The 288,358-nt window shown below is 40.4% G+C and overlaps 13 protein-coding genes and 3 long non-coding RNA genes across 28 annotated transcripts in view; 7 read left to right on the top strand and 9 right to left on the bottom strand.

The window, feature by feature from the left end:
* Positions 1 to 1,563: 1,563 nt before the first annotated feature.
* Positions 1,564 to 3,744, bottom strand: LOC122871475. The gene is made up of 2 exons (XR_006376876.1): positions 3,608 to 3,744; positions 1,564 to 2,238 (listed from the first exon to the last, which is right to left on the bottom strand). It is a non-coding gene; the product is annotated as an uncharacterized LOC122871475 (long non-coding RNA).
* Positions 3,745 to 18,896: 15,152 nt separating this feature from the next.
* LOC122871474 lies at positions 18,897 to 38,323 on the bottom strand. The gene is made up of 2 exons (XR_006376875.1): positions 38,164 to 38,323; positions 18,897 to 20,817 (listed from the first exon to the last, which is right to left on the bottom strand). It is a non-coding gene; the product is annotated as an uncharacterized LOC122871474 (long non-coding RNA).
* A 24,568-nt stretch (positions 38,324 to 62,891) lies between these two features.
* pfkfb3 (6-phosphofructo-2-kinase/fructose-2,6-biphosphatase 3) lies at positions 62,892 to 71,694 on the bottom strand. Of its 3 annotated transcripts, none has more exons than XM_044186432.1 (15): positions 71,440 to 71,694; positions 69,141 to 69,269; positions 68,883 to 68,979; positions 68,716 to 68,782; positions 68,537 to 68,611; positions 68,361 to 68,417; positions 68,116 to 68,240; positions 67,815 to 68,022; positions 67,554 to 67,700; positions 67,356 to 67,460; positions 66,970 to 67,099; positions 66,726 to 66,853; positions 66,393 to 66,581; positions 66,012 to 66,034; positions 62,892 to 64,351 (listed from the first exon to the last, which is right to left on the bottom strand). In XM_044186432.1, exons 1-15 carry the CDS (start codon positions 71,516 to 71,518, stop codon positions 64,345 to 64,347), a joined length of 1,566 nt encoding a protein of 521 aa, XP_044042367.1. In that variant the 5' UTR covers positions 71,519 to 71,694; the 3' UTR covers positions 62,892 to 64,344. The 3 variants fall into 3 exon arrangements, with proteins under 3 accessions (XP_044042367.1, XP_044042366.1, XP_044042365.1); XM_044186430.1 differs by having other exon boundaries at positions 64,334 to 65,467; XM_044186431.1 differs by lacking the exon at positions 66,012 to 66,034.
* Positions 71,695 to 76,251: 4,557 nt separating this feature from the next.
* rbm17 (RNA binding motif protein 17) lies at positions 76,252 to 86,134 on the bottom strand. Of its 3 annotated transcripts, none has more exons than XM_044186428.1 (13): positions 86,031 to 86,134; positions 85,530 to 85,677; positions 85,139 to 85,255; positions 84,746 to 84,912; positions 84,288 to 84,400; positions 83,677 to 83,721; positions 82,840 to 82,978; positions 82,203 to 82,354; positions 81,736 to 81,786; positions 80,295 to 80,371; positions 79,858 to 79,956; positions 79,704 to 79,776; positions 76,252 to 76,559 (listed from the first exon to the last, which is right to left on the bottom strand). In XM_044186428.1, exons 2-13 carry the CDS (start codon positions 85,650 to 85,652, stop codon positions 76,456 to 76,458), a joined length of 1,260 nt encoding a protein of 419 aa, XP_044042363.1. In that variant the 5' UTR covers positions 85,653 to 85,677; positions 86,031 to 86,134; the 3' UTR covers positions 76,252 to 76,455. The 3 variants fall into 3 exon arrangements, with proteins under 3 accessions (XP_044042363.1, XP_044042362.1, XP_044042364.1); XM_044186427.1 differs by having other exon boundaries at positions 85,963 to 86,122; XM_044186429.1 differs by lacking the exon at positions 81,736 to 81,786 and having other exon boundaries at positions 85,963 to 86,122.
* Positions 86,135 to 86,394: 260 nt separating this feature from the next.
* il15ra (interleukin 15 receptor subunit alpha) lies at positions 86,395 to 97,557 on the top strand. Of its 5 annotated transcripts, none has more exons than XM_044186421.1 (8): positions 86,395 to 86,615; positions 87,569 to 87,769; positions 89,116 to 89,163; positions 91,459 to 91,506; positions 93,156 to 93,278; positions 94,398 to 94,496; positions 94,903 to 94,981; positions 95,206 to 97,557. In XM_044186421.1, the coding sequence occupies exons 1-8, from the start codon at positions 86,537 to 86,539 to the stop codon at positions 95,288 to 95,290; spliced, it is 762 nt and encodes a 253-aa protein (XP_044042356.1). In that variant the 5' UTR covers positions 86,395 to 86,536; the 3' UTR covers positions 95,291 to 97,557. The 5 variants fall into 5 exon arrangements, with proteins under 5 accessions (XP_044042356.1, XP_044042355.1, XP_044042358.1 ...); XM_044186420.1 differs by having other exon boundaries at positions 94,395 to 94,496; XM_044186423.1 differs by lacking the exon at positions 91,459 to 91,506.
* fbxo18 (F-box DNA helicase 1) lies at positions 95,980 to 113,672 on the bottom strand. 2 transcript variants are annotated; one of them, XM_044186414.1, is made up of 22 exons: positions 113,289 to 113,672; positions 113,046 to 113,200; positions 112,240 to 112,407; positions 111,446 to 112,035; positions 111,157 to 111,293; positions 110,202 to 110,349; positions 109,882 to 110,063; positions 109,722 to 109,796; positions 109,311 to 109,402; positions 108,752 to 108,920; positions 107,472 to 107,691; positions 107,258 to 107,345; positions 107,074 to 107,169; positions 106,831 to 106,967; positions 105,336 to 105,432; positions 104,982 to 105,148; positions 104,434 to 104,509; positions 104,121 to 104,315; positions 101,450 to 101,575; positions 100,593 to 100,699; positions 98,869 to 99,003; positions 95,980 to 98,780 (listed from the first exon to the last, which is right to left on the bottom strand). In XM_044186414.1, exons 2-22 carry the CDS (start codon positions 113,062 to 113,064, stop codon positions 98,619 to 98,621), a joined length of 3,186 nt encoding a protein of 1,061 aa, XP_044042349.1. In that variant the 5' UTR covers positions 113,065 to 113,200; positions 113,289 to 113,672; the 3' UTR covers positions 95,980 to 98,618. The 2 variants fall into 2 exon arrangements, with proteins under 2 accessions (XP_044042349.1, XP_044042350.1); XM_044186415.1 differs by lacking the exon at positions 104,121 to 104,315 and having other exon boundaries at positions 113,046 to 113,672.
* LOC122871380 lies at positions 112,457 to 114,626 on the top strand. Its single transcript, XR_006376857.1, has 2 exons — positions 112,457 to 112,507; positions 113,667 to 114,626. It is a non-coding gene; the product is annotated as an uncharacterized LOC122871380 (long non-coding RNA).
* On the bottom strand, positions 114,118 to 119,191 carry nudt5 (nudix (nucleoside diphosphate linked moiety X)-type motif 5). Its single transcript, XM_044186426.1, has 10 exons — positions 119,096 to 119,191; positions 118,732 to 118,805; positions 117,934 to 118,001; positions 117,792 to 117,844; positions 117,609 to 117,716; positions 117,221 to 117,316; positions 116,932 to 117,033; positions 115,641 to 115,649; positions 115,501 to 115,554; positions 114,118 to 115,410 (listed from the first exon to the last, which is right to left on the bottom strand). The coding sequence occupies exons 2-10, from the start codon at positions 118,786 to 118,788 to the stop codon at positions 115,301 to 115,303; spliced, it is 657 nt and encodes a 218-aa protein (XP_044042361.1). The 5' UTR covers positions 118,789 to 118,805; positions 119,096 to 119,191; the 3' UTR covers positions 114,118 to 115,300.
* Positions 119,192 to 119,875: 684 nt separating this feature from the next.
* Positions 119,876 to 126,514, top strand: cdc123 (cell division cycle 123 homolog (S. cerevisiae)). Of its 2 annotated transcripts, XR_006376856.1 has the most exons (14): positions 119,876 to 120,034; positions 120,338 to 120,409; positions 120,702 to 120,765; positions 121,512 to 121,544; positions 121,791 to 121,886; positions 122,156 to 122,262; positions 122,710 to 122,761; positions 123,277 to 123,352; positions 123,748 to 123,870; positions 124,182 to 124,210; positions 124,301 to 124,405; positions 124,506 to 124,643; positions 125,675 to 125,823; positions 126,353 to 126,514. XR_006376856.1 is itself a non-coding variant. In XM_044186419.1 (13 exons), exons 1-13 carry the CDS (start codon positions 119,961 to 119,963, stop codon positions 125,735 to 125,737), a joined length of 1,032 nt encoding a protein of 343 aa, XP_044042354.1. In that variant the 5' UTR covers positions 119,876 to 119,960; the 3' UTR covers positions 125,738 to 126,514. The 2 variants fall into 2 exon arrangements, 1 of the variants encoding a protein (XP_044042354.1); XM_044186419.1 differs by having other exon boundaries at positions 125,675 to 126,514.
* Positions 126,515 to 130,592: 4,078 nt separating this feature from the next.
* On the top strand, positions 130,593 to 197,240 carry camk1da (calcium/calmodulin-dependent protein kinase 1Da). 2 transcript variants are annotated; one of them, XM_044186417.1, is made up of 11 exons: positions 130,593 to 130,889; positions 166,390 to 166,521; positions 170,397 to 170,471; positions 180,350 to 180,488; positions 180,863 to 180,989; positions 185,440 to 185,515; positions 190,423 to 190,535; positions 191,994 to 192,072; positions 192,245 to 192,332; positions 192,926 to 193,187; positions 194,529 to 197,240. In XM_044186417.1, exons 1-11 carry the CDS (start codon positions 130,792 to 130,794, stop codon positions 194,651 to 194,653), a joined length of 1,314 nt encoding a protein of 437 aa, XP_044042352.1. In that variant the 5' UTR covers positions 130,593 to 130,791; the 3' UTR covers positions 194,654 to 197,240. The 2 variants fall into 2 exon arrangements, with proteins under 2 accessions (XP_044042352.1, XP_044042353.1); XM_044186418.1 differs by lacking the exon at positions 130,593 to 130,889 and adding an exon at positions 140,498 to 140,517.
* Positions 197,241 to 205,330: 8,090 nt separating this feature from the next.
* ccdc3a (coiled-coil domain containing 3a) lies at positions 205,331 to 215,601 on the bottom strand. The gene is made up of 3 exons (XM_044186412.1): positions 213,255 to 215,601; positions 212,594 to 212,771; positions 205,331 to 207,464 (listed from the first exon to the last, which is right to left on the bottom strand). The coding sequence occupies exons 1-3, from the start codon at positions 213,659 to 213,661 to the stop codon at positions 207,159 to 207,161; spliced, it is 891 nt and encodes a 296-aa protein (XP_044042347.1). The 5' UTR covers positions 213,662 to 215,601; the 3' UTR covers positions 205,331 to 207,158.
* Positions 215,602 to 216,243: 642 nt separating this feature from the next.
* optn (optineurin) lies at positions 216,244 to 222,886 on the top strand. Its single transcript, XM_044186411.1, has 13 exons — positions 216,244 to 216,400; positions 217,373 to 217,497; positions 217,689 to 217,897; positions 218,131 to 218,286; positions 218,592 to 218,785; positions 219,131 to 219,233; positions 219,483 to 219,598; positions 219,801 to 219,950; positions 220,167 to 220,251; positions 220,397 to 220,555; positions 220,687 to 220,829; positions 221,169 to 221,251; positions 221,881 to 222,886. Exons 2-13 carry the CDS (start codon positions 217,377 to 217,379, stop codon positions 221,991 to 221,993), a joined length of 1,632 nt encoding a protein of 543 aa, XP_044042346.1. The 5' UTR covers positions 216,244 to 216,400; positions 217,373 to 217,376; the 3' UTR covers positions 221,994 to 222,886.
* A 4,138-nt stretch (positions 222,887 to 227,024) lies between these two features.
* mcm10 (minichromosome maintenance 10 replication initiation factor) lies at positions 227,025 to 239,090 on the top strand. Of its 2 annotated transcripts, none has more exons than XM_044186409.1 (18): positions 227,025 to 227,255; positions 228,363 to 228,414; positions 228,496 to 228,795; positions 228,920 to 229,138; positions 229,273 to 229,416; positions 229,525 to 229,717; positions 229,798 to 229,963; positions 230,732 to 230,899; positions 232,630 to 232,746; positions 232,922 to 233,124; positions 233,372 to 233,466; positions 233,938 to 234,051; positions 234,192 to 234,689; positions 235,349 to 235,479; positions 235,641 to 235,754; positions 235,975 to 236,120; positions 236,252 to 236,294; positions 236,401 to 239,090. In XM_044186409.1, the coding sequence occupies exons 2-18, from the start codon at positions 228,408 to 228,410 to the stop codon at positions 236,482 to 236,484; spliced, it is 2,742 nt and encodes a 913-aa protein (XP_044042344.1). In that variant the 5' UTR covers positions 227,025 to 227,255; positions 228,363 to 228,407; the 3' UTR covers positions 236,485 to 239,090. The 2 variants fall into 2 exon arrangements, with proteins under 2 accessions (XP_044042344.1, XP_044042345.1); XM_044186410.1 differs by having other exon boundaries at positions 227,035 to 227,255; positions 229,276 to 229,416.
* On the bottom strand, positions 238,871 to 246,271 carry ucmaa (upper zone of growth plate and cartilage matrix associated a). The gene is made up of 5 exons (XM_044186413.1): positions 246,116 to 246,271; positions 244,432 to 244,491; positions 244,243 to 244,338; positions 240,968 to 241,066; positions 238,871 to 239,354 (listed from the first exon to the last, which is right to left on the bottom strand). The coding sequence occupies exons 1-5, from the start codon at positions 246,171 to 246,173 to the stop codon at positions 239,266 to 239,268; spliced, it is 402 nt and encodes a 133-aa protein (XP_044042348.1). The 5' UTR covers positions 246,174 to 246,271; the 3' UTR covers positions 238,871 to 239,265.
* A 3,163-nt stretch (positions 246,272 to 249,434) lies between these two features.
* Positions 249,435 to 255,524, bottom strand: phyh (phytanoyl-CoA 2-hydroxylase). Its single transcript, XM_044186638.1, has 9 exons — positions 255,368 to 255,524; positions 254,662 to 254,717; positions 254,041 to 254,151; positions 253,591 to 253,759; positions 253,114 to 253,195; positions 252,138 to 252,319; positions 251,891 to 252,040; positions 251,593 to 251,727; positions 249,435 to 250,158 (listed from the first exon to the last, which is right to left on the bottom strand). Exons 1-9 carry the CDS (start codon positions 255,431 to 255,433, stop codon positions 250,105 to 250,107), a joined length of 1,005 nt encoding a protein of 334 aa, XP_044042573.1. The 5' UTR covers positions 255,434 to 255,524; the 3' UTR covers positions 249,435 to 250,104.
* A 1,175-nt stretch (positions 255,525 to 256,699) lies between these two features.
* The window catches only part of cdk17 (cyclin-dependent kinase 17), a 40,343-nt gene continuing 8,684 nt past the window's right edge, over positions 256,700 to 288,358 (top strand). The window contains exons 1-4 of the mRNA XM_044187059.1: positions 256,700 to 257,016; positions 276,221 to 276,365; positions 279,872 to 280,036; positions 285,310 to 285,443. Coding sequence (XP_044042994.1) covers positions 276,239 to 276,365; positions 279,872 to 280,036; positions 285,310 to 285,443 — 426 coding nt within the window. The 5' untranslated portion in view covers positions 256,700 to 257,016; positions 276,221 to 276,238. The remainder of the gene's footprint in view (positions 257,017 to 276,220; positions 276,366 to 279,871; positions 280,037 to 285,309; positions 285,444 to 288,358) is intronic.

Here is a 288,358-nt window from a genome sequence, read left to right as displayed (position 1 = left end):
GATTAAGTAACAGGCCATAAAGTGCATGCTGAGAACAGGGGAAACATACAATGGAGAGGAAAAGGGTGTTGCCTGTTGAATGTGGGAATTTAGAGTGACAAAACAGTAGGCAATCAACGGTAGAGGTAAATGCAGACAGGAAGGGTGTAATGCATGAGGACAAAGTATGTTGTGTAGCCTCAGGCCTTGAGGAAAGAAGGGGAAGGATTTATTAAATGTCCTCACCCACCAACCTGATGTGTTTATTTTATTTCTCTAAGCTGTATTGTGCAAGACAGCAGTCTTCGCTGGCTGCTGGGTTGGTCTTTACCTCGACCTCTGACCCCCAAACTAAATAACCAGAAATAGAGTCTATAGATTTCTGGGAATCAAAAGGTGTGGTATTGTGAAACCTGTTGATCAGACAGTGTTCTTTTCAACAGCAAGTTAATGCCATTTGGAAAAGAATGTTCATTTTCCTAAAATAGATTTTTTGGACTAAGTCCACATTTCGAAAACATTCACAATAATATCCTCGAAATGTCACTTAAAAGATCTACAAGTCTCGCACAGTGACAGGAAAACAACTACGCATAAACTACACTTGTACATAAAGCACCTGTTGTTTTGTCCCATTGGCACATGCGTCACCCCAGGGTGACTGATGCTGGCCATCTGGGGTCTTTTGCAGGTTGTGGCTGGGTGGGGCGTCACCCTGAGGGGAGCGTGACAGTGTCAAGTGCTGCCATTGTGTTTAAAACCCTTTAATAATGTTGCTCATGTAACATTTATGTCAGTTACCCGTGGCTTGTTTGTATTTCTTTAAACTAATAATCGTCTTGGGCAGCGCTAAGCCCATGATGCAGCGGTGCTCTTGCAAAACGGTAACACGTAGATAGCAGAAGGGGAGGAGAAATTCGACTGAAATAGTCGGCTAATGGCAGGCTTATAACTACAGCCTACTTCCCGTCAGTCAGACTACATTAGGTGTTATTATGTTGATGTTATTTTAACACTAGCTCAGTGGCAGCTACTGCACACTCAGTGTTTGTCCCACATTATACAAAACACGGTTTTAGCTAGCATTAGCTGTGTCTATTTCATGGGTCCAGTTGTGGTGATGGCAAATAGCTAAATGACAAAGCATCAGCTAATAATGTCGCCCTGAGGCTGCCCCTTGGAGAATTTTGTAATTACAATTTTGACCAAATAAGTAAGTCAAAACAAAGACAAAGGATACATATACTGATATTTCTGAATTCATTTTAAGTTCAACTTTAAAGATATAATATGAAACTTCTCCACATTAAAATGTCTAAAAACTACTAGACCTATGTTATATATTTTGTTGAGTTGTGTACTTACACTATCCCAAATGTTTCCAACAATTTTCAAACCCAGAGAAATCTGTAATTTTAATCAATGTAACGGAACGTTTCATTTGGTCGCCTGTCAATGGCGTCATATCCCCTTTGCTTTGATCATCTGGATCTTAAGTTAGCGGAGAAACAAGCTAAGCAAAGGTTAGCGGCACCCCGGCTCGCAGCATCCTGTGTTCGCTGAACAGCATCAGAGAAACACTCATTTTTAATGTGAAACTGCTTTATTCAGTGTTTTACACAGCAGCCTGGCAGCACAGTGCAAACAGGGAGGGTGTCAGAAAGTATTTTAAGAGGGAAGACAAAATAGTGGACTTGACTGATGATGGGATGGCAACCAGTCAGCACATCCTGTAGGACAACCACAATCAAAATATATCCACAAGCCATAACGTGTTATTACATTTCCCATCAAATACTTGACAGGAGGAATCGGGGGAAGAAGCGTCAAATCAAGGTGATGCTTCGATAAAGTTGCTGCAGTGTAGGTGGAGCTAAAACTGGCAACAACTCTGTGCATCATTCCAGATAACAGAGTAAAGTGATACAGCAGAGAAATAGAGAGGCTTCTACCCTGAACATCAAGCTCGAGGAGAAAGAAAGAGAGAAATGGGCTTTCATTGTTATCTTGATTTTTTGTCTCTTGTTCTCATGACAGCGCTGTGTTTTCACCTGCTGGAGGGTCAGAGAGAGCAGGAAGTTTCCTCTCAGGGTATAGGAGGGGTCACAGGGTTGAAGCCAACGCCCAGATTGTATTATTGCTGAGACCTTGTTGATGCATTTATCTGCTTTGTAGAACAGCATCGGCTCAAATGTGTGAATTGTTATTCCTCCCATATCTGACCTCAGGAATCTGTTGATAAGCGATGCCATCCACACACTATGGAAGAAGAGTTGTTTTCAGCCAGTAAAATATCTTTAAATCAAACTAGAATCAGTTCATTTCTGCTAAGTAATCAGAATATAGCCACTTGATGTTTGTTTTGACCTGTACTTATTTGGTTAAAAACTGTAATTTTAAATTTAAATTTAATTGATCTTTTTGTGACGTGAGTCGGTCACCGGAGTAACAGAGTACCACACAGGGTGCTGTAATTACAGGACTACCTGGGTTGCTTTGAGTTGTGACAGTCTGGTCACCGCTACCTATACCCCCTCGTTTCTTTGTATAATGTGGGATAAACACAGCACTGATTGTGTGGGAGCTGCCAATGACTGAGCAGGTGTTATAATAACACGAATGTAAAGTAACCTCCAGTGGGAATCTGCACAGTTAGCAAGCTACGCTAACTAGCTTCCACTTTCCTAATAGAAGCTAGTTAGCTTAGCGTGCTAGCCTCCACTTTCCAAGAGAAATAGACGTTTTTCACAGCAAACGTTATGACTTGTCATAGTAGGAAAAGCACAAGCGTTACTAATAACATTAACAATGGCTCTGTTCAATTCAAGTGCCCCAATAAACCATGACACGTGTGACAGTGAGCCATCATGCACAATACCAGGACCCTGAAACTGAAGCAGCTAAATGGAATTCAGCCATCTGAATTGTATTATTCACATGTCAAAATGTCTTCAGTAATGAAGGCCTATTCAAACAGAACAGCACAATATATCCTCCCAAATGCTGAATGTTGTAAAAGGACCAGTGGCGGAATGTAATTAAGAACATTTACTCAAGTATTGTACTTAAGTACAAATTTGAGGTACTTGTACATGCGTATTTCCATTTTATGCAACTTTATAGGTCTACTCCACATCTCAGAGAGAAACGTACTTTTTACTACACTACATTTGTCTGACAGCTTTCGTTACTAGTTACTTGTCAGATAACAATTTTTCATGCCCTTCCTGTCCAGTGAAAACCATGCATCTCCAAATTTGGTGATTTTAAATTAACACATGTCTTAAGTGTTTCTTTATGAGAACATTCTCCTGCTTCTTAAGCTAAATAAACTATTTATGTTTTTCTGAGCTCATGAAAAGTTGACTTTTTAGAGATACGTGGTTCTCACAGGACATCTTAGAAACATAAAGGGATCTTATAGACCATGATGCATTGCTGTAGATTAAACTACCCAACAGTATATAATGTAGTTAAAATGAGCTCAACCTTAAACATCTTCAGCAGTAAAATGCAACATACACATTAATGCAGCAGAAAGATTAATCCAAAAACATCAGACATAATAGTAAAACACTGACAGGGACCATTTTCCTGCACAATGAGTACTTCTGCTGATAATACTTACATATTTTTACTTAAGTAAGGTTCTGAATGCTTCTTCCACCGCTGAACAGGACAGACAACTTACATCACTAATGGTTCATAGCTAACACAATGGGGACTTGTTGAAAAAGAGGGGAAAAACACATCAATGTTCTTAGAATATCCACTATGATGTTCCACCACCAAGGTTGACAGTGCATCTCCTAGCAACGCTGGCTCTCAGCTGTAACTCAAACACTACCATGTGAAACGCCCACCCAGAGGTTTGAAGTCTAGAAGCTTAGATTCCACTAATGTGTCAAAAAAATCTATTTTCTTGTTTGAGAAATGGATAATTATGTGAAATCACTTCAATATCATTGTAGTTTTTATTTACTTACATAAAATGAGGAGAATTCAGAGTTCAGTTTCACTTTAAAGTAAAAAAATCTCAAGTGTTCATGTGCAATTCCAGTGTGTGTGTGTGTGTGTGTGTGTGTGTGTGTCCGTGTGTCCGTGTGAGTGCTTGTACTTGCTACGTAGTGAGGACACGTTTTTTACCTACAGAGTGAGGACATTTTGGTCGATCCTCACAACTTCAAAGGGCTGTTTGAAGGTTAAGACTTGGTTTTAAGGGTTAGGTTAGACTTAGGTTAGGGTTAGGGTTAGGCATTTAGTTGTGATGCTTAGGGTAAGGGGCTAGGGAATGTATTATGTCAATGACGGTCCTCAGAATGATAGAAGTACAAGCGTGTGTGTGTATGTGTGCCTGTGCATGTTTGGAGAGTCCTGGCAGAACACGCACATTAGACAAATTTAGGCTTGTTACCTCTGAGTGGAACTGCTAGTGTTGGCAGATCCTCACCTGCAACATTAACCCTGTCAGGGACATCAACAGAAATGCGTGAAGGCTGGGGTCTTGTGATTCAAGCCAGTCATTTAGCAAAGGTTATCCATGTGGTGTTCAGACACCATAGTGGAAGCAGTAGTAGTAGTAGTCACAGTAATGTTTTAATTGTGTATCACTCATGGCCTGATATTTGTTTTGAGGGTGAAACAATCACCACCATATCTTGCAGGTGCCAACTCTGTGTACTGTATGTATGTGTGTGTGTGTGTGTGTGTGTGTGAGAGAGAGTGAGAGAGTGAGTGTATGAGGAATTCCTTTGACACATAATACACCTGGTGACTAAGTCAACAAGCATCTTCATTATGCTTTCATAAAACCAGAATGTTTTCTTTGTGGCTCATTATCTGTGACTTTGTGTTCTCTGCAGTGTTTGGGTTAGAGATAATCTGTAGTGCTTTTTTAGAAGCACTTTGACAGAGTTTATTTTCTTTGCACTGTTCTTTTAGCCTGCAGTGGCTCTGGCAGCGGTCACCTTTGAAGGCACAAGGAACTCCGACTCTTTTTTTTTTTCCATCACTACTGAAAGGACCCGGCTATACCTTCATATTCTGTCACTGTCATCAGGCCAGTGTTTGCCTTAATGGAGCGTTTTTATGTCAAATCGTTGGATATCTTTTCAAGCATTATTTACTCAGGGAGCTTTTTCCAGCACCGCCCTGCTTCTCACACAGACTTCCCTCACAGTCTAACCTGGGCGTGAGCAGCACGTAAGCAACACATAGCTGTCTTATGTAAAACCTCCACAACTGTCCATACTGGTTCCATTTAAGCTGTGCATTCAAAAGAAAAATGTCAAGAACAATACAGTACATGCTGATGTACCACATACATAGCCTATAGACTTTAAAACTTGTCCCATCATATTACGTGAGCCCTAATTAATTTATTCATCGGGAACATAATATTTCATTTTTCAAATCAGCATAGAATACATCCCTTTCCTTTAACTTTGTTAAAACAACTATGTTTGTTTCTCAATAATGGGCATGTTAAAAAGGCCATTATATTCATCAGAATAATATGCCTTCTGATATAAATCTCTTTCTCTGTTTGCCGAGATTGAATGATTGACACACGTGACGTGACGTGCAGGCGATCATCCCGCCCATAGCACTTAGTGCAAAGTTGAAAGCGAGCCCAACGGAGTGCTGACGCAGATGCTGAACTTTTCTGTTTTATATCTTATATAGTTTTATTCAATGTTCGGGTGTTGTGCGTCTATTGAAAAAAACCCACACACATATACTGAAAACACTCAACTAAGAAACTTTTCAACTTTCTACTAATAACTGAGTTGTTGTGGTGACAAATAAACGGGTTACTCTCATATTTCAACCATCTTTGCCTCTCTTGTCTCTTACCAGACACCCTGTGGCGGGTTTCAAACCTAACCAGCAATATACTTCAATGGGAATGTGCTACCAACAGCTCATTTTTCAGGGCAGACACACAATTAGAAGCCATTAACACCAGTCTTCTGCGTGTCTCTCAAATGCCCCTGAAGATGTGCTGAAAATCATCCAGCGTTGCCAGGTGCCAAAAACCAAATAATAGTACAAAGACAACACAATTGTCATAATTCAGGATAAATTATTATTATTATACAAACAAACCAGACTGCAGCACAAACTCAGCACTGAGTTTGCAACTAACGTGAATCTTTGCTGTGGTTCACAGCAACCAGACTGAAATATCTCAACAGCTATTGGATGGATTGCCCTAAACTTTATATGGTCCCCAGAAGATGAATCCTACTGACTTTGGTGATTCCCTGACTTTTCTATCGCCACCAACTGGTTAAAGTTTTCACTTATAGTGAAATAACTCAACATCTAAGAAATGGATTAACATAATGGATAAGCATAAACTTTTGTACACACATTCATGGTGTGAACAAGATGAATCCCAATGACTGGCGATCCCCTGACTTTTCATCTAGTGTCATCATCAGGTCAAAATTTCAATCTGTCCAATTCTTTGGTTTATGACTAAATACCTGCAAAACTAATGACATTCCCCTCAGCTGTACTTTGTGTTTAGCACTAATTAGCAAATGTTAGTATGCTAACATGCTAAACCAAGATGGTAAACATTATACCTGCTAAACATCAGTATGTTAGCATTGTCATTGTGAGCATGTTAGCATGCTGACGTTAGCATTACGCTCAAAGCACCGCTGTGCCTCACAGAGCCATTAGCATGGCTGTCGGCTCTTAGTTTTGATAGGAGCGAGTTTTAGCTAGTGGAACAAAGGCTATCCAAGAAGTGGGACAGGGGGATCTGCAGTGGTTGACTGCGAATGGGTGTTTTTATGGCAACACAAAGACTGGGTTGTCCAAACCATTCCGAACTTGGGTAGTTGCAGCAAATAAGGATTCTCTCATATTGACCATGTTTGAGAATAGTTGGCTTCTATAAATACAGCTATCACTCAAGATTTGCTTGTTTTTCTGTAACCATATAGCCAAAAGTGGTGATCCTTTGCATCTAAACAAGGCCACTGTCTGTGCACCAATGTCAGCATGACAAGTTCCTGTCTATTTATTGTATTGAGACAACAAAGTGATTCTAATGTCTGATTGCTACCAGGATATGACAAGGTATCTTTGACCTTAAGCCTTAACCACAGGTGAACCCTGTGGGGGCGTCAGTGTTTTAATTTACCAATAGATTAGTGGGAGGATTTAATTAATTGATACACATCTGAATGTCAGTTATTTACTGTGAGGTAAAGAGAGCAGAGCTAGAGGTGATGGGAGGGATGCTGAGATAGAGACATGGAGTCAAGAGGGTGAACACTGAACAGACAGAGAGAGTGATCGACCTTGAGCCCACACACACACACACACACACAGCTGCAACACTGGTCCTTATCAGTGATTAAGGGAGATGAGGCATTGTGCATTAAATTGCGTCATCGTTCCCCCCTTCTCTCTCTGTTTTAATCAGGGGACGTCACAGTTGACATTCTCTAAGCCCACACAGTAGCTTCCTGAATGACCCAGATACAGTTACTGGCAATACTGTATGCTGGTTGTGTGTGTATGTGGTGCTGGCTGAATCCAGTGACCACCTCTGTGTCCTTTGAACTCCTCTATGATTATATACTGCCCTGAAAAGCCCTGAAGAGCGCCTACTGGATTTGTGTAGCACTGACCCAGGCGAAATTACAGCTTTACGGAAATTTGCTGTCCTTCCAGTGAACGTGCAGGTTCAGGTGTCTCAATTAATACAATAAGACTGTTAACATTTCAACCTATGGATATCTTTTCCCTTCTTAAAAATTGAATCCTAAAACGTTTGTAAAAACGTAAATGCATGAAATAAAATGTAATTATAGAATTACAAGAGGAATACGAATATTGCTTGTGAAAAGAAACAAAAACGTTGCCATTAAACATAGCTGCTTGTCTTTTACATGGTATACCTTATAACTAAACGCTACTGGCTTAAAGCAAGCATAATCAATATTTTTATATTAACAATGAATCACATGACTACTTGTATGTGAAAGGGGTTTCATAGTGATTAACCTACAGAGAATTAGAGAGTTGGTGGAGACAAAATATAGAGCTAAAAGGAAAGTGAATATTGGACTTTCATTTGCCAGTTCACCAGAAACACGACTCTAAATACATGCTAATTTTGCTCTGTGTCTGCTGTAAATAAGCAACTGTTTGCTAACACGTCGCAACATTAACTTTATTAAGTGATAAAGTTAATGTGTAATATTTCAGTTGCCCCGAAGTGACCAAAAAATCAGATTTGCAGGTTTCATGTGGCTTTTTTGTTGATGGTTGTCTAAACCGCTATATAAATAAATAAATAAAATAAACCAAGGTCTTGGTCTTTCAAGTAAATGTCTGTGGCTACAATTGGGCCTCTCAATCTCAATTATTTTCCTTTTAACTTTTTCTGTTCTATATCTTTGTAGGTTATTACTTTTTACTTTTGTCATACAGTAAATAAATCGTCCAGGGCAGTACATTTCGAATGTTTCCTTAAGAAAACTTCCTTAAGTAACAAGATCAGAGGTATAATGGTGTAAGATGGAACAAATGGAAAACACTAACATAAAATCACTGCAAACTTGGTGAGTGATGGGACACTCAGTGCCTTGCTCAAAGGCCCTTCAGTGATGGTGACTGAGGTAAGGGAGGGAGGGGAGTGTTTCTCATTTTCTTTACCTGCCCAGATTTGGCGAGACACCAGACAAAAGTGAGATAATACATGGACAAAGTACTTACCTACACACACAGGCAAAAGCAACATACATACATTCATCAACACACATCTGTCTCTGGCTCTTTGAGAACAACGTGTTACTGCTCTGTACTTTTAAGTTATCTCGTCCTTTCCATCTGTAAACCACGACAAGCAGAGCATTTCTTCGGTGCAGCTGAACGCTCTGTCTGCTCTGTTGATGAGGCAGAAACACTTAGAGAAACTACTTAAAACCCTGATCCAGAGCAGCTGTGTAGTTAAGTTTTATTCCTATTTTAGCTTGTTGTTAAAGTACACCTCCACTCAAAAATGAATTTTTCTTATGTTTAGGTCCCCTAAAATGTCAGACATCGACTTTACTGACTTATCTGTGCACAGTTTGTCACTAGATAGATGTTTTCACAGTGAAGGAGATGTCTGTACACTTCCCTAAACTCTGAGAAAGAGAGAGAATATCAGTATTTTCCTTAAGAGTTTAAATATTTACCTTATGAAATAGCCTATTACTTGAATATTGTAGTGTCTTTATTATTTTTCACATGCAGTTACACACTGCAATACTGTATGCAATACTACACAGTGGCAGGTGGACAAAAAAGTTCATTTCCAACCCTGGCTACAGTAGTTTACCAATTAGCCCGTCGAGTAGTCCTTAGCTCAGCAAGCACTGCAACTTTGTGGTGTGACAGTACGAACATTACAGAAAATGTAACATTTAAAAAACATTTCTGGAAACAGAACTTTTTAAAATTAATTTAATTAAAGTAATGCTACAATCCACTGTCACTCTCGGCGGCCGATCGGACAGAAATGGTTCGCTAGAAACGCATCGCCAGCAAAACCATTGTTTTCCTAAGTTACAGCGCGCCTGGTGTACACCACGCTCTTGCGCTGCGCACATTAAAGTTAAAATATTCTCAACACAAAAGCAAGATGCAGGCTTTACCACTTCCTTCCTGTTTTGATGCTGGTAGATGTGGTAAATGGACTGTACTTGTATAGCACCTTTCTAGTCTTCCGACCACTTTACACTACATATCACATTCACCCCATTCACACACATTTCATACACTGATGGCAGGAGCCAACTGCTCATCAGTCCAAAGAAACTAACTCATCCTCTAAGCCACAGCCGCCCCCATAATGGCAAGTGCAGACGAGAGGCTGATATTAGCAGTATTTCATTATGATGAACTATATAATTCAAGGTCAAACACGGACGAATCAGTGAGAGCAACAATAGGGGCCAGATCAAGTCATGTCATGACTAGTCAGATCAGGGCCAGAATATCATATCATTTTTCAACTAACATAAATCAGAGAAACATACTTTGCCACTGAAATCTCCACAAGGATTTCAGCTGGGTCCACTAAAAAGAATAGTGTGTATTTTTTGCTAGCTAACGTTTGTCATGCTGCTTTGATGCTAGCTAATAATTTGTCTAAATGACATTGTGTTGAATTACACTCGTTAGCTCCCAATAGCAGACACCAATAGTGTGTGCATTAGGATTTAAATGAAGTGTTTCAAACATGGGTCTCTTAATTGACTTTCCTCTCTTTTTTTTTTCCTACATATGTAATATGTTCAGGCAAACAACCTATATGTGTCTGCTATCATAAACCACTTAAAGTTTTTCAATAGAGAAAACAAGTCATGAGGAATTAAACCAAAAGTGGATGCTGTCCGATGTTACAAGTGAAGCGCATGTGAGTCTTAATTGTAACTGCGTGAGCTATGGTTCTAAAAAACAGAGTTAAACAAATAGTTTAACCCTCTCTCCCTCTCCCTATTTGGTGGCATTCTGGGAAAGCAAACAGAGGGGGAAATTAATCAATCAAGCTGTACTCGCAAATCTAGGCCGTTACAAATGTAACGTGTTACAAAGGAGCACCCATGCTTTGGCGTTGCTTATAGACCAGAATTAGCATGCATGACATGTGAAAACTATGTGTGGATTTTAGCTCCACAACATACAAACACAACTTTATATTAGAAAAATATGGATCTTTCTGGATTTTTTATACTTTGTGCTAAACATGCATAAAGTATATAAAAACTACCGGTTTTCCAGCTCCCTTCCCTGCAGAGTGGACAAATCCTGTTGATATTTCTCAGGGATGTTTAATACTGCATTAGCCAAATGCCAACATGATGAGGTCATGATGGCATTTACGTAGCAAGAGAAAACACGCGTGTAATAACTGTAACGTGTTACATTTAAGGCGACTCTCCCCTACATTTATACCAGCAAGAATTAAGCTGCAGCCGACACTTTCAGGTATGGTTACCAGAACTTATATGTTACTTCCAATATCTGAAAAGAAAGCATCCTTTGCTTTGGTTTAACAGTTTTTCTTTAAGGTGGAACAAATGTGCAACAGTTCAGCAGTAAATCTTATATCAGCCCCGGGGATATATGAGATTTTACAGTGCTCAGAGTCTTTGCTCCATCTCCAAATGAGGAATGGTTTGGAAACACCTAACATTATGGTTTCCAGGAGTTAGACATTACATGGAACTGTTTGATGACTGGCTGTTTCAAGGCCGTTTGGGTTGTGATAAAATGGTTTGGCTTGTAACACTCGGGAAAGCTTGCCCAAAGTAATAAAGTGGGATTGATGGAGGATAAATGCATGGAGGGGGCTCCCACCTACAGATAGCAATTTATTATGTTTCATTACAGTTGGCAGAGAGAGGGAGAGAAAGAGAGGAAGAGAGGAAGAAAGAAAAAGTCACCCCATACTGGCAGAGAAGTTGATAAGAAAAAATATGGGGAAGGAAGAAAAAATTCAATAGTAGCTGGAGCTAAACCTGTAGATCAAGGAGTTAAAAGGCTGTTTTGTATTAGTCACTTTTTATGAGCAACAACTACCATGTCTTCACAGCCTTTCTTTTTAAATCTGTACTTGGTAGTGAACAGTGGCACACTGTCAGCACAAAATAGCAGCATGATGTAACTGTTTAAAATATAATGGTGGTGAGTTCAGCTTTTTTCCGGTCACTGATTTTAGGCTAAAGAATAAAGCTGAGGCAGTTTTGTTTTTTTATTATAGTTCCCCTGTGGATACCAAATCAAATAATAAATGAAACCTACTAACAGGTATTGTCTGTGTATCTACAGCCTGATGTAGCTTATGGCAGCAAAAGCCAACATCATTGGAGAGGCAGCAGAAGCCTTTTCATAGTGAGACAAATGCCTTAAGTCTGTTGAAGAAAAATCTGTCACAATGTTCTAAAAAGCAGAGTTGTTTGATTCAGCTGCTTGCTAGATGTGACTTCCTTAAACCATTTTTCTGGTAAACTGCTGTCAAATCCACATTAGTAGTTACACAAGGTAATTGTTTAACTTGATTTAACATGACTGTGTTCAGACAGAAAGTGAATTTTCACGTTGTTATTCAGTGCAAATTTGCCACCTTGTCCGTTGGTATTTATTCACCCCAAACAGTCAATGTACCATATATAAAGACATTAGCTGTAAGCTAGCTAGCAACAGAGGCACCGACGTTGTGTGCTACTGTGCCTGTGTGTGTGTTTGCGTTCAGCTCAGCCTCTGACTATCTCATCTTTGTACGTTTATGAAACAGATTCATAAAGCCCCAGGACACACGCTGATGTTTTTGCTGAAGTGTTTTTCCATTGACTTTGTATGCAATCACGCCACGATGCTAGCAGCTCTGTCAGGCTGTGTTTAGACACAGCAGTACTTTCAGCTAAATGCTAACATGCTCACTAGTGATGGGAATTCCGGCTCTTTGAAGGGAACCGGATCTTATGGTTCCGTTCCTTTCCGAAAGCCGGCTCTTTTGGCTCCCAAACGGCTCTTCATTTAGTACCACTTCTGCTGGTCACTGCCAAAGTTACAGCCTTATTTGTTGCAAGAAATAAATATGTAAGATTCTTCATCTGAAATACATTGAAATATGCTGTCATATTGATGGTTAAAAAGTGGGATGTGTCAAGAATAACTATCTTAGTTGTATAACAAAAATAACCCTACTAATGAAATAGTATGGTTAATAAATAATTACACAACTCTGTACAGGCACATGCAGTATATTTCAGTTTCATTTCTATGATATAATATGAAACAAAAAATATTTCTGTTCTGTTCAAAAGTGTCATTTGTTTGTTGTCATGCATTTCTTTTTCGGCGGGAGCGAAATCGGCTCGTTCGCGACCGACACATCACTAATGCTCACAATGACAATGCTAACACGCTGATGTTTAGGTATAATGTTTACCATGTTAGCCATCTTGTTTTAGCGTGTTAGCTTGCTAACATTTCCTAATTAGCACTAAACACAAAGTACAGCTGAGGATGATGTCATTAGTTTTGCAGTATTGGGAACACTGAAATTTTGACCTGTTGGTGACGCTAAAAAGAGAAGCATCAACAAAGTGACGATAAATCATCCTGAGGGGGACATGTGTGTGTACCAAATTTCATTAAAAATTCATCCAATAGTCGAGACATTTCACTCGAGTTTGACATATTAGATAGCAAAACGAATTTTAACTACACAAAATAATTAACCAAATTTCTCTCAAACAGATATCAACCTATATTCATAGCTAACCTTTTCATGTCTTTACAGTGTCATTGCATGCAAAAACATTTCCTGCTAGCCTAAAATGTCAAATAAAGTTTATGTTTACAGTAGACCTACAACCTTTGTCAGGGGAACATTTATGTATTTCATTTTCCATTACCGAATCTTTCCCTTATACAGTAGCAGTCATCCATTTTCCTTATATAATCCAGTCTTTGTGTCTTTTATTTGACTTGGTTATGAGACGCTTTATAAACTTACAAAAGCATGCTATAAAAATAAAGTCATTATTACAATTCAGTCCGGAAAGGCAGAACCGCTCCCCAGTGCAGCAGAACTTCATCTTCCTGTGGCATGGCTGCTGAATAAAGACGAGGGAGTGGTGCTCAGAGTAAACGGGTCACAGTGATCCGTCATCTTGTTACACTTGACTGAACAATACCTGACTGACATTCTAAGTATTAATAAACAAATTACTGCACTGTTTTCCTCTTCAGATGAACAGGTTGGCTGCTGTCCTGCTGAGCTACAATAGCCAGTAATCTCAGTCCAACACGCTCACACACACACACAGGTCGATATGGGTCTGTCTACCTCCTGGAGCTATTTTTTTATGCAGAAATTAGATTATAGTTGATAATCTATGCTGGGATTTACACAACAGGAAGTGTTTTCTGACTCGCTGCTGATGAGCTTTGCCTGAAATGAAAAAGATCAGACCTGTGTCATGTGTAAGTCAAAAATCCAATTTTTTCCTTCAGTTTGAAAATCTGTTATTTTTGTCTCAGCATGACCTGTGTCAATCTGTTGCTGTCCTCTTATCCCTAAAGTGGCTGCACGTTTGATTGTTCAACATGTGGTGGTTGACAAATAATGAGGCCGGGAATCATGCCAATTGAATACCCAAGATTTTATTATTGGCTCCTGAAAAGCATTGTATTTATGAGCTATGATGTGAGAAACTCAAACCCAGGCAACAAAACCAAAGTGAACACATATTGTGGAAAAGTTCTTGCATTAAAAAAGTTTTCTATTAAAAATCTGAAACCTCGGGTGTCAGAGCATCCTTATTAAACATCCCAAGTTTTAAAAATGGCCCAACTTATCATGCTACAATGGAACTTTGACAAACAAAGCCTCACTGTGATTGACTACCTATTGCAGGAAATCAGTGGAAACCCATATCTGCATGGAAAGCGGTATGCTTTGGAAAATGGTTGCAAGCAATGTCTTTAAAGTGCAAGCGTAACCTTTGTGGACTATCAGCAGGCAGAAGTTGTTAAAGAAGAGCCTGCCTGACTTCACTGTTTGAGGTGTATTAAATCAAAAATGCTCCATTGTTATCATAAGCACCTGCGCCACAAAATGATGACAGTTCAAATACTTTTTTGAGTTGCAAAATGTGAACGCACCTCATAATTACAAAGGTATTTCAACTTTTTTCTTTTTATTCAGTCTGCCATATGTTTTTCTTGTCACTGATCAGTTTGTGAAAGCCAGGTCATTGCACCCCATCACTTACGTAAACCTCTCTGTTAATCCATTAGACAGTAGCTTGTAGCTGGTCAGTTTCGGGACACTAGACTTAGGCCTTTAAAAAGAACAAGGACGGCTCAGGATAAATATGTTGCAATACTTTCTACACTTCTAAAGGTCTGTGTGTGAACACAGATCTCCTGCAGTTTTATGGCAGCCCCAGTTTGCTTGAGGCCAGTTACTCGTGTCAATTCTCAGCTCTGCTCAGTGGGACGTTGTTCCTGATGATTTGACCGGCTGCTGCTTTCTACTGACATTTTACCCTCAGCCCTGCACTGAAGCGTTGCTCGGGTTGAAATGATGAAAAACAGACATTTCTCATCTGTCAAAAGCAGACACACTGGCATCTCAAACTTTTTTCCACCATGTGTCTGCCTTTCTGCTGTTATCTTAAATCCTGGTTCAAAATCACATTGAAATCATGCAGCCATACAAGGAAATGAATGAGCACTTGAAGAACTTTAGTCCAAAGAAAAACCTTCACCATTTAAAGAAAACAACATACGCTTTCATAAAATGACTGATGGCAAGGCACTAACATTAAAAACATTAACACAAGACATTGGTTGATTAAATCACAGCATACTTTCAGACTGAAAATACTGAATAGTAAATGTAGTAAACATCATTATTTAAGAGCAACAAGAAAAAAAATTTAAATTATGGAGTTATCAAGCTCATTTTAAAAACTATCCTCCAAGGCATTAGACACACATACACAAGGAAATTACCATGCTGAGATACTGAATTGCTAGAAAAATCCTTGTGTGTGTGTGTGTGTGTGTGTGTGTGTGTGTGTGTAGCACTGGTTGCTCGACCTACAGTGTGCATGTGACTACATGAATGTGAAACCCAAACAATGCTTTTCAACTCTGCCCTCCATGCTGTCTGTCAAGATTCAGGTTTCTCTCTTTCTTGCGTCCCTCTCTTTCAAACGCACACACACACACACACACACAGATGTTGGCCAATACCAGAAACAGATTTTTCAGGGTCAGTAAATTGAAAGCAGAATTATTGACTCATCTAATTTTTATTACTTTAATCAATGTTGACAGCCCTCTTTCTTGCTTTTCAATTACTTTCACATGCAGTTTCTCACACATACACATATCAAACCACATAGAGAGAATGAATCATTAAGGGCAGTCAGAGGAAAGTGCTTGGAGTCATTACTTCATTATGAAAATGTTCTCGGCAAAGTGTGTGTGTGTGTGTGTGTGTGTGTGTGTGTGTGAGGGGGAGACCGAGAGAAAGTATTGGTGTCATTGCTTTCCCTTGCAGGTGATAATACACCTTCACTAATTCTACTCCAACCCTAACTGTGACCCTGATCCGGACCGATGACCTCTCCAGGGCCTCTAGGTATGCTCAGTAACTCATCACCCCCTGGATCATGTTTCTGCTTTGTAATAATCTGCAGTTTTGTGTTGTGGGTGTGTAATACTGCAGCATGTGATATAAAGTGTGTTTTCATCCCCCTGTTTTTATGCGCAAAACATTGCAAAAAAATTTGTTACACTTGAGGTGGAAAAGTTGGTGTATCATTAAAAAAAAATGTGAGCGTGAAGAATGTGACTTAGCTGTCACTCATCACTGAAGAGATGAAATAGCAGCAGGCGAAAATATCAGATCTGTGTGGAGAGATGAAACAAACATAAATGCCATATTTTCATTCGCACTAATGGATGGAAGCGCACAGTAATTCACATTTTCAATGTTTACAATGTATCAAATGAACGTGAAAACAATGTGACAATGTGAGGTCGCTCGTAGTGATGCACCTATGGAGAATTAGCTTTACAGCAAGTTTCAGCTCATTGTTTAGCTGTCCGACCTTCAACTTTACTTCACTTTCACCGCTCTTATAGCATTGTTTGTTCAGCCGCAGCAGGCAGCTGTTTTCAGTGAATAAGCTAAAACCCACTGTATACGACCTGCTCAGCACCAAACAGCGACAGTTAAGTAAAGAGACAGATATTTCCCTCAGGTGTTGGTAAAGACCAAAAACAGAGCTACAAGAGAGTGAATACTGGACTTACATTCATCATATGGACACAAACACAACTCCTAATGAATCCTAATGTTGCTCCGTAACAGCTCAATGTGTAAATAAGCAAGCATTTGCTAACAAGTTCACCATATAAACTTAAAAAGTGATGGTCATGTTTCCGCTGCCCCCAAGGTTTCAGGTTTAAAGAAGTGCAAATTTAACTTTTTTTCCTTTAAATTTGTCAACCGTCATATCCCATTTTCAAGAGTTAAAGAATCTCTCTAGATGCAAAAATATTGCTCTTATTGCTCTTATACAGAGCTAAATATTAAGATTAAAGACCAAAGCAGTGTCATATGGAAACATTGTCTTTGTTGTGTAAATCATTTTATACATATTCCCTTGAATTTGACAAAAGAGAGATCTTTAGAAATTTTGGGAACTTGACTAGAATATAAAAGTTCTGTAGGTTTTAACAAAGTTTGGCAACGTGATGAACAAAAATGGGTTGGTCAAAAGGTAAAGTTTCTATCCTTTTGCCCAATACTGTAGGTCACTGCTGATCATGCTGAATGTACATGATGTTTTAGCAGTAGAAAAGAGGCTAAAAGAAACTTGGAGAATCTCAGGGATGACAGAGTCGCAATTGCAATCTACAGTATGCATGGCTCCTGTTTTTGCCGGAGTATGTCTCTGGTTTTGAGCCCCCTCAGCCCTATAAATTGTTTATAATCATAAAAGAAAATAATCCTATTCATAGCCATGACCATTTTATACAAAGTTTGTAATCTAAATTTCTGCAACTCTTATTAAAAATATGTGATCGTGCATGCTGTTAGTTGGCTAGATGTCAGTGACCTAATTACATTACATAGTTGGAACAGTACAGTATCTTCATCATTCACTGGCACATGAGTGTAGCAGGGGTCTGATTATGAACAAGCAACCTTACTGACATACTCTATAACATCAGTGTAAATTAGTGTGTTGTTGTTGCAGTTTTATTTCAGATCATTAGATGTATCAAGTGATGTAGTATATCTCTTATGTGCCTCAGGTCTGTTCTGTATTAAATAGATATAAAAAGTCATGTAAATAAAATCACAAGCCGCAATTAATTATGTTTTTTTTGAAGCGCTGATCATTATCCCTCAGCTGCATTCTGCTTAAAGCAGTAGCCTGCAGTCCCAAAGTCTTCAGATCAGTGTGGATCTGTAACAGTGTGAATCACTGCCGTCATTGTTCATCTTACATATATTTTCACAGCACAGTTTGTCAGGAGTCACATGATATAAAGAGTGAGACATAAACGCGTGTCCTCTAAAGACCTGCTCAATGTTGATATGGAATACATCATTTTGTTTCTCTTTTGTCCCAATTGTTTTTGTTTCCACATATCCATTTCTCGTCTAATCCAACTGTGGACCCGACTAATCAAAATGGCAGAGGATAGAGGTGTGTATGTGGAGTAAAGCACACAGCTCTCCATGGGTAAAAGATCTGGTCTGGTTTAACATTGAACTCAGACATCTTCTGCACCTGTTCCATCAGCTGGGTATCTTTAGAAACTCCATCTTCTCCATTTGTATGTATTTTTTCGGTCATTTAATGCCTTTATTGATAGTCAACAATAAAAACACAAGACAGAAAACAAGGGGAGAGACATGGGGAATGACATTCAACAAAGTTCCCAAGCCACACTTGAACCGGGGACTTTAAACCCCTACACCCCCAAGGCAGCCCAACCTTTGCCATTTTTAAAATCACTTCCCTGTCCGTTTTCTTCTTTTCCACTTTCATCCCTTCCTCCTCCTGTGAACTGCAGGTTCACATTAAATCTTGTGCTCGGCATCTTTGCTCTCTGTCACAGAAACTTCTCTCTTTCTGTAATTTCCTCCTCTCCCTCTTTGTTTTCCCAGGGGGTGACCCTTCCTCCTCTTCCACATCCCTGATTCAGAACAAGGAGGACTGTAACCCCAGACACACACACACACACAGAGTAACCTCAGCACAGCGTCTCAGGATCAATTACTGAATTAGCATCCCAGACTAGAGTGCCAGGAGCAGAATGGGAGAGAGAACAACAGAGAGTAATTTTCATTCTCTCTCTCAATCATTCTCTCTTTCCCTTCTATTACTATTTCCTTCGTGACTTCCCTCTCCATCATCTGTCTTACACTGCAGCCTGGCTCTTGCTTGTATTGTCTCACAGCTAAATTATAACAAAATCAAAATTTTTCAGTTCCAAATTCACGTTCATTCATTTTTTGGCAGGGATGCAGGAAAAGTCCTTTCTTATTTAAGGCTGATTAGATTCTCTCTCTCTCTCACACACACACACACACATACTGTCTGTAACCAGAGCCATGTGGTTTTTTGACAGTAACATGAACCTATTCCTTTTTAATCTAATGTAAAGTATCATGCCCTTATAGAAGCTACCCTCTGGTCATTTTCACTGTGTGTGTCTGTATGTCTGTGTGTGTGTGTGTGTGTGTGTGTGTGTGTGTGTGTGTAGAGAAAGAGCAACAAGGCAAACAGACAGGTTTTGTTGCTACTGTAAATGCTCCATATTATGTTGTACATCAAATGCCATACTTACCTCTCACATTCCGGGGTTATAATGCACTATAATGGGATTCGATTTTTAATGGGATTACAATCGACAACCACCTGATAACAAGGCGTGGTTCTCAAACTGGGGTCTGGGAATTGCAGGGGGGCCTGAAGAGGGCCCCCTTCTTCTTCTCGCAGAGGTGATTCTAGGTTTGCCACCAGGGGCTGCGTTGTTGGAAGGAGGGAGGGGAGTATACCTCACACTCCTCCAGAGTGCTGCTGTAGGTTGAGGCTGTAAGCACTGCAGCTGACTCAGCCTTCCTTTTTCTGGTCCTTGCATGTTGTAATTTTGGCTGAGGTGAGAGTGCCAAGATGAGACTTGACACTGAAGGTTTAGTGGTCTCTGTGCAGGATGTGTTAACAATGTTGATAAAACATGTAGCCTCTGAAATATGAAAGTTTTTTGACACTAGTTGTCTTAAACTCTTGTCTTATCAGGAATGAGCTCTGGTGGGAGGTGTGTGGAGAAGGCTGCAGGGCAGGTTCTGGCTCCACAGTGACCTCCGCTGCCCTGAAGTCCTCTTCTCCAAAAATGTCCCATGGCAAAAGGCCACAGTCCCTGAACCCTTCCACCTTCTTTCCCACACTGGCAGCCTGGCTGTAGGCTTCACCAAAAAGGCCAGCAATCTCACAGATGCTAATCCTCTTCCCAGGGTTTTAGGTCATCCATCAGTCGGTCACTTTGTTGTAGCTCATCTTCAGGCTAATGAAAATGGTCCTGTCAAGGGGCTGCATTGTATGCCTGCAGGGCGGTAGTGAAATCATGATTATGACAAGATCTCTTAACAGCCTCTAAGGTTTTATGTGAGTGGTGCCCATCAAAGTATGAGGAAGTGTGGATCATTCTTGCTGGCAGTTGACGTTCTTCGCAAAGTGGGTGAGCCACTCCACAAATAGGCTGCTGTCGATCCAACCGGAATCTGAAACTCTTCCCATAGATCCAGGACGTGCCCCTCTCAACAGGATCTCAATCATTCTCTTTCTCAGGAAGATTAGCATCGGAGGAACAAACTGCCCTGCAGCATTCATCGCGCACACAGCGGTAACATTAAATCCACTTTCTACGCTCATCATCCTCCCAAACTGTCAAGTCCCTTTTGTTGCCACCACAGGCTGGTATCCCCATTCTTGTAGCCAGGTCAAAGGCCAGTTTCCGTACAACCCATGATGTTAGCCCAAACACAGCTCTCTCCATATTTTGGATGTGGCACACCAGATCATTTTCAAAGGTTGCAGAGAAGACAGCCGTTTTCCCCATATGGCCTGGCCTCTTCACCAGCTGGTCACGGCGCTGACGAAGGGTTTTTTTCCGAGACACTGACTTCAGTGATTCGCCATTTTTGATGCATTTAAGTGCATCTTCAAGAGCCTGCTTCCCATAGCTTCCTCTGTTACTTGTCCTCATGTAGAGCCTCATCTATAATGCAAGAAAAATTGTAAATATTTTTTTTCCATTGACTTTAAATAATGGACAATCTAATGGATGTAATAAATCATATGGATCCTCCATATGATTCATTACATCCATATTAGCCAATTACACTGCCATTAGTCATCTTTCTTCCTGTCACATCAAAGCGATTAGCGTTAGTGCTTACCGATTCTTGATCAATGCAACCAACTGAATGATCTGTATGGGTGAGAGCAGTGTTAGTGAGTGTCCATGATGGCCTATTCATTCAAGTCAACCATGTGTTTGTGTTCAGAGATTGTTGTAAGTTAGCTAGCCAAACAAATTTTAGCACGTTATTCTTCATCTGGTGTTTTTTTGGCAGTTTTAGGTACATTAGCACCATCCTTTGAGAGGGGCCTGCTGATTTTGCTAGCATGGAACAATCCAGAAAGATGCAATCAGATTTATGATGTGGCTAATGGAGACACATATGGCTAAATGTGTATTAGATCCTCCCTGAATTTATCCAGATATGAGACTTTTGTAGATGTAATTGGGGCTTATGCATCTGTGTGTTTAGCCTGCATTCAAAAATGATGAATATTTATTTATTAAGACTGATATTTATTTTTCGTATTTGAGAATTTAAATTTCACTGTTACCGTATGTCCCGCTTCAGCTGCACCCTCAGTGAAGTCACCTATGAGTTATTACGTCCTTGAAGAGGTTGCAAAGTTCTTGAGAAATGCCCTGAAGTCCTCAAGAAAATTGCAGGGGAACCAAAACAGATTCTTAGTTAATCTTATCAAATCTGTGGATCATTATGGGAGTTACTGGTGTCCTTGAAAGGGCTAGAAGGGTCACTGAAAGGGTTCAAAGCGCCATCTAAGGAGGTCCACATATTCTTGAGATGGTTCCAGGGGTTTCCTGAAGATATTCCAGCTCAAATCAGGTTACAATGCAAAGCATTACAAAGCACTGACCATAACACAAAACCCCTGCCACCCCCTCAACCCATGCTTCACCCTTCTCCCCTCTGGCCGCAGATACAGTCAACCAGTCTGCAAAAAAACATGCTTTGGGAGAAGTTTTGTGCCCTCAGCTATATGTGCATTAAATAGCTTGGGCACACTGTAATAAACTTGTGTTGTTTTAATGTTTCTGGTTTGTTTATACCACATTATGAATGTTATTTTTTTTACAGACTGTGACAACAAATTTCCTCTATAGAGGACAATAAAGAATGAATCTGAATCTGACATGCCTACACATACACATAGAGTGTACACACGCATTCACAAATCACTAAAACCTCTGATCCAAGGATCAGGATTTGAGCATGTGTTATTTTGTTTTAGATGTCAGAGTCACCACTGGCCCAAGACAGCAGAGGAAAACTGACAGTACTGACAGTGTGTATGTGCGATAATGTTGGTGAGATCTCGCTATATTTTTTATGATTGGTTTTATACGTCTAGCTGATGTATATAATATTTGTAAAGTAAAACTGTGCGTTTTTCTGCTTATTTGTACTCAAGAATTTCATTTTCGTGACTTGAAACCATTGCCAGGAGTTGAGTATCGGATTTGAGATAGCAGGGAGTTCAGTGTTTAAGCACGCAAGCATACACATACACACACGCTGCACTGAGTAAGAGCAGTATGCTAAAAGCAGTTGGCAAGGCAGCAAAGAGGCCAAGTTTTGACAAGTCTCTCTCTGTCCCACACACGCTCTTTTCTGCCTCACTCTTTCACTCCACCCATCCATCTCTGCCTCTGTCATCCCCTCCTCTATTTTCAGACGTCGCTCTCCTCCCATCTCTTCTCGTCCCAGACATGTCGGCAGCATTTCCTTTCCCAGGGAGGACAGACACACACAACATGAATTATTTCCACGGTCCTGTCCTGTATGAAGAGGCAGAGGGAAGGATTCAGGACAGCAGAGGCACTACACATCCTCTGTCTCACATTTAAAAAGTCATCTTTTTGTTTAGTAGCTCAAGTAAGAACACGTCCATCTCACATCACTTTTTTTGCACTGTATCAAGTAACATCTTAGTGCATTTGTTCTAGGTTATAAAGTGCACCTGCACTCCCACAGTTAGCCATAGATGGATGTAGACACACCCTTAAGCCATCAGTATGCTTTCACTGAAATTGTCATATGGTTGAACAGGGTCTGAAACCCCCTACCCTAACACCTTTTCTACATTGGAATGGGATTTATATGTGACAACTTTTGTTACTTTCCAAAACCCACAATCTGACAAGCATGCCCACTTCATGCAGCAATTTTCCAGGTGTGTGGAGGTGAGAGAGAAGGCTGGGTTTGAACTTTTCTCAGGGTTTCTTTTCATTGTTCAGACAACTACTTCTGTCACTTTTCGTATGTACAAACAAGTGCGACACTATAAAATAATGTCTTGGTTAAAATCCCCCTGGGGTCTAAGCCATTTTTTCCTATTTTTTGATCGCCTGGTCTCCTTGTGTAATAATGCTTGTATAACCTCAAAAACGTTAGTTGTGCCATACTTCACAGCAGTTCCTGTCTGCAATATGTAGGCCACATAGGCCACATCACACTCCTTACACTTCCAGGGGGTAGACTGACCGACATGCCTAGTCTGCCTACAGTGTACACTCTTGCTTCCATTCGAGGCACGTCCTGCTTGTATCGGGTTGATTGGAGATTACCACAGATAAGTGGCCACTCTGTGCCTTGGCAGGAGGGACCGCATCTGTGACACCACACAACTCCAGGAAGGCCCTGTGGGTCTTGGGTTCCTCCTGCTTCTCTCTGCAGAGCTCCTTGTGAAGGATGAAGCTGTTTGTGGCTGCAATGTCCAGGAAGTTGAAAAACAATGCCAGCCCATGCTCTTGTGGTGTACAGAGTAAAACTGTATCAGTTGGTCTGACAAATCAACAACTCCCATGTGCTTGTTATATTCCATGACAAGTGTTGGGCATGGAATTGATTTGGTGGTTCAGTCGCCATTCTGAGTTTTGACTCTCCTCTGCACAGTACTTTCAGAGAATGCCTGGTGGATTGTAGAGCATACAGCGACCTTGCTTGTGCCCATCCACTTTACAAAAACCAGTGGGTCATCATGGATCCACCTGATGGAGCCTCTAGGATCCTTCATCTTCAGAGCATTTGAGTGTGTGCAGGGGCATTCTCTTCTATTGTCTCTGTATGTGCCACATGCTCTGATTTTCAGGCTAAACCGATCCTTGAAGAGTTTTAGACTGGTCTAGAAATTATATGCCAGGTATACTGGCTTTTTCAGGGACATGACAGAGTCATATGCAAGTCCAACACCTGAGGCAAACTGTGACCTTCCAGTATACACAGCAAAGTCCAAAGTGTAGCTATTGCTGCTGTCAGCCAAAACAAAAAGTTTCAAACCCCACTTGGTCGGCTTCACTTTCATGTATTGTGTCATTCCAGTATGAGTATGACTATAGTCTACCTGGAGACAATGGCTAAAGCCCTAACCCACACGCTATGTTAAACAGGCGACCACCAAATGTACAAATAAGTAAAAAAACTACCCATGTACATATTTTCACTTACTCTTCAGCTGGAAGTCCCTTTTGGTAAGGTAGCTCATCATCCATGAGAAAACTTTCTGCTTCAGACTCCCCATCATTCTCATTTCAAGAAAAAGCTCAAGGGCCTCTTCCCTGTTATAACTTCTTCGTGATGCCATTTTAGAAAACCAGAATTTCTCAAAACAGCTACTGTGCATCTCTATCTAGCTATCTATATCTCTCTATCTATATCTCTATCTATCTCTATTTCCATGTCAAGAAGCCTAATAAAATGTGTAAAAACGGAATAACAACTATATATCCATGCAATGCTCAATGTGCCCTGGGCGCACACCTTACAATACAACCAAAATGCACAAGGGAGAATCTTCACATTATGTATTACATTTACGCTATTCTACTCATTATTTCCGGTGCCACCCTAAAAGTATAGATCTATTGACAGGGGAATGGGGTAAATCTCACACATATTCCTTTGCGCAATGCGTTTGAGATCAGAGCTGCTGAACACATGCCCACACAGCCTTTGATTGGTCAACAATCAGTAACACAGCATCTGATTGGTTGACAGACTCAACCCAAGGCATCATGGGATTTCCAGTGGACGGCTAACAACCATGCTAACAACAACAATAATGGTTTTCAACACGGAAAAATTGACAAATAATCACATTTTCCAAGACTTGTTGCCAATATTTCTCTGTGAATGTGCTCTCATGTGGCTCTCCTCCACGTTCAGTGAGTGGAGGAGAGCAGCAGCACGTTCAGTCCACCAATCAGCAGCCAGACAGAAACATGAATGAGCTATGAATGTGCGTACCTAACGACCAATAACTGAATCCTACTGCAGTGTTGTGCAACTTCACACTTGACAAGAGCTAGCTCAAAGTTCAGTTCACACAGATTAAATTTAACTAGTTCATGTTCATAGTTCACAATTTTGAACTAAATTCACAGTACCAAAAAATTAACTAGTTCACGTTCATTTCTTCCATTTTTTTTCCTTCACAAAATGCTGTGAGTTTGACTTGGGTGGAGGAACTTTGCGGCTGTTGGCTCGTCTTACCCTTTGTTAATGATTTCTTGTGATTATCATTCACTCGCAGATATTTCCCAAGATTGGGCGGATGCTTCAGCTCGCTGTGTTGTTTCAAAAATCTGTGACCCAAAACAACGTCATACCGGGTGCCATAAAACACAGTGCGTGAGCGTCGTTAAGTCCCGCGAGAGTTAACGACACTCACGCACTGTTCACCGTTCACCAAAAACACGAGCACGTTCAACGGTGCTCTTTTAGTGCGTTCATATACAACACTGCCTCACTGTTTGTCCAGAACTCCTTCTCCTTTGTTTTTGTTCTAAATGAAATAACTTGACTATTTAAGTTTTATTTTTTCTCAAAATACACAGAGTTTACCAGAGTGAGTTTATTCCAGTGTCTGGATCCTCTCATGACACTTCAGCTCCATGTCTACACAGCAACCTTCATTAAAAGATTTTGAAATTAGAGGTGGATTTAGATGCATATTGTAATTTTCATATCATAATTTTAAAAATTATTATATGATAAAGGTAAAGCTTATTTTAGCTTGACTCAATTTTGCTTTTCATTTTCTAAAATCTTGTATATATGTATATAGTTATGTGATGATGTCACAAATATGCAAATTAGCATGAGACATAATCTAGCAACATCTAGTGACTTTTTTAGCAGACTTTAGCTATTTTCCAATGAAAATAGTTGATAACACTACATTCATTTGGAGTCATGTTTGTGGCCACCTGATGAATGTAAATCGAATATTCTCATCTTCATCAACTCCTGAGGGAAATATCTGGCTCTTTAGCTACTAAATACCCCACTATGTTCACCAGCTAGTCGCTAACTTTGTCTGTCTGCTGTTTGCTGAGCAGCTAGCATACAGTGGGTTGTTAGAGCTTTTTCACAGAAAACAGCTGCCTGCTGCAGCTGAAAATGACTGATGAGAGTCCGTAAAGAAAACCGTAAAGTAACAGGCCGTAAAACCAAAACTATGAGCTGAAAGATGCTAAACCTAACTTCACACCAAATGCAAGACACTAACCCTAGTGTCCAGTGTTAAAAGTCTTGCTTACTTATGGAGCCCAAGATCTATACCTAAATTGTACATCTATTTTGTATGCATATTTGTATCTTTTTTATATACAAACATAGCAACATAACAAGATTTAACATATTAAAATTTCCATGATATTAGTATGTAGTTTGAATAATTCAGACACAGCTATTGTGATGATTGTATGGCCTGATTATGGTCTGTATGACCTAAAGTTTCATCTGACAATAAAGACATCAAGCATTTAGCATTTGCGCACCAAATATGCACTAAATATTCACAGAATGTGGTGAATAAAGTCTCAGAATGCTCTTTTTTTTTTCAACAGCTTGGTTTTTAAAATGATGCCTTCAAGAGTGGAGAGTATGAATGATTAGGAGGCAGAAAAGGACGAGTCAGCATCTGAGTGTAGGGACATGATGAAGGAAGAGAGAGAGATAATGGACAGGAAGTGAAGTGTTGGGGCGGCTGGCAGACAGCAATGTCAAAACTTTGTCTGATGGGGAAATGATGGATAGAGAGAGAAAAAGAGAGAGTGATTATGGCTTCCCCTTAAGAGGATGGGAGTTTTTTTTAAGGTTGCCCTCATTCATCTTTCATAGCTTTGCCCTTTCTTTGTCAGTTGTGAAAGTTCACGTGTGAGAAAGTGGTTCAGTTTCTCAGTTTCAGATCTTCTGAGTTTTTGGTTTTACTCAAAATATTTCCTTGATTTCCCTCAGTGGGTGCTATTGATGTTTTTTAATAAAGGAATAAATCTGTTTGTTTTCCCTTGTGAAGCCAAGTGCCTCTGCAGGCCCTGTGAGGAGAGACAGAGTATTTGATTTCAGTTAACCACCAGAATAAAAATGATTTCAACATGTAAATATATTTACAGCAGAGGAAAGCAGCAGAAAAACTGTTGGAAGAAGAAAATAGTTTCCCGTTTAATCCCGTTAAAGCAGTGTCTCATATTTGCATGTTGAATGAGTTTATCTAAGAGATTTTCAATTAACCATCATCCAAAACTTAAAGTAGTTCACTTTACAGCCTGACTTTTGAATTGGACACACAAAAACCATATGGGTATGTGGATGCTGGGTTGAATTGTTATTGATTCTTCTTCATTTTAACCTCAAGATTTACAGTATCCACAATCACAAAAATTATATATTTGTCATGAAACCTTGTGCGTGCTGGCATTTTGCTCTGTATATCCAAATTATGCAGTCCCATTACTGTTTTTGTAAGATATTTACAAAAACAGTAAGCTCACTTCCCTTCAACCTGCCTTATCTACTTCTACTTGCATTTCAAGAAGTTCTAATGTTTGAATGTCATTCATGTTTTGGGTTGTTCAGTGGGGCAAGCAAGAGCTTAAGCCCCAAGCTGACCCAATGACCAGACAAGAACGTTCATATACGATTCTGCATGAAAATAAGTCATCTACCACCTCAACCTCCACACCCTTACTTTATGCCTTGCAACAAATGGGGCATACAATGTGCAGCGCCCTTTGCACTTGGGCATTGGACATGAATGAGTTGCGGAATTGTCCAATATGGACGTAACTCCAGTGGACACTGGACTGGCTAGTGAAAAGCTTCAACGAGTCGCGTAGAGGACAGGAGGTTTACACTACCCCAGATGGTACCCTTCACCATGTAGATGCCTGAAACAGTCAGTCAAATTCACACGTTTGACAACAAAACCATGATCCCTCACCTACTTCCCACCCATAAATACAACCAGTTGTGTTAGTTGAACCAAGCACACCCAAGATGGGGCTAATACTGTCCAGAATTGAAACCAGAGTTTCTGCGGTGGTTGGTAAGAGGATTTTGAGATTCTTAAGATCACACCCACACATCCTCCACAGCCACAGCAGATAAACATGCATCTGATTTAATGAGCATGTAACACAGCAGCCTGTTCTGGACCCGTTTAAAGGAGAAAATGACAAACAACTATTTCCCAAGAGAGAAATTGGTTCAGTGTGCATTTTAAGAAGAAGCTTTGGGACTAGGAGCTAAAGTTTGTCTTCCTACTGTTGACAAAGTCATCTGGAATCCACATCAAAATATTAGTGACATGAAAGCAGAACTGCCTAGATCAAGAGTATACATTTTTAGAATGACAATGATCACACCAAATGTTAATCAGTCTGATGTGATAATCAGTAAAATCTGGTGGCTTTCTCAGTTGTTTTTGGATGCGGTCACCCTGGCTCACCCCTGCCAGCTGTGAGTGAATCAAAAATTTGACATATGGGAAAATGAATAACGCGGCTGCTGGGAATAGCTACTAAATTCTTTCCCATGTAGATGACCGGCGTGGGGCCATTCTGTTGTTTCCTAGCATACCATGCTAATGCTAATGGAGTGTGTCAGCTGATCTGTGTGTGCAGGGATTTGTGTGTGTGTATGTGGGGCTGTGTGTGTGTGGGTAAAAGAGAGATATAACTTCCAGATATTTCCAGCAGCTACAATGACGTTTGATAGTAAAAAAAATATATAAAATCAAGAGTAACAATCAGATTTTTGTATGAGTCCTTTAGAATTGAGTGCTGTTTTCTAGACCATTCAGGAAGAAATACAATTATGAGAGTTTGGAGTTATGGAGTTTTTAATGAAAGCCATGACCTGCTTTTCTTTACCAGGAACAAGTTGCTGTCACCATCGCTATCACCTCCACCCCACTGGAGTAAGTTCTCCGAGGGCTGTCAAATAATTCTGGGAAACATAAGCTGCGTTTTCACTGCATGAACTTTCCCCAGGGACAAGAAACCTTTGGAGGAACTCAATTTAGTAAAAAATTAAGTTACGGGTACATTATTTTACCCCCCAAAAGGTTCCTGCTCGGGGGGGTAGTGCTTTTCAGAAGTACCGGAACTTTCAGGGTGGGGCTTGCTGCTCTGAACATTTCTGATTGCTCGAGCTCTGACTGGCGGAGCAGCTACTGGTTTGACCGTCTGGATTGATGCGTTGCTGGGTCACAGGCCGGCCTTCTCTGGTGCAGCGGCTCAGCTGCTGCGCTGTTGGAAGCCATGGTGGAAGACACGGAAACAGATGAGCTGTCGCTTGAAGGTAAATCACATACGGCCCACATGCTGCTTCTTAAATGCAAAAAAAGCTAACTGTTGCCATGCTATTGCTACCCTAGTCAAACGCTAACGTTAGCTACATGCTAACACCAAATGGTGTAGAATCATGGTGTTCGTTAAGACAAGGGATCGCTAAATCGATCATACAAAATGATATTTTGTCGCAGTGAGACACAATGTTTATTGTTTTTCAGTGTGTTGTTCAGATGAAACAGGCGGGCACACTGAACTGCAGGCTGCAGAGACCAATGTGTTTCATGCGACCAACAGCAGCCATCGTCCCATGTCTCCTGTGAAGCACACAAACGCTGTCTTTTGCTGTCTTTTAGATTGCTGCAGATAAATAAATAGTTGTGGAACTAAACTGCATGTGCGTAACCCGCCTGTGGCAGAAAGGCAAAAAGGTGGCCGGGCCACATACTGAACAAAAACACAACTTTATAACTTTATTCACTGATTTTGGTGAAAAAAGCAATATGGGACACTGAATTTGATGAATTTACTGTTCATCAGACCGCAAAATAGACAAGAATTAAGTTGGAAAAACGAAAGGCCCGGAGCAAAGTGTTTCTGGGGGGAGGGCCTCACTGATTACTGTACAAAAACACAACAACTTTGTTCACTGATTTTAGTGAAACTGAATCATATTTTATGGAGAAAATATTTTCTGTTTTTCCCTCTGATGTCCTCTGCTCTGCCTCAACTCACCATTACTCACAGCCATGCAGCTAGCGGTCTGTCGCCCACTCACTCGGATCTGGTTCTGGTGCCCATTGCGGTGCCACTCCCCGCCAGCATTCCCTGCTGCCCCCACCGCCCCACCCTGGGCCTGAAAACCTCCTCACACCCCTGGTGCTCCCAGTCCGGGCAGAGTCAGCTAATAGGACAGCTATGTTAGCTGCACGGCTAACTGAGCTATGGTGATGGTATCTGTCCATCAGGAAACTCTGTAAATCACAGAGAGTTGAGGCAGAGCAGCCGGAGGACATCAGAGGGAAAACCAGAAAATGTTTTCTCCATAAAACAGTTCACAAAAATCAGTGAATAAAGTTGTGTTTTGTCTTTTCCATTTTCTGCCACAAGTGGACTACACACATACGCAATGTAGATGTTCCCACAAAAACGACATTAAGAACTTCCAACTTCCACTGCTGAAGATGGAGGTGCCTCTTCGGAAGTCTGCCCTTATGTCTGCATCCAGGCCCCTTTCGTTTTAGATCCAAGACACTGTCTCAGGAAGCATCCATGCTTCTGAAGTCTTTTAATTCTTCCCTGTTTTCTGCTGGTTGGTCTCTGACGTCTGGGAAAAGAGAACTTCCCATTTAGGCTGACAACGGTATCATTACACAAATAGGCTGCTTTAACACACAACACAGAGCTCTCCAAATTCCCCTAAATCCAACACATACAGTATTTACAGGGCTTGTCACAGTGGAAAATCTAGTGACGTCAAGGATCCTGAAATTGCATGCTAACCGCTTCACAGCACTTCTGAGGAGTTTTTGTGAAGCTTGTGTGGTGTCAGTTAGCTGGGTGTTAAATTGCTGATACCAAATGTTTCATTGTTCTGTGACATCTTGGCAATAAAAGAGTCCTAAGATTTTGTTTTCGGAGCCTCTAGCCAGTCCAGTCCCTGTTATGTAATCAGGTTTCTAATAGTGAACCTCTTTCATTCACATGTATAGAGAAAAGCCCTGTGCTTAACTTAATCAGGATCAAACTTGTCTGCTGGCAGAGGTGACTTAAGGTTCAGTCTATAGCTGCAGAATATGGAAAAAATATATTTTTCTGACTGATTATGATATGTACATGATATGATATAGAGCAACAGTAGCATTCATTTGGAGTTGTGTTTCTGACGACCTGACAAGTATAAGTCCAGTATTCACTCTGCTTATAGCTCTGACTGGCTCTTTAGCTGCTAAAGCAACAGTGTTCACCAGCTAGTTGCCAACTGCCAGCTGCTAAGAGGGTGTACATTGAGTTTAATAGAGCTATTCTGCTAAAAAAAAAAAACAGCTGGTTGGTTGATGAGAGTGGCAAGACTGAACTAAATAGGAAAATTGCTGCCAAAAAAACTAAGAAATTAGCTAAAAGACAATAAAACGCTCCATAGAGCTGAGGTGAACTGCAGTCGAGTGCTAATTTGTTGTGGGTTTGTCATTACAAGCAACACCTTTCACATTACACAGTGCAGCTTTAATACATTTTTAAGGCAATGCCACAAATAAATACAATACGGGTTTATTTAGCTGGAAATGGGCAATTTAACATTATGCTCACTAAATAAAATCTTAAACATAAGCTCATTGTGGCGTCTGGTATACTCCACAAATATAACTTTTTTTTTTGTCTTTGAGATAGTAGTAAACTAAACACACACAATAACAATTTTATATCAAAAAAGGAGGTCCACCTTTTAAAAATAGCTTTTGTAGATTTTACTAATCTAAACCCACCAAACAATGAGACAAAAAGGTGTTCCATAAATATTTTCCAATCTTTTCAAATTTCCAGGTGCATTTACAACAATGTTCATAGTACCACCCCTCAACAATGCAACACAATCTCGTCGATGATACTACATGCTTGGAGGGTTCTTTTGACCATTAGTTATACATCTTTAAACTCTTTTTCTGAGAAATAGTTTTTATTCTTTTCTGCTATGTCAAATGGCACTAAATAGTACAGGACTGAAGACGCCAGCCAGGGCTGTTAAATCATCACTGACTGGATATTAGTCATTGCACTGTAGTTTAATTATCTACAAAAATTATTATGTACACTTTTTTCACTGAAGCAGAATGTTTTTAACATAGTTGGTATATTAGCTATCCAAGTAGTGGAAATGCTTGCAATGAAGTAATGACAAGGGGTACATGATATAATAAAGATAAGCAACAGATTAGTTTGAAGTATTTACATAAAAGCTGGTCTGGTGTTCAGAGCTGGATGGAAACAGCAGACAAGTGTACTGTTTAGCTGTTACAATAAGACTCTGTTATCAACCATTTCTGGACCTCGTGAGGAACATCCCGATGTGACCGTAGGTGTCAAAACAGGCTCCGAATTACATAACAGCTGCAGTAAAACTGTATTCTAAGAAGCAGTGTTTGTGAACATCACAGGAGCCCTTTAAAACTCAACTGATGCCTACAGTATAATGGGTTAAATTCACATTAATAATGACTGTGCTGTAGCGTTATGTAATCCAGTTTTTCAATAACCCACCTCCATCAAAGCAGACATGTAGGGCAAAAAGCTGGCAAACTCAAGACCACCTCTGTCTAGTGACATAATGAGGAACAAAAGTGATCTAAGTAATCTGCCCTGCTATCTTTTCTGTGTTCAAACCTCCTTCTCTCTCTTTCTGCTGAGTGCTACAGGTTCTCATACCTTAAAAGCTGCCCAATGCTCAAAGGCTTAACACTGGTCTAAAAGCTCACTTAGCACATAAATACAAAATTGTTTTTAATGCCATCTTCACACCACATGAGACTACTGAAATCATTTTGGTGCCTGTGGTGGGTTTGTTTGACATTAATGGTGCAAGTGTTATGGAATAAAAAAATCGCAATAAGAAGCGCCTTTCATGAACACATGCCAGCCATAGTACTATCTTGAGTCTTTCTTGAGTCATCAGATAACATGCTGATTCCACTTCCAGAGCAAAATCTGATTGCTTAAACTTTATCTGTGCAACTGTCTGGTTGGACCTGAATCTATGAAGATCATTCTTTTGCATTTTGCCTTTATTTGACCATGTAGAGAAAGACAGGGGCCCGACATGCAACAAAGGTCCCCGGCTGGAATACAACAGTGGACGGTGCAGGTACGTGGCATGCACCTTAACCATCAGGTTGATAAACATACTGTACGGTTAGGCAATAAGACAACATTATACATTTGTCAGATGTCAGAGATTTTGATATACCATTTATACTGTGGTATTTATCCCATTATCATCTCTGTAATAGGCCATTGTGGGCAACGTAGCAAATCAATGAGCGGCACTGCTTTAGCCATGCTAGCAGTGCAGCTCTAGACATGGAAATATTAGTCAGTCCATCACTGTTCAGTTTGCTGGATTTGCCTAAAACAGACATTCCTGTCTGGTTGTTTTATCCATAAACAGTTATTCAATTGATTTTCCAGAAGATTTACTGTATCACTACTGCAATGTAAAATTAGATAAAACGTAAAAGAGGATTTTATCCATATCTCCAACTTCAAGTTCAAAGATAAATCTCTAAAGTCTTAACACCAGATCAGTGGATTCCCTCCCAGACTGACAAAAATGATGTTGAACATTTAACATTTTGTGAAATATGCTTGTTTGACCTCTTTCCCTAGATGATTGATACCAATTTACTCTCTGTGGATTTCTATGGGATGCTACGTTGATCCTCTCACATGACTGGGTTTAGCAGCAAACAGGTGTATTTCCCCAAATATCAGACTGTTTCTTTAAAAATCTTAAAAATCCTCGTTTCTCCAGCCTGAACAAACTGCACTCTCACTGTTCGTCCCTTCGTTTATCATGGCTGGGAGCAGATGCAGTGTTGGATGAAGATCTGCCACAGCAGACGCTAAACAGGCCTCCAGGCCGAAGACCCTCACACCCCGTAAAACACTTCCTCAGTTTTTTCATCTGAGGTCATTAGCTAGAAAATGTTTGTGTAAGCCATAGCGGTAACACAAACATCTAAGATATTATGACCTAGGCAATTTACTGTCTGTTTCAAGAATGAAAACAGCAGGGAGGTTGGTAAAAAAAGAAAGTGACCAGTGATAGGAGGAGAGAACATCTTTCTCTCTTATCACCTGTCAAATCTCACGTTTTTACCCACAAGGCTTTCATTTTAGTATCTTTGCTACTATCTTACAGCCTTGAAATGAAAATTTCATGGACCGTCACACTATTAAAGGAAGAGAGTCTAAGTTGTAATCCTGCTTCAGCAATAAAATGCTGACCAGCTTATTTATTTAGTCTCAGTGCCATTTTACCAACTTTAACAGCCAAACACAAATCCAAAAGTTGGCAGCAGTAGCTCAGTCTCTGGGGGGAGGGTTTCCGCTTCAAGGAGTCGGTACGGAGTGTGGATCGGTAGCTGGAGAGGTGCCAGTTCACCTCATAGACACTGGCAAGGTGCCCTTGAGCAAGGCACCGAACCACTAACTGCTTGGGGTGCTGTGCAATGCGGCAGCCCCATCACTCTGACATCTCTCCACAGTTAATGCATGTCTATATGTCCTGTTTGTGCATGTGCGTGTATTTTTTTTTTCTTAAAAAAGTAGTAGTAATAATATTTCATGTTTTTGAAAAGGGCAGAACTATGCTTTTATTATTGAATGAAGTCCATGCTGAAACAGAGAGACAGAGGACGAGGGGTGGAACACTGTCCCCATAACGGGTCACATCCTCTTGCCGTTGTCGTGACGACACACACGATGCTTGGAGACTAATCCACCAGGAAGTAGAGATGAGCGTTAATCACTGCTCCTCTGACTGCACGCACAGATTACACACACACAAACTCAAATACGGCCACACATGCATGTGTTTATGTCCTAGTCATACATTCTGCTTTGTCACACCAATACAAATGTAAATATTTTAACTACGAATTTACATACTGTAACTGGCAACCATTTTCCAAAGTAAATCCTTTTTTCAACTGCTTCCGTACCTTTCAGTTTCAATTCATTTTAGTGGGTCACATATAAAAAATAACATGTACAGTTAAAACTAAATAGCTAAGTTATAGTCAGTCTTGCAGAGTAAGCGCATTTAGTCATTGACTTTTTTACAGGAAATAATTAAATCTGGGTAACATCACCTCACAACCAGCCCATTAAAATCAACTTTCCAAAAAAAAAATTTAAAGAAGCCCTCCCATTTAGTTGAACCTAGCTGATTGTAACACTTGTAATGTTTTCATTTTTGCAAAATTTCAAAAGTACATGCAAACTATTACACAACAAAACACATATTTGTCTTGTCTGTTTGATTTTCTGTCAAAATAAAATTTAAATGACCACAGTTTAGCAGCTGACTTGGAAATCCTGAATGTCAACCTTTTCCCATCAACATATGAGCACAGCATAAAAGTTATGACTCAAAAAATAATAAAAATAGTAACTGTCTCTCTCTTGTAGGCTTGATTGATTTTCCCCACAGCTGTCTGACTAGCAAAAGCCCATTTTAATAAATCACAGCTGCGCCACAAGGGGTTAAAAATCAGGTCGTTTTTTTTCCCTCTGGGTAAATGCGGACATAATCTGAAGGTCATACTCTAGCAGAGAGGTGGCAGAGCGGGCCTTTAATCCTCCTACAACATCATCAGGGAAGCCCCCACCATCACCGCTCCCCCCTCTTGTCCCAGCTGGAGTGAACACATCCGTTTGGGCTTTACGCTGCCTCTCACTACTCTGATGAAGTGGGATTGTGGAAAACTGGGCAGTGAAGGGGATCAAGGTGAGAGGAACAGAGTGTGAAGAGAACAGAGGAAGGGGGAGATCAAGTGGATGTGGGCGGCTTTAATATCAGATCTGTTTAAAATCGGACATGCAGATTATGAGGCCTTTTCATCCGCTGAACAACGGACGTCCATTCATAAAGTGGTTTGCACATCACCGCAATATCCTCTAGCATTTGTCCCAATGGAAGCCTCCCTAAAGTGACGCCAAAAAGTCTGGACCATACAGACAGTCATACCTTATGATAAAGGCAATGATACAGAAGGACTTCTGTAGTAATATGTATGACACTGTCTGTTGTTGCAGAAAACTCGCTTTCTTCTTGTGGCTCCACCATCAGGGGGGAATATTTGGAAAAGCAACCATAATTGAACTGTATACTTAGAAAATCCGAATTGTGACTTAAACGACTGACCAGATGCTACATGATCGAGAGGCCATCAGCACAAAACAAGTCAACAGTCAACAGCAAGATTTTAGCTCAAGGGAAAGAACTGTGTTAAAGCACTGTCAATTTTTCAATAATCAAATCATCAAATCAAACATGTAATTCATTCATATTCATTGGAATGCAACACACAAAGCCTAATTCTAAACTACATTGTAAAATTGACCTTCCGTTCATTCACGCTGAATCACTGAGAGGCAAGCTAACATTACTGTAACGCTGCAACTGTAACAGTCAGTGGGTTCGAATCCCACTTCTGACAGCCAGTTTTACAATGAAACCGTTGCCTTTAACATGATAAGTCAGCCATACTTTGTATGTTAGGGGACAAGCGTATGAGAAAATACAGTGTTAGTGGTAGAACTACAGCATTTGCAACGCTGCGTTCAGACATACAGATTCAAAGTAGTAGGCAGTCTCTGGCCTGTCATCAACCTGTAGCTGCTGCAACGACAGGTCCCTTTCACAATGTACGGCAGCCTGTCGCTGGCAGCGGTGGCTCAGGAGGTAGGGCGGGTCGTCCAATGATCACAGGGTTGGCGGTTTGATTCCCACCCCCTCCTGTTCACATGTTGAGGTGTCCTTGGGAAAGACACTGAACCCCAAATTGCTCCCAATAGTTGGCTAGCATCCTGCGTGGTAGCTTGCTGCCATCGGTGTGAATGGGTGAAGGAACGGCCAAAACCTTGTAAAGCATTTTGATAAAAGCACTATATAAATGTAGCTATTTAATGCTGTTGCATTTTACAAAGACAGCAAACAGCCTTTTTATAAAAGATTTTTCCAGCTGTAGTGTTGAATCCAAAATGTTTCCTTGCATTATTTCTCAAATGGTTTGGTGTCATGATTATTAGTTCAACACAGCTCGCTAGTTTTCTCCACAAGAGAACACCACTAGCCTAGATAACTGACAGGGCAAGAGGACATAACCTTGTGGGACACAAGATTGGCTAAGAAGTAAATCCATCTTCAGAGCTCACAGTGTATGTCTGCAGTATGTCTTTCAACTTCCACTATCTGATGTCTGTGAACCTAGCCAGTACTGTGTGGCACTGGTTTACATGCTGCTTTAGTAGAATAATAAGGGGATCCTTTACCCAGTCTTGCACTTATTTCAAATTACATTTACAGTACATACATATAATTAGTGTTTAGCTGGAGGTTGTGGCCACCAACCAAATAGACACGTGCCTTGAAAACAGATTAAGAGAAACACCATCAAACTTTGTGTGGCGCTCCTTTCATGGCATGATTGATTGTGTTTCTAGAAACATACCCAACTGTGGTTCAATGATATCAGCACACAGTTTTCATCCCATCCACCACTATTTGGCCATGCGCCACTCTAATTTAACTTACTGGGAAATTGGTAGATTTAAATGACATCAAAAGCTCTGCCAGCTCTCATTTACATTCGCCAACAACAAGGCTAACCTGACTGGCCTGGTTAAGCTACTGCAACAACTGAACCACAAAGCTTTGATAGTGAAATTCTTGCAAAAAACACATGCTTAGATATACAGTAGTAGTTGGAATATATTAATCTGATTTGAAAGTAGTGATTTGTTTTACAGGGATACCGACCCAAAGAAGGTTGCATGCCGAACTGAATTTCTTGTATTGAGTGGTTCAGGGTAAATATCATATATGTACCATTGCACCCTTATCATTTCAGCATCAAATTCTTTGCAGAATTCAAACATTTCTTTACTTACCTGTTGTTCAGGTTGGAGAAATCTTTGCTGCAGGAGATGATGTGTGGCTCAGTGTGCTAACCATTGGATGGCAGATGGAGCTGTGATTTCTCTGTCCTGGTCCAGATGAGATGTTGGGCTTCTCCCACATTTGGCTTGTCATCCAGACTGCTGGTCGTGGTGAAATGGCCGTAGTTTACAAAGGCTGCAATACGTGCAGAGAATAGCATACCAGCAGAAAGTTACATAACAAAGGTTACACTTAGTAATAAAGAGTGTTTCTTTGAAATGCGTATTGAGGTTTAGTGGTTAAACCGGCTGATGTACAACTCTCATTTATTTAGGGCAGGACTCTCTAAACTGCTTTTAGGTGTAGTAAACATTACAATGGTACCCTTTTGGAGACAGGGGAAGAGTTGAGGACAGAAAGACTACCTTTGTTGATCGGGGATTTCCAAATGACTGTAATCCATTTATTAATAAATCCAGACTCTGGGTTCTATCGCTCATTGAAATGTAATTTAAACAGCAAACATTCTCTTTATCCATGATCCTTCCAACTATAGTGTTGAATCCAAACTGTTTCCTGACATTATTTCTCAAATGGTTTGATGTCATGATTATTAGTTCAGCACAGCTCGCTAATTTTCGCTATTTTGCATTAGCAACGTAAACGACACTAGCCTAGGTAACTGATAGGGCAACAGGACAGGCAATGGGTCGGGCAGTGCATTTAGGAACGTACAAGGCACGGTCTGTTGCACGTATACACTGTTTATTTCGAAGTTGAAATTATTACAGATTGAACTCATTTTTTCCCTCGATCTAACAGTAGTTCAAATTTTGAATAAAACATTACTGCCCTACAGTATTTAATCACCTAGTTTAGTATTACACCACCATACAGTATTTCATTTTCTGTTTGAGTTTGTGTTACAATATTCTGTTCCAGTGATAATGATTTTACTATGTATATGAGTTGCCATTGCCAAAAAAGAAAAAAGATTCATGTAATGCTACCTAGTAATGATTATAAATGGAACATGTAAGAGTTATTTGTGGCCTCTGAAATGTCTCACAAAAATTTGCATTAATACAGCAGAGAGAGAACTGTGGAATTTGTTTTAAGGTTGATATTAAAGTTGTCAACACTCCATTGATCTTCGAATTGAGCTGATCATCTTAGATGTGTGCCTTCAATGTGATGTGAATGTGTCTAGTGTTATCGCTATTTTTTATTGCAGTAGTGGTTTCCAGACTTAGCTTTTTAAACCACAAATCTGTGGTTCAACAATATCAGCACACAGTTTTCATCCCATCCACTGATATGTGACCATGTGTCACTCTAATTTAACTTACTGGGAAAGAGATCCAAATGACATCAGAAGCTCAGCTGACCCACCACTACCAAAGCTTTGTGAGTGAAATTCTCACTTTAGAATTTATTTTCGACACATGCTTCGATATACTGTAATAACTTATCAGTCTAATTTGAAAGTAGTGATTTGTTTTAATCTTTGCTGCAGGAGATGATGTGTGGTTCAGTCCAGACTGTTGGTCGTGGTGAAACGGCCGTAGTTTGCAAGAGAATAGCATACCAGCCGAGTTACATAACAAAGGTTACACTTGGTAATAAAGAGTGTTTCTTTGAAATGCGTATTGAGGTTTGGTGGTTAAACCGGCTGAAGAACAAGTCTCATTTATTTATGGCAGGACTCTCTAAACTGCTTTTAGGTGTAGTAAATATTACAATGGTACCCTTTCGGAGACTGCCTTCGTGCAGGGGAAAAGTTGAAGAAGACTGCCTTTGTTGATCGGCCATTTCTAAATGACTGTAATCCATTTATTGGTAAATCCAGACTAACCCTAGCCCCAGACCCTCAGGGAGCACGAAGACTCCAGGTTTGTGTGGTAATATCATTAATTACAGATTTGTGTGTTAATACTTGATGCACCACTGAATAACAATATGAACTGAAATGACAGGGGCCTTAAGGCAACACCTGCATTATTACATAATCTTGAAGTCCCATCTTATAGAGGGGCCCCAAGTAAAATTGTACTTTTAAGGCCTTTATTGTTTGTATGCTGTCCTTACATGATGCATTTTACTAAATGAAACTGTGCTTAACCAAGTTACCACAAATAAATTACCAATCGCTAACTAATACATACACAGTAACCAGAGAGCGGTGGGGTCCGAATGCAGTAATACAGAGGTATTACAGCGGGACATCCTTTATGAGAATCTAGAAAGAAAATGTGAAACCAGTTAGTATGAGATGATGCAGTTTTGGTGAAAATATGACAAGTGGAACTGATCACACTGTTGTGATTATGAATGTGATGTTCATGTCATGGGTGCGTTCATGCAGCCATGTGACAAAGCCATCAGCAAAATGCCTGCTATGTTAGCTTTCTGTATCTCATGCGGCACTGTGCCAGTGTATTTTTCCCAAGACAACAGTCTGAAGCTGAAGCACTCCAGCTGAAGAATCGTGTTCTAAACAGTCATTTGTTCATACCATTCGGTTACATCAGCGTACACTAAATGACACGCCTCATCCTTCCACATCATGTGAACACAACAGCCTTCGACCTCTCTAATGAAAGCAAATATAAACTAATCAAAAAGGTGATGAGTTTCTACGACCTTCTTCCAATTATAGTGCACTATCTCTTTATTTAACTTTAACTTCTGCCATGTTCACATTTCACATTGTTGCTATTCCTGACGTGCTTTATTTACTACTGTATAATCCTAAAGGCCCAGTTATGGAAAATATCTTTTTTTGGTCCTCTGTACACAGAGAAAAATAATGAAAATAACAGATTCTGCTTTATTTTCCCAAATTTGCTCTGGTCACTGTCCTTGAAACTGATGTGAAGAGAAAAGGAGAGAGATAGTCCTTTAACTATTTCTATTGGAAGTCATTCAACTATTTCTAAGTGATTACTACCAAGCGGGAACATAATAGGAAGCCGTGGGCTTAGAGCCAAAGGCAATACATCTGTCAGCAGCGCAAGAAGCTCATTCTGCCACTTGTTCCTCATGTGAAGCACTACATGAGGAGAAATACTCTTCTGGGTCATGCTGCATTTCTGTCATTACCAAGACAAAATCAAGTTGGGGTGGAAGAAACAAGGTAAGATTAAACTATGGTTCTAAATAGGCTATCACGACAGATACATTGCACACATTTAACAATCAAGCATACTGTATTTGTCTTCATATATCCTCACACTGTATTCTCACCCGCCGTAACAGGATGATCTGCAACTCTAATCAAATAACTCCAGTCAGTCTGGAGGCAACTAATGAAGACAGAAAGAGGGAGAGGCCCCATAACAAAACAGCAGTAAAACAGTGTTGGACAAACTGCTGCATCATTTTGGGCCAAAACTAGTGACATTATAAATCCTGCATGTAATAATCCACGTTTTGATCAATATAAACAAAAATGGCCTTCCTCTCTTTATCTAACAGCTACAAGTTCTCCTGTTCACCCAGGCGGCTTTTCCTCCTAAGCTGCAGTATGTGTCACCAAGTTATACCAATCAAATGCTTTAGGTCAGTGGTAGGCAAATGTGGGCCAAATCCGGCCCTCCAACAAATTTACAAGCCTTGTGTAAATCCCATTCGACATGACCTTGTCTCATCTAATATAATCAATGATTTTCGTCTCAAACACAGATAGGTGGCAGTCTAATATGGCGTGCTGATGAAAAATTGTGTGTGTGGATAACCTATCAATTACTCTCCAAGTCTCAGTGCAACACAAAGCATACATTTGAGTATATGAGTACTTGGTAATAAAGAGTGTTTCTTTGAAATGCGTATTGAGGTTTAGTGGTTAAACCGGCTGATGTACAACTCTCATTTATTTAGGGCAGGACTCTCTAAACTGCTTTTAGGTGTAGTAAACATTACAATGGTACCCTTTTGGAGACAGGGGAAGAGTTGAGGACAGAAAGACTACCTTTGTTGATCGGGGATTTCCAAATGACTGTAATCCATTTATTAATAAATCCAGACTCTGGGTTCTATCGCACATTTGAGTATGTGAGTATTTTTTTGCCAAATGAGTATTAGCATAAGCCGCTGAAATGAAACACTCAAAAATATAATTAAAAAAACAATGTACAATACATACATCTGCCATCTTGGAACCTTCTGAAATTGCTGAAAAAACACAAAATGTATTCTGTACCACAGTGAGTATCCTTAAAACATTAGTGTCCCCTCTTTTCCCAGCAGCACGTCCATTTTAAACACTGACTTTAGCTGTATGATTCTGGGGAACCATCACAGTTTTACAGTGAGCAAGATGGGCTATATAAATTCCCAGGGTTACATCAATAAATGTGATACTCAGTACAGAAGAAGACTTTACAGTGAGCGGTGACAGGTTTATAATCAGTTGTAAAGATCAGGTAAAATCCAAACAGTAACATGATATATATTCACATTATATGCATCTACAGTTGCTGTTCAGAAGTCAGAAGTTAAGAGGTCAAAGGTCAGATCCACAGCACCCTGCCTACTGTAAATCTGTGGATTGATCAAGTCAAGAAGTAAAAATTAAGAGATTTATTTATTATGTTTCAGGTTTTGTGAATGTTACAGATACTACAGGGGGAGATCTGATACATTAATTCACATGATTCTCAAATGTTTATTTTAAATACAATAAAATATTTCATGTTTCTGGATGGAATGCAGCCAACATGGCTTAATGTATATGCTTTGTATAGGAATATACAGTAGTTACTATATATAGCACTTATTAAAGCACTAATGTCTCTGCAGGGTGAGGTGACACGCTACAAGGTGTTAGTATGATGTTTGGAGCATAGCGTATGTTATTATGTAACAGCATTTCCATTCATAATAATCTACCAAGAAAGCTTTTGACAGAAGGCAGCATGCAGAGTGAGATCAAGTCCAACCTGATTATATGAAATGCACAAGCACAAACAACATGATGTATTGGCACAGGGAAATATCAAATTAAAGGTGCGTTCAAATCACATTTTGTCGTTGGTACAGTTTAGATATTTAAACTGTTGCACAATAATGTTGTTTTATTTTAAGGCAGATGGTGGTGAAACGGCTCCAGTAAGATATTAGAAAACTTAAACATCTTAAATCTTAATAAAGACTTTGGCTTTTGCTTTCTCTGTTTTTCATTTCCTGTTAGTATAAATTATGTAGATGTTTGTATACTAACTACTGAAATAGTATTCTATGATGATTAGTATGTAGGATATACAGTGTAGAATTAGTATGCAGCATATATATGGGACATGCCATGGTAACTTGTCATCCTGCTGGTTGGAGTAGTTTTATTGGAAGTGTGGCTGGTTACGCTCTCCAATAAACAGGAAGTAGCCGCTGAGTATGAGCATCCAAACAATTTTATTCTGTTCAGCTTTCAATTCATAACAACCTGCATCCATGTTCTTTTACCCGTAGTCCTTTGTGTTTTAAAGCTGTCCTCATGTAACTCTATAAATAAATATACAAGCCGGATTCCAACCACTTCATTTTCTTTACACAAGATTGACCACACCTGTGCTACAGACAGAAACTAGAGAAAATCAAAACATCACTTTAAAACATAATACATATCACTTCAAGTCTCTCTGCAAGAGACTTTCAACATTGTTCTCACAACCCAGAACTTAGGTGCTCTCATCATATCAAAAATAGAAAGCACATTCATTCTCCTGACAGGCAGAACAATGTTTTTGACCCCTTCACCTACAGCCTGTAATGTTCCCAGTAATTGTCCTTCTGGAAATGAACCTCTTGATCATGCCACATTGATTTAAAGTTTGCTTGCAGGGAATTAAGTGGCTCCCTTTTTGAGGGCCATCAGAGTTTTCGTGATACCATCATGAAGTTGACGGTAAAATTCCCGACTTCAGCCCATGACTCGTCACTAATTTGGGCTCAGTTCTCAGCTGTTTTCTAATTAAAAGTAACATTCAAAACACCTAGTGCTTGAATCTTTCATGAGTGTTAGGATCTAAATATCTGAGATGTCAAATTATTTCGTATAATTTAGTATTATTTAGTATTAATTCAGTAGTATTTAGTATCTCAAGTTGCATGAGTAAATAATAAGAACAGTAGTTCTGATAATAGTCACATTTTTGTATTGATGGCTTGTCACCCCTGTGAGTCCCTTTGATTAATGACACAGAATTACTTCAATTTATTAGTGGCAGTTTGTCTCGGTTAAGGTGCAAAGTTGTATTTTCATGTAGTCTGTAGTGATTTTAATTGACATCTATGTAGAATGTATAATATCTATATAATCCAGTATTTAATGTAAACCTGGTTCCTGCTCAGATCTTAAACCCTATAGCACCATCTAGTGTAAATCTGTAGTAATGACTGATTTTTGACATTTCTGTGCCTACAAAACTTTGAAATTGTAAACTTTTCTCTATACTGTCAGTATCTCAGATGGATGGACGTCCCAGTATCAACTGCAATATGTTATATGCCAAAATACTCTTTTATTATGTTATATATGTTATATTAACAATATTTAAGTAACAGTAAAAAAACACTTTACAAATACTTAGAGTAAATATGATATAGATGTGAAGTTGACTGAGAATCATTTGCACATAATTCAGCTGATTAAGTCATATTTATAGGTATACAAATTATAAGCATCAACATTATGTCAGACCTGCCTTTTATAACTATAAAAGGCACATATAGCACTGGCAACACATCAGATTAAATGTGCATTGTGTTAAAGTGGGTTAGTTTTATCCCTTTGCGGTTAATAAATAGTACTCCACACCTGTTGCCAATCAGCCAATCACATACGTTTCCAAATACATCATTTTTTACTTTTTTAAAATAGATTTATTATTTCAAACCCTGCACATTCTATTTTGGGGTGGGGGGGGGGGGTGTTCCATGTGCAATGTGGATGTTTATTTATACTGAATGACAAGATCAATTAACAATGAATTACAGCAAAGTTTCTAAAAACATCATGTGGAAACGTATTTGTAGTATCTATGTGGCAGTTGATTCAGGAAAGTTGCTGTTTTTCCCTTTCTGTGGGATTTTTCCCAAGCACCCTGTCCTGGAACAAGGACCATTTGGTGCACTTTCTATGTCCAGCAGGTGGCGTGATTGCTGCAAAGTTGGACTAATTCACACAGCAGGGGAGGTCAACTGGGTTCACATACAGTATGCTCTTCTAGAGCAATATTACGCAGTTCCAGTGAAATCCAGGTAAAGTGGCTCAGCATGTATGGAAGCAAATGATGCCATTTAACTTTATCATTCTCTTCTTATATTCTGTCATGCAGCTTCTCTATCCAACTGCAGAAATGCACATCAAAAGAATGAAGGCACACCATCACAATGGAGAGTACAATGAAGAGCACAAGAACTACATTTTATTTGATTTAAAACTCAAGCAAGTTGTGCCCAAATGATAAAACTGATGAAAAACAATGGCTGTGTAAATCATTGTTTTACTCTTTTATGTTGTTTTTCATTTTGCTGGTGAAAAAAAAAATTAAATGAAATGAAACCTCAATCCTGAATTCCCCTGAAGAAGAAACCACACGTCAAATATCCTCATGCTGAAGGTGAAAAATCCAAAGTCATTCTCACATGGATAAATTAACAACAACACACACACACATTGCACTACATTGCACTGCTCATTGCACTCCGCCATGCAGCTGACTCATAATCCTATTAGTTAGTACATTTCCTGTTTATAGTCCTGTTGGCGGCCAAGGTACAGCACAGTCACCTTGGTGCTGAGTTCACATGCTGCCACGGCGACAGGATGTTGCCTCATTTTCAGATGAGGCTATATTTACTGGATGTGTCTCCTCATCTTCAAAGTCATACCAAGACACTTTTGTTTTAGTCAAATGTGCCATATTTTTCAGTTTTCATCGAAATTACCACATTAGCTTAGACCTTCAACTATTAATTGTGACATTAACTCTATTAATACCTAATTGGCTGTCAGCAGCAGCTTCTTTGTTTCAAATGAACCTGCTGCACTGAGTGGAGCCTTTCCAGTTCTGCTAAACTGACCTAATTGGATAGATTTCAGTCATTCTTTAGTCCAGCTTGTATGTGTTTAGTGGAGTTACACCACCTTCACATTGTAACAGCAGCAGAAAATGAACAGTATGACATCATGTTGCAACTTGGAAACCAATTTGTTAAAATCACTGGATCACTGACATCTCAATAATTAGAACAAACTGCAGTAAATTTTAGTCTAAGCTTGTGGGACAATCTGTTATACACTCTCTTTCCTGAAGAGGGCGCACATTCTCTTCATATCAACTCGGGAAACAAGGGAACACTTGACTTTCCTTCCTGTCACATGAGCGTCTGACTCACTCATCTGTGTGGTCAGTGAAGGTGAGTCATGCTGGACATCAGTCCAAAATGGTTTGTGTGTGTGTGTGTGTGTGTGTGTGTGTGTGTGTGTGTGTGTGTGTGTGTGTGGTGTTTTTTCCATGTAATTTCATTTGAATCTTCAGCCTGTATGAGCTCAGAGCTCAGCGAATGTGAGGAAAGGCTTTCAGTTCAGATTAGATGGCATTATGAATTTAACAGGACGCACTGATCCCAACACAGACAGACCACCAGACGGTCAGAGAAGACAGATTAACCATAACCGCTCCTCCAGATGCACACACACAAACGACTGGGGTCACAGATGACATGTGAACCTTGAGCTTCAGTGCAGTTTAATGTGATGGTACATTAGACAGTGTGGTTATCTGCTACAACAGAGCAGCAGGTTGAACGTGCTTCGGTCTGTCCAGCTGCAGTGTGCTGTGTCATAGAACCACCTGCTGTGAAGTCACTGAACTACAACACAAACATTATATAATAATTTTAATCTCCAAACATTATACTTCAATTCAAACTTCACCAGTTGTGTAGTTTGTCATTCTGGCTCAGAATCAATACTTTACTACTAATACTGATTAAATCATATACAGTAAGATATGTGTTCCTGGAAAGAATTATGTAATTAGGTACTAAGTGATTTTATAAGCAGTTGATTTCCACAGGAATTTCCTAAAAGAGCTGCTAATTAATTATTCACATATTACTGGAAACTTTATTCTCCATATTTGTTCAATCGTATGCTTGCCTGTTGACAAATTTCACATTTTTGCATGTTCAGCACACCTGACACTAACAATTAAACTGGAAGCGTGCTAACATTGTCTCCATATTCCTTATAATTAGTACCAAATTACATAGTTCTTTCCAGAAACCTTCCTATGAATTTACAGTTAAATGTCAGTTCCTTTTAGAAGGTGGAAACTAATTATAGTAATCTATGAGACCTGTAAAATCCAGTGCCAGAAACTGGACTCTTAAACTTTAGCAGAGTTTGTTTTTAACACTTTTATTGTGAAATTGTTATAAGCACATGCTGTGGCATGAAAGGACTAGTTCAACATTTTGGGAAATACGCTTTTATGCTTTCTTGCCAAGAGTATGAGAAGACACCACAGATACCACTCTCATGTTCTACGCTGATTATGTAGCTAAAGCCGGTTAGCTTAGATTAGCACAGACTGGAAACAAGGGGAAACAGCTAGACTGGCTCTGTCAAAAAGTAACAAAATCCAGCACCTTTTAAAGCTCACTAATAAATATAACCTTAACCGCAAAATTTTGTTTTTACAGTTAAGCGTCTATACAGATTAAACAAATGAGATATTGTTACCTTTTGACAAAGCCAGCTGTTTCCCTCTGTTTAAGCTTGTGCTAAGCTAAGCTATCTGGCTGCTGGTGGTAGCTTCATATTTACCGTACAAACGTGACAATAGTATCAATCTTCTCATCGAACTCTTGGCAAGAAAACAAATAAGTATTTCCCAAAATGTCCCAAAAATATTTCTTGAAGAGAAGAGTCAAAGGTAAAATGTTAGCTTGCAAAAAGCCCTGGCACTAGCAGGGATGCAGTGTCTTATTTTACTTTATGACATGCAAGAAATAAAAGAGTGGAAGCTGAAATTTAAATATCAGACATATAAGTTTTTGGTGGATGCAGTCAACACAGGTCACCAAACATCCAGATTTATGACTCACGGATTATTTCAGTCATCCAAACGCTCATGTATTTATCACACACACAAACCTTCAATCATCCCACACAGCAGACTGGCTACCACGTACCACATAATAAAGAGGACTATCACTGGTTTAAAGTAAATGACAGCTGCTAAGAAATGGTTTATCTTCATCACTACCACCCACAGACAAAACATTTTCTTAGTCTAATGTCAATTAAGCCTCTTTCATGGCTAGATATGCGCACACATTTAATACAGATGTTAGTTTTTGGCTTACAAAGTATCATACTTTAATGTAAAATGACCATCACATTGTCTTAGCACTGTCTATATTATGCAACGATCAGTGCATTTTTAGGTGTTATGTGACATAGTGAGCCCACTCAACCTGCCTTGTCTACTTTATTTCCCAGGATGCCCCTCTACAACTGGCTAGGTAACTATCAGTGACATCTACACCTCTTTTTTTTTCTTTTTGCTGCTGCTGCTAAAATGAGCTGATTTGAGAAAGTCAAGCCAACATGGACATAAAAAGTTGTTAGAGGAAATATAATATTTCACCTCCTTCCATCCTCTTTTTACATGTCTTACTTAGATCTTAATGAGGTAAAGTATAAGAAAAAACATTGAATCATTTTAGCATCCCATTTGTTGAATGTTTGACTCTGTCCTTTCCTATACGCAATGCTGCATAGCTCATAGCTGCTGTGTCTTCACTGATCTGTTGTGTCTGCAATGTGAGGTGTGTTCACCTCATGTAACCACATGCAGATGTTCAGAGAGCGCTCTGGGTTCATTATGCATTTGAGACACACAAGTACAGTCTGATGATGGTTGACTTTTATCAGCCGTTAGTGTGCATTCTACATCTTGTACACACTTGTATTCAGCAGCCTTATATTTAGCCACTTTTGGGCCAAAAACATAACCAAAAAAAATCTGATTCAGGGTGGGGAAATCATCAAGGAACACTGAAACCAGAGTGATGAACTTTGTGGGGTGGTTAGCAGCAATTTAATTGAATTATCACTAAATCACATAAGCCATAAACTCTACCTTTATGACCAAACTTTCATTAAAGTTGTTCTTCTGACCACACCCTAATCCGCGGTGACAGCAGCCAAGGTGTCGCCTCTGACGGGTGATGCTGAAACACTTGCACACACACGTTTTCCAGAGGTATGTAGCTGTGGGCAGGATGGAAATGCAGTCATATCAGAACATAATGTCAATTCCGTACCTGTCTAATAACTGGCTATAAGAAATGGCTTGAAGATATATTTCATATTTGCAAGTCATGGATGCAGAATTTGAGAAAAGCTCCTGCTTTACATGGTACACTTACGAAGACAGTGCTGCACTTGGACTCCATCCTCAATAGAAATCATTTGAATTTAAAATGGGAAACTTTTGAAATTGAAACTGTGCTGGTGATGGCTTGAGTGAGAGACATTTAAGGTCTTTGCTATGAATGCTGTGACAGTTTATAACTTTGCAGAAGTGACTGCAGCAAAAAGAATTAAAGCTTAATGTCAGATTTATGCGATGACCATCATTATGTGTGTTGTACTTGCCTCGTATAGATATCGGGGTTACGTTAGTGGGCCGTGCATCCTGAGAGTTAAGAGGATATACAGCAGCTAAGATCAGATACTGTCATGATATGTTCAGCATTAGACCTGCTCTCATACGGTGCTTAGATGGATTAAGGAGCAAACCTGATGATACCTTGCAGGTTGAGCAGTCTGGTTGAAGTTTATTTATTTTCTTTGGTGTGAAAAGCTGCCATTGGTTTGGTATTTTTCTCTCAGTGTCGGCTCAAACTGCTAGTACACTATTAATAACGACATGTTTAGATCGCCAAATTAACTAGTTAATTAACCGGATACAGGATAAATCACTGTTGACTGCATCAGTTTATATGTAAAAAGTGCTTTGAAGACATGCAGATAGAAGGCAGGCTTGTAAAGGATCCTGGATAAGACCATTAGAGCTGCCCTACGGCTGACAGAACAGAGGATCAGAGAGGTTAAAAGTTTTCCGGAAAGATCCACCTGCTGTGACGCTGAAGGAGTCTGTCATCAACCAGCGGCTTAACAAATTCACACACAGCACTGCGGCCACGGTTAGCTTTAGCTTTGGTTTATTTGTACATATATGACACATATATGAAGAAAAACAAAAGAAAAAAACGTGTCAGTCTAGTTTTTGTCTTTCTTGGCTCTTAGATCTGACATGAAATGTTCTGGTAATATAAGAGTCTGTAAAGGCTGGTAATGTGGGTAATTACACTAATACATTGTTATTTTCAGTGTTTTCTTTATTACAAATGTCATCGGTTCAATCATTTCCATAATGCCTTGAATCTACCTTCACAAATGAAAGCATAGAAAATAGTTTTGAACGGTTTGATAAGCCCAAAAATTTCGGAAAAAACTAACCATAAATAACTTCATAAATCTTTAACTGAAATAAACATGGAGGATTGGACTCCTGATATTTTCTCAGGAAAACGGGGACGATAAGTGGCTGTGAGCTGAATGAAGGTCACCCTGAGTATAAGATGAGATTTCTAAAGAGTTTCCGTTTGCAGAAGTGACTTGTTGCAAAATTTGGGACTTGGCAAAGTCTAGAGACATTCTGTTCTCTAGTGACGTACAATCAGAATCATCACCTTTTTTTTTGCATCAGGGGAATCTGATTCTGTGTAGAGCATGACTTTGGTGCTTCACACAGTTTCAGATGAAGTATGATGAATGATGCATTGTAGTTCAAGACAATACAGCTCTTTTGTAATGAATCAGATTGATTTGGGGATTTGTACCTCTGACGCAGGCAGCAACAATAAACTGGAGGTCAAGTTGGGTATCAGGTATTGTGGCGTCAGACAGGAGAAATTCAATTTTACAAATCACTGAGTGTTTGGGACAAGCAGTTCTGACATTAAAGCATTTCTGATCCTGGTCCTGTTCTGTGTACCTCCTCTGACTCCTCGATAATCCTTCAGGGCAAAATTCAAATTTGAAATCGTGTTTGACCTCTGAGTTCAAACAATTTAAATATGCAGCTTAATCTCAGTGTGGAGAAGAGTTTTCACACATCATATGTCGTCTTTGCCATTCACTCTCACACTCTTGTAGTCTAGTAATGTTCGTGACTGATACTCAGGCTGCTAATGCAAGAAACATGTTCAAAAGGTCGGCAGAGCTCTCAGCTCATCACTTGATTTGCTTGGTTTCTTGTTTCCCGTCTGATGTGATTTTATTTCATAAACAATAGTTTGACTTATCTTAAACCCTTGTGAGGCACAGTCATTTACAACAGTGACACCCAACCAGGGGTACGTGTACGCAGGGAGTACTTCTGCAGCTGCCAGGGGGTACATGGAAAGATTGTGGAGTAGCTTGACTAATTCGAAAAATTTGTATTTAAGAGTGTGTGACATCTAGTTAGAGCAGAGAAGTCTAAATAATTTGCAAAAAGTAACTGATAAATGGTTGAAATAGTTAGCTACTACTATCTACTAACTATTTCAAGTTAGCTAGAAGTAATGGATAAATGGTTGAAACATGCAGTTCTACCACTCCAAGTGGTAGAACTGCATGTGTCTGAATACATTATTGTAACAATATCCACTTTTATATAAGCAAGTGTTTAATAACAACCAGTTTAAAATCAATTAATATGAGCAAATCAACATGAGGGGGGTGTCGATGAAGGAGAACTTGAGTTTGTCTGACTAAAAAAGCTGGGAACCACTGATCTATATTGCTTTTCAATTTCTTATATGCATTGTAGATGGGGTGGATATTTTGGAGCCTTGTCAACTATAGTTTGAACAAGTTTAGCAATTGGTGTTTCAAAATGTAATTACAGAAATCTTAGAATAAAGAAGTTGATTACTGTCATCCGGCACTTCCAGAGTGTCTCAAGACAACATCTCAGAATCTCAGAATGAAGTCTGATGAACACATGACCTCAGGATCAACAGTCAGTGCTCTAAAGTCATATTGTTGAGGCATAATATGTTTTATGTGATGAAATGTGTTTAATGCTCGCCAGCTATGTGAACTTGCTAAATGATAAAATCAGGCAGTGCCAGGAGAATACTTGATTTGCCTGCTCAGCTCCTAGCTGTCGCACTATACTGTATGTGTCCCAACCAGTCAGAATCAAGTGAGCCCTCGGCTAAGACACTCACAGTTTAAACCTCCAGCCACTCTACAGTTGCAGAACAATCAGGGGGCACAATTAGCTCCATGGGTGCTTTGGGTCTGTGACATAAGGCAGCTCACTGCCAATCTGCCCTCCCCAGGGTGCTCCTCACCCTCCTCTGTATTTCTAGGCTGGGTTAGAGGAAAGGAATGGTTTGGCTGCTCCGGTGACAGGAAATGTTTAATTCCTCTCTAACACCACTGTGCAGGTTTGGATGAGTGTGATTTAGTGTCATTTAAGTAAAACCCAAATTAAACTTGTGTGAAAATTTGAGGAAAAAGTGATGGAGAACTTGTGTGTGTGTGTGTTTGTTTGTTTTTGGTTTGGTTTCCAGCTGTTATTGATCCATGTGGAGAAAATTGGCTAATGTCACCAATAGAAACAATACAAAGCAGAAAAATAAAACCAATAAAGTAGAAAATGTGGGGATTGTATATTGCATGAAAGGAAAAGTGAAAACGTTTGCAAGTTGTAAGATAATAAAGGTTTCTACTTCAAAATTACAGCAAAAATATTGAATATGTATATACAGTATTTGATATTTATGTTTTATGTTTATTTGCAAAAATATTTTCATTTTGGAAAAAACTGCTAAAAACAAGGTATTTTAAGTTAAGTTGACACACACACACACAGATACAAACACAATAGCTGGAGGCCACTCAGAATCAATGAACTCTTGGTTCACTGAGAAAACATCATCTCGTCCGTCTGGGTCACCAACGGAGGCAAATTCAGTTCATTCCAGTGTTTTTCCTCTCACTGAGCACACAGCGAGTCCTGTCCAGACACAAATTAGTGCCCACATTTAGTCTACACTCACTTTGACTCACAGGCTAGACGATCGGATGATCCTTTTTGGGGAGGTGGTACTTTTCCGATATCTTTTTTTAATAATTTTGTGAAAAGCACAAATATGCAGACTGCAATATCCTTTATTTACCCCAGAGATGGTATCACTACACACAGACACATGGATACTTTTAGTAACGGGGATCAAGTGAAACCTATGGCAAGTCAGTGGCCATTGACTTGTCATATGGAAACCCATATATCCTGTCCTAGGATCAAAACAGAGCAAAAATGGACGTATCAAAGTCAACTAATATATGCAAAACTGTACTAAGGTAGTTATTCTCCTTCTTCACTGCAAAATGGTACACCAAATCACCAGTTCACATTTGTAAGTTTTGCCCTATAAACGCTGTTCACTGTTTGCAGAAGTTACCACAGAAAGAGGAAGCATTTGTCAATTTTCCACATCAAAGTCACCAGATATGTCCCTCACTGTTCCTGTTCTTTCCCGATTCTGCATAAATGGTCACAAAATAGTTTCACCATGATGACAACTAAACAGCAAAATCAAAACCTCTGTGTTTTTCTGGTTTATATTCATTTTAACCCCTCAAATGGATGTTAAAGGTGGGGTATGCAATTCTAATCCAATACACATCTTTTTGCCAAATTCAGCGAATATCTCCTCATGGTCCGCTAGCTGTCCGTTCTGTGTGCACGCTGAAAAAAGATCTGGTGTTTGTCCACAGCCCTGGCTCTGTAAATGGGAAACAAACAAAGTGACTCGGACCGAGCCACACAACACTATTACAGCCATGATTTGTGTGTCAGGTAATGTTAAATGACTCCCCCACGGACATTCAGCTTACTTTCTAGTTTGCCAAGATATGCTGTTGTTGTGATGTTAGCTGTAGTAGCAGGAGAGTTGTGAGTATCGCTGTCTGGAGCTGCTGTGCTGGCTCTGGGAAACCGTCTCGTCCTCTCTGGCTGTTAGCTTCGCAGCAGCAACTGTAGGGACAGTTTGCTAACCCACAACCTAGCTAAGCTAACCCACAACCTAGCTAACGTTAGTTACATTACTTTCTGAATTATCACCTGCCTGTGTAGTCTCCCTCAGCCTATGGAGCTTTTTTGTGTCTTTCAGCTGATTGTTTTGATTTGACAGCCTGCAACTTACCTGTTTTGATTCAGTTTTATCGCGCTCAGCAACTCCTTTTCAATCCACAGCGGGCTGCTTTTTTCAGCGAAAGAGCTCTGATAAACACACTGTACACTACCTGCCCAGCACCAAACAACACACAGACAAAGTTAGCGACTAACAGGTGAACATAGTGTTTAGCATTTAGCAGCTGAAGGGTAGATATTTCCCTCAGGAGTTGGTTAAGACCAAAACCGAACTAAAAGAGTAAATATTTCACATTAGTCAGGTAGCAACACAACTCCAAATTAATCTTAATGTTTCCCCATGTCTGCAGGATGTGTACATAGGCAACGATTTGCTAATACGTTGACCATAACAAATTTATAAGGCAATATGTCAATGTTGTGCTTACCACTTGTTCTGCTGCCCCCAAGTGGCCAAATAAATGGATTAGTACTGCTTTAAAGTTGGTTAGAGGCATGCTGCAAACTTGCTGAAGAATTATAAAGGTTGCCTGGACCTAACAAGAGTAACAAAGGAGACTTTGGGACTGGTACACACAGACAGTACTGAGAAGAAGAAGTAGCCAATTCCTGCCTCTGGAGCATTTGGGGGGTTTTTTTGTTTCACTTACTAACTTTCACTCTGAATAGTATTGTCAACTATCTCCCATGGAAAATAGTTGCTCAAAAAGTCCCTGTAGGACGCTAATTTACATGAGAATATATTGGCTCTCAGTATAGAGCTGAAGTGTGTATGGGAAACACTGTCATTTTTGGATTTTACATCCATCATTAATTGCACCAATTTGTCACTAAATATTTGACGAGAAAACACAATATTGTATTTGCAAAGGGCAGACAAAGTGGCTACAATTGTCTGTAGAGGAAATTAAGTCGTCAAAAGTCTCTACTTGTTGGCAAGGTGGCATAAATGACTCCACCCAATGAGGTTTAAAGTATTAGATGATTTCTGCCTCTGAGAAATGTGTGTGTGAACATTATTACCATGCATTTTGAGAGGAGGAAATAGATGTATCAACATGTAGGTGTCTTAACAATTTCATCTTCACTGCTGCTTTTAGTTCCCACCCCACCAGAAGTATTACTCCGCCTTAGAGTTTTTTTTCTCTCTGTGGTGCTGAGACTACGTGAGCCTCCACACATCACTCTCTCAATTATTCATATAGAGGAGAAAAGACAAAGAGGGGGAGCCAGATGGAGAGAGGGGTAGAAGGAGGAGCGATGAGTTCAGGTGGACGTGACTTTGCTCACAGTGAGCGAACGCCTTTTTTTCTGTCCTTCCACTTCTTCTGAATTTGTCCCGTCTTTTCTCTCTTCCTCTCCTCCTCACACCTCCTATTCTCGCCTCTCTTCTTTCCTTTCCTTTTCTTGCCTTGCCATCTAACTTCTCCCATCTTCCTCTCTTTACTTTTTCTGATCTGTCTTTGTGTTTTCCTTATCTCTCTTTCCTTTCTTTTTGTCCTCTCCTTCCCCATCTTCTCTCCTGTCTCACCTCCTCCTCATCTCCTCTCTATCCTAACGTTGGCGTGTTTGCAGCCAGGGACTATCCTATTAGTCAGCTATCTCTAACCCATTAACTTGTCGAGGAATTAGAAAGAGTCAGGACACCGATATAACAGGAAGTAAGCCACTGTTGTCTAATAACGTCAAGAGCACTCTGTTGCCACCTTGGCAACGTTTCGTCTTTGGAGATTTAGCTCTTTTTCAATCCAGTGACTAATCTAGTGTCTATTTGTTGCAATGTGAGTTCTTCTTTCCACCATAGTTGGATGATGAATGCCAACGTCAGCAGCAGTCTCTGCAACTATGTGCCTTGAGGCAACAAAGTTTACTGCACTTTTTGGCATAAATTTTAGGTTCACAAACCAGCACCAATGATGGGAAATAAGTAATCAATTACTAACTACTGATTATATTTACCAAAACTGTAATGACATTATTTCATTTATTCCTCCCAGTTACAAGCAATAAAAAAGATAATTACTTTTAACTTAAGTTCTAATGCCTGTAGAGAGCTTTATTTTGCCTTCCATTTCACCCAGCGCTCTATTCCTAAATTTTCTTCTTTTCTTTTTTTTTTATTTCCCCTGGGGGCATCCTGGGCTCCCTGCAGTGTAAAGCTCATTCCATGTAACCGCAACATCCTGGTTTCAAATCCAGCAAGGATGTCACCGCTCATCCCTCTCTCCCTCAATATACTTCCTGTTGTTGAGCTCCACTGTACACTATCCAAAAAAAAGGCAGTAATGCCAACAACAAATAAAATTTTCCTACAGAGGTGCAAGCTTCAAACGTATATCTCTGGACAGAAAAAGGCGTCCCAGTGCTCCTCCTAAATCTCATTCTGCATGACCCTAGTGATATTATTAATATGTATATTTGAGCGTTACGTCTGCATTAGAAGTTATGCTCATGTTTTGAAGGTAACAGAAGAACTCTCCCTTTTATACTCATCTTTGTACATTTATGAAGTCGATTCATAAAGCTCCGGGATGAGTGCAAATATTTCCACTCAAGCTGCAACACTTTCAACTCAAGCATATTCGCGTCTAATCACATTGCCGCTGACTTTGTTTGCAATTGCACTGCCTCTTAAATTCACATGACGTTCTGTCTGAACACCACCATAAACTGGAGAGCTCTGAGCAATCAGATGGATTATCTGCAACATAGAGACGAGTGTCATCCACATAGAAGTGGAAATTAGGAAACCAAGAGAGAATAAATAGAATATGAGTAGTTTGTTGACTGAGTACAGATCCTCAATGGAAGCCATGCCAAACAGTATAAAGAGACGAACTTTTATCTAGCTAGCTCCTAGTTGCTTTAAGGTATACCTACCTGTTGTGCCTCACGTCTTGTCTCTTTAATCTCCATCACTATGTCATATATTCAAAACACCATGGTTTTGCACAGGTTTTGTCTACTGCTTTTTTTGCTTTAAATGCTGTTATGATTTCCTGTTTTGTAGCTGCTAGCCTCATTGAAAGAGAACTCCATACATTATACCCACAATAAGTTGTTTACACCTATAAAGGTCTCAGCATTCCTTTAGGCCTTAACACACTGCCCATGTGGAACAAAACTATTTATATATTGGTATTCAAACATTTAAAAAAAAAACAACTATTTGTTTAGTGTAAGTGATCTTTTCATGGTATTTTTACAAGATAAATTTAAAATGACAGCTTAAAAGTGAAGTGAGTACAGGATGTAAGATTTACAGTAAGAAAGGATGTGATGTTCAATGGCGGAACTTTCTGTTTAAGTGACACAAAAAAGTCACACATTTATTTGACATAAAAAGAAACTGAAAACTGGTCACATGATCCATTTAAAACAAAACCCTCCACTTTCACTGTGATCTTTAATGTCTAAAATTAAAACCCAACTTGAAGTTTATTCACATACTGCACATACAGTATTTATCATTTTTCACATTGTAATTCTGCTGTTATTTAGCACACTTTAATAGAATAAGATATGATTAATTTATTCAATTATATTTGAAACAGTTGGAGTTGTTAGTTTTATTACATTTAATAGTTCTGAACCACCAATATTCATATTCAAACTGTAGTTTTCCTTTTTCTATGCAACACTATTTGCTACACTGTAACTCTGTATTAGTAATAATTATAAAGCATTGACAAAAGAGATGCTGTCTGTGAAATTCATAATATATCAATTCAATGAGACACAAAACAAAACATTAGGATGACTGTGCAGAGGATCACGTAAAAGGGCTTTTATTTCAGTGCCAATGTAATCAGGGATAACATGGTCTATTTAAGCTGCTCTGCTCCATTCAAGGCCCGCTGAATGACTTATCCTCTCCATTCAGCGCAAAATCTCCCCATCAATGGCCTCTGCACAAAGAGAGAGGGATGAGTTTTCACTCCACTGCACGAATAATTGAGGTAATGCATTCTTTACTAAACAGAAATAAAAAACACAAGGTCATAAGCATGTATGTATACTATTTCATAGTAACACACTGCTTCACATTCATATACAATAGACTTTTACAGCTCAGGGACTGTAAACCAGGGAGATGGGAGGGGGTTGAGGTTTTTGGATTTTCCCTGCTGTATTTCTTTTGCTTAAGTGTGTTCTTTTGACAAAAAAAAGTCCAATTATATATCACATTTTCAGCTATAATTTGACATTGGCCCCTTTAGGCAACAAAACAAAACTGAATGTTAAAGAAAGAAATATGCATTTATTATTCAATCTCAAAAGAAAATACATTTTTGAAAATATCAACTTATAAAGACCTGTTTGAAAGCAAAGACCAGCAGGGTCTCTGGAGGGCAGCTAGCAGGTCTTTTAGATCTTGTAAATGAGTTTTCCAGGGGTTTGAACCAGTAAACTTCCACTCAGGAGCCTGACAAAAATGTGTGACGTTGCTGTGTCCCTATGGGGAAACAGGCATGTTTAACAAAGCCCTTGTGAACATGTGATTGCTAATGTCCAACAGTCATAAAGACATAAATGTGTATTTACTGACAGTGACGCAATGCAGATACAAAGGTATCTATGTAGGTCAGTAGTTCCCAACCTCTTTTAGCTTTTTTGTCAGACGTAGGCCTACCGCCACAGTCCTGTCAGATGAAATACCCATTCACCAACACTGCCCGTCATGTTCCAAACATGTTCATTTGTATATAATAAACTGCATATTAACCATTAATGATGTAAAAGTGGATATTGTTATAATACTTTTTTTCGCAATTGAACTGTCAATGTAAAGGATCGAACCGGGGACTCGCTGCTCAGGTCAATTGCGCCCATTTGCGCCCTAACCACTATCTATCGGGTCGCCCCAGCTATTTCAACCATTTATCTATTACTTTTAGCTGTCAATTTCAACCATCTGTTACTTTTTAGCTATCTAATTTAACCATTTATCCATTACATTTAGCTATTTTAACCATTTATCCATTATTTTCGGCTAACTATTTCAACCACTTATCCAATAGTTTCAGCTAACTATTTCAACCATTTATACATTACTAAATGGTTGTCTATTTCTACCATTTAGCCTTTACTTTTAGCTAATTATTTCAACCATCTGTTACCTTTTAGCTATCTAAATTTATCCATCACTTTTAGCTATTTCAACCATTTAGCCATTGCTTTTAGCTAACAATTTCAACAATTTAGCCATTACATTTAGGTAACTATTTCAATTTCTCTGTTAGCTTGCTAAATGTTTTCACACACTCTAAATATAAATGTGTTCAGGTGTTATAGCTAAGTCTGTCTGTGGATTTATTTGTTGTTGTTTTTTTTATCAAATCGTAAACATAACATTTTTCAAATTAGTCGAGCTGCTCACTAATTTTCCATGCACCCCCTGGCAACTGCAGAAGATACAGGTACCCCTGATTGGGAATCAGTGATGTAGGCTACTGTGAATGTGAGTATTTATGTGTCCATATGAGTTAAAAAGTTTATGTTTGGGTGTGTGTATGTGTCTGTATATGGCTGTACATGAGGGTGTGTATATACTCTGTATGTGAAGGGTACAAGTAGCCAAGATTACTTTGAGCTCAAATGGGACAGGGACAGCTAATAAGGAAGAGCTAAGCAGATAGAGGAGGACGAGCTGCTGACTCATGATGAAGGAGCAACAAAGATAGAGAGTGAGACATGATGCCTGGTGACGGTGAATGAGTCTGTGTAACAGTGTGTGTAGATGTTGGCAAAATGTTTTTGGTAGATTCGACTCCATTGACCAACTGGGCCAGTCTCCATTACTGTCTCTATACAGCCTACCTTTAACCTGAGAGATTGGGAACGCACACAATTCTTTGTCAGCAAAGAATTAGGCAGCTATTTGTGGAGCTGCTGGCTTACCGCTGCCTGTTAATACCAAGCCCACATACTGTTCATATGCCTGACACAGCAACTCCTCTCTCCCACAGAGATACACACACATACGCAGCATAACCACCAGTACCCATGCCAGACCACATGCAAGTCTACTTTGGGCTGAATTTATAACTTGTGGCCCAATATGAATGACAACAATATGCAAAGTTAGAATGCAAAGTAGGTTTTAGAGTTTCAGTGACATTGTGAGTGCTGAGGAAAAGGTAAACCTGTCAGGAGTCACATACACAAATGTGTATCTATGTGTGTGTCAGTGTATGTGTGTGTGTATGGGTGTGTGTGGGTGTGTGTGTGTGTGGGTGTGAACGAGGCGGAGCAGTAAGTGGTGTACCTGACAGCAGTCACATAGCAAATCTGCCCACAGGATGGGCCACTCTGAGCCAAGACACTCAGTCTGCCCATGATTCAGACTTGAGGAAATACCACATTCAGCTGGCAAATGCAGTGTCTATGTGTGTGTGTGTGTGTGTGTGTGTGTGTGATGAGTGATTGAGACAGAGAGAGGAGAGGAAGTGGCATGCCACCATATACAGCATCTAGACTGGCAAATGTTCAGCTTATTTGAGGGGCAATTTATGTCAATTATCATTTAGCATCAGGATTAGCCCAATTCCATACTGTATACTCATACTATAAAGGATTTACTTATGACATTTCCAAATAGTTTAGTACATAGTATAGTTTTTCTTATGTTGACAGTGCACTATTTTGGTAGTTAGAATCAATGTACTGTAATAGTAACAGAAAGTAATACAAAACATGCTCTAACAGGCTTCAATCAAACAGCAACTTTGGAAAGCCACTGTTGAAAAAACAACAAAAAACTACTAAAATGCTTTTGTTAGGATTTGTGAGCTCAGCTGTCACTGGAGCCGTCACCACACCATCTCTAAATGCTTCCCTCTTTCTAAAACCTCATTTATCCTTGCAATAAGTTGACCTGATGAGGGCATTATACGAAAGGTCAGGTCACCAAAATAATTTGTAATCGTCTTATAGAGGACCGTATGAATCATCTGGGAATGCAAGAAATTTGCAAATACTGTATATCATACTAAACATATCATACACAAGTTTTGAAAACTCTTTGCATTAGTCTTCTCTGCAGCAATAGCAGTTGAGCACAATGTTCAATCCTTTGGAAAAAGCATTTGCAAAGCAGGAAGCAGTAAAAGTATCAGATCATTTACATATGGAAAGTGGTGAAAACACTTGAGGCTTGTCAAAGACCTTTGCACTTCAATACCTGGCAGCTGGTAAATGTCTGGTGTTTTAAAGGTGGGGTATGCGATTCTAATCCAATACACGTCTTTTTGTCAAATTCAGAGAATATCTCCTCACGTTCCGCAACTGTAACGGCAGTTTGCTAACCCACAACTTAGCTAACGTTAGTTACAATACTTGCTGTGTCATTGTTCGCTCTATATCATGGTATTGGATTTCTCCAGAATCACGTACCCCACCTTTAAATGAATATTAATCATGTATTCAAACCAGCAGTATGCTAGAAGGTCAGTTACAAGGTCAGATAAAATGTATCTGGATGTACTGAACATTTTCCCTTCTAGGACCTGTAATGTCTGCCAACAATTTTAAACTGCAATTTTAGTTTGTAAAAGTAAGAGTTTAGAGTCTGTGTGAGGTACTTAGGCACAGAGGTGCTCTGAGCTAAATGCTAACATCAGCATGCTAAACACACAAAGACAATGCCATCATGTTAAGCAGTAATGTTTACCATTTCACCATTTTGGTTTAGTGTGTTAGCATGCTAACATTTGCTAATTAGCACTAAACACAAAGTGCAGCTGAGGCTGATGGGAATGTCATAAATTTTAGTATGTGTTGGACAAATTTAATTTGATTCGCTAGATGAAAAGTTAAGGAATCACCAAAGTTGTTACAATTCACCTTGAACTGGACATATCAAATTTCATGGCAATCCTCAAAACAGTCGGCCACACACTTTACATCACATTAAAGCTAACTCCCAAACCATGTGTTGCTACTTTGTAACTTGAAGAAAATATAGAGGCTTGTGATGTGTTACTAATACCGGCAGTGCTTTTGTAACATGTTGGCACCCACATTTTTCTGCACCTTTGTATCATTTCAGAAACACAATGTAGATAAAGGTTTCATTCCAAAATTCTTTTAAAAATAACTTTGTGAAGCTATCATCAGTCAATATATTCACCAACCACTGTGCCCTAAAAAGTTTGTTTGTTTTTTTTTGGTTTTTTTTATCTACTATGGAACTTGAATTTATCACCACTAGGCCTCAGAGTACAATAACCTCATTCTGTGCTCAATCTTGTTGGAGAGGGTTCTTTTATTACCCACTCTGATGCAATTTCACAGCAATATCCTGAATGCACCCAGTCACAATTAGCCTGATAAGCAGCATGCATCTCTGTGTGTGACTCATGGATGTTGTGAATGGGTGCGATAGCGAAGGCAGGGGTGGCAGAACACGCTGTGTACACTGCAGATTAGCTCCATAGATGGAAGCACAAAGGGATGACAGAATATTAATGTCGGACAATTAAAATAAGCAAACAACAAACACTGTATATTTTCCTGTAGTTAATTTATTGGTCCAGCAGATGCAAAATCAACTGTACAACATGCTGTCCTCTCATGCATAGTCCTCAGATTAAAACAAGGTCGGTCCAAGCAGTCATCCAAAACTACATAAAAATAAATAAAGAATATAATAAAAGTTTTTACAAAAGACAAATTTCAAGTATCTCAAGCAAACATATTAACAAAAGTTTTACTGAGAAGCTGTAAGCGGCAGCTTCTTTCTCAACAGATTCCATTCTTTTCCATTCAGTCCCTACACATTAGTACAAAAACACACATTTTCATTAAAAGAGTTCCAAGTCCCATCCATCTCCAGTTATACTGTATGTACACTAACATTTACAAAGATATTAACAGCACGCATTGTTATAACAAAAATATAGGTGCTTACATTTGTGCGTAGCAGACAATGACAGCAAAAGGAAATAAAAGGAAAATAAACTTGAAAATTAAGTTTCCCCATCAGTGGAGGGAACTCTGTTAAATGATCAGCATGTATTGTAGCGTTGAAACTAAAAAAATAAATATTCAAACTGTGAAAAATAAAACATGGAAATGATATGTGAAGTTATGAGGTGAAATGTGATCCTCTCCTCGAGCAATCAATCCCAGAGAAATAGCAAGAGAAGCGGCGTCAGGCTTGCAAAACAAGCACTACAGGCACTCTACGGCAAAAATCACCTCCATTACTGTGAAGTAACATGACATAAAAACAGTGACACAAAAACCAAACAAACGTAAAAACTTATGCCCACTGTGCAAAATAATCGCTTATTTTGAAGCGTGTCAGCATACAAAAGGAGTCAGTTGACTCATGAGGCTCTTCTTTTGCACAAATTTTGGAAAAACATGTACATGAAAATGCTTCCAAAGAAGTGCCAAAGAAATACTATATCCTTTTATAAATTAAAAGTACAGCCATAAGTTGAAAAAAAGGGATGAACTGGGAGTTTTATCTGGGCATCTGGTCTTTCGTCTCTCCAAAATAATAAACCCGAAGACACTGGTTTTGCCAGAGAGCCATCCATCTGAACTGTGAGAAGTAACAGTGACTGTTGATTTAAATGAATCAGTTTGCCTCTTTTAGTCTGAATGAATTATACACGTGACATGGTTAAAAGTTTCCCAGAAAACTCAGATTTATCAGTCTCAGAGAGAAAGAAAAATGTCTGACAATAGCAAGAAAGGGAGAATTTAAGAGTCTTGCTTTGAAATCACATACAGTATCTTTGAACATAAATATCTGATAGGACAGCAGTTAAATAACCATGGTCCTTTTTGAAGAATGAAAGGTTCAGTAACTGACAAATTGCATTTGCCTTCAGTCTTCAGTGAGTCTTTGTCAGCGATCCACTTTCTGTCCTCTTGAACCACGTGACACATCGGTGTCATTTCACTGGCAGGGCTGCAGGACGTCACGGCGGCCAGACGAGTTTCTCCTCAGGTTCTGTAAACACAAAAAATTAAACCAATAATGTTAAGACTAAAGATGCCCTCTGTATTGCGGCAACTACTTATATGCAACACATTACATTTGGCTGCCAGAAGTTCAGCAAGAACCCAAAAGACAGTGCTCTTGCATAAATATCCCGATCACACCCATCTCATGTAGTGCAATCCCCAAACCACTAGTTACATCAACTGTGGTTTCTCAAGCCCTGAATTCCTCTATATTTTTAGAGGGGGCGTGAAAACTAGCAACAAGTTCATGAGTGTGTGAACAGGTTACTGTGGTTGTGTGTGCCTGAACCGAGTTAATCCTCAGGTGATTATGAATGAAGCTGGCAAGATCCACACATACCCGACAGCGTTATCCACACTTTTCCACTGTGCCAGCAGAACTAGCGCAGACATGCCATTTCCCCTCATGTAGTAAATGAAGTTTATTTACATTGCATGTTCATTTAACATATTTGAGAACTATTTGGTTGTCTGTGGTAGAGGTCTAAGCGGATATCATTCTCACGATAAATAGCCCAGTGAATTTAACAAAAGGAGGATATTAAATTAACTGTAAACAGGACCAAAATGAGGAACAAAACTAAGTAAAAAGTCATGTCTGATGTAGTTTCTACAGAGGGCTTTCACTGCAGATGCAATTCACACTTTGGAGGACAGTCAACAGCTGCTCTTCTAAAACTCTAAACTTGTCCATCTCAAAAAACAGTGAAAAATGATTATATAACCAACCCTTTTAATTTAGCTTGTGAATGTTGTCAGCTTGTTAGCACGCTGTTTTATTGTTAACACATTCCATTAGCACAAAATAAGCACATCTAGTGGAAGCTAGCTTTAGCATGTTACATTTGAGCCTTTGCTAATAAGCCCGCTGGCTAGCTAGTTAATGGTTTGGTAAACTCTCCAAAAACTCGCCTTGTTTAGGAGTAAACTTATAAAGAGTTAACTGTGCCACTGTAATCTGGTTTAGTCTGTTTGGCAGAAGTTTTTTTGTTTTGGATGTGGCTGCTGGCAGAACTATGAAGCAACTGCAAAGCCTCTACAGTGTGTTTACCTTTGAAAGACTAAAAGTGAAACCACTTTCAGGTATTTGAGGATGGTTCGTCTTTAAGCAGGACAAAAATAAACCAAACACAGACACAAGAACAGGACAGTCAGCATGAATCAGCATAGTAGAAAAAGCAGAGTGTGGTGACGACATCACAGGAATGTAAACTGGGAAGTCAGAGTTCCCTATGAACAAATACGGTATGAAAGTTCTTTTTCTTTTCCTTCACTGACAGGAAACCGCGCTGCTACTTCTCAGCACAATGTATCATTTCCTGCGAGTCAAGTCTGAAATAGTACAGACTCACTGTAACATTATATATTCATCATAATACATACTCATAAACGTCATTAATAGAGGATATAATTGTGAATACTAGAGATAAAGTATGTATTTTTTTTTAGCTAAATGTGCATTGATATAATTAGATTTACAAATGAGATTTAAGTGTTCTGTTCTCAGTTAGGTATTATGTAAGTCCAGGAAAAGAAATGTTAGCAGTCAACACGATGTGAACAAAGATACAACGACAGGAAGCTAGTGGAGGGATGAGATAATTAGAGCAAAACAGCCAGAGAAAGTGAACTCAGCGAATACTTACAGGCAAACTTTGCCCAGCCAGTGCTGTAAGGTGCAGAGGAGGAGAAGGCAGCAGAGGAAAAGAGGATGGGAAACAAGTGAGCAAACATACATGCAGTATATACAGAGGCTATCAGAAAGGAAACAAATTAAGGACATGTTTTAGTCTGTTTTTTAGTGTCCGGTGATGTCGTAATGCCATTCAGAGGGGTTTCTATCTTGATAAGAAGATAATTCTCTGCAGAAACACAAACCTCTTACTAGAAAAATAGTCTAATTAGATATGAGCTCTTTGTGACTTGAGTCTAAAAGGCTTAAGAAACCCATATCAGTTGAATCCCAGTAACTCTAAATATAGGATGCTTGAAGTTTTAAAGTGCGTTTGTGTGTATGAGAAACCTACCTGTCCAGCCAGGGCGAGAGGGAGGTGTGAGGGGCTGCAGAGTGCCAGTGAGGCAACAGATGGAGGCAGCTCCTGGATCGGCGCCTCGTCTAGGTCATCGATGCGAGGTTTCTTGATGTTTGACTCCGGGCTGGTCAGAGGAGTCACACTGTTCCTCCTGATCAAGGTGCCAGGGCCCCTCTTCACCTCCTGCAGGGTAAGAAATATCATACATACGACACTTAGACTCAGAAATCAAGCGGTTTATAGTAGAATAGTTATACAGGATGTGACATTGACTTCAGTTCTGTAGAGACGAGCAGAAAACTCAGTAATCAGTTTATCAAGCAGTACCTCCGGTCTTTCTCTGTGGGTGTTCACCGCCTCCACATTCAGAGAGATGGACTCCACTTTGCACCCATAGGCGACCGGGGTGAGCTTCAGCACTGTGTGGAGGGGACACTTCAGGTAGGGCATCTCATCTGGAACAAGCAATGGAAAAACATACATATGAACACAGTTGTATCAGACTGGAGTATCATAACTCATTTAGATTATGACACTAAACCAGAGGGCTTATGGGAGTTGTAGTACCCACCTGCACTCTTATCCAAGAAGTAGGCTAGCAGGCAGCGCATGACGGCCTGGTGGCTGATAACCAGGACGTTCTCTTGCCTCTCAAGCTCCATGATGACCGGCTCCACCCGCTGGACCAGGTCCTGGTAGGACTGCAATGAGGAGGGTGGGGTTGTTTATTATTGTTAGTTTATTAGATCATAGTTATATCAAATACCTTGGAAAGTAGGGTTGCATTCTTATGTCTAAAAGGATAATCTGGATTATTTGGCTAGATAGTGGGATCATGGTTGTTAATCACCTTTTGCTTATATTTAAACCACAGCAGATGCCCTGAATCTCAATTAATGCTCTGTATTTTAGGTTTGTCAAGTGTGAAGGTGTCCAGTGGTTGTAGACTGTGTGTACCTCTCCAGCAGGGTAGCGATAGTAGAATTTATCTTCATCTCTCAAAGCAAACTCCTCCGGGAATTTCTCCTTCACCTCGTCATACGTCATCTCTTCACACACTCCCTAAGAAGAACACACCCAAAGTACAATATTTCAGTTTGGCAACAACTAATATAGCTGTGTGATGCGGTGTAATAGTCTTGGAGTGACACTCACAGCGTCTATCTCGTTGAGAGCCTTCCACTGTTCGTACGGGACTCCCAGGTGCTCAGAGGTCTGGATGCTGCGACACAGCTGGCTGGTCCAAACCTTCAGATCCTTCAGCTGCTGCTCCTCCACAAACTTAGCCAGGGCAGCCGAAAACTACAGCGGGCAGGGAACAGTATTCAGAACCTGAAGTTTACCCGTTCTGATGTTTAAAATCTTGTCTTTTTGTTAACCATGTACTTTCATGGTCCTGTCAGCGGCTGTTCGTACCTGTCTGCCCCGCGGCGAGAGGCCTGCGTCACCGCCCAGCCGTCCCTCTAGGTTGTCTGTGCTCTCTCCGTGCCGACACAGGTAGATGGTTCGGGGCTGGACGTGGATGTTCATCAGGTAGTAGACGATCTTACTCTGGATGTGATCCTGGATCCGGTTGACGAGGAAACGCCGACCCACGTCTATCACCTTGATGAAGGAGAGATCCCTGGAGGCAAACAGGATGGGATGAGCGATTAATGCGAGAGTTTGTATTGGAAATTGCAGACGTCCTGACAAAAATCAATGCTGATCATTTTACCTGTCGTGCTGATCAGGGTCCAGAGGTTGGTAGCTGGTTTTGTAGCATTCAATTCTCCTCTGGAAATCCAACATGGCGTCAGTCTTGTTGCAGTCCCGGTAGTCTGGACACGACACCTTCACTTCCTGCACAGGGAGGAAGATTGTCAGACGGCAAATAACACACCTGATGCCAAAGAGTTATAAACATTTAATGTCGTTACGCACAGCACCAGGATGCTTTGGGATGTCATGTTTGTGACTCACCATGATGTTCGACGCAATGACGCTGGGATCGTCGCACACGGACTCGATGAAAAAGATCTGGGCACAAAAAGAAAAAGTAGTTCAAAGTCGCTGCACTGTCGATGATGATGATGATGATGATGATGATGGTGGTGATGTCACACCTTGACTCCTCAGGTCGCCATAGTAACACTTACCTTGAAGCCGTTCTCACTGCCAAACTTGAGGATCATCTCTCGCCTTTCTCTTGTGGTGTTTGTGGCATCGAAGACCTGAAAGAAACACGAAACAGCTTTGTAAGACGATGGGTTTTCATCATGTCACACATTAGGACAAAAGGTTTAGAAAAGCATGTGATGCATGATGGGAAACTCACCGCTACGTGGCCTCCCTCATCCTTCAAATAGGACTTGACATCCCTCAAGGCTGCTAATGCACACTGCCTAAAGAACAAAGACAGTGGAGATGTTCATTTTTGCTCATCATTAAAAAAAAGAAAAGAAAATACAGTCGATTGTGCATGTGTATTTGTATAGAACTTACTGCCTGATTTTCACGGCACACTCATTATCAGGCTTGAAGAAGTCATAGGAGCTGTAGTTCTTGACCGCCTCCCTGCGGTACTCTCCCACATTGAAGACTGCAACACACACACAGAGGAAGAAGCAACAAGCATGAACAATAGAAGTAGAAACATAAGTTGATGCTGCCAGGCAAAACACTTGGAGGAACAGAGTGTCGTCCTGTAACTGATAAGGTACTGAACAAACTGTGCTAGCGTTCAAGTGTGTGTTTGTGTACCTTTGGTGGGCATGCCAATCCAGTTGAGGTATCGGGTGAGTTTCTTGGAAATGTACGTCTTGCCTCGAGCCGGAAGACCCACCATCACGATGACGGTGGGGGGGTTGGCAAAGTGGGGGGCACCAACCACTACAGAGGGGGATGGCAGGGAGGGGAATATGTTATAACAACAGTGCCTGTTTACCAAACTGCAAAAAGAGTCAACGTCTTTCTTAACAAGTCATGTAATTCAGAACTTAGTCAGTGAAGGAGCAGAAGACAAAAAACAAGGACAGAAATAACATCGTGAATTAACATCTTGTGCTCTGCTCGGCTGGCACAAATAACGACTGGTCACCAAGAGCTGCAACCTGCCCGAATGTATGTATTAAAACCACCTCTGCAGCTATAGCTCTCCATGCTGACACACTCCCAGCGAGCATGAGGCTGCCTGTTGCCGCCAGACTCGGCCTTTATTTTCACCTCACTGCACATCTGACCCACTTCTGTGCGCTCTGAATCGGCTTACACGAGCCAGGATGAGCTGTTTTCACTTGACCAAATGTACTGTAACCCCACCCCCGAGGCCCATGGGAGATTTTATATCATATGATATGCCGCTGCAGGCTGCCGTGTATTCACACAGTGTTTGGGTGGTCAGGGGAATGCAGGGGCGTTGATTCTACATGAAATATATGTTCTGCAGGTCATTGTGAATAAATGACTGCAGATTGTTTGACTGAAGCAGTAAAAACGTTTCATGTCAAATTTCCTCTTTTTTGTCCATCCAGGTGTGCAGGATTCTTCTCAGTGTCCATCACTGCAGTTGTAAATATCAGCAGTGATCGCTCATCGCCTGCTAACGCCCTGAGAGCTAATTTATACTTCCTCGCAGTGCTGCTAATCTTACTTCCATAACACAAGAGCACATTGCTTAAACGGAAAAACGAACCACACTCTAAGTCGATCCTAAGACATTTGGTTCATCATTCCCCAACCTCTTCGCTCTCCTCTCATCCATCTCACCTACTGTACAGCATCCCATCCCATCCTACCTCATAGCTCTTTTTAACTCCCCTCCTTATGAAAAAAAAAAAAAAAACAACGGACACATTTGGTTAAAGTCTCAGATTAGTGTGATCAAACTCAGAATTCTGAATCAGATCTTTGGCACAAGTAAGGGAGAGGCCAGTCCTCATTGACCAGTAAAACCACACTATCCCATCAATAATCAATGAGCAGCAGCAGAGGGTCCAGATGTGCAGCTACTCTGTCTGAATAAAATATTTTCAGTCATGATAAAGAAATACCTTCTCTGTCTTACATTTTCTTCATATAGCTGCTCTAACACTTCTCATTAGCTTTAAATCCTCTCTAGTTATAGCATTATAAATTAGGCACGAAACAAAACAAAGACAAGCATGGTAAAATCTTCCTCTGCTATTCCAATTTTAAGCTAAAATGTCTGCAAACCCATTCAACCATGTTTGAGGAGAAATTTGAGACGGAGTCGGGAGAAGGATGGAGTTAAGAGGGGCTGTAGGTGTGTCAGGTTCTCTTTTCTTGGTTTAAATTCCTCCTCAACAGCAGCTTTAACAAACCTTCAAACGTGGCATTAAAGTGATTAGAAGTTGTAGCGCAAACTGTAAAGTTCCTGTTTTCTAAGCACACATCCCTCATCTCTCTTTCCTGTGGTCTCTTGCCAGAAACCAGACAGCAGCAGGGTCGCGCCATGCACACGCGCTGCCGGCCGACCAATTAGAAAACGATACCGCTGCAAAGGCTTCAGACACAAATTGCGGGGCACTTTGGTAACCATGGTGACCGGAGCTTTATGGGGCTGTGACGTGCTGTACGTGCTGATGAAGAGCACCAATCAATGAATTGATGAGTCAAAAGACCGGTGTAGGACAGGTGCACTGAAGACTGTAGCTTATATAGCTAACTATAGCTTAGCTATAGCGGAACTATTCGAAGAAAACTGGAGTGAAAATGTAGATTTAAAACTGCTGTTTAGTTCCATAAAAACACTAATTGGTCGCTTTATGGTTGTATTACGGGAAAACAAGTAGCCTAGTGATGCTACAAGCTTTAATAGTAACGAGTCCTGACCACCACAGACACACACTTCGTCATTTAGCCATAAGATATACAAAGGAGCTGTCCAGTCTGTCCACTGCAATGTAAAATTATCAACACTTAGACAACGACAGACACACTAATAAGATACTGGGAATATCATTCTGTATGTTAGCGATACCATATGAGGCAAAACACAAGAGAACTATAAGAATAGCATTGCAATACTTCAGGGTTTTACCTCTCCGGGGGGCCGGCTTGTCATCCTTGGTGGGAATCCAAATCTTTTGGATCCTGTTCTGGGTCAGCTCTCTAGGCATTCCGCAGGGACTGAAGAGCCGCACAGGACACGAGAACCGAGCCGCTTAGATCCCGGAGAAAGAAGACGGGGAAAAGAGCCGGTGGCTGTTGGAGCAGGAGCCTCCTCCGTTTAGAATGAAACGGGTTGTTACAATGACTGGAGCGCGTGTTGAGCCGGGCTAATCTGCCGGTCAGCGGCACACATCTGCTATTTAACTCCGCCCGGCCGGGAAGCAACGTGACTGCGATGACGACACACACACACACACACACACACACACACACACACACACACACAGAGGGAGCCACAGCGCCTCTCTGTGGTAACTCTATTTATTAGGATGCTAATCTTACATGTAGTCTATTATTATTGGTATTTAGTGTAACAGTTCTTATGATCCATATTTAAATTAGTCGCTGCATTGTGTTTATTACATTTCTACCACATCCGCAGCAGTAATTCATATTCTATATATTAACTATTGCTTTCTTGATATTATTTTTAATTGTTAGAATATATCTTTCAATAAGGGCTTGCAGGGGTAGCAGTAGTTATGTTATGATTTTCATGTGGCTGTATACATTGTATAAAATGTATATAGCTTTTGAATGTAATTTCCTTAATTTCTTATTGTGGTGTATTTATTATTTTAAATAGTTCTGTATCTGTTCTACCACGTTGGACAGTTTTACACTCCTGTATTGCTGTAACGTGAAAGTCTTTCCTAAATTGGAAATGTGTAATATTAATGTTAATGAATATAACTTTTATCAGGATAATGACAATCGTGATTAGATTGTTTTATTGCAGCGACATATCAATTTTTCTAATACGAAAATGCGATTCCAAAAAAAAAAAAAGACAATTAAATGGTTGAAACGAGACAGTTTTTTTTCTTCATATCTGCGCTTGTTGTGATGAAGTGAAATTTTATTCTACTTTAAACATTTTCAACACTTTCTCCACGTCTGCCTGCTGCTCCAACATGGGCTCCGCTGCCGTTTCTTCGGCGTGAGATGAAACCTGGAGGGAACGTGCAGAGTCTCACATCACCCCACTCTGCTTCCTCACACTGGGTTGTCCCATTGAGTCATACCGGGCAGGAAAACCAGACCCCCTTGATAAAATAGATTCAAATAAGCTCAGCATTAGATACTAAATATATAGTGTTATATAGAGTGTTTGATTGATAACTGAGGGACCTGGAGAGCTTTCATTGACCTCCTGTGAAATTATACATACTCCACTTTCTCCAAAAAATGCTTATAAAGAGTGAATTTTACAAATCATGACATCCCAGCTGGAAAACATATGCTGTATATGTTATTATTTTTATCATATATTTAAACCTACTTAATCCAGTTATTTTTAATTTGCAGTGTATGTATGTGTTATATTTATATTTATATCTCTGGGCATAGAGACAGACGTGCGCACACCATCTCATCACACTATTACCTTGCAATATTGTTCAAATGCAATATAAAATATCAAACCTTAAAAGCTTTCTGACATTCAGTAAATCCTAATGGAACAGATCAATTGGTGACTTATTACTGACTTCATCATGACCTCAATCTGTTTGCACGTGCAGTTTTTGCTTTTTATTATTGAAGCACTTTGTAACCTCTTTTCATTAAGTGCTGTACTGTATAGGTGAAGATTTACTCATATATATTATGTTACTTTTCTGTCTACAGCAGTATGATATTCCTACAGTGTGAGGAATTGTGGCTGCACTGTAAAAAATAATAATAACAGAATTAAAAATATTTTAGCAACTACTGCAGTTCTTCAACTTTTCACAGTGTAGTGAAATTCCTGTGTTGCCTCAGTTTGGACTTGTACTTTGAAAGCCCTCTGAACTCTCTCTGAGGATGGAGTTTATTCATAAGAGTGACAAACTCTTTCCTGTTGATCACCTGAACAAAGGGCAGCTGTGAAACAAGAGTTATGATATGTATGTGTTGAACATCCTCCTCAAACATTAAGCGTGACTGTAGTTATTTTCTTCGACACATTTAGAATTAAAAAGAAACCCTCTTTATGACCCGACGTGCCACAGTCTGGATTGAAAGTGGAGAAACTGTGGTTGGGAAACCAAACTTGGTTTGTGCTCGTTGTTTGCCCTGATAGTGTTTCACTGTCAGGACAAAAAGAGTGCAGGAAAGATACAGTTTATAGGAACACGGATGCAGTTTGTGGGTTAGAGGATAAGAGATCACCTTTCCTCAACTTACAGTAACACTCTTGCCTGCTGGATAAAAGCTGCCAATGATTCAACCCAGGCTTTTGCAATTTCATTATGCCTTATTGTTTTCTTACGTATGCAAATAAGACAAGATTGCCTTGGCTTAATTTTTCCACATATATTGCAAATGCAGAGAGTTTGACAGTGATTTAGAGGGTATTTTGTCTCAGGAGGAGAAACTGCTTGTCTGTCTTGGCCAACTTTTTCTAAAAATAGCTGTGAATCCAAATGGAGCTCGGCTGGGTGTGAGGTAATTAAAACAATATTTGTGAGAAAAACACTTGATTGATTTAGTCTGTAATGAAATGTACTTTGATTGACGTCTCTCTGAACACAGAATGGTTCATTCTTCCTGGTTTAGGGTCCGGGATCCAAAGAGATTATATATAAGGAAAAGAATCTCCTCCCATGTTTTAGTCAATAGTCATACCAGTTCATTACCAGAAGTATCAAGATACTATTGATACTGGGATCAAGATACCAGTACCTACTCACATCTTGAACAATACAATGCAGTGTGCAACATTTACTTTTTGCTTTTGTCATATATCTGATACGTCATTAAAAAGAATGCGTCTGTAGTGACTTTTAAAAGACACTTACATTTACACTGATTGTTTGTAACCCTCTCCAACCTATTTTCAAATGTTCACCCAGATCCTTTTCCCACTTCGGTGTAATAGTAGCCTACACATTTTCTCCATGAAGGGAGATAAGTCAAAATACCTACTTCCTGCCTTTTTCATTTTTACTAGAATAAAGCGGGTGAAGAGGAACCAAGCATCTACTGTGTTGTGATGAACCCAGAACTATCAATCTAAGATGTTTTGGCTGCATCGTGGATTTCTTTTTTAACCGTAGTTGCCCTGTGGCACACCTTTATTAGATGGATCTCCAAATTTTTACAATGCTGCTGTTGTGCCAGCACTGATTTTTTCCCCCTTTATCAGAAAAGGCAGGAGGGAAGGGCAGCGATGGCACAGGGTCACAATATACAGAATTTTTCCAGTAGTGGAGAAGAACTTAGTCCATCATGCTTTGAACTTCTACTCCACTACATTTTAGAGGGAAATATTGTACTTTTTACTCTGCTACATTTATTTGGCAGCTGTAGTTAATAGTTACTTTTCAGATTAACATTTTACATAAAAAAACATATGATAAACTTATTAAACACAATACATTGTTTATGATTAAACCAGTGGTTTCCAACCTTTTTGGCTTGCTTGGAACTGAATTTTTTTTCTACCACTTTCCTGATGTCTAACTATTTTTAAATGCATTAACTTGGTTTAGAACAGTGTATCCACAATGATTGAATAAAATAAAGAGTGTAGTGGTGAAAGAAACATCCCCACTGTGGAAGGGTCTTCTTCCCAAACCTGGACTACACAGTAAGGACAGATATTCATTCCTCAACCACTTTAAGCCACACGCACGCCGACCTCTCGACCTCATCTCAAGTCCCACCCACTGGTATTTAGGCCGGGATGTAATTGGCTGCTGACAGCCAATCACATCACTCTGTGCCCATTCAGGACACATTCTCACCATCAGTGTCACGCCTGGTTCTTACATATACACACACAGACTACACACTCTGCTGCTACAGGCCCGACTGGTGCCAAAACAAAATGTTGTACTTCATTAAAAAAATCACATTAAGGAATTCACGTTTTTTAGCTTCATGTGTTGTTACCTGGCTGCATTTTAATTTGTAATTGACCGCTTTTCAAACTAAAGGAATGTACTTTTTACTGATGGAGATTTTTACATTAGTACTAATACCTGAGAAACATATTAATAACAGTACTTCTACTTGAGCAGGATGCTAGTCTTTCCACAGCCCGTCAAACATCGGTCTTTACCTCTCCGTTTCTGTCCGTTCATCCATATTCCCTCGACCTCTGACCCCTGCAACCCTGAAGTATGAATGGGGAAACTAAATCTTTCAAATGGGTCTCTCTTCTCGTTTCTGTTTTTCCATCCAACCTGTTTCCCTGATCTGAATTAAACCTGCTCCGGTGGGATCCTTCATGACGTGTTTCACTGGAACCTCCAGGGCCCTTGTGGTGCACTTACATAAGTTCTGAATGAGGCTGGGGCTGCGTTCACCGCCCCAGTCCCCTTCCCATAATCCATCAGGGCTAAGTAAAGACTATGGGCCCCTGGGGATGTGTTAACACTACTGTGGAACTAGTGTTATGTCAGACAAATTTCAGAGGGAAACTAGGCTTCTTGGATATTATAAGCTGCTCCATAACAGGATGTGTGCAAGTTTGGAATTGAATTTATGATTTTGCTAGAAAGTGTTTATACCAGGGTGAAATATTTCACATTTTAAAGCTGAAAAACAACTGTAGTCCAGTCAGCATGACTAGGCTGATTTCCAGTACTAAATTTCAGTAAATAATTAGCTATACAAAAAAAATAACATATAAAGAAAGAACATATATTTGCATGAAATAATTATCCATGAATAAAGAAAACAGTAAACTAGGTATAGCTTAAACCCTTTATTTTGTCTTGACATAAAAGATATTTTTCATCACAGAAAAAAAAACAAAAAACAAAAAAGAAACAACCAATAATCTATAAGATCACTACATACAGACACTTCACTGCTGTTCATGAATTATAAAAAAGGTTTATGTACAAGTGGGGAGATGACGTGTGTTCATAGTGTGTCAGTGCCTGGAGAGACATCAGACCTGCTCACCGAGGTCCAAAACCCGAAACTTGTCTAGATTATAGAAACAGGCCTTGACGACTCGTCCACCAAAATAACGTCCATTCAGATCCACCACGGCTGCAGAGGAGAGAGACAGTTAAAAGTAAGTGCGCGTGTTAAACTGAGATTTAAGGTGAGCACAGAGAAACACTCTACCTTTGGCAGATGGAAAATAGCCTTCGAGTGTTAAAGGTGGGATATGCGATATTAATCCAATACACGTCTTTTTGTCAAATTCAGCGAATATCTCCTCACGGTCCGCTAGCTGTCCGTTCTGTGTGCGCGCCGAAGAAAAAAAAATCCGGTGTTTGTACACAGCCCTGGCTCTGTAAATGGGAAACAAACAAACTGACTGTGTCAGCTGTGTCCCCACGGACATTCAGCTTACTTTCTAGTTTGCCAAGACATGCTGTTGTTGTGATGTTAGCTGTAGTAGCAGGAGAGTTGTGAGTATCGCTGTCTGGAGCTGCTGTGCTGGCTCTGGGAAACCGTCTCGTCCTCTCTGGCTGTTAGCTTCGCAGCAGCAACTGTAGGGACAGTTTGCTAACCCACAACCTAGCTAACGTTAGTTACATTACTTGCTGTGTCGTTGTTCGCTCTATATCATGGTATTTGTCATGGTATTGGATTTCTCCAGAATCGAATACCCCACCTTTAAACTCTGCACATACAAGATCCACATGAAGTAACAAAAAGCAAAAGTAATTTGCGTGGAGGAGGACTTTACGGTCTTTGTTTTGTTTGACAATTCATTTTAAAAGGACAATTACATGGTTGCAACACCACTGTACACGCACAATTAAAAGATCATCAAGGATAACACAAAAAAGCCACAGGACTTATTTCCATTGTGGTCCTTGTTGTAGTTAGATAGGTCAGACTGTACCTTCCTACATAGATAAACACTTCAACAGGATTAGTACATCCATATTAAAAGGAAACCACAAAATCTGCCTTCAGATACTGAAGGGTTACGCTGTATATTGCTTTGCCTTTTGACAAAGATCCTGTGCAGGGGCTTTACCATGTATGCGTTCTCTGTGACTCTTGTACGATTAATTTCTCAATGTATGGTTGTTGAACAATGGTACAATGTTAAGTCAAAGACTTAGTCTCTTGTTCCTTTGATTTAGTTCTTGAGTATTAGCAAAGCCCTAGTTGCTGAAAATATTTGGATGTGATGTCACATCAGTTATCCACATGAAGAAGAGAAATACACTAAACTAAATGACGCCAGGTTCGTTTTAAATAGTTGAACTGTTCAACGTCCTTTTACCTCTAAGGCAGTGGCCTTTTGTTCTAAGAAGAAATGATTTGATTTGTGTGGAACAAACTGTTGTGGCAAGCAGCTGAGTGATGCTAACAGTTTGCCCTAAGTGCCAGAGATGAGAGCCCTAAGAGAACAACTTTGCTGTGGCTCTCACACTGAGAAAAACATTAAATCACTGTCGCTTCCCAGGACTGTCGCCTGTCTGTGTCTACAGAGGCAACTTACAGTAAAACCTGTCCTGTAGTCACACACACACACACACACACACACACACACATGCACACACACACACAAACACAAACAGGTAACCTTCCTTTAAGAAGGACAACTGAGACAGACAGTGTTCATTTTGTCCTTTCTGGCATTGTTAAGCTAACTGGCTTTTGGCTATAGCTTCATAATTAGCAGACAGACATGAAAATGATACCAATCTTCTTATCTAACTGTCAGCAAGAAAACAATTATGTGTATTTCAAAAAATGTTAAACGAAAGTTAAACTATTCCTTTAACTTTACCCAGTTTCTGAGAAATTTCCGATCTTATGAAGGCATGGAACAATTTGCTTTTAGTGTACAATTCCAGACATATCCAGAGCAAATTAAAAATGATTTAAACGGCAAAATAAGCCTCTTTCGCCTCCATTAAAGGATACTAAATTAAAGAATCAGTGTGTAACATTTAGGAGGAGCTATTGGCAGAAATGGAATATAATATCCATAAGTATGTTTTCATCAGTGTATAATCACCTGAAAATAAGAATCGTTGTGTTTTCATTAACTAAGAGTAAGCCGTTTATACAGATGGATCGGGGCCCCTTCCACAGAGACCGCCATGTTTGTACAGTAGCCCAGAACGGACAAACCAAACAGTGGCTCTTGATAGGGCCGTTCACTTTTTTGGTGAGTTTTGCGGCCACTGTAGTTTCTCCTACACACTTGGAAGGGGAGGGTAATGCGAGCGGTATTCAAATAGTTGCAAACTGCAATTTTACCACTAGATGCCACTAAATCCTACACGCTGCTCCTTTAAACAAGGCCAAGAGTCAGATGTTAACCTGATACCCTGTGCTTCAGTGCTTCTAACCTGGAATGATCATAGTAAAAAGAAAAACTACAGTTTAAATTACAGCTAACATAAATATATTTCAACCTAAGACTTGATAAAGTGAAATTTCACGCAATCACAAAAGGAAATCAGGTGTAATTCAAACTGGGTTACTGTGTGAACATGACCTCTGACCTCCCTATAGAGGAAACGCACACAACAAGAGACTTTCCAATAAAATAGTTTATCATCACCATCATCTATAGAAATAGTAGTGTGACACTTTAAAAACAATTCCTTATGACTGAGGCCCTCCGTATCGTTCTTTGAGTGTCTGTCCCGCTTTCTGAGAGCTGTGATGTAAGTGCGGTTCTGCCGGTTCCACAGGGGGGCGGCTGGGTTGCTGGGCCACATATGATGTAACACCACAGGGAGCAGAGTCTCACCTTGTTTCTGATCTGGGCCAACCCATTTAGAATGGGACACACTTTCACCTACATTATTAGAGCAGTTATATAATGGTAGGAAGAAAGTGATGCAATTACATAAAGTTGATCGCCCACCAAAAAACAGCTGATTAATATGGAAATGCCAATGTGATTTCAAAATGAGCCGGTGAAAGCAGAATCATCATGGAAATGTGGAAGATGATTTTCAGTGATCAAGTGTCACTGACGACAAATGCAGGCTCAAGTTTGGAGCATCAACACATTTAACCCATATTGAAGCAACATAACCACACAGCAGGTGTTCTTCTAGAGCCATTCTGCATGCCAAGATTCAAGTTTTGAGTGTCAAATGACCTGTGTCGATTATTTTTTCTGGTGTCTTCAAGCGTTTAAAAAATGTTAAACTATCAGCAGAGGCCTCATTCAGGTTTGTGCATATAAGACAACTAAATACTGACCTTTGATGGCTGACTCCACCCTCTCAAACTCCAGAAATATCCTGACAGCTTCATCATCTAGCACCTCTGCAATCTGAGAAGCAAAATGTGGTTTTTGTGATTGTCCTGTTTGATCAATAAATTCACTTCACACTTTGTAATTCTCTTCTCTCACCTCGAAAATGACACATTTAACCACTTTGCCATATTTCTCGCACTCTTCTTTCGTCTCTCCCTCCAGGTCTTCGTCCACCTCTCCTCGGCCCACCATGTTCTACAAAACAAACAGACATTAGGCCTACTTGCATGAGACAATGGATGTTAATTAAATCTGATGTAACCGTTTAACAAAGCAAAATGCAAAACTCTGCATTCAAACCGCACTAGAAGGTCTTCTACTGTCTCCATTTTCTGACCTCTAACTAATTTCCAGAATTGGATTGACAACGAGTTGTATTTTTTTTCTGTGCTGAAATGTTGAATGTGCAGTTTGTGATCTATTTTGTGAGATATTTGGTAAAACATAAGGCCAGGACTCATCACTAGCACACAATAATACTGATCCAATCTAGTAAACAGCGTTTAAGAACACACACGGACAGACAGACATACCCTCAGCAGGACCACTTTGGTCGGGTTTTTGAGGATCTCTGTGAGCGGGTTGGCCTCCGACTTCTTGGAAGAGTCCGCTGGTTAGATGGAAACAGAGACAAAGGTCACTTTCTTTTTTCTCCTCAAAGGAATATTCACAGGCTGCTGGATGGTGCAACTGAATGTGTGTAACAATACGTGTTATCGTATTGTACTGAGCTTGATTCAATACGTGTGATAAATGAAACAATTCAGCAAATCTTTTGTTCAAAAGCTGTTCTGTGTTTGCTGAGCCGACGTGACATCCACTTTTTCTGTCACGTCTGGCTGTTTTCGCCATATTTTAAAGCACTGCTTTTATTGTGTTACACATGCTGCTGAGAAAACACTCTAAAAAGGTCACTCAAGTGCAATACCATTGTTAGTATTCCTGGAAAACTGACAAAGCTAAGCAGAGGGATAAATGTCTTGCTCAAAGGGACACTGAAAATGCATGCATGTATATACACAGAGCATATTACATCTTAACTTTTCAGCTAGCCCTTGGTCAAACTCTGACACTAAGACCAGTGGCCCCCAAACTGGTAATCAGGGGCCACAAAGTGTTCCTCAGGGGGTACCTGGCATCCTTGGCGCTACTCCGATTTGAGAACAGCGAGATAATGTCTAAGAGTATTCTCATCTAAACTCTTATTCTGTACAGTATACGGTACTGATAAACAGGGATTCCTGCTGATTGGCTGTAAATCCCCTCAAAAAATAAACTCCAACTAACCATGATATCTAGTGGCTAAAAGCAAACACTGCACCCGGAAAGAACTGTTTCCATTTCAAAGACCACAAAAAACCAAGACATTCCTTCAGCATTTTACCTCTGAGGTCACAGTAGGTGCTGCTGATAAACAGCCTATTCTCATGTTTAATATCGCTGGTAACACATAAAAATAATAAGCGTTTTTACCAAATTGTTGAACTCTCCCTTTAAGCCATAATGAATGTGTACTGTGGATTTAGCCGGATTTTGTATTGTGGATTTGATCATTGTCCAAGGGTTAGGAGAAGAGGTTAAAACAATGAGAAAAACAGCAAAGTGCAGGCAAGTCCGAATTATGAGACCAAATTCAAAGTGGACCAAAATTAAACCAAAATTACAAAATGAGCAAAGACTGCAGAGTTAGCCTGTGGGTATTACTAGCACACATCCAGCAGAAAACCATGCAAAACTATTCTACTCATTGCCATGGCATATCTTAACACAGAACTCTTTTGGATTTACAGGTTTGTGAACCACTCAACTTTTAACAGACATAAAGCATCACTGCTTTCAATTTGGCAACTTTGACTGACAATAGATAAACACATAAATGGATAAAACACATGCAGACACACACACAATAAGAATAAAGACAAGCAGGACAATACACTGCATAATGGGAGAGAGAAAATGGGAGTGGAGGCCAACCTGCAGAGCCTCCGCCTGAAGTCTCAGCAACACCTGATTGGCTGGACCCTGCTGCTCAGTCACACGCGCACACACACACACACACACACACGCACACACAAAAAATGAAAAAGTACAAAGACATGCACACAATGTCACAGTAAAACATCTAACTGATCCTGAAATGAAACTGACAGTCACTGACAGGTGTAGAGCAAAAATACACATGAAAAGATCAAAAGTGAAACCAAATGCTTCGGTCGCAACTAAAAGATAAAACAGGTTAGACACAGACTGAGACAAAACAACAAACATAAGCTCTGGAGACGACACAAGCAAAAGGCCAGTTCATGCAGTTCACAGGTAAAAAGGACTTTAAGGAAAGCAAAGATAAAAGTCAAAAAAAGGGCATATATAGCATTGATCATAAGAGGAGAACGTTGGCAGCAAAAACAAAACAACAACAAAAACACAAAGGTAGTACTTACGTTTTTCTGCAGCGTCACCTATGATGATCTTTCCACCTCTCTTGCTGGTCTTCTCCACAGACAGCGCCGTGCTGAGGCCCTGCTCGTGCTTCCCCAGGCCCTGACCTTCTTTGAAGCCGTACTTCTGCATGATCTTATGGGCCACCGTACCTCTATGGGAGTAGATAGGGAGAAAAAAACTTCCAGATTTAAAAAGCGTGATTTGTGGTAATATTAAAACTGTTTGTCCACACTGCAATTGACCATTTGCATGTTTGAATCATTTTGTGTCATCACAGTATTCTGCGAATGTGCCCACTGCAATAAATCCGACAGCCTTTCGACACAAAATAATAATGTTGATGTATTGCAGAAAATGTGTCTGGTTTTCTCAAAACAGCAATTAAGGTAATAAATGTAAAAAATATATACAGTAAACTTTCTTTTGGATGGTAATGAAGTCATTTACATAAACATTTACCTAAACATACAGCTTTAACATGTACTGAATACTCAAAATAAATGCTTACATTTTTCATCTATACTAGTACCTTTTTTTTTTAAATTCCACTAGATACACATTTTTTAAATAAATAATAATATAAATTGCCTGCCCCTTGTGTGTGTGTGTCGGTGTGCGTGTGTGTGTCCCACCCACCCCATGTTGGCCAGGAAGGAGCTGGTTGGTCCGGGGGGTGAACGTGGCCGCTCTGAGTCCTCATACATAGGTGGAGGGATGGCGGCCTTTGAGCTCCTGGCAGGACGACCTTCATCCTCGTAGGAGAACGCAGGTGAGCCTAAAAACACAGAAAAACACAACCACTATTGACATGTAGTGCTGCACTAAGGAGCACAACCAGATTAGATTTTTCCCACTCTGTCATATTGACTGTTGTCAACCAGAATAAAATTCTGATTTTAGACTGTTATTCTGTGTATATATTTTGTATTCTGTTCAGTTTCATAGTTTAATTTTATTACTGTCACATCACAGCAGCTCTGGGAAGAACTAATTATGATACTGAAGCAAAAAACAACACCGAGATCGCAGAGGATGGCATTCACCTCAAACTCTGATGATGCAGACGATGCTGCCCTCTGCTGTAGACAAACTGCCCACACTGCCGCTAATTTAACAGACTATTAACATCACTAACAGAGGCTGTGGTCATCACTGTTTCACACAGTGAAAAAATAAAAAAATACTTTTTATGTGTTCCACACACAAGCTCCGTGTGTTTAACTCTTACATGTTATATGACATTTTGAGGACCAAAACAAAGTTCCACTGAAAACTTGGGTACACAATCCCTGTTGTTACATACAGGGTTACCATGAAGCAGACTGTTGTTTTTGTTCTGTTTTTCCTCAAATTAGTCAGGCGTTTCAAACACAGGCCATGAGACCCTGTTCTTTTCCCGCTGCCATTACTGTGTCTTTATTCTGTTGATGTTTAAAACCAACACAGTTTCACCTGATGGATCATAAGACTTACTGTCCACAAGTGAAGAAGGAGGGGCGATAGCTGCTCCGCCCAAACCTGAGGGGGAGAGGGAGCGAGAGCGAGAGAGAGACAGAGAGAGAGAGATGATGCATCATGTTAGAGAAGTGAAGTTTATTTTTGTTTTGGTTGAAACATGATGACTGTGATACACAGCTGCTACATTTAATGTATATAATCAGATATTGTGCTTCTGTGTTTTCACGTTATGATGTTATTCATCAATGCTAAAATGTTTGATATATTTTTGCTTATCCTTTAAGTCTCTGAGTGGTATATTATGCTCTTGCAGTGGACCTACCTCTCAACTGATTCCTTTCCTAAAAGTGGATCATACTCTGGCATACCTTGGTTTAAAATCAGATGATGACAAATGATGACTAAATCATCTGGGCAAAGCTGGCCTTCAGGCTATAGTTCTGACTCAAAGCAGGAATTACTGTTTCAATTATCGTTTGAATTTCCATCCATTTTTTGCTGATTTGTTTTAATCAAAGAATCTTTTTATCTGTTATTCAATGTCAAGCGTTCATCCACTTGCGATGTTGAAAAACAATAAAACATGAAAACCTCCGAGGATGGAGACTATCTCTACAGGCACTCACTTCGTTTTCGCCGCTCTTTCTCGTAGTCATCGTCCTCATCTGAGTCGCCCTCTGCTGCAGGGAAACGAGAGAAACCACTTGGAGCTCCACCGTCGTGCCTGTCTTTCCTCTTCCTGCAACACACCAAGTTCAAGATTTAAAGTCCCGTGTTCCTATAAATTCAGTATAGTACACTCTCTTTATTTTCTCACAAACTAATTTCACATCACAAATAACTAAACACTAAAGCACTTTTCTGGGTTTGGTCCCATGTTATGGTTACAAGCACGCAATTACAGATGCATCACGATCCCAGAGGACCCTGAATAGCAATAGGGAAAAGTATTATTTTATATATTGTTATTTAAGTGGAAGAATAGATCATTTTCACTTTTGCCCCCTAGATTATATGCTCTCATGTTTATTCCCTGTTGCTGCTTTGATCCCTTAATGAGCTGAGTAAGCGAGCATGGTAGTACTTTTCCCTCTCCTCGATCTCCTTCTGCCGCTCCTGCTCCCTAAGCCGCTGACGTTCTTCTCGGTGCCGCTTCACTACCTTCTCGTAGTCGTTGGGGAATATTGGATCGTACTCGTCTGCCAACGGGATCAGCACATCGCCGGAGGAGAAACCACTGGGCACGGCATCCTGAAGCACACACACACACAGGACAAGTCCAAAATATGAGAGTGAGATAAAGATGACATCCACAGACAGTAATACACAGTAGCTGTAAAGTTATTTTGATAGGCAACCGAATCAAATCAAGAGGGGAAAAAAAATCAAGCAGCTTGAAACATTCTAAGCATTTCATAGACTTAGAAGACATGGATTTCATACACACTGATGACCAGGTTCACTGGATCAGACAGACCTTAAGTCCAGCGGCAGCATGTGGAGGAGTGTCTGTGATCTGTCTCTCATCACTGGAGCCTCCTCTCTTTAGATCAATGACCGGAGCCAATACAGTGGTCTGCTTCATCCGCTGGGTCTACACACACACACAAACAAAATAATTGAATATGCACACATTGGGTTTATAGTGTTTCTTTGCTGTAATTGTTTGCTGTGAACTCACTCACTTTTTTCATTTTACATTTGCGTGGTTACATGTTATTCTATGTCGCTTCTAATCTCTCCCGTATAAGCAATCTCTTTCTTCACCAGTATCAATAAAGTATCCTCTCTGTGACAGATTTGTTTATCCTTCACAATATGCCACACGTGTTTTACCTGTGTACTGTACTTGTATTGCATGTGCCTACCTTGGCCTGGGTCAGAGCCGCCTTCTTCACCTTCAGCTGAGACTGCAGCAGCTTGAAGTTCTTGGACCAGCCTTCGGTCTTTGTGTCATTAGCAGCCACACCGAGGTCATCATACAGCGACATTGCTGCCCGTCAGTGTTTCTGTTTCCTAAAGACAGAGTTTCACATGATGTCATCTAAACTGGCTTAAGAAGCACCATTTCGTTCTGCAATGCAAGGAAATTGGGGTTGTGACATCGCTGCAGCCAAAGTGAAAATCTGGGTCTTTTTTGTAACTCGGTGGTTTATTTATTAAATGCAACATGTCGAAATATTTAACGTTTCAACGTTATTAACCTAACGTTAGCTAATGCTAACATAGCTACTTGACAGTCTGCTCCTAAACGAATTATGCTAAAAACAAACATTTTATACCAGCTTGTTTTCAACCTACCGGTTTTAGAAATACCTGGACATGAACTAAATATAACTGCCTATTATATAAAAAAGGGTTAGCGGTACATTTGGTATAGCGTCAGCTCCTCGCTGAATGAGGCGGAAACAATACATGGGGGCGGAAGGCAGTAGCACAACAACAAAACTAAGCGCGAGAGTCCACGAAATTTGACGACATTTTTCGCTCTGGCTCCACGTAGCGGCTGGATGACTGTACTGTACTACACTTTAATGTGCTTTTCTCCCTCTTACCATAAAACACAAGAGAGGGATGCTTTTAATGACAGTTCTTTGCCACCGTATACCATAACATGAATGGATAATGTATGTATGTATTTGTTCGACTGAAAGAAAAAAATAAATGATGTGTATTGCGGAACTACAAACATGACGTCCGCATGCGTAACGCAGGTCACGTGATTCACCATGATACATGTTATAAGTGGGATTCGCAGTGAAAGTAAAAGTTAGTCACAGAACTGCTGTGGCAACAGGTCGTAGCGCAGTGAGGACGGCCTCACCGGTCGTGGCTTACTTTGCAAACATGTTTTAGATCTCCACAGAGCTGTCAGATGGATCTGGGTTCCCTCTTATTCTCTCTCTGCATTATGATGATCTGTCTGCTCGGAGCTGCGCGCTGCTCCAGCCACGGTAAGTGCAAAATAAACTCACCCCAATTTACACAGAAGATTATATTTAGAACCGCTCCTAAAGAATCGTCAATTTTCCTCTAGGTGTATAATGTGGTGATTTGGTCCAAACCAGGGCACTCGAAAATAGCAATAATAAAAAATTAAAAAATATGGTTGACTTTTTATTATCATTATTATCATTATTATTATTATTATTATTGTTACCGGTATTTTAACTTTCCTTTTCACAGCCACTACTGGGAGGATTTGTGTAATCAGTGTCTGCAAATGTGATTAAACAAAACAAAAACTCTAAGAAAACACAATTCAGTCAATACAAACTCTTAACAAAACATACAGGTAACACTATACTAACAAAATAGACCTATGCCCTTGCATATATGAAGGAATTTAAGACCAATTATGAACCTGGAGAAACAGGAGAGGGGTCAAGGAGATTAAGAAGAGCAGATACAGTATGTCCAGTTCTGCACCATGAAGTTTCAGTATGAATTCAAGATCTTGAGATGCTAAAAAATGTGTACCCTTTATTTTTTCTTTACTTTTTTGAACAAGCACAATGTAGCACTAGGAAACTGATGGGTCCTTTTAAATCTTGGTAAACAGATTTTGAAGTGAGAACTACTCTGTTAACCCGTGTTCATGTGTTACTGATTCATCTAGGCATGTACTATAAAACAGATTATGGAGTTACAGCAAAGCAAAAGGTTAATAAATCCTATACTATGTGTAGGGTTGCCTTACAAAAAACATCCAACTGGACTCTGAAACATATTCCCGAGGGACTTTTCTTTTAGTTCTACCAAGGTCTTCTAGTTTTGTCCTTTGCCATCTGAAACTGACTCGTAAAAAAAATCTAAGCTAACTATTTTTAATTCTCTCTTGTTGCCATCTCTGTGTGAATATCTGCATCCATATTGTCATTTTGTTTCTTGATGTTTTTTCTTCCAGACCAAATCAAATGCTGCCCAGAAATTCTTCAATTGCCTCAAACTGAACCTCCACCAGTGAACTGCTTACCAATTAACAGCACTTTTCGCTACAAGTGTATAGAAGGTTACCTGAGGAAAGTCGGAACCTCAAATCTCATCAGATGCAAGCAAATTAAGAATGCGTCCCCAGAGTGGTCAAAACCCTCACTCAAGTGCATACGTAAGATTTCTTTGTCCTTTGTTTTTACATCACTCACAAAATCTAAACAAATTATGAGAGAGATCAGAGCTCTCTGAGTGAAGCAGTATACTTCTCCACCCAGTTACAATATGTATGGGGACTGGCCCATAGCGCTCAAGACTATCTTCCAACCCTGTAGCATATTCCATAGGTTGTCACCTAGTGGGGCACTTTATGACACACTGCAAAGAGACAGAGCAGTACTGTCATCCCGAAGTGTAAACTGAGAGCACACATTTTTGAGTGTTCCACTCAAAGTTGTTAAACTGGTGTGTACTCTAAAGAACACACAGATATGCATGCTTGTAAGGCTGCCGCACACGAGGTTTGCAGCACAGCAAACTATTTAGAATTGTATACTACTGTATATACACACTCTCATGCCAGCAAATGCTACATAGGACTGCTCTGTAACATTCACAATCCAGTGGGAAAGCTTGGCCTTTGATAGTGGAAGTTCCAGGTGCTCTGACTTGAATATGTAAATAGGTTTGGGGGTCGATATCACTTTATTGAATGCGATTCCAGTATCAAATCCAAAATGGCGGCAACTGTTGTAATCCAACGCTTACGCTCAATAACTTCAACCAAATTAAAGTCCAGAGCGTTGTGAGAAATGCTGGATCACCCACACTATTGGTAGCACCAGCAAGAAGGAAGTCACCACCTCCAGGGGCTTAAACAGGGTGTTGATGCACCATGCTATTTGCTTGTTTGTACATTACAATTTCTTGGGTGTAACTCAACATATTTTATTAATGTGAGGGAACAACTTTTTTATTGTCGTATGTTCTGTCTATGAAATTAAATAAATAACTTGATGGTTGGGGTTCCTGGAAGATAGTTGCATGGTCTGCCAAATGAGAACATTTTATATCCTGAGATCTGACTAAAATGATTGAAGATATTTAGGAGGTCGGGAAAAAATGGGGACATTTTAGATTAAGAGCAGTTTATTGTCGGCATACAGTGAAATGTAGTGCTTGGTGTTATGTATAGTAAAAGGGTCATGACTGACCAATTGTTGAACAGCCTGGGCCACGGGTCTGGAGAGAGCCTTATCAAATCTGAGGTACTCACAGCATCAGTTTGGAAACTGACAATTAATAATGGAAAGCCTGTGTTACAAAGTAGGGCTATTGGCATTCACCAGGCAAAAGACGCTATCAAGTTGCATGGTGGGAAGAGTAGGACCCGTAGTTTTTGGAGCTTGACCTATACTAGGTCTTGCTAGTCCCCCAACTTTTTTTTTTTTGCATTAGGACAAAGTTTATTTGTAACTTATTCATACTGAACAATTTTTTTCACACCATTTGTTGTTTCAGCTGACCCAATGAGAACCACAACACAGCCACCAAAGACCACAGTAACAAGTAAGTAAATCTATTCAATTCAATTAAATTTTATTTATATAGCGCCAATTCATAACAGAAGTTATCTCACTGCACTTTTCCTATAGAGCAGGTCTAGACCGTACTCTTTATAATATTATTTACAGAGACCCAACAAATCCCACCATGAGCAAGCATTTGGTGACAGCGGCAAGAAAAAAACTTCCTTTTAACAGGCAGAGAGAGATTTCTTTTGGGGGGGGGGCACAATGCAAAACCACCTAGAATTTTTAAAATAGTAATAATGTAATGATAGTGGTAACATTAATATTAATAAATTAATAATAATAGGAATGGCAGCTATAGGAATAATGACAGTATTAGTAACAGAGCCAATAACAACAACTGTAGTAGCAGTTGTCGAGCAGGAACATGGGGGCAGGAAGTGGCCCACAACCACAGATCCAGACTCTGCAGCTCCAGAGACAGAATTACTGTACCTGCTGAAAGCGGCAGAAGGAGAGAGGAGAGAAACAAGAAAGCACAGATCTACGCGAGAGAGAAGATGTCGAGTTAGTAACATGCATTAATGGGATAAAAATGGTTCAGGACTCACCCAAGTCAGCCCTAACTATAAGCTTTATTTTAAGAGGAAAGTCTTAAGCCTACTCTTAAATGTGGAGATGGTGTCTGCCTCCTGAACCCGAATTGGGTCCTGATTCCACAGGAGAGGATCTTGATAACTGAAGGCTCTGACTCCCAATCTACTTTTGGAGACTCCAGGAGCCACAAGTAACACTGCATTCTTGGAGCGCAGTGTTCTAGTCTGGTAATACGGTATTATGAGATCTTTAAGATACGATGGTGCCTGACCATTAAGAGCTTTGTAGGTGAGAAGGATTTTAAATTCTATTCTGGATTTTACAGGGAGCCAGTGCAGAGAAGCTAATATTGGAGAAATATGATCTGTTTTTCTAGTTATTGTCAGTACACGTGCCGCAGCATTCTGGATCAACTGGAGAGTCTTGAGGGAATTATTCGGGCAGCCTGATAATAAGGAATTGCAATAGTCCAACTTAGAAGTAACAAATGCATGCGCTAGTTTTTCTGCATCATTTTGAGACAGGATGTGCCTGATTTTTGCAAAGTTGCGTAGGTGAAAGAAGGCAGTCCTTGAAGTTTGTTTCATGTGAGAGTTAAAGGATAAGGCCAGGGCAATGCCATCTAGAGCAACTATGTCTTTAGATAATGTGAGGTGGAGGTGTTTGGGGCTAAGTACAATAACTTCAGTTTTGTCAGAGTTTAACATCAGAAAATTGCAGATCATCCAGGTTTTTATCTTCTTAAGGCATGCTTGAAATTTAGCATGCAATGAAAGTTTATTGAGTGTTTCCTAATAATATTGCCTAGAGGAAGCATATATAAGGTGAATAGAATCGGTCCGAGCACAGAACCTTTTGGAACTCCATAACTAACTTTGCCGTGCACGGAGGACTCATCGTTAACATCTACAAACTGAGATCGATCTGATAGGATTTAAACCAGCTTAGTGTGGTTCCTTTTAATGCCAATTGAATGTTCCAGTCTCTGTAATAGGATGTGATGGTCAATAGTGTTGAATGCAGCACTAAGATCACAAGACAAGTACAGAGACAAGTCCATTGTCTGATGCAATTAAAAGGTCATTTGTAATTTTCACCAGTGCTGTCTCTGTGCTATGATGCACTCTAAATCCTGACTGAAAATCCTCAAAAAACTATTGTTATTTAGAAAGTCACACAACTGATTGGTGACTGCTTTCTCAAGGATCTCAAGGTTAGATATAGGTCTATAGTTGGCTAAAACCCCTGGATCAAGCGGTTTAATTACAGCTACTTTAAAGGATTGTGGTACATAGCCTGTTAATAAAGACAGATTGATCATATCCAGTAATGAAGTACTAACTAAGGGTAAAACCTCTTTAAGCAGCCTGGTTGGAATGGGGTCAAAGAGACAGGTTGATGGCTTAGATGAATTAATTGTCGAAGTTAGTTGAAGAAGGTCGAGTATCTGTATGCATGAATTAGGGGGAAAATACTGTTAGCCATAATATTTATATGACATGTTAGATTAGGGTGGTCATCACAAAAGAGCACAAGTATTGCTTATAAAAGTAGCTTCCTTGTGTGTGCAACGCCTATAAAAAATTATTCAACTGCAAGTGCGTGTGTGAGCGGCATGTGTGTAAACATACACTTTTAGATTCTTCTTGCATATATATTCCTAGAATACTTGTACACAGTAAAGTTGTAATATGAGCCAATCACATTTATGATTAATGATGGTCTGATCTTACAGAGGGTCACACTGAAATTCCCCATGACTCCATTGTTACCACCACAGTCAGTGAGTTCTGTATTTGCATGAATTTTGATGACAAAATACTAAAATAATACTAACACTAATAAACGAATAATAAATATGTACTAATGATGAAACAAAAAAAAAAAACTACATCTGTCTAGGTCATTTTTGTTTGCATGGTTGTAGTAGTGGCAGCAGCAGTCGTGTTAGTACTAATGATTAGAAGCAGCTGTAGTAGTGGTAGTAGTAAAGGTAGTCGTACTAATATTAATAGAAGCTGTAGCAATAGTAGTTGTGCCAGTAGCTTTAATGTACAAGTAGCAGCAGCATTAATGGTTGTAGTACTACTACTAGTAGGAGTTAGGGGTTAAAACAGTACCAAAACATTTTACTCAAGTAAAATTTACAAAAAAGTACAACATAGAGCATTCAAATGTACCGTGAGTTCCTTTGTTACATGTTAAAAATGGTGGGAGGATAACAAAAAAATTATAGGATCCATCCCAATAAAGTCCAACATGTCAGTGTATGAAAACATTTCTGATGTGTGTGATAATGCAAAGACTGGAAAAAAATATGTTCAGCTATGAAAATACTGTAAGCCACCTGTCTAGCACCAAAAGGCATACAGAGAAAGTTAGCGACTAGCTAGTGAACGTAGTGGAGCAATTAGCAAGAGCCAAATATTTCCCTTAGGAGTTGGTGGAAACCAAAACAGAGCTAAAATGAGAGTGAATATTGGATTTCTATTTGTCAGGTAACGGGAAACATACCTCCAAATGAATGCTAATGTTGCTCCGTATCTGCCAGATGTGTAAATGGTCAACTGTTTGCTAACATGTTTGCTTTATCAACTTCATAAGGTGATGATAGGTCATTGTTGTGATTTTTAGCTAGCTTATTCTGCTGCCCCCAAGTGGCCAAACAAATCAGTTAATACTGCCTTTAAAAAGTCCAAATATACAAATAACTACTTTTGTTACAGTAATGAGAGTTAATGTGATAGACCCATAGATAGACCTCATGGCAAACATTTTGACATGTCACAGTAGGAAAATAATAATTGTAAATAATAATATTAATATATGCTGCAACTGGTACACCCAAATGGAAATTAGAATAAATAGAACGTTCTGTTTGTTACTTCCTCCCATTGTTGTTGTTGTAGTAGTAGTAGTAGCAGTAAAGGTAGTTGTACTAATATCAATAGTGGCAGTATAATAGTTGTTCTAGAAGCTTTAATGGCAGCAGAATGTGTGCTTGCAGTTGTGGTTGTAGGAGTAGCACAGTAGTACTATTAGAATAAGTAGTAACAGCAGTTGTAACAGTAGTTATATAATTAATTAATTAACAGTTTAAAAACTAACCCTAAACCTTGCATGTTTTTTCGTCTTTTGTTATTAGTTATGATAATATTATGATATTTATCTGATATTATATCAGATAAATATCATAATCAATGAATGTGTGTAGCACAATGGTGGAAAATTGCAGTCACTTGTGAACTGCCCATGCATGAGTAAAGAATGAGTTTGTTTTCTTCAACAGTAGTTTTACAAATAGCAGTGATGGTAGAAGAAGCAATGGTGTAGTAACAGAGGTAGTATTTGTAGTAGAAGTAGTATTATTAGTAGCAGATGCCGTCATGCTCTTGGCAGTATTAGTATTAAGCACATTTCTTTTCATTTCAGCAATGGCCTCCATCAGCCCAAAGATAACCCAGAGTATAAGCACCTCAGCTTCAGTGACTGCAGAAACATACAGCACAAAGCCAACCTCAACTGTCCAACAGGACCCTACAAGTCACTCGCAGGGTAAATAGCTTACAGTCCCAATTAGCCTCCACAGTATTGTTGCTTATAATTGATCTGTAGCAGGTCAGATGATTTTATTGGCAACCTCCAACCAATCACACCCGGGCCTGTATGTATAAAACTTCTAAGAAATGGTTTTAAGATTCATGCAATACCATGTCATGATTAAGATTACTCACCAAGGCATGGCAAGGCACATATGTTTGTATAGCACCTTTCAATAACCGAGCAATTCTAAGTGCTTTACATAAGACATAAAGACATTAAGACAAGATGTAATAGAAACACAAAGCACTATGAAAAGACGATATAAAAACACAAATAGGATTTAAAAGGATTAAATAGAAATTAATTAATTTCATGAATTAGTGGATTCAATTTCAGGGGCTACTGAAACAGGAGGGTTTGTCAGCCTGTCATCAGTAGCAAATAAGGCACTTGTATTATTAGTTAGTTTTTGGCATTAATGTCAAAAAAGAGGACTGGCTTGCTTTTCTTAGTTCTAAATTATAAATGTATGCGCTGAGATAATCATCTCAAAGAAAACACAAGAATGGTTAGATAGAGCAACATAAGTCACCACAACCTTAGTATTGGTAAGACCCTTGGAGATGATTAAGTCCTGACTACAGTGTGCCCCTTATTGTGTGTGGGCTGCATAATCCAAAGTCAATGCAGATGATATACAACAGTTCAGCAAAATCATCAAAAAAGTTTGCCATTTATTTAGGTGGCCTGTAAATGTTTACAAATACAGCTCGACATGAGGAATTCAACTGAGGAGCGACATATTCCAAAGAAGCAAAAGTTTAAGACCTCTGCTTCCACTAGGGAGAATTATGAAACAAAATGGCAGCTCCACCTCCTTTCTTATGCACTCCAGCTTCACTCCAGACAACGGAAGTTGGGAGCGGTTTATTCAATAAGAACTGCTGCACTGTTATCATGGTCTAACCAAGTTTCAGTTGAATCATAAAATCAAGATTGTGCTTGATAATTAAATCATTAAAGACCTGACGTTTAATAAAGCTAAATTTAGTGAGTTAAAAGGATTCTAGACAGATGCCGTCATGCTCTTGGCAGTATTAGTATTAAGCACATTTCTTTTCCTATCAGCAGCAGCAGTCTCCATCAGCCCAAAGATGACCCGGGGGATAAGGATTTCCGCTTCAGTGACTGCAGAAACAGACAGCACAAAGCCAACCTCATTGCCATCCTGTATGTATAAAACTTCTAAGAAATGGTTTTAAGATTCATGCAATACCATGTCATGATTAAGATTACTCACCAAGGCATGGCAAGGCACATATGTTTGTATAGCACCTTTCAATAACCGAGCAATTCTAAGTGCTTTACATAAGACATAAAGACATTAAGACAAGATGTAATAGAAACACAAAGCACTATGAAAAGACGATATAAAAACACAAATAGGATTTAAAAGGATTAATTGAGAGTAAGTGTTCATCTCCAGTAAGCTTTGACACTGCCATTGTACCCAAATGTACCAAATCAGTGTGTTTAATGAAATGCACCCCTGTTCTACCTCCTTATTCTCTGTGGAGAAACAGAATCAGGAGCATACAGGGGGAACATGTTATATTGAGTATTTCTCTCTTATTAGCATCAACGGCGGGGATCGCAGGTGGCTCACTGGTGATCTTCTGTGCTTTAATCGGAATCAGCTTCTTGTGTTATAGAAGGTAAGCTAGAAAAAAAACAAGAGTTTAGAAAATAATGACATGTATAAGTGGAATTATGTCACACCACACTTTCTTTCACTTGATGAAATTCTGTTGAGCGGTGAACTTTTTTTTTTTTTTTTTTTTTTGCAATGAACAAACCATTTGCATGTTTACCTGTCAGAGATCACAGTTAGCTTAACAGTTCTGTATTGAAACGTTTCGTCACTGTTTCCTTTACACAGTCGGAGGTCAAAAAACAACTTCCCACCGCATGCAGCAGAAGAACAGTTCCCCATGAATCATGATCCATCTGCACTGGTGTCGTAGACTTTGTTCCCTGTGACCTGCCACTGGAGCTGAAGGAATGAGGAATGGGTCACTACTTCCACAGATTGTGTGATTGCCTCTATCTGGCAACCCATTTGATGTTCTGTGAACATTACCAGAAAACATAATGGCTGGCCTGATGTGACATTTGTTGTTTGCACATTTCCAAGAATTTGAACTTACAACCTTTTTCTGAGCAGATCGCAACGCTTGTACCCAAATATTTGAACTGCACATAAGGAACTTGAAGTTTGAACAACCCTTCACCTGGTGCCACAACAGGTGGTGCTTTTTTTGAAGTATGGTGATATTCTATATTTTTCTTATCGTCATCAAATCCTATGAAAATACCAAAACCAACAATGAATTAATCATTCCAACAAGAATTGCCTGTTTAGCCAAATTCAATATATATCTCATAGCTCTATTGTCTAAAAACTATTTAAAGAACATCAATGGGCCTCACCTTTACCCTGGGTGACCTGTTCCTTCATCACAATGAACATGGATACTGTAGTTTATATGAGCCGGCAAAAGATTCAAGTACACCATTTAATTACATTTGTCAGAGGCGTAACTAAAAAAAAAAAAGAACAAACTCTGAACAAAAAAACAAAAATAAATATTGTTTGCAGCAACTTCTTTTATTCTTCAGCATGGCATTTATGATTTTTGGAAGGTCAGCAGGCTAGCTAAGTACCTACTTAAAGAGCCAAAGGCTAGTATGACTAGTTGTAAACTAAGCTAGGCTAATTAGCAAACATACAGTGCATCCGGAAAGTATTCACAGCGCTTCACTTTTTCCACATTTTTTTATGTTACAAAATCTGTTAGCAGCTGGTACTGAGCCAGAGGCACTGACTAATGTCAATACTTACGTGTGTCCAACCAAAATCCAAAAACGCATTTTGTCACTTCACCCCATTAACGGGGTCAGGTAGTTTTATCTTATCTCCTGAGATTTTAAGATATCCGGCTCTGAAACTTTTGCCGCCATTTCAGTACAATCGGGATGAATGGGATTTTGTTTGTGCTGCTGAAAGCACTAAAAGAAATACATTTGAAAAACTCAACAGCAAGGTGTCTTTCCAAATACAATGTCTCGGGTAACCAGGGTAGACCCTGGATGACCAGCTCTCCCACCAGAGCTACTTCCTTGAATCTAACTCCAACAGACAGCTGTTGCAACAGGTGGTCATTATGTTGTAATGGTTTAATGAAAAACACCAGTTCATGTTGTTCAGGCCTCTGGCCAGAATTTAATCACCATGGTGTAAAACTACGCAGTCTAAAAATACTGGAATAAGTGTAGAAAAATGTTGTTAATTATAGAAAAGAAAATGTCCCCAGCTTGTTGAAAACCCCCAAATTCTAAAAAAAACCTTCCTTGATATTTTGTTATCAGCTATAACTGCTCAGCAGTGGATGTTGGTGAGAAGAACCACCCCCGTCAGTGGTTAGAGCAATGTCTTGACGTCAATCTCCAAACGAAATACTTTAACAATTTAGATACTGGCCATGATTACAGTAGCATAATGGATGTTCATGCAAAAGGAAGTTAACACCCACTTCCCCTGATAACTGATAAAAGGGCTGCATTTATATCAATCCATTTTATTTTGTGTATGTAACACTTTTTTAGCCTACTGACCGCTCAAAGTATTTTGCAACACATGCCAACATTCATACACGGGTGCATACAAGGTGCCAACCTGCTCTTCAGGAGCAGTTAGGGGTTTAGTGTCTTGTTCAAGGACACTTCCGATTACTAGACACTAGCCACTTTACCTCCTGAGCCGTGCCGCCCCTGTCTAAATTTAAATGAGTCACTTAGTTTGTTGTGGATAGTGTCTCACAAATGGAATCTTCCTCTTTATGAATTCGTCTCCCCATGATGTAAAGTATAAACCCTGTTAGCAATTCTTGGCTTTTAGCAACTAGCTGTATTCAGCATAGATACGATGTATGACACAAGTAAAGCTTTTATATGAGGTGTTTCAATGTATTATAAATCACTGTTACTAAAATATATATCATTTCCAGACATGTCAGATATGTATGGACAATTGTATATTTAATAGTTGTTTTTTTAATTCAAGCATGTTTTGTTTTTTATCAGTGTTGTTATGCATGCCTACTTGTGAATTTCAGTGTTTTCCCAGTTTTATAATGGTCATCCCTCTTGTCTTATTCCAGTATTTCTTGTTGCTCTCCACTGTCCACCTTTGTATGAGAATTAAAAATATTCTGAAGCATTCAAGTGAAAACTATGTGTACATTTTATGTAAGAGTAATATAATTTTGTCTGGAATGACGTTTGATTTCTCCAGTTCTTTAAGTAAACTTCTTTATATAAAGTAATACAAAACAACTTGCTCAGCAACAAATGTGCACAGCAGACTTCCTGTTACATTCTCTGGTCACTCACAGCTGGTCACATACACCAGTGTAGATAGACTCCAGGAGAAAATTTTAACAATGTAACAGCATTTACATTGTATAAGAGATGTTGGTTGTCAGCACACTTTGCTGATAAATAAATCTCTTTCTCAGCCTAGGGGAGCCTCTTGAACACGACTTAGTACTTTAATACTTGTTTAATAATTAATTCTCATTTTTGTCTAATGTACTGAAAAGCTTTTGTTTTTTGTATTTTTCCCTGACTGGAAATGCTGTCAGACAGTGTTTCCAAGGAGCTGAGGCTAATTGGTAGCAGCTGTTTGGCAGGAAGAACAGAATTCAGTAAATCCAAGTGCCGTCATTTGTGCATTGTCTGCCTTACAACTCAATGTGGAGTACTGTTAATGCTACATCCAAAACAACTAATGAAATGCAATGAAGTTTTATCTTGTCAGCTACTTTTAAAAAGGTCATAATACACACTTTAACCACAAAGTACCAAAAAGTCAAAAAAAAATTGTCATCAAAAACCCAGACTTGATTAAAGAAGAAAGATGCTCACAAAACATTGTTTTGTTTCTTTTTAAATAAAAGTAGACAAGTGGGCCAGTAGTTGTCTTTTTTTTTTTTTTTTTAACCAAACAGTGTCACACAATCACAAAATCTCAGTCCTCTACCGACGGCCACTGGAAGCTATAGTCGGTTAATTGCCTTCTGAAGGGGAATCTCAACCGATATTATAACATCCAGGTCCCTTTAACTCAGAGAGGAAAATACACATTAAAACAAATTACAAAACAGTCTGTTTCAGTGTCTCTGGGTGATCGAACACCTGACGTTATTCCTGGCTGTTCACGTCCTGGTCAGCATTTTAAAAAGGTGACCTCAAAGTCCTTTTCCAACAATACACAAGACAAGATAAGCAGTGTTAGAAAAGCGCCAGGAGCATCACGTGGTGGTCAGGCGGGCCGAGTCTTCGTGGTATTTCAGCCATCGAGAGCACGTCATCAGTCATGAGGAAGGCAGTTGGCCCGATGCGTGTCCACACACACCTCTCGCACAACGGGCCGCCGGCAAACACACCATCGGTCTGGACAAAGACGAAAGAGGTCAATAGTTCTTGGAAGCATTAGAATATTGGCTTGTTATATCTTAGTGTGGGTGTGATATGTTCTTACACATTTCATCGGTTGTTTGTGCATGGTGAATGCTGAGCCGGGTGTGGTGCAGTTGGGACAGTCTGTGACGGAGCACGGGAGACACTTGCCCTCCTTCTGCAAGGAGCTGGGCATCTCCGACTTCAGGAAATATTCCTGGAGATGACAGGAAGTTGGTGATGTGGCAGAGAGGGGACATGGCAGACAATTTAGTTTATTGTACAAAATGGGAAATTTAATTTAGGCTCGTTTTCACAATAGTTCTTGAACTGTACCATTTTCTCCGTTTTCAGTTGAGGGTGTGATTGATATCACACATTTTTCGAAACTTTAAATAAACGGGACGACCAACAAGCCTGTCAGACACTGGCCTTTTTCACAGCAGACATTTTGACTTGTCATAGTGGGAAAAGCACAGGTGTTACTAATAACATTAACAATAGCTCTGTTCTATTAACCCAGTGAGCCAGCATGCACAATACGCACGACTGAACACAATGTGGCAATTTGGTGGGGAAAAACCCCCAAAACAAATCGTTAGGTCACTGCCAACACATCTGGGGAGGGGGCGTGGCGCTGCGAAGCAACTGCAGCCAATCATCTTGACAACATCTTGTGGGCAACAAGGCCACGCTAAAAGCACTTAATCTAATCCAGGCTTAATGACGCCTCTTGGCTGAGAAATCTCAGACTAAACAACAAGTCGTGTTGGATTTAGTGTTTCTGCTGTGGGCGTGCTACAATTTGGATCACATAGAACAAGACTTTTCCAAGCATTTCCCTGAATAAGAGCACTCCATTAGCTAAACATGTTCTTCTCTCCTGGTTTTTAAGTTATTTTGGATGGACCATAATCCATCAAATGCAAACAAGTAAGACTTGTAAGCAAAACCAGTTCAATTATATTCTTGCAAAAATACCCTATTGTATGTATGTATGTATGTATTGTAAGTCAGGAATGTTATAAAATCTGACAAAGAGTTAACCAACCATTGACTCTCCAGGAATCCCATTACAAGCACTAAGGCTTTGTTCAGACTGCAGGCAAATTAGTTTTGTTTCTCAAATCAGATCTGTAAGACAGACTGTCTGCACTTATTAGCAAGTGATCAGATCATATTTGTGTGTCCAGACATCACCAACCTTTCTGCGTGGTTTGCTGTGGTAACAATGTAGGCGTCGGAAACTACATACACTGGTGACGTGGCTTTCCAATGAAGAACCACGAGAAATGGTGATTATTATGGCCCATGTATATTCCTTAACACCACATTCACATTTAAATTTACGCAAGCAACCTGTGTAGTCTATAGCCCAACCACAAGGTTGGATATTTGGAGGAAGAGAAACTCGCAGTGGTGTGAAGATCATGTCGGCATGTGAGAAAAGGGACTTTCAAAACCACAGCAACATTCTGCTTCTCTTTAACAACCATAAAAACACCTGGACTCCTACATGAGAAGGCGGCTAAAGAAAACCAAGTGATGGAGGTTGTGGTGACAGGTCATCTTTATAAAACCACAAGGACGCACTTTATTTAACAAGAGGAAAGATTGGATGAAAAGACAAGAAGATGCTCATATTTTGTACTAGTTGCAAATATGTGGAGATGTTTGTGCATCATTGCATTGTAACAATAACAGATTTTACAGTGGCTGAATATGTAGCGGCCAGGTGCAAACATTACTGAACCTGCAGAAGCATTTAGGATGAGGAGTGAGGGGCACTGTGCGATTATGTCTTACCCCAGCCACTGTGAGGATGTGGCGGATGTTCTTAGTGATGATCAGGGAGGTCTTGGCACGAGTCACCGCCACATACAGCAGGTTCCACTCATCATCAGGAATGTTAGCTGAGCAGGGAAGAGGAGTATTCAAATGTTAACCACTTTTTAGACTGCCTTCAAAGTCAACTACTGATCAGTTTATTGAAACTTTCTCCTCAGGCTTTCTCCGTTTGTCCAAGTAAAAAAAAAAAAAAAATCATAACCATTTATAACCTAATTTTTTTTGCCTCTTTTTTTTTTTTTTTTTACTTTTAATTTATGAACATTTGTCACATTATAAAGGACAATAAGTAAATAGCAAATAAGAAACAAAGAAGCAAACAAATATGGTCATGGGATGATCAATAAATCAAGGCAAATTTGCCTAATTTAAAATAAAATATCACACTTGGTACAAGATCTGTCTCATTGGCTAAATAAATGATTTTGATTTTTTTTAACAAACAAAATCTCTTGATACAGATCCCTTAGAATTTTTAATTATTGTAACCAAGATACATACTGAGCAGGACATTTTACAGTGAAAAAATCAACTTGTCAGTGCTCTCTGGTGGAAAACCTATATAATGGTGACCATTTCTAAATTACCTCAAACCTATCTGCATTAAGCTAATTTCGGCCGATGAATTGGCCTTGCTCTACTCTCAGCCCTCTAACAATAGAACTAACTAACCAACAAACAGGAAACTAACCTCAAAACGAAAGAGGAAACAATAGTCGGAAATGGATACAGTTCCCCCTGTATAGGATAGGATTCCAAAGTGTCTACCAAAAACCTACAATGTAAAATATATGTAAAAAAGGAAAGAAACACACCGAACGAGAAGTCGGGATAGAAGTGCAGGTTGTGTCTCGAAGATGGAACCTTGACAAAGTCATCGGAGACCATCACAGTGTCGAACTCCAGACCTTTAGCCTTGTGGACTGTTCCGACTATGAAGTCTTGAACAAAACAGCAAACATCGGTAACAACCCATGACTGAGTCGAGTGCATTATACAGTTGACAGAAAAATTACTCATCAATATGAAATTGTAGTTTTGAGTTTCTTTTTCTTTAAATTCATTTCCACACATGGATGTCATTTAACTACATTTTAAAAACATAAAAAAAGTTTCCTGTTCCTGAGTGAATGTAAACAATTATTATTAACTATAAACAACTTAAACTATAAAAAAGCAGAAACAGAAAAACACTCTTCTTAAACGAATAAGGCTGGCAAGATTCTACATTTTTCTTACAGTCAACAAATCCCATGGAAAGACCAAAACTAACAAATGACTTGATCCAACTAATAAGTACTGTTTGTTTAGCCAAACCTGATTTATATCTTTTTTTCTGAGCCATAGAGCTCTGCTGTTGTTAGAATAATATCAATAAGCCGCACTGTTGCACTGGGTGACACATTCCTTCATTACCATGGACTCTGGAGTTTATTTTGTGTCAATTCCACATTCATTCTGCAGCTGAAAACAGTCCCAGACAATTACACCATTCACTCCCGTCTGAGCAACATTTGCTAAAAGCTACAGTGACGAGCTGTTTTAGGAAATTACTAAGCCTTTTTTTTAAAAAATAAAATGAAAGTATATATTTGTGATCTGTTTTATGATTTACATCTTCAGCAGGAACCGATAGGCTTGGGAAGTCAAAAAGTATTGAGAGACAGACTAACACACTGTTGGTTTTGTTTGATTTTCATGAGCCTTCTTGACAATAACAAAAAGGTATAAAATATCACTAGCCTTGTCCATTAAAAGATGCAGATTCATGGTCATGGAAGTCAAATTTACTTGCATGTTTCGGACCAAGACCTGACAGTGGCTGGGATTAGACATCATACACTGAGTCATATCTTAAGGCTAATCATTGACTTCCTTTTTCAAACTGTGTACAGTGCATCCGGAAAGTATTCACAGCGCTTCACATTTTGTTATGTTACAGCCTTATTCCAAAACTGATTAAATTCATTATTTTCCTCAAAATTCTACAAACAATACCCCATAATGACAACGTGAAAGAAGTTTGTTTGAAATCTTTGTAAATTTCTTAAAAAAAAAAAAAAAAAAAAAAAAAAAAAAAAAAAAAAATCACATGTACACAAGTATTCACAGCCTTTGCTCAATACTTTGTTGAAGCACCTTTGGCACCAATTACAGCCTCAAATCTTTTTGAGTATGATGCTACAAGCTTGGCACACCTATTTTTGGGCAGTTTCTCCCATTCTTCTTTGCAGGACCTCTCAAGCTCCATCAGGTTGGAGGTGGACCGTCGGTGCACAGCCATATTCAGATCTCTCCAGAGATGTTCAGTCGGGTTCAATCTGGGCTCTGGCTGGGCCACTCGAGGACATTCACAGAGTTGTCCTGTAGCCACTCCTTTGTTATCTTGGCTGTGTGCTTAGGGTCATTGTCCTGTTGGAAGATGAACCCTCGCCCCAGTCTGAGGTACAGAGCGCTCTGGAGCAGATTTTCATCAAGGATCTCTCTGTACATTGCTGCATTCAACTTTCCCCTCGATCCTGACTAGTCTCCCAGTTCCTGCCGCTGAAAAACATCCCTACAGCATGATGCTGCCACCACCATGCTTCACTGTAGGGATGGTATTGGCCAGGTGATGAGCGGTGCCTGGTTTCCTCCAGACGTGACGCTTGCCATTCAGGCCAAAGAGTTCAATCTTCGTTTCATCAGACCAGATAATTATTTAGTTTCTCATGGTCTGAGAGTCCTTCAGGTGCCTTTTGGCAAACTCCAGGCGGGCGGTCATGTGCCTTTTACTGAGGAGTGGCCTCCGTCTGGCCACTCTGCCACACAGGCCTGATTGGTGGAGTGCTGCAGAGATTGTTGTTCTTCTGGAAGGCTTTCCTCTCTCCACAGAGAAACGCTGGAGCTCTGTCAGAGTGACCATCGGGTTCCGATCAAGTTGTAGAAACATCTCAAGTATGATCAGTGGAAACAAGATGCACCGGAGCTCAAATTTGAGTGTCATGGCAAAGGCTGTGAATACTTATGTACATGTGATTTTTTTCATTTTTTATTTTTTAAGAAATTTGCAAAGATTTCAAACAAACTTCTTTCATGTAGTCATTATGGGGTTTTGTTTGTAGAATTTTGAGGAAAATAATGAATTTAATCTGTTTTGGAATAAGGCTGTAACATAACAAAATGAGGGAAAAGTGAAGCGCTGTGAATACTTTCCGGATGCACTGTATGTGTTACTTTGCTTGTGGATATGACTTTTTCCACTGACAACTTCAGATACAGTATACTAAACATACGCACATTAGCTAATGGTATAATCACAAAGCAACACTGTTTTACTTTAAAAGGTAATTTTAATTTTGTAATTTAATTTCACATTTAACATTTCATTTTTGAGGTTTGCCACTTCTGTGCTGTGTGTGAGTTAATAATTTAGTCTCCCTTGTAAGACTAGTACTTTTGTAAGGCCTTCATTTAAGTAATCAATTTAAGAATTTTTTTGCATACCTGCTTTGTGAAAGTCATTTTCAAAACACCTTTCCAGGCGCGTCACCAGTTCGGGGATTCGACTTCTGTATTTTTCAACAATGCTGAGTTTGGCCTCTAGCTCCCTGTCCTCGGTCTGCGTGACATACGCCTTCAGGGCCCAGAAGGCATTTCGATTTTTTTTGGCGAAGGAGCGAATAAGGGGATCCCTGATAACTGAAGGCAGAGCAAATTCATCAAAATGTCAAAAGAGTCAGTATTAAAAAAAACTGAAGAAAAACAAAAAAGGAAAGACCTCACAGGGTAAATAAGTGTGCATTTGTATGAATCTCACATTGTGGGTGTCGGCCTGGCCCTTGCATCAGCTGCCAGATGTCCTGGATCCTATTGAGGCCGATACCTTTGACACCCTGAAGGAAAAGGGAGACCTGTAAATCCCTCAATGTGGGGTTTTAAATCCTAGTTAGTTTTGCACTTACATTTACCTAATATTGTAAATTTTAATTTTGACTATTTTTATGCTAAAATTTACAAATATTCAATGTTTCCTCTCAAACTTTCTCAGGGTGGAAATCCATTGGACAATAAGGGTAAGCAACTCTTAAAGGCAGGATGAGCCTATTTAATGGTAATGAAACCCTGCTATACACATTCGGACTTTAAATGAACACTTTTTATTTAGCAGTAGGTTTCTTTTTTACATTTTGGGAAATACACTTTTTCGCTTCATGGTGGAAAGTTAAAAGAGAAGATATCACTCTCATATGTCCATTAAATATGGAGCTACAGCCAACAGCCAGCTAGCTGAGCTTAGCATAAACACAGGAAACAGCTAGCCTGGTTTTGTTTACATCTGCGAGTGTGTGTGTATAACACACTCACTCCTATGAAGTGGACCCGGCAGAGCGGGTTGGCATCGGTGAGCCGGACGGCTTCGCTGAACACACTGAGATTGCATCTTGACAAGATGGCCATCTTCCCCTGACAATGACTGACACCCGTCCTTATGGCTGCTTCAACCGTTTCTGCAGTCTCGTCACACACACCGCCTATAGAATGGACATGCAGCACACACAGACACGGCAAAAAAAAAAAAAAGAAAAGAAAAGAAAAAAGAGTGAAATCCTAATATTTTCATATTACATCAACTTCCAGGGCGTTATAATCATGTAGATTTTTGAAGAACCTTATATGTATTTCTAAGTAGACAACGCATAAAAAGTTTGTGGTATTTACTTTTTTGCTTTCCTCCAACTAGAATCTTCTGTACTCTCTTGCACACTTTGAGGATGGTGGCACCCACATAGGCAATCTCAGCACCAAACCGAAAGCTCTGGACAAAGACATCAGCAGCATGGAGGTTCATTTTACTGATCAACACTGAAATGCTGAGAGTTAAACACAAGACTCTCTTTATGTGACTGCCAGTATATGATTAGTATTCACCTCCTAATGAATACAGCCAGGTATACAGATTTCAACACACAGCAAATATGAGTGGGAGTGGACAGTGTTCCACAGACATTAGAACCTTGTTCTAATCAATGTCTTGGGACATTATATGCTTTAGTATCGTCAACATGTTGTTTTCCACTTTGTTTTTTTTCATTTGGGATGAATATGTTTTGAGTTTTGGCACTACAGTTCCCCATCATGCTTTGGGTCATGTAAACAGGAAGTAAGTTAGCTGTGGTAACACCTGAGCCCTGTTTGTGCAGCATGCCTTTAAGTCATTATTTCAATTGGTGGCCTGCGGGCCACATCCGGCCCAGAAGCAACCCCAGAGTGGCCCAGCATACATAAATCTGACAAAATAAGTAAATTACATATACAGTGTATAGAAGTAGCTAATGAGTGAGCCATCTCGCTTCCTTCTCATCTCAGTTGAGAGTTCCACATGCGCAGTACCGATCAGGCAGGATGGTTATGAATGTAGCGACACCACCATCATGTTTTTCACAAATCACTGTTTTCTCAGGTGAGTTCCGACCACACTTAGTAGCTTTTCAAAACATCTGGCTATTAACAGTCACAGGTAGGGAAGTGCTCTACTGAAAATATGTCTGTCAACCCTGAAATGTAAATTTGACAATGAAAACCGTCACTTTAACCCTGCCTGGACTGGCAAGTATTTGTTTATTTTACCGCCATCTCCAAACGCCTGCTATTTTTTTATTACATTCATTTGCATTTGTTTAAAATTTGTCATTACCAAAAAACAAAAAGAAGGTTTTAAATAGGCTGCTGAAAATGTCTGGCCTATCTACATTTCCTGGTTTTAAAATCTGGCCCACTTGAATTTGTAATTGAATAGCCCTACTTTAAGTTATTAGGAGCATTTTAATTTTAAACTGACTTATGGACACAATAGACATTTAATATGCCGATATAACTGGAAAGAGTAAGCTGAGCTGATTCTAGAAGTATATGTATGATGTATGCATGTTCTAGTTTGGCCAATTTATGGCACAGATTTTTTTTTTTTTATACACAAAATGCCTAAATCAACATTTTTCGTCCAATCCCATGGACAGAAAAAGATATGTTAGATAGGTGTGAGCTGTACAGAGACGGTATGGTGGATCTTTATTTAGATAACATAACATGCAACACTTTTTTATATATTTGCAATATGACAAAAATAAATCTGATTTCTCTGGATAAAAAATTCACTGCCCATAACTGCTTCTGTGCAAATGTTACCTCTATTTGTGTGTGTAATTGTGTATACCTGTGTCAGGTAGTAGATGTGTGTGTGGTCGACAGTGTGCAGGGCATTGACGGCTCCTTTGAAGGTGTAGATCTGCTGGTGAGGATCTCCAACCAGGATTTTCCCACAGCGCTGAGAGAGAAGCACATCCATGATGGCTGGGAGGGCGGGAAGGAAGGAAGATTTCCCAATGTTAAGCAAAATAATCACAATTATGCTTTTCCACAATCCTGCAGGACTGCGTAACAGTTACTGCATCATTACCTGGAGTGCAGTCCTGGGCCTCATCGATGAAGAGGACATCGTATTGGTCAGACAACTGGGGCTTCGGGATTTGGAGCTGCCATAACTTGAGGTAACCTGGGAATGAAAAATTCCGTTGACCAACCTGTCTAATATTAAAAACAGAATCACTTATATTCATTTCACTCATTCACAGTTGGCGTACCATCGTGGGTCATGTAGAAGGCGTCATGTTTTTTCTCATTGAGATCCTTCATTTTATTCCAGATTGTCTGCGCGTCGTGGACAAACAACTAGGATTGCACAATAAAAGACAGATCAAATGTGACTTTGCAGTGCTCTTGCTCTTATTATTTACTCACACTAAAAAAAAAAAAAGTACAGTGTCACTTAACTTGTATACATTAATGTGTTCATACCTGTTTTTCACTTTCTTCTATAACCACCCTGTGGCGCTTCTTGATTATGCGGGTGCTGGGGACATGCCTGGTAGTGATAGTCTGGTCCGTTGAAGCCATGAAGGTGTTGAGAGTTGTGGCCACCACTTTGGCTTTGGCAAAGCCACCGCGGCCTTCAGGCAGAACAGAGTTGAGAGCGAATGGCTTCAGGTTAAAGGTCAGCTTCTGACAGGAATGGTAGCTGCCACAAGGAAGATTTACAAAAGCACAACAAGTGAAGTGGTAATATGGAAAATCTTCCAAAAAAAAAAAGAAAAAAAAAAAGGAGATGTATCATTGATAACAGTAAAGAGCAGTTTGTTCTGTGGTATATTTTCTTTCAGTGATAAAACAGATGTCAAGTGTGGGCGGAAAGTGGGCAGAAATCAGTTAAGCAGACATTCCAGCAGGCACTGCATTATGGTTAAAATTGTCCAGAAAGCCTTTTTTCTAACATGAAGAAAGTTACATGATGGAGGCCAGTAAGTGTCTTTTTATACACGCTCTTCTCTCTGATCCAAATAAAACAATGAGGGATCAAACTTGATATGAGAGATGATAAAATTAAAATTTAAAAAAAAAAAGAAAAAAGAACTGGAGACCAAGATCATTAATAAACTAAAATTTCCAAGTGAATACAGCATACAGATTTGAATTACTTTAACTTCTAAGTTGGATAAACTCAAAGCCAAAACTTCTGAAATTAAGTTAAATGGTCTAACTCAAAAATTTCTTTAAGTTTATTGTTGTTTGTTTGTTGAAATTTTGAGTTTTCTCAACTTGGTTTACAGTGTACAGAGTTCCATGACATTTGATTGACAAGTATGTCTTTAAAGTGTTAAATGCTCATGGACAGAAACACTGATTTTACTGTTGTAAGTGTCCGAAATACAGTGAGTCTATGTTACCCTGTGTTACTTGCTACACTACATTCTTTATGCTCACTTTTCCATAATGCTTTATTATAGGTTTCTTCACCTACCCTTGTTCAACTGAATTGAGAGGCATAACTTTCCGTGTGCACGTCACTGATGGGGCATTTACTGGCAGCACTGTTATCTTGGTGCTCTAGATCAGACTAGAATGAATACTTAACAGCACGTAGGGTATATTTGTAAGTTATGATATTACAGATTTAATATCCAAATAATTAAGAGAGCAAAAAAACATGGCACAGCCACCTCTTTTTCTCCACAGTCTGTATTTATGAACACAAAAACTGAAATCTTTGACTGTCACTGAGAGGAAACTTAGGTTTTCACCTCCTCCCAACTTTGTTGAAGGCCAACGAGTGGACAGTCTTGCAGTCCACATTTCTGGGAAAGCGGCGCTGCGCCTCACTGGCCACTGACTTGTTGAAGGCCACATACAGGAAGCGGAGGTGTGGTCGCCGCTCAGCGTACTTTACCAATGTGGTTGTCTTCCCTGTACCTGTGGCAGACAGCACGGACCATTCAGCTATGACACTATGACCCCTGATCTGCATGGCTGGCCCACATCACACCTTACACAGTAGCAGTGATGGAACTGATTATCTTTCAACATTTACAGGCTATGTGCAAGTTTCAAAATGGAACACTCAAAACTTTTGAACACAATTTTATTTCAACATGCAACTGCATTTAAGGAGAGAAACAACATTACCACATTTCAGATATGATGAAACAAAACATGTTTCACATTATATCACTATATCTATTCTTCCTTAACTTTACAGCCAACATGGAACCCAAAGTAGCCTGTCATTGCCTGGTAAAAACCCTTTGGGTCCCTGAAAGTTTAGAGATGGATGTCCCCTTGTGGTGATAGCTGCCACTGTACCTGCAAAAGCCACAATCTTGACCACATGGTCTTTCTGGATGTCGTGACTGAGGATCTGCTGCTGTTCATGTGTGAGATGAATCTCAGGCTGCCTAGCAGAAACACACACACACAGAATGACGACTGTTAAAAAGCTAAACCTCCTCAGATATCCATTACTTTAGTCCAATTCCTGTTGACTTAGTGTTGCGTGACTAGCATGAAATGACGGAGTTGTGTAAATACACTTTACTTGCCATACAAACAAAATGAAAACCTATATGGAATAAACATCGTATTCAGTCCTTGACCCCTTTTCACCCTATAGACCTAAGTGGGTCCATCGTTATGAAGAAATTAAGGGTGATAAACAAAACAGGCTGTTCTTATTTCTCATGCACATCAGCGAAACTAATGCATTTTGGTCCTCACCCACTCTGACTGGAGCTGACTGAAAAGGGGCCGTTCTCCATCAGGTGAAGTACGTAGTAGATGTTGTAATGCAGCCTGCAGAGACCGAAAAGAAAAGAATGGTAGGGAGGCTGACAAGAATGATATGGAAATTTAACTTTCTGACATTTGTAGCTCTTACCTGTTACTAATCTGGATGTTGCTCCTCTTTAAGGCGAGCAACATCATGGCCATGTGACTGAGGTACTCCGTGATGGCGGTGTCTGACATGCAGCTAGTGAGTAGAGACACCAAGGCCTGCACGTCAACAACACTCTCACTTAGGATCAATATGACAGCCATGGCCGCGTACGGGTTGGGACCCTGGAAATTGGACACGATTGATGTTAAGACCTTAAACTTTTAGTTAAGATCTATAGTGGTCAAGTACACACTGTGAACTAAATTTTTCTCCATATGATTACCAGAGGACCTTTGTGTATTTGTGCGTGTGAGTCATACCTCAATGCCAAGGTTAAAGCACTTCTGAATATCAGGAAGACGTAATCTGATGGAGGCCTCAGCCTGAGGAAAAAGGCGATGTCTCTTAACACACTCCAGAACGTCCTCTGGCCTGACCCACTCTCCAACCTTATGCTGGGCCATTAAACTGACCAAAAACACACACAGACAAGATAATTACCACAGTGAACATTTTAAAAACTATGCATGCCAGCCTTCCCGTACTTTTGTTGTTGGTCATTTTAAATAATTATACTTCATTACTTAAATGGAGCTCTGATCCACAGTGGCTCACAGTGAAACCAAGATCAGAAAAAAGCTGACACACACACACACACACACACACACACACACACACACACACACACACACAGAGGCCACAGCAAAGAGATGTAGATTTAATTTTACTCAAGTATATTTCAATGCTCGTTATCCATAAGTGCAACAAAATCCATCAGTAAGGGAGATAGTAAGAGCAATTTATAAAACACCTGTTGAACGAGCATGATCATAAACTTAAATGCATAAATGCAACGTCTATGACCGCAGTCAACTCCTAGTCCCCTTTTCATCCACATGGTATGTTTTACACAGTCATATGGAGCTTGTTATGCTAGTAGCGAATTGTTATGAACTAGCAAAAAGTTAACACTAATTGTATAGAATTAGTAGTATTCTAGGGATAGTGACCACTCTCTGAACATTGGTGTTGTAGTAGAAAAATAAAGTTGTCAATCAAATATATATTTATTATCCTCTTCACATTTTTGCATTTGTAAGATTAATGTTATCGGTTATCATATTGGTATCAGTCACAACAAACAGATAATTACTGGTTATCATTATTGGCAGTGAAATTCCATATTAGTGCATCTCTAATACAAACAATACAGAGACTCTTCTTTGCGTATGTATTGTTACAGAAATGTGTCTTACTGAGGAAATGCAGACTTACACAACAAGGTATCGTATGCTGTGCTGTGATGATGCTGGATCTCTAATGCGGCTGTTCTTCAGGATGGAGAAGATCTCCAGCACTGTATTCTTCTCCCTCATCATGTAGCGGAAGTACTGTTTCTTGAAGGGGACAAACTGTGCAACAGAACACAAACACACAACAACTAAGTTAATTTGATGAGCTTTAAGTACACACTCGCCCCCTTTAATATTATCATTGTACGATAATTAACTTCAACATTAACCCCTTCCATGCTGCAAATATATAACTCTGTGGTTTGTTTAACCTTGGTGTCCTGGACGATGTTCCTCCAGCGATGGCAGACAAGGCTGACATTGCGGTAGAGGTCCTTGGCAGGGACTAGGCACAGCACTTGCCTCAGCACTTCCTCTGGAAGGTCATCCATGCAACCCTGGGGCTGCAGCAGGACCTTGCTGCTGCCGAAGAGCCCATAGTGGGCGTCTGGGAGGGCCTCCACCTCCTCCTCATTGTGAAAATCACTGTTACATTGGGCAAATTCATCATCATCCCCAAACATCTCTGCTGTCATTCCCTCCAGATAATCCACCACCTCCTCCTGCTTTGTCTCAAGCTCCGGAACCATCGCAGCAGCTAACAGGCTTACATCATCAACCTCCTCTTCCTCCTCTGCTTCAGGTTCTGGCGCCATTGCACCAGCTAACAGGCTGACATATTCATCCTCCTCTTTCACAACCTTTGGCTCTTCTTTGGGAAAAAGCTCTCTACTGAGTTCATTTGTGCATGTGGACGAGCATGGCTGGGAGGATTTGTGCAGACTGGAACTGATGACTCCAGTCACAGAGAAGAAGTCGCCGATGCCCTTCTGTTGTCCCGCAGGACTTCCTGAGGCAGATGCTGATGGTTGGAGTTGGAGAGAAGATTCAGAGTCTGACATTATTTTATTTTTTTTTTTTACTTCCTACCAAAGAATGGTGAGGAAAAAATGGGCTAGTCAGGACATTTACTGGACAAAATAATAACTTCATATTTTCATGCACAGATGTTGCCCTGTCTGCTATCAGTGTTATTTTGAGTATACTCAGATTTACAGCAGATTACCACACTTCCGTCGCTTGGTGGGTGTCCTGGGGTAAAGCCGCAGGTTAGGGTTGCGGTTGTCCTGGCCATAGTTGACAGCGTGGGGCTGGGTGAGGGCATCAGTTCCCTCTGCACTTCGTCCCAGTTCATCACACTCCGCTGCATTCAGGTGCCTCCTTTTGACCTTCCCTAGGAAACCACACAACATTCAGTGAGCACAACACAAACCACTGTATTAGGATTGTCTTCACACAACGCCAGCCGTTCTTTAATGTTCCTATCTACAATGGTATGTACACTGTTCAGTCATTAAAGTGCTTGGGTTAAACAAACATGCCAGTTTCTACTGTGCATTATCATTTTGACTAATTACCAGCCAGTCCTATCCTTTGATAAGACGTTGGTTTCCCCTCTTTATTCTACACAGTGATTTTTTTCCTCAAAACAACCTTTTAAGAAGTGCCAAATCAACTACAAACCTACGAAGTGTGAATTGTTAATAAGAGGTTAGAGTCCTATTATAGTCCAAATGTAGTGCCAAAGACTTTTGCACCCTGAAAAACAAGTTATTAAGGAAAGCACCGAATTTGTCCTTTTATGGCTGTGAAAATGATCAACTTTGTAACGTCTGTGTCAAAGTTTAGAGTTACCGTCCGTTACCAGTATCCAATTCAAATGCCTGACAGAATTCACTACATACTAGTTAGCTAGCTATAGTTAGAGCTAAAAGGTATGCAACTACAACTTAGCGGTTAGTTATATGACAGTCTCCCGTGGATGGCACACACAGTATCTTTGGCTACTGGCCTTATTGACTGTTAACTTACCTTTAACAGACACCTCCATCTTCGTGTCCAGTGCATCCGTCTTTTAGTAACAAAGCTATGTAATTTAACCTAACGTTAATGATTCTGAATTTGTTAAAAGAAAGTTAAAACTTAACTAGCGTTAAGCAGAAATGCCGTCGTCGTAGCGTGTAGGCCTACAAAAATACAGAATGGAACCGTCAGCGCTACTAACCAAACATTAGTAAACAACGACTGTTTTCCCGTACGTTTGCAACCACCGACCTGTCGTAAACTCAAGTGTGCAGCAACCGTCAATATCAACAAAGTAACTAACGTTAATACTGACTTCATGTTGTATTTCCCGTACTGGAAAATATGTACTGTTCCTTGCTTCCAAGTAGCTAGCTATGATTGAAGTAGATGTTCCTAATGTTTTGAGGAAGCCACGTGATTGGCCGGCTCTTCTTCTTCTTTGAATTTTATTGGCGGTAGGCAAACTATGGGTGCATTATCGCGACCAATTGGACAGCAGCATAGATAGAAAACAAAAGTAATACGTGCTTTGATATTAAACGAAGTTAGTTGAATTAATAGAATGCTTTCTAAATGTATCACAGGACTCTCCGATCACTGTCTGGTTCATCTTCTTCCAATTTACAGACAGAAACTCGAATCCGCTAAGGCTGTGCCGTGGTCAAGACTGTAGAGAAACCCTCCTGCGTGAAAACCTCTGCTGACCAGCCGGTCCCCATCTTCAACAGATCACTGGAGCTGAGTGAAGTCCCCTCCTGCATTAAATGCTCAACTATCACCCCGGTCCCCAAGAAACCCCCTACATTGCAATCATCCAGTCTGTTCTCAGCACATCCATCACCGTCAGGTTTGGATCAGCCACCAAAAAGGGCAGAAACAGACTACAGCGGACAGTCAGCACTACAGAAAAAAAATCATAGGTGCTAACCTGCCCTCCATTCAGGACTTATACAGGAAACGAGCAGTTTTATACTACTAATGTAGCATGTCATAGACTTACATACACTTAAATAAGTACTTTCCCTTCTTTCGTTCGCTCAGTTGTTGCTGACAAGTGAGTTTGAGACAGAATCACATATTAGAGCAAAGGTAGTATCACATTTATTCACTGGTCAGTACTCTCTAGTTGCTATGAAGTACAGCATCAATGTCCAGTTAACTGCACTATAACAAAGCTGGGACGCAGCATGAATTGTTTCCTATTAATCTGTTATTTTCTTTATCAATACAGTACAAGAGAAAGTGTTAATACTGTTGTTAATAAACCAATCAAATACTGTATGTAACTATTACCACAATGCTTGAGTTATTTTGTGACTAATGGCTCCTCTACTTCCTCTTAAGTTAGTGAGTGAATTTCTTCTTTTCACAGGATGCCTTTAGACAAAGTCCAGAAGGAGGATGTGAGCTTGCACAATTCAGCTGTCCGTTGCTTTCGGGTTCTGTGGATTGACTGATCTCTGTATGATGTTAAATGTTGGTGCAATAATTCCGACGGACTGACACCAAAATCTGTGACCGCTGACGTTTTCCAAGAGAAACAGAAGAATACAATAAACTGAATGAAGCAAGAACTGCAACGTACTTCACCAATAGCCAGTTTTTCATAGGAAAAGTGTTTAAAGGTTGATTGTTTGCTCCCATTAAGTCAGCAAAACAGTATGCTAGCACATGTAAAGGAATGTCTTACAATCACTAAATAAAAATTACAAACAAACTGCATCTTGTCACACTACTCGTAATCTCATAAAAACCTGGGAATGACTATTTGCCACTTAAGGCATACAAGACTACAGCGTGAAACATATTCTGAGTTAAGTGTACAAAGAACTGGCCACCAGAGTGTGTTTCAGGCCTTGAGGTGTGTGGTAGTACCTCCGTACTGAGGACAAAAAGTGGTCCAGTACATGTAGTGTAAACAGGGCTCCTTCATAGGTTCAGTTTCTGGAACAAAGGCCTTTTCAAGACTTTGAGCTCATAATTTGATTTCAAGATTTTTGTGTTTAGTATGATTTGCACACAGTTGTATTGTGTCTTCTAACTGCCATATTGCTCTATGGGTGGTCATTACACTTCATAGAAACAAATATTAAAATACGAGGTTACATGGAGTCTAAAATTGCAACTTTTCATACAATTCCTTATTACAATTTGTACGTCCTCTATTTCCTTTTCATGACTAATTTTCCAGTCCTGTGTAGGAGCCCTATGTAACAGAAAAGACTCTTTCTTCCACTCATTCTCATCCTGGACATTTTGCTTCACTGCTTCAGGAGAGGGAGCTCCCTCGGCTTAAAGAAGGCCTGAACCATCCCCATGGCAAAGATGTACACTTTAGCGTCCACCACGATTTTTTCTTTCTTCAGCAGATCTGCGGGATAAAAACAAACCAAGTGTCAGCTAGTGTGTTTGGGACGGTCTGAATGCTTGTATGGCTCACATGATAACATCTCAGCCTCACCATCTATTTTCGTCTGGAATTCGTCAAGTGGCAAAAGAACGACTTCAACAAATTCTGGAAAGGGAGGATAAAGTCTTGTGTGATGAATTGCTTTATTAGAGGAAAGGATTATTTCTGATATAATAAGGAACATAACTCACCTCCGTCACCTGTGGAAGAATAAAAGAACAAGATTATTCAACATGTTTTTTTTTTTTAATTACAGACAAATGTATTCTTAAAATACAGCATAGTAGGCATGAGCCTTATGGCAATGTTTAGAAGACACGGGGCCTCATGCAAAAACATTTTCGCATTCTTATCATAAATCTCTTATTTTTTCTGTGAGGTTTCGGGTGTTTCAAGTCAGATTCAATAAACCCTGTCACTGTAACTTCACAAACTTCTTGTAAGTTGCATGTTTCAACTTGCTGAATGCCACCCGTTCATAAGTAGGTGCACATTTGGGAGATTTCATCATTAACCTAACACACCTCATGTGTCAACTGTCTGAGTTTTTAAAAGTCTTGTAGTCTACACTAGGCTAGTTCAATAAAAACAAAAAAAATGACCCAAGAGTAAAAAGAAGACTTTCAAACTACCGACCTTTAAGAAATCTGTCTGTTGAAAACGGACAGTGGCTGTATTAGGGGACCCCCAAATAAAATATTTCTACAGCTGTCAGCAGCGTGTCATTGCAGAGTGTACTGTGACAGAAATAAAGATGGTCTGACGTGAAGTTAGAAGCCAAAACATGACTTGACTGAAAGCAGTGCATAAGGAGTCGGCCAAATCGAACTGACAGTCTCTGGACAGAGACCTACATAAAGACCCAGAGGCAGCTGCTGCAGTGAGAGCATTTTTCCTAACAACGACAAAATACTTGCCTATAAAATCTACAAATAAAACCCTTTAGTTGAACCCCTCAGTAAACTGGAAAGCCATAATGCACACCACACAGATGAAATATTACTTTTACATTAAGTTTTATTTGTTTGTTTGTTTTAGTTGATCTCGGTAACATATTTAAGGTCCATGTCAGTTCAGATTGAGCCATTCTAATCCTTAAGACTAAATCCCCATTCGGACAGGATTAATATTACAGCTGAAGGTGAGTAATAAAACATTTCGACCCGGATGGCATTGTAGCCACTGGAGCAGGAGCTGCTTCTATAATAGACAACAGGAAAACCACGTGACCCTCATCACCGTGAGCTTAGTATTAATAATAATAATAATCATCATCATCTACTGGTAATTATTTAGCTGCAACTTAATCATTAACACACAGCTGCAAACTACCTAAATGTGTCTGTCTGCATGTCGATAAGGCTGTTTGTACAGTAAGAAAGAGACAGGTATCTGCAACTGTGTTTAACACATGTAGTTCACTGCAAATAAGGGAAGCAAATAAATGAATTACTAAGTGTATAACAGAGGCAGTCTTCTCACCGAGCTGTTGCGTTGGGTTGATATTCTCCATTTCGTCTCCATTGATGTTGACCATGACCATCTGGGTTGTGCAGTTAGACAGTCCGGGGTCCAGACAGGTCACTGCGATCAAAACAACAATAACGTTACTACTTGCATTACAACTTCCTAAGCTAAAAATGAGTGGGGGACCTCTTTTCACGTTGCACCGCTGACCCCTGAACCTCTCTGCCACACACAGGAGATAAGACACAGCCAAGAGAGGCAGCTAATGCAATCAAGTGTACGGCTCGTCTTTGTGCGATGATACCTGGAGTGATTCCTACTACTTCCCCTTTGTAGCCGGTTTCTTCTTTTAGCTCCCTCAGCGCAGCGGCCTCCGCACTTTCCCCCTCGTCAATCAACCCTGAGCACAGCAGAGACAACATTCTAAGTGTCAGAAAACACAGATATGTAGCGTCAATAGTTAACAAAAGTCCTAACAGCCCCATTGTGTGGGTGAAAGAATCAAACACGTAAAATGTTTCGGGGACTAAGGAACAAAACTACATTACGTGAAAAGTTGGATATCAAATTTAAGGACTTTTCAATCATTTTCAGGGTCTGTTTTGGTGAAATTCAGGACCAGTATTGGTAAGTAGTGGGGTATGACAACGTCTACAGAGAGCGTTGGAGGAATCCACGAAAAACTTTCTGACCTGCAGGAAACTCCAGAGTGCAGCATCCCATAGGAGGACGAAACTGCTTCACCATCACTACGCAGTCTTTATGGAGCGTCCGTTTCAGCAGGGCGATGATTCCAACACCTGCAGGAAAAGTGCGTCAGAGCCTGTACAACTCCAGCGCAAGCGCGACTGACAAAACCAAACAGAGACACTCACCGTCCGCTTCTGTGTTGGTTCGTCTCGTTGTCCTTTTCACGGTCTCCCAGGTTCTGGCGGATGAAAACAGGGAGTGAAACTGTATGCAGGAAACTTGTGTGATTGTGTAGTCATGTCAGCCAAAGACCGAACAGAACAGTACCTGGTGTTTCCAGCAGGGTCCACGTATGTCGTCTTCTCCAGCTTCGCCCACTTTCCTGCTGTAATGAGCTACAGGCACAGAGCGTAAACACACCAGGCTAAGATGACTGATCTAAACGGCACCAAACGCGACATGCTGCTCTGTAATCACAATGCTTTTCAGCTAAACTGCTCAGTAAAGAAACAAAAACTCTGAAATTACAATGTGAGCTACAACTCTACTAATCTTACCCAACTGCAACAACCAACAGTGGAAACTTCTTACAGAGGAGCATTTATGTGGTATACTGAAAGGCTGTTATTGTATAAGTCAAATGGCTAATCAAAAGACTGTGAAATAGCCATAAGTAAACGATGCATCATTCAGCAGTGTGGATTTTGCATCATTGTGCATAGACAGACCAGAGCTGATTCCACAGTCTCTGCACCAGTTTTATCAAAACTATAAGGTCATGCTAAGATGAAACTATTACTATAAACTGACGTATCAGGTGATTAGGCAGACCTGTACAAGCTTGTGAAGCTTACACTTATAGAATAATAATAATAATCAGTATTACTTGAGATTTGTTGATTCAGTAATGAAGTCCAACACTAACTGCAGCCAAAGGAATGCATATGACAAAGTCTCAATAAAAGTGCACATTATAGGCCTCACAAAGACATGATTTATTGCTGTGCTATTGTATTAAATAGCATTTTGCAGGTGTAGCTATTAAACCTCTCAGTGTACATTACAGCTTTTTAAAGCGTTTTAACGGACAAATCCCGTACGAACCACTAAAAAAAACAGACGTACCTCTTCTTTCACTATGTGTGGAGCAGTAATCACTTTCGGTTCTTCAGAGTTGCTCATTTTCAATATCTGGACAACTGAAAACGGAGGAAAGTCGAGTCAGAAAGTTATAGCCACCATTTCAATGCTGACGAGACTTGAGGTTTCCGATCATGAGTTGCTCAATTAAATTAGCTGCTACAGAAGGCAACGCTAACGAAGTTCCACCACTAGCCCAGTTACATTTCCACATTTAGCTTTTGTGTTTCTTTGTTTCTTTTACGGTCGCTAGCTGCTTTACACGAAACAATGCCACCGGGTTTCGTAGCTCGTGTGTTTTAAACTTTAAACAATCATTTAAAATGGAAAAAAACTAAACTTAACTCACGTGAAATCCCAACCGTGTGTAAGTAGTAGTAAAGATGGTATAGAAGTAGGGAGGAGTCACTCTGCCACTACTTCCGGGTACCGCAAAACGTCACCGGAGTCCAGTTTTATCCTTCAGCACGGTGAAAGAGAAATGTAAACATACCCGTAAACTGTGGCAAGATATTTGTAGATTTATCTTGGCTAATATTATCTGTAACTTTGAGCTTCTATTGGAAAATGTGTTTTTGAGTTTTTTAAGGATTAACACAATATATGAAAAAGAGTATTTTCTAATCAATCTCATTGTATTTTTTGCAAAGTTTTCCGTTCATAAATGTAAATTTGCTAATGTTCATGTTTCCAAGAAAGACATGGAACTATCAAGACAATAACTTAAGCAAAAAACAAAACAAAAAAGCTACTAAAACTGTGAGACTGTGCTCCCAATTTAATGTTTTCACTCTATCTAAAGATACTGGCTCCTGTCGTATTGATTATGCTTATTGATGATGTTAGCTGGATCCATTACGTCACATTTGAAAAATATAGGTCTGTGAATTGTGAGAATGAAAATTGTAATTTTTTTAAAGGTGTTGAGTGATTGCTTATATTAATAAACGATCTATGTCGCAGAGGGTTTTACATCGACCACGCCTACACGTGCGTCTCAAAAAGACGTCCCCCTCTGAAAACACTCATTTATTACAGAATTCCAGCAATAAAGCCTCCATTTAAATCCAGTGTCATTGAAATCCATTAAACATGAATTCATAGCAGTGCAAATACAGAGCAATATCGCCTCAAAATGTCAGGGCCCTCTCTAAAAATCAGGGGGTCGGAAGATATTTATTGATGGACACTTTTCCGTTACAGGATATTGCAGCATGAAGAAGGAGCAAGTTGTCAATTGTCAGTTTTCGGTTTGGTATCCGATATTCAAGAAACATACGATTAAAAGGTAGACAGCTGACATTTGTACAGAAATTCCAGAACATTGTTTCATTGTTGTTACTATCAAACATAGTCCATTTAGCCAACAGCTAACGTTAGCTACCAGAGAGAGAGAGAGAGAGATAGCTGCCATCTCTGTCTTGTCTTTAACTTTATCGTGCGTATCACTAAATAGTTGTGTATAAATCCTTTTCAGAACAGCTTCCTTCAACCTCCTTCTTCCCCCCCACCTCTGTCTGTTTGTTGTCTATGGTTTATTCTATTATTTACATGTATTTACATGTGGTTATATTATTATTCTTTGTTTCAGTCAGATTATCCCACTGCCTCAGAATGTAATAGACTATTTACTGGACGATGGGACACTGGTAGTGTCTGGGAGGTATGAGGCCACTGACACACTCAAACACACACACACATTCTGTTCAAGTTGCCTTTGTTGGAATAAAGTGTGTAAAAAAAGGCCAATAACATAGCGTTCGTAGACATTCCTGAACTAACTCAAAACAGACTTAAATAGTTTCTTCTGCGTGGGGAAATCCTGTATTTGAATGGCAGTAAGATGACTTGCTGTGTTTTAGAGGCATCTATGTAAAGATGCTATGGTGGTGTTTGTCAGGTGATGACCCTGTTGTTATGGTCACATACTCATCTGTCGTTTCTCTTCCCTTCAGTGACCACAACACGCAGCAGACACACACTAATAACAGCGACTCGAATGCAGAGGAGGACATTCAGGTACGGGAACAGAAACTAAGGTTATTTGTCCACTCTCTTCAGTGTGTATCGTGTCTTATTTTGTCTCATCTCTTTAAAAGAAAATGAGTCCTTGTTTCACTATTTCACAATCACAAAATACATTATTCGCAGGAAAAGCTTCAAACTTCCACTGTAATTTAAGACGTCACTTTATCACTTGTTTTTACGTACACGCATTGCAGTTATTTGTGACAAGTTAGAGATAGTCAGTGTTTTGTGCAGCCATTTATTTTCTTAAAAAGTAACCATTTTGGCGACTACAAATGAGTGAAAAGTACATTCCTCCACATAAATATGTAACAGCCTCCAAAACTGAAACAGCACATACGCCATCATAGGGCGCTAAAACTCCACCGACACCAGACTCCTTTTCGGTTAGCGGCGTTATGCTGACCCACCACAGCCTCTCAAAAGTAGGGAAACTCTGAGATATAGTACACTTTTAAAATGAAGAGTTAATTTATAATGAAACATTAGTGAATAAATACACATGAAAATCAAACGTCTTGAAGATTTCTAGGCAGTTTTCAGAGGCTTTTTTTCTGGGAACGGTGTCACCACATCATCTTCATTAATTATCTGTCTTGTTACATTACTTGTAACTGCTTTGCTCGGTGGACACACAACCACCGAGCAGCAACACAACAGTTGAAAAGTACTTAGAACTGTATTAAATGTTCATTTGTACCCTCTGATCCTGTTTCTTGTTCTCTGCTCCCCTCTAGTGGTCAGATGATGAGACAACCACCACTGTCACTGTAAGAACATTCAAAGTCTGTATTCTTAAAGCCCAACAAACATGTTGAAATTATTTCCCATCTGATACATTTTTTTTTAATATCTTACATAAGCTTTAAGTATTCCTCCTCACTTTTATGGTGTATTATTGCTCTCTGCATTTGACAGAAATGTGTCACATCGCCCCCATGCTTGTGGCATGCATATTTAATAAAAATCTAAAATAATTATGACTGCCATTGATGATGTGACCTTTTGTCTGCTAGGCTCCTGAGTTCCCAGAATTCTCCTCTGAAGTGCTGGAGGCCATAAACGCCCTGGGTGGGCGCATCTTTCCCAAACTCAACTGGAGCGCTCCACGGGTAAAATACTGCACTCAGCTGCTTGCAGAAAAATGAAAAACTGTGTTTGCCTGCCTCATTTTAAGGTAGCAGAGTGTTAAATTCATTAGAAAAGTGTGTCAACATGACTTCTTTTTTTATTTGTAGCATAAGCAAATCATTTGTTGGCTAAAAGCGCTGTACTTGCCAGTGAAGAATAAGAATTGCTCCCTGTATCACTACCGGCATTAAGGATTGAGGCATAACCTAAAAAGTGTGTGTGTGTGTATTTGTGTGTGTGTCCCTTTCAGGATGCTAACTGGATTGCTCTGAACAGTTCCCTGCAGTGTCACAGCCTCAGCGATATATTTCTACTCTTCAAAAGTTCAGACTTCATCACCCACGACCTCACGCAGCCGTAAGCCTTGCTATCCAACGTCAACACACACGCATACCCATATTTTGCTTTTAGATGACAACCAATATAAAAAAAAAATATGACCAGGTTTGGTGTACACGGGCTGCTTTCAATCTGCAGGAAAACACAAGTGGCAGCTGGAGAAATTGCTGTGATGTAGATTTATGCCTCACGCTTCTCCACTTTGCATGACAAACATTTAGTGCAGCGAGTGATTTACTGCAGTGCGCAGCCAGGAAAGCTGTTTGTGTGTGTGAGTAGAGAATGCAATGTGATATATGCTTGTTTGTTGGACTCTTCCAAAACTTCCCTCTCAAACGTCCTGAGAGCAACACTGGAGGCCACATGTTTGCAGCGTGACTGTCCTGATTTTTGTGACGCTACCGAACCTTCGTTGTAGTTTTTATCTGTGTAACGGTCGTAACCGTCGTTCATTTCTTTGTGCAGATTCCTTCTGTGTAGTGACCAGGACTCCCCAGATCCAGTCATAAACTATGAGGTATTTAACTTTCAAAAGACAAACTATGCACCCAGCAGTGGTGCACAAGTTCTTTATTTGTCACATGCACAACAATTACAGTGAAGCAGTCGCTGGCAATGAAATTCTTTGTTCTCAGGCTCCTTCCAACAATGCTCACACAAAATGTATATAAAGAAAATTATGCAAGTAAAAAAAAAAAAGAGAATCTAAGACATAGTGCAGAAGTTAAAATATAATCTATATAAAATATAATACTGTGGTAGACTGGCGTACAGTAGTGATAAAATAAACTGTAATGTGTATAAAACAGCTTGTAAACAGGTAGTAAAATAAATATATATGTATACAGCGATGTGTGCAGGCATTAACAGGTAGTGTGTGTGTGTGTGTATAAATGTAAACAGGTAGTAACATTAAATAAAAAAGGGAAGTCAGTATGATTTTTTTTTAATATTTATGTCATTAGCTTGTGTTTAGCATGAGTTTTAGTGTCCCATCATGCTGCTATATACTTTTTTCTCTTCTGTCTTCAGCTGGTCCTGAGAAAGTGGAGCGAGCTGATTCCTGGTGGAGAGTTTCGCTGCTTCGTCAAAGAAAACAAACTGATCGGTAAAACCTCTCCGCTCACACTCAGACCATCAGTCTTCATTTGGGTTTTGCCCCCAGTCATTTGGAAAAACATCAACATGTACATTTTAAGATATTAGTAATTGTTGTTAACTAAAGACACTGTCACATCTCCATTGCATTTTACACCATGAGCCACCAAGTTGGATTAGAAGGGAAATATGCTGGATTGCTTTACAGCACAAAACAGCAAGAGGGCGCTGTTTGTACACAGCAAACTGAGCTAATATGTCTGATATGGGAATTATTTTGAAAAAAACCCCTCTATCTTAACAGTGATATAATGTTTGAGCTGTACTTTTGCTCAGCAGGCTAATTTAGAAACAATTCTAAAATTCAATTTGAGCTCCACTGATGGTGTATGTGTCTGTTCCCAGCTATCTCCCCGAGAGACTACACTCAGTATTACCAGCACATCTTGAAGCAGGAGGAGCAGATCTGTCAGGCCATACAGCAATTCTTCAGCCAGCACATCCAGTACAACTTTCTGGACGAAGACTGTGAGCATCAGCATCCTTTTTTCTTCCTCTGCCTGTGTAAAGCTTTACACCTCCTTCAGCTCTCCTCAGACACAAACAGACTGCTTCTGCAAGTCATTAAATATTTACAGTCAAAAACAGGATATCGGGACAACCATTGATCAAATGTGTCACTTTTCACTTAATTGTGATTTGAAAATGTAATTTCAGGTAGCATTAAGAGTTTCTTATTTTTTTCTTTTAGATACATTTCTTTTCAGATGCACGTCTGTAATGTTAAATGACTGCATATGTAGTTGTTCATACAGTTGTTTTTTTTTTCTGTTTTACAGTTGTTTTTGATGTCTACAGAGATAGCCAGGTAAGCACACTGATGAATTTTGATATAGTCAATTTTCAAGAACGCCACTTGCAAACTGAGTTGCACTTGTGTATTTTGTGTGTGTTGCAGGGGAGGGTGTGGCTGATAGACCTGAACCCGTTCGGAGAGGTGACAGACTCGCTGCTGTTCAGCTGGGAGGAGCTGACGTCTGGTGGGGAAATCACCCAGCAGCAGGTCAGCCATCATGACACGCGTTCTTGTTTGGACCGTGCCCCACTTAAATCAAAACTGAAAACAGTTTTATGGTAACTATGTGGTTTCTCTGTATGTGTAGGAAGGCCCGGTGTTTCGCTACACCACCAGCGAGGTGACGGTGCAGCCCAGTCCCTGCCTGAGCTACAGAATCCCACGGGACTTTGTTGACCTCTCCACCGGAGAAGACGCCTACAAACTCATCGACTTCCTCAAACTGGTAGGATGTTGTTTCAGATCTTAGAGTATTTAACTAGCAGCTGTTGTGCAGATATTGTTGCTTCAGAAAACCACAGAATGCTGGGAAGCTAGCTTAGTTTTTAACTCAACAAATAAGTACAGACATGTCGAACACCGAAACCCTGAAAGAAAAACGAGTCAGTATTAGCTCTCATTAGGTCGGGGTGGTGGATGGGTGTGTAGCAAGTCTGAGTTTCATGCAGGAGACCAGAGTTCACGTCCGGTCACAGACCTGCAATTAACGTTCTTCAGTTTATTAACCGTAATCTTTCCTTAACCAAGTGTTTCAGTTGCCTGACCCTAACCATATCATAAACATTTGCTGTATCCCTAGCCTTAAAGTTGTAATCCTTAAGATTTTCATCATATCAAACCCAGTTTTTGAAAATATTTATTTTGCTATAGCTATTAAATGTGTTTACACTAATTAATTACCTCTTTATATAGTAGTTTGCATTGTCAGTGGCAGGGTCCGCCATTCCCACACTGGTTTCAAATGGCATGACCATACATGAGGGGTTCACAGGAAACGACGCATGTACCTACTGGATGAAATTCATTAGTTACTTAATGATGTAATCCGGCACTCCCGGGCATTTTGAAGAGGAAACATATTTGCACACAGGTTGCTCGTAATTCTGACGGAGCAGCTACTCAAAGCACATTTCCTCCCCACAGTGATCGATAAATTTGTAATTTCAAATGGAACTCTGGTGCTTGTGTTATGAAGACGGAGTCGCCAAATCTACCAGAACTAAAATCTGTGCTGTAGTTGCCATGCGCAAATATTGTAGAGAGTCAGACTATTAAAAATGTTGATATTGAACGTAATCCAGGGTTGGGGCTGGCTGTATGACGCCATCATCACAAATCTAAATTCAGAAGTCTTTTTTTCCCAGTGTGAATCTACTACACACTCAAGTGTGGTTACAATATATTAATTTATAAAATTGGGGAACAGGGTACATCTTGAAGTTTAATCTCCTCTCCTGCTCTTTTTCCTCTCTACAGAAGAAAAGCCAACAGGAAGATTCTGAGGAGGAGGAAGAGGAGGAGGAGAGCGCACCACAGTGACACGCTTCCTCTGAAACCTGAAGAAGAGCTGCAACAGCCCTCCATATAATGTTTCCTGCATGAAGTGACTCTCTACCCTCTGTCCTGTATGAGCTCATTCTCTATTTCTTCTGTGAACAGTACGTGGTGTACCCGGGGTTTCTCTAACGGCTCTCTCGTGTTAGTCTAATGGAACATGTTAAATTAGCAGATCACGTTAACAGCTCTTTGAGGAATCATTTTCTGTTGAGCTGTTGTTTGCCTCTGACGCTGCCGAGTGCCGTCTTGCTGATCGCAATGGCTCGGTGAGACGGGGGAGGGAGGCCTCTGCAGTGTTTTTCAGTTTTTGGGGGAATGATTAGTTGTTGTTTTTTTTTTATGGGGGGAAAAATCTGTTACTGCAAGGGGATGGTATTCACTAACACTGTAAAGAATGCCTGCTTTTCTACTTTTGTGTGCATAATAGTTTATGTATCTTTATTGCATCCCAAATAGTGTCTCTGGATTTAAAATGAACTAGTCCGCACACACATTTGATTGTATGTCTGTTTGTGTGTTACTTGAGGCTGAGACAGACTTCTTAATTTAACACTAAAGCTGTTCATCACTGAGTCACCTTTTAATTTTTCTTTCCAGCCATCCCTGCTCCTCCATCTCTCCCCGCCACTTTCCTCTGAGCCGTTTTGACACACTCATTGCTCCGAGGCGCTCCGGGCACTCTTTTTGAGTCCTGTTCTCCCATCATGCATCGCTGTAGACTGTTGCTCCAAAAAACACCATTAAACTTCTTGTCGTGTATTGGCTCGGCTGTCAGTCTGGTGGGCGCTGTAAACTAGCACATTAGAAATTGATCGTGCTTTTACGCAACAGCTCTCATTATGCCGGGAGCTAAATGAGCTGTGCGCGCACGACGCAGGGCAGTTCATTTTGGGGTTTTTTTTTTCCTTTGCTAGATTGATAGAGCAATTACAGGGAGATGGAAAGAGCTGGTGTGATGAGAGTTGCAGCACCCCGAGTGAAACGCTGTGGACGGGAAACGGTATACAAGGTGCATATTGTGGCGAATGTTGCACGTTTATCATCATTATAAAAAGTGAAAGCTGGCTGTAAACATAACATCCATACCTGGAGGAGGTGTCCTGGTTTGACCTGCGGTGGATGTCTGTACACAGGGTTTGTTGCGTTTAAGACAAACCTTGAAATCTGACCGATGTAGCGGTGTTTAAATGGCTGCTCTTAACTGAGCCTCATACTTGTCTTTTGCACTTAGTTTGCTTCAGTGGCGGACCGGTAAATACAAAGCTCAGCCAATGGTGAACTCCATTCTGCAATCTACAACAGGCTAATGTAAACAATATAAGAGAATATTATGTAGCATATTTTCTTGAAAAGATGTACAAGCAGTTGCTAGTGTATTAGGCACAACTTGCTAAAACTAATGCAGTATAACACACAGCCCTACAATAAATCCTGCCTTCATAAAGGTTATAATGTTCGTTTTTTTTCTGTTTTAGAGAGTTGTTTCTAATAAGTGGAAAAAATATTAGAAATACCTTAGTACAGTGCAGTACTATTATTATTAGTTTTAGCTACGTGTACCTAATAAACTGGCAACTGAGTGTATTTTCATGTAACTTAAAGCTGCACTAATCAATATTTTATAACAATGGATCAAATGGCCGCGTGTATATAAAAGGGGGTGCTTGTGGTGACAAAGCCACAGAGAATTATCACCCGGCTCTGCAGTTTCCTTCAGCTCAACGGAGCGTCTTTCAGCTCATTGTTTTGGTTTTCCGGCCCGCAGCTTTACTGTTTTGGTTCAGTCTCACCGCTCTCATCCGTGTCATTTTCAGACACAGTAAGCAGTTGTTTTAGCGAAAAAGCTATAATTAACTGACTGTATGCTACACACCCAGCATCAAGCAGCAGACAGACAACGTGAGCGACTAGCTGGTGCACATAGTGGAGCATTTAGCAGCTACAGAGCCAGGGATTTCCCTCAGGAGTTGATGGAGACCAAAACAGAGCTAAAAGTAGATGGAATACTAGTTATCTGGTGCTATTATTGCTCTGTATCTGCTGTTGCGCTGCCCCCAAGTGGCCAAAAAACCCCAAAAAGTTAATGCAGGTTTAAAGTTAGAACTTGCTTAATTACATACCTTGAGTATAGATCAAAAATCTATTTCAGCTTAAGAAAACATTTCTCAGAGGTAGAAATGATCTCATTGGTTGAGTAAAATCTGTAGGCGGGGCCAAAGAACCACAGTCTCTGAAGCGAAAAGATGTTCGCCTAAAGCTTCGAAAAAGATGACACAATAGAGAACAGAGTATCGTAAACAAGCCTCTGTGTCAGCTAAATTAAGTGTAGAAAAACTGCTTCTCCTGCACCTCCCACTGAGGTTTAACTCAACACATTAGATTATTTATTCCCATGGGAAACGTTGGAAGTTACGTAATCAGCCTTTTTCACAGCACACAATTTGACTCATAGACAGCAAAGCACAGGTGTTACTAATAACATTAACGATGGCTCCGTACTATTCAAGAGTCCCAGTAAGCCGTGACAGTGAGCCAGCATGCACAATATTCAGCTTTCATCTATTTTATTATTTACACCAGTGCTTTGCTTACTGTGACATGTCAAAATGTCTTCTGTCAAAAAAAAAAGACCTATGGTTTGTTGCTGTGACCTGAGCTGCATCCTGATGAGTTAATGTGATGAAATCAGCCCTCAGTTTGCTGTAGTAGATGTGTAGCTGCCTATCTGATCTGTCACATTGACAATATCCCAGTGTATTTCAGGCATAACTGAGTCATTAGATGACATGGGTTGACATATTGTGGTGTACAAACCAGTCTTTCTAGTTAATCTGCAGATAAACATGAACATAATCTACAGATGGACTTCAGCTGCACATACTGCTGCAAAACCTTTTATCAATTACATCAAATTCTAGCAGGTGTCAGTGCAGAGTAATACATGATGATAAATGTCTTCTCATGTCTTAGTAATCGGGAAGAAACTAATGACAAAAGTTCATATGGATGAAATGTTTGATGTAAAAAGAAATCTAGATATTAGTTTCTCAACCATACCGCAAAAAACCCCATCTGGTTCTTCTTTGGTTCTTTGGCTCCACTTATGGAATTATTTCTGTATGTGTGCACGACAAAAATTTATGGCAGTGTTGAAGCTGCAAATGGAGAGTCTGCACCTTCATCTTCCTCGACCTTCATCCTCTTTTTAACCGTCTCTCCGATGCCCTCCTCCCCCTTCCTTTGCAGCTGGGTAATCATCTTTCACCGGGGGGGTCAGATTTGCTGACTCAGAGCAAAGGAGGAGGGGGGGGGAGTTTTCCTTGGTTGCCGCTGAGGAAGAGCTGCAGTAGTTTGCAGTCGGAATACTCATGAGCAGCTGAGGCTGCAACACATTGTCCTCTCCCTCCCTCTCTGTCTGTGTCTCCCTACAGTATTACATACACACAAGTAACAAGGCCAATAGTCCGGACTGGTGTGTGTGTGTTGTGAGCAGCAACCCGGCCTGAGCTGACCTCAGCGCATGCAGCTGTCGGAGTCCGGGGGATCAGTGCTCCTCTTCAAACTGAAACTTCGTAATCCAGGTGTTATGCGGAGCGGTTAAAGCCAGGTGAACGTGCAGCTGCAGCCGGGGTCACTGCTGATCCCCGGCCGGCTGGGCTGAGCCATGCCGACGCCTTTTGGGGATCCCAAATGGTGATGGAAGCATGGTGGTTGTTGTCAGCAAGTTGGCGCATTGCGAATTTACGGCTGCCACGTCCTGAGCAGACACATAGTCACCTCTCTCTCTGTCGGACCGGATGCCTGTGCAGCATCCCGTCAGCTCTCTTTATTGCCATAACAACATGCACTGCCACAATAAGGCTGGGGTTTAGGGTAGTTATACAGTACAGTTAGGGCGTTAACAAGAGAAAACGAGGATTTTTAACAGCAGAAACTGTAAGCGGAGGAGTGGAAACCCCGAAAACGTGCCGACAGCGCAGCAATTAGCGGTGTTTAGACAATTGCAGGTGGCAGCAGGTCCGCGGTTAAGCTGGACATGAGTAACCAGCGTGATACAGGAAATTGGGGGATATTGCCTTCAAAATAAAGGCACAACAGAAATTACGAATTGTTTTAGAAGTTATTGAAATTGATAATAGCAGATATGATAACTGTGAAATTGTTAGATTAAATAATACAGACCGAGGGGTTGGAGAGGAGTGATTGTTCAATTTGGTAAAAGTGAGGTATCATTTTGCATTTGAGTTTAATTTGACTAACAGAAATGTCTTTTCAAAGCAATGAAACCACTGAACCATTAGACCATTATTAGAAACAACCTAATTAAACTTCATATACCATTACAGATAAAATCCTACAAACAGTTTTTGTGACCACTGGCACTCTAAACCCTGAAACTGATTCTGTTCTGGTTTACATTTCTGATTACATTTTCAGTGGGGGTTTTTTTAAATTTTATTTTAGTATATATATTTGTGATTTTTTTTGGTTATTTTTTTATTATATATAACTAAAAAAATTATTTATATTCACTGTGTGTGACCTAATAGTTGTGCCTACTCTTGGGTTTCATGTTTTGATTTGACTGTTTCTGCTCTTTATTTTATATTTTTATTAAGTAAAAAATTGGAAATTGGAACATCTTAACAACCAATATGAATAATATCTCATTTAGTTTTCATGCTCATGCTGCCACATGACGTAATTCAACAGGTTTTTATTTTGAAAGCCCCGACGAGAAGTGCTGTTATCTCCTCGTGACTTTGACAGCTGGCCGGAGGGGAGGAGGGGGAGGAGGGAGCGGGAAGAAGAAGAGGAGGAGGAGGAGGGAGCCAGCAGGGGCACGGTAACCTGCAAGAGGACTCACATGGTCCTGCTGCAGCGGAGCACAGACCACCGGGACTCTCCGAACCTCCCAGCTCGCCTTCGTCCTTCTGTTTGAAATATTCCACTCCACTCCATTTGATTTAAATATTTTTCACAGCACTCCTCGCGCAGCCCAGTGTCGGTCGGACTTGGGCCGGTAAAGCAGCGCCATGGCTCGGGAGAACGGAGACACCGGCAGAGGAGAGACGTGGAAAAAACAAGTCGACGACATCAAGAAGATTTTTGATTTTAAAGAAGTCCTTGGCACGTGAGTACCTGCACGCGGCTTTGACTAACTTCACCATGATATTGCAATAATACTCCCGCTGGGATTGAGTGGACATGCGGGGCTCCACACTTACAGTGACCCTAATGCACTTATTGGCAATATTACAATGATAACGATATTCCCGTAGGGACTGAAACTTTGAAACATTACTTTTAGCTAACAGTTTGAACTGTCTATTATCAACCATTTATCATTAGTGTTACTTTTAGCTGTTTCACCATTTATCCATTTTAGCTCTGTATCCATTACTTTTAGCTAACTATGTCAACCATTTCTCCTGGCGCGTTGTGTTCAGGTGTTACAGCTGACTCAATATGTGGATGTGTATTTTTAAAATGACTTCAGTTTGCCTACAAACTCTATGCAGTAGTATTCAAGTTGGGTGTTAGTGTGTTCAGTACTCCATCATAATGAATCAATAGCAGGTTCATAGTTCTCCCCTCTGAGGATTTCCTTTGATCTCTTATGCCATGACTAATATTCCTATAGTGTTGATTTGAATGTAGTCTGTTTTACTGTATGTGGTGTTTATATAGGGACTTGTACAATGTGTGCTTAAAAGTGAGCTTATAGTGATTGAATGGTTTATCTTTTTGGAACATTGTGTAATATTCCTGGAGGGGATTTTCTTGACAGCAAGGCTTTAACAGACCGCAGGAATTTCACACTCTCAGCTGCAGTAACAGCACCGCCGTTACCCTCACAATCTTTTTCTAGTTGGATTCAGACTCTTTCACGTGGGGTCATAAAGGAGGTTTTACTCTCCAGCTCCATGTTAGGAAATGTCTTCTCTTCCTCTTCTTCTTCCCCCCCATCTTTCCTCTTCCCTCTCCTTCTCATTCAAACAGCAACAGAATACAGGTCGACGCCCGCTAAATCTCTGACAGCCAGTCTAAGCGTCTGTCTGGCCACTCTGTGTTTCCTGCTGTGAGGAATGATGTGCGTCTGTTTGGACGGCAGCCCAGAGGGGGACACACGGGGTGGATGCAGATTGGGATTAACTGCGCAGGGATTAGGAAAACTTCCCCTGAATAGAAGGAAGTTCAGTCATGTTGTGTAGTGACAGAATGAGGATGGAGGTTGGGGGCTGGGGTTTGTTACTCTAAAATACCTGAAATTTGGATCGGATCAACACACACACACACACACACACACACACACACACGTGCGCTTAGGATGCAGACTGGTACAGGACTCAGTGATCCGAGTCGGCCATGTTGTAGCCACACATTAACCAGAGCTGCTGACGGATCTTTGAACCTGATGCATCAGCAGAAAAGAGGAAGGGGGGAGTGTATGTATGTGTGAGATGGGGAAGTGATTTGAGATTAGTACGGAAAAGCAGGATGAAGGAGAGGAGGAAGAGGGAGAGGTGGTAGTGGTGACTCAGTCGGAAGCAGATGAGAGTTTTTATCAGCGTGATGAAAGCAGCAGCCTGGAACCAACCCAAAATTAGTTGTTGTCCGAAATGTGCCGGCTGATTGGATGATCGGCCAGAGAGACATTGAAACTAACACAGATACAGATTTGATTGTTTGCAGGGTGAACAAGACAAGTTCGCCAGCAGCGGCGTTGTGTTCAGGTGCATGTGGGAAAACTGACGAAGACTACTGTGAGTGTTTCTGCGTCAGCGTTTCTGAGCTGCATCTGTACTGACAGGATGTGATGTCACAGATCTGACACTGACCCATCATATCTTGTCTCCTCACACCGGGTCACCCTTGCATACACTGGCTAGTGTGTGCGTGTGTGTGTGTGTGTGTGTGTGCACTAAAACACCTGTTCTGGGTCTTAATACCCTCCCTCAGTGTGACATACCGTTTTCTGTCCCCTAATACTGAATTAACTATAATAATAATAAAACTTTATTTATAGAGCACTTATCAAAACAAAGTGCTTAAAGTGTGACTGTGTGTGTGTTTGCAGGTGTGTACATGAGGCTCTCCTCAGTGTCTTCTTACCCTCCCCTGGTGTCTATTGTGTGTGTCCCTGTTGCTCACTATTCAATAATTTAATACCAACAGGAGTGTGTTCTTTGTGTCTGTCTGTCTGTGTGAGAGAGAGAGAGAGAGAGAGAGTCTCAGAGAGGCCAGAGCTCTCAGCAGGATGGATCCCATCAAGAACAAGTGCAGAATACAGACAAAAAATAAGAAGAAGAAGAGGGGAGGCTAAAGAGAAACAGTGTGGGTATGCAGTGTGCTTTTGTCATTGTGAGCAAATTTCAGCACACCATCACTCCGCACAGTGTTTTGCCAAAGTTTGAATTAGCCTCATGTTTTAGACTCTGGGTTAAGGCCAGAGGTCAGGGACTAAATGGTCGCAGTGGAAGGTCTTTCTGAGTAGCTCTACAGCAAGTGTGTGTGCTCGTGCGTGAGTGAGATAGAGAAAGTAAAGTGGTGGCCGTGACGGCGATGCACTGTGGGAATGTCACTGTGCCATCTAGGGCACGCTGCCCTTAATTGATGCTCCACTTCCCTGCAGCTGGCACTGTTCTCTCCACTGTTTCTGGGACTGCAGAGCCCCCTATGTCTTTCTATATCTTCCTCTTTATGTCTGCAGCTCTGTCATACATCTCCCTGTGTGTCCCGGTGTTCAACCCGAGCAAGCGTTCCTTTTTTGGGGGTCTTTTTTTGCACAGTGTAGTATTGCGATGCAAGAGGACATGATGCACATTTGAAAGTTTCTATTCTTTCATCCGTGTTATAAATAGCATCTTATAAATAGAATAAAAGTTGATTGTTTGCTATGTGACAAAACCAACTTCATCAGTGGACTGCTAGCCCACGTTTTTAAAAGTGTGAGTGCGTGTGTGTGCCTAGATGTGAGCTACTGTTAGATGCACGAGTGTGTGTGTGTGTGTGTGTGTGTTTGTGCATGCGTGGACACATTTACAAACACACATTTTACCACACTGAAGTGAAATTTGAATACTCACAGTATGTCGACAGGCTTATCCTCTGTTCATCTATCCATCTGTTCCATCCTCTTCTCTTTTTCTGCCAGCTTTTCTTCTGTTGAGTCCTTCTCTCAGGCTGGTAAACTGTGATTGGTTGTTTGTTGCTGCTGATGACTGCTGTAATGAAGCAGTTGTTGCTCTTGTTGTTGATGACATACGTAATGTCATCCGCCATTTTGTTTGTTGGCATTGTTGATACTGCAGATGTACATCACCATCATATTGTTGTTCATATTGGTTGTTGTTGATAATAACAAGGTGTTGATGACATGATTAGTGGTTTTGAGGGACGGTGAAATTGTGCTGTTTTTTGGTGCTACTTATGTTTTGACAATGACCTTGATGATACTTATGATGGATGTTGTTGACTTTGTTATGGCAGCTGTCAATGAATGTATTGACGATGCTATTAATGTCGTTAATAAACGTGTTATGTTTATGTTATTGATGTTGCTGATGCTGTTTGTGATGTTTATTAAGGGAGAATTGTGGTTTATTACAATGGGCCTTTTTGGCAAAATAATCGTAACTCAGGGTTCACTTACTAGCTTTTTCCCCCCGAGCTTTCAACCTCATCTCACAGTCACAGTCATCAGCGGACAGAGTTTGCTCAGTTGTCATGGAAATGGATATGGAACTTGGATCACCGGTGATGATTTAACAACAACTACCGAGCCATCTCCGTAACAACTGGGCAGACTCCATCCACTGATGAAGACTGTGAAATGCGGTTGAAAGCTCTGAGTGAAAAAAGCTTGTAAGTAGTCTTTGAGTTAAGATTATTTTATTACACTACTATTTTCTAATAGCAAATTGTTACAAACAAGCTAAAACAAAGTATGCATGTAGTCTAACTGTTTGGCTTAGTTTGCCACGTATCTTAAAACTTTGGCAGATTCTTGTAAAGTTATTGCTGGCTGAGACAAACCTGCCCCTCCTCCGTCTACCAGCGGTAACTTACCTGCAGTGAATCACAGCAGCAGCAGCAGAGGGAGGAGGACCGAGGACAGGAGGGACTGATACTGACTGAGTTCTTCATTCTTCACTTCACTCAGTATTTTGATGTCAGGAATAGATTTATTTTATTGACATTTTAGATTTGTTTCCAGTGAGATATTATTGATTTTATATAGTGACTTTGCTGTTGTAAAGTTTACTGTTGCTGCTCTAGAAACAATATTTAGTTATATTTATATTCAATTCTAATCCTGTTCGGAATTTAAAGAAAACCAGGCTGACATGTCAGGCTGACACTGTATAGCTAATATACACACTTCAATATTTGTTTATTTATCGCAATACTCTTAAAATGAACAACTAATTGGTTTCCTTTTTTAGAAAAATCTATTTTATTACTTAAATTGTATACAGTAATATTATCTGTCAAAACTAAACCCTTTTAGGGCATTTACGTGCCATATTACATTCTGGGTTTTAAAGAAAACATGTTCTGAAATGCAAAAACAACCTCTTGCTTTAAAAAAAGGTGTGTGTATATATATATATATATACTTAAGTTTCAGAACTCCAAGTTTCAGCCTAACTACAGCTCAGGCATAACGTAAGCCTTTACTTCTTTGTGGTATTTGTAGGAGGCAAAAACGAGTGGACAGGAACTGTGACCATCATAATAATAAATAACATGAATGAAGCTCAGGCTTTCACAAATTGACTGCAGCATTTTATTTTCTGGTTATTTTCTTGAGCAAAACCTAGCTAACTTAGGGACATCATAACTAGCCACCATATTCATTTACGTTGTTAACTAGCCATTACATATAGCCATAATTGCCGTAGCCTACATTCTTTACTAGCCTTCATATACCCTGTATCAGGTCCACTCTGTGGACTGGATGCAGAGACTGTAACCTTACGCTTTCTGCTGAGCTGAAGCATAGACGTCGTGCTGTTGTGGTAGACTAGTTCAGTTTTACAATAGACACGCTACAGAGTTTTTGTGGACACTTTCTGTCTCTTCTCTGCGCCCCTCACTGTCCACGCTGTCAAATCACACCAAAGGCGCTCTGAACATCTCTGATCACACACAGCGTAAGCGCGTTGTGCGACAGTAATAATCATGCGTGTGAAACGCAGCGCGCTGTATATAGTTATATGGATTAAATTAAGCTTCAATGCAAATAATTTGAATCGATGATTTTTAGTAATTGAGTTACTCGAGGAATCGTTTCAACCCTCTTACCATTATGAATTATTTCCAAAGCTACAAAAATGAGACCAAGTTGTACTGAGCTAGACTGGTCCTTCAGTGGCATTGCTGTTGTTGTGGCTTTGTTGATGACTTTGTCGGTGATGCTGTTGTTATTGACATCATTGTTGACGCTGATACCTTTGTCTGTCTTCTAGTTTTAGATGAGCTGAGGATTCCAACACAGATTAACACTGAATGTGCTGATCTCAGTTTGGCGTCTCAGCGCTACTAAATTTGAGCTACAGTCATGTCACACAACCCGCCCACACACACACACACACACACACACACACACACACACTGAGCAGGACATTTAAAAGCAGCAGAGGGGAAAAGTCACTTTGCCTCTTCGTACATAAAAAATAAAAGACTTGCACTTGCCAGCTGTCAGGACTTTCCTCATCACCAAATGCATTTAATGTGAAATGATGTGTGTGTGCAGAGGGGGAGGGGTACCATCCGTCTCTCTGCACAGACTGACACGTGTGTCCAGACCTCTGAGTATTAATGATCATAAACTTTAGTCCATTATCGGATCAGTGCTTTATTTTAAGCCTCTCACCGACCACATCCAGCTTATAATGGCCCCATGCTGAAAGCCTGTTGTCTCTGTGCTGCTGTGACACACATGGCTCTCTGTCTGACAGCTGTGTGCGTGCTGGTGTGTTGCTGTTCATGAATGTAAACACAGCCACATGTTCAATAAGGTGAATGGAGAAAGTTCATGTGAGAACATTTGGTGGGTTTATCTAAGAAGAAGCCTGAATGAGGTTTTCATCATTCAGACATTAAATGTAAATAAGGGAATGAAAGCATCACTGTCTGTGCCAAAAACAAAAATCATTTCTGAGTGTAAGTTCAGTCATTTTCCATATTATAACACGCATTTATGATTAACTGCCAAAAATCTGACATTTAAAACATTTTTTTTTCTTGTAACATTTCACTTCTTTATTTTATTACAGCAGTATTTACCTCATGCTGTACTGTTTGCTGTACATGATAAAGTCAGATATTTGTGAAGCTTGGCATTTCGCATCAAAAACACGCCAAACTTGCCATTTTTGTCTGAGGCAACTTGCCCTGATATCCCACTGTGACTCCATCTTTGTCAGTTATGAAGGCAAGACAAAATGCTGTTTTCTCACAATCTATTAAGTGACAACTATTTTAAGGAACACTGTTGAAGGTATTACACTGAGTGCAACATACACCTCTAAAAGACATGATGACTCTGCATGATCTGCAGACACAGATGAGGTACATGAACTTTGCAGGGAGACAAAATGAATGCAGGTGCTGTGGGGCAGCTGAGGAAACAGGACACTCGCTGGTAATGCTCCTCAGTGGAGGATTTGGTTTCAGGCCTGTTGTGCAAACCTAAAGGGTCTCGACAACAACATCTGCTGATCGAGGGGGGAATCGGGGCCACAGCCTGCTGGCAGACAAATATTGCTTGTTATGATGAAGTTAGCAGTTGGGAGGGTGACCATATTTTGGTGATCAAGGACGACAGGGTGCTGGGGGTCAGTAGATGTGCGGCGACATGAGCAGTATTGCTAATTGTCTTCCTGCAGGCTATTGGCCTCTTAAAACATCGTTAGAAGTCAACTGAAGACATTATGTGGTCATTTGTGTCTAAATGAATTTGTTGCAGCTCTGCTCTCAGCAGACAGGAGCTACATTGTGTTTGTGTATACATTTGTTGCAAAATGTTTTAGGAGTAAAGGCTTAAAGCTGCACTAATCAATATTGGTATATTAACAATCGAAAAAATCTAAATGGTGTCCCTTTCTAGTGACAAACCCACAGAGAATTATCGCCTCATTTTGCAGCTCCCCTCAGCTCTACAGAGAGTTTTAGTGTCTTTCTGCTCATTGTTTTGGTTTTCTGGCCCGCACCTTTTAATGTTTTGGTTTAATCCCATCGCTGTCACGGTTCGAATCTGCAGTGAGAGGCTGCCTGAGCGCTGTGGGGAGAAGGACTCTCCTTCCAGTCTGTTTTTGTCTCGTTCCACTAATCGACACATTTGGGTGATGCCATCGTTAATGAATCTTTGAAGTGTCCACAGACACACCCATCTTCAGTTGTACAAAGGGCATAAAGTTTGACACTAATCATTGTCCATTTTTTCATAACTAATGTTCATGATCAGCTGTCAGATTCTGCTTCAAATTTTGATAAATTCTGATTGGTGCACGGAAATACATGCAGTCACCTTTTTTCAACTGTGCCCCGCCCACTTCAAAACAGTTAAAAGAGCACAGACAGAAATCTTTGATGTGAAATGAGCGAAACAGTTTCAACTTCAGTAGGCAATAATGTGATCATGAAGGAGCCCGATACTTGTGGTAAGAAGGTAACTGAGAAAATACATTATTCAGGTCTTTTAATGCAGGCTTTAACATTGTTAATCCTGGTTTGAAAACATGCCTAGTTTCTTTTTGTGCTTTTGAGAAATAAAATTGCATGGGAATCTGAGGATTCACGCTGAGGTCACGTCGTCTATATTGTTTCTGGGAACTGGGGGAAGTGTATCCTGGCAGTGTGAAGACGGCTTTGAAACAGCAGTAAGATGCATCACGTATCATAAACTTGACAGAAAATATAAGTGAACGTGGAAGTGGTCGAATGAATATATAAAAAGGGATAAAGGACCAGTGTGTAACATTTAGGAGGATCTATTGGCAGAAATGGAATATAATCATCACCGAGATCACCGATTTGTGAAATTCTGGGCCGATACTGATGTTTAAATTAACAGTTTGGCCGATGCTGATACCAAAGTTTTTTTGTTGTTGTTTATCCCCCCTTTTGTGCCAGGGAAACAAAGAAATCATTATAAAAAAATAACAAAACTGTTTTAAAGTCATTCAGTCATCTTTGAATGAGCACAAATTCAATCATACAAATGTATGAAACAACCTTTTAATATAACCTTCTTTCACATGAAAAAGATTATTTTTTCAAAAGCCTTTTTAGCCTGCTTTACAACTACCTACACAATGAGAAGAATTTGTCAGTACTTAAATAGCCCAACAAATCAAATGGTGTAGTTATCAAGGACAGAGTCTTGCTGGTGGTGGTTTGTGCTTTCTTGGTGTCCAGTTCATCTCTCTGTTTTAAAAAAAAAATCCGCTTTCAGGTAATCGTTGTACACTTCTTCATGTCTGTTTTCATGAGTGTATAATCACCTGAAAATAAGAATTGTTGTGTTTTCATTACCTTTTAGAATAAGCTGTTTTATATCTACAGAGGGAACGGGCCTCCTTCCACGGAGGTCGCCATGTTGCACCGCCATATTTCTACAGTAGCCCAGAACGGAGAAACCAAACACTGGCTCTAGATAGGGCCTTTTGCGTTTTTCGTGAGTTTCGTCACCACTGTAGCTTCTCCTACATGCATTGAAACAATGACTGCTCAGCCTGTAGTCAGATTTGAAATGGCAGAATGTCGCTGAAACAGAGCAGACCCTGTTTCCTTGATAAATCAAGATTAAGTATCTGTCAGCAAGTGTTGTGGTTTCCCTCAGGGAAATGCTTTCAGACTGCATTGTGTGTTGGAATGATTTTACTTAGTTTTGCCTCAAGCTCCCATATATTACCTGTATATCCTGTTAGAACCACTTAAACATAACCGGCACTCCTACAGAGCAGCCAAACGCCCTCAGTCAGCAAACCACTATATACCACATCTGGGTTTCGGGTCGATGCTTAATTCATTCTCGGATTTCCCATAATTCTTTTAATTTCATCACAGCACAAGCACATGAAGGGTGAACACACTGAGATACAGTGACTTCTTAGTCTTAGTCCTATTCCCACCACACTGAGTGCTCAGAGAAGCACATAGAAAAGCTGTTGTGAACTGGATATCCAATAAATCGCTGTTAAACAAGGCAGACAGAAAAAAGGAAGATATATTTTAATGTTAAAGCTTCTTATTTTTTAATATTTATTTGAAATAAAACTGAACAGTTAACAGTAAAACCCTGATGGCTGTGATACCAGCTGACTGTGCAGCCTCTGCCTTAATAGAAAAGCAAGTCAGAAAGCAGCTTAGCATATTTTCCCCAGAGGCTCTGCTGCTTCTGACAGTGGCAGTGCAAAATTTAACAAAATACTAGAGGAGGAGGAAGGAGGAAGAAGAAGAAGAGATAAGAGAATGGAATTGAGGAATTGTAATGAAAAGCAATGAGGGTGGGGAATGGAAGCACATATAAGCCTAAGGGGGTGGCCTCAGGGGGCCCTAGGGGTGTCCTGTTCCACCGCTAAAGGATAAATATGTTGGAAGTGATTTTTTCAATCAGTCTGCCTTTCATTCCACCATCTGCCGTCACCAGAAACTTGGAAAGCTTTTGCTCTGAAAGAACAGCACTCTCTTCCTGTTTTGTGCTTTTACATTTCCCTCCAAATAAAACCTGGTGGGTCATCATGTAAACGGTGAGTGAAGAGAAGCTGATAGATGCTTATAATCTGCACAATAATGATTTTGATCATAGTAGTAAAGAATTAATGGCAAACCGCCGCAGTGTTAGGCTCATTTTAAAAGAAACGACTGCCCAGTTGAGAGAGGATGTGGGGCACTGTTCAGAATCCAAAATGAATCATCAATCAGACTGTCTCAGTCTGGGTCTGTCTCCGCTCTTTCTCTCTGTAAGGCTTTGTCCTGCGGGAACGCGGAGATTTGAGCTTTCCTTCCTTTCTGCTCGTCTCCTCTTGAGCGAGAGAACAGGTTGCACGGCTGTGATTGATTTTTAGAGCGAGACGAGGAAAGTTTGAAAAAGAGAGATATTTGACCCAGTCCAGTGATGTAGTGGTGAATAAAATGTGGGTTTTCTTTTGACCTCTGGTGATCACCATAATGCAGTCTTTTAGCCAAATTAACAGAACACAGTTATATTTCCAGGAACCTTATCAGTTTGCTTTTGTTACTTTTATACTGTACATGTATGTGAGGGTTCCCTGGTAGATGAGATTCAAACTGTTGGCCTGCTATCAGTAAAGCTTGTAGGTACATGTTTTCTTGTATGCGTGTCTTGTGAGATACAAGTGCATCATTTCTGGGTGTTCCACGGGCTCAAATGACAGTGTTAATATGAATACAGTATATGCTCCTGAACCAGTCTTTCTTGTCTGTCTGTCCTAGAACAAACAGAAACAGTGCCAAAACTAATACGAAATGTTTCATTCCACAATATTACACAGAAATCCAGCTATTCAGAGTATTTTTCTTGTCTGTGTGGAAAGCATCATGTGGCAAAGAGTGAGACTTAAATTGTTCAATTCAGGTCATCAGTGTTTTGTTGTTGTGATGGAATATCACAATTTACTTGTTCACTGCCCATTTCCCCTCAGCCTGCTCTGTGTGCTTCAGTTAAGTGTTATCAGTCCTGTGCCAAAACACTGTACAAAAGTAGCCAGAGAAGTGGTGTGAAGTTGTTGCATTCAGCTGGTTTTACTTATAGCTTAGCATTAGTAAAGAACATTAACACTGTATCTGTTGTGTCGTGGTTGACGTTAGCTCTAATCCGATCTTCATACAATGCCTCACGGTCGTATCGCTATCGCAGGGACCTGGAGCATTTCCCTCACTACCGCTTTTAAAGAATTTGTTAACGAAAAACTGTTAAAACAACGAATTCACCTTGGGGAAGGCATGTCTTTTTAGCAACTCATCAGGAGAAGAAGTCTAAAGTAACCCAAAAAAAAAAATTATTACTTTGATAGGAAAGGGGTGATATGCCGTTCAGTCTTAAAACTAGTATATTCTGAAATTGGTTCTGACATTTGCTTTTGGAGAAAAAAAATAACAGACCACTTTTGTCAAATCTTCCACAGGATGGGTGTTAAAGTTCTGTGTTGTAATGTATAATAAATGTATAATCTCTGATTTCTTGCATTGTAATCAGATGAAATTTATCATTTGGTAAAAATCTGAAACATATCAAATTGCGGATTGGAAATCTCTTCTTTGTGTCCAGTGTATGGTTTTAGACAGAGCATGGACTAAATGACGGGATGGACTGAATTGTAAAGCTTAAGTTTAGAGGTCTAGATTACTATATTTTAGCATGTAGCCGGTTCTACAGGACCTTCTGGATATATTCATTTCTCGGCAAAAGCACGACAAAGGCGCTTAAAACACGAATTCAATTACACACATTACAGCGTTATTGTGCACGTTTACAAGCCAGATTGTACTGCCACTTGTTAACTTTCCCTACAATCTGGATTTGTCTATGGGTGATGCTACAACAGCATGATTAATTAACAGTAAATTTATAGTGGCCATGAGCCTCAAGGCCGATTCAGTCCAAATCAGGCGCTTCGGCGAAAACGCCAGTCCTCCCATTCATTTGAGTGGGGGTAGTCGGTTTAGGCTGCAGTGGTGGGGGCCGCAGGGGATGCCAAAAAAAACAACAACCTGTGATGGAAAAGTTGAAACAGAATCAACTTTTGGAGAAATGCAACCCGACCTCATGCCGTGGTGGCTAATCCGTCGATCAGACCAATCAGACTGCTCCACAGTCAGCCTGAAATAGCACTGAAACCAGCCGCTATCCAGGCGGAGTGCATGGACCAAACTATGATACTCTGCTAGTTTTGTCCTCACTTGGTTTATTTCGTGTACCCAGCTTCGACGTCTGCGTCTGGCTTGCACTATGCTGAAAAATAGCGATACCAAGAAGCTTCATTTGTGTTCATTTGTTTGAGAGAGAGAGAGAGAGAGAGACAGCGGTGGTCGAGCGACCTAGAGAGTGAATGAGGAGAGGGAGCGCTAGTAGCGAGAAAGCCGGTGAATCAGAGAAATAAAATGTTATTTAAATAACGCCTGATTTGATTTTGGTCTGAATATGGCCTAACACACTTGAAATTTTGTGCAGTTCATCCCTATAGAAAACCCCAAGTCCCCAGATCTTTGCCCCCATCAGTCTATCATCATTATCAGCAATTATATTAGTTTAAATACAACTTTAGACTGTCCAGCCTTGACATGTGATCTAGTAATTGTGACCAAGACATTTTTATTTCAGTAGTTAGTTTTATCACATGGAGTCCATTTTTATTTAATGTTTTATTTGCTAATAACTCATTGTCTTCATTTAACATTTTGTTCACCATAATAACCTTTCTTGGGCCTTATCCTATAGCAATCAGATTGCTGTGATTAGTTATAGTGTAACAACGTGTACCCAAATATTATTTGGCAGGAATGCAGCAGGTTGCCCATCAAATTGAGAAATATCGCTACCGTTAATGGAAGCAGTGCCGCAGCAGCTCCACTGCTGGCCAGCACACACTCTGTCTTCTGGACAGGTAATTTAGGGCCGACGACACACACAAGATCACACACACACATAAATACACCCACAGAAAACACACAAAAGCTCAAAGAAACACAGAAAGAGGCAGATACACATACATACATACACAGACAAGGCACACACAGTATCTGAAAATGTCAGACAATCTCTCTCACTCACGTACAACATATTTATGTTAATCCATTTTTTGTTTAAAACTAGCACAAAACGATACTGTAAAATGACGTACAGTCTTTCTGCTCTGGTAGGCATTACACTTAACAAGAGTGACACACACACACACTCATCTGCACCTTGGATGCTTTTTCTGTTTTATAGCAGACCTACTTTCACTCAGTCCCACCACTGTGTGTATGTGTGTGTGGCTGTTTATCTGAGCTTGGCCCAGTTACACTCAAGTCGTCCTTGAGTAGAACACAACTCTGCATACACACACACACACACACAAACGCAAATCTTGAAGTACCAAAGTTTTTTTTTTTTAAATGTCTCTGTAACCAGCTTTAGAGAGAGAGAGAGAGAGAGAGAGAGAGAATGGTAAGATATTCACTTGTTTTATTGACTTCAAGAAAGCTTTTGACTCTCTTTGGCATGAAGGGCTCTAACAAACTGAATTCTTCGCCCAGAGAAGAGGTGTTCGTCAGGGCTGCAATTTAAACCCGACTTTATTCAATGTGTATATATATATAAATTAACTGCCAAATAAATTAACTTACCGTACAGTTGGATCAATGTGCTGCTCCTGGCCTCTCCCTCCTAGATAGAGAGGTGAAGTCTTACCCTGATGACCTTGTTCCACTGTCTCCTGCTGAACAAGGACTGCAGCAACAGCTGGACATAGTAGAAAAGTGCTGTCAGAACTGGGCGCTGGCAGTAAATATGAAGAAAACTAATGTCATGATTTTTGAAAAATGCCCTAAATGTCAGGAGAACAAATACCAGCTTACCATAAATAATCACATCATTGAACAGAGTATGAGTTATACCTACCTTGGTATAACCAGAACAGCATTGAGAATTCTGCAGATACATTTTACACATGCACAGAAAAACACCAACAAATGCATGTAGAGCAGAATTAGGCAGATACCCACTGATAATTAACATTCAAAAAAGAACGCTCACATTTTTTAATCATCTTAAATCCAGCCCCCTAGAAAACCCTCCATTCCAAAGCCCTCCAAACCCAAGAGCTGAGCCCAGAAAAGAGTCCTCTAAGTCAGTAGGTGCTGAGACTAATTGCTCCCCCTTAGACACACACGGACCAAAACAATACTGCTTTCCAAACACCAAATTATAACGCAATGTAAAGAAACCTATTTGGAACAGTGGAAAGAAGAAACTAAAGGCCAAAGTAGATCAGAATGTTATCTGGCCCTAAAGAGAGATTATGAATTGGCAGAATATCTCTCTACTGTCAGAGACAGAAAGCAGAGACAGATCCTAACCAAGTGCAGGCTCAGTGACCACAAACTGGCAATCAAAAAAGGAAGACAAGAAATCATGGCAACCAAAAGAAAACAGAATATGTGGTCACTGTTTGACAGGTGAGGCTGAGATAGAGATGCACTTCCACCTACAATTAACAAGTTCAACTCTGTAATCTCAGATTTCAAAGAACTAAATGACTCCTGGGAGGGGGAGACAGGGCAGATCTTGCTGCCCACTATGTATGAACATGTCACAACCTGAGGGATAGTGAATGACCTAGACACACACACACACGCTCATAAAAATCAAATGTTGCAATGTTTATGTAGTTTTCATTTACTTGTATTTGTATTTTTAACTGCAAGTCAATATTTTATATTATTATTATTATTATTACTACTATATTATTACTACTATATTATTATTACTACTATATTATCTTACTTATATTCTAATAGCACATTTTTTCTGTTTTTATTTCACACATGCTTTTTGCAATGTTCATCACATCTGTTCAAACATCTGTTTCCCATGCCAATAAAGCCCAATTGAACTGAGAGAGAGAGAGAGAGAGAGAGAGGTTGTCTTACAGTTGACGTGTCATTTGTATGCAAACTGCTTTACCATTTGGTCACCCAGCTGTGTGTGTGAGAAAATGTTGCATGCGTCATCAGTCTAGTCAGTGCAGCACTGTTATCTAGCATTACTGTCTAGCTTTCAGCCGTTTGTCTGGATGCCACTTGAGCTCTGCACACACATACTCACACAGTACAAGATGTAGTCAAAGCTCCTTAGCAGATGTGTGTTTCACCATTTAATTTGTATGTTGATGTGATGACATCATTGTGACATAATCGATCATCCACATTTTGTCTGTAATGGGGAAAACCTTGCGTACCTCACGTGCAGCATCTTGGATGATGCTTGGATTTCCAAAAACATAATTTCGGAAATGACCCTGATCGGTCAAAAGAGGTTTAGTTAGCCCTTTTTAAACAGAGATCCGGCAATACTGCCATAAAGAAGACCCGTCATTATGCCGGCTGTGCTTTTTTACACTTAACCAAACAACGTAATAATGCTGCCCCAGTGTGTGATTTTCAGATAGCACGCCGGCATTCCGGAAACAACAGAGGCATGAAGTGTAACACAGAAGCGTCGGCGTCTAGTTTGACATATAACATACGCATCAGGTAACGACATTGCTTTCTACAATAATACAATAATAATAGCGGATGAACACGTCGTCAAAACGTCACACCCCTGTCCCTTCCCACTTCCCCGATTTACATAACCCTTATTTGTGCTAGCATTATATAAGGGAAAATTGCTGATTGTAAGGCAGGTGCCGTAAATGTTAAATTTCTAGATCACAGGTGCGTAAGTTACAAATGGGCTTCTTAGAACCTGCGTAAGCAAAGTTTTTTTTTTTTTTTATGCTCAGTATCTTTTTATTTATCGAATGTAAGCACCCCATCGGAAATGATCTTAAGACTATGCTCAAGTATAAATCTAAGAACATTTTTATAAATGGGGCCCCAGATCTGTATTCTCAGCTCCTCGGACATCACTGGTCAGGTTTTGGCTGAATGAAGTCTGGGGAATGATGCATATCAGCTCTCCCTTCTGGTGTTAAAGCTACACTGATTGGCCAAAGGGGAGCGCTGGCTTATTTTCAGATTTCTGTATGTATCAATCAGCACGTTTACCTGCACCTACTGACGGCTTTCTGCAGTAACCTTGTTTCGTAAACGTCATGTAAACAAGAAATCCGCTTTGTATAATCTGGATAGGCGATTAGAGAAACCTGATTTCCCCAGCTAGATTTCTCCTGGAGAACGCCGATTTCTTTGTCATGGTCTGAACATTTAACAACTATTAACATTCAGACAGATTTGTGTGGTAAGGAAAAACAGTGCTCTCACTACAGATCCTGTTCTCTCCCTGTGCCCTCAGCCCTCTTGAGACACACACACACACACACACAGAAAAGCAGGATATTGTATCACTATATCAGTTAAAGGAATAGTTTGACATTTTGGGAAATATACTTATTTGCTTTCTTGTCGAGAGTTAGCTGTTCAGATTGAAACTACTCTCATATCTGTACACTGAAAATAAAGCTACAGCCACACCAAAACCGCAACTTGTCGTTTCTACACTTATGAAAACCATCTGATTGCAAAACCAAATTTTTCTTAGTAACCTGGTTTCGTGAATGCATGTACAGTAAATGTAGTGAATATCTATCTCAGATCTCGCTGGGTAGGTCTGATGAAACTCTCAGCGCTGTTTTAAGCATTTTTACACAAGAGTAACAATTCGGAGATAGTGACTCCTGACTGACTCATGGAGCCTGCATCATTCAGGGGCTGACATCATATCGTCCAGCCCCACTGCTAATAGTACATTCACATTTCAATCATGTAGCAGACACTCCTATCCACAGTTATTCATAATAAGCGGGCTTGCTTGGCTGTTGATGGGTACCTTTCTCTTTCTGTAGTCTCAAGGCTAGCCACACCCTTAGCAACCTTCTACTGCTGTTTACACACCTCCCTTGTTACGTTCGTGTATATTTCACTTGTGCTATTGTGTCATTAGCAGTAATTAAATAAATTTGTAATCTATTGAACAGAGCCAAGATAAAGCTGACTAAATAACTGTTATTCTGTACCACATTCCTGGCAACACCTGTTCTCTTGTGTGTGACTGTGTCTGGGTGTGACAGCGGTATATTTGGTTGGGTTTGTATGTGAGTGAAAGAGATACAGCAGAGCAGCTGGGAAAGTGAACGCATAATTTCGTCAGAAGGAAAAACAAGTATGAGCACGTGTGGGAATTGGGAATAATGGGAATTGTTGCCAACACTTGCCTACAAAACACCTGCAACCACAGCACATCATCATCTTTAAATATTTGCAATAGGCTTGTTTATACTGACACAACTAATCCAAAAGAGGCAGTAGGTCAACATGTAGGTCTCCATCATGGAGCAAGATTTGCTTGTTAATTACTAATTTCCATGTCTAACAAACACACTGGAAACAAAGAGCTAGCCTACATGTAACAGCTTATTGTGGAGAAGCTGTAGAGCCCGTCAGTAACACCCACATTCATGTTCTCATTGAACATTCTGTAAAGGTTTGGTGATATTATATTACTTCTTTAAACAGATGCTTGCGCTTCAATTAGACCAAGTGTTCAGTTCTTGGAAATATACAAATTGCAAAGAAAATACAAAAGTTTCAGTACAGCAACTTTATTCATTCCATAAACTTGACTGTGGCAGCGTGTTTCCGAGAGGTGTCTACTGTGCAATTAATTACAGTTCAGTCAGAGACACTTACACCAAGGAATTGACCACTTATAACAAATGGTCATACACAAAAAGGCTGTGCTTTTTTTAGGGTGTTTTCTAAAGACTTCGAGCAGCAACAAGGAGTGTGCTGGGAGGACTAATCCTCCCGTGATCAACACTTGTTAAATCTTAGTTAAAGGAGAGGCTATGATGGCTGTGCTGTACACCTGCATGAATATGATTGGACATTACTAGTCAGCCACACAGCTGTGAATGAGCTTGTGATTGTGAAGCATGAATGAAACAGCTGATACCAGTCAGCTAATGCAACAGCTTCACAAATGGGAGGATTTACATCTCCATTGTACATTTTGTGCCTTTTGGCTTTGTATTGTGGGCATTTTGGGTACATTATACTGTCTCACTCTCCATTGGTCAACAGAGGAGTCAGAGGAAGTCGACATGTTGGCCCTCTGCCTCTGAACCAGACTCCACTCTGTTAAGGTAACATGAATGGAAACGTAATGACAGGGCTGCATCTTACAAATACAGTGATGTTTAATCACAGCGTGTGATACATGTAGATAAAGTCTCCAGCGACACAACAGGTAATATAGCGTGGCAATACATTCGTTTTCCCCTTTTTTGCAGCTTTAATTTAATAAAAATTACAGCTCACAATATAAATATGTTTTTATAAACTGGCTTTGTACTAACCTTGTATTGACTAGACTGTCCCGGTCTTTTAAGGTCTTTTAAGGACCCGCTGGATTTGGGTTGATTACCAAGGCACAAATTAAAGTTATATTTTGTTACAATACAGTAAATATCAAGAGTTAACTTATAGGTAAACGCATGATGGCAAACAAGCCCGCATTCCAAATTGTTGGAGTAATTGGGATTAGTAACTGTTATGTATATGGAGAATTTTAAATTGTAAAACCCTCCACTACTCGTTAACTGTGCTCGAACATGTGACGTCTCCTCTCAGGCCGGATATCATGAAAGAGTCTTCCATCTCATCTCCTGACAAATCCATTTTATTATTCTCATCACTACTTCTACACCAGAGCTGAGGACCTCCAACATGGCCTTCGACATGTTTTTATGTCCAGTCTTTGAAAAAAGAAGAGTGAGGAAATGCTGTTCCACTCTGTTTCTCTTTCTCCCCCACCTACCATTCCAATTCTTTCACTCCCCCGTCCATCTTTCTCTCTGTATGCCTCTCTTACTCAGCATGCTTCTTGTTAGACTGATGGGAGTCTCCGGTGCTGTGCTGTCACTGCAGTCAGCCTTGCACCTTTTTGCCTTTGTTTGTTTGTGTGTGTGTGTGTGTGTGTGTGTGTGTGTGTGTGTGTGTGTGTGTGTGTGTGTGTGTGTGTGTGTGTGTGTGTGTGTGTGTGTGTGTGTGTGAGGGGAATCTCCAAGGTCACAGGAAACAAACTGCTGAGTCACCGGCCGCTCTGTCATCAAAACAGCTTTCTCGCTGTGGCAGTTTATTAAAGTAATGCTCTGCTGTTTTTTGATTCTTAAATGTTATTTTTATATAAAGAAATGAAAGTGTTTGTCAGCCAGGTGAAAGCTAAAGTCAAGTTCTGACTTGTTTACAATGTTCTCACAATACCCAATATTCATCCGACCCCACAGTGAGCATCCCCTTATGAGCTCCTCTGTTAGCTACTTCCACCCGCTACAGTACATTTGTTACTGTTAGCATTATATAAAGGGAAACTGTAATATGTTGTTTCTTTCAGTTAATCTTTAAACCTGCATTAATTGATTTCTTTTTTAGCCAGTTGGGACCAGCGCAACAAGCCATAAACACAACATTATCACCGCATGAAGATGTTACAGCTAACATGTTAGTTAGCAAAGAGTTTCCTGTTTACACATCTAGCAGACACGTAGAGCAACATTAGCATCGGTTTTGGAGTCGTGTTTCAGACCACCTGGCGATGTAAGTTTAATATTCACTCTCCTTTTTAACTCTGTTTTGGTCTCCACGACTCCTGAGGGGAATATCTGGCTCTGTAGCTGCTAAATGTTCTCCAGCGGGTCGCTAACTTTGTGTGTCTGCCATTTGGTTCTGCGCAGGTCGTGTACAGTGGGTTTATCACAGCTTTTGTTCTGAGCTGCCTACTGAGTCTGGAAACAAAGTTGATGAGAGCAGTGAACCAAAATAGTGAAAATGTCACCCAAATGTTTTTCTCCTCTTTTGTGTAACATGTTCGTCATTTTAGTCTTTAAACACCCACTGCACTCATAATCCACGCCTTGCATGCCCGCATAACTTCTTCATTTACAAAGGTGCACTCCCAAATTTTGACTTTCAGATTGATCACACACACACACTGATTCAAAAGCATGCATCATGCACAAATGACAATGAACACACCCATATGCAGTCTCTCGCTTTCACACACAACATTGGATTACCCAGAGTCCATGCACATCCTCACACACAGGCGGAAGCTGTTTCCATGGTGATTAATGTAAACAGAGGAGAATTCTCCTGACATCCCAGTAGTGGTCAGGGCTGTTGCCATGGCAAATCCATACCTCGTAGACTGCGTTTGTGTGTCCATGTCTGTGTGATGTGAACATACAAAGAAGACAAGAAGCATCATCTTTCCTGTGCAGTCACTCCCCTTTTCAACTGAATTACACACACACACACACACACACACACACATCTTACACAACTCCTGAATTCTGTTTCTCTTAACTCAGAGGAAATCAGTTCATCAGGCTTTGTGGCATGTACATCAGAAAAACAATTTTGCCAAGATGACCAAGAAGAATAATTAGTTGAAGCAAGACAATGAAACCACAAGTCGCCGCGGCGCATGGTCGTGCTCCTCCCAATTCTTGACACTAGCTGCCCACTGCGCGCGGGGCTTGTCATTTCAAAACGGACGACTACATAGGGTTTTATTTTTTTTCACTTTGTTGAATACAAAAGTTCAAACAGGCATCTGTAGAACACGACATTAGTTCATTACATTTTCTTATGTTTTAAAGGAGCAGTATGTAAGATTTCTTGGCATTTAGCAGTGAGGTTGCAGATTACAACCAACTAAAGGCGCTTCCCTCACCCCTCCCCTTCCAAGCGCGTAGGAGAACCTATGGTGGCCTTCACGTGCCATTAGCCACTTTCAATGATGTCATATACGACCGCATCGAGTCTCCAGTCAAGTGATGAGGACGTTACTGTATTAGGCCACATTAGAGAGCCTGGGAATGACAACTGTGAGTACTGTTATGCAGAATATAGGCATTTTATCTTTTGGCAGCACGGTTCTTTAGGCCAGGGAAACCGACTTGTTTTCCCCAGCTGCTGTTTGAAGGATCAGGGACAGGTTTCCTGATCCCCGAGGACAGTACACTGGTTTCACACCAGGCCTCTGAGTTTCCTTCCAAGTGTATTCATCATCAAGGCATCAAACCAAATGCTATTTATTTATCCCATTTTATCTGATTTATTATTATACTTGTTTATTATACTTGTTCTTCTAAATATTTTCCATATTTATATATTTTCTCTACAATGACTACATTTTGTTCATCTGCATTTGTTCCATTGAGGTGTAAATTCAAAGTGCAATAACAAATTAATAAAAGATGATCATCAGATGTACTTGCTGTATTTATTGCAATGGCATACATATAAACCTTGATTCAGCAATTTATTGTTGGAAGAAGCATGGTGAACTTCTTTCTGGATCATTCCACATCAGCAACTGCATGGAAAACTGGCCTGTTGAAGACACATTAAAGTTAATATACCAGTTTATAGTTTTTATACATTTTTGTGAAAATTATGCTATTTCACCAAGAGAAGGTCTGCACCAGGTCTGATGTGGCTGGTGCAGGTATGGGGGGCACCAAACCAAGACCCCGGGGGTCATCCGGTCGAAAGCTCCTCCTTCGAGGCATCCCCGCTCCACTTGTGATTCTCCTCTTTACAATCCTTACTTGCAACTCAGAGGTGTAGCCGTAGGTTTTTTCAGTTTTCCGGGCGTATACGCTGTTTTTCTTGTACAGGAGCTGTGACTTGAAAAGGTTTTCCCTTCATGGGAGTCGATGTTGCGGGACCTCTCTCATAGCTGGAGGAACAACAGCAACTCTCAGGTATAGGCACTGCACAGCTTTGATTTAATAATTAGCAATAAGCATACATAAATATTTTCCACCAGGGCTGTAAAATGTGAAGTTTGGCTAACGTTATGTTAGTTGTTGGCTGACGTAAGCTCCACGTAAGTGTTTTTGTTTAACATGACACTTTTACTGGCAATCATTTTCAGCAGCTATGGGCTGATCTCTTCTACACTAGCTTCTACGCTGCTGCCACTTTACATGATAAAGAACTACATCTTGTCTGCTTCACCCAAAACTTTTAAGGAATTCTCATAAAAAGACCATACTGTATATCCACAATGCAAATTAATTTAGAGAGCATAGATAATAAAGTCACAGATGAAAGGCATTTTTAAATGTTTATTATCAGTGGATAGTGACCTGAAGTAATCTCGCCCTGCATGCATTGGTTCATGTTTTTCTGTTAATGTTTAATTTTGTCCTACAGAGCTCTGCATGCATGTCCCATCTGTTGTGGTATTGCTGGTGGAGTGGAGCCCACTCTTCACACCCATATGGACAATGGGTTGGATTACAAGGTCTTGAGCTTTTAGGCCAGATTCTGGTTGACGTGTCTGTTTTGTGGATTTTAATTGCCTGTACAGGCATTTTCTTTCAGTGCTCTCTCTCTCTCTCTCGTCTTCATCTTCTGCTGTCGGAGCCACAGTTAGAATACAGACTATAATTGGCACTTAATTGCTGCCGTGGCAACAGTGCTATTTAAGCCTACGCACTCAGCAACAAAGGCATATAGCATGCGCGCACACATTCAAAAAAAAAAAGAGGAAGTAAGACACATAAGGAAGGAGGTTCTTAGCTCTGTTTCCCCTTTTCATTTGAAGTGTTTATGGGGTTTTTATATATAATACTGTATGGAGACTAGTAATGGTAGTGAGGTTTTGCTGAAAACCAGTTTTTGTGTGTGTGTCTGTGTGTGTGTGACAACAGTTCTGTTTTTCTGCTCCATTGCTTTTACACAGCAGCCGTAATAAAATCCCTTACCCATCACTCCTTGCCTGCGGTTGCCATAGTGATTCAGACCACCTGCGGGTCGGAACCCTACAACAGGTCCTGAGATATAAACATGAAAAACTGACCAGTTAAGTTACATTGTGTGACTGTTAATGTTCAATATTGTACCTCATCTCAAATGATCTTATAGGTTATATTTAAAAAAGGGAGCACCTGTTATTTAATAATATACTGTTCTGACAGTAAGTCTTACTTCCCCAATGGTTACTACAGTAACTCAAATTTTATCAACAGTGGGTGCCCCCGTAACTTAGGTTTAAGACACCGACCATGAACCACAGCGTCCCCGATTCAAGTCTGGCCAGGGACCCTTGCTACATCTCCCTCCCTTATTTCATGTCAACTCTCTACTGTCTGTAATAAGGCCATAAAATTTTCCCCAAACATGGCAAAGTTGATGCCATTCTAAATGAGTTATCAGTGGAAAATTTGAAACTGCTTCAGGCTCTATGAGGTCTTGTTATTCTTTCATTCTTGATGAAACTTTGGTTGTTTGAGCCTCAGGAGCAACTTAGCTAATTAGGACGGAGACCACAATCAGTGTTTAAATAATATATATATATATTAAAGGTCTTCAACCTCTAGGCTTTGTTCCCCTTAAAGAAAAACTACGCTTTATTACTACAGCAAGGACGGCAGGTCAAAGTTGAACCAGGAGGTTTGTTTAAAACATGTATGGTCACGTTACTGCTCGTGTTTGTTGCCCAGTTGAATCCATTTTTAGTGGGGTCGCACCAATCCAGTACGCCGGCGCTGATGCAAACTATTAAGCAGATCGAGTATCGTCCATGATGTAACCGATCCACAGTAAATACAGTGTTTACCATACATTGATTTATTTGTGGCAGCCCGCCACATATTAATTTTCGCCCATGTTTCAGTTCAGTAAGTGGGACTACGCAGTCGGAGCTCCGGTCAAGCACTGAGCGATACGGTGAACAAATCTTTTGAACAAATCTTTTAATGAACTGATTCTAATGATTCAGTAGGCTACACTGAAAGAACTGCTTTGCTCATCACTATGAAGCAGCATGAGCGGGTCAGGAAGGGATAGCTGTAGCTAATGAAGAGAGAGATGTGGGACAGGAGGAGGACAGCAGCCAGCATGCATCAGTTAAATTCATCCAGTCAGGTGGGTATTGCCCCAGCAATACCTGGCCTCATGTTCCCTTATGTAAAGTGGTTCCAATCAGTTCCACGCACTGAACAGATTTTGAATTTGAGAAGAAAGAAAAAAAAAAAGAGTACTTGTGTTGGATCGGTGCTCGGCAATAAATTAATCCCCACCTTTCTCTTGCCACCAAGTTCACCTGCCCGCCGCTGTGCAAAGATACTTCTCCATACACTGGAGAAACACTCACTGCTCAGTGTGTAACAACGGGCTGCGTTCACAGCCAGCATGTTCAGAGCTGTTTGTCTGAACTCTGCAGATGCCATTGGAACTGTGGTGGCACCAAAAAGCAACACAGGGACTCCTGAAAATGTGAGTTTCTTGAGATACAATTACTAAAACTCTTAGTTGTTAAAATTGTTAGTCATGTGACAAGCAAGCCCTGGCTGCTGTGTAATAGGGCATTTTCAGCCTAAATTGCAACAAAAATCAATACAACAAATTTCTGTGTCAGACAAAAGGTTTGGGTCCTGCTTTGGTGGGCTCCAACACTGTTGAGGTCATGCGTTGGACTCCCATTGTGCCAAAACCACTCGGCCTGCTGGGTAATGGATGATGCTTCAGATGAAATGTTTCTGTCTGAGAGCCAAATGGCTTGTGCCCAAAACCGAAGCGGGAGCAAGCCAGGTCTTTTTCCACCAAACCACACCACCTACCTGCCAACTACATTTCATCTCTCTCTCTCCGTCTTTGTCAGTGTCACACAAACCCTCCAATCATTTTCTCTGATATTCTTTCTTCCCGCCTTTCCATTTCATCTCTGCTTTGGGTTTTCCTTCAATCTTTTTCTTATTCACAGCCTATCAACTACCTCTGTGCATGTTTGTGTGTGTGTGTGTGTGTGTGTGTGTGTGTGTGTGTGTGTGTGTGTGTGTGTTTTCAGGAACTGGCCTATCTTCACTGGCATTGAGACAGTGGCTAGCAATTCAAGCAGATTACTTTGTATTCAAAGCACATGAACATAATGATGCGTGTGTGTGTGTTAATGTGTGTGTATGTGGTCGGCTCAGTGATGACGGTAGTTTGACGCTGTATAATTGTCCTTGTCCATGCTCTGTCATTATCAGGCCTTCTGCTATGTGTGTGTGTGTGTGTGTGTGTGTGTGTGTGTGTGAGCCGAGTCCATTCAGAGGCAACCGCTTCTGCTTTGATTAAACTGCTAATTATTGATCGGGCAGGCACAGCCCTACCGAGCTGACATTATCCCTCTCTGCATGCGTGTGTGTGTGTGAGCCATATGCATCCAGAAAGATAACCGTTTTTTTCCCAGCTGCCTTTTTTTTGTAACCCTTTTTGTTATTTGAGTTATGAGTCTTTCATCTGTTAAATCAATGATTTTTGACACTCTACTTTATTTCATTTGAATAAAAGCGCTGTTCATACCCAGTTGCATTTACCTTTCAGATCGATGTTATTACGGCCAAAATAAAACTCATAGAATTTAGATTCTACAGATTAAAGCCCTTCACAGTGATGGGAGCAGTGACGAAATATTTTGGAAAGATTAGGACTTTGTTAAGAAGCTGATAAATATTGCAGCATGAAATGGATGCAGGAGCAATGTTCTCTAATCACTGAACAGGGAGTTAACAAAGGGCTACAGATTAGATTGTGCAGGGAGCGTGTTTGTGATTGAGCCTGATCTCGTGAGGGACGTGTTAACATTTTGCAGTTAATGAATTAATACAATTACTGTGTGCCATTACTGCCATTTCACAGCCTTAATTTATGTCAATTCCTCTGTACCTGACCACTTTCTGAGCCAACAGAAGTGCAGTAATGGACTTTCTGGTGTTGTCTAGGATACGTGTCTGCATCATTGACTCACTACTTTAATGACCTTGTTTATGTAGGTTTGTTAATGCAGGTGTGAAATCATGGCAGCGAGACAAAAGCTCGAGCCATTTTCACTCCATAATTAGGTTACTTTATTTATCAAATATCAGCCACGCCTCCTCTCTGAGATAGCAGACGGCGAAACAAGACAGGATTTTACAAACCGACAATCTTGAGTTAAACAGTAGAACTACACCATTTACACTCTAAAGCTAGTCTACGAGGAATGTGCTCTTGCATACATTTGATTGGTCAATGCCGCGCGTTGCGGTCACATGGCGTCACGGCAAACGTTGAGCAAGGTTCTGCTTTTGTGTCGGACGAAGCTGAGTTTAGTTTTTTGCCAGAGCCCTCTGTGCAATCTCATTGAAATGAATGAGGGGGCTGCGATTTTTTTTCACACAGAGCCAATGTCGGTCTGAACTACAGCCGAAACGATTATTCCATCAATCGATTAGTTGACAGGCAGAAAATGATTTAGCAAGCCTTTGTTTTAATAATCAATCATTAAAGTAATTTTTCATGCAAAAATGCTAAAATGCCAGCTTCTCAATTGTGAGGATTTGCTGCTTTACTCTGTTTAATATCATTATAAACTGAATGTCTTGGAGTGAGTTTATGACTGTCGGTCGGACAAAACAAGCCATCTGATGACATCACCCTGGGGATTTAAGAAAGTATAATGGGTGTTTTATACACCGAACGATTAATCAGTCTCTACCAACTACTTCTTCCACTTTATAATTCCTCCTCACTATGACGACTAATATTAGATGAACTTTATTGATCTCATGCAGGGTAATTGAAGTGTCACAGCAGCAAAAATGTCCTGACTGTAATGACTTTGGTGATCCCCTGAATTTTCATCTAGCACCATCATCAGGTCGAAATACATTATATGTATATATACAATACAGCTGTACTTTGTGTTTAATGCTAATTGTCAAATATTAGCATGCTAACATGCTAAACTAAGACGGTGAACGTGGTAAACATAAGCATGTTAGCCTTGCCATTGTGAGCATGTTAGCATATTGACTTTAGCATTTAGATCAAAGTCCCGCTGTCCCTAAGTACAGTCTCACAGAGACGCTAGCGTGGTGTTAGTCTTGTTTGAGTATATCAGCTTTTAGTCCTATCATAGCTAGTAGCTAATTAGCTAGTAAGCTAATTAGTCCAGCCAGTAAAGTAATCAGGGGAAGGAACATGTTTTCTTGTTGATGGATATATACAGTTGGTGTTGACACATGATCATTCAGCAGTCTTTGTTTTAATCACACTCAACTCATTTTGCTGCTGCATTGCATTCTGGTCTGTTTTACTATGGCCTCTTAGCCTCTTCTGTAATGGATTTCTCTATGTATGATTGTTTCATGGTGGCCCTCCAGAAAGAAGCTCTTGCTCTTTGACTCCGAAGGGTTAACACCAAAACCTAATGTTTACCACAGCTGTGTAAGATTGCTGAAACATTTTCCACTACCACACTTTACCGCAGCAGCTGGAAGTAGTGCCAGGTCATTACTGTTTTTAGCAGTTTTACCTTGGTTCCAGGTGGATTTTCAGGTAGAAGAATCTGATGACTGAACAACTTTATAGGATGAATGTATTTTCAGCTTGACATTGAGAAACACTGATGGCTGCTGTCAGTCTCCATGTTAAATGTGTCACTGTCACCTTGTCAGCCTATTCTAGTCTTTCCGTTTCTATCTCTGTCTTACACGGTGTGTGTGTGTGTGTGTGTGTGTGTGTGAGAGAGAGAGAGAGAGACAGACTGTTTCACTGTTGGATATGTGCTTGATGGAGAAACACACACACACATGCACACACCGTTGCTGCCAATACATTTCCTGCTCGGCGCACTGACAGAGGCAGTGGAGCTCGACTGACACAATTACACAGGTTCATACAGGAGGAAATGCAATCATTGTTGCCGCGGGTAACGGCAAGCGGGGACTGCCAGCTAGTCAACCCCTGACACACACTCAAACACAGCCCAGTTTGTGAACTCAGCTGCCAGATGTTATACAAGCACCCTGTCTCCAATCAAATGAACCCACAGGCCCTTTAGCGCTCGTGTGTGTGTGTGTGTGTGTGTGTGTGTGTGTGTGGCAAGCAAATACATGTGAAGTGGACCATGCTGTGTTCCTGCTGTGTGTGTGTGTGTGTGTGTGTGTGTGTGTGTTCGTGAACCTGCAGAGTATCTTATTTATTAAGTCCATTCTGCCTCCATTCACATTTGTCGCTCACACACACACACACACACACTTACACCCACACACACTCTATCTCTCTCTCTCTCCTGACCTTTTTCCTCATTTCAGTACAATTCAGCTTCATTTTTCTTTCACATCTTCCCACCATTCTGACATTTTATTCAGTATGAATGAACAGAGTGTATGTGTGTGTAAATGCAAATGATACACAAATCCTTTCTGTACTGATGTCGTTTTTGTTGCGCTTGGTTGCATTATCATAATTGCTAACTGTTTTTACTATAACCTGTTGTGATTATGGAGCTGAAAGCAGGAAAGGTTCCAGTCAGTGCTGCAGTTTATGAATGGCTCTTCCACAAGGGTGACAAATTAAAGGAGAAAACCAACATAAAGTGTCAGTGCTCCTTGAAATAGATGCCCCAAATCTCAGGAATTCTACTGGAGGGATGAACACCATCTATTCCCTCATTTGGTGTTTTGATGGTGGTGGTGGAGAGCGCTGTCCAGAATCTCACCTACAGTAGGTGTCAATGGGAGAGCCATAGTAGGGTTGAAGGTTTACCAGTGATTTTAAAATTGAATGAAGTTTGATTCTTGAAGAACACATTTGCTGATAGTTAATGATAAATTTACATTATTCTAATTTTCTGATGTTAGAGTTGTTAGAAGAAACCGCTGCAGGTGAAGTTGATCCAGTTATATTACTCTAATAACGGCAGTTCAAGGTCGGTCAAAATTCCATCTACCACCATTTTGTGGAAGTGGTAATGAGGTTTGGAGAAGGCCTCGATTAATATAACTATTAATTTACCCAAAATAAATAAAAACTTTTCTCATAAAATTTAATTTAATCATTTTCTCTTAAAAGCAAACACATGTAAGAAGAAACAAAGTATGCAATGCAGGGCATTATTCTGCAGCAAAAATACATTTGTCTGTTGAAGATATTATATATGTAATATTTGAAAGAATACATTAATACATTACCCTATTTCTAGTAGGTTATTTCTTATGTCACCATTTTAATTCTACTTAATTCTCCGCCTTAGTGTTTACTCACAAACTACTTTAATTTGCTCACCTTGCTTTTCCCTTCAGTTCTCTTTTCCCCCAACACACACCTACACCTCTGTTTCACCTTCTTCACCTGCAATTCTGTTTTCACAACAGCAGGTGAGCTGCGTGTGGAGGAAGCTTGTTGTTAATGACGTAGCCTGTCGAATCGATCGAAACCAACGTGGAACCGAATGACATCGGCACCAACAGGTGCACTTACAAGCTTTTACTAAACAACGGCATAAGTAGGCCACATAAACAGGAGACTCTCTCTGTGTGTGTTTTTCTGCAGAGCATGTGCGACTGTCAGTAGCCCGCATGGGAGGAGGGGGGTTGAGCGAGGGGCGATTGTCCACTAGTTAATCGATCGCAGTGCTAAAATGGGTCACCAAATACACTTTGTACTTTGTGTTTTGATACTATGTGTGGGAAACACTGCTTTAGATGATCGTTGCGGGCGAGGTTTTTTGGCTGCAGCTTGTTCTCCAGGGGAATCCATGCTTTGACCAGGCACATTGCGACATCAACGTATTTCCGTTTACGAAAATCAATTATGTCGATGAATCGCCCCAACCCTAACACCAACACACTACAAATCCCAAGTTACCCACTTGTAGTTTTCCTGGAAACAGCAAGAATTCAATTTAAACCTGTAATATGTGATTTATTTATTTATTTATTTATTTTGGCCAGTTGGGGGCAGCAGAAACACGCTGTGAACACTGATATATTATCAGACTTCTAAGTCTGAACACTGATATCACCTTTTTAGTTAATATGGTAAAAGTTAACAAACATGAACAAACTGTTAACACCACATTGACATGTTATCACCTTATGAAGTTGTTGTGGTGAACATGTTAGCAAACAGTTACCTATTTAAACATCCAGCAGATACGAAGCAACATTATCATTCTGGCCGTGTTTCTGGCCACCTGGTGAATGTAAGACTAATATTCACTCTCCTTTTTAGCTCTGTTTTTGGTCTCCACAAACTCCTGAGGAACATATCTGTCAGTTTAGCCACTAAATGCTCCACTATGTTCACCAGCTAGTCGCTAACTTTGTCTGCTGTTTGGTGCTGAGCAGGAAGCGTACAGTATGTTTGGGGGGGTTTTTTTGTTTTTACAGCTCTAAGACGTACAACAGCTGCCTGAAAAATGCTTACATTTTCCATAGAGTTGAGGGGAAGTGCAGAGTTAGGTGATAATTCTCTATGGGTTCGTCACTATAAGCGTCCTATTTAACTTTACACATAGTCATTTATCCAGTTTTATTACAAAATATGGACCATAGCAGCTTAACAGTTATTAATTGATTCATAATGTATTACCACTAAATTACTTTACACCTCCAATTCAAATCCTGGATTTACTTAGAAAATCATAATACGTAGCACAAAAGCAACTGCAGCTGGAATCTGCCCACCTGTGATGATAAGAACTGCGGCTGTGAACATTTAAAAGTCACTGTGTGTCATAATTACCCATACCACTGGTGTGAGATAGAGTTAAAGCTAACCAGTTTTCTCTAATGCATTGGGAATGTTTGTTTACAGTAATTACACCAATGTAGCACTGTAATCATTTTGTAGTGACTGAGGAATCAGAAATTGTGATAAGATAGTTTCATCGTCACACCATGAAAGTGAACTTGCATAGTTAAGCTACTGATTACATTATTTTTTTTTTTTTTTACCAGACATAACGTGTTTGTTCTCTACTGTTGTAATTGTGGGATTATTGGGATTGAGGGGAGTTTAGTGCAGATTAAGACTGAGTTCACGTACCGTCGGTTGGGTAGAAGACACCCCCTATATACACACACACACACACACACACACACACACACACACACACACAGGCCCTGGAGAGAGAGTTTGAGAGCTTATATCCATATGTATCCCTGTGGGGCTTTTTCTTTTCAGTGGATGCCCATTCATGTATGTGCTAGTCTGTCTGTCTGTGTCTCTCTCTGAGTTTGTGTGTGTGCGTGCGTGCGTGCGTGTGTGTGTGTGTGTATGTGTGTACGTGAAGCACCAATACAAACAGCACAGCCCACTTGTTTTTCCCGGACAGCCCACCTTGATCACCAGGGGTTACCGGCAGTATGATCACTTGTCACTGTAAAAGATGTGTGTAGAGAGAGGTGAGAGACAAAGAGAGAATCACAGAGGGAGGGAGAGGAGGAGCAAGTGAAGGTGAGAAGAAGAATGAGATTCTTGCTGAGAGGCGTGAGAAAAACACCAAGAGCAAGCACTTATGGAAAGGTAGCAACAAACTGTTTTCTCTGCGTGTTTATTCCTGTGATGGTACGCTGGTGTTCTTAAGGCTGGTAGGCCTTGTGGCAGATGGGCGGCTTGTCACATGTGCTTTGCTCTAAAGGGCTTGAGAGCTTTCTGCACTGCAGCACTCACATATTGATGTGATAAAGAGCTCATTCACAACTACTTATTTCTCCTTGAATGAGGAGCTTAAAACAAACTTCCAGCTCAAATATACACACCAAAATACAAACGAATGAATGAAAATCTCAGCGAGGAGAAGGAGGAGGAAGGTGTGATTCTAATAACAATCTTTTGAACTTTTTAAAACCAAGGTTACGAAGTGGAAACAGATACAAGATAACAAGACCAAGAGCCTACAGCCATTCTAGCGGCTCTGTGAGGCTGTACTTCAGCACAGCAGTACTTTGAGCTAAATGCTAACGTCAGCATGCTAACACGCTCACAAGACAATGCTAACATGCTGATGTTTATCAGGTGTAATGTTAACTGTGGTCACCAGTTTAGTTTAGCATGTTAGCATGCTCACACTCCCTAATTCGCACTAAACACCAAGTACAGTAGGATTTGTTGGGTCTCTGTAAATAATATTATAAAGAGTACGGTCTAGACCTGCTCTATAGGAAAAGTGCAATGAGATAACTTCTGATATGAATTGGCGCTTTATAAATAAAATTGAACTGAATACATCTGAAGATGATGGGAATGGCATTAGTGTTGTAGGCAGATGAACAACAGTCTATCTATCATGGCATACATGGCAAAGCATTGGACAATTAATGACCTGATGATGGCGCTAGATGAAAAGTTAAGGGATCACCAGTTATTACAATTCATCCTGAGGAGGACATGACTGTCTGTCCAAATTTCATGCTGACATGAGCATGCATAAGTACCACTGTCCCTAAATACAGTCTGATAGTTTCTAGCATGGCAGTAGACTGTCTTGGTAGGTACATTAACAATGGATCAAATGACTGTGTAATGTGAGAGGGGTTGTTCATAGCGACAAACTCACAGAATTATTACCAGACTCTGTAGTTCCCCTCATCTCCATTGAGCATTTTAGCTGCTTTCAGCTAAATGTTTTGGTTTTATGCCTCACAACAGCAGACAGTTAGCAGCTAGCTGGTGAACATGGTGGAGCATTTAGCATCTAAAGAGCCAAATATTTCCCACAGGAGTTGGTGGAGACCAAAACCAGAGCTAAAAGGAGAGTTAATATTAGACTTGCATTCATCAGGTGGCCAGAAACACAATTCCAAATGAATTCTAATGTTGCTTTGTGTCTGCTGGATGTGTAAATAGGTAACATGTTCACCACAACAACTTCATAAGGTGATAACATGTCAATGTTGTGTTCCTCTGCCCCCAAATATGGTTGGTTACCGAACTCTATACTTTTAAAAGGTAACGACCGAATTACGTCGGCACTAACGAGTACCGATTCACGTTATATCAATCGGTGCCAAATTTCAGTACCTGAGAACGCATCTGAGTGTTGAGAATAATAAAGGCACTTACCACTGGCCCTGGATGATACATTGTTGCCATCTTGCGCTGGTGACGTCATTTGGAGCCAGGGTCTGCGCAGTAGTGATCGGAGTTGGAGCCGCAGTACCAATGTCCCACCCATACACCCGGCCGACTCAATCGCGAGCTGGCCTCAGCTGTCAATCATGAAGTGTAACCCCCTTTTTATAGCATCAAATAACTAATTAGAACCAAACTTATCAGTCTTATATCAGTCAAATCAGTCAAACAACACTTGAACATACATCAGCGTGATAAGAACTACCTAAAATGACAGAAACCATCTTTGGGAAAAATTATTTGACGTGTACTTTGATTTTTTTTAGTTTGGCCCATGTCCCGTTCACTAACATGGAGGGGGTGGGGTTTATGACCTATACTGCAGCCAGCCACCTGTCATGTCGTCCATCTTTATATACAGTCTATGGTCAGAACGCTATCCATGGTTTTGCTAGCTTTCTCTTTAACCTCTCTACTTTCCCAATGCAATACCCTAAGTAACTAATTTGACTGTAAAATCCAACACATTGTTGGTATACGCCGTGTGTGTGTGTGTGTGTGTGTGTGTGTGTGTGCGCTTCATAACTAGTAAATAACGTCCACTAAGGCCCGTCATAATAGCGTGCACGGGGGCGCTCGTAATTACCTTACGCCACTGGGGTACCGTGTTTGATAGTCTGAAAGCCAAGTCCCCCGCAACGTTAGCACGGTTGCCGCCAGCAAGAAGTTAATTTACCCTCCATGAACAACATGTGAGGCAGTGAGGTAAAATGTTCTAAATAAATAACAATGCTGAAATTGAGAAGCTTCAATTAACCGTTGGGTACCGGTACCAAATTCCAGGTACCAGTACTGGTATCGGTACAAATGTGAACGGTACCCAACCCTACCCCCTAAGCTCTCCTATAAAAGTGTGTTTTACAAAGAAATTTAAAAGATGATACTGAGTTAGCCAGCCTGATTTCCACAGGCAGGTCGTTCTACAGCCTCATTGCCCTGAATGTTTCTGTCCCCCTTAGTTCTAAGCCTGAACTCCAGAACTGAAAAAAAGGTAGTCTGAATGTTGTACAGGAGGTGAGAAAGGAAGAGAAAGGAGGGGAGTGAAACATAGAGAGAAGAGATAAGGATAGAGAAATGTTTACTCTGATGCGACATCGGTGCAGCTGAAGGCAGATCGACACAAGAGTCAACACCCGGTTCAGGCAGATTACCTCACAATAGGCTCATCCTCATTCATCGCCCCACTTGTCTTCCTGACGCACACACATACACAAACAAACACACACTGTCATACAAGAACTGAAAGACATGGCTGAATTTCCATTTCCACGTATTTTGCCTAATATTAGTGCCGTGATTATTATTGAGGATCATCAATTTTTATGATCCGAGAAACAGATGTGAAATCATTTTCAAATGTAGCAGTTGCTCTAAGTGAATACATAAAAAAAATTGCTAATGTTCTAATGTTACACTTGGCAGATCCAATCACATTACGATTGCAGTGTAATTTTCTGCATATTAAGATGATCAAATACCTGTACCTGTTGTAAATGGGATCTCAAAGGCAAAATACCTGAATTCACATAGTGTTAAATCTGTAGATGCACTGACTCTGTTTTTCATTTAGGATAAAAGAATGGCACTGAAAATGTGAGTCAGTGCAGTTTGTTAGAGGTAGAACACAATCAACCAACTACAGGAAATAACCAAATAAATGCAAGGGTCTAAAGGGGCATTCCAATGATTTTACACTTCAAGTTCAGGTTACTCATCATGAGGAGCACCACTCAGCCTGTGAAAACAGAGCTGTGGCTCTGGAGAGAGCTTTCTAAAATCAGAGAAAATAACTCAGCTACAGGGTTATGTAGGTTGTGCTTGAGACGATAAATTTATAAGAAAGCCTGCGTTAATGGAGTTTGGACAGATGGGCATTTACCAGACAGTGAGGGTTTAATGGCAGATGCTGTCTGGCAGGGTTGCACAGTTCCAGCTCAAAATGAGGATCACGATTTTCTCCCACGATTCTTAGGGACACAGTTTTTAATGAAAAAATGTTTATTGCAATCCATATGGTCTTCATGCAGACGGTACAAGTTAAAGAACTGCTTTTTTTAAAAAACAGACAGGTCATATGCAGCTGCATGAAATGCTAAATTTATGAGTAATCCACTAAGCGTGTTGTCTTCTACTAAACATTTTTGAAAAATGTTTTCCTGTATGTTTAAAAAAAGACATTGTAACTAATACAGAGCTTGTCCAGTTATGAAGGGAGTTTGCTTTCACAGTGTTTGTCCGTTGGGATTGTATTTCAATTAACCGTGCAGTCCTACTATCCAGTTGCATTATGGGAAATGTAGGATCCAGTGTTTTTGGAGCTTGACCCATACTGGGGACTAAAAGCAAGGTTATCTTGGGCTCTGCTACTTTGTGTTTGACCATTCTTTCTTGTGCTCCAACTTTGTGGAAGTGCAACTCTAAATCACCAGAGTACTCCTTTTTTAGAATGCGACAGTTAAACCGCTTAATACATGAAAAGTCTGGAATGATTTAGATTCAAAGATTGATGCTTGCATGTTTTTCATTCCTGGCAAAAATGCAGATTTAATGTATGCATTGGAAATGATACACTTCAAGATAGTACTGCTAATTGCAACGGCTAACAGGCAACTTGTTTTTATCTTCAAATAGTCAATATGCTACTGCAAGAATATCCACTAAATAAACACTCAATTGTTTATATCATGCTGGTTTATGTGAGGGTGTAGATTTAAGGATGAGTTTCTCTATTTCAGATGAATTTTTTGTAGATTAGACCCTAGTGGGTGTACAGCTTCCCCCCACAGCTGACAGAATGCAGTTTGTTTCTCAGCTCTGTATCGTGAAAACTTATTTGATGTGAAAACCAATAGGACACCAGAGGATGGAAGGTTACATTGTCCAATAAATGATCTGCTTCTGACTCACGTAACTTTTTGTTTATGCGTTCACAGAGGGGCATTTTCCGAGGTGGTCTTGGCCCAGGAGAGGCTGACCGGCCGGATGTTTGCGGTGAAGTGCATCCCTAAAAAGGCTCTGAAGGGGAAGGAGAGCAGCATCGAGAACGAGATCGCCGTGCTGAGGAAGTGAGTGCAGCTAGACAAACACACACGCACATAGGCCTCCTAATTCCTGGTTACCGGGGCAACTGTGTATCTCCTCTCTCTTCCACACATCACCACACCCCACCCCACCCCCAACCCCCCCAAAAAAACCGCCCCCAGGTCACGATCCACAGCCCAGCTACCTCACATACACACACACACACACACATCACGACTGAAACTTCTTTCTGTCTGAGCACAAAACAGCTGCACAGCCCATGGAAAGGAAAAGTATTGACTTTTAATGGCTGCATTTATACAAGAAGAAGTCAGAAAGGTTGGCTGATTTAGTTGATTTTGAAAGAAGTGACTCAATCTTGTTGACACAAGATGAGAAGAAAACACGAAACATGATTTTTATCGTATTACTTTAAGTGCATTTAGAGTACAGGAAACGTTTCATTACTGCACAATGTGCTTACATTTTGTGGTTGCACTTTTGAATGAACAAGGCATTGATGCTAGCTCCTTTTATGGTTACATTTCTTATAGTAAATCTATGGCAACCATTTTGTATGTAAGGTTGTGCTGTGGATATTAATACTGTGGATATTTAGTGGACGTAATCACAACTTGAAATCTTTTCCATTTACTGTTTTAAACACTTGAGGGCAACACATACAGGTTGCATCACGTACTGTCACATCATTTGACACCTGTTGCGCACCCCAGATGCACCGTAATGACAGGAGAAGTAGTCAAGGTATGGTAGCTGGGATGTGCCAATCCAAGGAGCAAATGTGATGTGTGCTTTTCTGAAGTTTTGATGCTGGGAAATCGGAAAGCTTGATGCAGTGCGCATCAAGTGGCAATGATGCGTGTCTTGATGCCACTAGAAAACTATACGTGTGGGTGTTTTGACACATGTCATATGCTACCGGTGTGCCTATCTGCTTTATTTGGAATAGACAAGCCCTCAGAAAGAGCCCTTTTTGCCAGAGTCAGAACTGCACTCTCTGCATTGAAAGACATCCATTATAAAAGAAAGTATTTTTATGGCATGACGACGTGCAGTCGACCAGCCAGAGCCAGAAAAAGTGTTGCAGGTGAGCAGATTTTAATTGGAATGAATGAGCTGCCATGTTTAGATATCTCACACAGTGATTAACACAGATCCATGGGAATAACTAGATGGTTAGTCAGCACAAGCAGAGGAGGTGAAGTGCACCTGCAGAAAACTTTCAAAAGGATTCTCTTCTTTGTCTCCCTCTTACTCGCAAGCATGTAACCACATAATTACACAGAAATGTCAAACTGCTGTGACAGTACAGATGTATTAGGCTATTAAATACAATACATTTGTTCATTTGGCTGTACTGTGTAACATTGGAGAAAATGAGAATTGCCTCCAGTAATGAAGGAGAGATGCAGACATCCATTTAGACAAATTAGTGTCATTAGTGTAAACAAATGAGAGCATAAGTGAGCAGACTGGCAGTCTCTACCAGCCTGTACTCTGATGGATTACTTTACAGCACAAATCAGGAAGAGGATGATGTTCCTCCACAGCAAATAGAGCTAAAGCTTTCAGAGATTCTTGTGACAGCAGATGGTGGAAAGAATTATAGGAAAATCAAGAAATTTTGAGAAATTTGGTCTTAATTTGGAAGAACACACACATGAACATTTCCACCTGTATTACAGCCGGTAGAGGCCAACAGCATCATCCTGATAGCTGACATTTCTTCCTCATTTCCCATGGTACAAAATTTCCAGGGAGTGTCCCAGCCCAATTGCTAAAAATAGCCGGTGTGCAAACTAGTGGTGTCTTTAGTTTACATGAATTGTACCAAGATATTACTTAAAAATAGAGATTCCTATCCTCTGAGATACTGCTGGGATGGTTACTCAGCCTTCAACAAACAGCAGTTAATACATTTAGCTAACCTAAAAGACCGTAAAAGCTTTTGATTTTGATGAAATCATTTCAGTTCTCCTCTAAGGAGAAGTTGTTGTTGCCAAGCAAAGTCTTCTTGCATCCTCACATGTTGTCTGACAGTTGATTTTCATTTTATTTTAACATGTTCAAGACCATCCAAATCCTAATCGTCTACAAAGAGAAATACTTTCATTCTACAAAGACCAGAAGCTGTTGCCCTGTTGCTTATATTTTGATTAATAATAAATTGTTTGGTCCATGAAAAAAAGTGGAAAATGCTCATCGCAAGTTCCCAGAGCCCAAGGTGACGTCTTCAAATTGCTTGTTTGTTTGTTTTTTCAGTCCAAAACTCAAAGGCAGTCAATTTCCAATTATATGAAACAGAGTAAAGCAGCAAATACTCACAATTGTGAAGCTGAAATTAGGGAATGTTTAGCAATTGATAAATGGCTTTATAATTAATCAAAATTGTTGTCGATAAATGTTCTGTTCATCAACTAAACAATGAATCGACTTATCATTGCAGCATAAATCAGAGCTGATGTTATATGAAAATCATTTTAAAAGAACATTCAATCTTTGAGTGTGCGGCAGCTCCAGCTGTGCACGGCAGTAATAGAGGACACATGCAGGAGAAATCCATGAATGAGAACAACTAACTGTAGCACGAAGCCTGTAATGTATGAGAGGGGTTTTCTGAATGCTCTACTCTCAGACCTGCTGCATTATCCCAGGCAGGGCTTGAATACATGTGTGACAGTGTGTGTGTATCTGTGTGTGTGTGTGTATGACTCACGTCTCAGCTCTGCTGTTGAAGAGGTCATACGCTCCATAATAAGTGTTAGATTCTCACCTGCGCGCCTGCTGTGTGTTCCTGTATTTGTGTGTGTGTGTGTGTGTGTGTGTGTGTGTGTGTGTGTGTGTGTGTGTGTGTGTGTGAGACAGATAGACCAGGGGGAATTACCTCTGTTTACAATGCAAAAGATGATTAACCCACACACCCACACACAAAATCAATTGTGTTTCTACATGGAATGAGGTGTGAGGATAACGAATGTACACCTACACACACACACACACACACACACACACACACACACACACACACACACACACACACACACACACAGAAGGATGGAAACACACTCATCACAGCGCTGTCACCATGGAGAAATCAGGAGAGAACTGACAGTAATAGGCAGAAATGTGAGCGGAAGACGAAAATGTTTTTTGGACAAAATGGCCTCCTGTGATTGGAAGGCTGTTGGTTTGGATCCCTGAAAAATCTGTGCTGGGAAGAAACAAAAAATACGGTTTTAGTGTGAAACTTCATTCTCGATTCTTCATTCTCACTTCACATCTCAGTTCAATGTACACTTACTATTTACTGTTTACAACTGCACCTCACAGTCTTCTTCAGACATCAACTAGCCCCCATCTGCTCCAAAGAAGCAGCACTGTCAGCTTGAGAAATAAAGTTGAGCTTAGCAGTTGACATAATCTTACCTCAAGGTCCATTTAGTAGCTGTTCTAGAGCTTTCAATCATATTACATGATCTTCTTCAGCAGATGGCGTTTGCTGGCAGCTGGGGGGTAAATAAATAAATGGAAATTTGAACATCGACATTTCCATGACATCTGGGCAAACTCTGTCGAAGATCATGTAATACAATCAAAAGCAGCAAAAAAAAAACAGCTACTAAATGGTGAGACTGTTTTGTCAGTTGAGAAACTAAGGTTAAAAAGTCTGGATTATAAAGCCATCCTAGGTAAAACACTGTCAGAGTATTACTCTGGATTATCACTTCTGTTTATTAATGTGGCAGAAACTTCATGGGGAAGCAACATTTTTGCAGTTCAACAGCAATCATCAGGATTAAAAGTCATTTTAGTTCTGTTAATGGGTTATGCTGTGGTGTAAGTCATGTTGCAGCTTTGAAATAGAAAGCTTAACTGATGGTTTGTCTTTGCTTTGCAGGATCAAGCATGAGAACATCGTGGCGCTGGAGGACATCTACGAGAGTCCTGACCACCTCTACCTGATTATGCAGCTGTGAGTTGAAGTTTAATGTTCTCTTTTGTTGCTCTCTGTTTGAGTTTTTGGAAGACTGGCGTGTTGATCAATTTAGCTGATGAGAAAACAGACCCCCAAATCATCCATGTGTCCCTGGGAGATCATTTAATCAGGTGATCTGGTGATATTGAGCTCTGTGCTGAAAATGGTCTCAAACTAGGAGCCAGATCCAGCCCGAGAGACAATTTCATAAGGCCCTCCACATGTTTAGAATTTAATATTAAATCTGGCCCACAAATTAACTCTTATTTTAGTTATAATTACATTTTCTAGCAAGGCTGTAACATTGCAGCCTGAAAATGTACTCTTTATTCACAATTAGGGAGCTGCACCTATCTGTGCTACCTGTCAGCATGTACACTTAAAAAAAAAGCTGGTTCATCTGAAAGGTTTTTGTGGAGTTAAATGTGACTGCCTCCTGTCTTATTTATGAGGAGAAAGCTGTGGTTCTCCAGGCATTCTTCTTCTAAACATGCTGAGCTTCAGTGCATTTAGCTTTAAACTGTGTTGAGATTTGTGGCTTTTTTCCACCAAGTGTTCAAGTGGTCCCTCATAGGAGAGAACAGCCAGGCCTGTGGCCCTCAGGTAATTTGACTTTGAGACACTTATTCTTATGAAAAGAAAAAGAAAAAGCATTTTTGGAGCTTGACCCATACTTGACTCTAAAACTCGGTAGTTTCGCCTCTGCTGCTACAATTTTTCTTTTCTTTTTTTAATCTCTTTATGTAAGAGGACTACTAAATTTCTAATTTCCATTAAGCAAACATTATGATGAGTGACAGGCTGTCAACATAGTTTTTGAAAGACAGATTATACTGTTGGGAGTGTTTTTGATTTTGAGGTGAGGGATCAGTGAAAGAAAAAAACATCCTTTCATCCTGACAGATTTTTAGTTTTCATGTTGAATATAGACAAAAATACAAACTCCCTGTTTGTTGTGTTTTATTTTCAGTAATATTTCATTTTTAAAATTAGCAACATTAGAACCTTCCAGAGAAAATTTAAGATGATAAGAGCAATTTCTAAGTACAACTTTCTTATTTGATTCTGATTTAAATAGATTACAGAGGGATTTGTTGAAATCCATTTTATTTCCTTGAGTTATTCATAAAACACTATATATGAGCCAAAAATCCATAAAACTCCATCTTTGTCTTTCTCGCACTTTTAATCTTATGCTTCTGCCCGTCCACCCATCACCACACACCCACAAACACGCACACATGCACACTTTTCACTTCAGTGACAGCTCTACTGAGATGACAGCATCTCACACACAAACACACACGCAAAAAGCCCACCCGTCCTCCCACACGCGCACACACACACACACACACACACAGCTACAAGGCCTCTATTACATCAGTAACATCTCTGCTTTGATGGTCAGCTTTAGAGGGAAGCAGGATGGCCCGTGGTTCACCCATGGGTGCCCTACTAACCTCCTCTGCAAGGTTACTGCTGCTTACATAAGAGGAGAAGTTGGTCTGGAAGTTTGGCACTCATACTGGAAACATTTCAGTCAAGTTCAGGTGGAAGTCATGGCTGTGGATTACACAACAGTGGCTATGCTTACAACCCGATGTCAGCGGATTATCTGTTCGCCTACAACACATGTATGGGTCCGTCGATTTCAACGCCAACTCTGGTCAAAACACAGGAAACCACACGTTCTCTTGTGATACTGTAAAACCACAACTTTAGGGAATAAACTTTTAAGAATATTTTACTTTTGAAGAACATTAAACCGCTAATCCACAAGATTTTGCGCTTGCACTCTGTCCTAATACTTAAATAAGGAGGACATTATGTGTAGATTGCAGCTTGGTATAATTCCTTTGCACTTTTGTATTAATTCCAAACAAACTGCTGTGTTGCTTTTGACCACACTGCAAGGACTCTACACATGTAAATAGAAAAGAATAAAGCCCTTATGACCCGACTATACACTGAATCACTGTTGCGAAGACAGTTGTCATTAAAATCATCGCATTTTCGGTGATCTAGTTCTGAAATGCATGTAGCAGCTGTACGTCATAATCAATAAAACTAACTTAACTCAGATGATTGTTTAAAATTGCAGATTTTAGCCTAAATGAAGATTTTACATATTATTTCCAATGGTTTTACAGCAAACAGAGCATGATGCGTTTTAAAGGACAGACAAAATCAAAGGAACTTTAGAACAATAGCTGAGCAGACAGAATTCACTGTCACTGGCTGTAAAGGCTTACAGTATCTCACAAATGTAATAGTAACAACTGTGGAGGAAAACTGGCAAACGTGTTAGTGTTAGTGGCAAAGTGTTAGAAACAGATCTACTGTAACAGGTTGGTGTGGTGTGGCTGTACAGTGGTAACATTATCAGTAATAAGGTTAATAAGGTAGATTTGTCTCCTAAATAGGTCACTGTGACATAGTTAAGTCAGACCTAATCTGATCTGTAACTGACATCACTTATATTAAATGGTGTTTATGTTCAGCAGCAGGGAGGAGTGGTGCATTGGGACATTTTCAGTCCAGACTGCAATGTGTCCGCAGTAGATGTAAGGCTTAAGGCATTAGGAATATTATTTCCCTGTTAACATTAACTGTTACAGTATTTCTACCTCAGGTGAGAACATTTGCATTTGTGGCATTTGTGTCGTCAACCAAAAGCCCAGAAAACAGGTTAAATCCATAATGCTTTGAAGCAACTTTTGCTGAACAGCAGTCATTGTGGCAACAAGTGGTAATTAAGAGATAATGCTAAATGCTAAAACGTACTGTAACAGTAGCACAAGTAGAGAAGAGTCACAAAGTCAGTGAACTCACTCAGTAATGTTAGTTTTACATTACTTGTTTAAAGTTTGCTAACATTAGCCAAGCTACTGGTAATAATAAGACTGTAGCAGTAAAATCGTGTGTACTGAATTGAGCAAAAGACTTTTCTGATTCTAATTCCCATCTCTAGTGCCTGGCTAGCTGGTTAACAAGCTGACATAATGATAACAGATGACTGCTGAAATGATTACTTTCCAGCCGCCGTGAGCACAAAGGTTTATCATGTTCTGTTCAGACACTCAACTGGTAAATTAAGAAACACATTCAGCCGTTGGCAGAGCTGAAGTTCCTCCAACATGTCTGCTGAGAAGCGTGTTACATCACCTGAAATCCCTCTGTTGGCCAGACTTCAGTCAGAGGTCTTACTCTGATTAAGCTGTTTATCTACAATGTTATCCTTTTTGATTGAGTTTCCTGTTGTCATGAATAAAGCATTTCTGTTTCCTGGCCGGCTGCCACAACCTGTTTGTTACATTTACTACTGTAGGTTGCATAAGAAGGAAGTGATTATTACTCTCATTAGACATTATTAAAGGGATATAACACCAATGACAAATAAAGGTGATTACCACCAAAATTACAGATGCAGAGTTTTATCCAAATTTAAATGGGGAATATCATCACTTTAAGTGGAAGTTTTACTGAAATATTGCTTGCTGTGTTTACTCTGTGTCTTGGCAGCAATTGAGTTTATTGCAAATACTGCTGGTTGTGTACTTATTTCTTCTAAACTTTATGGCACAGGTTTTCAGAGTCGGTAAGTCATCATCCCAAGAGGTTTTGAATGTCCAACCTGCTGTTTCATTTTTATACCACTCATTCTGAGAGATCAAATGAATTGCTTTCAGAGCAAAAGAGTTTTAATTCTAACAAAGTATAACAGAGACAGTAGCAGGAAAGACCCCACCTCTGCTCTTTCGTCCTCCTGTACACCTCCTTCTTTCTCTCTCACACCATCTGCTCTCTTCACTTCTTCACATCTTTTTTTTTTCCCAGGTACAATCTCTTTTTGGAATATGGGTCAGTTTCTGGCTTATAACATGTCAGAGCGACCTTGAGAATTGCAGCACTTGGCATTATCAGCATGAGAGATTTGTTGGGAAGTTTTGAAATGTTGCAAAACATAAAAGTAGCTGCATTTTTATCTGCTGGGTTGTCACTGCAGTTCCCACCAGCATTTTAGCGTCTTCCTTGTTTTTGATTCAGTCTTACTGCTCTCCTTAGCATTTTTTCCAGCTGCAGCAGGCAGCAAACCTGCTAAACCCACTGTACACTATCTGCCCACCATCAGACAGCATACAGACAAAGTTAGAGAGTAGCTGGTGAACATAGTGAAGTATTTAGCAGCTAAAGATCCCAATATTTCCCTCAGGAGTTGGTGGAGACCAAAACAGAGCTAAAAGGAGAGTGAATATTGGACTTACAGTTGTTAGTTGGCCGGAAACGCGACTCTAAATGAATGCCAATGTTGCTTTGTGTCTACTGGATGTGTAAATAGACAACAGTCATTCTCCGTAGTAAGCTCATAAGGTGATAAAATATCAGATATTGTGCTGTTTTAAGATTCTGCATGTCTTATGCTGAGACAGAGAATCAGAGAAAGACATGCTTCACTGTGAAAAACATGTTAAAATATAGAATATAGATTCAGTGTAAAAGCATCAGAAGAGAGAGTAGTTCAGTCTTCCTTTTCATGTGGCCTCAGTGCTGCAGGCTGTTCTTCCTTTAGCTGTACACAGTAGCTTCATCACTATACAACTGATCTGCTGAAACAGAAAACATTTGTGTCCATCATTTGCTGTAACTGGTGACAGCAAATTGTTTTTATCTAAGCACAAATTTAAGCAGTGCTTCAGCAAACATGAATCAGAAAGTGAGGCTTTCTGCTGCATGAATTTGTACCAGTCACTACTGTAATAAGTAGCCTCATTTGTTATAATGTGCATTTATTGAGATGTCAGGTTTCTCATTTAGGAACCAGGATTTCTGAATATTTTCTGTGTAATTGCGGTGTGGCAGATCGATGCAGTCTGACAGCGTTTCCTTCGTTCACCGTTCATCACAGCTTGTCTTACGTAACCTCGACCGCAGGGAGGCAATCAGTCCGTGCTGCTATGAAAATCGATGCAACCCAGTGCAACGTGGGCTTTATATTGATGCTGTTTGTAATGTGAATTGCATATTAGTAAAAGATAAAAATGCATGTAGTGTAGACAGAAACTAGCTTCTAACAAATCCAGAAGAAAGTATTTCAAAATATGAAATACAAAATATTTCTGACTATGATGAGGCTGTCGTCAAGCCTTAGACAGGATATGTTGCCAATAAATAGACTAGATGTTGTATCATTTTAATATAGTTTTCAGTGTGTGTTTTTTTTTTTTTTTTTTTTTTTGGTGTCTCTCCTTTGGTTTTTCATGCATTCAGGAAACCTGAAGCAGCAGGACACAGTAGCAGACTGTCAGCTTCTTTGTTAGTGTTCATAACAGTTGGCCTTTGTTTACCATTATTATTATTCTGAAAGCATCAAATTAACATCTGAACAAGCACCTCTGTCCTCTAACAAGAGAACGGAGAGTTCAACAAAGGTAAACTCTAATCTCTCAGGACGTAACAGTCAATAAAACCAATAGGTTTATGGGTAAAGGAAGATAGATAACACGGGAATACAGGTCATTGCTTTAAACATCAATGCAATGAAATGAGCATCAATTTTGGTTAAATGTCTAATGTCTTAATCAGGTTATTTTAACACAGATTAGGAGTTTAATACAGTACAATTAGTGTAATTATAGTACTTATGTGAACAAACAAACTGGAGGTGTAAGTGCAGTCTTAGAAACAGTGGGGCTTTCTTCTCTTGATGGCAACTAATCATCCGGTCAGATCTCTGACTCTCTGCTGTGATTAGTCAGTCAGGTCCCACGACTGTATTGGCTCTTCATCTCTGCCACGGTGAACAGCACGTTTCGCTGTCAGCCATGATGCACAGCCATCGCCTCGAGAGAGCGATACGACTGCCTGCCTCTAAACAGAGCAGCTGACGGAGGAGAAATGGATGTAGGGTTGGTGAAGCGGGAAGGAGGGAGAAATGTTGCAACATTTAATATGGAAAAATGTTGATACCTGAAATTCATCCCTCAATAGTTGGAACACAGAGATGACTCTACCCCTAGAAACATTTTTTGTGCTTTAAACAAGCATCTGAAGATGATTTGAAATTTAAAATCAGCATTGTTTGTATTGTTATTCTTATAATCTGATTTGATTTGTCTCACCCCACTATTAAATCTTACAATTCATACACAAACAGTCCGATGTCAGTTATTAGTGCAAAACAAAGTAACTAAAACAGCAGCATCGTGACAGTTGCATCAGCACCATTTACAGCACTACACATCAAACAAGCAAGACTATAACAGCATGCAGCTCAGGGGATATTTTATTCTACTCTCTCACATATCTATTACTCGATATTGGCAAACATACACTGAAAAAGACGCAATATTTTTAACCAACTAAAAGCTGGAAGACAATTCAGGAGAACAACTTGTGCAAAAATGATACAACTAATATGATTGTGGCCTTCTTACTTTGGTGGCTCATTTCCTGTTCGTTCCCGTTCCCGTTAAGGCCCCAAAATGCAATTTTGAACAGGTCATGCCCTTCACACCTTAAGTCTGAATGACTTGAAATTTCTCACACAAGTCCAGCTCAATGTGCTCTACAAAAAAAAGCCTCTTGGACCACTAAATTTCGTCTAACTACATTTTCCGCAATTTTGGATTTTTTGAAAAACACATTTTTGACATCTCCTCCTAAACCGTAGGTCCGATGCATTTTCAGTGGATCATCATTGGACCAAGCTTATCAAAAGTTGTATAAAGCTTGTTGATATCTTATTTAGTTTTCAAGATACTGACCAATGAACTTCAAAAGGGGCGTGGCTCAGCACATAAATAGACCCCAGTCAACAACCGTTGGGCCAATCATCACAAAGGATCCAGGATATGTCTACATAAGAACCTGAAACATGCGCTGAAAGTTTCCTTCAAATCAACCGCTAGGGGTCGCTACAGTGGCAAAACATTTGCTTGGCATAACACAAATCAGACTATGAAAAGGGGAGATTTCACTGCTTTTGTCACATCTAGGTCACATTTGACCAGGTCCAGATCAAAAGCTTTAAACTTTAACAGTCTGTGTGTGCTTGAACCCCGGAATTGCTGCTTGCGGCTATCTTATTGTTAATTTTATTAGGAAGACCTGTGGCTGTGCCATATGAAGAGTCAAAATGTCTGCTATGAAAAAGGCCTATTACATAAGGTCAGCAAACTTCATGAACCAGTAAGAGTGATAGAGGGTGCCGCATTCTGTGCCGAATTGAAACCCCACCCAGCCACCACAAACCGGCACTGATTAGGAGCCCACCCACTGAAAACACAGTCTGTACACGCCCCCACACAGTGATCAGAAGAGGTTTAATCAGCTTAAATTGTGGAAACATCTGTGTGGATGGACCACGGGTGTGGAGGGCCTTTTTTAAAGGTCACACCCAAAAAAAAAAGATGTTTCATGCTGTAAAATGCGAGGACAAGTGTCCCATATGGATTTACTTTAAAAAACATAATTTTTCTGTTTTCCAAGAAGTTGTGTTTTTTTTCTAAATGCAGAAAATGTCCAGAGATATCGCATTACCAGCAACATGTTTTCTGGCCCTGGGCTGCATGTGCATGTAGACTGGAGCTGTGTTCACGCAGTCATTACTCCTTATATAAAAGGCACTTGCAATCATCATCATTATGCATCGTCACTGACAGCTGTAGAGTCGCAGTCATTTTCTCATCAATAAAATGCAGAAAATTGTAATGTACATGCTATATACATTATTTTTTTGTTCCATTGTGACATTTTTGAGGGTGTAGAGAACACAGTTTACTCTCAAATAAAAAAATAGTAAATATAGTGCACCATAATAAGTAGAGAGCGAACACAGCCTAGGACATTAATGAATTGTCACGGTGGTGTGACCTTTGACCTCCTTCATATTGAATGTTTTGAGATTTTTTTAATTGTGTCTCAAAAGAAAAGCTGAACGGAGGTAATTTGACAATCCTTCAGCCTTGTTTTACTGGCTGCCTTTGATGTGTGTGAGTGTGTATGTGTGTGACCTTGTATGTGTGCCTCTGTGTTTTTCATGCTTGTCATGTTTTTTTGTATTTCATATGTGTGTGTGGTCCTGCCCTCGCATCTGCATATCTGTGCTTGTGCATGTGTGTGTGTGTGTGTGTGTGTGTGTGTCCCAGTGTGTTCTTGAGTGGGTGCTCCTGTCTGATTGCCATGGTCTCCTTACGCAAACGGTTACGCAACCATGCAGCCTGGTGGCTGATCTCCCTTTTGCCGTGTGTGTGTGTGTGTTTAGCCCTTTCTTGTCATTCCCAGACATGACTGCATCTGAAACCCATCGAGTCGCTGCCATCTTTGAAGACAGAGAGGATTAGCAATTAATTCTGATCTCTTTTTTCAGAAACTTCATTAGAATTTAACTTCCACAGGCTCTAATCTGATCTGTCGCCGTGACGACGCCCCACAGATACGCCGTGCAACTGTGCGCGTGCGTGTGTGCGTGCACGTTTGCCTTTTGTGCATTCTTGTGTGTTTGTGGTGTTGTATGTGCACATTTGTAGCCACTGATGTGTATTAGGGTGTACAAATGCCTCTGTATGTGTGTTTGTGTGTGTGTCCTTCATTATGCTATAAATACATGCAGTATATAGAAAATACTACAAGGTTGGTTGGTTACTACTACTATCACTACTACTACTGCTGCTACTACTACCATTATTATTATTATTATTATTATTATTATTATTATTATTATTACTAATATTACAATTACTGCTGCTGTGTTGCTGCAGTTGCTGCTTACATGCTACTTACTGTACTTAATGTTGGCACTTTTTGCTACAATTTGTATTGCAAATAGTCCACATTAACATACAAACGTTTAGATGAGATGATATTGTGAGGTGAAGGAAGAGGTTATCCTCCAGCAGGGGGAGCTCTGTGTCTGTACAGCCAACTGTTCCCATCTGAGCCAGTTCCCATCTGTACATGCTGTGTGTATATATACCTGAACAAGTCATTTCATGTGGTCTGGAGTCATAAAACATAAACATAAATATTGAAAGAATCTGCCAGAGGGGAGAAATTGCAGACTGACTTCTTTAAGTGTTTTTCTTGGGTCAAATGTGAGGTTTTTTTTTTCCTGGCATTGATGGGTTTCATTCTGTCTGCGTACACAGAGCTGCACTGCAAATGTGTCAGAATATTTCACCACCTTAGCAGGAGCTTTGTCTCTTTTCAAGAGCAGATTTTACATTGAAAATAGACCAAAAGTACTAAGTTCAGATGTCTTTTTTTCACTATGGTTCATAATTTCTACCTCAAAGAAGCTGCAAAAAAGGTGTTAAGATCAGCACACGAAGGAAGTATAGCTGCCTCATTTTAGAGTTATTTGTGGGGAGATTTTTAATCATCTCCACTTAAAACATGTGAAATGTTCTCATCTTTATGGCATACAGAGACACAAACTCTCACAAATAAGGACTAATCTAGGAATATTCTGGAATTTTGGGTGCGGCATATGAAACAGAGAAAAGTCAGGACATTTGTAAAATCCAATTGGGAATATATGAGAATGCATTTCCCTTTTTAACTTTTATCACACTTTCAAAAATAACATGAACATGTTACAAGGTATGTTAAACACTGCAAGGTATATGAGTGTTTTGTGTGTGTGTGTGTGTAAGTGTTTGTGTGTGAGGTAGCACATGGCTCACAGCTTCCACACACTCTTGGCTGGAAACATCTACAGCTCATAAATTACCAGAAATCTCGACCCAGCAACCCCCCCCCCCTTCACTGGTTGCCGCTATGTGTGTATGTGTGCGCGACAGATTGTGTGTATGCATGCCAATGTTTCTAACAAACATGCACTCACACACACGCTAACACTCCTTCCCATTCTGCAGGGTGTCCGGCGGCGAGCTGTTCGACCGAATCGTGGAAAAGGGTTTCTACACGGAGAAGGATGCGAGCACGCTGATCCGACAAGTCCTGGACGCTGTGAACTACCTGCACAAGATGGGCATCGTACACCGAGACCTGAAGGTAACACACACACACACACACACTCCCCTCCCACATTTTAAATACACATGAGTGGTTCGTTCTCACTTGACAGCCAATAATTTACTGCAGCAATAAGGGCAATGGCTCGACACATGCCGTGCATTGTGGGTCTGTGTGGCGCGTGCCGGCTGTTGGAAGACAGGGGATTGGTCAGAGCAACCTCCATAAACCAGCACTTTGTAAAATGAGGAAGGAAAGAGATCTGTGTCTGTCATTTTCTTTTTTAGCTGCTCAGATTTTTCTCTTACATGAGACGTTAAAAAATGACCATGAGTTTAAAACCAATGAAAACCACAAAAATGTAATAAAAACACTTCATTCTCTCGTTCTTTCTCTCTGTCTCTTTCCTCCAGCCAGAGAACTTGCTGTATTTTAATCCCCAAGACGAGTCAAAGATCATGATCAGCGACTTTGGTCTTTCCAAGATGGAGGGCAGTGGTGATGTCATGTCCACTGCCTGCGGCACGCCAGGATACGTGGGTAAGTTAGTCAGTCTTCCCTGGCCTCCAAAAGTTTTTTTACTCTTGTATTTTTGCTCTGTGCACACCACTTCAACATGTGGAGAAATCCAAAGCTTGTCAGACTTGCTGTGCCTAGTTACAGTTGCTATGCTATGATTGGTTTAGCGAATTGGCAACTAATTTTGTGTTTATATCAGTGTCATGGTTTTGTGATGGAAGTCATAGCTCACACAAGCTTTTATTTTTCATTATGTCACTACATGTTAGTGTAAATACGAGCTGTATGTACTTGGATTTCTGCAGGCGTCAATTCAACAGAACACAAGTTGTTTCCATCTGACACCATTTATGTTTCCTGCATCATCTTTGTTCATTCACTGTGATCTGTGTGTGTGTGTGTGTGTGTGTGTGTGTGTGTGTATGCGTGTGTGCTCATATGTGTGTGTGGTTCAAATAGTCAAATCTGTGTGTACCTCACAAACACACACATGCTTTTCACATGTTTTTTTTTTTTTTCATGCATTTGTGTGTGCAGTTGAGTGCATCTGCCCGTGTGTGTGTGTGTGTGCGCCCATTTCTGTGTGCGTGTGTGTGTGTGCGTGTTTTGTGTGTTGTTGTTTGAAGAGACAGATGTTCAGTGTTGGCTGCACACACTTCCATGTTGGAACATAAACAGACTGGTCTTTCTGACAAACATCGCACAAACTTGCACATAAACAGATATCTCATAGAAATACAGACAGACAGGTACATAAATAACAGTTTCAATTAAAATGTTGAACTTTTGAAATTGATTTTGTAGCGCCCCCAACAGGCCAACTTTACTAAACCCAGCTGGAGTACATATTGTGTAACCGTTCAGTATTTTTAGAAGTTGTATCAGCTGCTCATAATCTGCTTGCTTTTCTTAATTTTTTTATTTAAAAACCTATCAAATTTAACTTCAACAAAACTGCAGGTACTAATGACTCAGATATGCACTCACTCAAAAAAAAAATCACACCAGCCAAGATTTGACTTTAAATGGTCAGATCCTCGCGTCAATTCCTCTCTCTTTTCCCTCTCTCTTTCGTCATATGTCACTCTGTACCTCTCTCATCCAACTGTCCCATCCAGCTCATGTTGGACTTCACCCCCGACCCCCAGCCTCCTCGCCCTCCCGCAGAGGTTTGCTTGGCCACAAGGCATTTCTACTCCAGACAATGTGTGTCTAAATATAACTCAGAGCGCACCAAATGAAAACCAGACCTGAACGATGAGCATGAGTACGTGCATGTGCAATCACATGCTTTGATTTACTATACTTATGAAGAGCTTCCATTGACAGTTACCTCTCTGGGCCCATAGAGTTCTCCAACAGAAATCAAATTTGGCATGTTCACAAAGGCTGTGGGACTACTGTTGAATGTGTCAGCAAATGCCGTTATATTTACTACGACTTGAGGTCCGTTCATTAACTGATGCCAGTTCACAATAATGCATGAACCTAAATATAAATTGAACGTATCATAATAACCCACCTACAGTATGAGTAGTAGGTCCAGACAGTATGGAGAAAGTGTGTAATGTGTGATAAATTGTTGGATGATATGAAATGCAGTAAAACAAAGTTTTAAAGATGTCATGAACTTCCTAGAAAACTATAACTTCCTGGAAAATGGTGCATATTCTTTGACCTCAAGCTGCACTAGTTAATGTTACTAAAAAGTTCAGTCATTCCATGTTTTTTAACAGTCCTGCCATTTTATCATCCTGACAAATCACATTGCCTTTCTCTCCATAACACATTAATCTATTGGTTTACACTTAAGATTGATCCCTCACTGTCTTCCCTCACTGTCTTATGTCTCACCACAACAACCTGTTCCAACTGAAATTACGTTAAATTAAGAATGTTGTGATACCATTTAATGGTACATGCCCTACCAAAAAATCTGCTTAATCAGTGCTGGAAATGTTTGTACTGTTATATGTATTACACCTGCAGCTGCTTCACTGTAACAGTCTTCAGTGACATTTTATTATTAGTTTATTTGACAGGGACAGTGCTCATTGATCAACAGAAAAAAAAAATAGCAAATGAGCTTAGAAGGCTAATTTCATGTCCATTGTCCTTGGCCAGATGTTAAAAGGGCACCTTACAAATAGAATATAACAACATAGTTTATAATGGAGGATTCTGTTTCCTACGTTCGTCTTCATCTTAGCAGAATTCCAACAATTTAAAAAGCACATACCATTGACCTTAGTTTGTTGTTTTCTTCCACAAAAAAGTAAGACAAACCATCTGAAAGCTCATGTTAACGAGACATGCATTTTGGCCCAACACAATCAACAACAACAGCAGTTAGTTTGGAAAGAACAGCTAAAAAGAACCAAAACACAGACTCAGACCATATCAACAAAAAGTCCAAAGATGGTGAGGTTCTGCCCAGTGTTTGACAGGTGATTTGTAGACCATGCTGTGTAGAAATACCAAAGCAATGAGAATTTAGCAACAGAAATTAAGTTACATTGAGTAAAAAAAACATTTCAGATTACTACCATATTTTTACATTTACTCTATTAGCATATTTGACTCTAAACTCACTTTTTGAAGTAGTGAGCACCAGGTACAATGACCTCAGTGTGTAAAAATGTCTTAATTCTGAATCCAGCACACACACACACACACACACACACACACACACACACACACACACACACACACCTTTACAATGAGTCAGGGTAAACTTATAAACAAAGCTAAGCACTCTGATTCAGCACATGTGCGCAAAGTAAATATTTTGCTCCAGATAGGAGTGATATTTCTTCATATCTTGCTGTGTGTGTGTGTGTGTGTGTGTGTGTGTGTGTGTGTGTGTGTGAAGTCTATTTCGATCCAGCCTTGTGTGTATGTGTGTGTGAGGTGATGTTATGGTGAGCTCACTGTAGTCAGTAATTACTGTAGCTCTGTCCGAGGCTTGGTCTGCCTTACAAACAGTAAGTTTATGATGATAACAGCAGAGCAAGGAAAAGTTTAGAAAGAAGTCTGATTTCACAAAACAACAGTTTGCCCTATGTTGAAATACAGGAAAACAGTATTTTCAAGAGATTTAGATTTAACAACTAAATCATGATATCATTGTTTTGTTTGGGTTGTTCTGGGTCCATCCTGGCTTTGGGTTAGATAGTAACGGGTCTTTTTCATGCCAGGTACAACTATTTGCAGCCGTGAGAACCTTTAGCTGCTGCAGAAAATTTCCCACCATTAACCAAAATGACATGTGATTTTAATTTGGACGGACATGCGTATTTTCTATGTGTTCAGGCTCATAAAACAGTTACATTTTCATGTAAAAATCGCACAGCAGTTTTAACTGGACCTCAAGCTGACAAGAAAGTAATATGCTACTAAAAACACGATCCAGATTTAAGCTTAGTTAAAGAGCAACTAAACCCCAAGGTTTTGGCTGAAGTGCCTCTACCCTGGAAATAAAAAAAAAGCCTCTAGAACGTGAAAAAAAGTATCAATGTGGGCAGCGCTGGGAGAGGGCACAAATTGGATAGATGAGAGCAGCACATCTGGGTACTTTGTCCCTGCGTCAAGCCCCCGCCCCCTTTTGGGTGAAAGCAGCCTCTCTTATTTGACCGCCGGTAAATGCAAATTTGAGGTCTTTCCCAATTTAATAGCATAAAATAATAATACTGTATTGCTTTTTAGGTATTAGCAGCCCAAATCCTATGGCCCTCGGTTTTAGCCCCACTTCCTACAATTCCTACAGTTCATTATAATAACTTAGGTCAGCTCAATTTATGTTAATTATTAACATTAAAATACCCTCTGCTCACCAGTCTTTCGAGACTTTCTCAAATTACAGCTAAACAGTACATTAAAATGTGTTTCTGAAAACATTTGAGGCGGGAAATAGGCAATGCAGTAACAGAATCTTGATTCATATTTGATCGGCACTGCCTAGTTTGACAGATCTGAGTTTCGTGAGCCTGGTGAGTTGCGCTGGATGGACCTGCAGACTGAAGGCAGGCCCAGACCTACAACCAATCAGAGCAGCGAAACGTGTGTCATGTGACTTTTCAAATAGGAGAGGGCGGGGACTGGTTGGTGACGAAAGCTGCCTCCATATACGTCACCTGCCTCCAGATCAGCCAATAGCAAAATTCAATTGCAATAGCCGGGTTTCAACCTGTAGAGGGCAGTCGCTACGCGCATATATAACACAATATGTAGAATTTCAATACTTTTTACTAAAATGTCAAGATTTGGACCTGAATCCATCAACAACACTACTAAATACTCATATACATTGGTTTTCAGCTGAAAACAGTGGTTTTGGGGTTTAGTTACTCTTTAAACAAACACCAGGCTACTGCAAATTGGAGTTACATTAGTACAGTAGTAGTAAAAAATCCATATAGCAAATACAAAAAACATGTAATCCAGGCTAACCAGGTTTTTCTCTGACTTTCAGCTCCAGAGGTTCTTGCCCAGAAGCCATACAGCAAGGCAGTGGACTGCTGGTCCATTGGGGTGATCGCCTACATCCTGTAAGTACCAGTTCTTCTTTATACTACATCACTCTGTACAGCAAGTGATTTCATCCAAGCAGCCTGACTGACATCACCACATTTTCAGTTGTTGTCAGATTCACTGTTTACATGAGTTTCTCACCAGGAACCACATTAACACTTTATGTCAGATAATCAAGTTGGGAAGTTGCATTATTGATGCCATCTATATGACATAAGTTGTGATACCATAGAAAAAATTTGGTCAAAAGTTATTTTTCTGCGAGACTTGACTCATTCGACTGACTATGATAAGTCGAGATGTCTGCTGTGAATAAAGCCTATTCTCCACCCTCTTTAACCTGAGCAGAAGTCTACTTAGCCAGAATAAGTGGAAATTTTCTAACAAAAGCTTATGGAGTGAAAATAGAGCAAATGTAATGTACCTGTGTTTTATTAGATTTACAAATGTAAATAAGGTTTTGTGAAGTGAAAAAAAGGATTTACACTTGTATCTAAATATTTAAGATAAGCTAAATTCACATTTGTACATTTCTGTGCACAAAGTCACACTACTGGATCCCTCAAGTACAAAACTGGTGTTGTGAGGTCATTTGCGCATTTGTGGATATTCACAGTAGGCGATATGAGGGGGGATGCCATCCCCTTTGTTAGCAAATGACCAAAATGCATCCTCCTTGTTAACCTGCCATACCCCCTCTCCGTCCCCTAGTGGCAGAGAGAGTGAGGGGGCAGAGAGGTTGTTTAGTTGAATATGTTAGTCTAGTCTGCCTGACTCATTGATCCTTTGTATGACTGAGGTTTGTGCAAGTTAGAATCTATGGCCTCTGAAATATCAGTAGCCTAACTGTGCTGTGTATTGATAAATCCATGGCGCTGTCCCTGGTGCTGAAGTAGCAGATAGATTTGTAATTGTGCCTTTTTCTTTCAGTCCCGCCCGTCTGTCAGTTTCGTCTTGGATCTATAATATTCTCTAAACCAGATACTATAAATACTCAATTCTATACTATAGTGTAGCCTATATACTCTATAGAGTAGTGTCACCTTCATGATCAAAGTGACAAGTAGCAACGTGTAGTCGCGAAAGAGTAGGAGGATCATAGAGACACACTGCTGCCTGTTGTATTTCTATAATACTTCTATGATCAGCGTCTGTGATGCTGAAAATACACCCAATACACAAAATATTTTAGGGGAGACTTGACTACAGATATAGTTTTTACTATAGATGTTTGGTGTAACCTGGGAGTGGAGCAGGTAATGTGACTGAGGAAAGGAATCTGCACTGACTGCACTGCACTCAGCTGCTACAGTTACATAATTCGAGGTAAAGTTTATACTGTCAAAACTACGGTGTGTTTTGAAAAATAAGCATTATTAAAATGCTGTAAAAGATGTATTTGGCCTAATAGCAGTTCTATTAAATCGAAATTATAATCCCAATTATAATATCAAGAATAAGGCTAGGCCTATATGATAATCCTGTAGTCCTAATATAAAGTAGCCATACAGTAGCCGGTTCTGGCTGATGCAGGTCTCTTATGTAGAGGAGCACAACAGCAGACGGGGAAAGAGAGAGTGCAGCAGCAGCATGACAGCAGCCTGGTCAGAAATTAAGAGTTTGGATCAAAAGTTCCCTTGAATGCTCATAAACTAACTTGGGTTTTTTTGTCCTCACTTGTTATTTGTCAAATAAAACAAATCTTTGTGTCGCAAATTGAGTGTTTGACAATATAATGTAATAATTATACATTAATTTAGTTTAGTAAATGCCCCTAAAAATAATTTCAAGGGGCAAAAAATAGGCTACCTTCTGAAAAAAAAGGCACAAGGAAGCCCTCCTCCCTTGCCTGATATCAGACAGAATTGTCAACTCGTTACACTCCATTTCCATCTTCAGTCTGACATTGCCTCCATTCTAACTGATTTCCGTGGGGGAGGGAGATTTGATTTTCCCTAACCAATCACTAGAGACCAACATATCCGCCTGAATCTAACGTAATTTTAAATCAACACTGATGCATAGCCAAGCCAACATACTGGTTTTGCCCGGGTTTTATGAGTGGAGCAGAGCAAAGTAAAAACAAACTACGACATTGGGCTTCTTTCGATTTACAGCCTCGATAGCAGCGTCTATCTTGTCTATAGCGGTCGCCTTTGTTGTAATTACTCCCCCTGGGTTCCGACGCATAGCTTGACAACGTTAGTCCCGCCAGCGGTGCTGATTGGCTAATCGTTAGTCCCCCATGCGGCGCTCATTGGATAATCGCTTTTTCAACCGAGAAACCGCTGTTTCGTGTCATGATGCCAGACCAGAATCAGTCAATTCGGTGGAGTGGCCGGATTCAAAGGGCTGGATCCAGGCCACCTCCTCCCCCTTTGAACCTCCATCAAATCAATTGAAAACAGCTCTGCTTAGACATCTGTCTTCTTCTTCACGTAGGAATCTGTAACAGTGCAACATCTATTGAAAATAAGAGTCAGACACACATATGACACACACTCTGCTCTGGGGCTGCACTTGAAATACTTACATTGGTCCGACATGTTGATTTTTCCCTGCCAGTGTATGTGTGTGTGTGTGTGTGTGTTGATGATGTTGCTTGTGTGCCGTCATCAGAGCCAGATGGAGCTCTGCTGAATGGCCTTGTATGGACATGGAGCTGAAGGCTAGACTTCTTTACTCTGCTTTTTGTTTTTCTTCTGCCTCGTCACCCCCACCTCTTGCCACCACAAACACACTTTCACTTGTGTGTGTGTGTGTGTGCACGTTTGAGTGTATGAGAACAGTAATAACTACAATATCTTTGTGCTTAGCTTACTGTTATGTGCATCATCGTTTTCTTCCCCCATATGCATGTTTATATATGAGCATGACCACTAATGTTTGTACAGTGCTTTTGACGCCCGAAGCCACCACTTTAATTGTTTTAAGGTGTGTGTTTCTCCATCTGCATCTCCATTTCATTTGTGTGTGTGTGTGTGTGTGTGTGTGTGTGTGTGTCTGTGTGCTGCACCTGACAGAGACATCATTATCTTGAGCGTGAGGTCAGATCAGAGGTCAGCAGCAGGTTAATGGGATGCAGAGAGGAAGGAACTTCCTCACGCGAACTTTCGTGTGTCTACCAGGTCTGTGATGTGACTGTGATGTGAAAGTCTCTCTCTCGCTCTCTTTCTTTTTTATATACATTGGTGTGTCTGTGTGTGTCACAGAGTATGTGTGTTTGTCTGTGTGTGTCTTTATATGTCTGGAAACCATGTCAAATTAAGCTTTATCTATAAAAGTGATTAAAAGGAGGTTTTTGTACAGCTGCCTTCTCAGTGGAGAAAGTGTGTGTGTGTGTGTGAGAGAGAGAGAGAGAGAGAGAGAGAGAGAGAGAGAGAGACTCCCTGCTGGCAATTAGCACAATTAGCGTTGGGATTCAGACCTTGTTAGCTTTTAGTTGCTGCTCGGGTGGAAAGATCACATCAGGTAATCAGCCATAATAATCACCTGGGACCCTGTGTGTGTGTGTGTGTGTGTGCGTGCGTGCGTGCGTGCGTGCGTGCGTGTTCAGTGGGATGGATGGTCAGCGCAGCTGAGTCTCCAACCAAACGTGAAAGCAGGAAAACACAAGGGAAGCATCTCTTCACACCAGGCAGAACCTAAGTTTCTTCTTGATGTGTGTGTTTGATTGTGTGTGTGTGTGTGTGTGTGTGTGTGTGTGTGTGTGTTGTGAGTGTGTTCGATGGAGTGGAGGGTTAGCTGAGTGACAGGTGAGTCTTTGACCAAATGAGAAACTAGAAAAACAAACGGAAAGCCTTTCTTTTCTCACGGCATCACGGCAATCTTTCTTCCTTTCGTCCCGGTGTGTTTTTTTTAATTCCTTTTGTGCGTGTGGGTGTGTGTGTGTGTATCGATGGAGAACGGCATTTTAATGAGTTTTTATGAAAATCTCTTGGTGCATCCAGAACTTTAGTAATGAGGTGAAGATTATGTTTTTGGTTGAGCAGCAGGAGAATCAGACCGGAGCTTCAGTTAATTTGTGTTTACCAACACTGGGAACCAGTAATCTCACGTTAACCTGATTAAGGTGATACAGCCAACTACTGGCAAGAGTACGAGTAAAGGGGCTGTCACTTTAACCACCGCGGTGACCAACGGGCAAGACACCATTAACGAACTTACACAATTAAAAGAAACCCTTTACATCCAGAGCAGGGCTGGGCTTTATGGTTGAATTGGATATCAGAATATTCTGATTTTGCTATAAATCACTTCAGACAATAAAATAATATTGAAATATTACCCAGACCGTATCTGTGGCTTTTCGGGTTTTGTCAGTCATCTGGAATGCAGGGCTGCAGCTATCGTTTTTTGTTTTTTATTTTTATCAATTAATCTGTTGATTACTTTTACGATAAATAGTTTAGTCTATTAAACTGGAATGGGAAAATAGTACAAAATGCCCAGAGTTAGCATCTTCAATTAACTTGTTTTGTCCAACCAACAGTTCAAAACCCAACAATGTTCAATTTACAGTGATAAAAAACTGAGAAGAGCGACAAACCCTTACATTTTGAAAACAAGAAACAGTGAGCATTTTTCTTGAAAACAATGACTTAATTGATTATCAGTATTGTTGCCGATTATTTTTCTGTGGATTGGCAAATCAATTAACCGACTAATAGTTTCAGCCCTAAATAAATGATTTAATAAATAAGTGAATGAATGAATGAATTATTTATTGACTGAATTAGTAGTTAAATCAATTAGTAAATGAACAAATGAATAACTTGTATTGTATAGTATGAAATGACTGAGTTAATAAATCAATCAATGACTGAATGAGGAATAGACTAAATGAATGAAAAAAGTTAACTAAATGCATGACTTAAGTGAATCACAGAATGAACGGCTGACTGAGTAAACCTCTTGTCTGCAGGCTGTGTGGTTACCCTCCGTTCTACGATGAAAACGACTCCAAGCTGTTCGAACAGATCCTGAAAGCAGACTACGAGTTTGACGCGCCGTACTGGGACGACATATCGGACTCAGGTGAGCCTTTGTCTTCCTTCTCCTCCTTCATCCACCATGTGGCACATATGGACCACACACCACCTCTCCGTCACGGCCTCTGATGTCATCTGCCTGGAATGAATGTATTTGGGAGTGTGTGTGTGTGTGTGGGGCGGGGGGGGTCACCACCACAGCTATGTGTGAAGCCTGGCAGTAAAACCAGCTTTGTGTTTGCTGGAAACCTGTTCGGGACGTGTGTGTGTGTGTGTGTGTATGTGTGTGTGTGTGTGTGCGCACGTACGTGTGTGTGTGTAGATGGGGATAAAATAGCATTTATGTGCTGTCAGGTAAAGCCTTGTGTTTCCAAAAGTGTCAGGTTTCCTCTTGAAGCAAATATAGCAGATGGAGCTCAGAACAAATGGAAATCAGTTTGCCAGACTACAGGTAGTTTCATTTTGCAGATTTCTGCTATTTTGTAAGAACCTCATAAATCCAATTTTGGGATGATTTTCACCTCAACTGAAGATGGAACAATGTGGTGACACTTTTCAACCCTTTTAACCCTTTGAAAACCAAACTCAGTAAGATATTGTTGTCAAACTAATATCAAAACAGTTTTTAGCCATGCTATGGGCATGGCTCTGGGGATGAGTGTCAGCCGGCTGGTCCACAACTTTGGTTCAGACTGAAATATCTCAACAAGAATTGGATGGATTGGCATGAAATTTTATACAGACATTCATGATTCCCAGAAGATGAATCTTAATGACTTTGGTGATCCCTTGACTTTTCCTCTAGCGTCATCATCAGGTCAAAATTTTTATTTTTCCAATACTTTGGTTTATGAAAAATACCTACAAAACTAAAGACATCCCCATCAGCCTCAGCTGTACTTTGTGTTTAGTGTTAATTAGCAAATGTTAGCATGCTAACATGCTAAACTAAGATGGTGGAAATGGTAAACATAGTATAATCTGCTCATTATACCTGCTAAACATCAGCATGTTAGCATAATGATGTTAGCATTTTGCACAAAGCACCGCTGTGCATAAGTACAGCCTCACAGAGCTGCTAGCATGGCTGAAGACTCTTAGTCTTGTTTTTTGGAGAGCTTATGTTTTACAGATACCAGATTATGTTTCACAGACACCAGCAACAACTGGCGCTCCGTCAATTGCTCAAGCAATTCAGACTGACTGAAATGTCAAAGATTATCAGTGTTATTTGGTAAATGGACTGCATTTATATAGCCTTTCTAGTCTTCCGACAACTCAAAGCGCTTTGCACTACATATCACTTTCACCCATTCATACACTGATGGCAAGGTGCCAACTGCTTATCAGAAAGAATAGCTAATGCACCTTCACACACACACCAATGGCACAGGGGATCGAACCCTGAGAATTGTTTCAAAATGCTGTTTAAAGTTGGTATGATGTTTGTGTGTCTACGGTTATTGACGTTTTATGGCCTTTCTGATGTTTTTTTTTCTTCCAGCCAAGGATTTCATTGGCAGTCTGATGGAAAAAGATCCAGCCAAGCGTTTTACCTGTGACCAGGCACTCAGACACCCCTGGTGAGAAACGCGCGCAGACACACACACACACACACACACAGAATGTCATACACAGACTAACAAAAAGGTATAAAATCAATATAGATATTGATGTACAGTCAGAAGTGTTAACTGAGAATTTGTGTGTGTGTGTGTGTGTGTGTGTGTGTGTGTGTGTGTGTGTGTGTATCAGGATCGCCGGGGATACAGCACTCTGCAAGAACATCCATGAGTCAGTCAGCCGACAGATCAGAAAGAACTTCGCCAAGAGCAAATGGAGGGTAAATGTTGTTTACTGCAGTTTGTTCTTTGTGGTTTGGCTCTGTTGCAGCAGACTCTTGTATTACTCCAGTACGACTCAAACTCAAACGATTGTCTGTGTTTTTAGAAAATGAATCATACTGTAGTAAAAACCTGGCCCGCCATATGATCAAGAATCCACTTTTCTCCCAAAGCTCTTAGAAGAAGAGAGAGTAATCTGCAGACTTGTCTACATCCAGTTCGTGTAATATTTGAACCTCAGATGTTTTTAATGGAAGATAAACTGCAACAGAAGACCATATCATAGTATTTTTGCAATAGTGCCAGTTCATTAAAAACAGATTCTGGTCTGCAACTTGAAAGTCACTATGAAATGAAAAATCACTTTTTTGATTGTTTCAGTGACATAATATTAAAAAATCCTCTCTCTCCCTCGCTGTACCAAAACATCCTATTTCAACAAGAGACACATAATAATAATAAACAAGATGCTATTTAAATGCTCTTTCACTAGCATTTTAATCCCAACAGCTTTTATGATACGCAAAAGTTGAGGCAAAGTGAGAGCTTTCTATTTTTTCTTTTCATCTCCCCATTTCCTTCCTCTCTCCAGCAAGCGTTCAATGCCACCGCCGTGGTTCGACACATGAGGCGGCTGCAGCTTGGCAGCAGCATGGGGAGCAGTATGGACGCTTCCAACCCGCCTACCAGGGCGAGCCAGACGCAGAAGCCTGCCCAGAGCCAGAGCCAGGCAGGGCACAACCAGCCAGCTCAGAGCCAAAACACCGGCCAGGCGGCGCAGAGCCAGAGCACCAACGCGGCTGCCAGCAAAAGCTCTTCCATAGACAACAACATAGCAGCTCCTCGCAAGGAATGTGAGTATGAGTCAGTTCTATCAGTAGCACCAGAAAGTGAAGAGAACATATGTGTATTACAAAAAGTTAAAGAATTGATCATTCGCTTAACCCCCGAACCACAATTGTCCCATCCTAGCTTAGCAACCGTAAATAGGCACCGCAGTCCTGTAATTTGGATTTCCCTACAAGCTGAAGTGGTGTGCATGGGGCTGTAGTAAGATGCTCTGTGGTTTTTTTTTTTTTTTTTTAGCCTTTCCAAAACCAAAACATGAGCAAAAATGCAGGGAATGGATTAAACAGTGTGTTTGTCTGCTCTTACGTTGGTTGCAGACGTTAGCATGTCCGACTAACTAGTTTACTACCTGCTAAACCAGCGTTACTTTCAAGACCAAGGAGCATTTCATACTGCATTATTTTGTGGGGTTAAAGATTACAATAAAAAAAAAACACTTTCACAATAGCACATGCACTGTCTAGTATTTCCACACTGTGTGGGAGTCAATCCTGAATGCTATTTTATCAGAGTGTAGGCTAACTTTAGCAGCTCTGTCCTGCTCTATTGGATTCGGGAAGTTTACACTCCAGCAACCCCAGCCAATCTCATTATCTGAGATAATGTGACATGCACATTGGTTAGTCCTCATCCTTTTCTCTTGTGATGTTAAAAGTAAAACATACTGTTTGAAAATACAAACAATAAAGTATAAATCTAACCTCTTGCTTATCAAAGTATGTAAGCTAAGCAGCAAAATAGTGTTTAGAATTAAATAAGTCTAATTGTAATTTTTTCTTGTCATACTTATAATACTAGGACTAACTGGCTCTACACTGCAATATAGGAGCAATGCTGTTTCTATGTCTTCTACAACTTTTTCACAACTTTTTGCCTGGGACCTGTTAGCTTTAGCCTTAGTCTTTTAGCATGATATCATGTATGAAGCCATCAAGTGCATATTTTAGACCCCTTTACAAGATTGTCATTTTAAAATGAGTATGCTTGAAACTTTAAAATGTCAGCCAGAGACTGCCTTTTCAACCAACTCATGAAGCTAATGTTAGCTTAAGTAGCTAGCTAGCTACAGCTGATCAAATACAGCCAAAGTTGTTGTTTTAGCTGGCAAACTCAACTGTCACTGGCTAGAAATGTGAAGTTATAGTAGTGCTTTTGTCTACCTCTGTTTGAAATCAAGGACACATTGTTTCAAAAATTACTAAGAATTTGGAGTGGCAAATCTGCCACTGTTATCATAGTAAATTACACATGCGCGGTGCGAGAATGAAAAGCATAGCAACAGTAAATATAGAACATTTTAATTATATGCTGCTGATCCATCTGCTGACTCTCTCTCTGTCTCTCAGGTGTAACTGGACCGGTCACACCCTGCAGTCTGGCGTCTGCAGTTTCTTCTCCCGCTGCAGGGGCCGAGCTGAACCGGCCACATCCCTCAGCGGTTCCCTCCCCAGTGCTCACAGAGACCAAGTGACGCCAGGTCCCGCGGGGAACCAGCTGGGAGGCCACAGCGCTGTGAGGCAGTGAGACGGAGGACGACAGGAGAGGAAGAGGATCCCCCTCTTCTTCTTTTCTCCCTCTCCTCACTGCATTTCCACTTGGATGCGCCCCCCCCCCCCAGCCAGTTCCCTGCCCTGCTCTTGGGAGAGCAGAGGACTTTACCGCCACCCCACCGATTCAAGCCACACAGCGCCATACTGTACGACCACCACCCACCCACCGGGACGCCGCGTAGGATTCCTCCTGCCACAGCAACAGCACAGCCACTGACTCTCATTGAGGATGTTTGTACGGCTGGCTGTGGTTGGTTGCTGTTTAATGATAAATGGGTGTCGACTGCTGTGAGCTTGAGCAGTAATTGGTGGTTCACGGTGGGGCCAATGGTATCGTATTATTCATTGTCAGTCAACATCAACTTCCCTCTTGAATCTGGTCTTTCCTGCGCCACTTTATTTAGCTTTTTTCCAAATTAGGTTTGACTGTTGGCAACTGGATTGTTTTATTTTTTATTATTACTGTTCATTTTAAAGTTAGTATGTGTAACTTTTAAAAAGCAAACATCATTGTCAAATTGATATTGCTACTTTGGTATAATTACTCTAAATAAATAAGACCACGGTTAAGACCATTGGTTGCCTCTACGTCGTGCAAATTTACAGCTATTAATTGTGCAAGCGTTTCGCTACATTAAGACCCCATTTCCCATAACCCCTTGTTTCTTCTTATTTCCACCATCACCAAAATCTCTGAATGCTTTGGCTTGGCTTGCTCTGGAAGAACAGCACCCTCTTCCTGTTACGTGCCATAAAGCAATCCAGCGGATTTCCCTTCAAAAGCAGCGTAGAGGCTGATAGGCCTTCTTAGTGATGACCTGATCTGTTTACAGTAATTTTACTAATGTAGCAAACTAATGTGACAATGATTTATTCAAGTTAAAACACTACATATAGCACCTTAAGACATTTTATATGTCCTTATGGGCTTGTTTGTCTGTTTGTGCTTTAAGAAGTGCTTTAAAAGTACCATACGACTGTTGAGATGTGGAAACATGAGTGAGCGATTTATGTATTTTGCACAAAGAGGGTCAGATATGTTCTCAGACACAGATTAGCCACCATCCACTTAAGTTTATCAGAAAGTAGAGATTGTAAACCTTTATTAAAAAAACCCCGGAGTGGATGTCATTGTACAACTTATTTATTGTCTGAAAGATTCTGATTTGTTTATTATTTTCTTACTTTATAAGGTTTTTATAACAATCACCCTTTAAGGGACACATATACAGGTTACTATGAAACATGCAGCAGGTTTAGGATAGGATAGGACAGATAGAGGTATTTACTGGAAAATGGCCTCCAGTTGAGAATAGATGATAGCTTGCTATTTGACTTCCCAAACTAAGGAGCCACAAGCAGCGCAGTGCAGTTTCAAGGTTGCAAACCATCTCTGAGATATTTAACTGCCTCCCACATGGGTCCTCAGAGTATTTGGCCTGTGTGGAGACAGATTCCAAGATGGAGAAGCTGTTGCTTGCCTGCCGCTGTTCCCTCCCCCTCTAAAGAAGCCATGATCTCACCTTTTCGCATCGTCAAGCTGCACCCAGTTGAGAAGTGCTCAGGGAAAACTGCAGCTGCACTGTGAGCTGGCGAATACCGATTTCCTGATTTAGGTTTTTCTGTCCAGGCGTTGTGGCATCACAGTTGATGATTCAGGGCTTATGACGTTAGCTGTGTCCTTATTGCATTGTTGTAGTGACTTGAATATTGAAGACTCAGACTTGGGCTTAGACTATTTCACCAAGAACTCGATCATCTTACGCAGCATGCACAACTTGTTCTGCTGTTTTGGCTATTCTGTTTTGTTGACACAATCCCTAACCCTGGAACAGAGCAGTGGGGCTCTATGGTTCACGGATTTGGATGGAACCGCCAAAACAACATGGAGGATAGGTTAGTCCTTGCTGTACCCGGTGATCCCTGCCTTTATGACCCAACAGCAGACAGGTACTGCGTCCAAAATTGGAAGCTTGGTTTGCGTAGCTTGGTACTCACAATTAGTGGAATGATCCAAAAAAGGTGAATGTCAAGTATATATTTGATTATAAGCAGCAAAGCCAAAAATATTTTGTTAAACAGCAAGGCTCCCATTGCCCACTACGTTCTTCCAGTTGTACTGAGGGTTCGGTTTTAACAGCTAATTTTTGGTCAGTTTTCATTTCAAAACAGATGGAATGACTGAAGTCCACAGCTTGGAGCCCCTTTTCTACTCATAATCTAAGTTTAATATGACAGACTGACTTTGTTTTAATTTGTTCTTGATGGAACTCAGACTTCACTCAAATGTCACTTTATCATGACTCTGACATGACTACAGTAGCTTAGATTGTGTCACTGGTTATAATGGATTTTTAGACATAACTCAGAGAGTAGAACTGTACAATGTTGGGTGCTCATTCACACATATCAGATTGTCATGTCTATATCAGATGCAATTCTACGGATCCCTTTATTGTGAATTGTAGCCAAAGACCAGTGCTAGGTACAAAGACCATTTGGTTCATTCTGCTTGATGAAACAGAACTAGTCAGATGTGAAGCTGTTTGAGACACAAGTGGACTAAAACTAAGGGCTGAACTCCAGCTGCAAATTAATCTGGAGAGAAACGTAGTGACCTTTGATCCGTTCCTAATCTGTTGCCATTTACCCTTTTTTATAATCTGCACAGAGTGGTGCTGAAAAGTATCTGCAAATTATTCATAGTACTTTTATCTGTATGGCATGTCAGAAGAGTGTGAGACCACAGCTGGATGAAAGTCAAAGTACGGTAAAAATGTCAGTAAATCAACACCCACCCAAGCTTTCTGGAATTCACTTTTGGCTCTCTGCGGCATTTGTGTTTATTAAGCTCCACCTATTTGGCACTGAAGTTGACTAAAACAAACCACGACAAGACATTTGTGAATGCTCTTCAGTCAAAATCAATCATGTTCTCTGTTCTTTGACAGCAGCACCTCTTTCCTTCAATAAGCTCTGCAAGGACAATGCCAGCCTGTTTGGATTTTCTGCTCTCTCCCACTGTTTCCTAACCAACAATGAGTTAGTCCCCCCTCAATACTTTACAACCTTCCTACCCTATCTTTAGCTCTCAAAAGCCCATTGTAGCCCATCATAAATCTTTAAAAATGAGTTACAAATATATAGTTAGAATTTTTTGAAAGGCTAAATAATTTACTAAAACAGCTGGGCACTGTAGTTTTTAACAAAAGTTATTCTAACAGGAGTAAAAAGTGCATTTGTTGGGGACTATTTTCAGCGGTGGATTAATACTCGCCCGGTGCAACATGTTACAGGCAATACTTGTTAGTAGGATACATTTATTGTTGGTTTTGCTTGGGATTTGTTCACAAAAAGTAAAATATAAAATATGACTAGATTTTTTGCTGTTTTTACCTTGCTTGTTTTTCAGAAAAAAGTCAATTGTTTTAAGCAAATTTTGTTAATATATTATGAGTTGCAGCCAAAAAAGAAGAGAGTTTAAAACTCTAGAGTAGTTGCTGGAACCATCTTGCCCACAGAGTTAAGACTGACACGAGACAGAGCCTAATGTAACTTGTGTTTCTGCTTTATTAAAAAGCAAAAATGCACACTTACGTTCCCTGAATGTGCACATCAATATGAAACATATATTAGCAGTCTGGTTGTGAATCATGTCATTCACAGTGATGGATTACACTGACTGCAATAGACGGCTCATGGTGTAATTTATGCCGTTTAGGGAGAGAGTGAGTCTGAGAAGTTTTGGCAAAACTGATTTATAATTTGGGGGTGCACGGTGGCAGAGCGGCTAAAGCTCCTGCCTCCCAATAAGGAGATCGTGGGTTCGTGGGATCGATTCCCGGACCAGACCAACATCACACAATCTCTCTGGGTGGAGTCTGCATGTCCTCCCCGTGTTACCGTGGGTTCTCTCCGGGTTCTCCGGCTTCCTCCCACCGTCCAAAGACATGCATGTGTAGGTTAATTGATAACTCTAAATTGCCCGTATTGAATGAATGTGAGAGTGAATGGTTGTCTGTCCTTGTCTGTGTCTGTGTTAGCCCTGCGACGAGTTGGCCACTGTCCAGGGTGTACCCTGCCTAAGGCCCAAAGTCACTGGGATAGGCTCCAGTCACCCGCGACCCCTAACTATCCAAGCTGGATGGATTTATAATTTGTGTTGTATGAATGTAAAAACAACACTAACATACAGCCACCTTAAGGGATAGGACATTCTTTCAAAAACCTCAAATCATGCGGGAAGTGTCTTATAACAGAACTCCTCGTTCCTCTCAACTTATCCATATAAGTATGGTCTCCAAAACTCACACACCAGATTTGCTGCATTGTTGTTCAAGCACTTAAGCATAAATTGTGAAACTTGCGTACGGGTAACAGCGCTGCCATGGTTGATGATTTTAGAGATAGTGTATTGACTGAAAACGTTGCAGTTACTTTTATGCATGTTGATCTAGCAACTAATTCATAGTAGAGTTTTAGTTGAATGAGTTAGATGTGTAAGAAAAGACCAGTTAGACTGATACATTTTATTATTTTGACTGTGCAGTCATAGAGAAAGCTAACTTTTTAGTGTTTCTTACTGAATTACAACACCCGTGTGTCTCCTACTGCACGACTACACAGTTCACCTTTCAGAAATATATATTAATTCTGACTTTTTTTTTTACAGCTGGGCGTGTTACATTTTTCTCTACTAACCAAACTCTAAAGCCATTCCATGTAATTATCCATATAAGGGCTTTATTCCTATGAGCACCTTAATCTAATTATTCACTGTAACCATGTATACATTTATTGCTATGCATTTTTTTTTACATTTTTAAGTGTGTCGTCAATGCTTTTTCTTGGAGGAGGGATCAGGATACAAAGGAAACATCAGCACCTATAGTTAAAAAAAGATACAAGTTTTGGGGGAATAAATAAGTGCAAGGCACTGAATCCCTGCCAGATCTTAGACCATTTCAATCACTTAACTATTAATTATCACTATTATTATTGAATGAGCTACATTGTCAAAGTGGTGTACCAGGTTTTGGCACGAAAGATGCTAAAAATTCGTCAGCCAACACTGTAAGAATATGTTTCGTTAAATGTGATGTCGTCCACTTCAGTCTGGACGTTTGGGTTTACGAATGTATTGTGAGGCAGGCAGAGGGTTCTGGTTCATGCAGCTCTATGGTTTTATGTCTGCTGTTGAAAACAAATGTTTTCTGAATTAATCTTTCCATGTTAAATATGCTACTGTAAATAGATTGTGAATATGAATGATCATTTTCAAGACAATATTTACAAATGTTTTGCTGTTCAGGCATGTGAGAGTGAGTGAGTGAGTGAGTGCGTGTCGAGGGAAGTTGATTGTATTCTCTATGGAATGTTTAATGTTTAAAAAAAAAGACAAAATCCCCTTTACTCCCCACTGCAGTTTGCTTTCATATACTGTCCAGCAGCAGTTTAATGCCATCAGTGTTCCACCGCCACTTAAGTGTCAGTCCAACTAAAAGTGAAAGCATCGTTTACTGAACTCAGGCTTACGTTTTTGCCATTACAAAGGAAGAAATCCAAAGCTGTGACCGCCTCAGAAACACACTGTTAAGGACGAGGGGTGGCTACGACCCGCTCTCGTCCACTTCTTCTCCTTTGAGCTCACACTCCTTGGACCTTTTTTTTAACGAAGACGCCTCTGAAGTGCATCGTCACAAAAGATGAAAACACAAGCATGTTGAAAAAAGTGCTTCAAGAATTCAACTTCACCATGTTTGCATATTCTTATATGCCCTTGTATGATGTTAGTATCTCTGTATTATGTAAAGACATACACAGGTTGAGATGCCTAAGTTCACAAAAGGATGAGTTTACTCAGTAGCAGATTAGAGTTTCAGTTCTACAAACCGTTTTCAAGAGGCAGAAAGAATCTCATCCCTTATTGCAACCAAGTTAGCATTTATTAAGAGAACTGGATACCATGTCCCAAGATAGTTCCCTATTCATTCCAATGAAAGTTGCTCTAATGCTGCTTATTAGAATGACTTCCCTCTGAATCCCTGCATACATGAATGACATGGCGTGAAAATAATTTACTGATATTTCATTTTTATTGTACCAAGTGGCACAAATTGTGATAACACAAAAAGTAACTTTTGGGTGTTTTTTGCAAAAGTTGTGCATGAGTTGTTCTTTTTTGGCCAGTGGTCGTCAAGTTATCTGCAAGTCTGACACTAAACCAAAATAGCTTCACAGCTAGCGCCATTCCTGGGGTCATGGGCGAACGTGGCAAAAACTGAAAATCCAATGACCGTTGCTTTTTCATTCATTCATGACATTAGTTTACCTAGTTAGCAATAGCCTTGTATGGCTAGTTGAAAACTCAGTGACACTAAGTAGATAACTCAGATGGCCTTGTTAGCTAAATTCTAGGATATTTTCTCTTGACTATTTTTATCCCAAAAAGGTAAAGGCCAGCCCTATTGCTAATTCCTAGTCAAGTACATGTAGCTATTGGCTATGTATTTTATGTCATGCTTAATTTTACACAAGAATATATTTACCACGTTGGCTAATTTCTATATCTGATGGTGTATGGTCATCAGACTTCTTTAAACTAGACAAGGAAGTACAATTACTTAAATCTCTGTTTTCGGTATGAATTGTTGCCCAATGCTTAAGGAGTCACAATAATTAGCATTGTCTCGCATGGACTGAAATAGTTGCTAGATTTTCGTTAGCATCAGTAAATCGAGTGCAAAGCTGCCATGCTAGCAGCTGTGCTTCAGTCAGCCAATGTTAAAAACGGTCCTTTACTCAACTAATGAGAGCAGCTCTGCCTCTGAGAATTGTTTGTAGAACTAAAACTTTATACAAGCTGCTTTTTGGGACCTGGTGTCTCCCTGTGGGTGTCCTCGTCCAGAGCCTGCTGAGTTAGCTGGCTGTATTGTATTTACTCTCTGCATGTGACCACAACAAACTCCCATCCTGTGCACCGTCGTCACGCTGACGACACCGTCATGTCTGAGAGCGGGCCGGGCACTGCCTGCCACACTTATTGTGCTGTAATGATGATGACTTTCTGTTAATGGGGCTTGTATATCAGATGCCTTCGACAATCATGTGCACATATCAGAGTTACCATGACAACACAGGCCAGAGCGACTGATTGTGTTTTGTTTGTCTTTCTCCTGGAATAAATCCTGAATGATCATAATATGACTCTTTACCCATGTTTTGTTTTTTTGGTGTGTGTTTGTGTTTGTTTGGCTTATTAATACTACTCATTCTCAGAATTAGGCATACATTTCCTACAAATGTAAACCCACGTGTGTGTCTCTGTGTGTTTGTACTCAGTATTTCAATGCTCGCAAACTCCAGAATCCTTTCATGCGGATATATAGCAGACACCAGACACTCTTTACCACTTTGCCCGACATTTAGCCTATATATATATATATATATATATATGCTGTACACCAGATGTTTAGCAGACAGAAGACAGATGTTGCAAACACATGAGGCACATGTTGCCTTTACTAGCACATGTTGGCATACATTATTAGGGTTAAAGCTTTAAAAACATTGTCTACAGATGTTACTTCCCCATATAAAATTATGTTGGGGATGAACGGAGTCTCCTTGGGTTTACACTCTAGTATCCATACTTAAATGATTGTGCAGTTGCAACAAAGGGTTCCGTAAGAGATCAGATAAAAACATGTTTGCAGCCTTGAATAAAATGAGAGACCACTCAGCATTTTTTCGGTGAAAACAGTTTCCAAACTTCTTTGAGTCTTTACAGCACCACTTTGGATGATGAGGTATTGAAAACGTTTTGGCTGAAATAAGAATGATTAATGGTACTTTTATTTTGAAAATCAACATATGTGAAAAGATAAGCTGCTGTATTACAACAAACTGCTGGAGTGTTTTTGCAGTCTGTGTTTATTGCATAATAATAACCATGCATCCATGGTTTATTGGCCAGCTTGTGTGTTCCTCAACTGGGGTGACTAGAATTGCTATCAGCCTCAGCTGTACTTTGTGTCTAGTGCTAATTAGCAAACATTAGCATGCTAACACACTAAACTAAGATGGCGAACATGGTGAACATTATACCTGCATAGCCTCAGCATGTTAACATTGTCATTGTGAGCATGTTAGCATGTGTACGTTAGCATAACTTAGAGCGCAGCTGTGCCTCACAGCACCGCTAACATTGAGCAGACTCTTAGTCTTGTTCTTTCTGTACATTTACACAATGAGCAAACTCCCTGACTCTTCGCTTCTCCTCTATTTTGATGTATTTGGTGCCTGGAGGATTCTCAATGATGCTAAATGGCTTTTGCTCAGCTTCATAATTGTTTCTTGTTAAAGTGGAAAGACACACTCCAGCAGACACCACTTAATTTTGCACCGCAGTAAATATGCGTCTGTTTGCTCTATTGACTTTATATGTATTTGTGCCATATTTGAATTTAACTCCGCATTGGCTCTGAACACAACTCACTACTTCCTGCCTGTGTTTGCCCTTTCAACACTATGCTAATATACATTGCTTATGTTTAAAAGCAATCTCTGTCTTTTGAAGTGAACTTTTAAATTATTGTCAACTGAAGTGATTTACTGTAGCTTGAGATGATGTTGAGTTTTCCCTGCTGAGCAGCGTTAGGCTGAGGGTTTGTATTTGCTCATCACAGATAAGTTGTGTTAATATCGGCCCATTATTTGCAGAGTTTGGCCCGGTGGAGCTTCCTGAGGTTAAAGTCATCATACTTCCTGTGCTTTTCCCTCTCTCTCAGTTGGAGATTTTCCTCCCGACTGTCTGTTGTCTCAGTTCAGTACAGAGTAATGCACACACACATGCACACACACATGCACACACATTGTCGTGTTACTATATTCGTGGGGCCCCGTCATTGACATAATGCATTCCCTAGGCCCTTACCCTAAAACCAAGTCCTTAAACAGCCCATTAAACTTGTGGGGTCCAGCATTTTGGTCCCCACATAGCTGTCGGACCACACAAGTATAGTGGGCTCCCACTTTTTTTTGGACCCCACGAATATAGTAAAACAAGCACACATGCACGCACACATGCACACACACAATGTGTCAGTTCATTCAAAATTATTCATTCCTTTGACACACACACACAGCAAAGCACTGAAATGAAAATTGTGAAATCAAAGTATTTAACATCCCTTTGACACTCATGCCTAATACCATGCACACAAACACAGTCATACACACACACACACACACACACAGCAAAGCAGCAGAACTGAATTTAAATCAAATTTACCCGTCACACACAAACACACACACACACACACAGATAAAAACACTGCTTGTTGACATGGCTGTCAAGCTGTAAGTGTATTTTTGCTTGGAGTCACTGATCTCTCTGCTTCTTAAACTGATTTCTCCTCATCTTTACTTCAGGCCTTCACCCTCCCCTCCCCTGTCCCCCATCCTCTTCTCCAGCTCTTCTCTCGCTGCAGGGTTTCTTCTCCTCCTCTCCCCTTTCTCCCTTGCAGAGACATGTTGTTTTGTTCTTTACTAAGTAGCATATATATATTCTGTAAAACTAATTACAGGCAGATCATCTGAAACAGTGAGATAACACACAGTCCCACAGGAAATAGAGGTGGGATTGTGGCATGCTGTGGAATTTGAAGTGTGCAAAGACGATCTGTGTCATTTGGATAGACAGTTCTGAATGCAAACAGCAGGCGTTGACATGATGTTTCCATCTACTGTTGTCTGAATTTCGAGGGACCATGATGCGAGAATTAAAGGTGAGGGTATGCAATTCTAATCCAATACACGCCTTTTTGTCAAATTCAGCAAATATCTCCTCACGGTCCGCTAGCTGTCTGCTCTGTGCGCGCTGAAAAAAAGTCTGGTGTTTGTCCACAGCCCTGGCTCTGTAAATGGGAAACAAACAAAGTGTCTCAGACTGAGCCACACAACACTATTCCAGCCATGATTTGTGTGTCAGCTAACGTTAAATGACTCCCCCACGGACATTCAGCTTACTTTCTAGTTTGCCAAGACATGCTGTTGTTGTGATGTTAGCTGTAGTAGCAGGAGAGTTGTGAGTATCGCTGTTTGTGTCACAAGAGAGAAACTGCAATTCAGCTTCATCTCTTTATTGCTGCATCCCTCTTCATCCACCCTGCCTCTCATTTTGTTATGATGGTGATCCTTGCATTCACTGTGGTCTCGTGATGTGACGGCTGCTCGCCTCCCTCCAGAGCTTTTGGTTCTCCAGACTTAGAGGAATATTTCAGGGACGTCCTGCTGTTCAGAACATTGCTGCCCACACAAACACATTCCAGTCACTTGATGGACCATACACACACACACACACACACACACACACACACACACACACACACACACATCTCTTTCTCTCCCCAAACACTACATATAACACACAATACAAAGACAATGTCTCCTCTGACCTTAACCTCTCTTTATACTCTCTGTGTGATGCTGTAGGGCTTAACTGATCCGCTGAGTGTATGTGGCTATTTGTTTTTTTGTACTCCAGCGACCCAGATGTTAATATCCTTCTTCAAAACACTGTCACATTCACACTGATGTTCATCCAAATCAACTTTTATGTGCAGAAAAAACATTCAAACAAAAATATCCACATACAAGCTGATATTCCAGACTGTAAAAAAAACTCAAATTAATAATAAATGAACCTTCTCAAACATCCCAGAATTCTCATTCTCAGTTACAACACTCTCTGCTCACAATTTCACTTAAAGAAGAAGTCGATAAATCACAACATCATTAATATTAAATGTAATGTCTCTTATCATTGCTTCACTAGGCTGTGATTACATATAAGGCCGTTCTGAATGTGTCTTTTCTTTTAAGTTTATTTAGTTGCAGATTGTCATACAATATGTGTCTCAAAAAGCTGCAAAAACTAAAAGATTATAAATGCCAGTACCAGTCTTTCAATTACTTAAAGCTACTATAATCAATATTTTTTATACTAACAATGGGTCAAATTATTATGTGTATTGTGGGTCACTCATAGTGATGAACCCGAAGAGAATTACCACCCAACTCTGGAGTACCCCTCAGAGTATTTTAGCATCTTTCAGCTCATTGTTTTGGTTTTTTCAGCCTGCAACTTTAATGTTTTGATTCAGTCTAATCACTCTCATCAACGTTGTTTCCATGTGTAGCAGGTAGATTTTCTTCTGGAAAAAATATAATAAACCCACTGAACACTACCTGCAAAGCAACAAACAGCAGACAGACAAAGTTAGCAACTAGCCAAGAACATAGTGGAGCATTTAGCAGCTACAGAGAGAGATATTCTTCTCACTTACATTCCCCAGGTGGCCTGAAACACAACTCCAAATGAATGCTAATGTTACTGCGTGTCTTCTGGATGTGTAAATAAGAAATTATTTGCTGACAAGTTCACCATATAAACTTAAAAGGTGATAATGTCAGTGTTGTGTTTATGGCTTGTTTCTGCTGCCCCCACATGGCCAGAAAATCAGTTAATGCAGTATTCCAGTGATTTAGTATTCTATAAATTTGGGCCACCTGCCAGAGCCAGATTTTTTAATAAGAAAGGTCAAAATCGATGCAGCAGAGATATCCTGACTTTTGAACATTGGATCGTGCACTCCATAATGCAACTCAATAGCATCTTCTGTTCAACCCTCCCTCCTTACCCTATCTGGTAAACACTAATGTCTTTCAAACTTCATGTCCCCAGTGTGTAACACTTTGTGTTATGAGGATTTCTATTAAAGATTCTCCAAACCCAAGCCAAGATAACCCCAATGACACCACTTTTTTGTGATTTCTTGACAAAGCTCCTCCAGAGCCACAAAAGATATTATACAACTGGTCGTTTTTTTGTTTTAAAACATTCAGGTTGGGAAAAACATTTGAATGGCAAACAGAATAATGCATCACTCTTCAACCGCACTCCAATAACCTCCCGCTGTTACTGTTACTATTGTCGCTCACAGCTGTGCTTTGTGTTGGAGCAAAAACACATCCTATGTGATCACAGCCTGAGAAGAGCACCGAGCAGCAACTGAATCTAGTTGTAGAAGGCAGCAGAGCTAAAGAACTGCACCACCTGATAGAGGAATCATTTAGAAAATAAATGTTGGATTCTCTTTCAAGAAACTTTTTTTGTTCTTTTGTTCTTCACATGACCAGGAATGGTCCTGAACATCACTCTTGTATTATAGCAATCAGGGATACAAAAGAGAGAAAGAGTATTTTATTTACAAGAAAACTATGTAGATTATTACTTTAAAAGTGTGTTTACGCAGATGTGACAGTTGCTATTTGTTTGTCCCTTACATGGAGACCGCCCAGCAGTCTCTCGCTCTCCAATGTTTTCAGTCCAGGTGCGTGGCAGTTTGGGGCAGGTGGGATTAGTTAAAGTTGCACTCGCTGGCGTATCGCCGTGCTTGCATAACGCCCGGGTGGAGGCTCCTCCTGTGTTATGGCATTGAGGTGATGCCCCGCCCTCCGCTCTGCAGCCTTCAGCTTCTCTTGGAGCTCCTGCGCCTCCTGTTCGGCCTTGCGTGCAGCCTTGCGGGCATTCCTCAGGGAGCGCTTCACCTTACGAACGCGCTCCTTCAGCTGCCGGTTCCTCCTCTCTGCCGCGGCCAGGCGCTCGTGCAGCTTGCGGCCTCGCTCCTCCTCCTCGAACAGCGCGGCCTGCACCGAGGAACACAGCAGCTGGAGGAAAGAGGAGGAAGGAGAGGGAGAGTGGTTAACATACACGACGGGTCGTTTTCTTAACAGGCAAACCAAACTGTTGTAAACCACCAGTTGCCATCCTGTCAGCTGGTTGTGTAGTGTGGGAGCACTGGTGATGTGATTTTCCCAGCAGCCTCTCTGAGAAAATGAAAAAATCTTTTTTCCTTTGATCTCCACAGTGCTGTTATTTCTCCATTGTTATTTTTTTTTCTCCTCTGCAAAGCCCAACACACAGGAAGGGACACAAAGATGCAAAGATTTGGCATGTTATGGAATATTAAATGCAAAAAGCGATTGTATTTGTCTCCATGTTGAATATACAGTTTATATTTCATTACTAAATTAAAGTCACCTTTTCATTGGAGCTACTTTTTACTGAAGAAATAGTTCAAGTGAAAACTGTTCACAGTGAAGTCTGTGGGTTATCCTGAGTGACGGGGATACTGGTTCTGCAAAGAGACGTTGCATTTGTTTTGACATGCAACAAAGGTCTCCCACTGGAATTGAACCGGGGGCATTGCAATTACATGGTATGTGCCCTAGACCACTAGGTCAAGGGGACGCCCTGCTGTTGAATTTATAAAATGTACTTTTCAATGCTATAAGTACAAACAAAATTCCATTCACCTCCATTTTACTGGAGTGGAAGCATAAATCTCAGAGATGGATATCTGAAAACCTGGACAACCAAAGTCAAAGTAATCAACATAAATAAGACTAGAGACAAGAGAGAATTGTTTTCCTTTTCTTTTGATTTTTCTTTGTAATTTGGGTGAACTGACCCTTTAAGGGAAGTCTCTGTCTTCTGATTTATCCAAACAAAAGTCAAATCCATATTACATAACATTGGTACATTATTTTAATTTTTTTAGTTTGAACCCTTACCCATAACTCACATACTCAGTGGGACACTCCCTACACACACATGCACACCCAAACGCACACCACCTGTCAAAACATCCGGGTGTTACCTGCCTGCTGTTTAGCATCATCTGTATAAACAGTATTTAGAGGACATGTGAAGACACACACATGCATGTACAAAATGTTCTCAAATTCAAGTGTACAAAGATTTTAACACAGTGTCTCTTTTGTCCAGAAGGTTGCAGATTTGTCCAAATTAAGCAGAAGCGATCACCATATGTTCAAAATCCACTAAAATGCATTTAAAGCTACACTAAACAATATTCTTACACTAACAATGGAATAAAAAAGGAGTTGCTCGTTTTGACGAACCCACAGATAATTATCACCCAACTTTGCAGTTTTCCTTCAGCTCAATGGTGCGTTTTTAGCATCTTTCAGCTTATTGTTTTGGTTTTAGGGGCAGCAACTTTACTGTTTTGGTTGAGTCTCACCACTCTCATCGTGGTTGTTTCGGTTAAAAAGTTCTGATAAACCTGCTGTACGCTTCCTGCTCAGCACCAAACAGCAGACAGACACATTTAGCGACTAGCTGGTCAACATAGTGGAGCATTTAGCAGCTAAAGAGCCAGATATTTCGTTGGTGGAGACCAAAAATAGAGCTAAAAGAAGAGAATATTGAACTTACATTCATCAAGTGGCCAGAAACACAACTCCAAATGAATGCTAATGTTGCTCCGTATCTGCTGGGTGTGTAAATTAGCAACTGTTACTAACATGATCACCATATCAACTTTATAAGAAGAAAATGTGTCAATGTTGTGCTGCCCCCATGTGGCCAAACAATGTATAAATGCAGCTTTAAGCAACTGTATATCGCAATTGTGTGATGTCTGGAGTAGATTCGTGTTGTAATTTCAACGTCCTCATACTCACTGACCAATCACATAAGGGAAGCACCTGAAAGAAGCCACGGGCACTTCATGACAGTGGCTTTATCGTCACTGAGGTTGTTTGAATACATTTTGACTGTGACACCACTGGCACTGATGTTCATTGTGAACAAACCTTGTTGGAGCTTTTGCACAATGCTTCTCAAATGACAGTATGTGTTGACCAGACTGCACAACTCCCTGTATTCATCAACAGACCCGACCTGACTGCTCATTTATTTCTGCAGACTTTTGATTCCTCTTTCTAACTTTTTATAGAGAGTCCCCCCCACACACACATTGAGTGTCTTTAGAACGTCACTATTGACGTCAAAGAGACAAGCCAGGGTTTTTCCTCTTCTACTGAGGTTTTATTTTGCTTCGCGTGCGTGTGTGTGTGTGTGTGTGTGTGTGTGTGTGTGTGTGTGTGCACATAGGGATAGATGATTAGAAAACAGAGACAATAAGACAGGAAGAGAGAGTGAAACTTGAAGAGATAAAAAGAACAACAGGGAGGCAGAGAGAGAAAGAAAAACAAAGACGAGACAGAAAGAGGGAGACAGACAGGACACACACACACACACACACACACGGTCTGACACTGTATTCATCCTGAGCTACTACTGAAAAAGGCAAACTGTGTTGTCTTCCTTTTATCCCTCTGAGCGTCAACATAAAATGTTAATGAGAGTCAGAAAACGTGTTAAAGGTGTTTACATGACAGTTAAAACTGGAGTGTTCGCTCACTGTGGCTGCAATCAAATCATTAGAGTGCATGTAAACATGGAAATGTGCTGATTAAGAAGTATTTGGGGAATTCGTCTCTATCTTACTGTGGCCTATCAAGTGAAGGTTAATGGGCCCAAAAGAAAATCTGAAAAAAAGAAGTAAAATATCTTTCAGGGGGGAAAAGTGTATTAAACAGATGAGCAGTGCTTCCAGCAGTCTCTCCCTCTGGCTCATGGTAAACTCTTGCCTGAGTGCTGCTGGTAAGAGGAGGTTGTGAACAAACGCTAATTGAAGGTTCTGGCAGAAAAGTGGAGGAAGTCTCTTGTCTATCCTTCTGGAGGGGGTCTGGTTCTCACGAGGCTAAAACCAGAAGCAAACCACCTCCCAAATCCAATTTTTGTGTTTAAACTCCATCTGAAGAGAGCGAGGCAGCCTGGGAAACACGGTCAAAACACAACTCAGAAAATGAAATTAGAAATGGGATCTTGTTCTTCTTAGTTGTTTTTCATTTACAGCCCAAGCAAAACAGATGGAAAGACAGAGAAGAGAGTTTTTCTTTTGCTTCAAATCTGATACTTTCAAATTCAAAAGACGAAAGGCAGGGAAACGCGGAAGGGTAAGGAGAGACATGAAGAGGAAGGAGAAGGTCCTTCCATCTCCATACATTCCCGGAGCAAAACACCTGTTTTGTCCAGCTTTGCCTGAAGGTCGAGGCCTCTACATGCGAGTGCTCGTCCTCTAAATGAGCAGTGTCTTTAACCCCTGCCTCACTGACCTTTGACCATATAGCTCAGACCCTGCAGGTCGAACCCGAAGAGAAAGGAAGAGGAAGACACCACTGCACCTTTCCTGATTTAGCTCTGCAGTTCTGACTGCCGACAATAACAAAATGCCATAAATCCATTTCGGAAACAATTGACCATGTCTTTCTCTACGCATGCTGCAGGCAGTGCTCAGGTCAGTCAGGAACAAGGTGCAACATCCTGACTGTTAATGCAATGATGCAAATAGATGTACATGTAGCCTTTTCTGTCACAAATTACACAAAGTATTGATTCTTCAATTACTGTGATGACGCCAGTGATGCAGGTGCTGTGTGATGTTAGATCAGTGTTACCTTTTGATTTTCTGAATAAAAATCTGAGTTGTTTTCAAGTCTTTTGGGGGCCAAGTCCAAGTCAAGACAATGGAGGTAAAGCCTGCCTGTCACTCTCTTACTGACATGTGATTGTTCCAGGATTTTACCAGGTCAAAACTTGAAACAAAAATATTCAAGTCTCAAGTTTTTAACTGGTCAAGTAAAATCTGTAAGGAGTGTTTCAAGCCCTCATTTTTGTGGCTTTACTCTGACCCGAGTCAAAATCTCAAGTCTACAACTCTGATACAAATATTGTGAATTATGATGACATATGAAAACATACATTCCTGAGTTACTGTGATGACACAGTGCCACCAAATGAAAACCTCTTCAGCATCTGAACAGCTGCTCTTGTTTCCTTTCAAAATGAGGGCAAAGACCTGTGTAGTTCCATCTCCAGCCGCCCTGTTCTGTCTTGTCTGAAGCTCAACCGTGATAATAAAAGGCTGAATCACAGCAGCGGACCTTTCTTCCTCTGCTGACAGAGTTCAGCTTATCTCTGGTTCCAGGTCAGCAGGCAACGTTGCTTCATACTGATATGAATCGAAGCTGCAGACTGACACACTTTCAAACTGCCTATTAAAGATGTGGATCTCTGCTATTTGACCTTTGACCTCTGGACATCCAGTATCTTGTCTGCCTGGGGAGCCAGATGGACGGACTTCGACCAATCAGTAATTACTTTGATCTTGAAGTAGCTGGAGCGTGATCGCACGTGACCAACCACACGGTGGGAATCTATAATCATTTCTTCTTTTTCTTCTATTTTTTTTTATCCTTCTGAAAATCAGAACAGTGAGGCGATATTTGTGTGTGTGTGTGTGTGTAGCTCTGCACTGTGCCAGAGGGTAGCTAAACTGTGTTTCTACTGATCCTCACCACATTCCTGTCAGCAGAGTCACAACTCAACCCAGGATTAGGTGTCCACACACACAAACCAAGACCTCACTCTGCTGTGTCACGTTTCTTCCAACACACACTGCACTCACATTCACATCTTAGCTACAACAGTATATTTTAGGTCCCGAAGCAAGAATATTACTAACAAATCAAAACACACAACAGCTGTTAGTCGCCCTACCTCCAGTTCCCTGCACCCTGCTGGTCATTTGGACAGTTAATCTGTTATCTCCATGGTAACGAGATGGTATCAGGTTTGTTTACGTCGTCTGCAAACACCTAAAAGGGCTGACCCGACTGAGAAGGAGACATTTTTAACCTTATTCTTCTCCGAAGATAATGAGGTCGTACAAGGAGATGGGAATCAGGCCAACCTGTTAGTCATTTTTGTTTTCAAGGAAGCAGCAAGCATTACTATGGCAACCAAGTATCTAATCAAGCTGCATGGCAGTCCTTGGGGTTATAATTCTTGGACAGGTTGTGCATAATGACATTGTACTTGACATGAAAAAGGTGTGTGTGGTCAAAACAAAGCAATGCCTTACCCTGCTGTCCTCCTGGGTGTCCCACTCGGGGCTGAAGGTGTGGAAAGGCTGGCTCCCCTGGGTGCAGTTGGAGAACTGGAAGAGGCTGGAGAACGTGCGCCTGTTCTCGGACGTGTCGGGGAAGATGGCGTCCTGGAAGTTGACGCCGTGGGGGAGGATGTTGTAGTTTTCATCCATCCTGCAGAGGAGATAAACAGGGAAGCTGTGAGGAGAAAGCATTTCTAACCTATGAAATGCATCATATTTAATGAGCCTGTAGTTTGCTTTGCAGGTAAAATCTTCTTTTGCAAAATAACTAGCAGCTGTCAGATAGATGTAGTGGATAAAAAGTACAACATTTCAAGTCTTACTTAATGGAAAAACTCAGGCAGCCTCAATTATATTTAAATACAGTTGTCTTCTTTACACATCTGACTGCAGATCACACTTTGCTCCAAAACAAACTGACAAAAGACAAAAACGCTGAAGAGTTATTGGAGTGTTAGTTTAAAGTTGCTATTTTGCAAAATGCCCTTCTGTCTGGCAAAACGTTTTATGAGATGCAGTCTAATTTTAATGGCAACAATAAAACTTTCTGACTGTCGTAAGTACAGCTTGAATTAGTATTTCCAAATGTCTGTTGGAACTATTTGGATAAATGTATCCAGGCCTTGCACCTCACCTGAGGAAGAAGAAGTAGGAGTAGTTCTCCATCACGGTGTGGGACTGGCAGGACAAGTACCCCAGTCCGGTCAGGTTGAGTCTTGATCCAGTGGGCACCTCCAGCATGCTGCCCCAGGCCTGGTCGCACAGCAACTCCACCTCCGCAGAGTACAGCAGCCCTTCCTCCGCGCCCTCGTACCCATACCCGAACCCGAAGGGCAGCGAGTTGTACAGGCTGCCCGCCCCGCCGCCCAGGGGCTCCCGGTGGATCGCCAGGACCCGGGCGTACACGATGATCTCCGCCAGCTCCGCCCGGCAGCCCTCGCTGAGCGGCCGCCACTCGGAGGGGAGCTGGCACCCGTGCGTAAAAGTGTCCAGATGCGCAAAAAAGCCGAGCGCTGCGAGGAGGAGAGCCGTGGAAACCATCCCGAGGAGCCCGAGGAGCGGTACAAGCTTCGCTTCAGACAAGTGTGATTTTCCTGTTTGATCAAAATGGACTGTTTTACGCTGGAGGTCAGTCTCTTCAGCATCCAAGGTGCTAAAAGTGAGTTGAAAAGGCGAACAAAAAAAATTGCGTCTAAACTGATGTGATGGTTACCTGGACGCTTGAGGATGCTCTGCAAAAACTCTAAAAACATGCCAAGTAACGTTTTACACAAAATTCGACCACCGTGCTTTTGTTCATGAACTAAACTCGCAGAGTCTCACCTCCAGACTCCTGCACAGAACTCAACAGTCAAATCAGTTTGCAGAAACTTAAACTACTCCAACCTGCTGCTGTGCTCCAAGTGTTTCCATCTCAGCTGTCTGCTGTGGGAGCGACAAGCTTCACCAGAGCGCACGAGTGCTGCGTTCATGGACTGATATGACGCTCAGGCATTTGGTTGGTCGGATATTAATAAGGTTGATAAACGTTAAGATTTGAAACCTGTTCAAATCGATAATGTCCTTAACATTGTAAAACGTGTTTTTTTTTAATTATTAGCCTATTATTTAAACAAATAGTAGCCTAATAGAGCATTCTGGCAAACCACAAGATTGCTAGATTTCTCACGATGTCATGCTCATCATCGAACTGAACTCAGAAACTCTGCTTTTGGCTGCAATTCTTGAGAAATGTCCATTTTTCGGATAGTGCATTTGAAAGCATCCAAGATGAAGTCCCACTAAAGTAGGAAAGTGGTTTCTACGGAGCCCCCTAAAGGTCATGGCGAGAACTCTTTTGAGGACTACGTTTGGGTTACCTCGCAATTCTTGTCCTCTTCCATTCCTTCTGAGCCATATGTCTGTTTGTAATGGAAGGTTCGTGGAGATCTTCAAGTTAATGCATTAAGCATAGTTTATGGACACCTCGCCTGAAACCGACAGCATCCTGCAGATTACATTACTGCTTTCTTCTGGAGAGATTACACTAATTACATAACCATGCATGCCTATTGAGCAGAAGTACCATCAGCACACTTAATGCCCAGTTCAAAGTAAAGTTCAGTGAGCTGATCCATACTGGAAATAGACATATAGCTCTGACGCTCTGCTCAGCAGACCTCAAAATGCACATAGGTCACGACACACTGGACCACAGGATCTTATTTAGGACATTACTGCTACCCAGGCAGGGTCGTTTCACCACAGCCAAACATTTCAGCGGTGTGAATTTCTTTTTTAGCTGATTTTTGCTTAGACAACACTGACATCTGATGGACACTCACATGAACAGCATGCAAAAATATTATTCGTTTTGTATACCGCAATAGATTATCTGAATAAATCGAATAAATGCGGTAATAATTTATATTTGCCTTAATGGGCCACTTTGTAAACAAGTTTGGACTAAAGCAAAAAACTGGTAGGCTTATCGTATTCCATTAATATTCTGAAGCGACCTTGATTTGTTTTTATAGCACAACATGGCCAGATATTACACCAGGATTCATTCTATTTTAATTATTATAATTTAGTTGTAACCCAAACATGGCTGTCTGAGAAGGTTAGGGAATCTCCAGTCTTGTCTTTCCCGTTTTGAAAGTGCAAGGTGACTCCTGAAGGGAATTCCCGCCCTCAGCTGAGTGCTGGCCCCGCCCTCCGCTGGCAGGCTGTCACTGATGTGTAAAACATGCGGATGGACCTGTCTACACCGCGGCTCTGTTCATACGCAGCTACAGTTTATACTCAGATCTATTGACTGCTCGGCGACGTCACTTCGAGGAAATGAAAATCCACACAAGTCAGAGCTGCGTCGCCCCTGCGACAACTAGGCCCATGGGGACAGGAAGTAAGGCAAACGAGCCCTCAAAATAAAAGCTTAAACTTGAAAACGATTGAATAAATTGGCCTTAAAGTTTGAACATTATTGGGGATGAGTAAACAAACGATGACACGTGGGCCTACTATAGCCTATTTAGTCCAGATTTCAAGTGATCGTTTATATATATATATATATATATATATATATATATATATATATATAAAACATAGACTACATATATAATGGAAAATAATGTTGTGGTTGAAGTTACCGAAAATAAAAACAACGTCAGCATTAATAATTGTTTCTTCTTCATTGCTGATATGATAACTTTGATCATACAGAACAGAGTAGGCCATGTGTGGTTTAGTGAAGTGAATTTAATTATACACAAATTAGTTATACACGTAACGGAATCATTAGATTAAATGCAACAGAATAAAGTTATTACTAAAAAAATACACATTAGAAGATTATGTTGTTGTCATATAAAAATTGTATCAGATTCGAGTTGTTTGTTTTACTAATTGCATTTTTCCTGTTTCTGTGTATTGTCTGTTAGTGTCATATTTAGCCTATACAGATAAATTACATTGAAGGCCAATTAAAAAAAAACTTAGTATCTAAAAAGGATTTTTCTCCTCTAAAAAAGTAATTTTTAAAACATAATAGAAATTACTGGCAAAGGTTATGCTTAATTCTTGTACTATTTTCAGACTAAAACAGATACCGTCAAAGTGTGATTTTATTTTGAAAACACTTACCGGAAGCTCATTGTGTCTGTACGTGACTTGACGTTGCTACAAGCCAGAAGCAGCAGTACAAGGTTGCTCGACACACATTTTACCATCTCTCCGAGTGTTTCTGTGGACTTTCGGAGTGAACATCCAGACTGGGTTTAGCTCAGGAGTACAGAGCAGGTGAGTTAAAACATTTAGACTTTTTTAGTGTTTGATGTGACGCAGTTTGGCTAAGGGGGGAAACACATCCGTGTTGTGTAAGTTACTGGTAACTTTTCAGTGTTTACTAAGAGTGGCGCACGGAATAGGCCCACCTGAGAAAACTGAAAGTAAAAGCAGGCTATATGATCCAAAATAATATACCCATGACATTTTCCCAGAGCGACAGCGTGTCTGTAGTGTTCAGTGGTGGTTTTAAAGTAGCATTTATCCCACTGGGATTCACTGTAGTATTCCTAAGTTTCAGTTTAACCGTGATATCTCCCATTAAATGCCGCTAAGATAATAATAGTTGTTTATGACGGTCATTCAGTAAGTCATTGTGAGGGCAGAAGCAGACCACAGTGTGTATAGCATACTGCTCTCTGTTATTGTAATGTAATTAAATTATCATGTGACCTGCTGATGAGATAAGTCCCGTTTAAGGCTGGGTGCTGCTACTCTGCTGCTGCATGCAGAAGCACTGAGTCACTTGGTGATATCAGCATGGAGCAGTTTTTTCACATACTTTGCTGGTAACACCCCCCCACCCCCCAGCTCCATGTCTCCAGACAATAATTCATCTCTAAATGAAGTAAACATTGTACCTTGGTGTGTGCAACATAAGTCACAGTCTCATTTATACAGAGATAAATCATGAGTCCAAGTCTGGAACATCCTTTTCTTATTATTTTAAAATGGACTGTATCTACACAACACGTGTTGAATTTAGTAAAAGCGTACACATTGATTCATTTGCTAGTAGAAACATTGATTCTTAAGCTCTGCAATGGCCTTAAAGCCACTGTGTAGAATTTTGCAGAAGCTTTCTGCTTTTTAAAAAAAAAAATCCCTTATTTTAAGTAAGTAATTAGTAATACACACAAAATGACAACTCCAAGTGATAGCTTCTTACAGCTTCTATACGAGTCTCTTTCCTTGTCTTCCTCTCAGCACCATGGCGTCCGGAGGCCCCATGATGAACGGCGACATCGCTCGCTCTCCCAGTCAGCCCGGCACGCTGGAGGAAACCCTGCAGCAGATGAACAACCTCATCCAGGAGAACCGAGACCTAAAAGGTGAGAGTAGGCGTGCGGTCAGATTGAGGGTTGAATGCAATGTTTTTTATTTGAGCTTTGAAATTGTTGTTGCTGCTCTATTCAACAGCAAAGAAGTCTGTCTACCTATCTATGGAAAGGGTCACCATTCAAATGACTTGGCCAGTACAGTGTGCATTTATTCAAATCCTCCGTGTGTGTCTCTCGCTCAGAGGCCCTGCGTCAGACCAACCTGACGATGAAGGAGCGTTTCGAAGGGCTGTCTGTGTGGCGGGAGAAGCAGCGGGAGGAGCGGGACTTCCTGGAGAGCAGGCTGGAGGAGGCTCGGGACCGCATGGCGGCACTGACCCTCCAGAACCAGGAGCTGAGCAGGAGGCTGGAGGTGGAGGGGAGGACAGGGGGAGCCCTGGGAGACTTGCTGGTGAGGGTGTAACCCCGATACTGCTTTTTCTTTTAGTTTTTGGGTCAAAGCAGCTGAGAGCCAGTGTTATATTCCTATGTTAATCATTTTTTAAAAGGATCTTTGTTATGTGTTTTCTAATGAGACTTTGTCTGGCTTATTGTACATTAACTACTAGATGTAAGCTTCTGTCAAATTGCATTGTACCCAAATTAAGACTGTGACTACTTAATAATCTGCGCTGGTGACTCCAGGCATCCCATCAGAGTGTAGAAGTGGATGCCCTGCGTGCCCAGGTTGCTCGCCTGCAGGCGGAGAAGAACGACCTGGTGGCCATGAACTCTGAGCTGCAGCTGAAGGCGGACCAGGACTCGCACGACGACTCCTTCATTGAGATCATCAGGGTCTCGGTGAGGAGCAACACACACACGAATAAAAAGAAATTAGAAGACACTCAAATATAATCATTCCATGACCATTCTACTGAGCATGGAAAGGCCTCATCTAACACAAAAAGTCTCCACTTTAACCCACCGACCAGGCTGTTTTGGACAACCAGAGTAGTATTCATCAATTCTACAGTTATTGTGTGCTGGATCAAAGAAATCCAGATCAGATTTTTAATAAAAATACAGTTTAAGTCTGTGATTTTGTTGAAATAATACACTGGTGTAACCCAAAGTTTGGGATCTAACTGCGTGTTTGTCCTTCTCAGGACGGAGGCGTGGACGGCGTGGACGGCGTGGGCGGCGTGTGTGGTTCGGAGCGCAGCAGACGTCCAGAACTGAGCATGACGGCGTCCCGGCTGGACAGCGAGGAGGTGACCGTCAGCCAGCTCCTCCAGTCACTGAGGAACGAAACACAGCGGGCCGAGCGGCTGCAGGCCGAGCTGCAGTCCTCTGCTGCCAGGTAGAGGACAGCAGCTTAACAGTTCCCCACTCAGTGATCTACTCTCATCATTACAGCCACGTTTATAACATCAGGAAACACAGCAAGTCAGGCTGTTAGTGGGTACTTGTGCTTTTTCCTATAAATTGGACCAAATTGGTTGTTTAAAGGTGCAAAAATGGCTGCTATGTTTCTGCTTTTTGCAGTAATCCCACTGCTTTTCATTCACAGTTTTTAAAAATGTTGGTTATATTTGTTTTTTAAGTGCAATCTTTCTGTGGTTTTTATCTAATCGCTCCTCTCAAAATGTGTTTGTTTTTCCTCTGACATATTTTCTAACAGTTTTTGAAACTAATTGTCCAACAGAATTAGAGAGCTGGAGGAGAGGAAGAGTAATGTAGAGGATTCAACACAGACCACCGAAGCAGAGCCTACAGAGACCAAGGAGGATTCTGGGAAAGAGGAAAAGGTATTCATTTAATAGTGGAAGTACTAAAAGCAGTAATTCAGGAGGGTAGTTTTAACTGTATCATTGTAATCTGTATTCGGATGACAGGTTGATGTTCTCACATCACATTTAAAGAACCTCAGTTTGAGGTCTCATCTCTGCGTGCTGTTATTGGCTTTATCATTTCCATAACTGGCAGAGGTCCACTGATGTTTGTAATGTTTAGTCTCCTTATCGTAATGTTTGTGTGTCATTACGCAAATACTTCAGGCAGCATCTGAGGTGGAGAATCTCAAGTCTCAGATGATGACGCTGTTCAAAGAGCTGCAGCAGGCCCAGAGCAAGCTGGATGAAGCAGAAGGCATGAAGAAGAACCTGCAGGACAGGTTAGGCCCACACACACACACACACACACACACACACACACACACACACACACACACACACACACACATCAGCCCACACCGTCGAATCCTAACATGCAAACCATTTAGTGAAGGAGCCGACAAAAATGATGCATAGAAACCTATAATGTGCTCCAACAATTAAGGCCACCGTTGCATGTCTTATTCCTCCTCTTGTGTCCAGATGTCGGGAAGTGGAGCAGGACGTGGCCACTCTGAAGGCCCAGCTGGTGGAGAAACAGGCTGTTCAGGCGGAGAACGACCGGCTGAAGCTGCAGCTGGACAGCATGCAGGCCCAGAACCAGATGGAGCAGAGGAAGGCTGGGGAGGATAGGTCCGAGGCAACACACACACACATATACAAAGACATTCAAGGGTCATGTGTTCATTTGAAAAATGAGAAATGAGTTTTTTTTATGCAGGAATAACTGTAGTTTACATGTGCAGACATATGACACTGATTTGCATTGGAAACCCCCTTTTTCCCAGAGTCACCATCAGTCTATATTCCACTGAGTCACCGGTAACCCCCTTCCCTCCTCCCTCACAGGAACAATCTGGCCCAGCTGAAGGATGCCTACACCAAGCTATTTGAAGACTACAATGAACTCAAAGAGGAGAAGAAGAAGAGAGAGGTCAGTTTATGTAGCATGAGGAGCCTTTTCTGATTTTAGCAACAGACTAATCAAATCCTGCTAATTTCCACGAAACCTAATGCAGTTATAAGAGTATTAACAATTAGAAATGAGAGTGTTTGACCTTTGCCCTCTGGCCCTGCAGTCTCAGCTGGTGCAGAAGGAGGTGGTGGACCAGCTGCAGGAACAGCTGACTGCCGCCGAAGAGGCCCTGGCTGCTAAACAGAGCAAGATTGATCACATGAAGCAGGAGATCTTCCAGAAGGAGAAGGAGCTGGAGACCATATCTGTCTTCCAGGCTCAGGTCAGTGGGTGTAGAAATGTTTTGACATCTGCTTAGTTAATCGATGTTGAATTACCAGAAGTCCACGTGACAGCATGGCTCCCTGCAGTGTCATGGCGGTCATCATGCTTTTTGTTGTACTCCGTGTGCAGGCGGAGGTCTACTCCTCAGACTTCTACGCAGAGCGAGCAGCGAGGGAGAAGCTCCATGAAGAGAGGGAGCGTCTGGCTGCTCAGCTGGAGTACGTAAAGAAGCAGAACACCCATCTGCAGGAGGAGATGGACTCACTAGGCCGGTATGGAATCAAACAGAAGACCAAGTTTGCTTTTACACCTGTAGTTCAGTTGGTCCTGACTAAAGAAAGTAAAAGATGCAGTACGTTGTTATATGGCCTGACCGGTTAAAAGTGGCCATGCGCGATTTCTAACTTTTGTGACTCCTAGTGGTAGTACCACAAAGACACTGTTGTAGACAGCAATATGTGCTACCAGGAACACACTGGAAAACACAATCTACAAGATTTCTGTGAGGTTGACACATTAGTACAACACCATAACTTAGACTGTCTGGAACCCTTTCTCAGTGGGGACCCAGTTGTCTTTTCTGCAACAATTTTTCTTGTGTTTCTCCACAGGCGGTCGCTGAACGAGATGCAGAGGAGACATGTGTCAATGGGAGGAAATCAACTCGGAGCTGGCCCTACAATGGTTGGAAGAGGTACATTTGCATATTAGCATGTAGCCTTCCAGGCATACTTTCTCTGAGGCTGTGTACAATTTTTTTGTACCAATTCTTTTACCTGAATTGACAGAGCCTTAAAATAATAGTTCATTTTGGGAAGATGAAAAGATTGATAACATTCTCACATCTGTACGCTAAGTATGAGGCTGGAGCCAGGAGACATTTAGCTTAGCCTAGCATAAAGACTGGAAGAAGGGGGGAGCGGCTTTTGCATTTCACTTTTTGTATGGATTAAACAAACACGATATAACATGCTAATTAGTGAGCTTTAGACGTGCTGGTAAGCAGATATTTTTGTGCTTTTTGACAGTTGACAGGCTGGCTGTTTCCCTGTTTGTCTTTATGCTAAGCTAACCGGCTGCTGGCTCTAGCTTCATTTTTAGCGTACAGACATGAGAGTGGTATCAATCTTCTCATCTAACAGCAAGAAAGCGAAGAAACGTATTTCTGAAAATGTAGAAACTACTCCTTTTTTTCAGTATAACCTAAAACATGTGGTGGAACTTGATGGGACATACAACACAGTCTGGAAGGAAGTGCAGGATTGACTGCTTAGTTCAGTGTAACAGCATGTTCAGGTTGTGATCAGTGTCTCTGATTCACAGGTCCTGACTGGCAGCATCAGGGGAATATTCCCGAACATGCCTGTCCCAAGTGCAATGAGATCCTGCCGGACCTGGACTCCCTGCAAATCCACATCATGGACTGCATCAACTAGACCTCCATCATTACAAGCATCCACAACAACAGCGGCTACATTAGCACCTTAATCTGAGTCTTCCTCTGCTTTTACCTGTACCTCTTCTTGGATCCCCGAGACGACACTTAGTGTTCCATGATAATCTCATTCAAATTCATTCTAGAAAGGGAACAATTTGGTTTTGGTAGAATTTAAGTAGATGGATTTCAAAGCTGTATTGAGAGTTCTTACCCAAGAGATGGAAGTCTGAAAATAGTTGGTCCTCTCTAGTTTGTTAAATTTGAAAATTGCTTAAAAAGATTTAGAATAGAACAGGAAAAATATTGTAGGACACGTCTTCTTGCAGGTTTTGGGCACATCTGGCACATAGTCCGTTGCTGTGATGACTGAAAAGATCAAAACAGAAACTGCACAAACACTTTGATAAGATTTCAGTTTGGCGCTGTCTGCCTGTCATGCACACATCAAATAAGTTCAGCCTTTACAAGTTGCATTTGTTTACCAAGTATTTGGTTGCTGAAGGTTTTTTATTTTACTTTTTTTAAGGGTTTCTTGTCAAATTAAAATGAAAATCTTTCTTTTTTTTTTTTGCTTGGAAAGGATATTTTAGCTCATAATTGGGTTGTTAATCAGAAATACTTTATTGTAATAATGTTGGTGGGAAAAGGAGCATGCACCATGTAGGCACTTTAATATGAAGATATATATTTTATTTTGACTCTGCAGATGATACCTGGTTATTAGAATGTAATATATTTAACTTGTTAATGAACCTATCACTGTAAGCGACAGCCCTTGTAAGTGCAGGAGGCTCCAACACCCTGCTGATTCTGTACTCTGTAGATTATAAAGGCATTCTGATCCCATGTTGTAATTCTGTCAATGAAAATAAAATAATCAAAACACTTGAATTAGAATAGATATTTCATATAAAATTTAACATTGTGATATCTGAAGTCTTACAAACACCTTGCACGTGACATCCTTCTACTTCAGATATCAACTTGTGTCAACATTACTAAAATAGCTAGCTCAGTTATATTTCTGCAATAGAGATACAAAATATGACAGGAAGCCTTGTTTTGGTATGTTATTGTACAGCAGAATATGGTGTGTGATTGTTCCACTTTAAAACAATTATTTTTTAGGATAGTCTTGTTTTCCAACAAACAAAAACATGCTCTAGGAAAAAATTGCTATAATCACATACAAATTCTTCACATAGGGGCTTTAAGAACAAATGACACATATTTAAGCCCTTGTGTTTAAAGCAATAGTTTGATATTTCAGGAAATAAACGTATTTGCTTAAAATACAATACAACTAAATACAACTCTACCGCCACCAGCTGGTTAGCTTAGCTTAGCATAAAGACTGGAAATGTCGAAACAGCTAGCCTGACTCTGTCCAAAGGTTATAAAATCCACCAACCAGCACCTCTAAAGCTCACTAATTAACACGTTATGTCTTATTCGTTTTATCCATATGAAAAACGTGTAAAAGCGTAAAAACGGGGTTGTGTTCAGGGCTATTTCTTGGCCGAGCACATGAAATTACTGCACCTGGCTATGAAATAGCCTGGCACATAACCCCCTGTAGAACCACAACTTGTCGTTTTTACATGTTGGTTTTTGTTAACTAACTTGTCGAACTATTGCTTTAAAGTACAAGGAACTCTAATTGCAAAACATATATACAGTATGTCCTCATACCAGAGAAGGTGTGTTGGCACCAAGATGAAGTTAAATGGTTTTGAACAGATACTACCGCAACAAAAAACTGTGAACCGAGTTGCTGCCTGTCATTTTCTGTTTCTTCAGTCTTGCATGCCCCATGCTAGTCATGGTCTCTGTTGTCTCTTTGTACTGTCTTTGTGGGTGGCAGAGCAGTTGTGCTGGTGTCTTGTTTTTTACGCTTTGGTGTTCGTGTGTGTGCAGATGCTGATGGTGACAACGGGTTTTCCTTTAAAGAGAATGCTGTCTGATTGGCCACATCGGTTGTGATGTGTGTGTGCTCTCCGCAGTGGCAAGCTGATGTAAAATCTGGCTTCTACCATTGCTTCCTGCAGCAGTCTTTCTTTAGCTTTGGTTTGCCCACTTGTCACACATTTCTTTGCAGTAACAACATACTCAGGCAATCCACAGATGTGCCAAACTGAGATCTTTACTTGACATCCTTTTTTAATTGTTGCTCCTATGGAAAGCCTTTGTTTGGATTTTTTCTTTTGTCCAGGAGATGGAATATTGCTTCTCATCTTTTTCCTGGAAACTGTGGAAGTCACAGTTTTAATGGCACTCTTGTTTTCATGCTCTCATTTGGGTCCGTACTGGCATTCCAGTATCTTCATGCCACTGTACATGAAAGGCACTCCGTCATCGCTGATACTTGGACTGGTGGACCTGCAGAACACAAAGAAGCCGGCACAGAACTTCTTATTTTTGCGCTTGAGTGGATCGAACTTTAAGGAAGATGGCCTGCGGGTGCAGAAGGTTGTTTTGGTAGCTTGCCTGTGTAGCTTGAGGACAGTGTCAACACTTGCCTCATTTATCACATAGCTGTGAATGTAATCTCCATCCTTGCTGTAGTCTTGTAGAAAATCTTTCCACTTGACAATAGTGAGAACTGAGTCTTTGTCTTCTTCTTCCATCTTGTAAAGGCAAATAATAATAGTTTGACACAGGGTTACAAAGCTAATTTCTTCATGTGGTTTTATAGTCTACACCCATGTGCTTTGCGTTTGCATGCCACCAAAAGAAAACATTGATCCGTTTTCCTTTGTGGCCTTGGAAGGATGTTGTCCATACAAACTAATCACGTTAGAGCATAAAACGTATTATACAATCCAAGTGGTGCTATTCAATGTGCAATTCTTTTTTTTTATTATTGTACAGTGTGTAGGACACTTTCCAGATAGATTCCAATCAGTAAACCTACTCATTTGAATGCTTTATACATATACATACTGTATCCATTATTTCACCATTTTTCCCCTTTGAGGATACCTCTTTTTAAAAACATGTTCAATCCTCCATGTTCCAAAGAGTTTGAACGTTCGTGTTATATGGGATACTCGGAAACAAACTGAGAAGCAAATGAGAAGTCACTCATCCCCCCCAAAAAAAGACCAAAAGCCCCGAAGCTCTAACAGAGTTCGCATATTTTTAGAGAAAGTGTTCGCTTCTCCGTCGATTTCAAAAATAGATTTTTCAGGTGTCCACTTTCAGTTGCAGCGGGGAGTTGGTTATCGGTTCTAAACAGTAAGTTACTTCAATTCACGTCTTTAGGGGGCGGACGGTTAGCGTATTAACCCTGAAAATTGCCTTCCAGGCACAATTCTTCCTGGGCTACTGACCCATACCGGTACAGTTATGGCTGTGGTTGAGGTTTGGACAGAGTTGTCCAAGTGAGGAAAGCTACATCTGCTCGTAGCCACTACAGAGGAAGGATCACCTGGGAGTTGTTGTTTTTTTTTGTTTTTTCCTTCTTTTTCTGTTGAGTTTTATGGCGGTTGGCATCCCTAATTGCGCATTACCGCCACCTACTGGATTGTAACAGCTTCACAGTTTAAACTATTTACAGTGTCCACCCAAAGTGATTCCCTGCCATAGTCCATTCTATAAACCCAGACCCCATTGTCTGAGTTGGTGCAGCTCCTTCCCTCAGTGTAACATCCAGATCCTCTCCAGATGTGTCCACAACATTCAAGAACCTTCTTGCAGCGTCCAGCACCATCTTAATCCTTTCCGACTTCCCCTTTATTTCAGCCGCACAGTTTATAACCATGGCAATAAATGCCAGAAATCGCTTCTTGTCCATACTGATGTTCTGATCATCTCCATTTCCTTTCTTCTCCTTTTCCTTTTGCACTGCCACCATTTCACCATTTCTCTCCATACTTTTAGCAGCTTCAGCGTATGACTTTCCCTTTTCTGCTCTGATCTTATTCATTTTTATTTCCTTAATTCTTTTTGGGCACTGTGCTGATCCCATATGGTGGCTTCCTTCGCAGTGCAGGCACTTTGCCTGCTCTTTCTCCACTTTGCACTCCTCCACATTACAGTTGTCCTTCCCACATCTCCTGCCCCCTCTACATCCTGCAGCAACATGTCCATACTCCTGACAGCAGAAACACCTGAGAGGAGCTCTCTCATATGGCCTCACCCTGTAACACACATAATCTACATACACTCTTTCCGGCAATTCCCCCTCAAACGTCAAACACACTGAATTACTGTCCTTCTCCCCATTTCTGAATCTTGTCAGCCTTCTTGCCTCACACACATTTTCAACCTCCCGAAATGACTCGGCCTCCACCGTCAGTGGCGCGCCGCTTACTACTCCCTTCTTCTTTACTTCTGCTCCGAGTGGGGAGCAGTTCACACTGCTGTGATCTCTAAACGCATGAATCTTCAGGGCTTTATCTCTCTGACGCTTTGACACACATTCAATGATAACCATCCCACTTCTTGTTATCTTGACCGATCTGACATCTCCAAGCTTTCCTCCTACAAACTTTCCGACCTCAGGTGGATTCTTGAAAATGCCGTCTGTTTGTGTCACAGCTACCATCCCAACAAGATACTTCTCCTCTTTCTGACTGGATTCACTTGAGTTACTCTTCTTCCTTTTCCTTTTATTTTCAAATCCTCTCGGGTCCTCGTTTCTAATTTCGCGCTCTGATTCCTCCTCTGATTCGCCTAGCAACTCGCGTCGATATACTAACCATCACCTGGGAGTTGAAGGTGTACCTGGGAGCTAAATCTGAGGGCAAAAATCTTAAGTCAACTCAGGCCCGCAGTCTTGTGAACATTTTAGGCTCCTGAGTTCCCCGTGGACAAATGTGGCTAAAAAATCAACATCATCAGAAAATCATGTTGCTTGATATGTTTTTTATCTCACAAAAATATTTTGTTAGAAGGAATTCAGTCCTTATATTTTGGTCGAAATGCCATTCTATGATACAGAAACCTTTTTTTTCAGTTAGGCAGATCGTTGGGCAGCTAGCAAAACTTTGACAACACAGCGGGGTCCTTCGTTTAGCGCCAGTTTAGATTTTCTCCCTCGCTCTGAGTGCAGGTTGTAAAGACTTAAAGATAGGCTTAATGTGTCTTTATTTTATTTTATAAAATATAACCCATGACTTGTACATAGCAAAGAGTAGTGCTAATTACTGGAAAATAAGGAATATATTGACAGGTTGGACGTAGTTGTAAAATCCGTCAAAGTTGCATTGGAGCTAGCAAAGGACACAAAACTGTAACGTTAACACTAGAACCCGAGGTAAGTTTGCTGTCTCGTCTTTGAGTAACAATGGGGATTTAAATCTTAAAAATATATTTGAATAACGCTTCATTTTGATATTCACAGAAGAAGCAAGCGGTATTCATATCCCCAAATGTTGACATATAGGATTTTGGTAACTGTTTACCAGATTAAATGTTGAACTGTACGTTATCTGTCAGTTTAAATGGCCCCGGTGAACCAGGTCATGGCCTCCCCTGAGACGGCAGAACCTGAATTTCAATACTTTAGTCATCTCTTTCCAAGATAAACAGCCTATGTGTTTTGCCTGACAGGGTTTTGGTGCACTGGTCAGATAGACACTGTTTGCAGGGCAATTTTGCGTGACAGACAGTATACACAGTGGCTATGGTGCTACCACACCGTGAAATTACTTTCGATTAAATCATGTTTGCCACTATGTGTGCTGTGCTTATACGAATATATTTTACCAGTGTGGTTACACAGCCAACTTATAACAGTGAGTAAGACAGTGCTTGTACCTGTAATTTAACTGAACAGACATAAGTGATCTGAAGGCAGGACTTCAACTATGGTCAGTATATTCTAGTGTTATACTATATTGTACAGTGCAATACTGGTTGAATTAAATATTTGCCTATTTTATTTAGTTATTGGTGCAAGAAGGTACAAGTATCCACATTCCAACTTGCATCAGAGCATTGGGTTATTGTACAGTGGAGTGTGTGTTAAACATGACACAGTTGAATATGATACCAAACTGGAAAAGTGCAATTTAAACAGTGATACTGCAAGTAGAGTCTCTGACATAGCTATGAACAAATGTTTTGGGATGTAACAGAAAACAGTCTACTGATAAACAGTCAAGCTGTGATACAACATTATACAAGATGAGATTAAATAGGTAAATCTGGTCATTGTAGCAGCAGATAAGGGAGGACAGATATGGTGCAACTGATACACAGTACATAACACACTTTAATTGTATGTCAGCTTTATTGCAAAGTTTGGACTGCCTGGAACAGCCTTAATTTTCATAGGTCTACAATTCATTTTATTATAAGAGCTTACAAATGAGTCTTTCCTTTACACCACACAATAATATAAGTATCTGCCTTCCTGTAGGTCACCAGGTCATCTGAAATTAGCACCATCGTTAACGTTTCTAAAATGGACAGTAAGTATAATGGGATTTAAAACACATTAAAGTACAGCTTTATGAATAGGTCAAGACATAAGCAATTTATTTTTTGTCCAGGTGAGGATGATCTGGACATTTTGACGGCCCTGCTGGCCGAGAGCGAGGGCGTCGGAGAAGAACAGGACAGTCAGGAGCAGGCAGACGACTTGGACGGCCTGTTTGACGATGACAATGATGAGGAGGAGGAGTACAAAGAGGGCGTCGAGGAGGAAGGGCAAGATGGGGCAACAGAAGACGCAGTGTCAGATCTCTTTGGTGATGTGGATGACATTGAAAATGAAGAGAAAGACACTAAAAGAAAAGAGAGTGGAGGAGAAGCCTGTGAGAGCCTGGACAGGTCCAAGGAGGATTTACAAGGTTTGTGTCGCTGCGGTCTCTCCTCTAATCTGCTCCTAGTTGACGTACAAAGTCATTTAGTTCAGTTAAGTGTTGCTTGTTGGGCGTGTGTTCATCAGTGGAGCTTCATGTCTTCCTTCCTCAGAGGAGCTGAGGCGCATGCAGGAGCAGATGCAGCGGTTGCAGCAGCAGCTGGAAGCAAGCCAGAAGGTTTCCGCCTCATCTTCTGCTCCAGCTACGACTGCAGGGAGATCAGCTGGTCCCAAACCAATGACCCCCAAACCGACACCCCCTCGACAGCCGACTTCCAAACTGAGCCAGGCCAAACCAGCCACTACCACACAGAAGACCAAGACACAAGCAGGTAAAGTCCACTGGCCACTTTTGCTTTTTTATTTTACACATACACTGTACACATACAGAGGTACAGAATAAATTGACACAAATAACTGCGCAACAAAAGTTGATTGTGTTTCTGTTTTCCTTGTCTTCTGGCAGCAGCAACATCTTCATCCACTCCGGTCAGAAGAGAGAGTCTGAAGCTCCAGGAGTCCTCTGACTTTTTTGATCAGCTGAATAATGCTGACTCCTTCAAACGCAAACCCAGGGTAGCTCACCATCCCAAACCCAGCACATCACCAGGTAAAACTTACCCTTACGCAAGCCATTTACATAAACCAGAAATACTCAATTAATTTTGTCATTGGAAGTCATGGTTTGAGTGTCTTTTCTTCTTTGTTTTTAAATCAGAAGACAGAGGGCCACTGGTGGAGATTAAGATTGGCAGCTCCTTCCAGCCAATAGCGAGCACCAGCAAGGTTTACAATCCTCTGTGTTCACCTCCACCTTCTCAGAGCACAGCTGCAGGACAGCCTAAACCTTCTCCTCTTCCTCCCCTTCCTAAAGATGTGGCTGTTGAGAAGTATTCAGGACTGCGTCTCAGGTGAGGACACTGAAGTGATGGAAATGCTCGCTTTTTTAAAATAAAAAATCAGCAGCTGAAAGCCTTAATTTCCATTTCAGAAAACCACGGGTTTCCTCCAGTGAGATGGACCGCAAGATGGCTGACCGCCGTCTGATCCGTCTGTCGCAGGTGCCGGAGCGTTTGGCTCGGGAGAAGCTGGAGGACAGCGACTGGGTGACCTTCGCAGTGCTGGTCAACAAGGTCACGCCACAGAGCAGCAGCAGTGTAGGTCTATGCTCAAACCTCTCAGCCTTGATTGTAATCCTCTGTTTTTTTGCTGAATACTTTTATGTGTAAATGGTCACAAATCACGCCAATTTGCCTTGATTTCAGGAAATTGTTACCTGTTATACAGAACAATAATAGTGACTTTTTTTCCCCCTGCTGTTTTGCTTGTTTGTTTGTTTTTGCGTTTTTTTTGTAACTTTGTGAAGCAAAGTACATGTCAGTTCACCGTATAAAAGAAGGCTCTAGCCTCCCAGAAACTCAGCATAGAAACAGCAGTTTGGAATAGATGAATAGATTTCTGCTGACTATTCACTAATTTCAAGAGAAAAACAAATGGAATACTGAACTGAAAATGTTTTAGCCATAGTTCATCTATGGATTTCTTTTTCCATAGCCAACAATGTCATGTTTTTGATTTTTCAATGTTGTTTCTGAAAGATTTTTTTCAGGTACTAAAATCCCTGAAAGTGTGGTTGACAGTTTCACATGAATATTAAGGCTTTGTTTCCATTCCATAAAGACAGGTCTCTCCGAGAACAGAGACAGTATATCATAGGTGGAATGACTTATAGCCAATGCAGTTCAGTGACAGACCTTCCCAAAGTGGCAGCTTCAAATCTTGATTGGTGGGAAATCAAAAAGATGAGGTTTCATTGGTCACAGCACTGAAATTCATCCAAAGTTACATTTAATTTAGCAAATCGTAAAAAGTATTGGAAACTCTGTGTACTGTCACGTTTTTGACTGAGCACTCCCTCTCTGCAGGGCAAAACCTTCAGCATCTGGAAACTGAACGACCTCCATAACCTGGAAGTGTTTGTGTCTCTGCTCCTGTTCGGCGACGTCCATAAAGAGCACTGGAAGACGGAGCCGGGCACTGTCATCGGAATCCTCAACCCTAACCCCATGAAGCAGAAAGATGGATATGACGGGGTGAGTGGACAGTCTGAACTGAATATAACGAACATACAGTAGAGAAGCCGGTGTTCTTACAGCAGAGTGTGAGGACAGCCTTCTCTCATTACCTTAATGTTGCTGCAGTCATTTTACTGTTTCTTACATTTACGTCAGAGGTATTTTGTCAGTGAAGTGACATTATAATGAGGAGTTTAACATTCATGTTACTTACTGTTTGACAGATTCTGAATTAAACAACGCTCATTAAAATACTCTTGAATTTGTTTTACAAGTGCATGTGGGAACTCTGTTACTGTGATATTAAGGTATTTACAATTTATCACTGTAAAAGCATCCAAAATCTTCTTCTTCAGGTTAGACACATGCCTCTAGTTTTTAAATAATGAAATAAAGGTAGAAATAAGACACAAATGTTTTAAAGTATGTAAAAAATACTCCGCTATGATTAATATTTTGTACTTTAAAATAGATTACAGATCTAAACCAGGTGACAGAAAACCGGCCAGAAAGACATCGCGTGTCACTCTTAGCTCGTTACCCTTGAAAATGAACGGCTTTTTACTCGTGGTAAAGCGATAACCTTGTTTTTATGTATGTTTTACTGAATCTGTTTTAAGATTTGTTTTGTCAGTGACTGGTTTGGCAACGAAGGCGTCAGCCAATTAGAGCAGAAAACAGACTGGTGGTGTTGGTGAAAATAGCCAGTAAGGTTGCCAGTGTCAGCATCGCATGACAAACTGAGATGCTAAGAGAGGAATGTGGCGAGGGAAGCCAAAACTCTTCCCAACTACACACACACACACACACACACACACTTACCACCCACATAGGGCAGATTGAGTTCAGAGCCTTGAATCTCAAGGCTCTGAACTTCCAACAGAAGGAGCGAGGATTCACCTCCACTGCAGTCACAGTTTGGACACAGTGTGATGAACTAAATCTGTGGTCAGATCATCTGATGTTTGTAGGGTAACAAACCAGTAGCAGCTTTGTAGTAGCTTTTCATAGTTTCTTTTAATGTTAACTGGATGTTTGTGTTTGAAAGTAAAACTTGAAACTGCTGGAACCCGTTTGTCAGCCAGTTCAGGTGGATTTGAAAGCGGCTCAAGCTGGACTTCTTCACTGTTTGTAACTTAAAGGAGAATTCCATCGATTTTACACATCATGTCCTCATCTCTGCTGTTTAAAAGTTTCAAATGTTTAAGTTTCAATATTGAAATCCATATTTTTCAACATCATTGACATCCATCTTTAACAATTGTGTTGCACATAAGGCTGCAACTGACGTTTATTGTCTTCATTGATTAATCTGCGGATTATTTTCTCTATTTGATGAAAATAGTGAAAAATGCCCATTTTATTTTTTTAGAGCCTAAGGTACGACCTACAGTCTAAAACCCAAACATATTCAATCTACAATGATATGAAACCACAGAATGCTTTTGCCCTTTTGCCTGATAAATGGCTGAAACAATTCATTTATTATCGAAATAGTTGCTTTTTCTGTCGATCGACTCACTGATTAATTGACGAATTGTAACTGAGGAACATAACAATGGCAACACAGTATAAATCTGTAAAACAAATATATTAAGAATAAAATTAGTCCCAGCCATAAGGATAAGACATTTGAATAAATAAAAGAGACAAGGCAAGAAAAGAAAAGTGTTTTGATTGATCATCACTTGTTACTATAGGCTGATTGTCCCTTCCAGAAAATAAAAGCTTGTGTTGAACATGTGCAGGTGAGCCTGACGGTCGATCACCCACAGAAGGTGTTGCTGATGGGTGAAGCTCAGGACTACGGCACCTGCAAGGCCATGAAGAAGAACGGAGACCCCTGCTCTCAGATCGTCAACATGGTGGGTCCATCTTCTCCTGCTGTGTTTGTGTGTGTGTGTGTGTGTACATTGAAACTATTGCTATTGCAGTTTTCCTTTCCCTAAATGAATCAGCCTCACTTTTGAATCCATATTCTCACCAGGGATCAGTATTTGATCTTATCCTACAGCCCATTTGTTTCTGTGTGGTTTACAGTACGAGTGCCAGTTTTGTCAGTATCACGTCAAGGCCCAGTATAAGAAGATGAGCTCAAAGAGGGCCGAGCTGCAGTCGTCGTTTTCTGGAAAAGCTCCCAACAAGGTGAAGGGGAAGGGGAAGGGCGGCAGCCTGAGAGAGCGGCTGTGTCAGGACGGCTTCTACTACGGCGGTGTGTCCTCAGCCGCCTGCGCCTCGTCACTGTGAGTGATGTCACATGTAGTCGTGTCATTGCACTGTTTTCTACAAATCCTCCCTTTTCTCCAATAATGCACACTGAGGTCACAACCCTGTCCAACTTGGATTCTGACTGCAATTATATTTGCACTTTTACAGTGTGTGTCGAAGTCAATTTGCGCAGGCTAACTTATGAAGCCAGGAACTCTGTGTGGGACCGGGCAGAATCCGAGCTGCCTGACATTTCCAGTAACAGGTCTGTGTGTGTTGCAGAACGGCATCCAAACCGAACAAATCCACCCAGAAGACTCTGGACAAGCTGTTTGTGAAAGGCTCGGCTCAGCTCGTCGATCAGGCCAAGAGGCTGGGTATGTTCAAGACTGTCAGTTTTCACTAAACCCTGCTGAAAGTGCATATTTATTGGCCTGATAAACTGTTTTTTTATTAATCCCTTTATACACCTGTTATTTATATTTATATTTTTATATATATAAAATAATGTCCTGTTATTTTATACTAAGCTTAAATGTACTACAAGGAAAGAAACCTACTCTCATATCCTCTTTCACAGTTATATATATCAAGAATTTAGGCTGTGAACCCTCTTTCCCTTAACCTAATTTTGTCTAGTTGTCTCTTTTAAAAATGTTTTAGGGTTTCACAGGTAAAAAAAAAAAAGTCTGTCTACAATACATAAAATACAATTAACCAAATCTAGTTACTTATGCACACGTTTTAGTTGGAGTCTTGACAGTGACTGTGGCTTTAAAAGTAAAAAAATAAATAAAAGGAATCCCCTTTTTTTAATTGTTTTTTTTTCTTTTTCTTTGTTTTTTTAGCTGTGCAGTCCGGTGAAGTTTCAGGTTGTTCAAATGAATTTAAGAGCCTGATGTCAGTGCCGACACCCGGAGCTCTGCAGCTGAAGAAGCACTTAGCACAGGGCAGCCAAACAGGTACACAACCTGGAAATATCGCACCTTTACAAGACATCAATATTTACAGCATGACAGTGAACAGCTTGGGTCGGTCTCAGGTTGGTACAGTAGCTTGGTGTTTACGTTGTACCTTTTGTTAACCTGTCATCCATCCTCAGTCTCCAGAGATGCAGCTGGAGTTCCAATTCAGTCCATTTCAGCCTCAGACCTGCTGAAGCAGCAGAAACAGAAGCAGCGGGAGCTTCAGCAGAACCGCCGGCGGAGGGCAGACGAGATCCAGAAGAGGGTGCTGCAGAGCTCAGCTGGGCCCAGACCCGGGTTGTCGTCGTCCTCCTCACTTGGCCGGGGTGGTCTGATGTCCCCGAAAGCAGCTTCTGAGGTCCCCAAGGCCACCCAAAGCCCTGCGGCTCCCCACGCCCCCACGCTGGGCCGAGGCTTCTCTGAGGGTGAAGACATCCTCTTCTTTGAAAACAGCTCGCCCCTGGCGCCCGCCCCCAGCACTCTCAGCCTATCAGCCGCCAAGCTGGCTGCTCTGAAGAAGCTGAGAGCGAAAGGGGCGGGGCTTGAAAAGGAAGACCCCAACGCTGTAAAGAGGAAGAGGAGTAACGACAGTGAGATCAACGCCCGAGTGGAGAAGAATCTGACCTCACCCAAGGGTACACACACACACACACACACTTCATTTGTTTAGATGTCATTCATACTTCTGTCTCCCGATTTTCTTTTTTTATTTCACTTATTATTGAATAACATTATTTTCGTACAACATACCACTATACAATATTCAACCACACCCGAGTGCCAACCACAGCAATATACTGTGGTAGCATTGCAGACCATTTAGTTACCCCACTAATTCACCGCTGTGTTTTTTTTAATCCACTGTTACCTCTGTGGTGCCCTGAGAGCTCAGTGCACTGCAACTAAAGAAAACACGTGCACAAATAAGAGCAAAGAAAACATCTTCACCCATTTGACAACACACATGAAGCCTTCTGTAAATAAAGAAAACAGAAAAGCCCTTGTGTTTTGTCTATTTGCATATGGGTTTCTTAAGTTGCACTGAGCTCTTAGGGCCACCGTATAATCTCATCTATGCTGTAGCACAACATCAACCTAACCGATGTTAGATATTTTTCTTAGCAGGTCATAAGAAAATGATTCAGTTAAAAGATATGTATTCATGACTGAGGTTACTGATGAATATGAACACTTGATTTTATTAGTCATATTTAAAATTCTGCATTCAGTTAATTCACATATAAAATGACTTTATTATTGCTTGCTATAACCTGTCATTTTTCTTACTGTGCAGGTGAGTCATCCAGTGTTGAGGATGAGGAACCGGCCCAGAAGAAGAAGCGAGATCAACTCCTCTACGTGCAGTCAGAGGAGTTTCAAAAGATCCTCAACGCCAAATCTTGCCACGGGGTTGTACTACAGGCGGTATGACAAGGCACTTGGTTTTCGTAGCCCATTTCGATGTGCAGCTGTTGCCCGTAGATCTGATTTCTCCCTTGTGTTCTGCAAGTCCAGCTGCATTTCTACAAACATTACAAAGCGTGTCTGAATTAAAGACATTTCTGTCTGAATCTCCTCTCTGTCAGGCGGAGTACCAACTGCAGGAGCGCTACTTTGATGCTCTGGTGAAGAAGGAGCAGATGGAGGAGAAGATGAAGGGCATCAGAGAGATGAAGTGTCGTGCTGTTACCTGTAAAAAGGTACTGAGTTAATGTTACACCTATTCAGATATGTGAATCTATAAATCTATAAATGTGCTATATAGGGTGTTTATGAATATTTATAAAATTGTTCTTTGAGATAATGTTGCTATCTTAGTATAATAATCATAAATGGTGTAGATGATTAGTAGCCCCTGACTGTCTCTCAGTTAGAAGTAGAAAAAGTAAGCTGTTATTTCCTATGTTCCGTTGCTTCCAGTGTAGTTACACCTACTTCAAGCCGGCGGATCGTTGTGTGGAGCAGAATCATGATCTGCGGTGGCACGATGCCATGAAACGTTTCTTCAAATGTCCGTGTGGACAGAGAGCCATCGCTCTAGACAGACTGCCCAACAAACACTGCAGGTAAGAGTCTTTATGTCCCTCAAGCTCTTGTCATCTGTCTCATTTCTTTGATCGTTTTTCAAAGTTCCCACTGGTTATGGAAACATGGAAATAAGATGTTCACTATAACTAATGTTGTTTTGCTGTTTCAGTAACTGTGGTCTGTTTAAATGGGAGCGTGATGGGATGCTGAAGGTAAAATCTCTCCCTGTATCATAGATTACCTCTCTTGAAAAGAAAAAACTATTTTATTGTTGTGAAAGAAAACAGACCTGATGTTGCTCTTTATGTTTTATTGCAGGAGAAAGCTGGACCAAAGATCGGTGGAGAGCTTCTCCAGCCCCGCGGAGAGGAGCACGGCAAGTTCCTCAGCAGCATGAAGTGACAGCACCAAGCTGCTTGTTGAGGGAACAGTGTGTATTTTTATGTTTGTAATTTAAGTGTCTTAGTAGCATTTTTACATTGTGTATGAATTATGTTTAATGTTTTATTATTGGTTATGGAGATTTGAATGTCTGTGATAATATTGGACATGCTGAACATAAGCTGATTAAAGTAATAATTTGCAACATTTCATGTCAAATATCTGTTTCTACTCAGCTGATAGAACACTGTAGTAATGAAAAGCTGAGCACACAGATCCTGGTGCAAATCTGGAAAGTATGGAATCACTTAATACTGATTTAAAGTATGATGGCAAACGTTTTTTCCAATGTAATGATTAGTTTCTGGACTGGGCTTAATAGTCCTTTTTCCCAAAAGACCTTCTGACATGTCACAGTAGGAAAAGCACCGGTTTAAATAATAGAATTAATGATGGCTGAATTCCATTTGCGTGTCTGCTTCAGTTTCATCTTGCTATTGTGAATGCTGGCTCACTGTCATGGCTAACAGGGACACAGAACTGAGCCTTTGTTAATGTTATTATGAACACCTGTGCTTTTCCTACTGTGACAAGTCAGAATGTCTGCTGTGAAAAATGGCTGTGATGTAAGATACAAGCTTAAATGTAAACCCAACTTCAACTCTATATATTCAAATGCTTCTTGCCTTTAATATACAGTATGAAAACCAGCATGTTCCTCAAGTGAACATAAACAACAAATATTACTCAATCTGAAAAATAATCCATGGAACAATGGTGTCTTCTAGTTATGTCCTGCTGCACTGGATGGTGGACAGCTACTGTTAAGTCTGAGCAGAAAAAGTTTCAGCCATCTAAAACATCAATGTTTTTTTTTTTTTTTATTCTGTCAGAATCTCAGAATCTTCTTTCTGTAGTCAACCTTCTGCATCAAAATTTAGGAATCATACAATGCATCGGAGAAGAGACTTTAGAATGCATACACCCACATAATGTGAAGCACATTGAAGACAGATTGAGTTATGGGGATGTGATTAAAGCAGCCTTTTCTTACCTCCTGCTCGGGTTGTTGAAAGGTACCCTGGGAAATGTAGGAACCCACTGAAGTATAAAGATGAGGCAGGTTGCTTATATAACAATAGTACTTAACAGCACTTGTTTATTATATCAATAGGAAGTTATTACATTACTGCCTTTAAGAAGCCCACTTACTGTTTCATATTTCTTTAACAGTAGGATATTTGGGTCGTAGGGTCTGAACCAGTCATCTAGGACACAAACATCTTCTAACACACTCCATGTGTTGCCGTGATGACTGTTGAGGCCAGGTGGCGCTCACTCAAGTCTGCGAGCCAATCCACGTGGCCTTGAACAGAACACTTCTGAGGTGGAAACAGTACATAAAATAAGGCTTTTGGATTGGAAGCTGTGTGGTAGCAAGTACAGAGTGCCATGCCACATCATTTTGAGCATTTCATTTGTGCTCATTATCCCATTGCTACTTCTTCTCCCCCCCCTCCATCTCCTCTGTCTCTCCTTTGCCCAGTTTGTGTCTAATATTTCCACTCTGGAATGTGACTTTCAATTCAGCCTGATGACTTCTGCAGCTCTTCTCTTTTATTCCACACCGCCTCCCTCCCTTTAAATACTCCAAATACCAGACAGTGCTAGTGCGAGTTTAAACACATCAGTGGTCTGGGAATCAGGAAACTCATCTTCATTTGTCATTTTGACTTAAAGACATTAAGTCATTTTGGTAACACTTCAGATTACAGCCCACAACGTACAGCGTAATTACTCCAGAGTTACGGTGTAATCTTTTGTACTAACAGTGTGCCAGTACAGTATGTACCAGTACAAATACTGTATGTAGGTACTGGGGAACAAGATGTGAAGTTATGGAATAAGGGGGTAACAATGCGGGATCTTACAAAGAACGTATACTGTAGTTATTTGTAACAAGGGGAGAACTAACAGTGCTTTAGATTACAGCCTGCATACCCTGTAGTTACTCTGTAACTAAATGTAACAAGGGGAGAACTACCACAGCCTATACTGTAACTATAAATTCTCTCTAAATTCCTCCCAAACATCCAGATTATTGCTCAATAGGTCATACTTACCCTGTAATAATAGAATAGGTACCCAGAAGTTAACAAACAACTACACTACAGTATAAGTTCTATGTAATATCCCACATTGTTACCCCCTCATTCCATAACTTCACATCTTGTTCCCCAGTACCTACATGTATATTATATGTATGCATATATTGGTATGTAGGCCTAGTGTGTTTGTACAAAAGATGACACCATAACTCTGGTGTAATTATGCTGTACATTGCAGGCTGTAATCTAAAGCGTTACCGTTGTTTTCTTTGCAAAAATAAACTGCCAAAACAAGTCAGTTGTTAATGTAAGAGACTGATTTATTGCTGCTAATGCCTCAGGCTGACATAAAGGACACTGTGTAGCTGGTATGTACATGTAAAAAAAAGCAGTAAAAACAAGCATGCAAAACATATAACCTCCATTCAATATGATATAGTGTAGTTTACAATACAAAAACTGCACTTTTAATACATTTTACAGTTTGACATGGAGACACATTGCGCAATTTATTTTTATTTTTAAAAAAAAAGAATAAGAAAAAAACCTTTATTTTGTAGATTAAAGTAGGTAAAAATACAGATAACTTGAGCTCTTGCTCTCAAAGTGTCAGGAATCGCCTTTGGTACAGGTTAAAGGTGATGGCAGTATCACTGCTCCAACGAGAGGGGCTGTAGCTCAGACATGCGACAGCTCAGTGGAACCAGTAGTAGCGAGGATAGAGGCCATCGTAGTGGAACTCTCGCAACTGCTCATTCGTCTCCCTCGATCTCTCATTCTGCTCTGTGGATAAAAAAGTTAAAGTGGCTATAATCAATATTTTTTATATTAACAAAGGATCACATGAAATTAGCAGTATGCTACCTGTGCAGCACCAAACAGCAGACAGACAAAATTAGCAACTGGCTGGAGAACATAGTGGAGCATTCAGTGACTAAACAGCCAAATATTTCCCTCAGGAGTTACTGGAGAACAAACAGAGCTAAAAGGAGAGTGAATATTGAACGTACATTTGTGATGGGGCCTGCAACGTGACCCCAAATGAAAGCTAATGATGCTCTCTGTCTGCTGGTTGTGTAAATAGCTGTTTGCCAACACATTCTCCATATCAACTTTATAAGGTGATAATATGTCAATGTTGTGTTTTATTGCATGTTTAAGTCAAATGTATTTAAAACCAGGGACAACAAATTCTTGCTAAAATATCCTTGTCCTCATTAGGGCTAATGCTAGTGCTCTAAATTGTTAGCATTTAGCTAGGTGTATGCTTTAGTATTAGTAAAGCCGCATACATATTATCGTATAGACTGTACAAGCTGCTGGGCATGAAAAACCATTAATGTTAGTTGTAGTTGTAATTCTGAGAGATATTGGGGATTTCTGTTAGCTAAGATATCTCCAACTTGGTGAAACCAACTACAAGCGCTGGCAGTTACACCTACATAAAATCCAATATTAACACTAATACAGTCAATTCAGCTAATAAATACAGTTTGTTTGTATTTGGTTTCACTTGTTAATAACCTGCTACAAATATGTAACATGATAAAAATAGCTAAATTTCCTTTGAACTGGAGTGACCACAAGGCTAGCAATTGACTTGGTGTGAATGCAGCATAAAGAGCCAACAATCTATAGACATATAAAAAATAAGTTTTTGACATTTATACTCTTATGTAATATGACCAATGAGGCAGTTTCGACAAAACCTTGGTGTGTTCCTTAGACCTGGTGGAGATATTTTTGTTTTCCTATAACAACTCATTGACCCAAAACACTGTGTATCTTACATATAAAACCCAGTCACATCTTTATGGTTAGCAGTTCTTAGTTTAGAAACCGTCACTGCAACTATATCACACCGGACAGACAACCACAGGCAAGATTGTCAGCTTGGGGTAGACCACAAATGGACACTTTGATTTGGTGTGGAGTCTCAGGCACTCTGCTGTGGTCCAGAGGCTCGTGGGTGCCGTGAAGTTCATTCAAGATCCAAACTAGAACTCTGTCTTCCCTCAATGTGTTCTCTCCAGTGAGCCCTCTCATGATGACTTCAAGTAAATGTCAGTTTTTTTTGCAAGTATCAGCCCTCACAACATGACACAAAGTTGCTAAATTAGCATGTGTTTACTGATACAAAGTCTCTATGCTTCATCTTTCTGTTTCATTCGGTGTCTTGAGACATTTAATGTTAAATGTTTGTATTTTCACTCCTCTGGAAGAGGTGAAAATGAAGCTTTGATGGAGGGTTATTTCACAGAAGCTGGAATTAATTTCTGGTTTTGTTTGTCTGCCATTTTGTCATTCAAGCATTTTGATGACTACCCTCATTTCGAGGAAAGACAGAGTTAACAGGATAGCATATGTAACTGAAAGCAGCTGCATCCAGGTCTTACCATCACGCTCCTCCTCAGCGTAATTCTCATACTCATCCCTTTGCTCCTCATTGTACTCCCTCCTCCGCTCATTCGTAGCAAGCCTTACCCTCTGCTCAGCTGTGGAGGGAAAAAGGAGAGAGGAGGAGTAAGCCAACAATTTTATCTGTATACACCAACTCACATGATAGATGAAGCAGGTGCAGCTGCTACTGTTCCCTCCTTAAACAACCCACTGTATTGTCTGCTGTGTGATTTGTTGCTATGTTAGTGGCATGGCTCAAGGGATGGTATAATATTTGTCTGTTGATCGTCAGTATACCACTTTGGTCCAGGCTGAAATATCTCAACAGCTATTTGATGGATTGACATTCAATTATAAATGGACATTCATGGTCCCAGAGGTGATTCCCTGACCTTTCCTCTAGCCTGAACCGCTAGCATGGCTGTAGACTCTTAGTCTTGTTAACCATTAGGTAACTGGAAAACCCCAAACAGAATCAAACATTTTAAACTCTGATAATAACAACCAAGGTTAAATAAGTACCTCATGTTTACATAATTATTAGATTTACATAAGTGTATACTGAGTCTAGTGAGGTGTAAAAGCAAATAAATGTGGGTAATCCATACCACTTACTGTAACGTATTATACATTTTTGTAAACACCTACACCTCCCTCCCGCTTCCTCACTGTACAAAACCAAACATCCTAGCCCATGCAGGCACAGGGCAGCCACTGTATACATTAGACATTACTAAGCTGACTGTGTTTTTCTTTTACTCCCTCATTTTACTTGAATTACAACAAGCTTGTGAAAAGTGTAGGGATTACATCACTACATTTCATGTAAACACACATTTTCCCTCCAAATAGGCCTGTGATTTGGTGCTTAGTTGCTCTGTAGGATACATGGCTCACACCCACTTTCACACTAACTTCACATGTAAAACTATAGGTATGTGTGCTGCCTCTCTGTTTTTCCCATCCTGTCTTAATTTTGACACTGCAAATTCATCCTACTTTTTAAAAATGAAGTAAATTGATCAAGTATTAGCTCCTTCTGGGGCCTCTTCTTAGCTGAGGGCTAGATTATTGGTGTTATTTACTTTTGTGAGAATCGAATAGGGACAGAATCTAAAATAAATCCACCCTGTAATAGGGTTTTCATTTTCTCATTAGCGTTTAGCCTTCAATTATCGAACATGGAGTATGCTAAAGTGATAGCATGAGACTTACTCTAATTATCTATGTAAACTCCACCACGTATTTCTAAGAAATAATGACCTTTTGTCTTTCCTAACTATCTCTCCTTGACCTCAAAATAAAAGATCATAAAGGAAAGGAAAGGCATATAGAGGAAATTCACAAGATGTTTGGACAAGACAACCATGGCTATAAAAAAAATTGCATTGAACTGTCACACTTGGTTATGCAATCATCCGACATCTGTTGGAAATATTACACACACCCGATTTGTGTGTTGTCTTTTAAATAATGGAGCAATGCAGCAAGGAGGAAATTTCTCTCTAGTAAATTTTGGTCTTTTGTATCTTAGACTTAATCAGGTTAAAAAGATTATATGAAATAATGAAATTAGCTGACAAACCACAGCAAGCTATTCTCAGTGCCGACTGAGGTAGGATCTCAAACACTCGCAAATTAAATACATCCTAGGTATGATCATTTGCTAGCATGGAACCGCAGCGCCTTGCATTCAGGCCTAAGCAACCTGTGCATCACTTTTCTGGCAAAAAAAGTCCTTACAAACACTCACACAGCTGCCCCCTCAGGTCCATGAATGGAGCTGGCAAGGGACATAATCAGCCCTTTTCTAAGTGTTTTATTTTTTTCCAAGAATGTGCGGCTGTTTGTTGGGAGCCGAGGCCCACTTTTGGTGCTCTGATGGGTTTTCCACCAGAAAAGAGATGAATTAACAAGGACATACTTTACTGAAAAGATTAAAATCACTGTTGTCAGCAGCATTTTGACATGTCTGGCCAGTTTTAGGCTTATCTCAGCTAAACGAGTAAAGGAATGCTGTTTTTAGTTTTTGAAAAGTTATTTTGGTGATAGAGTATGATAATAAATTCCTCTGTGTTTGCTCGAATGTCCTGAAACACTTCTCATTTGTGTGTTTCTCCACTTAGTTTGAGGTGTGTTAGCGTTGTGTATTGTACAGGATGGAGGAAGAAGAATGAGCTTATTGTACTGAGAAACTGAGAGAGGGAGAGCCTGCTCCATACTACCCTGTGACTCCTTCTGTAGCCTCCAGCATGTGTGTGTGTGTGTGTGTGTGTGTGTGTGTGTCTGTTTCAGATTTAAGAGCTGCTACTGTATAGAACAACACCTGCTTGAGTTTCCATTACTCTCTCTCTATTTCTCTCTTGAACTTTCACAGCTTGCAGTCAAAAACTCAAACCATATCATCTTCAGAGTCCAACTACAAACCAATAACACTCCCACACACACACATTCACATTCACAAGTGGACTACGGGAGGCCAAACATGCCATATTTTAGACTGCCCACAGTGTGGCCACATCAACCACTCAGGCAACATTGGGGCAAATCAACCACACATAACACCAAATATAAATAAATATAACCCCACCCCCGTCTTCAAACCACAGACCAACCACTTTACTCCTGATCCTGCTGGTTTTCTGCCAGCTAGATGACGGACAGCCCTTAAGTAGACAGCTCTAAACAATTTCTTCCTGGTGGATAAAGCAGCCAACTACTGTTATATTAATAGACACGTTAAAGGTGGGGTACGGATTCTGGAGAAATCCAATACCATGACAAATGCCATGATACAGAGCGAACAACGACGCAGCAAGTAGTGTAACTAACGTTAGCTAGGTTGTGGGTTAGCAAACTGTCCCTACAGTTGCTGCTGCGAAGCTAACAGCCAGAGAGGACGAGACGGTTTCCCAGAGCCAGCACAGCAGCTCCAGACAGCGATACTCACAACTCTCCTGCTACTACAGCTAACATCACAACAACAGCATGTCTTGGCAAACTAGAAAGTAAGCTGAATGTCTGTAGGGGAGTCATTTAACGTTAGCTGACACACAAATCATGGCTGGAATAGTGTTGTGTGGCTCGGTCCGAGTCACTTTGTTTGTTTCCCATTTACAGAGCCAGGATTGTGTACAAACAGTTTTCTTCAGCGCGCACACAGAACGGACAGCTAGCGGACCGTGAGGAGATATTTGCTGAACTTGATAAAAAGACGTGTATTGGATTAGAATCGCATACCCCACCTTTAAACAGATAGTGAAGAACTTACCTTGGAGCTCAGCATAGTATCGGGATGAGCGGCGACTGCGGCGTTTGAAGAAGTTAGAGGCGTCCGACTCGGGCATGAACACCTGCTGCGCTGCCCCTAAAAGTCAGAGGTCAGAGGGTGAAAGTCACATAAGGAAGACATGTGGGGCAAGGGTATGTGAAATAGTTAGAAGGGTTGAACGGGTATCACCTTTAGGATCGCCTGCTTTTGAGTCGTCCCGGACCGCAGCACTGTCCACCACACTGGAAACTATTAGGAGAAATTATAATTTCCTTTCTTTACACTGAAGCATGTGTATGGGGCCAATACTGTAACAATATTATTAGCAAATGCATGTTGATAGTTGTAAAACTGTATCTCAGTCAGTGTGTGCATACTCTGATTTGTATACACTAATCTTTAAATCTGCGTAGGATTTGTACGTGTTTAAGAATCTGAAAATATGTACTAAAAAAACTCAATGTAAATGACCTTATATTAATGAGTGTTAAGCTTAAAGAGCTTGAAAAACAGAATTCAACGTGCTTATTTCTGTATCTCAATGATAAAGCGGACCACGAAGACCATGTATCACATGTTCATTTGCACTACCGGACTATTTATTTATACATATACTGCATCATTTGCACTCCAGTACTATGTAGTGAATACTGCAATAACTCATCTACTGCACTGTTAACTATTTCCATAAATTGCACTACTTTATATTCATTGCACTGCTGTTCTGCCCAGTCAAATTCATTATTGTACATATCCATCAGTATACTTCTGTTTATAGTAATGCCATCTGTATATAATGTCCATAGTACCACTTGTAAAATATCTTCATAATACTGCTCTACCCTGCATTTCTGCACACACTTTATATCCTGCACTTGCTTATTGCACTTCTGGTTAGACCTAGACTGCATTTCGTTGCCTTGTACTTGTACATGTGTAATGACAATAAAGTTTAATCTAATCTAATCTAATGTATCTACGGAATAGATAGCCAGTGTTTGATATTTGTGCCAAAAAAGACCTCTACTTAGGTGTTGCTTCAGCTTACTGTTAGAAATCATGTCTCAAAGACAATACAAAAGAAACTGCCACCAACAAATACATGTAAGCTAAAAATACAGAATATAGAAATTGAGTCACACGTGATTAGTACTACAAGCGGACCTCTGTCGTCACTAATATACAGAAGGTTGTGTGGACTAAAATTGTCCCTTTACAAATGATCGATTAAACCAGCAGATTAAAATAGGATTTAAGTATCCATAACCAATTTTCACTTCACTCACTGGTCTGGCAAAGGCCCAAAAGATTGTCTTCATTATCTATACCACGCCCAGTAGTTCACTGATTGGTCTGGGTCACAGCTGTCCTCTAGACACATTCATCGTGAGATTCAGACTGTCCTCTGGAAGACTACTGGACATCTCCAGGCAAAATTACAGCTTTTGTTTCTCTCTTTAAATGAAAGAAAATATGTTTCCTTGGCTCGTACAGCCAAACATACAGTGCTTACTTTCCTTACCTGCCTATACTCATCACTGAAAACATGACTTAAAATTTTAATGCAAATTTGGGAGTCAATTTAATTTACATGAAATTTAACAATCAGCATTTATTGTACAAATGGACTTTTACAACTTTTAGAAAAGTTTTACAAAGTTTCACACCAGTCCTTATTGCCTCCAAATATGATTGTACAATGATTTCTATTTTTTTTTTTCCATATTACAGGATGACAGCACATATCAGTGCTTTATACCCTCAAAACTATACTGTGCGACTGTAACTAACACAATAATTACTCCCCTGGGGATGTATAATCCTAAATACCCCCCCCCCCACCCCACACCACATACCCAGACAAGGTACTCACAGGTGAGGATGAGGAGGGTGGTGAGCGAAGAGAGCACAAAGACTTGAGTCCAGGACATCTTGAGAGAGAAAAGCAAGAACTCTGCTGGACGTAACAGCACACCTAACTGAAGTGAATTGAGAGAGGAGAGAAAGATGAGGGAGGAAAGGGAGGAAGGTGGCAGAGGCAGGGAGAGTGGGAGGAGAAAGAGGAAGAGAGGGGAGGGAAGCTGCTGGAATTTCAATTGCTCAAGGAGATGAAAACAAGGAAGAGGAAACGGAGGAGTGAGAGGGTGAGGTGAATTAATGAAGAGAAGAAGAGGGCAGTAGAAGACATCACTGTGCATTGGAGGCCCCAAAATGGTACTGAGCTGAAAAGATTTGAACGCAGTTTGAGTTTTGATTTGATGATTGGATTCACCAAAAATAAATAAATAAATAGCAATCATTATATATATATTGTCTTCAGTGCTTTGTAACAACATGTACACATCCAGCAGACATGGAGCAACATTAGCATTCATTTGGAGTTGTGTTTCTGGTCCCCTCATGAATGTAAGCCCAATAGTTCTGTTTCGGTCACTGGCTAGTCCCTTATTTTGTCTGTCTACCGTTGAGTGCTGGGCAGGTAGTGTACTGTGGGTATATCAGAGCTTTTCTTTGCTGAAAACAGCTGCCTGCTGTGGCTGAGGTTGATGAGAGCAGTGAGAGCGGATAACCAAAACAATTCGCTGAAAAGATGCTGAAATGCTCTGTAGAGCTGAGAGGAACTGAAGTTGGTGAAAATTCTGGGTGTGTCACCATGAGCAACCCCTTTCACATCGCACATAGTCATACATTATGACCCATTGTAAATATGAAACTATTGATTAGAGCAGCTTTAAACGCGCCAAGACTTTCTGCCTCTGTTTCAAATTCTGAGAGAGAAAAAGGTGGTCAGGATGGACTGTTAACCGAGGAAACAGAGACTGGTCTGCTGCTTTGGTGACTGCTGCAAGACATTAAGTAATCACACCAGCAGACAGAGCCCCAAACTGCACTTTACAGCGCAAAGTCTCTTTTTTAAAGAGAGAGGACAAGGACATCAAATAATGTCAAATGTTGTTAGTATGTACTACATGTTATCTTTGAGATGCATCTCTTTGGCCAAGTATTTTCAAATCCGGTCATATGCTGTCTAATATGGGTGGATGAGCGGACATGAATGAGGACACGTCTCTCACCACCAGCCAATCAGTTATCAAAGATCCTGGAGGTTGATGGCCCTTTTGTGTCTGTAGGTGGATGAAGTTCATATAGTCTTCCACGGTTAGTTGTTCATTGATGGATGCCATGATTTGTGTATTTTCTTTGTGTCACGGGTTAAATTTGAGTTTGCTGGCCAAAGTTCATTAAGCTTGAACTGTATTAAGCGAGGTTAATAGGTCAGTTTGCAGTTTGAAGACTGCGTGACAAAGTTTAAAGCTGAAATCAATCCTAAATCACCTCAAAATAAGATGGAATATTATACTGTATAGATAATTTGTAGGCATTGCAAAATAATACCACTTTATAACACTATTTAATAGCATAGAATTTAACAAACCTGCTGTGCTCAGAAATTTTATGACAAGCTCTATTGTGCATTGCTGCCTTTCTATATGAATGATGTATATTTCCTTGCAGGCAGGGTGTGTGCAGGCGGTAACATCTTGATGCTGTGCTGGACCCATTCATTATCGTTCCAGGTAGGAATGATCTCAGGGTTTAGCATACCTTATTGCACTAACCTGTGGTTAATGCTACATTGTGCTCACAGCTATTGAACTGCATGTGAGGAATTTTGCTTAAACTGAGAGATGCAAAGTTGTTGTTTTTCCTTTGACTGTGTGCGATGTAGTGAAATCTGAAATGTGTTTCAGTTTCCTCCAAATGAAACTGGGCACAGACGATTGGCCACTTTGCTCAGAAAAACGACAACAGATCTGGAGTCTGGGAAACATTTAGCAGTAAATGAGCCTGCAGTTAGACCTGTGTGTGAGAAACTATTTGCTGTGAGAAACTATTTGCTGCTGTGTGTGCATTTGTACATTTATGTGTGCATGTATGTGCATGTGAAAAAGTGTGTTTTCATATGGGTATTATGCATATATATTAAGTTTTTGCCTATGTGGGTGTATATGTGTAATTGTGCCTGAGTCTGCTTTTATATCATAGACTGCTCATATGCATGTGTAAGTTTTTGAGTGTGTGTCGCTCTGTACATTTGGGTGTCAACATACAGTAAGTGTGTGTACATAACATATGTACAGTATGTGTGTGTGAGGCCACCACCTTCTGTGATGCTGACTGTGACAAAGCCTCCAACATTTCAGTCCTCCTGCATGTGAATGAATTTCCTGCATTTCTGAATTTAAACTAAGAGCTGAGCGCTTCCCTCTGGGTTTGAATAAAGACGCTGTTTAAATACACCCACACACACACACATTCTTAGCTGTGCTGGATCAGGTGTTTGTTTTGGAGGGTTCCAGTGGGGAGCCAGGAAATAACTGGACCTACATCTGAAAACAGCCAAACCCTCTGAGACCAACAACTGATTGTTGCTGTTCAAGTGTCATTCAGTGTTGAGCAACTTTCTCTGATGCACCTAGAGCAGTGTGTATGATTTTAACACGTATGGAAGGCAAATTCAGCTGGCAAATACTGAGAAAGAGTCCAAAATTTGCTTTTACGTTTTTGAATTTGATTTGTTTAGGTTGGTGCTGCCCAATTCCAGGCCAACTAGGGCTTAAACAAAAGTCACATGGCTCGCAAGTGGCTTGTTTAGTTGACTGTATCCTGTTTTGATTATTGGAACCCGTCATCGTGCCAGTTAAGAGATTAAAAACAAATTTGACTCTTGCAGATACTGACCAGTCTTATCTGAGGTGACTTTATTTTGTTCCACCCATAATCCCTTGTGAACCACAAGTTTTCTAGTTCAAGATTCACATTTTCAGGTGTGTCGGTGTCAGCACTTGGACAAAGTGAACTTTAGGAGATTTTTCAGATAAATCAATCAATAAATAAATCATAAATCAGGGTTTAAACAAAGACACAAGAAGAAAACAAATGTTACTGTACAATATTGTTTGCAATGTAGATCTTACTTGATTTAACATAATCTGTATATTACTTATGTCATGAATTGGATTATTGTATATAATGTATAAATATCGTGTAACTATTTCAAGATTAATTATGTTGTAGACTTTATTATTTATAATCTTATGACATAACTGACATAAATGACATTACAGGCCAAAGGGGCAGGTGTGTGTTTCTGTGTCTGAAGCGTTAGAGGAAATCAAAACAAAGTCTCATTATAATAGCATTTTTTTAATTACTAATGTTATTAAAACATTACATTTATCACAGCAAGATTCTAGAAAACAAAAACAAACATCCATTCATTCATCAACAGACACAAGAAAATGAACACATTTATAAGGCAGTATAAGGTCAAGGCCTCTGTTAGTGTTAATTAATAAGAGCTTCAGTGTAGCTGTTAGTATTCTCTCTCTCACTCTACTTTTATCTCTCTCTCAACCTCGCTCTACCTCACTGACAACTGCATTTCAATTTTGTGCTGTGAAATGCTGTAAAGCAAGTGGCAGGAAGTGTACTGAATGTCAGCTTTATTATTTAAGGACTGTGTAGCGATTTGCTTATGAGGTAACTAACATTTTCTGTTTAAACAGTATTTTATGTTCTCTGTTAGAACAACATGCTCTAGATTACATTTCAAAAATGTTAGAATGAGCACAAACTCTAAAGCCTCAATTAAATAAACTAAGTAATCTAAGAATTACATTCTTCCATTACGATTAGGAATTGCATGATACGACAACACTTTCTGTGCCAGTGTGAACATGCCCTGTTGCTTCTTATCCAATCACCATATTAATCTGTTCTAATTTCAGCTCACTGGTTGGTCACCCTGCAATCACGTGGCGTTTTTTTTTATTTTATCGTGGCACGTCTGTGGTGTCTTTATAGTGAAATCCTCTCTCCTTGCACCAGGCGGCCTCGGAAAGCCCAGGTATCCTGTGTGTGAAACAGAGTTAAAGGGTCAGTTCAACAAAAACAAACCTTCAGAAAAATTCCTGAAAGTCTCAAGATTTTTTTTCCTTTAACATGTTATCTATACAACCACATTATGTCCCAGAGCTAATCAGTCAGTTTACTGATATATGGACATTTTTTGAGCAAGCTGCAATGCACTGAGCATCTTTAAGCGCAAGAAATGGCTGCTTTCCTTCACACTCATCTTTAGCCCACAGCTTGTCACTGCTGACATTGCTGAGCATCACATCCCCAATGCTTCCCTTCACCCAAACTAAGTATTTTCACTATTTACATTTGCTCTTAGGCAAATCATATTTAATTGAATTCTACAGAGGCATCACTATGACATGCTTGGTGAGCTCAATCTCATTATATGTATGATAATGACAAGCTTCCAAATACTTGTTGCTTTGCAGACGCTGATTGCAAGGTAAATGTAGCTCATGACAGAGACACATAATGGGGGATTTTATTGTACTCCTCACAGATCTTCTGCTTGTAAACAATAACAAGACATCAGCTAGTCATGTTGTTATTGCTACCAGACTTGAGTTATAACATGCTGCTGTAATTTTACCATTTTATAAATAGCTGCTCTGCTAAGTGTGATCTTAACATTATGTAGAATATCTACTTAGATGTTGGTGTACATCTCTGGTGAACTTAGCAGTCTATTTAAAGAACGTCATCCTCACAGTTACTCGTGCTCAAGTGCTCTTTACTGCTGCTGCTATTGGATGGAGTTCATGCTGCTGCTGCATGTCAGGTGGATCACTGGGAGTGCATCCAGTGAAAATGTTGCTTTTAAAAATGGCCCCACATTGATTTCACCAGAATACATTCCTCTCCTTGTTCGGAGGTGTCCAATCCCTTAAGGGTTAAATTTGTTATCACTGCTCTCTCATTGCACTAAGCTTAAAGTGCATACATGCAGGGGCTGACAAGGTCAGAGCTTAGACGCCACGCATCGACACTCATTTTCAGTTTTTATCTGTGTGAATTTAATGAAAAACAGTGAAGAGTCCAAAGCTAGTTCAGGACTTTTTAACCTGTCGCTGTTCAATCTCACTGCAAAGTCTTTCATTTTATCAGCCCCACCTCCTTCCACCTGTAGGCTCTGATTCTAGGTTTTCTCCAGGGGAAAATTTGTTATCATCACTGGCCTCTCATTGAGCTAAGCTTTAAAGTGCATGCTTGCAAACAACAGTCACATTTAGAAACGACAAGCCAAATATCAACAATGTACGTGCTGTCATTCATTCTCCTATATCTGTGTTTTGTCTGATTAAACTCATATAGTCATGTAGGATTGTGTGTAAACAGTATATGATATCTAAAAATCCAGAGGTAATCAAACTGTATCAAACACTTTCAAGCCTTTTGTATATCATATTGTGAATGTCAATGTCTGACCTGGAAGGTAATTTCGTCGCCTACAGCGTACTTCCTGGCTGCGATCTCCTTCACTTCATTCTCTATGTTTTCCTGCGTGGTTCCCTTCACATCGATGTAATAACAGTCAGCGCTGGCATAGTGGCAGGAGATGGCCTGGAAACACACACACACACACACACACTGTCGTCTTTAAATTTATAATATTTTTTATCACATGCGTTTTTGATGATTTGCTTTTTGTAACTCACAAAAATAAGCTGATGAAGTATGGTGCTAGTTTGTTTAAGAAAATGCTGGATAATGGGTAGCGTAGTACCTTGCGGAAGCCCTGCGTCTGGTTCATTCCAGAGCCATGGATCAGCAGCGGATGGAAGAAAACGGTGTCGCCCTTCTCCATCTCCAGGTGCACCCTGGGGTGCTGTGGGTCGTAGCCACGCACTCCATGGTACATCTTGTTTACGCCACCCTGAGGACCCACGAGACAGTGTATGCGTGTGTGCACCTCCTAGCAGGTGTAATCATGCTTCCCGTAGAATTTGGTGTGTGTGTGTGTGTGTGTGTACCTCCCACTCGGGGTAGTCGTGCTCCTGCAGTGTGCTGGTGTGTGTTCCCGGCAGGACGACCAGGCAGCCGTTCTGCCTGTTCACCTTCTCCATTGCCGTCCAAGAGCAGACGATCCTGTCTGCTGGGCGGAACGGGAAGTAATGCAGATCCTGATGCATCGGGTGACGAGACGTCTTCTTACCTGGAACAGCAGGAGACATGAGAGACATCTCAAAACCCCTGAACCTGGTTTTAAAAAAACTAAATAAACAATACTGTCCTCTGTTGTTTCTTTTTTCAATTTTGGGGAATGTCTTGCTTTTGTTCTGGTCATAATTCATGTAAATCAGACATTTAAAATCTAGGATTTATCTTTTTTACGCCCTGTTGCAGAAGAATTGTGACTAATTAATTTCCTCTTAATATGCAAATTAAAGGTACCCTGTGAAGTTTTCTTGTAAATAAACAAAGTTGTGTTAACATTCAGCGTTTCTCACCAAAATGCATTGTGTTTATGCTTGAGGCCTGACAGGCGTGTTGAGTTAATTCCCTTTCTCATAAAACATTTGTAAAGCTGATTTTTTTCAACATTTTAAATCCTGGATTGTTTACATCCATATTTGCTAGCTTACAGTGTTCTTCTTCACTGTCTTTGTTGGTTGTTGCACTACTATGCTTATTTGTGTGTTACCACCAACTGTTGTTCAGCGGAAGAGTGCGAAACCGGCGGCAGGACTGTGTATTAAGTCGTCACAAACAAAACATCGACCCACTCATTAAAGCATTGCTAAAAGACTGCACAGGGTACCTTTAACTTTGAAGTGAGGATGGTTGATATTTGAAAAAAATTGGATGAGACTTAATTTAAAAGGGGAAAAGGAACTCTTTAATACAGCAGTTCCCACATTGAGTTCAAGGGATCTCTGAGGAGGTTCCAGTGGTTCTCCAAACAAACCAAAACCAGTTAATTGTAAATCTTATTGAATTGCTCCATACCTGCGTCAGGAGGTTTGTTAATCAGCATTGTGTGCATGGCCATGATGTTGGGTCCAGTGAAACACTCTATGTACTTCAAAATCTGACAGAAAAGCACAAGTTTTTGTCCAGCAGTGTTCAGATTTAAATTATTTCAAACTTAAGTTGCTTTTCAAAAGAAAATGTTGTTCTGTTGGCATAAGTTTTTGTTTGTGGAAAAATTACACATCCTGGTAAAAACGCTTTCAGTCTGAGTTAATCATGGGAGTGGGTCAAATCTATGTGTTTTTTGATACTACTACTAAGGGGCGCCAATGTCTGCACAAAGTGGCTTTAAAAACCTGTGTATCAAATACCAAATAATTTGACAGTCATTTCCAGGTAAGATATTTAAACTGTGACACACTGCGTCTTCAAGTATTAATTGAAAGAAGTTTAAAAAAAAAAAGGTTTTAAACCAAACAGATTAAAACTGATCTGCTTGTGTGTGTGTTGTACCTGTGGTAAGGTGCAGTACCGGAACAGTTTAGGATCTTCCTGGAAGTCCTGGAGTTTGGAGACGGCTTTTTGATCTGGAACAAACTCTGACTTAGCGATTGCTAAGTCCCTCATCACCACCAGACCGGGAACCTTCACTTCCTGTCGACAGATCCGTTCAAACTCCGTCCTGAAGAACGCACACACAGAAGAACACACCCAGATCACGGTCAGCACCTCACAATACAGCTACAGGTCATTTTGATGCAAATATACAAGATAACAATATCCTTAGAGACACTTAATGTTTAATGAGTGTGCGGCTCTCAATAATGGGTTTATCATAGTAAATCTTATTTTTAGAAGTTTTAAAGTTCAATTACTGCAGTTACTAACAGTGATGTTTTTATGCTTATATGCTGGGAGAAAAGCTTTTTTTTCTTTACAGTTGTCAGAGTTTCTGATGGTCACCTGAAACCATTTATGTCCTCATCAGACACCAGATTCTTGATGAGGAGGAAGCCATTTTCCTCATAGGAGAGTCGCTGTTCTGGGGTCAGCAGGTCGGTATCAAAGGTGTATCTACCAAAAAGAGTGGTAACACACAACTATATCACCATATGTTAGTTACTTCAATGTTTAGTTGGAATGAAAAGCTACAGTAGAGGGGAAATGATTGATAGACAGTGTGTTGCATTCAAGTCATTTGGATTTTCAGTAAATTCCAGGTGATGGCTAAGAAAAAAAGTCGCTACCTAATAACACGCAGGACATGTGAGACTTCTCTGGAACTTTTATCTTTTTCTAACATGAAACATGAACTCCCACTAAACTAGCTTAACAACAGGGCTTGCTTTGTTGTTGTCCTCTGAATAAATCAAACTGAATGCACCACCAGCTGTTACTGCTATGACACACAGACAGCAGAAAAGCGGGACATTATAAGAGACGTGATCGAAGGGAGCAGTGGAGAAACTGTGTCAAAGGTGAATGATAAATGTATCACATATTGTGGATACGAAAACATTTAGCCAGAGGCAACTGTTGAGGTGTTGGAATTACAGTGTCAGCTAAATCTGAAGGTGTCCCTACCTCAGTCTCTGTGGGTGACTGACGGCGAAGGTTTGAGCAGAAGTTGGTGCAGCTCTCTGAACAAAATCAGTCAAGGAAAAGGGGCAACAGTAACAACTGAAAGCCCGTTAAGACAGTGAGAAAAGTAAAAGAAATAGAAACCCATTCGAATTTCTTATTTAACATATTCATTTAGATAAAATGCTTAAGCTAATAGGCTTCCAACTGACCTAAAAACACACTAGCGTTCGTTATTTTAAGCTAGTGTGTTTCAACCGAATAGATATACCCTTCACAGGAATAACTGTTGCTGTATAAAACACAATTTCAAAGCCTTCAATTTACTGTTACAAATACATTTACAGTTTTGTAAACCTCTTAAATTGCTCGACTTTAAACCTTTACCTACAACTATAACATTAACTTACAGAAACAATGGCGGGAGCCTCAATTCAAAATAACGGTGTTACCGTTACTGTGCCTATGATGGCAAGAACCAAAATTCATTAATTAATATTAATAAAGCATTCATAAAAAATAATACCATTAAATTATTCTTGCATTCCTGGTCATTTTCCCGGAGGCCTGCCGTGCGCCGCGGTGCCCCGGCCTTGTTCACCAGAGCTGTCCGCCGCTAGGTGTCGAGCTGTCGGCTAACATATCAACATGTTCTGCTATGTGGAGCCTTGATGATATAGTATATTGACAAAGCAGAATAAAAGGATACGATATCAGCGGGTGATCGATCGAGATGATTGATCAGCAGTCTGAGTCTTTCCGCAGCCCGAGACATTTTCCAGTCGGGTTGTATCCCGATGTGATCCCCGGAAATAAATAAAACTATGCTAGAGGACTGAGACTGGGGCAAAGTGCAGTGATGACAGCACTCACACCCACACGTGCACTGTCAATAACGTTACAATGTAGGCTTTAAAAAAATACTGATAAACAGATATAACAACAGTATGAGTTTGTGTACCACAGGAGGCAAAGCATAAAGGGTTAAAGGGTTTGTAAGTTCACCCAAATCACACACACAAATGACAATATATGTTTTTTGTTATTTGGGGGAAGTGACCCTTTAAACATCAAGGTTATTGTGAAATATCAACACTGTAACTTCTTACAGGACAATTAGAGACTTTAGTAACAATATTTCTATTTATTCAACAATATTCTTTATTCAGATTTACAATCTGTATTACCAATGCTCAACAACAGGATTGAATTCATTGTAGTCGCTGCAGCTTTTATTCAACAGATGGCGCCACACAACCAAACATGCAACTCAATGCTAGTTATGTTTCTAGTTCTGTCCAATTTATGCCCAGTGTCCCATTTTTGTATTTCAGCTTGTCACAAAGATTATGACTATTGCTATTATTTATTCATCCTTTTCAAATGAATCAATGCAGGGAAGGAGAAATTCAATATTCACAACTTTCTGATGACACAACCATCTTTTCAACTTGAAATTAAGAAAATTAATTTCATTGTTCATCTTTTTATATACATTCTATGGTTAATCTTCTACCATCATCTACTAATTTCAAGGATTATTTAAAAATGAATCATTTGAAAACATATTTTGGTACAACTGAGCTATAAGATGTAACATGACAGAAGATTTTGATTTTAATTTTAGAACCTTTAACAAACATGGACTGTTTTTTGTAATACCCTGAATATTATCTTTTTTTAAAGATGAATACTTATTGTTTTATTGTCTTAATTAAATGAATGTGTAAGCCTATACCTGTATGTTCAATATTTCATTGAAGAATGACTGGGACAAGGGAGTAAAGACACCCTACTGTCGTTTTATATGTCAAAACATAACCTTGAAAGTGTATGTATACGTGTATGTATATAACTATCTATTTTGACATTATAGAATGAAATTTGTTATTTTGTCACTTTTATTTTGAATACTGTGACCGGACACTGTGAACTCGTCACTGGCGCTTTTATTTTGAAAGTTGTGATAGAAAACGACACATGGTCGTTGAGAATGGTTTTATTTTGAAAAGTTGCAGGAAGACCCTTTATTGACTACTGTGTGGCACTTGATGGCAGCTAGTTTGCACCCCTCCCGTCTCCTGTGTCTACAGCAGACAGATCCTCCTCCGGCCACTTTAAAGTGCTTTCACCGCCACACAGACGACATTTCGGGGGTTCGGTCTCTAGCCCTCCGTCCTCACACCCCTCATATCTCTCTGTGTGTTTCGGAGGATATTTCTTCTCTATCGAAGCGTTTGGAACCGAACCGAATACATACGTTTAGGCTACTTCAGTGGGCGGATAAAGCGGAGGAGGGCATCCGGGCCTGGCTGCTCCGGAGAGTCGGCTTGAAACGACGGAATTCACCATTTTCAGGTAAATTTGCGCAAATGTCATTTGTGGATAACACACAGTCTGTCCGACAATGGACTCCCTGACGTTACATTTGGTCCGGTCGCTTAGGACGAAGGCTGAACAGTGTGTGGGAATGACAACACAGAGGAAACGGCAGCTGAAGAATAATTCAGCCAGACTCTAGCTACATTTCATATTTTACAGCTACCTTACATTTTTACCATTTTCAATTATGACTGTAATGTTCGCTCCTCGCACATATTTGAAACATAAAATCTTTTAATTCGTTATTTCGGGAGCAAATATTGTGGTTTGTTTACATATTGGCAGCCAGGCTACCCCCCAGCGAGAGGAACCCTAATGTAAATGTAAATGAACATTTCTGCGTTACTGGTGTTATTTCTGGGCAAGCAATTAACACCAATAATGCAGGAATGTCACTGACAGATCTCCAAAAAAAAAAAATGCATAAACCTACTATAAAATTAATAGGCCTATGTAACACTACAGGCACTCTTCAATTTAATTAACATTAAAGTCTGTGTGTCTGTACAACCACAGATTCATGCAGCCCACACTAGACTGTACATTCACTTGTATTTTAGAATATAGTGAGATTTTCCTTTCCCCTTTAAAGCAGCTAAAGTTCTTTCACAGTGAAAGATTACCTCAAGCATCTGCTTGAGGTGACTTTTAATTATTATGACAATATAAATATATAAACATTTGCTTTTCGGTTGATGGAAGTGCCTTTAGTTTTCACGCGTGCCACATTCAAGTCGTATGGAGAGAAATGGGAGAACCAGCTGCAGACATTTCTTCATGCTGACTTGAACGAGTCCTTTAGCTTGTTGTAATGCCCTCCTTTTGAAATGATTTGTGTTCATGATTTTAAAATGACTTGATGATTTTTACCAGTTTTTGTCAGTTCCATTGAGATGCTTTTGTGATTTGTGAAGGTGCACAGCCTGCTTGTAAATTACCTGTAGGGGATGTACATAGCTATGTTTTCTGCAGCCTCAAGCGTATCCTGTCTTCACCCTGGATACAGTGAGATATTAAGTGAATTGTTGTTAGATAAACTGGCGTCTAAACTCCTAAAAAAAAAAAAAAACTTGCTTCATAATTCGTGTTCTCAGATTAAAGATAAAATGTAGAAATTATAATTAGTGTGTACAGTACAGTTGTCAGTCATGATATAATAGTATCATATCATCACTGTATGCATCAACAGCAGATGGTAAGGGGTTCTATCGACCACCTATCATCCATTTCTGCAGTGAAACGTCCGTGATGCATTTAGGCTCTTTTCCACTTCCTGTTTGACCTGGATTTACTTCCACCATCCTTCATCTGGAACAACTGCCTGCTCATTTGTGTGTGTGTGTGTGTGTGTGTGTGTGTGTGTGTGTGTATGAGTGTGTGTATTGACCCACATTCAGATCTAGGCTGTTGGCTGTGAGTGATACACCCCCAGAGGACAAAGTAATTACCCTGACAGCCCCCTCCCTATGTCTCTGGGCTGTATAGCAGCGCTTGTATTGATCGGTGTATGCATTATATCTAATGTATAGCAGGAACATGAGATCGTGTTCTGCGAATATGTGCACACACTTGCGCTCTTTCTCACTCCTTTCTCCTGAGACCGACAGATCAGAATGGGCACAGTGAAGTGAGTTGTCTCCTGGCAGAGTAAAGTTTTGAGATGTGTGATTGGTTTCAGTTTGAGAAACTTAAGTGCCATGTGACGGAACAGCAGAATGTCAGTGATTGGTTCGAAACTTCCTGTTGGAGCAGAAGAGTGTGAGCAGAAGTCAAAGTGAGAGTTTTGGGTGAATGATGCAGTCTGGGTTGAAGCTCACATTCAACTAATCCTTCATGTGCTGTTAAAGGGGCATTCCACCAGTTTTACATATATATTATTACTAGTCATGAAGAGTGCCACTCAGCCTGTAAAAATAGTTGTGTAATGCCTTCTGTGGCTCTGGAAGTGGTTTTCAATGTCGTATAAAGTAACCCTGATGGTGTCATTAGGGCTTATCTCGACATGGGCTTTTATTGGAGTGCCCCTTTAACTTATGCAAAAACTGAAGCGACAGGAACAGAGATCATAGTCGTTAGAAAAATCAGTGAAGTGCGGTTGATAACATTACAGTACTGTGAGGCAAACAGCTTTGCTGTCAGTTCAAATGTTCTGATGTCCTTGTCTAAAGCCGGGGTGCCCGTCAGATTCAAGTGGGTATATGGATGTGCTGATCACCATATCACTGAAATATAATCTTAGCATGTTATAGCTAGACGGCCTGCCTCCAGAACACTGTTGCTATTGACAACCAGGCCAGCAGCTTGATATCTCTCTCTCTCTTTCTCTCTCCTGTTTGTATAACTCCAACTTGTGCAGTGTTTTATTGATCAGAGGAGTGTTTATATGTCTGTGTATGTATGTGTGTGTGTGTGTTTGTATTTCTATGTGTGCGCATCTCTTTATGTTTGTCTTTTTGCATGCTTTTCTATGTGTGTGCACACCCATCTCTATTTCACTGTATTTATATCATTTTGTTTGTTTCTGTCTGGGTACTTTGTGTGTGTGTGTGTGTGTGTGTGTGTGTGTGTGTGTGTGTGTGTGTCTGTATGAGCATGTACGTTTCTTCACGTGTGTGAGTTAACAAGTGTGTATGTGTGTGTGTTGGACTGTGTTTCAGTGAATGCAGCACTGTATATACGAGTCTGTTGCCTGTGTACATGTGTATGTACATATGTTTCTCAGGGTTTGTATGTGTGATCATATATTTCCATGTGTGTTTGTATATTTCCATCAACATTTTCCAGTGTGTGTATGTGTGTGTGTGCCCATGTGTGTACACACACAATGTAGGACCTTCCAATAGCCCAATAAGCTCTTTCTCCCCTTCTCTTTTTTTGTTGGTACCTGAGGAAGTACACTAAATGTGAAAAGCAGTAAAATGTAAATAAATCTGAAAGCAGGCCTTGCTAACATCCCCTGGGGCTGATGGGAATGCCTCCCTGCCACTGAACTGCCACAGGGTGGGCATCATGTAGGTGAAGTAGTAATTATTGGGTTTTTTTGGGGTCTGGCTAATTCTAGGGCTTCAGAATGAATACAATTAGTGTGGGCTGGGTGCAGCAAGAAAACACACACAGACACACATTTATGAGGAAAGTTATTTGAGCCATGCAAGGAATGCAGAGTGGTGTAAGTTCATTCACTCTCTCTATCTTTCTCAATTTCAGTTCAATATGATTTATTGGCATGAGTGTAACAAAGACAATATTGCCAAAGGTCTCTCTCTCTCACACACACACACAGCTTTTTTCTAGCTCTAAAAAGTGAAAAATGTAGGTCATCCTGCATCAAACACCTTTGTCAGCCTGCTGGTGTGTGTGTTTCATTTTACAGTAAAACAAAGCCATCATATAGGCCTAATATTTTTGTGTGTGTGTGGTGTCATCTTGTATGAATGTGTTTGGGTGTCAGAAGAAATGTTTGGTCTTGTAGGGCAGCTATGTGTGTTAGACTATTCTTTGTTTTCTCTCCCTCAAATACATTGCACACAGACACACACACTCTGTAATTCTGCTGTAATACTCACTTTTGTCTCTCTCATCACTGTGCACACACACACACACACACACACACACACACACACACACACACACACACACACACACACACTCTATCATTATTCCTGCATGTTTTGGCATCACGTCCTGTCCAATTGCCCCAAGAATAAACCATCCCATCGTGTTTAGCCAAGTGTGTGTATGTGTGTGTATGGAAGGTTGAGTTTTTTGAGATTGGCTCATAATCTGGAGATTAACCAATGGCATTGTTAGAACAGCAGCGGGCAGGGATTATGCGCATGCGCGCACACACGCGCACACACACACACAGACACACAGACACAAATGTTTTGGCATCATGCCTTGTCCAATTGCCTACAGGATAAACTGCCCCATCATACTTTGCCAGGTGTGTGTGTGTGTGTGTGTGTGTGGAGAGTTGAGTTGGATGACTGAGATTGGCTCCTAATCTGGAGATTAACCAGTGGCATTGTTAGAGCAGCAGCAGACAAGGATTACACACACACACACACACACACGCAGAGGTCACACATTAAAATAAACAGACGTCATTCATGAAGTCACTTTCCCTCATGTGGTGAGCACTCACTGTGAACTCAAGTGGTGTCGTTTGACAGTGAGGATGCTGAAATATTCATCATCACACACAGACGCACACTAGTGAGGATCTGAACACAGCGAGCAACTCGGATGATGTTTCACTCTGTTTGCTCTTTATTGTCTCTGTTCTTAAAATGGGCTAAATAACTGCTGAAGAAATGACATGTAAATGAAATTAAAGAACCGTTACACTTTGTAATGCTAATGATATTTTCTTGCAAAATAGTTTATCGGTCCGGTGTTGCTTGCAATTAACTTAAAACCTTAATTTGACTTAATCCAAAACAGCTTGAAGAAATACAGCACAGACCAAAATGGCTTAATGTTGTTAAAATATTTTCACTCCTAAGAAAGTGCTGAACGATTTGAGGAAAACATCAAATTTTTCTGCCCACAATTGTCAAGTAGTAGACATGACAACTGGTAACTGCCTGAGATGTATGTGACGCAGCTATACTACAGTAAACACATTTTACAGCATGCTAAGTTATGTAGCTGTGATTTGAAAATTTCTGTCTTTCAAATTGTGTTTTAGCTATAAAAACAATCTTAAGATATCAAATTCAAAATCGTTTTCATAATGCAAGATTAGAATATTAGATTTTTTGTGCACACAAACACATAAACACGCAAATAAGTGGTACAGTGTTTGTGCCAAGTGCAGTCAGCTGTAGTTGACATTCTGCTATTCAGTACATCCCGTCCTACACAACTCTCACCATCTGCCTGCTTCTCTAAAACTATTTTTGCATCATCTGACCATCTCACATAATCATAACAATGAAATGTTTCTACCTGCAGTTGAATTTGATTTATTTCACTCACGTCAGATTTAGCTTTTAGAGGACGTTGTTTGGCTCTTATTGGATTTGAACCTGTGAGCTCTAGGATTTCAAGACAGACTGTGTAACCTTGTTCCGATTGCCCTCTCTTATCCTGCTGCCTCCTCTTACTTTAAATTCCAGTCTCTGTGTAAAAGTGAGTTTCCTTTTTAATCTCAAGTAGGAATCTCTAATTATCCCTCTTCCTTCCCAGCGGGTTAATCATTGCCTCACAGACAGGCGTTATCTGCAATCAGTGCCAATAAAGTGCATCGAAAGTTCACAGGAAACCGTCACAAAAATTGGACTACCCATGAAGCCCAGAGAGACAATAGTCAGGCCTTGTTGCTTCTTAATTCAGCCAATTCTAATGAATTCTATCAGAAATGTTGCTGTAATGGACGGAGGTTCCTAATACTACTCTGAGGTTTTATGCTTCTCAAGCTCCTCACTGTATCAGCACCAGTAAGTATCTTATTCATCATTATCTGAAAGGTCAGATCAATTCGAGGTCAGTATTGCTAGGTACGTTTGCACACACACTAATAATCTGTTCTAATCAGATTAGAGCAACAGTCCTACATGAGCAGTGATAGCAGCCGTGACTGAACAGACCAAGAAACTACAGAAACTGACTGACTTTGTCAACAGAAAACCAAAGGATGAAAATGTTAGAGTACAATTCTAGACTGTTTGATTGACAGGAGATCTCTGGGAAGCACACCACAGCTGTGACCACATGGCGTCAAAGATAGAAACTAGATAAAACAGTCATCTCTCAGAAATATTGCAGCGTGAGGCAAGAAATAGAAAATCTGTTCCATCATGTTTCTTGATCGTCATCTGCGAGGAAAGAGAGGGAAGAGTTAGCTGGTCCTTGGTGTTCAAAATAGTGTGAAGTGAGGACGTGCACTCATTTTCAAAATTGCAAAACAGATATGTGGCATCTATAGAGGTAGATACAGAACCTTGAATTCACATATGAATTCAATGGACTTTTGCTCCAGGCTGGTAACACCCTAAAGGATTTCAAGAGACATTTTGGGAAACACACTTATTCGTTTGTCTGTACAGTAAATATGAAGCTACCACGAGCAGCTGGTTAGCTTAAAGACTGGAAACAGAGAGAAACAGCTACAGGGAGTAAAGTGCCAGACTATTTCTTGGCCAGGCACAATAACTTCCTGGAGTCTTTTTGTCACCATGAGGTTACACAGCAACCAGCGGAGACTCCAGGAAATGACTGCACCTCAAGAAACAGTCTAACACAAAACCACACTGTGTCGTTTTTACACTAATCAATGAGAGGTTTTTGTAGACAGATTTCTGTTTCCCTGTGTTTGTTGTCTTGTGCTAAGCTAACTGGCTGCTGGATATAGCTTTAGTGTTCAGACATGAGTGGTTTCAATCTTCTCATCTAACTATCAGTAAAAAAGCGAAAAAGCACATTTTCCAAAATGTCGAGGTATTCCTTTAATATATCTGAGAACGTTCACTTCTTTTGTCAAACTAATCCAGGGTTTTGTAGAAAAGCATGTTTATATTTCTCAAATTAAGGAACCAAAAAGTGTTTTGGTGTTGTTATGGAAATGGAAAAATTTCAGATGATACCCAGCTGTAGGCATTAAAGATATTGTGTGCGATGGACAAACATACAAACCATATCTGTTCATGAATTCCATCAATCAGAAATGCCAGGTTTAATCAAGCTTTGTGCATCACAGCACCTGAAGGAGGCACAAAGATAATATTTGGCCAGCAAACGTCTGATATAATGAATTTATGGGAAATGTTGCATCTTTGTCTCAGGCTGGGACGTCCCACCTGGGTTGGCACAAAGACAGGAAAGAGCCCAGGCCACTGTTGGATGGTGCGAGCAGCGCGCGCACACACACACTCACACACACATTCACACAAAACAGGGCACCTCAGAGAGTGAACACCTGTTCCCAAAGGCCTCAGGGTGAATGGAGATGGATTTGGCGACTGTGTTCAGGGACTGAGTGGTGGGGCGTGAGAACGATGGAAAGCTATAAAACAGACAGCAGAGGAGGTGGAGAGGTGATAATAGAGAGAGGGAGGTTAAAGTCCTGTTCAATTGTGTTAGGCGATCCTTAGAAATCTCTCTGTGGTTAAGCGTTGCTTTTGTGTTGTTGGGTGTTGTTGGGTGTAGGCGACTGTAGCTGTTGTTGCATTTTAAAACTGCAGTTGGCAGCTTTGCCAATTCTCTAGACATTTTAATCACCTAAATGAAAAGATGTCTTTCTGTTTTGCAATAACTTGTCAGACATAATTTTATCTGGACCCTGAGTCATAATAAATAAAATTTGAATTGATCATTGCTGTGTCATTATTTATACAAAAATACATTGAAATTTTCACGATGTTAACAAAGTTCCTCTTTGAGTCAGGTTAGAGGTTCTTATCGAAACCTTTTTCCTTTAGCTTTTCTATTTCAGTACAACATAATTTGCATAATCCTCCCATTGGAAACACAGCATTTGTATGTGTCGCACAGTTCCCCATATCTCTCCACTGGAATGTGCCATCTCCAGCTATGTGTTTGGATTCACCAACCAAACATCCAGACAGGAAAACACACATTCTTTCACACATTGTGTTCATCCATCCGTGTGTGTGTGTGTGTGTGTGTGTGTGTGTGTGATGGACAGACCGGAAGCTTCTTAACCCTCGTTGGTCTGGTGTGGATGTAATGAGACAAATAAGCGTTATGTAACATACAGACCAGAGGGGAAGGAAGGTGTTGATTTCACAAACACAATGGGGGGCTTATTATATACATGTGTTGTAGCAGCAGCAGATCATTGTGGCTGGAGGAGCAATAAGAGGGTTAACAGCAGGTGGTTAATGTTTTCGTTAACATTAAAATTAAATGCATGCACATACATACTTCAATGAGTTTAAGAATGACTGTGTATTTATGCCTTACTGTTAGACGGTATAGAGATCCATACAATCCAGTTATACACAAGTGAATTTTAAAGCTGCTGTTGGTAATTTGTATGGCAGCGAAAGGCAATAAGCTTGGACTAGTAGCACACTATGCAGCTATGTACACAGTTTGTGACAGCAAGTAACTGGTTTATACAGTCAGAAGCTACAGTGAGATAAACAGGGCCACATGAACATCATGTGCAATAAAACTGCCTCTCATATTTAGCAGACAGCGCTAGATTACAACCACTTTCACTACACAAACAACACAGTGATTGTATATACAGTAAATGCCAGCGGGAACAGCAGCACTGACAGGACCAAACACTGGACTGTGCTGAATGACTAAAATAGCACTAGCTGTTTATTCTACTATCCTACGTGGCTTATTAATACCACTGATCAACACGAGGGCCACACATAAATGAGCTCACAACGGTATTGGCTATTGCTAAATTCCTGCTGCAGATAGCGAGCAGTCATGTAATATCTTAAATAACTGTGTTCAAGCTAGTCACAGAATCTGCCTGTGTTTGTATTTGAAAGCAAATTTGGAAAACCAAAGCCAACTGACATCTTTATTACTTACTGCAACTTAGCTAATACAACAGACTTTCTCTCTCCACCATGTAATTGTTGACAAACTTTAAACCTGTATTGATTGATTTTATGGCCACATAGGGGCAGCACAACAAACTGACAACCTTACAAAGTTATGTTGTTGTTATGGTGAACATGTTAGCACACAATTGCCATTAGCTGCTAAATGCTCCACTGTGTTCAACAGCCAGTTGCTATCTTTGTCTGTCTGTTGTTCGGTGCTGGGCAGGTAGCGCACAGTTGTTTATCAGAGTTTTTTTTTGTTGTTTTTTGCTGTTGATTAGCACGGTGAAACTGTACCAAAACAGCAAAGTTGTGGGACGTTAAACCAAAATAATGATCTGAAAGATGCTATCTTCCTCAGTAGAGCTCAGGGGAACTGCAGAGTTGGGTGGTAATTCGATGAACCCCTTTCACATACACATAGTAATTTCATTCCTTTTGTTAATGTGAAAACATAGATTAGTGCAGCTTAAAACAATTTGGGGCTGCTCTGGAAAGCAAGATCCATTTCAAGCTTCTCTAGTTCCTGTTTCTAGCCGTAGCAGTATGTGTGTTTGTTTGCTCCCAATCAGCATTCTCGCACGCACACACACACACACACACACACACACACACACACACACACACACACACACACACACACACACACACACACACACACACACAAACATGTATACACAAAAATTCTGTTAGCCTAAATTGCAGTACCTGCGGCAGAGAGCTCTACCTCCTACCAAATGTGTGTGTGTGTGGGTGTGTGTGTAGTGATTACAGTGCTGGTATGATCAACTGATAAGAGGATCATCTATCCTGCACACAATCTCTGTTTTGCTATTAGAAGATGGATGAAGTGTATTGCCTTTGGCGTGACCTTAAGCTAACCCCATGCATGCAAACATATGACACTGGAGTGTCTGGGTGTGCAATCAAACTTTGGTGTGTGTGTGTCAGCTGAGTGCCCTGTATGTTTTGTGGCCTGTGGGCTTTGTGTTTGTCATGTGGCAAGAGAGCGACAGGGTAATGGTGTGCCACGTGTTGTGTTTACATTTGTTTATGTGTGTGTATATTCCGCTGGGAGACACTGCAGCCTTCGTACCTAAAAATAACGTCTTCCCCCCCAGCTTGCCCTTCCTCTCAATCTTTATCTTCATTCTTTCTATCTCTCCCATTAAACCCCAAGATCTGTGTTGTTCTCCTTCCTCTTCTCCTTGATGTTGTCTTCTCCATTTCTGCATTATGTGTTTGTTTATGTCTGTCCTTGGTAGATTATTTGCATCATAGTGCCCTATGATTACAACTTAGCATGTACAGATACATTGAGTGATAAACACGTAGGAGCCACCAGCATAAACCAAACTGAGATATTATTTGTCAGAGCCAGATTTAATAATGTTTTGTGAGAAATCGTGTATTCATTGCTCTTTTGAAAACAGGAAATTGTTTCTGCTACTTTAAATGTTTTTTTGATTCTATACTATCCATTCTCTGATGCTTGAATCTCTGAATCTGGGTCTGGGCTGGCAGCAGGCTGTGCAAGGTAGCTCCTTGACCTCCCACTTCTCCAGCTCTTCATGGGGGATCTCAAGGTGTTCCCAGGCCAGATGGGATATATAATCCCTTCTCCTGTTCTGAGTCAACCCTGGGGCCTCTTCACAGTTGGACGTGCTCAGAAAACTCCCACAGGGAGGCATTTTGGGTGCGTCCTAATCAGATTCCCAAACCATCTAAACTAGATTCTTTCATTGCGAAGGACCAGCAATTTTACTCCAAGTGCCTTCTGAATGTTCAGGCTCTTCACGCTAATCCTAAGGCTGAGCACAGCCACCTTACGAAGAAAACTCCCTTCGCTCACTTATATCTGTGATCTAATTCGTTCGTCATTCTTTATTCCCGATAGGTGAGGGTTGGAACCTCCTCATCACCTGTATTACTGCTGATATTACACCTATTTGCCATCTATCATTCTCATGCTCTATCTTACACAAGACCCTGATATACCTGTGACGTGGCTCTAGTGATGGCAATGTTGGTCCTTTGGTTGGTCAGTCGGTCCAGTACCTTGGTCGAGACTGAAATATCTCAATGGATTGCCATGAAATGTAGCACAGACATTCATGGTGCCCAGAGGATGAATCCTAATGACTTTGGTGATTCCTTCACTTTCCATTTAGCGCCATCATCAGGTCAAAATAGTAATTTGTCCAATACTTTGGTTTATGACAAAATCTCTGCAAAACTAAGGACATTCCCATCAGCCTCAGCTGTATTTTATGTTTACTGTTTAATTAGCGTATGCTGACATACTAAACGAAGATGTAAACATGGTAAACATTGTACAGTACCTGCTAAACATCACATGTTAGCATTGTCACAGACTTAAGCCCCTTTTTTGACCAAAAAGTTTCAGGAATGAACAACCAGAGGAACTAAGCTAGGAACTAAAAGTCCCTTTTGCATATTCCTGTTTGCCTCTGGGTCAGTCATGCTGAAGCTCCTTTTTAGTTTCTCTGAAGCAAAACAAAGGGTCTTTCAGTGGAAAGCGCCCACTGCACCGGGCAGCAGCACTGATGCTATGTTTGTGTGTGTTCTCATAGCTGCACAAACACATGCTTGTGACTGTACTCGGTAGGGTTCAGCTGAAATGGGTGAAAAACCATCTAAAACACAAAATCTAGACACTTATAGGACATGGGAAATTCAGGGAATATTCATTCACTGGAAAATTGCAATCTCCTATTGCGTTCCAAGCTGGAAAGCCATACAGAGCTAAAATAAAGGGACTCAGCAGAAAGTAGTCATTGTGAAATTGTCCAGAAATAGTTTATTTAAGCAAGCTTCACAGTTGTGGTAGTCAAAGATATCAGATGCAGGGATTCATCCACCCTGTAGGCTTTAGGGAGGTGACACCCTTTGGTGCTCCTGATCTTTGAAGTCTTTGTAGTGGTGTACATCATGTAGGACAGACAGTGGTGCTTTGAATGTAATGTATACTGGCAATAGGAGGGAAACTCCCTGGTGTCTGTGTGTGAGTGTGCGATCTCTATATGATCACGGTGATGTAAGTGGGCCTGAGGCAGTGCAAACACTATATTTACCTGTGATCCTAAAACCAGACATTTGTAATAGAGAAAAAATCAAAAGTGAGCACCTGTGTGAGTTCAGATTCCACCTTCTAGCTGAGAAGGCTGAGCTGTGTTTTTCATCTAAACCGCTGTGATTGGCATGTTTGTCACAGTTTTAAATAAAACTGTGATTTCCATTCTGTGGTGTGTGTGTGGGCAGCGAGCAGGCTGTACATGTGGGAGAAATCGGTCAATGAGAAGCATTTACAGATAAAGAACACAATTGAATTATTACACAATTTGCAAAGAAAACAAATGTGAAACCAATTTGTTATTAGATAATAGAGAAGATGCAGTAGGATGTTTGGCATGGAGCTGAGCTGATTTTTGTTGCCTTCGTGATAGATTAAAGGATGGTGTTATTCTATATTGTTCTTACTGTCAAAATATCCCCTAGAAAGACCAAAACCAGCAATGATTTAGTTTGTCAATACTTTGTGACTCTCCTTCCTACAGAAGGCTTAAAAACAAGTTACAAATATACAGTACAATATATACAAGTCCTAGAAATGCTGGCCACGGTAGTTTTTAGCAAATGTTGCTTGAACAGGAGTAAATAGTGCATTTGTTAGGGACTATTTTCACCCACAGATGAATACGTATTTGGTGCATTAGTGAGTATTTCAAGCAGCAGGACGCTGTATGTGGGATTGATAAATAAAAAAGATAATAAAATACGGTGCCCATGTTTATTGTAATGAAGGAACATGTCAGTGCAATGGTGGGGCTCACTGATGTGTTTTAAATAGTTTTTGGACAACAATGGAGCTCTGTGGCACAGAGAAATGAGCTACTGTATATCAGGCTTTGTTAGATAGTCTTTATTGTCCCATGGAGAAATGTGTTATTTTCCCTATACAAGCAATACTTGTTAGTAAGTTCAGTTCATAATTGGTTTTGGTCTTTTCATGGGATTTGTTGACAATTAATTCATTTACGTTGCTATACAGTACAGCATTATACACAGTGTTTCCTCTAGGATTTTTTCAGCAGCGGGGGGAAAGTGTTTTGTTGTACCTGGGTGGTTGTCTCTAATTTGTTAATGCTAAATACTAACTTGTCAGACACAGATATTTAAAATAAGACAAGTACCTATTTTTGTCCATGCATAGATTAAGCACTAAACCCTTATTTTCTAATATATACATTGAATCTTCCAAACCGTTTATAGGACATCTTTTGAAGGCATGCTTCAGTCTTCCATCCTCTGAAAACAATCTGTCTGCCTATCATAATACTAGTTTGGACCCTCTAATGTGTTTGTCTCCTCCTATTAAGACTGACCCATCACCTAAAACAAATAATCTGGGGCTGAACAGAATTTGGGTCTTTGAAATCTCACAGAGATTATCATATATCCTGGCCCAAAATTCTTGAACTTTGTCACAGGACCGTAAAACATGAATTAGGTGACCTTCCTCGGATTTTCATCGCCAGCAATTTGGTGTGTCTCTTAACCCAAGTCTAAACAATCTGGAGGGAGTCCAGTAGAAGCATAATCTTAAATTGAATAAGAAATACCCTCACATCCCTTCACAGTGTTTTAATGTTCTTACATATCCTATCCCACTCCTTAGTACTTTATCTAATAACTCTGCAGCTTTGGGAGCTGGTGTCCTAGATCCAAGGATCCCCAATAGCAAATGGCGAACTTGCAGATATCTGAAGAATTGAGTCCTGGGAATTCCAAATTATTGAACAAGGTCCTCAAAAGATTTCAATATACCATTATTATATACATCCCCAATGTAACAATGCCCTTTTCCATCCAATCCTTCCAACAAAAGGGGGATTTACCGATACATAACTTTGGATTCAGCCAAATACTTGAAATTCCAAATAAACACGTCAACCTTTTTTAAATGTCCCGCCCCATCCAGACTGTGATTGGTCGATTCATGAAAAGTGACTATGACTTGAAAAAAAAGTTGAACATGTTTCAACAAAAGGCATCCGATATAGTTAAATAGCTAGCCAAACCCAAACCTTGCTTATCTTATTCCTTATTGTCTGCTTTTACAGCTTCAGCTGCAAAACCTTGACTAACAGTTGAACTGGTGTTTAGGACCTTGAGGAGGAGGATGTGGGCTGGTGTATAATCAAAGTGGGAAACACTGGTTCAACTTTGCCAGTAGTGCTACTCTTCAACATACAGTACACATACAGCACCAACTCCAAAAAAGTGATTTTAAACAAATCAACATAGTAACACTCACAATTTAGTCAGGCATATCTTATCTCTTATATAAAGTAGATGTGGGTGTATCACCCTTTCAGTTTTAATAACCAGTACATTTTGGCATTGTTCACATTCACTCTTAATTACAACAATATTGTAATAATTGCCAAATACATTTTGCACACAATCACTCTGCAATCATCTTGGTAACACCGAGAAAAATTAGGGCCAGGGCTAAAAACGACACACATCTGATCAGACTCAAACCCTACTGGGCAATATGACTCAATAAGCATTAAGGATCAAACCACAAATAAAACTTGAGCATTGATCAACAGATCTCTTTGACATGTGATCTCATTTCCCCAACAGGCCCTGTTCTGTTCCGGCTCCTTCATGTCTGCTTTCCAAAAGGAAAGCGATGATTCTATCTATTTTAGTGGTTGTGATTCTCATATGAGTGGGTCTATTTTGAGCAATGGTTTTAGCAGCATTATCTGGTGTTTTCATTTAGAGAAGACAGCGGCGCTGGCGACTGTTCAGCCTTCCCTTCAACTCTCCCTCTGTTCTTTGTTTCGCTTGTTTTCGCTGTCCGCTTTAGAAACTTTTATAGATCTCACAGAAGTATTTAAGAGAAATTTGATAGCGTTTTAGATAAAATGGCAAGAGTTACTTTTGATAGTGATATCAGTGTTTGTGCCTCAGCTCGAGCTTTGGATACTGTGGTCAAAGATATAAAAAAAAAAAAAATTGTATCTCTTTAAATACAGTTTTATGATTAATTTCAATACTAATATGACATCAAACTGAAGATCTGAAAAAATCATCTTTTTGTATTAAGAGTATGGATTTATTGAACAAACACTGTTTTGAAACTCAACAATCCATTGATTTGGGGAACAAACAGCTGATAAGGGATTACATTTGAGGGCCACACACACTTGATGCTTGGTCAGATTTTGGGAGCACACACTCACATGCTTCCACCTCTAAAGGTTTGTTGTCACCGTGAGGTTGATAGGCAACAAACTAAGGTGCACAAGTTATTCTTCTTCTGACATTTTTGGCAATTACAAAACAGCTTCAGGTGCCTTAACACCACCCGGTGGGCTGGAGTAGGGCTGACCCTGATTTGCAGGGAAACCAAGATGGATTGCAATCAGATTTGTGATCTGGCCATTGGAGACACAGGTATGTGGCTAAGTGTAAACAAAAGTCTATTAAAAGGCATCTAAATTTCATCCAGATGTGGTGTAAGTGTAAATGGGGCCTAAGAATCTGACCAAGCATTTGATACCAACTTTTGATACTTAACACTTTTCGATACTTGATGCATCAATAAGTATTGTGGTTAGAAACCCAGCCCTTCACATGACAACTAGGCTTATTTAGATTATAGCACCACAGCTTGATGACCAATTTTAGGAAGTTGGGTTTAGGGAGCTTGACAACTAATTCAATTTTTAAAACATACATTTAATGAGGAATTATAAAGGGAACATGCACTTTATGACCTGCTGGATTTGGGAAACCTTAAAAAGTTAGTGCTTTTAATTCCCAAATTTGCCATAAACACAAAAACTAACCACTGAAACCAAACCTAACGTAGAGTTGAACCACCACCCTCTCTCTCTCTTTCAGCAGTGCTGTACATGCCTGCAGTCACTCTGGTGATTTCATGGCTCTTAACCAAACACAAAGACACCATTATGGCTCCGTTCGCCGAAATAAACTCACTTTCTCTCTCCTATTCCTTCTCTCCACCAAGCATCTTCTTCCTCTTCCTCCTCCTCTTCACATTCACACTTTCACCCACATCTCTAAGATTGAATAAATAAAAAAGGCACATTTTCCGTTTCATTACCTCATTCTGATACTGGAGTTGGGAAAGAAGAGAGGGAAAAAAAGTAGAAAGTAGAAAAGGAGGGATGAGAAAGGAAGGAAGATGAGGAATGGAGGTAGGAAGGTGTGTGTGTGTGATTTTTAGCCCAGTAATAAGGCCTTGTCCCCTGTTGTATCTCCCCCCTCGCTCCCTCTTTGAAGTCTCCTCCTATGTACTACCCACAATGCACTTGGGAGGCATCCAGGAGGGGGCAGAGGAGTGATGGAGTGGGGTTGTTGGGAATGTGGGTCAAAATGTGTGTGTGTGTGTGTGTGTCAGAGAATTTCTGGAGATGCTGATGATTAAAAACGAGAGAAAGAAAGTCGGGGGGTCTCAGTTCTCCCTCTACGTCTCTCGTTGGCAGATTGCTTGTGCTGCTTTTCATGTTGGATTCCCCAAACGCACACATCATTCATATGTGCCAGATGCTGTACTGTCAGTACACACACACACACACACACACACACACACACACACACACACACGTCACATGAGTCTCTTTGTTTTGGTTTGCTGCAGAGATAAAACCCGGCTCTGTTACACTCCTCTACAAGGGAGACAAAGAGCGCTTATCTCACATACAGTGAGTGTGTGTGTGTGTGTATGAGGGAGAGAATGTGCGTATGTGTTTGTGCGAGTGTTTCTCCTATGCAGTCATTTTATTTTGGCGATTTTTACGAGCAGGATTTTCAGTCTCATTAGCTGTCATTTTATTTCCCTTTTTCACATTTCTGGACTGTCTAATAGCTTTTTGTGTGTATGGCATCATCAGATCTGCATGCAGATAGGGCCACCAGGGCCAGCTTAACACACTTCCCCTTCAAATGTGGGCTAATCACATGCACGTTACTGGATGCCACAGCAAACTTTGTACGTTGTAGATTAGCTGGAAAAAGTATAAAATGAAGCAATAATTTAAGGGAATGTTTCATGACAGAAATTCCTTCTACTAAATGTGAATTCAGCCATAATTTCAATTTTTTTGTTGAGGCTGTCGGAGGTGTTGATTCAGCCCAGTGGTCAATTCTGAGGCCATAGTTTTAGTGTTTTAGTACTCGTGTCAGTTGGTCATCTTTGCTAATTCTTTTCTGTTTTTCTGTGTTTGTTCCCATGATTTTAGTGTATTTTTCTTCTACTAAATTACCAGCAGTGGAAAGAATTTTCAATTCAAGTAGAAGTACTATTACTTGACTTACTATTACTTGTGTAACATGTTGGCATATACTGTGAGCAGATAGAAATTGGTCTTCCAATATTTTGCTATACCAGTTATACTGAGGTAGCTGTTTTTAATATATCTGCTTGTATTGGTTCACTGTGAACAATGTTGAAATCAAGGAACAGGAGTACTTTATGGCAATGTTCGACTCACCAATGAGATGAAGTGTACTGACTGTTCAAGGTATCAGTGGTATTTAAATGAGCGCTCCACCAATTTAGCCTTGAAGTCCTGTAACATTGTTGGCTAGTTAAAAAAATCAATGCAGCAGAAGAAAGATAATGTCTGTTTTATTCCACGCATTCTTTATCCTTGTCAAAACCTGCCACCTACATTACCCACAATGCAACTAGACCGCTGACAGTTCGGTCAGAGATCCGGGTGTGTTATGCTAGAAGCGGCTAATATAGCCTCGATCCGCTAGCCTCAAGCAGAGATGAGGAGTGGGCTACATAGGTCTGGTAAGCTCACTTCTTTCTGACTCCACACCCCCAGGTTGTTTTCATTTTCAAACTTTTAGTCTTCAGCCCCAACTAATCGGATTTTGTGCAGCTCCCTCTGGAGCCACAAAAGACTTTATTTTGTCACAGTAGTACTCCCCAAGGCCTGTAAACAGACTTTGATTTGTAAAATCATGGGTGTTCCCCTTTAATTGACTGGATTTTCAAAAAACAGACATTTGCATCTGCTTATTTCATGGGTATAAAGAGTTTTTCAATTGAATTTCCAGAAAAATATATCATAAATGTGTGTGTGTGTGTGTATGTTTTAAATAATTTATTATAAATATTTTAATATAAATGCACATATTCTGTGATAAGAGTTTATCCATATCAACCCCCCATCACCTTTCTTGACTTGAATATGGCTTGAGTAGAAGTAACTTTGTGAAAACTACTAAATAAAAGTCCTAAGTAGCTCTGCTGAAGACTACTCTGAGTTGACAAAACATTCTCAACTAAAGGTTTAATTACTTGCTTGTTATGGAGCTTTCGATCATATCACACAGTCTTTATTAGCAGATGGCATATTCTCATTTGTCATGGAATTGCCAATGTTCAAACTTTCCATTATTCTGAGTACTTTTAGTTTGCATCACCACCCCAAATAGTTGTTGGTTACGCAGAAGTTCCACTAGCCAAAGCAATAATGTTGAAATAAATCTGATTAATCAACTAATCGATTAATTAGACCGACTGCAGCCAGCTGAGAGCAAATTCAGGTCATGTCCCCACACATGCGCACACACACAAACCTACAAGCACTTATATTTTCCATAAATGCGTGTGTGTTTACAGAATATACAGAATCCAATGAACAGGTTGTGGTTGTGTGTTGTGTGTCGGTGTGAGATTGTGGCCACACGCTGCGACACTGATTGATGAAGTCATTCTCGCCACGCAGTGTTGTGAATGACAAATTGCTGAAGGGGTGTGTGTGTGTGTGTGTGTGAGTGCGCGTGTGTGTAACCAGACAGGCAGATGGTGTCTCATGAGGATGAGGGGAGCTAACGACCTTGAGAGAGACCGAAAGAGAGAAAGAGGAAGAGAGAAAGAAAGAGAGAGCGAGAGATGGTGACGGCAGGGGTCAGTTTGGTTTGCGCTGAGGGTCGGGCGGGATGGGCGGGGCATTTCTGCTGCTGCTTCCTCGCTGCATTTCCTCCACTCACCCAACGTGCCCATTCCTCGCGCACACACACACTCACATACACTTGCATGGGGCGTTAACACAGCAACACAATGAGCAGGGACTGGCTTGAGGCAGATTGAGCAAGGTGTTTCCTGTGACCTGGACGACTGCTGCGTCAACACAAACACATTCGTCGGGAACAACACTCGCATGTGTTTGCAGATGTGTGTGTGTGTATGTCTGCTAACTGATTTGACTCTCTCCTCCTTCAATTAGAGTTAATAAATTTCTCCCTGTATAAATGTGTGTGTGTAAGTGAAAAAAGCTGTATTCAAGGCTGTGATATTCATCCTTTATTCATGCTTTATTCATGTGCTGTTCAAGCATTTGCTGAGTGAATGAATATTGGATTAAAAGCAGCTTTACGTTATTCATGAGCTGAGTTATTTTGGATTGTACGGAGGCTTTTGGAATCCCCCACGCTGTGTGCGCACACACACACTAACAACAACGACAACAAAACAGTCCTCTAAATGTTGTGTGCATTTGTCTACTTGTGTATCAGTCCATTACTGCTGAATTGTTGACTGTGTGTTTCTGTGTGTCCTGCAGGCCGTGCATTGCCCTGCTATGGAGAAGATGAAGAGGATTAAGAAGCGCCTGTCGTTGACACTCCGCTCCAGTCAGACCATCGACGAGTCTCTGTCTGAACTGGCCGAGCAGATGACCATCGAGGACGGTGGCACCAAGGACAATGGTAAGGCTTCAACATATTCGGATTATATTTTTCAAAACAAATCTGTAAATGTATGCGGGGGCAATAACGCATCAGTCCTTGTGGAAATCAAATTTTAAAAATACCATTTTTACTAAGTGATTCTGGTGCAATTTCTTTTTTTCTTTGTTTTGTGTAACTGAGTGGTGTTTGTAGCAAGCAAGTTAACTACTGTATACTATCATCATCTTCTTGCAACAGAAAACACAACAATGTTTCCCATTTGATTGTATGGGGACATAAAATATAGTTGACAAATCAGTTTAAACTGATCTGCTCCTTTAAAAAACTCCTATAACTTATAACAGAGCTACAGTTAATTAAGAATCTGGTTAAAAATACCCTTATAATAGAGCTTCAGTAAATTTAAAAAATGGGTGAAATCTGTCAATAATGCCTTATGATTAATCTACAGTTCATGCTTGAAAAAAACATTAAAATGGTTGTAGAGAATCAGCACTATAGTCCAACCAGGGAAAGAAATTGCACTGTTCTGATTTTCACTATATCTTCCTGTACATGTCTGTCAGCAGACACCTAAAAACCACACACACACACACACACACACACACACACACACACACACACACACACACACACAGCTTTCGATATCTCGGTGGCTCTCAGGGGTATTTAAATTATGAAGCACGGAAATTGATGAAGAGAGAGTACAGCATGTGTCAGTAACAGCTGTAATGGACTTCCAGTGAGTAGCTCTCTTTCAAGTTATGTAACAGGAGTAAGAGCAAGGGAGCTACTTGAACACACACACACACACACACACACACACACACACACACACACACACACACACAGACACACACTTAGATAGCAGCTTAGCAAGTGAGAAGGTAGTATATAGAGAACAAGCATTCACACACAAACACACTTTCCTTGACATCTCTTTGTTATATAACATTCTGTCCGTTTTGGCACCACTGTACAGTTTGTCTCCAATAAGCTGCTGATGTGATGTAGACACGTGGAAGTGATTGGCTGCCACTTGTGATTGACAGCTGCCAGAATAAATGGACACACACATCTGTCATTTGGCTGTCACTCCATATCCAGGAAGACTTACAATAAATACAGCAGCAGAATAAGCCTCAGTTTCTGGATCAACAAAAACTACCAAGTAGCCAGCAGTCATAGAGGTCAAAGGTCAGAACCATTCTGTCTTGAAAATAATCATGTGGCTACATAATAATGGTGCAAGAGCAAGCTAAATGAAGACGAGAAGACAGGGGAAAGCTGTAATCTCTCTCATCAATCCCACAGGTCTCATTCTGACTGATTTAATGTTAATACTACTCACTCAGCCATTTAAAGGAATAGTACATTTTGGTAAATTTGCTTTCTTGCCTAGAGTTAGATGAGAAGATACATTTTAAGAGATAAATCTCATTTCTGTCCATTATATATGAAGCTGCAGCCCTCAGCCTGTTAGCTTATCTTAGCACAAAGACTGGAAATACTATAATGTGTTACTTATAATAATAATAATAATAATAATAATAATAATTGTATTTATATAGCACCTTTAAAAACTTTTACCAAGAGTGTTTTGACAGACAAAGCAGAGCAAAAGCAGGATAATTAGTGAGCTGTTGTTAGGTGGATTTTGTTCCCTTTGGACAGAGCCAGGTTAGCTGCTTCTTCTGGATTGCAATATTTGCTTAAAGGGTTTCCTTGCTGACTAGGATTGTAAATTTGATCGCTAATTGAGGCCCGTGAGTGAGGCTCATGTTTTGTTTATCGGTAGACTAACATAATTGCCTTTTGGCAATCAATTCGCTTTGCTCTGTTTGCCCACATTTGTCTGTCAGTGGGTGTTAAATTCTAATTATGCTGGTTATGATTTAGGACATTATAAATAGCTTGAACTCTAGTGTTCCCCTTAAAGAAATAATTGGAACTCGTTTATTTGCTTTCTTGCTGAGAGTTAGATGAGAAGAATGATTCCACTCTCGTGTGTAAGGTAAATATGAAGCTATAGCCAGCAGCCGGTTAGCTGAGCTTACTAAAAAGACTGGAAACAACGGGAAACATCTAGCTCTCAAACAGTAATAAAATCCACCTGTTAAGGTGTGTTCAGACAGAAAGTGAAGCAAATTTTCGCCATGTGTTATTCACATGAATTTGACCACAGGACAGTTTGTGTTTATTTGCCCTAAACAGTTAATGTACTAACCGTACGTTAGCTGTATGCTAACTAGCAACGGACGCACTAACCGTTTCTGACCTGCACGTTGATGCACGTCTTCACATCAGTTTGGATCGCCCTGGGCGAATTCACATCTAATTGTATCTGAACACACTGTAAAGCTTGTTAGGTAACACGATATACTTCATCTCATGGTATCGATCTTCTTATCTAACTCTCAGCAAGAAAGTGAATAAGCATATTTCCAAAAGACAATGTCTTTAAATGGCTCAATTTTTTTCTTAAATAGAAGAAAAGTTAGAATAACATTTCATTCTGCTCATACAGAGTTAGTTATTCAAACCTAAGTTACTGCGACATTACATAATAAAGGAGAATATTTGATCTCCTATTTATTTACATTGATGTTGCTAGGTATGCGTCCTGCGTCTCTGATGCGTTAAAATCCGAATGTACACAGTAAACTCACTGTTGACCCAAAAGAAACCTTGCTGTCAAAAAAACATTTCTTACCGTCTGCACATATACTGTATCTCTCCAGCACCAAACGGGAAGCAGCAAACCGGATAGTTACTTTGGTAAATACCAAAAAAATTCCTTGCTAATTTCTAATGGCAGTATGCAGTAAATGGCTGCCCTTTGTGTGTGTGTGTGTGTGTGTTTTTAAACTACTTTCCTAATTAAACATGATGCGTTTGATGCTGTTATGACTCCTGATGAAACTTGAAAGCTCAGCATTTTCGTTGCCCTTTAGCTTCCCTTTTTAACATTTACTGACCCAGAAAAAGCTCATATTTCTCTGTATAATATGACCTCCTCTTTCTGTCAGCTGCTGTTTTTCTGTGTATTTTCTGTGTATTTTCAGGATTTTATTTGTTTAATTTTCAGATACATTTTTAACATACATAACATACATAACCATAATTATAACCATATAACACCAAACACGAGTTTAACACTACAATTTGTCAAACAGCACCAGTTTTATTGGGGACCCACTCAAATGACCACCTGTGGGTCCTGGGGACTCACTACATAGAAAACCTATCAACATCACTGTATTTATACGCATTTCTCCATAATTTAGCCTGATGTTTGGTATTTTTGGAAACTTGGGACCTCGACTTAAATGTCAAATAAAGTTCTGTTGATTTAAACAAAGCTTGGCCACACAGCATGCATTTCAAATGAAGGACACACTGCAAGGGGTTGAAGAAGATAAAAGCTGATATTTTGTTTAACCATGTTGTGATGCACCTGCAGACCCTCTGTTGCTTTTCACAAAACCAGAAATTATGACAGTTGTTGTTTCGTTGTGTTTCAGAGCCCTTCATGAGGAACGGCCGCCCCCCCACCTCCCACAGCATGCACTCCTTCCTGCACCAGTACACCGGCTCCTTCAAGAAGCCCCCCCTCCGCCGGCCACACAGTGTCATCGGTGGCACCCTGGGGTCTTTCATGACAATGCCACGCAATGGCAGTCGCCTGGGTGAGACACACATGTGTTCACACACTTATATACACACACACACGGAAGGAAGTGAGTAGTGGGAGAGCAGATGGCATCCAGGAACAAACAGGAAATGTGTCACGGTCCTGATATTTCCATCCTGCTTCTTATATTCACACACACACTCTTAGCCATAGTGACTGGGTGTCTTTCTCTCTTCGCCCTCAGCAGGGCTGTTTTCACCCGAGGACAGCTGAATGGGGGACTCAGTCAAACATGACACAGTTTCCTGTGTGAACTAATTCATTACACTGGATCCGTAGCAGTTGAATCACGAGGGTTTGGAAGGGAAGACGAGGTTGGGATGATTCAAAGTTTTAGTATGAAACAGAGGAAGAAAGTGTTGTGGGTATCAAAATCCACCAGCCTCTAGGCTTTTTGAATGTTTAGTCAAACAAGCCTGGCAGGATCTGGAGGGATGAGCACACGGTTACATTTAAAGCTTATATATAGTGCAGCAACTAACCTTTCGAAAAGCAGCATGTCTTCATTATCTTACTCAGATGACGACATGTCGTATGCCAAAACGTTAGTTGCTGCAGATCTTTACTATATCTATGTGTTCTTCAGACCTATAGATCCTGTCTCATTGACCGATCTGTTGAGGCATCTGTTCTAGCTCTGAGTTAGCTTATTCAGAGGTTCCCCTTCATCATGATTTGGCGTCACAATTTCTTTACCTACCATTGTTGAGCTGAAACAGTTGGTCAGTTCACTGATTGGTTGATCAGTCTATTTTGAAAATAAACTATTTTGATTAAAGTAACACTCTCTAGGTCCAGCTTCTCAGTTAGACAGAGTTAACTCAGTTGTTGCTGTCTTTGTCTTATGTTATACTAAACAGAATTGGGTGTTGGACTGGCACACAATTTGGTACAGACATTCATGGTTACCAGAGGATCAGTCCCAATGACTTTGGTGATCCCCTGACTTTTCCTGTGGAGCCACCATGAGGTTGACATGTGTGTGAACTGTCTGAAATTCAGACATTCATGTCCCTCTCAGAATTAATTAATTGCTTCACAGAGCCGCTAGTAGACTCTTCCTCTTGTTATTAATCATTTTTTTCAAATTGTAGTATTTTCATTTTTGTTCGGTTACTGTATTCATTTAAGAATACTGACAGGCATTCATTTCAGATTCTCTCTCCATCTCTCTCTCTCTCTCTCTCTCAAACCTAACACGGCAGCTTCGGATGGCCGCCCACCATTGAGTCTGGTTCTGTCCGAGGTTTCTGCCTCTTAAAGGAAGTTTTTTCTTGCCACTGTCGCCAAATGCTTCCTCATGGTTGGGTCTCTGTAAATAATATTATAAAGAGTACGATCTAGACCTGCTCTATAGGAAAAGTGCAATGAGATAACTTCTGTTATGATTTGGCGCTATATAAATAAACTGAATTATGGATTTCACAGCCTGTATGATCAGTTACACTTCACTGCACCAGACAGATGCTGCCTTAAACCTTAAACAAACATTATTTGACTGATTTTTTTTTTCCTCCACATGGCCAGGCAGCAATAATCAGCATCTGTTCAAACAGTCTGTTTGACTCAGTGTTAGAAGTTTTACCATTTAGATTTTCTGTAAGTAATGATATAATGTTCATTATTTCAGTAAATATGTGGACCCTGACTGGTGCTTCTCTAAGCAAATTTTTGTAGATGGCTGATACACTAAAGGACTTATTGAGCCTCGCACTGGACCCTGGCCTAGATAGAGGGACTTGGATCTAAAAACAGGACAGTTAAGTAGGACATTGATGTACCACGTATTGCTGTTACACTCTGTGTGCTAAAGACTGTAGAGAGAATGATAAGTAGGGAGAGAGAAGGACCATTAAGTCTCAACAAGTACAAAAAACTCAAAGGGAGGGAGGTGAAGGAAGGATGTGTGGAGATGATCAGGAATGAAAGATAGAGGAATAAGTAGGAAAGAGAAGATAAAGGACATGTAAAAGCAAAAGAAAAACAAATGTAGGAAGATTAGAAAACAGCTTTTGGAATTTTTACAGAGATGAAATCAGGTTTTTCTGTTGGGAGGTGAAGGAATGATGGGAGAAAGTGAAAATAGTATTGTGAGAGAAGGAATTTGGGTTTTTGTTGGAGAGGATGAGGCAATTTATGAAATAGCAGGAGATAATGTGAAAGTAAAAGGAGGTTGAAAGGAAAAGAAAGTAGGACAGATGAGATCATTTGGAGGCCTTGGAGAAGAGGCACTCAAGTTAAAAAAGCGCAGGTAGCGAAGGAATGTGTTGAAGCAACAGAGAGTCAGATTGGCTGCTGCCTATGAAAACCTTGCAAAAGAGAAAACAAGACGGGAGCAAAGAAATATGTAGAGTGAAAGGGAAAGAAAGGCAGACGTGGGGAAGTGAAAGAAATTGGTGAGGTTTTTGAAGTCGAGCAAGAAACATGTAAATGAGAAAGAGAGATCATTTGGAAGTTTTCAAAGAGGAAGGAAAGTGAGGCGGTTATAAAGAAGCAAACAGGAAGAGATAGAAAGAGCTTTCTAGAAGATGTCATAGTAAGGTTTTAATGTCCTGGGTCCTCATTTATCAAAGCATGCGTAGAACATGTTCTAAATGTGTGCATTGCAACTGCTCGTACAAACAAGAACTTTGTATTTATCAAACATGCATACTCACACACCTTTTATGCAACGAATAATGATAAATCTCACCCGCGTGTGCACGCACAGGCTAGTTTACGTACAGAAACGCCCCCAGAATGCCATATATGGTCGACCACATCTTTCTGAAAGTCCTAGCAGCTTTAATGTGGAGTTACGTGTGGACAAAAGCAGCAACCAAGAAAGATTAAGATGAAATAACATCACAGACGATGAGGTTACATTTTTATTCTTTAAAGGTAGAATGAGCGGGATTTTCCAAAAAAACAATGTATAGACAAAAATATTTCCTCACTATGACCCACTAGAAGTGTGTGGCGGTGTCTGCATCTGCAGAGGCCCCGCCCTCTGCCTGTATTTTCTTCTCATTTTGCTGCGTTTGCGACATTTCTGGGCGTCGACCTTTGGGCAGTGGCGTGTAGCCCCCAGCCAATAACAGCGTGAGGTCGGGACTCTGTAAATACGTAGCGAGCAGGTTACATCGCTGTCTGTGTCTCTCTCCTCTGCTCTCTGCTCAAAATCCTCCCCGCAGGGTTGGGCGGAGGTGTGGGCATGTTTATTTGTGCTTTAGAACATAACCGCTGTGAAACAATCAGAAAATAACGTTTTATTTATCTGTTTCACTGCTTTGTTCTCACTAACGCCGCTCAATATCAAAAACAGGGTTTGATTACATGAAAATCTTAATGATTATAACTTTAATGGTGTCATTTCAATCTGAAAGACATGATTTTCTTGTTTTCCAAATAAAAACAAAAAACCTCTTCTTCGTTAATTCTTTGTACCTCCCTCACCTTCTCCTGTGTCCTGTCTTGCTCTTTTTGTGTGACATGCAGAGTGGAATAGAACGGGTCAGCCCCAAAGGAAAATCCTGAAAACATTTTCGTTTCTAAAAGTTTCCTTTTAATTTGAGGAGACTTTGGTTTCTAACCAGATGACCACAGACAGGTCCACGTTCTGGGGCAAAGTGTTCTTTGGGTTGTGGCCACACCGCAGAGTAATGAAGTAGGACTTTATGATGTGAAGTTTGTCAATAAGGTGCATGAATAGAATAAGAGAGCTTTGTTAGGGTGCAAAACTGCAGTAATTATTTCCTAAAATCTAGATTAACAATTGTAATTAATCATCTTTGGTGTAATATTTGGAGAAATAATCAGGATTATCATGTTTGAAATAATTGCTAACAGTTAATCTCCATCAACAGAAACCGTACAGAGATTTTTTTCTCCTCATTTCTCTGCTCTGTGCTTTCACATTTGATGACAGACTGCATGGTCAGAGGTGCTGACACTCTGATTACAGAGAACTGCTCACCCATGGCTACTCATTAACTGTGTGTGTGTGTGTGTGTGTGTGTGTGTGTGGAGTAGGGGGGTGCATGTGGTTTGTATATCAGTGTGTTTGCTCCTGTTGTGCTTTGGTAGTGGTGGTAGTTTTACTGCCCTGGAGGAAGTGGTGCAGGTTGGAGTGTTTAATCTTTGGCCTCGGGGGGTTACAAAGGTGTGAGGTGAGAGGAGATGGGGTGGGGGGGGTCTGTGCAGAAATAAAGATGTGTATTTCAACTATTAAAAAAAGTCACAAGTTGATATTAGATAGTTGCTTATCTTTCTACTCAGTCTTACAATTTGATGAAATATTCCCAAAATATTACATTTAAAATACAGCTACTATTAGTACTGCAAATACATACCCGCTACTCTCACCACTACTACAACTTCTGCCATTACATAAACCATAAACTTTTTTGGATTATCAAGAAGATGAACTGCATGTTTCCTTTCACTCATGTTTCCCATTTCTGTTGTGCGAATGTTAAACTTTGTCAAAAGACACACAGCTCACCTGCTACAGTATTGACGATGAATCTGAGAGCAAAACAGGCTCTGTCTTTTTGAATTTGACTGACATGTTTGCGTGTTTTTCTTTTCTTCCCTGTCTAAAGTCTGTCCGTCTTGTACTTAACATTTCTTTTTGCTCTCTGAATAAATCTTGCTTGCCTGGCTCTTGCTAGCCTTGCAACATCAGGGCACTCTTAATTCTTTATCGAATCAGATTTTTTGCAGCAGACATTTTGACTTGTCAAAGCAGGAAAACCGCAGGTGGGAATAATAACATTAACGATGGCTCTGTTAATGCGGTGCAATGCTGCAATTAATAATGTTGTTAGTGACACCTGTGTTTGACAAGTCAAAATGTTAAAAAGGTCTATTGAACTGGCTGCACCTGGCCCCAAGGGAAACTACTATTACTAACAGTGGCTGATAATAGAATAACAACTTAATGACAGTAATGGCTCTGTTGTGGCATCAGGTCAAAATGTCTTAAAATCATTTCAGGTTACATTTCCCAAAGTCAACCAATACAGTTTTGATCCACTCTAGTCTCTTATTTTATCATTTATTATGCATATAAATGGTAAATGAGGGACTCGAGTGTTACCGTAATATCAATCAAAGTGCAACCTATCCATCATATTACACAGACTGGACCAGGTCTGATTTATAATAAAGGGACAACTTTAGTCTGATTTATCCAATGGCATTTTGTACCCTGATAAATATCCATTAACATGTATTTCTGTATCTTTGTGTCTTTTAATGCATTTTATTATTTGTATTCTGTCTTAGATATTGTGCACGAGAACCTAAAGATGGGCTCAGATGGGGAGAGCGACCAGGCATCAGGAACGTCTTCAGACGAGGTGCAATCTCCAACCGGCGTCTGTCTGAGGAACCGCATCCACCGGAGGATCTCCATGGAGGTGAGACACACGCACATACCACACAGTCATTTCCGAAACGGCTCCACCCATCACCCCCTCTCCTCTCCTTCTGCTCTGCTCTTCACCTCCTACTCTCCCCCTTGGCCTCATGGGAGATCTGAGTAGGGGGTGGCGGGGGATGTTCTTCTCCTAATGGGCTCTCGGTTTCTGGGCGTCATGATACTGATAGCGGTCCTGCTCCCTGAGGACCACAGCAGCGGCTGGTAAAGAGACGCTGTGTGATCATCTGTGCTGCAACCATAGGGATTTTCTACATGTCAACGTCTCGGCGAGACCAGAGCATGCTGGCATAGGAGTCTCCTTTGTTCCTCTTGTAAGGATGTATATAATGAAGTCATGCCATTCAAAATCCCTGCTCGATATCAGAACATCAGTCCTTCTTTGATAAAATTTCAAATTAAACTAGAAACTATCTTCTATTTCCCAGTGCCTTTTCTGCCCTCTTTAAATTAAATATAGAATAATAGATTTCAATGTAGGCAAACAAATTTATAAAACAATTTTTTGTATTTTTAGTAGAGTCGTACTACTGGAAATAGGACACAGTCACTTACACTTACACAAGCTCAGCAAATAAAATGTGAACAGGGTAAATGAAAAAAGTCCTCATGATTATCACGGGACTATTTAGCCTGCTAGTTTCTAATTTCACGGTGGTTTTTGAATGAATTTTCTGAGACATGCTGCGAGCCACCTCTGTTATATTGTTTTACACTACCCATTATATACGCTGGAAAAGGTGGTACACCTCTGTTCTGCAAATAAATGATGCTAAATGTTTGCTTTATGTGGGTTTACCTTACATTACATGCAGACGTTCCCAATAAATTATCTTCATCCTTAGAAATATTGAACCTGGGGGAAGTTTTATTCTGAAAAGGATGAGCGTCTCAGCCTGGAGGCCTCCTGCCCCCTGCTGGCAGAGGAGCTTAATACGTGACAAACCCACTTTTTCCTTGATGTTTCGTCTCTCTCTCACTCACACACACACACACACACACACACACAGTGACCTATTTTCTGCTCGTTTTGAGTGTTTATCTCATTTGTAGGTGCACGAAACAAGAGGAGCTCAAGGATGTGGTGATAATAGGTTGACCTGGTGCGCACACACACACACATGCACAGACGTAAGCTCTGTTACACAAGCTGAAGCGCACTGCTCTTCTTGTGGTTCTTTTGATACTGCTGGAGGTTTTAATGAAGCCGTATTGTGTCAGTAAGGAGGGTTAAGGGCACAGTGAATGCTCGCTTATAGACTCTTACCAGACAATCCGCTTTTCTTTTTTTCTTTTTTTCAGTTGTGTGGTGCATCTGCACTCCAAGTTTGTCACCTCAGAAACATCAAATCAGAATATTATATGGAAAATTCATCAAATCAACAAAACAATCCATTCTAAATATATTATTACAAATGTAGGGGGACCAATATAGTGTTTAAATTTTCTAAGTAGGACCTTATGAAGTCCCAACCTTCATCACATCCATTATCATAGTCTTGAAGGGCTGATACAATCTTTTCCATTGTTCTTCAACCACTTCTCAATATTAAAACAGTTTCCAGTTTATCATTATTATCCTCTTGGCTGACAGGCAAGCCAAGGTGAAAATCAGGTGTGCAATATTAGAAATGTATAGTGTCCATTTTCTTTTAGCAAAGTAACCAAGCAACTGGACATATGGATAGGCGTAGATTTTCAGATACATTAGCTCCAAGTTTCTTTACCAGTGGACAATGCCACAGCAGGTGCATGAGTGCTCCCTCCACATCACAGCAATACCAGCATAAGTATGATACTCTGAATTTTCTTCAATGCGGACGGTGTAACGTAAAGCTTGTGTGTTACTGTTATTTGTAAAGTGTAATATCTAAATCTCAACATCATGTTAAAAATGACGCCCCTAGCTGGGGCTTCAAACCTCAATAAACTGTCAAGTTCAAGTCTAGTTGGCATACTAGTTGGCAGTAGTAAAGAAAATTGTAAAGTGATACCCAACCCTACCCCATGTTACCTAATTCAAAACATTAACCAAACTTATTCAAATATTGTGTTTTATGTAATTATAGGAATTATTATTTTTAGGTAGTGTAACTAAATGCAGATTTGCTTTTATTTTAATGTAAAACAAACACAGGCTTTGGGATGACCCAGCACTGATCTTATGTAAATAACAGATTAAGTATGCAAGTATGGCTGCAATAACAAATATTTTAATTTTTGAATAATCTGTCCATTAAAAAAAAAAAAAGTGAACAATGCCCATCACAAGCACTCAGGGCCCAAGATCTTCAAACTCCTTGTTTTGTCTGATCAACAGCCCAACACCAGGAAATTTAATGAAAATAGATGAAATGCTGAGAGGACAGACAAAATCTGTTGTAGACTGACTAAATGATGATGATGAATTTGAGACACCATTTTGCATCAGAGAAAAAACAGCACAGAGTCACATTATATAATACTTCCCCTCTTCAAGACAGCGATATGCTTTACGTAATCTGAGCTTTTATTTGAACTCTGTTGTCATAATACTGGCATCTTCTCTGAGCAGCACTGTCATAGAGGACAAAGGACTACAGTAAAGAAATGAGAGAGGATGAGTTGATGGTATTTGTGGAGAGGCCAAACTTAAAAGCACGGATGATAACCAAGCAGATGTGACGTCTTCTCTCGCTGTATTTTTACTCCACTCACCCTTGCTTTTCCCACATCAGTCAGCATTACGTCAGTTCATCGCTATCAGATGTGGTCTTATTTTGATCCTAGAATAGATATGATCAGTCGTCCTGAACAATAAGATATGAGCACAGCTATATTGACAACGACAGCCTGTTGTGTGAATACAGACTGAGAATATGAGCTATAAACATTAATAAACATAATTGTTTTTAT

This window comes from Siniperca chuatsi, linkage group LG23 (assembly GCF_020085105.1).
Source record: "Siniperca chuatsi isolate FFG_IHB_CAS linkage group LG23, ASM2008510v1, whole genome shotgun sequence".
In the NCBI taxonomy this organism is placed as follows: domain Eukaryota; kingdom Metazoa; phylum Chordata; class Actinopteri; order Centrarchiformes; family Sinipercidae; genus Siniperca; species Siniperca chuatsi.
Note: the sequence above shows the minus strand (reverse complement) of the source record. Positions and strands in the feature narration are given on the sequence as shown.

Coding starts and splice junctions, on each gene's coding strand:
- pfkfb3 (XM_044186430.1), bottom strand. CDS start 71,518: ATGCCTAGAGAGCTGACCCAGAACAGGATCCAAAAGATTTGGATTCCC. Junction 68,418..68,536: donor GCAGTGAGAACGGCTTCAAG/GTAAGTGTTACT, acceptor TTTTGTGCCCAG/ATCTTTTTCATCGAGTCCGT. Junction 67,461..67,553: donor CTCTCAACGAGATAGACGCT/GTGAGTGTCACT, acceptor TGTTCTTCTTAG/GGAGTGTGTGAAGAGATGAC.
- rbm17 (XM_044186428.1), bottom strand. CDS start 85,652: ATGTCGCTGTATGATGACCTCGGTGTGGCTGCTAATGACACAAAGACC. Junction 84,401..84,745: donor GAGATCGAGGAGAGGGAAAA/GTACTACCATGC, acceptor GGTGTGTTGCAG/GAAGAGGAAAGACAGGCACG. Junction 82,355..82,839: donor TCCTTCCTGGCCAACATGGG/GTGGGTGGGACA, acceptor CTACTCCCATAG/AGGTACGGTGGCCCATAAGA.
- il15ra (XM_044186420.1), top strand. CDS start 86,537: ATGGATCTGGGTTCCCTCTTATTCTCTCTCTGCATTATGATGATCTGT. Junction 89,164..91,458: donor ACCAAAGACCACAGTAACAA/GTAAGTAAATCT, acceptor CTGATCTTACAG/AGGGTCACACTGAAATTCCC. Junction 91,507..93,155: donor CATTGTTACCACCACAGTCA/GTGAGTTCTGTA, acceptor TTTTCATTTCAG/CAATGGCCTCCATCAGCCCA.
- fbxo18 (XM_044186414.1), bottom strand. Junction 109,797..109,881: donor AACATCCAGATTAGTAACAG/GTAAGAGCTACA, acceptor CGGTCTCTGCAG/GCTGCATTACAACATCTACT. Junction 101,576..104,120: donor AAATGACTTTCACAAAGCAG/GTATGCAAAAAA, acceptor GTTTTGTTCAAG/ACTTCATAGTCGGAACAGTC.
- nudt5 (XM_044186426.1), bottom strand. CDS start 118,788: ATGAGCAACTCTGAAGAACCGAAAGTGATTACTGCTCCACACATAGTG. Junction 117,317..117,608: donor CACTCTGGAGTTTCCTGCAG/GTCAGAAAGTTT, acceptor TGCTGTGCTCAG/GGTTGATTGACGAGGGGGAA. Junction 115,411..115,500: donor ATTCCAGACGAAAATAGATG/GTGAGGCTGAGA, acceptor TTTATCCCGCAG/ATCTGCTGAAGAAAGAAAAA.
- cdc123 (XM_044186419.1), top strand. CDS start 119,961: ATGAAGAAGGAGCAAGTTGTCAATTGTCAGTTTTCGGTTTGGTATCCG. Junction 120,035..120,337: donor AAGAAACATACGATTAAAAG/GTAGACAGCTGA, acceptor TCTTTGTTTCAG/TCAGATTATCCCACTGCCTC. Junction 124,406..124,505: donor GGGAAATCACCCAGCAGCAG/GTCAGCCATCAT, acceptor CTGTATGTGTAG/GAAGGCCCGGTGTTTCGCTA.
- camk1da (XM_044186417.1), top strand. CDS start 130,792: ATGGCTCGGGAGAACGGAGACACCGGCAGAGGAGAGACGTGGAAAAAA. Junction 180,990..185,439: donor CGGCACGCCAGGATACGTGG/GTAAGTTAGTCA, acceptor TCTGACTTTCAG/CTCCAGAGGTTCTTGCCCAG. Junction 185,516..190,422: donor GGGGTGATCGCCTACATCCT/GTAAGTACCAGT, acceptor TCTTGTCTGCAG/GCTGTGTGGTTACCCTCCGT.
- ccdc3a (XM_044186412.1), bottom strand. CDS start 213,661: ATGGTTTCCACGGCTCTCCTCCTCGCAGCGCTCGGCTTTTTTGCGCAT. Junction 212,772..213,254: donor TCCTACTTCTTCTTCCTCAG/GTGAGGTGCAAG, acceptor TCTCCTCTGCAG/GATGGATGAAAACTACAACA. Junction 207,465..212,593: donor ACACCCAGGAGGACAGCAGG/GTAAGGCATTGC, acceptor TCTTTCCTCCAG/CTGCTGTGTTCCTCGGTGCA.
- optn (XM_044186411.1), top strand. CDS start 217,377: ATGGCGTCCGGAGGCCCCATGATGAACGGCGACATCGCTCGCTCTCCC. Junction 219,234..219,482: donor ATTCTGGGAAAGAGGAAAAG/GTATTCATTTAA, acceptor CAAATACTTCAG/GCAGCATCTGAGGTGGAGAA. Junction 219,599..219,800: donor AAGAAGAACCTGCAGGACAG/GTTAGGCCCACA, acceptor TCTTGTGTCCAG/ATGTCGGGAAGTGGAGCAGG.
- mcm10 (XM_044186409.1), top strand. Junction 229,718..229,797: donor TATTCAGGACTGCGTCTCAG/GTGAGGACACTG, acceptor TTTCCATTTCAG/AAAACCACGGGTTTCCTCCA. Junction 235,755..235,974: donor GTGCTGTTACCTGTAAAAAG/GTACTGAGTTAA, acceptor CGTTGCTTCCAG/TGTAGTTACACCTACTTCAA.
- ucmaa (XM_044186413.1), bottom strand. CDS start 246,173: ATGTCCTGGACTCAAGTCTTTGTGCTCTCTTCGCTCACCACCCTCCTC. Junction 244,339..244,431: donor AAAAGCAGGCGATCCTAAAG/GTGATACCCGTT, acceptor TCTGACTTTTAG/GGGCAGCGCAGCAGGTGTTC. Junction 241,067..244,242: donor ATACTATGCTGAGCTCCAAG/GTAAGTTCTTCA, acceptor TTCCCTCCACAG/CTGAGCAGAGGGTAAGGCTT.
- phyh (XM_044186638.1), bottom strand. CDS start 255,433: ATGTCTCGGGCTGCGGAAAGACTCAGACTGCTGATCAATCATCTCGAT. Junction 254,718..255,367: donor ATCGATCACCCGCTGATATC/GTATCCTTTTAT, acceptor GATTTTGTTCAG/AGAGCTGCACCAACTTCTGC. Junction 252,320..253,113: donor TAACAAACCTCCTGACGCAG/GTATGGAGCAAT, acceptor CTGCTGTTCCAG/GTAAGAAGACGTCTCGTCAC.